Genomic DNA, 254,180 nt, shown 5'->3' on the forward strand with positions numbered 1-254,180 from the left:
AATGAATCCCCCACCCCGAATTCGACCAAGCCCAGAACAGCCTGCCAATCACACCGACGAGCAACCGACGTCACTTGCTCCCGGCGGCCGTGAAGGGGCGGGGCTCTGCTCGTGAGCAGGCCGGGGGGAGGGTGAGAGCAGAAGCGGCCATTGGGTGAGAGGCGTTTCGCGCCTGAAATGGCCGCCGCCGAACAATGGACGAGCCTATGGCGGGAGCAGGGCCCACCGCGGCCGGTCCTGTCGCCATGGGTGGGGAAAACGAGGCTGAAAGCCGGCAAGGCCCCGCGGACCGGGCCGACGGAGAGTCGCGGCTCAACCTGTTGCTGCCGTGCCTCCACTCGTTCTGCGTGCGCTGCCTACCCCCTCCGCATCGCTACCTCATGCTGCCGCCTTCCGCTGCACCTTCGCCGGGCGCTGGCGGCCCCAAAGACCCGCCGCTGCCTCCGCCGTCGCCTTTGCTTCAGCCTTCCCCGGCCCCCTCGTCACCCGTCGCCACGCCGCCCTCGCCGCTGCACTGCAACCCGGGTAAGGAAGCCTGCGCGGCGGCCGTGTCACGACTGGGGGGTGAGGAGGAGAAGAGCTCGTAGTTATCTCAGAGAGGGAGAGCCCCGACCCAGCGGGAGCCGGCAAGGGCAGCAGCGCGCGCCGCACTGAGCCCGACCCAGCAAAACTCTGAAAGCTTAATACTGGTAAAAAATTAAAAAGCTTAACAAAAAAAATAAGACATCCCCTGAAAATAACCCATGGTGTGTTTTTTTGGAGTAAAAATAAATATAAGACATGACTTAAAATGTGAGAAACACGGTAATGGAGAGAACCTCTTGCCGATACCATGGACATGGGAAAATCGGGAGAGGTAAAACTTCCTGCAATAGACAAATTCACTGGGTGGTCACTCCCTTAGGCCTAAAGGCCTAAGCTATATGGATGTGTTGGAGAAACCCCTCCTTCCACCACAGCTGCAGGTCTTTGAAGTCAAACCTCAAGCCTTATTTATTGCCAAGGAAAGAGAAGCAGATAAATCTTCCTCCCGCTCTGCCCTCCCTGTTTACAGTAAAGCACGACTATTCAGGCTTGATGGGTGTTTGCAAAACACATCTTGAATTGGGCTTGTTCACACTTGTGGTTTATTGACGCCTAATCCCACTAATTTGCACACTTTAATGAGGTGTGAATTAACCCTTGCTGCTACTCCCTCCCTTGAATTCCTCAGAGATCTTGACATCAGTGTTTCACTTCCACGCCTTCTCTGCATCATCAGAGCTGGCAGCTTAGAAAGGAGAGGCGGGTCAGGATGTAAAAACTGGGAACGGTCTCGCTTACATGCAGGGGCGTAGCAAGGGGGCAATGGGGACGGGCCACCGCGTGCCACCCTGAAGGGGGGTGAAACTTGGCGTGCCCCTCCCTGGACCACTCCTCACCTCCGCGTGCACCAAGCAGGTGAGCGAGCAAGCTGCGGAGCAGGGCCGCCTCAAGCAGGTCGGGCGCCCTGGCGCTGAGGCGCGGAGATCGCTCCGGCGCCCCCGTCCTCACAGCGCGCAGCATGGCTTCCGCATGGCTTTGCCGTGCAGCGCCCCCCCTGCCGGCCCGGCGCCCTGGCGCCCCACGCCACCAGAACTGCACCTAGAGCCATACTTGCTACGGAGCAAGGCTTTTTACCGGGTGGCCGGGGAACGGCGTCTCCCAAGCCACCTGGTAAAAAACCTTGCTCTGCGGCTTGCTTGCGATTTGCCAGCGGCGCAGCTCCAGCAGAGGATCATGGCGCTGGAGCACCGCCACCGGCAAACCTGCGAGAAAGCGTGCATGCGCAGCGTCACACATAGTGCACATGTGCAGCGTCGCTATGTAGCGCACATGCACAGCATTGCTACGTAGCGACGCTGCGCATGCGTGGTTGCTTGCGGGTTGCCGTTCCAGGTGCTGGAGCAGCTTCCGACACCACTGCTTATATGGTACAGCACCATGGGGTGCCCTCCATAGGTTTGCTAAACTACAACTTCCATCAGCCCCTGCCAGCATGGCCAATGGCCAAGGTTGAGGGAAACTGAAGTCCGACAATATCTGGAGGTCACCACATTGGCTACCCCTGTGCTAGACAGCCATTAAAGGGACACGGGTGGCACTGTGGTCTAAACCACTGAGCCACTTGGGCTTGTCGATCAGAAGATCGGCAGTGCAAATTCCTGCGACAGGGTGAGCTCCTGTTTCTCAGTCCCAGCTCCTGCCAACCTAGCAGTTCAAAAGCACACCAGTGCAAGTAGATAAATAGGTACCGCTGCGGCGGGAAGGTAAATGTCTCGTTTCCATGCGCTCTGGTTTCCGTCACGGTGTTCCGTTGCGCCAGAAACAGTTTAGTCATGCTGGCCACATGACCTGGAAAGCTGTCTATGGAGAAATGCTGGCTCCCTCGACCTGAAAAGCAAGATGAGTGCCGCAACCCCATAGTAGCCTTTGACTGAACTTAACATCTTCCCTATTCCGCTGTAAAACACCTCACATCCACATTCCACATTCCACACTGTTTCACACATTAAACACTCGCTTCTGTCTGAGACTCAGGAAACACTGGGAAAGGAAATGAGGCCGCCATCGGGGGTAGCAACAGAACTGACGATTCACCATGCTACAGAAGAAACTAAATTTTTTTTTAGTTTCTTCTCCTGTTAGAGTCACAAAATGTTTAGGGGTATGCATACCCCTGTGTCCCCCCAGAAGAAGCACTGGGTACCAACGTGAGCCAGAAGGTCATGAAACAGCCCAAGGTCAATATCACACAGCACAACACAGCAAGGAGCCTCAGGCAGCTGAACAACTTGAGCCAACATTGTCCACAGACCAGGATCCTCCTTGCCCTGGTAATCAGGTGGTCCTGGAGAACCACTCCTATTCTACCGCCTGCTATAAAGTGCTGAGGCCTGCTGCACTCTCAGTCTGGGCAACTTTTTAAGGGAAGTCATCCTCACCTTCTGTGTTGCCTTGCTAGCTAGCTAGCTTTCTTCCATCCATGATGCAATCCATCTGGCTGCCTCAGTGGGAAGAGATGAGAAGCAGGGCTCCTTCCATCATGGTCAGCTCTATCAGGCACTTCCTACCTTTGAACTATTTCTATGCCAGGTGATGATTATAAGAACTACTATTGTCACTGGAGGCTAGGAGACTGGTTCACTGGCAACAGCCATTCCTGGACAGGGATAGCCTGACTACTGTAGTCCATGCATTGAGAACCTTGAGGCTGGACTACTGCAATGTCCTATGTGCTTGGACTTGGTTCAGAAGCTGCCATGGGTGCAGAATGGGGCAGCCAGAGTGCATCAGGCCAACAACAGGTACTTGAATTAATTTACAAAGCCCTGAACAACTTAAGTCCAGGGTATCTCATGGACTTCCAGCTTGATCACTGAGGTCATCTGCAGGTGAGAGAAAATACACAACGAATTAAAGAGGATTTTCAAATATACCTTTAAGAAAAGACCTGAACCCTTTTTGTTGGGTAGCTGAGGATGTAAAGAAGAACGATTTAAAAAAATGTATTTACGCCACCACAGGTGCAAGATTGTTATTAGCATGGATAATATGGAAGCAACCCCATGTACCTTCAGTAGAAGATTGGCGGCAAAAGGTTATGGAATACGCGGGAATAGCTAAACTAACAGGGAAAATTAGACAACAAGATGACAAAATATTTGACAAGGAATGGGAACAATTTTTGAGTTACATAGAGAAAACATTTTGAACCTCTTAAAGGATGGACCAGTAGAGTGGAAACAAGTATTCAATGTTGGTAAATGATAAATACTAAAAATGTATTGAGTCAAGTAGGGGAAAATGTAAATATGACAATAACCATGTACCGTATATGCTGGCGTATAAGGCGACTGGGCGTATAAGATGACCCCTTATTTTCAAGTTAAAATATAGAATTTGGGATGTACTCCAGCCCTTTTTGGGCGGGGAGGGGAGGGGAGGCTGTCTTCTCCAGCACTCAAGTCTGCAGCCGGGGAAGTGGTGGTTTGTTTGTTTGTTTGCTTAGTTATTGAGAGGGGAAAAGAAGCCAGAGAGAGGAGAGATAGAGAGGCAGAGACGTCGAGCAAAAGGGGGAAAGAAACCATAGAGAGAAGAGAGATAGAGAGGCAGAGACGTCGAGCAAAAGGGGGAAAGAAACCATAGAGAGAAGAGAGATAGAGAGGCAGAGACATCGAGCAAAAGGGGGAAAGAAACCATAGAGAGGAGAGAGATAGAGAGGCAGAGACATCGGAGGCTCACACAGCCAGCGAAAGACGCTGAGCAGAGCAGTGAAAGAGAGAGCGGAGAGAGAGAGAGAGAGACGGAGAGATCCCTTTGCTTTGCACTGACAAAAAGAGAAGAGGCAGCAGCTTGACACCAATGAAATACACAAAACTGTACAGTATCTCTGCGCTGATTCGGGTCGCAAAGCCATGAGGGAGCCATTCTCCCTGGCGGGGAGCAGCCCCCTCCCGAGCGCGCTTCTTTGCGTTCATATGGTCACTGTATACAGTGGGGATGCGGCCGCGGCCGTTTTTGAGCTCCCCCCACCGTATGAGGTGACCGCAGATCCTTTACCCGGCGTATAAGACGGCCCCCCAACTTTTGAAAAGATTTTCCTGGGTTCAAAAGCCGTCTTATACGCCAGAATATACGGTACATATACTCTGTGGAATAATTTCTTACAAATCGATATTAGGTTAAGCAATGGTTACAGGTAGGTAGCCGTGTTGGTCTGGGTCGAAGTAAAATAAAAAAATTCCTTCAGTAGCACCTTAAAGACCAACTAAGTTTTTATTTTGGTATGAGCTTTCGTGCATGCACACGAAAGCTCATACCAAAATAAAAAGTTAGTTGGTCTTTAAGGTGCTACTGAAGGAATTTTTTAAGGTTAAGCAATGCACAAAGTAATTTGGAATATAAGAAGACAGTAAGGAAGAAGGGAAGTCAATCAAACAAAAATGTATGGAAATACAAATGTTAATTTTGACAAATGGTGAAGGTAAATGTGAGTTCAAATATGTATAAAACAGGTGTTGGTGTATATTTTAATTTGTAAAGGGTAAGGGGGAAACAGCAGAAAATCAATAAAAATGATATTAAAAAGAAGAAGAGATCAACTGCAGGAGCATCACTGGCCATTTTCCAACAATGAGAAACCAAGCTTTTTGTGTCATCAGCCCAGTCTTGTGGAATACTCTGCCTTCTCTTGGAATTTTTAAGTAAACTTTTGTTTGTTCGTTTACCCCGTCAGGCTATACAGGCAATTAAGAACACATCTTTCCATAATAGCTGATTTCTGGTTGGGGCTTTTTTATTTGGTTTTTATTGTATGGTTTTGTGTACAATTGTTGTAAACCACTCTGATTTTTTTATTTATTTTTCACAAGTAACAAAAATAAAATGGGGTCTGAGTTTGCTTTTTCCCTCTCTCCTCTCTGTCCCTTTCACCTTGTGTTCCACTTTCCTTCGATTGTAAGCCTGTTTGAATTGATTGTGCCTAACCTGGTCTGGGAGCCTTTGGGGCTGATGGGGAAATAAATAAAATGCTCCCCTGCAACTGGGTGGGGTGCAGTGGGCTGGATCTCAGTAGTAGCTCTTGGATATCAGTGCCCCACATATTCTAACTGCAGGATCTGGGTGTGTCTGCCTGACCTCAGATGTATCTAGTGGAGGAATCCATCTGGGCTTTGCCTCAGACAGCCCTCTGCGTGGCACAGCCAACCCTTTCCCTCCAGGCAGAGCCATGTTTTCTGGTGCACACCGGAGGTGTAATTTTTGGGGGCGAAATTCCTTGTCGCTACAGCAAAAGCAGGAGAATTGCCAAACGCTTCTCTAATGGAGCCTGGAGAGATAGGTGCAAACAGCATCTCCTAATTAATTCTCCTCCTTCGTTAGGCAGAAAGGGAGGTCACCGGCGTTTTCTGCAAGTGTAGGTGTGTAGGATGGGTGAGGAATATAATCTCTGTTTCAAGAATGATAAACCGATTTGCTAGTGTTGACTGTTTGTTGCACTAACTCTGTGTGTGCTCAGGCAAACAGACCCACCCAGGGGCTGGGAGGAGGGGGGGGGTAATGGTTTTGATTGCATTTTTTTAATCGCATTGGGTGAAACTTGCTTCATCTGCATAAAGCCAGCGTTACTGGAGGCTTTTCCAGGGCTGGGAAGGGAGGAGTGTAAAATCCAACATCCAGGCATTTCTGTTTGCTGCAGCCTCTTTACTGGAGAAAATCCACACGCTGCACCTCCTCCCTAACCAAAGCCAGGCTGGATTTTTTTTTCTGATGGGAAGCAAACTCTTCTTTTCACCACTTCTTCCTTCCTCTGGGGAGCATGGGCAGCACCAGAGTGGGGCAGCGGATCAAGTGTACCCCAACAAGGAGCTCACCCCCACTTGCTGGACTCTCTCCCTTGGGAGAGATTGCACTTTTCAGACTACATATATGAAGAAAGACAGCAGGTTATACAAAATTGTCATCCTCCTTAATTGGTCCAGGTTAGCTCTCCTCCCTCCAACATGGTCACTGCATTTCTCACCCCCCCCCCCCCTCAGCAAAGCAGCGAGGACTCTTTTAGCTTAGTTCTTAATGGGAGATAAGAAGAGCTTGCTGGATCAGGCCAATGGCCCATTTAGTCCAGCATCCTCTTTGCACAAATGGCCAGCCAGACACCCATTGACAGCGGGATTCCCCGCATTTGACATTCAGAAGCAGAACACAGCTACAGTACTGAGCATAGCTGCCAAGTCTCCTGTTTTTCGCGGGAAACCCCCAGATTTTAATCCGTTTCCCGCTGTTATCCCGAATAGAAAAAAATCCCGGAAATCCCTCGGATTTCCTATTTGCAGGGAGGCTCCATTTCGGGTGCCGCTCTGCCCATGTCTGGGCACTGGAAATTGGGCAGTGCCGGCACCGGAAGTTGCTTCTACGCATGTCCAGACATGCATAGAAACGACTTCCGGTGCTGCACCGCTGCCGATCCTGCATTTTTCAGCAGGTGACTTGGCAGCTATGGTACTGAGGGCGGTATCCATTGATAGCCTCCCCTCTATGAATTTGCCCAACCCTTTTGTAAAGTCATCCAAGTTAGTGGCCATTACTACCTCTTACAGGAGCAAATTCTGCAGTTCAGCTATGCGCTGTGTGAAGAATTTACACACGGCTTGTACATTGGTGGCGTGTGGCTTTGGGAAACTGAAAATGCTGAGTGCTCACACCTTGCGGAAGGAGTGGGTGAGGAACACCCATACGACAAGGCTGGGAAGCATGACTGTTACCAGAATGTTACCTTTGATGCTGATAGTACTTGGATGTGTGTCAGGAGCCCTGAGTGATGGTTGTTTTTTCCAACTGCAGCTCTACCCTTTTAAGTAGAGAACATTGCATTCTGAAGTCATACGCGCTGTACCAATGCGGAAGGAGATCAGATGTTTAACTAGCCTGCGGGCTTCAGAGGCCCAGCGTTGTGAAACAGCATTCTTAGCATGCAATGCCGGCATTAAGCAATGATGCCAAGCTAAGACAGGTGCTGCTGAGATCTTTATATATAGAGCAGAGAGGGTGTCCTAACCTATGGGGAGCAGTTATTGTAATTACAGTGTGCTAATAATTACTAGCAACACAGCTAACTGTGCTCTTCAATCCACCCCGGCCTCTTCAAAGGCCTGCTCAATTAATAACGCCTTCCGTTGTTTTGCAAATTTAAATTGTGTGCTGCTTAGGCAGGGCGAATGAATGGGAAGCAATGTTGAGAGGGGTGGCATGCGCCACAGAAACTGTACCATTGTCATGACAAGCCAGCTGGCAAGGCTGTGGATGGTGTGGTGGCAGGAGGATGTTTTGGCAGGTGGTTTTTGTCCTCATTTGAGGGTGACAAAAGCACACATGACTTTCATGGGTGCTGGCTTCTGGGGAAATGTATGTACAAGCACTGGGTGAAATTTCTCACAACATAATCGACATTCTTGGCTAATTTGTGAAAGGATCTTGGGATTTTTCATGCCGTGACTCACTGTACTCAGGAAAGGTTCTCCATGCCCCTTCCCCACAGCACATGAGCTTGGGTTCCCCCCTTGCTTCCAGTGTCTACGGCAGGCAGATCCAAGGCACAGCTTTGACTCCAGCTTGCAACAGTGAACCACATACCGGTAGCTTTTTATGGGATATGCTCCTCTTTTTCTCCCTCCCCCATTCTCCCTCCCCCCATCATCTTTCTACTTCTCTTTTTAAAAAGTGCTGACCAAAAAAAACCGTGATACTGCTGTTGCAACCCATTTTAGTTTGGAGTGGAAACCACTTGTGGGTCTCAGACAACCAAGCTTAGTGGTAAAGCACCTGCTGTCAAGCATCAGAAGGCCCAGGTTCCATCTTCAGTGTCTCCAGGTAAGGCCATGACAGACTCCTGTCTGAAATCCTGGAAAGCCACTGCCAGTCGAGGTAGAGAGTCCTGACCTAGGAGGGCCAGAATTTATACCTGATACGAGATACAGTACTGTGTTCCTGTGATGAATGCATTGCATGCACCAGTAGCCAGGAAAGGTCGGGCATTTGCTGGAGCCAGTGAGATGTGATCGTGCTAAGCCAAGGAGGTTTCTCGAGTAGGTTGCCCAAGGATGCAGGCACACCATACCTTCAAAGCACATTCTGCTCCCAGTGGCGGAGCTTCATGCTCCAGCACCAGGGGCGGAGAGCAGGTGGGGGTGTGGCTGGCGCGCATCCCGGGGGCATGGCGTGTGTCCTGGGAGCGTGGTGCCCAGCACGGGGGGGGGGAGCCACGATGGCACCCCACCAGGATCGTGGTGCCGGGGGCAGTGCGCTTCCCCTGCCCCCCTCTTCCTCCGCCAGTGTCTGCACCCACTCCCAGGAAAGAATCCTGGGAGCTGTAGTAGCTTCTCAAAGGTGCTGGGAATGGTAGCTCTATAGTTCCTGGGATTATTGTGTGAATGTGTCCTTGAAATGTAACTCATTGCACCACTGGTTCTGTTAGGTTACCAGCATTAGGGTTGGAAAGTCATAAAGCCAAGTTTCTATCCTACCTCTGCTCCTTAATTTATGAGATTCTGACCTGGCTTTACCTGTCCTAGTTCTGCCTCCAGACACCTCCCCTGCCTTCCAGAAGACATTATTTTTTAACTCAAAAGTTGAAATGTCTGCTAGGCTGACATTTAGCACCTGGCTCATCATTCCTGCTATATTTTTGTATTTTTAAAAGTTACGGATAACCTGTCTTTCTCTTTAGCACTGCGAACCTGTGTGGCATAGCAGGCAAGTGCCAGACTCAGGGTCAGTTTCCAACTAAGTTACGGAACTCAGTGGGTAACTTTGGGCCATCCCCTCCTAGCCTAACCTACATCGCAAGATATTTGTGAAGATAAAATGAGAGAGACAGGTAAGAACATACAAAAACGTAAGAAAAGCTATGCGGGGTCAGGCCAAAGCCAGGGGTCTTGTCCAGCATCCTGGTCTCACAGTGGTCAACCAGATGCCTATGAGAAGCGCCCAAGCAGGACCTGAGCACAACAGCAGCTACCGGTATTCCCCCTTGCAGTTCCCAGCACCTGGAATTCAGAGGCCTGCTGCCTTCAACAGTGGAGGTGGAACAGAGCCATTGTGGCTAGAAGCCATAAAACATATGCTGCCCTGATCTCCTTGGTGAGCTATAAATGCTATTAGTTGTCCATATTCCCTGAGAGAAAATTAGAAACCAACACTCATTCAGCTATTTGGGCAAAAAGAAAGATTTCCCAAACAAAACTGCATGTGGATTTTTGCTCCGGTTTGGGTGAAGTTAAGTTGGGAAAACAAAACACCTGCAACATGCAGATATTAAATTCCCTCTTCGGACCACCAGAGCCTAACCCAAGCCTGTCCCTCCTACTTCTCCTTCCCTGCCTCTCTGATGCATTACGGTTGACAGCAGTAATTTTTAATGACAGATACAGAATTCACCTAAGGCTAAAGACAACAGTAATGGAAGTTTCCTGTGGGAAAAAAGGCTTTTTAAAATCGCTTAGAGTTTTTTTTCCACCCCCATCTGGTTTCTGTCTTTAGGGCCTGATTTCAGGAGGCCCAACCACCCCTCGACTCTCAGAAACCCTGAAACTGAGGCTGAAAATTCTTCAGCATTCTATGGGATGAGGGCCCCCATTCCAGAAGTGAATAAAATTTGCAAATTATATGCAAATGGGTGCCCTCCTTTGGGGTACTTGCCTAAGCAGCCACGCTAGTGAAGAATCTGCAGCTCTCCAGATATTGCTGGACTCCAGCTCCCATCAGCCCCTGCCAGCATGGCCTGAGGTTGGGGTGATGGGAACTGTAGCTCAACAACATCTGGAGAGCCACAAGTTCCCCACCCCTGGAATACATATTCCATCAGACTTGGTTGTTTTAATTAATACAGTGGTACCTTGCTAGACGAATGCCTCACAAGACGAATTTTTCGCAAGACAAATGTGTTTTGCGATTCCAATGGAGACTCGCAAGAGGAAGTTTCCTATGGCGTGCTTCACAAGAGGAATTTTTTTCGTCCCATAGGGTGCCTCGCAAGACAAAAAAATTTTATTCGTCTTGCGAGGCAGCCTATGGGAAACCGCACTTCAATGCGTTCCTATGGGAGCCACTTCGCAAAATGAATTTTTCGCTATACAAAGCGACTCGCGGGACGAATTAAATTCGTTTTGCGAGGCACCACTGTATTTTGTTTTTTGAAAAATACATAGAACATATTAACCAAAACAGAAGAAGAAAGAGGCACCACCACACATGTAGGATTGTTCCTGTAGTTATAACGGCCCCATATTATTCAACAATAGCATAATATTCACTATGGTAATACCGTAGTTTTAAAGCTCATGCCATTGTGTCTTGCCATCAAAGTCCATGCATTGATTGTTGTTGTTGTTTAGTCGTTTAGTCGTGTCCAACTCTTCGTAACCCCATGGACCATAGCACGCCAGGCACTCCTGTCTTCCACTGCCTCCCGACTAAAGTGTGGCAGCTCCTTATCAGAGATATGTTGATTGCAGATACCACAGCCTTGATAGCGCACTTCAAGGAAGCTCTACAGAGACTCATCAACTGTTTTGACCAAGCCTGCAGGGAGTTCGGCCTCAGATTCAGACCAATATCTTGGGTCTGGACTTCGCCAACACTCCACGCATCAGCTTTGGTGACCACATGCTTGAGGTGGTAGACAATTTTGTCTGTCTGGGTTCTAGCATAACCAGCAGCAGGGGTTCAATTTAGGTTTGACGAGGCCCTAAGCTACTGAAGGTAATGGGGCCCTTTATATGTCCAGCTGTCCTTTGTCAACAACAAATTGTCGCTGTTTTTTGTGTTGAATATGTGCTATATGGTAATTTATAGACCTAATAGGTATCTAAAGCCATTTGCACATAACAAAATATGTATTTTATCGAAGTAATTGTTGAACTGAAATCCAATTAAGAAGAAGTATATTAACAGTGAAATACAACCCTATACTGTATATAGAAATGAGCAAACCAGTGATGTTTTAGGGAGCAGGCTAGCAGGCAAGGCCCATTATTTACATCATAGGAGCCTACACAACACAAAACAATGTTGCTGTATGTAGGTTTTATTTTATTTGTTTTTATCTTATATTTTGGAAATGTACATCCAGGTTTTTTTCCTTTCATTTTTTTTGGGGGGGGGGGCCAGGAGAGTGGGACAGGGATGCGTGTGGCACTGTGGTCTAAACCACTGAGCCTAGGGCTTGCTGATCGGAAGGTTGGCGGTTCGAATCCCCACGACGGGGTGAGCTCCCGTTGCTCAGTCCCCAGCTCCTGCCCACCTAGCAGTTTGAAAGCACGTCAAAGTGCAAGTAGAAAAATAGGTACCGCTCTGGTGGGAAGGTAAACGGCATTTCCGTGCACTGCTTTGGTTCGCCAGAAGCGGCTTTGTCATGCTGGCCACATGACCTGGATGTTGTCTGCGGACAAATGCCGGCTCCCTCAGCCTATAGAGCTAGATGAGCACCGCAACCCCAGAGTCGTCCGCGACTGAACCTAACGGTCAGGGGTACCTTTCCCTTTAAGAGAGTGGGGCCCTAAGCTATAGCTTGTATAACATATACGTAAATCTGGCACTGACTGGCAGCCTCTCCATCAATGCAGAGCAGGACAAGTGTATTGGCAAGGCAGCTACAGCAATGGCTTGCCTCTCCAAAAGGGTATGAGAGAATTGGATGCTAATGTCCAATACCAAGATGAATGTCTACCAGGCTTGTGCGTTGAGTATGCTGCTTTATGAGAGTGAGTCATGGGCAACTTACAACCTTCAGGAGCAGCGCCTCAACGCCTTCCACAAGCACTGCATCAGGATATTTTTGGACATGGCAGGACAGAGTTTCAAACAAAGATGTGCTCTCCCAGGCCCAAGTTCCCAGCATGTTCAGATTGTTCCAATTGCAGCCAATTGAAAGAGGACGGTTTGTCTGCAGCAGCGATGGGGGAGAAATCCAATTCGCCTCACATTTAAAGGCAAAGCTACCTAATTCATACTTTACAAAACAATACACAAACTGAAACACAGCAATCCTTCAAAATTCACATTTCTTCAAATTTTGCAATGCAGTTCTCCAGCCGAGTAATATGTACAAAAATGCATGTGCTGCAGTAAAGTTTGCACAAAAATAAATAAATGCATATATTGGTGAAAATAACATACAAATGCATTATATAACGTGAAACTGCTTTGCAAAAATGTGTGTATTAGGGAAAATCACATACAGAAATGTACATTAGGAGTAATTTGCACTACAATGCTGACAAGCTTTCATGGTTCCTTTTTTTTAAGCAGGGGAGAATTGCAAACTGATGTTGGAATGGGAAGAACTGAAGAATGGAAAAATGAGAAACAGAGAGACATCAAAACAGACATTCACCCTGGTCCGCGGAATAATGGATTGAATCACAGGAACCTAGGAAGCTGCCTTGTACCGAGTCAGGTCCATCTAGCTCAGTGCCATCTGCATTGATTGGCAGCAGCTCAGTATTTCAGATTGGGGTCCTCTCTGAGCCCTGCCTGGAGGTGCCATGGATTGAACCTGGGACCTTCTGCGTGTAGAGGACTGGAGTTATCTCCATGGCCGCACCTCGATATGAAACATCATCTTTTGCACAGTGGCTGAAATTGTGAGCTAAAACTGGAGTTGAGCAACCTGCCACCTCTAATCGTGAATGGGAAGATAACTTGTGAGTCACAGCCAAATTGCTCGTATCTTGATTGGCAGAGGGCTGTTTTGGCAATCACGAGTCTGTGTGGAGTGGGAGGGGGATTGATATCAGAGCTTATTTGCATGCATGCAATAACCGTGAGCCAGATGCTTACTCACTCAGATCTTCATTTGGGTTGCGGTGTTGAGTAAGGAGGACATAACATACTGGGGACAAACAAGGAGCATATGAGCTTTACACATCATCATTTCCCTATATTCCAATTCCAGTTCCATTCTCTGACAGCCCCTCCAGACTGTTGGGGATGTTTTCATGCCAGTGTGATTCTGCAACACGGCCATCGACACAATCATAGTGCATCCATGGTGGGTTTATTCTGGGCCACCTGCACATCATTTCCCTTTATCACTTGCTCTGCAGTGCTTCCCCAATGTTCCTGTATTGTTGACCAGGGTGTATATGGGGAGGCTCTCTTGCAACACAGTGCAACAAAAGTGGGACCTGGAGCTGTTCCTGCTCTCAAGCAAGCGTGGTTAATCTGAGGTCCTGCAGATGTTGTTGGATGGACTCCGACTCCCATTAGCCCCAGTCAGCATGGCCATGGGTCAAGAATGATGGGAGTTGTAGTCTAGCAACATCTGGAGGACTAGACTTCAGTCACCCTTGCTTTATGGGTTGGGAGAAGTGGGTGCAGGGCCAGCTCCATGGGCACCCTCCATGCCCTCAACTACTAATTGAGCCTACCTCCTCACTGCCATGATTGCCAGCTCCCCCTCCTCCTCCTCTGTCCCATCATTGCATCCACCTGCTTGCTGGCCAGGAAGAGAACCAATGAACAAGCAGGCAGCAGCATCTCCTGGTCCTCCTCCTCACCTGCACTGCCATCTGGACCAGAGTGGAGGGACATGTTGTGAACAAGCAAGCAGATTTCAGTGGTGAAGAAGAGCAGGAACAGGGGGCTCTTGTCAATGAGATCCTTGCAGAGATGTGGGTCCCTGGCACATGCCCGACCAGGCTGACTTGACGCCTGCCTGGGTGCATGATCATAGTAAATATATGTTTTGCTATTCTTTCTCTAAATCTCTGCCAGAGTTCCTACTGGGTGTTTTCATCTGACCAAAATGGCTGCACAGCCAGCAAATATTGAAGTTTTTGCTGTTGCTGCTAAATTAAAGCCATTATCTGTATTGAGTGCTGCAAAGATTGTAAAATGTGAATAAACTAATAGACTCAAAAAGTGGGTGGGCGGTTTTAATGTGTGCTTCAGGTGGCCTGTTCTTATGAATTTGTTTCAATAACTTCAGTAGATTTAATGAAGTAATGGGCAGATCAACCTGTACTCTAATACGCTCTGTGTCAAGGAATGGAAATATCTCGCATCTACATTCACTGCCATATCCCAGGAGGGCAGGGCTGGATTTAGATGAAGAGAGGCTACTCCACTTGTGAGGCCCCTCCACATCCGCCACCCTCACAACTAAAAGAAAATGGAAGAGTGTTATAAACAAAATTGAGTGAAGCCAAGGATGATGACGAGTATTTAAAATTATGCAATTCACAATTTCTCCTCTAACGGGCATAAGATATTGTTAAATATCATGGTGATTTTTTAAAAAATGCATAAAATTAACACTGAAAAACTTTTGCAATAACTGAACTTTGTAAACATTTTGGGCGGGCCTGCAGGCCTGGGCCTGGGTGGGGTGGGTCTTCCTGTTATATACCTGCTTGGATTGACAAGGCATCTGACCCTCACCTGAATCTCATAGCTCTCCTAACAAGTGCTTTGGTCTGACCACCAGATACCAGGCACTCTACTATTCAAATTAGGTCCCAGAGTTTTTATTACAATCCTCTTCTCAATTAAGTACCATATTTTTCAGTGTATAAGACGAGCTTTTTTGACCCAAAAATGAGGTTCAAATTTTAGGCTTGTCTTATACACGGGTAGTGCTGAGGGGGGCATCTCCCCCCCCTAACAATCAAGCAGCCATTTGCCACATAAAAACTCAGGCTCGCGTCTCGTTCTGGTGGGTGAGCAATTTTCAGCATTGGCCACTTGGTTTTTTTTGGGGGGGTCTCAAAAATCACTCACCCGCCAGAACATAGCACAAAGTCGCTTGCGCTGCAGCTGCCTGATCCCCACCATTAATCACACTGGGGGCGATTAGGGAGCTGATAGGTGGTTTCTGTGAGGCAAGTGGAACCAAAAGGTTGTTGTGGGGAGAGATTGATTGACTGGTTTCCCGCGTCCCTCAAAAGAGACCCCCGGTAATTTGCAAGCGCCCCCGCACCAGGGCAATCTAGATAGATTTTATTTATATCTGTAAGATTTTGCAGACTTTGGCTGTGAACTGGGGCCCTACAAAAAAAAAATTCAAGTTGCACCCCACTGCTTGAAATTGGGCCCCACTGGCTAGCCCTGAGTCTCATAGTATCTGGGCCTGAATTGCCCTGCACTTGCATGAAGTCTTGGGTTTACAATTTTGGGAGAGGGGAGACTGCGGCACTGGGGAGAGGGCAGGCTGTGAGGCCCCCTAGATTTAGAGGCCCTGGGCTTCAGCCTACCTAGCCTATACATAAATCCGGCACTGCATGAGGGCCCCCAGACTGAGTTCTCTACCCTGCAACAGGTCATTGATGCAATAAGTGGTGAATTTATACTGGACCACCCACATACCATTCCTCTTTATTAGTTCTCTGTGATGCTTTCCCAATGTTATTGCATTATCCAATGTTATTGCATTATTGCCCTCTGGAGGGGAACTCTTGCAATAAAGCAAGCAGGACAACAAGAAGAAAGAAAACCGGGATATTTGTGGTATAAAAAGTTACAGGATTTCAGCAGGAAGCAATGAGAGATGCACAGATTGGAAAGGAAGCAATCTCTCTCTCCCCCCCCCCCCGCACCCAGCACTTTTGCAGATGCAAACAGTATTGAAAACAGGACTGTGTATGACCACCCTGACACCATCACGGGCACAAATCATCATAAATGCAAAATATAAAGGACATCTAGAGAGCCCCTATATGTACACAACCCAGCAGAAGAAACATGCAACTCTAATAAAGCCCTAGATAGTGTAAAAGGGGCAGGAATGACCGCAGTACCCTTTAAAATGCCACTAAAAGTCCCCCAGTCATAGCCAGTGTGGATCAGCTGACATGATGACGTTGGGGAGACTTGTAAGACATTGTGGGAATGATGCAAATATGCCCTGTGTCAGGTTGACTTGGGAAGAGCCAAACCATTCCACGCCTGCGGACAGGGAGGTGCCCTTGTTAGGTCCTCCCACTCCCGCTCCCCACCACCCCACCCCTCTGCTGCACACACAACACATAACCTGCTCAGATGTAATTAGGCAACAGAGCAGCCCCATGTGTGAGTCACTTTGGCACAAGCAGGAAGGTGCCGGCAACTAAGCCTCGGGCATCTTTGTGTCCAGTTCCCTTTATACCACCTACTGCAGGCATCCGCAAACTTCGGCCCTCCATATGTTTTGGCCTACAACTCCCATGATCCCTAGCTAACAGGACTAGTGGTCGGTGAAGATGGGAACTGTAGTCCAAAACATCTGGAGGGCCAAAGTTTGGGAACGCCTGACCTACTGTGTTTATGATCACAACAGCAACCAGCTTCAAGAGCCAGTCATATAGGCTGGAGGTCTCCACACTGGTTCATAGTCAGGCCTCGTAGATCTCTCATGCCACTTGCGAGGAACAAACGTTTTCTTATGTTTCATGGAAACGGCTTAGAGCTTATTTTAATTAAGTGATATATAAATATTGTTAAATAAATAAATAAAAATAAAAGGTGGGAAGCGGCTCCTATTAGGGAAGAAGCGGTTATCAGTTTTAAACAGGTTAAAAACATGCTATTAGCAGTTCAAACCCATTCAAACGCTGCCTGTATCAGACTGCCTCTTACACTGAGTGGCCACTTATGTCCTAGCTACTCATGGAATGTCAGGTTGCTGTTTCTTTCTTTTTCTGAGAAAAAGAAAATTATGCAAAATTATACTGGAGGGGGAAATTGCATATGTTACATATAAAAGAACCAAGTCCCATGTGTTACTATAGTTCTGCAGTGTGATTTTATAATACGTAAGTATTTTAAGAGTTAGATGTTGTATGGATCTGTTCATATGTGCATTCCTTTAGGAAACCTGGTGTCTATATGTGCATAATAGGATACATATCCTTTTTAGCAGAACCAGCAAAACCTCATAGACATCAAGGAGTAAGACAGGAATTAGGGAAAAGAGCCATGTGGATATTTTCAGAAAATGCCATCCTCGGGCCCAGTTTAGCCAGTCATGAACCAATAATGGACTTCTCAATGGGGGAAACTTCTCATTTGGTTCATCCTCCCACAAGAGTCGCTGCTTCCCCATTCTCAGTGGCCCTTTTCAACACCCTTTCCTTGTGGGAAAATAATTCATTGGAAAATATAATTCCTCGGCAATCTTTTCTCCCTCCTTCTCTGGCTCTTTTTTTCTTTCTCCCCACAGCAAGTTAGTGTAGCTCTTAATTCCAGCAATGACAATTTAATCCTTTTTATCTGATGTAATCCACTCCCATCCCATCTCTAGGGCCTCCTTTCAACATTAAGGTAGGAGAACAACAACAATAAAATCTCAACCAGCCACCCAAAATCCCACCCCTAGTAAAAGCAGAAAGAGAGAGAGAGAGAGAGAGAATGAACTAGACCAACGAGAAGAGTGACTGTCACAGGAAGAGCCCTGGGAGGAGAAATTAGTAAGCAATGCTGCTAAAATATAAAACAAATCTACTGATCCCCTAAGGTGTGCCCTGACCAGAATTATGCTGGCATTAATTAATTAATTCAGGCATGAGAGCAGCGCAGAGTGAGGACTCGAGAGTCGTTGGGGCTTGGAAACTGCTGTAGCTGCAGAAGAACCTCCAACTAATTATCTTAAAACTACAAAAGTCTGCAGCAGCATAAGATATCATCACACTGTGATATTGTCCTGTGAGCCCAAGGCACAAGGAGATGCCATTTTCCAACTATATGCCACTGAATAAGACTTTGCAAACTGAAATGCATCTGACATGTTTTCTGAAAGACATCTCTTATAAACAGCCTTCATTTTCAGGATTTCAAATTTGGGGCAAACGTATATTTGCAATTCAAAGTGTTGGTGTTGACTTTAAAGCCCTAAACAGCCTCGGCCCAGTATACCTGAAGGAGCGTCTCCACCCCCATCGTTCAGCCCGGACACTGAGGTCCAGCGCTGAGGGCCTTCTGGCAGTTCCCTCACTGCAAGAAGCCAAGCTACAGGGAACTAGGCAGAGGGCCTTCTCGGTAGTGGCACCCACCCTGTGAAATGCCCTCCCACCAGATGTCAAAGAGAAAAACAACTACCAGACTTCTAGAAGACATCTGAAGGCAGCCCTGTTTGGGGAAGCTTATAATGTTTGAAGACTATATTTTAATATTTTGTTGGAAAACGCCCAGAGTGGCTGGGGAAAACCCGCCAGATGGGCAGTGTATAAATAACAAATTGTTGTTGTTGTTGTTGTTATTTCATCACTATGGCACAGTCACCATTATGTGTGTGTGTGTGTGTGTGTGTGTGTGTGTGTGTGTGTGTGTGTGTGTGTTCTAGAAATACATTACATTTATTTCTTAGCTGGACTTTATTAACTGTTTCACAAGAATTCATCTCCTCCTCACCTCATCTTTGCATAATTCCATTATAGGTGCTTCCCAATCCCTGGCCTGCAGTTTTGCACCTTACTTCCCCCCTCTTACACTGCTCCACTTCTTCCTAGTTCCAGATCCCGTCTTCTGGTGCGTATCCCTGTATCCCCAACACCACTTTGCCTCTTGGAAATTTAGGAAGTTGCCTTTTAAGGGGGGCTGTTTCGGTTGCCCCCCCCCGCCACCAGAGGTTTGGTGAGCACAGACCCTCCAAGTGTCCCTATTTTCCAGGGACATCCATGATTTAGAGAAGCTGTCCCTATTTTCATTGGAGGAATGTTGGAGGGTGTGGAGTTATCCAACCCCTGAGCCATCTGAAGGCAATCCCGTATAGGGAAGTTGTTTTTTAAATGTTTAATGCTTTATTATTATATATGCTGGAAGCTGTCCAGAGTGGCTGGGGCAACCCATTAAAATGTGTGGGGTATAAATAGCAAAATTATCATTATGAAATGGGACGTCCCTATTTCCATCGGATAAATGTTGGAGGGTATGTGAGCAGCTTCTGGCCCTGCCCACTTTCCCTTCTTCCTGCTCCCGAGCTGCTAGGAAGCGCTCCGCTCCCACGCGGTGCAATTTCCCACTGTACGTCTACAGGCACACGGTCTAATTTAGGTTGATTGTTTTATTTCTTTAATCAATCCACGCCGCCTCAAGCGCAATGGGGAATTGGAATGCAAAGGTTTTTTTTTAATAAATGGATTACAATTATGCTGTGTTTGCTTCATAATTGGCCTCTTTTCTTTCCTTTTTAAAAATGAATTTGCAACAGCCTCTAAGAGCACCCGGGAAGGTATGGGTGTTGTCCTTGACGATGCCCCACAGCCAATATCCTGCAGTCACCTCCAAGACAGGGTAATAATCCCAGTGCAATGTACATAATATACTGTCATGCCAAACTGCCGCAGCAGCAGCAACAACAGTATTAACATTTTATGCAATGAAACTCCTGCTTCCTCCTCTATGCAGATTACTTTTGAAAAAAAAAGGTGGCTGCAAAGACAAACAACTTGTCCTCATTTTAATTACTAGATTGGTTTTAATTAAGTTGTTTGTTAATCTCTGTACTTTCCTTGGGCTCCATCGAGTGGCCTGATTGGGCAGCGACCGGATAGCCTCAGGTCTGCCTTGGTCCTATGTACTGATTATTACTACCTAATAACAGGTTGGGACCAGAGTTTGTCCCACTCTCCTTTGACCTCATTTACAGGCCTTCTATTGAACGCTAAAGAACGGCTGCTCTCTTGGTTGCCGCTGGTGGGACTGGCAGGGCACTGGGCTTGGTCTTGCAGGAAGCAGAGCGGCGTATAGCTAAAATACGGACTTGGCTTCCAGAAGATGTGGTGGCAGCCAAAAACTTGGATGGCTTCGAAAGAGGATTTGGCAGATTCATGGAGGATAAGGTTGCCATCGGATACTGCACTGCTGGCTGGAGGGAGCTCATAGTGTGCAGGGTCTTCAAAGAAGAACACCTTCCTTACCCATACAGTCATTTCCTTAAGGGACCCTCCCCCCTTTTTACACACACTCTGCAGTGTCCAGAGTCACAGGAGCTAAAAGGGGGCTTGTCCAAAGCCCACTTAAATGGAAGGGTGATAGTGATCTATCTGGGTGAACTGTGGCCTCTTCTCCTGGGCTGCTACTGCTGAGCAAATGTGACTCATGATTGGAGGACCCAGGTAGCATTAGGATTGGTATCATACAAATTGGGTAGGAGTGTAAGGAGGCAACAACTTCTGTCCTACCCTGGATTCAGCCCTCTTTCATTTTTTTCTAAATAATTTTGTTGTTTATTTTGAAGAAAAGGCAGTATCAAAAACATTTTGATTTACATGCGGAAATATAGCATCTTTGGGGGGAAATATTCAAAAATAAGGTTTAAAAAGGAAATAAATAAACCATATGTTTATTAGAAATAGATAAACTAACAGATACCAATGGATAGCCTATTTGCACAATAAAATATGTAGCGTTTTTATACAGTGGGCGGAAGATAGTGGTATACAGTAGCTGAAAAGAGAAGGGAGAAGGGAGAAGGGAGGGGAAGACACAGCATCATTAAGTTTATCTTATGGAAATAACCAAATTCTGTTAAACGCTGAATGCGGGATTAAGTTGTATGAATTGTCACTAATCAGCACTGTTTCTGTTCCACTACAGTTCGGGTTCTACCTCACTATCCACTATGGAAAAAACTAATGAATTATGGAGTTAAATAGACTGTATTCTGAGACCCTTATTCTAACCCCTGGATCCAGCAAGTATTAAAATATCAGCCTGGTGAGGTGGTTGCTTGGTGGTTGGGCCATTAAGGGGGAAACGGCTCTGTGTGAGATGGCAAATGGGGGAGATGGCTCCCCCAAGATTTGGAGTCGGACTCCCTCAACTAGCGAATGGTTAGAAGGACAAAGCGAGAGTTGAGAGCAGAGTTGGCAGTGATGTGGGCCAAAGGAAAAGCAGCAAGCTGGTGGAAGACAGAGAGACAAAGCAATGCTTGACTCCTGTTTGAATCCAAGGCTGAAGTTCTAGGGTGTGAATGTTGTGAAATCCTCATTCATAGGCTCAGACTGTACATATGTGTAAATAAACCATATATCCCAAAGACGTCATGTTCTCCACTGTGCCTCATTCCGAAGAAAACACAAAGCCTGGGTAAATGCCCGGAGCCCTTGAAATCTTGTACTGCTTGGAGATTGGGGTGGGGTGTAACACCATGATTGGATCCCCAAATTAACACCTCTCATGCCCCTGAAGAGAGGCCCTTGGTGGATTCCTTGCTACCCAACGGTTGGGTTGCAACATCAGCCAAAGCAACACCAGAGATGTTAGTGAAGAAGCTTAAATCCCATCAGGATCAAGTGAGGCAGTTGAGTAATGGCCGGGCACGAGTGAAGCATTCCTTCTTTGTGCCTGTAGGCTGCCAGCACATGCCCCATGGCAGCAGCTTAGGTTGCCTCCTTCAGCTCTTAACCTCGCCTTTGATCTCTCTTATACACTGGTTGTTTTGCGGTTGTAAAAAACTTTCCAGCCCAGTTTTGTAAAACTTGAGACATGTTTGTTGCTTCTCACGGCGGCGTGATCCTCCTGCGGCTGCGGATTCTACAGGGTGTCACGGACGAACTCCACGTGTGCCCGTAATTTCACCCCTTCCACTGTGACCCCCCCTCCCCTTCGGCTGGGTCCCTTTCGGGCACTATTGTGCAAAAAAGCCAAGAGTCCCTCCAGTGCCTCAGTGACGAAGGTGGAAGATAATGGGTACTTCTACTCCTTGCAAAACAAAGGACATTTGCTAGGGGAAAGGACAGCCCTAAGAAAACTGTGGCTTGTCGCACTTCTCCAGTACAGAGAGTTTAGACCAACTAGGAACCAAGGTTGTGGTTTGTTCACCATATGGGTGCCTTCCCCGCCTCAAAAATATTGACACCCCACCTGTGCTCATCCAGGGCAAGCAGAGTTTATCATTGCACCAAGGTCTCATGACCTGCTCTAGCAGAGCTCTTATGTTATGTAAGATGGGGTGGTACATGGCAGGTCCTGGAGGGAGAAGCTAGAGCAGGCATGTCAAACCTGCAGCCCTCCAGATATCCTGGACTACAATTCCCATCTTCCCCAACCACTGGTCCTGCTAGCTAGGGATCATGGGATTTGTAGGCCAAAACATCTGGAGGGCTGCAGGTTTGACATGCCTGAGCTAGAGGTACAGGAGGAGGGGTCCAAGGCATGGTAGCAGGCAGTGCCAGGCCACAGGCACCGAAAATACTTACAGGGTTGAAAGCTTTTTATTTTAGTCATTTATAGCATCCAAGCTGCCATCCTGTACACACTTGCCTGGCAGTAGTCTCATTGATCTCAGTGGGACTTACTTTTGAGAAGGCATACATAGGATTGCTATGTTACACCTGGCCTTTTGCTACAAATGACCTCAAGGCAGCTTAAGACAATTAAAAGCAATAAAGCACAATAAAACTTAGCACTAAGCCAACATAATCACAGAAATAAAAAGCAGCAGAACCAGAAGATTATGTGATCATATTTAACTGACTGCCATGGAAAGCGTCACTTGCTCATTTCTGCAGATTGCGAGCAGATCCGCACCATATTTTTAAAGCATATGCAATGTACAAACATGACCCCCTCCCCCAATCTCGGGAGCTGCAGTTTCCCCCTCATGTAGGTGTCATTCCCAGCATTCTTAACAAACTACAGTTCCCATGATTCTTTGATGGAAATCATGTTTGTGCTTTAAATGAGCATTGGATGTGCATTAAATCTATGGCAACATCCACAATAATGGATGTATACATTGTCACACACACAAACATACACACCATACATTTAAAGCACATAGCTTCCCCCAAGGAATCCTGGGAACTGCAGTTTGTTAAGCATGCTAAGAATTGTAGCTGTGTGTGTGGGTAAACTATAGTTCCTAGGATTCTTTGGGAGAGGAAGCCATGAGCTTCAAATGTACAGTATACTACTGGTGACGGAATGTATACTACTCTTTCCTTTTATCTTTCTTTCCCTGGCCCCTCTCAGCCTTATTGGTCTCGGTTTTGACATGCTGTGATGACGTTCAGGCAGCTCTGAAAGGAGAGGTGGAAGGAGCCCCACCCAGGACAACAAGCTCCAGCCTGCCTGGCTACCTGAGGAAGTCCACCTGTCATCAGTTGATAGCAGGCCCTGTGATGTGTCATGTTTGGGCCAATGTTTCAGGATTGGTCACAGATCGGGAGGCCTGGGCGAGGGAGGTTATTTAAAGCAATCTAATTTCAAATGGAACCAAATCCATTAAGACACACCTCTTCTGCTTCTTTCATAGGAGGAGATCCTCCTTGTCTTCTGTTTGACAACAGCTCTTAGAAACACAGGGAAACAAATCCTCTCTTTTTTTCTAAAGAGAAGAACCAACCTGCCCCCCACTCCAGAGTGCCAGAAGGGTCGTAGCTCAGTGGTAGAGCATCTGCTTTGCATGCAGAAGGTCCCAGGTTCAATCCCCAGCATCTCCAAGTAGGGTTGGAAATGTCCCCCTTCCGAAATCCTAATGTGTTGCTGCCAGTCAAATACTGAGCTTGATGGACCAATGGACTGAGGTTATTGCATCTCTAGGATATTTGAACTTCCAACTTTCACTAATATGTAATTTGTACAAAGGAGGGGGGTGCTGGAATAGGCCTGGGAACCTTGATCCCAAATCTGTGGAGAATGTTGGGGTTACTCATTATTGAATGAAATACACTCTGCATATTCTCAGGGGTGCTTTATTTGATATTATTTCAAATGTCTCTGGAATTTGGGACTGGGTCCCAGCTCAGTTAACCAGTGGCAACAACTTCTCCAAAAAAAAGGAGGAAATGTGGGAATGTTTTTTGAATGTTCAAGGGGGATGTATTAATATAACACTGAATTCATGGGCCATGGCAACCAGTATGCTTCCTTGTACAATCGCATGCTTATTGATTACATTTTAAGCCGACCTGTCTTCCAATGTATCCAGGACTGTGTACAAGGGGACCCCTCCATTCTGTCCTCACAACAACCCTGTGAGGTGGCACATTAGGCTGGCAGTTAGTGACTGACTGAAGCTCACCCAGGGCGCTTCCAGACAGTTGCCTTTTTTCTTTTTTGCTGAGATCAAATTGCATACAAGCAAATTCAGCTTGCACAATTATAGTTGATTGGGAGGACTTGCGCAGAAGACCCACTTCCCCAAAAGATCAGACTTTTCGCAATGAAGGAAGTGATGGGAAAACGCACTGGCAAGTGTGGAATAGCACTGGCTTGGATGCAACATCATCTAACCTCCCTGCAAACAAATCAGAATGGATGCCCATTAAATAGATGCCATCTGATCTCTTTGCAAACAGGTCATATGGAAGCCAGCGAGTTCCATGGCTGAGCAGGGATTTGAATCCCATGGAAGATTTCCCTAGTGCAAATCCAACACGCTATTGTGTACTGTGGCTCTAAATATGTGAACGCCATGTTCTGAGATTTCACCCATTTGTGTTTCCCCACACTTTAGCTGCTTGAATTACAGTCATACCTCGGTGTAAGTACGCCTCGGTTTGAGTACTTTCAGTTTAAGTACTCCGTGGTCCCGTCTGGAATAGATTAATCCACTTTCCATTACTTTCAATGGGAAAGTTCACTTCAGGTTAAGTACGCTTCAGGTTAAGTACAGACTTCCGGAGCCAATTGTGTACTTAAACCGAGGTACCACTGTATTATAAAATTGCAAATTATTGTAGAGCAAGGCCACGCACACATTAGCAGCTTTGAATGCAGTGAGGTCATTCCGTTTTTTATTTGTTTCAAAGCGCATTTGCATGCCATTGTACATGTTAGCGTGGTTTTGATGTGCATCTGAGTCGCTGCTGTATGTGTCCACAGCAGTGGGTGGAGATGGGGCAGGGATGTCTTCACCCACGAGCTTTGCCTGGCTGGTTTCTCCACCCTTCCAACCACCAGATGTCATCTTCATCCAGGTGTCCTCTGCAGATGCACAGCCAATTGTTTACCTGTGCATGCCCACCTGTATGTATATTTTTATGTGTCCACACTGCAAGTGGGACACTCATCTACAGTGCATGCCTATGCTGATGACATCCTTGTAGAACCACCCACTGCAGGAAAGGTGTATTTCAAAGCAGTATATACGTGGGTTGAAGCACCAAGTTTTCAGGTCGGATCAAAGCTGGTTTGGGGAGGAAATGTAGTATTGCATAAGAAAGAGGAGGATAGAGGTGGATTGTGGCAAATGTTGTATGTACCCCGCTTCCCAAACGGGCAGTGGGAGCACACTGGTTACACAGTAAACAGGAGTGTGTACACACAGCCCAAACATGATGTAGTAGAATTGGTGTGGAAGAATTGATGCTTTTGAATTGTGGTGCTGGAGGAGACTCTTGAGAGTCCCATGGACTGCAAGAAGATCAAACCTATCCATTCTTAAGGAAATCAGCCCTGAGTGCTCCCTGGAAGGACAGATCGTGAAGCTGAGGCTCCAATACTTTGGCCACCTCATGAGAAGAGAAGAATCCTTGGAAAAGACCCTGATGTTGGGAAAGATTGAGGGCACTAGGAGAAGGGGACGTCAGAGGACAAGATGGTTGGACAGTGTTCTCGAAGCTACGAACATGAGTTTGACCAAACTGCGGGAGGCAGTGCAAGACAGGAGTGCCTGGCGTGCTATGGTCCATGGGGTCACGAAGAGTCGGACACGACTAAACGACTAAACAACAACAACTGGTTAGAGTGCTGGACTAGGACTGCTGAGACTCAGGTTCAAATGACCACACAGTTCATTGGGGTGACCTTGGTCTGGAGACCATCTCTTTCAACCTACCCTACTCCATTGGGAGGATAAAAACGTGGCAGGTGCTACCTTCAGCTCGTTGGAGGAAAGGCAGGATATAAATGCAACAAGCAAATAAATAATAAAAAGGTGGGGTGTACCGGTACATTGTTTGGAAGAAATTATTATATAAGTACCTACATACATGCCATTACAGTGGTCCCTCAACTTACGAATTTAATCCGTTCCAAATGCACATTCGTAGGTCGAAAAGTTTGTAAGGTGGTGGTGTAACAAGATATTGCTTCTGCTGATTGCCCATGATGTAAATGGTTTGTGGTGGTGGTTAAGCTCTCTGGATCATTCAAGGGGAAAAAAATATTGCATAGTACATAGTCAAAAATGGCAAAAGAGATGGAAAGCGGAAGCAGAAAGAATGCCACCCCCCCTCTCTCTGTGTGTGTGGCTTTGAGAAAAAAATGACAAAACTATATGCATCCCATGCATATAAATCCTTCCTGTCTCGCCTTGGAGGTTTGTAATGTTCCCAACCCTTATTTCCATGATGAGATAGGGGCAGAGGAGGACGTTTAGCAGCGGAGAAGGAGAAGGGTGTCGCCAGGTGCCCTACATACAGTCTCCATGATCAACAGATTCATGCAGGTGCCTGAGGCAATACAGGCATATTTTCATCTCAGAAAAGCTACAAGGATGTGGTTTAGCGATAAATAAGGGTTGTTGTTTATTGCCCCTTCTTACTCCATCCTCCTGGGAACTGTAGATGACGGGGAAAGATGTTCAAAAGATACACAAGATGCTTTAGGCACCTGCCTACAAGCCAAGCGAGAGGGGATTGCATTCAGAAACTGATCTCTCATTTTTTGTGTCTTTTAAAAAATTTCCCTTTCTGGTATAGGTTTATCATATGATTCTATGTCCCTTGGGGTCTTAGCTCCATCCAGGCCTTTAAAAATGTGCTACGTATGTACATGTGAAGGAATTACCCTGTTAATATTTTTTTTCCCTTATTGGCAGTAAAACTGTTTACAGAACTATCTGCTTTGGCTTTGGGGGGGAACTACAGTGGTACCTCTACTTACGAATGTTTCTACTTATGAATGGAGCTCCGTCCGCCATCTTGGATGCGGTTTAGATAGGATTTTTTCTACTTACGAATTTTTTCTCCCAATGCATTTCTATGGGATTCGACTTACAAATTTTTTCGACTTACAAATGTGTGTTCGGAACACATTGAATTCGTAAGCTCAAAAGAATATCCACAAATATTTGAAATGTTCCACAATTTCCTGTTTTACCACTCACGTTCTCATTGTGAAATAATACCTCAGAATGTGAGTGAATGTTGTTTTATTTTACCTGAGCATTCACGCTTGCACACAAACCAGGTTGATTATTTTAAAAATGATCCAGCTACGGTTTCATTTCCAGCTACGGTTTGGAGCACATGACATATGAGGAAATGCTGGTGGGCACATGTCACATGCAGAGAAGATTGGTTCCCCGGGGGGCTGGTGGGGAGAAGGTGACAGCAGTTGAAATATATCTTAAGAGGCGAAGAACTGCTGTTTACCAGAACCATGCAGGGAAGGACAATAGGGTAATTGGGTTCAAGTTGCAACAGTTTGGTTGACAGTCAGGAAATGCTTTGTCACACTCCAAGGATGGTTGGAATGGAGTCGTGATGGGGGAAATAGTTGTCCACGGGGGGGGGGGGGGGCTGTAGGACAACATCCTCTGAGTTTTCCTGGGGGCCTGTTCACATGAGACAGTTCAGGGCCTGTTGGTAGGACAGAAAAACAAGTGTAGCTTCCCTGGGGCACAGCTCTCTAGCTATGCCTCTGATTAAGAAGCAGAATTATAACATTGAAGAAGGTCTAGTAGGCCATATATCCTTGTTGGCATCTGTCTGTCTCGAAGGACAATGGAAGAGTGTGCCATCGGGGTAAAGTCAATCCATTGAAGAGTTACAGAGCCTGCCCTGTTGTGGCTGTAGAGACCAATGCAGGAGATGAAGGCGTCAGGTTTCCCAGTTACAGGTGCATCATGGCGGTTCTTTTCTCTGCGCTCTACCCTAGAGGAAGGTAGGTGGTTATTCCAGGGCCTCAAGACCTCTATTGATACTCCTGCCATGCAGGAGAGAGTAAATAATGGCTGCAAAATCACTAGAGGGAACCCTCCCAGCTCTGTGGAACAGCAACCTGTCTTTGGCACGATGCCTCCCGCCCTAACTACAGCTTCACATTGTGGTTTGTTGTCAGAAAGTGAACCATGGTTAGTCTGCAGCTCTGGTTTGGGACATTCAAAGCCCGTGACTTTAAGTAAAGTGCCTTCAGTCACATACTGGAGCATAGGAATTTACATTTACATACCCACCAAGTGTCCTGGGAAAAACCCAGGACATCCCGGTTTTTTGTGAGAGATCGCGGCAGACATTTTGGGTGCCATAATTGTGCGTTGCGCTCTCACCCCCCCCAAAAAAACCCCTTTTGGGGGGGGAGCGACATCATGGCACTGGTCATGTGACTTGCCCAGGAGTTTGTCCCAGAAGCCGCGCATCCTGGTTTTTGACCTTAAAAAGTTGGATGTTATGCATTTGGAATCATCGCCATCATGTTTATTTATTTGCTACTTTTCTACAATATTGGTCAAAGTGGCTCACAACATACCAAATGAACAATAATAAATACAACAATTTTGTAAAAACGTATGAGGAGCAATTAGAAATAATCATAACGTGTTCAAGGGTTGCATAAAATAAACTGAGCACGGAGCAGCTCCTTCTTATGCTTGCCTTTGTGCTGAGTCTTTTGGAAGCAGAACAATCCCGTAGTTAGTACATGATGCACGTTAAGACCGCCAAAAGCAGCGTCAGGACTTTCTGTTGCTATAGATTTTTGTATTCCTAAGGACATCCATGTAAAACTTGGTGGGTTTTAAGGAGCTGAAGATTTAGTACACAGATTTCAGCGCCTGTAATTTACATCAAAAGACACGGTTGTGCTGAGAGGTGGCCACACCTCAGTTTGGAGGTATTATACTTTGCCCCATCCTGCTTTGAGGTTCTTCCTTCAACGCTATGATAATTGATTTGTGTGGGTTTTTTTAAGCACATGAGAATAGTTCCTTCTTCTGAGGTCCCACCCCCCCACCCCCCGATGTGTTTTGACCCTTCAACTCATTGTATTTCACATGCCTATGCAGCCACCTTTCTTTTAGGAACCAAAGCATCACAAGACATTTCAAATGTTCAAAACACCTTGTCATGTGTTACCTAATTTGTTCTCGACAAATTACGTGAGCTAGCATAGAGGAGATCTATAGATCCACTGGCCCAGTTTACATAATGCAGTAAACTAGGGACATCCAGGGATATCCCTTCAGATGTTGCTGGACTACAACTCCCATCATCTCTGGCCATTGGCCATACTGGATAGGGATGATAGGAGTTGTAGTCCCAAAACATCCTAGGGGCTATTGGCTATTCATGCAATGGTTTACCATGAATGCACCTATCTTGCCCACTTTGCTCCTAGTGGCTAGCACATGGGAGGAAATAAATCAGTGGTCAACTAGGATTGGGAAGGCCTAGAAGTTCACTAAGTTAAAATAGGTCAATCGCACACTCTCTCAACCTAAGCTATCTCACGGGTTTGTTGTACAGATAAAATGGGAATCACGCAAACCTGAATTTTTTGAAGCAAAAGTAGGATTTATTTTTTTAAAAAATGAAATGATAAATAAATATATTTAGAATGTTTGTGGCAGGATTACAGAGAGGCCCAAGGTGGATCTAAAGTGGACTTTGGACTGAGGACACTTCCGGACTGTTGATTTTTTTTATATACCAGCAAGCTCAGGTTTCACAATTAGAGCTGATTTGGATCTCTTCTGCAGCTAGCAGCTTCCCCAAAAGATTGGACTTCTTGTGATAAGGAAAATTATGGTGAAATGCCCCGGAAAGTGTGGGATCAGATTTACATTGATGCAACATCATCTAATCTCCCTGCAAACATATCAGGATGGATGCTCAAGAAACAAGTTGTCTGGAAGCACCCTTGGTTCAAAAACTTAAAACTCACAAAGGGATACTGAGCTACTATGTCTCAGTCTAGCCTGACATCCCTCATTGGGTTGTTGTGGAGGGACCTCAAAGCTGGCTTGGAGGAAGGATGGAATACAAAAGTCATAAATCCATGAGTATTTTGGTGATGGGGACGTTGTAAGTCTTTCCAAACCAGGAAAAACCTAAACATACACTGATATGCTTGAAGTCATTCATGCATTAAATACTTTTGATTTTAATAAAATAATACTACATTTTGCTACATTTAAAAATGCCAAGTGTTCTTCATTCAACCCGGTTTCTTTGCATTCCTTTGCCTGAATGAGAAATGGACACATCAGTTTGGTTCCAGCTCATGGCAGTTTCACCTGCGTTCATTCAAAGTCCCTTCCATCCCATTTCTCCATTATTCTGCTAATTGTTTTTAAACCACATGAAAATTTGCATTTTGTTCACATAATACAGTATGTATTTATATATATATTTGCACAGAATCATACACATTTTGGTACACTTCTTGAGCCATGAACTGTCTCGTAAAATTTGGAGAAATGTGAAAACTAAAGGATAACTGCATTCCGAATCTGCACACTCATCCCCAAAAGTGAAAATCCATTTTCACAGAATAATAATAATAATAATAATAATTTATTATTTATACCCCGCCCATCTGGCTGGGATTCCCCAGCCACTCTGGGCTTGTAAAGTGTCTGCATATGTATATTTCTTTTATATAGATGAATATTGATGGGCTTCCCATGCCCATGGGGTGACCGGACTCAGTCCTGTAGGCTTCAACAAGTGCTGATTAGATGGTGGCAGCATGTGCCTTCAAACCATAGCCTTGAAATTAGTCAAGACTGGTCCAGTGGGGCAAACCGGGCACTGCCCGCCATCTTCAGTCTTGATTCATCCAAGCTTGCCTGTCTTCTTACTTAACAACCAGTCCAAAGGAAGGACCTGGTTGTCTGCTTCCTCCTAAGACCCAGCTTTGCCCTTGTTTGCAAGCAGAAAGATGGAGACAGAAGCAGGATTAGTGGACTGTGCTTGTCACTGGCTCTGATTTCATCTGCTGTTGGTCTCCCTGCCTCCACCCCACCTGTCCTGCAGGGTACCTGCCACCGCTGTTGAAGCACCTGTCCTCCAGAGTCACCTGCTGACCCCTCCCCTCCATTCAAAGGACACAGCTACACTTCCTATGCATGTTTACTATGGACTTATCCTCCCCAACCCCCTCAAGAAAATACTCTTTAGCACTCAATCAGAACAAAGAGCAATTTAGAGTTTCCCCGGATTGCCATTTGTTCCAATCAATCTCTAAAGAGCAGGTTTTCCCTTGGAAAGTAATGGGGCACGGTTATAACTGCTTGGACCCAGGCGTAAAAAGTGCAGAAAACAACTAGGTCCTGTGCTTTTTCGGGACGCCACAAGCAAACGTGTGGGTGAGCCCTTAGGAAGAGTTCAGTAAAAATTTATTCCGAAGTGTCTATAGGAGTGCTGCAGCCTTAAGATGATTTAAAGGTCATTTCTTTACCCTCAAAGGGCCCTGGGAATTGTAGTCTTGAGAGGAGGGAGAAGAGAGAGGTAGCTGAACGGAACATTTTCGGCATCCTCACCAAATTATAATGTGTCAGACATTGGACTCTCAAATTTCAGCAGCCCCCTGTGAGATGCTAAAATTAGTCGTGCCCCCGCCTCTCGCTCTGTTCTACAGCATTGTTCTCATGCAGTGTGGCGCCCAGTGCCATTGCGCTGGTTGCGCCAATCTTAAAACCGCCTCTGCTACAATTCCCAGGAATAAGCCTTGTGAAACTGATAGAAACTCAGTAAACCTTTTGTAGTATAAAGAGGGCTTTTGAGTCCCAATGTTAATCACCAGTCTCAGAAGAACGTGGAAAATGCGCTATGGGAGGCATGCTAAGAAAACTTGGATTTCCCAACAAGAGAGTTTAAAAGGCAGCATCGCTTTTGGGCTATTTCCCATTGCAAGCCCACACATGGATTGTCGCCTTTGGACAAGCACTGCTTTAGGTTTGCGCTGATACAGTAGAGCAAGTTCCACTCAGAGTGCTGGGAGCTTCTCTGGTGGCGATGTTGAATCATTGTCAGCCCTTCCAGAGAGGAAATTCTGCTTAATGTACGGTAACTCAGTGGAGGCAATTTGTAGGTCTTGCCAAAAAAAGACGCCTTAATTGCGCTGGTGAGTTCAGAGCAACCCTGTGATGCAGTATGCCGGATGTTCACACACCCTTTTACCATTAGCAATTTCAAAATAGCCCAAGAGGTTTACTCGCTGTGGTCAATAACATGTTTATGTTTTCCCCTCTAAAACAAACAAACAAACAAACAAACCCCTTCCTCTTGCTGCAAGCCAAGCAAGAGAGAGATAAAGGTATGTAAGGAAACAGAAGTTGCCCTGTATTTAATTCTCCTCTATATCTATTTAGCACCACCGCTTTCCTGGGAGTGAGGCTGAAACTCTTTCTTTAAAAATGGATATGAAGTGCTAGCACACAGTAGATACTTCTGAGCATGTGCAGAGTGTGCCAAGCTATTGCATCCTGCCTTGCACACTGAGGTGTAGGAAGAGCATAGCTGCCAAGTTATCCCTTTTTTAAAGGGATTTTCCCTTATGCTGAATAGGCTTCCTCGCGAGAAAAGGGAAAACTTGGCAGCTATGAGGAAGAGCAGGGCTTCTCCCTATTTATTTCTCTATAATTGCTTGAACTTATATCCCATCCAGTGCTGGGTTAACCAACAAGCACGCTTACTTTAGGCAGCAGCAAAGCAAGGGGTGCACAAAAAAATGAGAAATTGTTTTTGGAAAGTATTCGGCATTTCATACTTCAAAAAACACAAGCCTCAGAGTAGTTGTCTGGGGAAAAAGCAGAACTTTGTTAGACTTTGTTACACTCCACTCCATATGAATATAGTTTTAGTATAGTTTTTATTTTAAATTACATTGGGGGGGGGGGAAGCACCATCATATTTTCAGTGTTTAGGGCCTATAAAGGTCCTAATCTGGCCCTGATCTCACCTCTCCACATTAGCACCTGTGTTGGTTTGCAAGAAGTTTTACAAGAAAAGTGTAATAACATTAAAATCAAAGAAATTTGTAAAATAAAAGAGCACAGAAAATCACTCCAGTCCAGAGCAACAGCCAGTTAAGCCTGGGTTACTAAGGCAAGTTGCAAGGCTCCACCCAGAGCTGAGCTCTGGCACCTCTTTTGATTTTATTTAGCACATTTCTATCATGCCTTCTACCAAGGAGCTCAAGTTGGGACACCTGCTTCTTCACTCCTTGCATTTTACCCTCACAACAGGTTGTGTATCCGCAGCAGTGACCAGAGGAGGAATGACTATTGGGAGGAGCACAGAGAGAAGAAACGCCATGGCGCATCTGCAGCAGCACAACCAGGTGCCTTCTTCTGCTCCAGCTGCAACAAAACATGTCTCTCCTGTATCAGTCTCTACACCCACAGCAAGCAATGCAACTCTCTAATGGTTTGACTTCACCGCCCAAAGGAGCACTCCTCCATTTTCTCCCAAGACAGCTGGATGCCAACAACAACAACAACAACAACAACAATTCTGGATGCCTCCTAGTGACCTGTTTACTGAGCATTCATTCTTTGGCTTTGTACGCATTACTGTAGCAGCTTCAGACACAGTGAGGTCATCCCTCCAGCCTCTGGCTGTACCTCAACTCACTTTTGAATGTTGCTGTTTGGACCACTTGAAGATTGCTGAGGGTCTTGGACGTACTACTTAAAGATTTTCCAGCTTGTTGTAGCAATTGCCGTGCGCTGTGCTAGATGCTGTGCAGTTTCTTAATTGCTTCTTTTATTTCTTATATGCCATCCTTATAGAAATCAAATTGCAATAAAATGCAATTTAAGAAATAAACAGAGCAATAAGAATACAGTTAAAGACCCAAAGGGAAACTTGTTGCGGTGGGTCTGTTGTCTCTCGCCTTCAACCACAAGTCCACAGACACAACCGAATGAAGCTCTCAGGCCACATTTTGGTAACCCCTCGACCTAGACTTTCTGACTCTAGCTGTCTCCTTTCCCCACTGCTGTAGGCCGCTACAATTGTGTGGCCTCTGGAGCAGGGAGTTTTCAGGTGCTAGATTGGAATATCCTGTAGTTTTTAAAAGCACTTTGTCCCTTAGTCTGCATTTCCAGTGATGCTTGCTCTCTCTATCTCTCAACTTCCAGGCTGCCTTTCAGCAAAAAACTGCAAGGCAAGTGTATACATCTGATAGCAAAATTGCAATGAAATGAGTGGTAAATTGTGATAATCATACTGAAACTCGGGAAGATAAACACTGCAATGAGCAGTAGGTGGCCTTGCACCTGTTTTGAAGAATCATCATCTCAGCAGGTGAAAAAAGGTTTCCACAGCTGCTTTAAGTAGCTACATTTTTTTTTACTCCCATGACAATAGTTTACTTTTGTCCACGTTGAACACCCACCCAAAAATAACAACTGTCCAACAGGCCCATCTTTGGGTTTGGCCTAGCTGCTCATTGCTTCTGTTCTGATTATTTCCCTCCCCGGACCTCCAAAAGACCTCCCATCAGGGTTAAATTAAGTGACCTCACATTAGTGCTAATTTAGGGGGCTAACCTTTCTATTCTGTATGTAACAAAAGCAGCCAGAGACACGACCACACGCAACCTCAGCGCAGGAACATTCCGGACATCTGCAAACCTTTCTTTAGTTCCTTTCACACATCTTTTTCCAAAAGAGGTGGGGGGGGGGAGGTTGACCGTAGACTTTAATTGCTGTGATTTGAGTTAGGAGGGGGTGACGTTTAATCTACGAAATTTTGGGTTGTATTTGTGGCTTACCTCCCTTGATCACTATAAAACTTAAGTGAAGCCTATAATTGTATTGCCATTCTCTTAGCCTTTGCCCTAAGGATGCCAACTGGCCAGAATAGAAATATGACCTAGATTTCTCCTCTGCCCCTTGCTTTGCACTGAAGCATCCAATGAAGTGAAAGCAAACCGCTCCATTAGCATAAAGGTTTCTGCTTGTGGAATGGAACTTCCCCCCTTCTCCCCTGCACACCCGCTAAATTTGTTTTGGGGTTTTCCCCAAACCTCTGGAGCAGATTTGAGGGTATCATTGGGAAGAGAGGGGAAATGGATCCTGGCCATTGCATTTAGGCTCACCCACCTTGTTTTATTGACAATTTAGCAAATGGAATGGGTGGCAGACACAGATTGAACAGGTGAGAAAGCTTTACCTGTCATGCAGATGGATTGCTACGAGCTGCACCTGCTGAACATCTGCCTGCTATGCTACATGGAAAAACATGGGAGTCCTGCCAGGGGGGAAAAAACGTTGGCAATCTCATTAGAATATAAGGGATATCCTTCACCCTATCTTTTCCCCCCTTCTGTCTCATACATTGAGCATTTTTATAACACACTGCAGATATCTGCAGTCTGATTCATTTTCCTTCAAGCCAATCCTGTATTATAACTAGGGTTGGGTGATAGGGGCTTGTGCCTCAGGCGCAGCCTGGAAAAGGGCACAGAACTGGCCACAAACGTCATGCAATACTCTTCGTGTGTCTGGCATTCATTTTAACAGTGCTGTGATGCTTTTGTTTTTAGCTTGATGTTGTTTCAAAGTAGCAGATAAAAAGGCAGACTGTCTCGCCAGAGTGGTGCATGCTCTAGTTAGCTCTCGCTTGGACTACTGCAATGCGCTCTACGTGGGGCTACCTTTGAAGGTGACCCGGAAACTACAACTAATCCAGAATGCAGCAGCTAGACTGGTGACTGGGAGCAGCCGCCGAGACCACATAACACCGGTCTTGAAAGACCTGTATTGGCTCCCAGTACGTTTCCGAGCACAATTCAAAGTGTTGGTGCTGACCTTTAAAGCCCTAAATGGCCTCGGTCCAGTATACCTGAAGGAGCGTCTCCACCTCCATCGGTCTGCCCAGACACTGAGGTCCAGTGCCGAGGGCCTTCTGGCAGTTCGCTCGTTGCGAGAAGCCAAGTAGCAGGGAACCAGGCAGAGGACCTTCTCAGTAGTGGCGCCCGCCCTGTGGAACGCCCTCCCATCAGATGTCAAAGAGAAAAACAGCTACCAGATTTTTAGAAGGCATCTGAAGGCAGCCCTGTTTAGGGAGACTTTTAATCTTTAATTGATTATTTTATTCTTCTGTTGGAAGCCGCCCAGAGTGGCTGGGGAAACTCAGCCAGATGGGCGGGGTATAAATAATAAATTATTATTATTATTATTATTATTATTATTATTATTATTATTATTATATAAGGTAGATTATTGGGGGTCATCAACAGCACAGCATTTTCTCACCGGCTCTGTCCCCACAGTCAAGCACATTTGACCACTGAAGGAGACACCTGCCAGAAATATTGCTGAGGGGATGCTGTCTAGCGAAAATGTAGGGTTTCCACAGGAATGTCGCTTAAATGTCTGCAGACATTCTGAACTCACCCTGACTTATTCTTCAGTTGCTCTCACAGTCCAAGGGGTAACAAGCAGTATCTCATTACAAGGTCTGCTTTGTTTGGTCCGGTGGTACCGTATAACCTTTGGAACTCCCGCCTGTTAGAAGTGCTTTCTCTCTTGTCTTTGTAGAGGTAAAAGTAAAGGGACCCCTGACTGTTATGTCCAGTCGCGAACGACTCTGGGGTTGTGGCGCTCATCTCGCTTTAGTGCCCAAGGGAGTCGGCGAACAGCTTCCAGGTCATGTGGCCAGCATGACAAAGCTGCTTCTGGCGAACCAGAGCAGCACACGGAAACGCCGCTTACCTTCCCACCGGAGCGGTACCTATTTATCTACTTGCACTTTGACGTGCTTTCGAACTGCTAGGTTGGCAGGAGCAGGGACCGAGCAACGGGAGCTCACCCTGTTGCAGGGATTCAAACCGCCGACCTTCTGATCGGCAAGCCCTAGTCTCTGTGGTTTAGACCACAGCGCCACCCGCGTCTTTGTAATGGATGTCTTTGTAGCATCCATTAAAGACCTCCCTTTCCCAACAAGTCATTTAAGTGGAGACCCTTGTCCCAGCCCATATCTGAAGTGGAATTGAAATAGTTTTTTTTTATATGTTTCCATTCTTGGTGTTTTTATACAGTTTTTATTGCTAATTGCTTCAGGATGCTGCTGGGAAACAAAGCATAAATGAAATTAATGCAAGAGATAAAATGATGTTGAGGAGCAGGAGCGAGTCTAGGGGGCTCTTGTCATTAGGGCCTCTGATGTCGGGTGGGGTTTTGCCAGATGCCTGATCATGCCAGCCCTCAGTGCTCTATGCCCCGCATAAAGTATGGCAAGCTCACAGTGCTTTTACACATGTAAAAAAAGGAGTTTTAACAAACTGAAGGACATCGTCTTCTTTCTATGCTCCTCCCAATGGAAACATGCAGATGGGGACAGAAATACCCCTGCTTTAAGTTGTTTACATACCGTCTTCTCTTGTATATTATTTACTACAAAGCTCAATGACTAAGCTCTTTAGCGATGAAACGTTGGATTACCAGAACGACATTCGAGCACTGAACCACTGGTATATCACAAGTGGACTCTTTATTACAGTGTCTGCAATTGTTCAAGATAAAATCTATTTTGGAAAGAGAAGAAATGAGCACTGAATCACTGGTATATTACAGGTGGACTCTTTATTTACTGTGCTTGCTATTGTTTAAGATGAAACCTATTTGGGAAAGAAACTACTTTTGCCATTTTTATGGACATTTATTGTTTGCTTACAGATAGTTGCCTTGGTGATATTATTTTGTGTTGACTGCATAAAGTATGGCAAGCAGTGCTTTTACGCATGTGCATCTCTCTGCTTTGAAACGACCTCATCGTACTGCCAAATACAGAGGCAGTATATAGAATCACAGAATTGTAGGGCGGCAGGGGATCCCGAGGGTCATCTATTCCAACCCCCTGCAATGCAGGAATCTCAACTACCTCTGCTTAGATGGTACTTCAGAATACCAGGTGCTGTGGACAAATCACACCTCCTGTTGCAGCACCAGATGGTGTGCTGGGGCACCTGGCTACTGAGTCACTGCTGCTTATCGGGGTGGGGTGGGGGTGACAGCAGCAGGGAGGTCACCTTGGTGCAAACACATCAACTGAATGGTAGAAGTGGCAGATTGGTTCCGCCAGTGCATTTGCACTGCACCAGCCTCCCGGCCACCCCTCCCCTCTCCCTCCCAGTATGCAACAGCAACTACTGTCAGGAGGTCAGGTAAGCACCATCTCCCTGCCATACAATCCACTACAGCTCGCTTGTGAACGTCTAGCAGACTGGCTGCATTTGAAAGTAGGATTCCACACTCAGTGGAGTCCTTTGTGTAGCCTAGCAGAGTAATATGTAGCTTTGCCTAGTTTCTGAGCTTTCACACAAAATGACCCATACCACTCCCAAACTGCTACAGAGGAAGCCGCCTTATGCCCACTCAGACCAAAGTCTGTATTGTCTATCCCAGTTGCTGGCAGCTTTCCAGGGTTTTCAGAGAGGAGTCTTTTTAATAGAATCATAGTTGGAAGAGACCACAAGGGCCATCCAGTCCAACCCCCTGCCAAGCAGGAAACACCATCAAAGCATTCTTGACATATGGCTGTCAAGCCTCTGCTTAAAGACCTCCAAAGAAGGAGACTCCACCACTGTCAGGAAGTTCTTCCTAATGTTTAGGTGGAATCTGCTTTCTTGTAGCTTGAATCCATTGCTCCGTGTCCGCTTCTCTGGAGCAGCAGAAAACAATCTTTCCCCCTCCTCCATATGACATCCTTTCATATATTTGAACATGGCTATCATATCACCCCTTAACCTTCTCTTCTCCAGGCTAAACATACCCAGCTCCCTAAGCCGTTCCTCATAAGGCATCGTTTCCAGGCCTTTGACCATTTTCGTTGCCCTCTTCTGGACACGTTCCAGCTTGTCAGTATCCTTCTTGAACTGTGGTGCCCAGAACTGGACACAGTACTCCAGGTGAGGTCTGACCAGAGCAGAATACAGTGGTACTATTACTTCCCTAGATCTAGATGCTATACTCCTATTGATGCAGCCCAGAATTGCATTGGCTTTTTTAGCTGCTGCATCACACTGCTGACTCATGTCAAGTTTGTGGTCTACCAAGACTCCTAGGTCCTTTTCACATGTACTGCTCTCAAGCCAGATATCTGTAACATGATATCTTCCTCAGTGGTCAGGTGCTACAGTACACAGTTAACTCTTTGGTTACTTGTTACTCCTCACAGTGTCACCCATCCTGTATTTGTGCCTTTCATTTTTTTTCCCCCAAGTGTAGTACCTTACATTTCTCCTTGTTAAAATTCATCTTGTTTGCTTTGGCCCAGTTGTCTAAACAAATCCTACCTGGAAGTGCAGAGGATTGCGCCCGTGACCCATCGCTTGCAAAGCATGCACTGAATTACTGCCCTTCCCCAAGGTGTTCTCTGACACCATTAAAGCTAGATAATTGCTTGTGTGACATTGAAAAATGGGAACTCCATGCAGGGTGTAGGTGGGGAAGCAGACAAAAATAGCCGCTATGCTGCATTAATTAGCCCGTCTGAAGGCACTCTGCCGAAGACCGAAACTTTCAGCTTTCAGTTGTTGATAAGCATCAACAGATGTGATGGAACTTAGCAACTTCCTTGCGATAGTACAGCTGTGTCGCCCAAACACTTGTTTATACTGAGCCATCCTCTTAAACACTGTCGCAGCCTGAACTTGCTTATTACATCACCTGTTCACCTCCTAAGTTAAGGAGAGGCAGGCTGGGATGGGGTAAGAAGGAATGAAGTGCGATGGGGAAGGCGTGATAAAATGGTTTCACATTTTTAGCATCATGCGATAGCTGCAGGGCATCGAGCAAAGGACTATAAGCTTCATTCCTTCATCATAATCGTGTCGTTTCACGTTTAGCTTCCTTCAGTGTTGTGATTTTGCCATCCTGTCTGCTTTAAGAATCCATGAATGAAATTATTCGCATGTGGTGGGAATGTGTCAAGAGTAAGGCACTTCTGGTTTGGGCATCTCTAGTATAACTAGCCAGATTCTGGTTCCAGACCCTGGGATGATGGCCTTTGTCTTGGCTGAAAATGAACAGAACACCTTGGTGTGCCATAAAGAGCAAGTGTCCCTATTGTCAGCTACACGGAGGGAGGGGGCTGCGTGGAATTCAAGTGGGGCCAAACTGTGAGAAGGGGGTCCCTTGGGACACTGGCTGATCATCACAGTAGAATAGGAAGAGGTGTAAACATGAGGCAGCTTAAAATAAAAGTTTTTTTATTAATGTAAAATCGAAAGTGTGAAAAATACATAATCAAAATTGCAAATGGGAAGATCTCTTCATGCTACCACAGCCAGACCCTTTGTGGTGTTATCGCCTTTATTAACAGAAATAACACCTCATGATGCTGTGGGGGGATATCTCATGGCAAGAAAATTATAGTATTTATTCAAGAATTGTATATTTAGTAATTTTCCTTTGTTGTCTTGATAAGATTGCCCTGTCTGTGAGTTGCCATCAGTCATGGCATGTTTCTATTAATGGCTTTCTCAACATTATGGAAAATTTAACAAAACTTGATTTAAAAACCACAACACATGCATTATGTTGCTGGATCAGTCCTGATTCCATCATTTAGGTGCCCCTCAGAAGTGCCCAAAGGCGATGCATTTATTTATTTATTTATTTACTACACATCTGCACCCCTTGATAACCAAAGTTCTCTGGGCAGTTTTGAGAAAAGGTGAAGAACATTTAGAGCCCAACTAAAATGGAACAAAAAAGCAGCACGATACGAAAACTGTATCATCAGCTGTGATTCCTACATTGCAGGGGGTTGGACTAGATGACTCTTGGGACCCCTTCCAACTCTACAATTTACAATTCGATGGTTCTGTGAATAACAGCAGTTTGCAAAGCTAAGGAACACTGGAGAAACACTCTCAAAAACCTCAAAAACTTCTATCACCATCTAGCCCAAAGTGTACTAAAAACCAACACCCATCAGCAATTCCAAAAAAAAAACCAGTTCAAGAAAAAGCTGGTGAAAACAAATAGGCCTTTAGGGCTGCCATAGAAGCTGGCAGTAATTTCTATATGTATGGGGCCACCACGAAAAGGGCCCTCTCCATCAGAGTTTCCAGACTGACTGCTCTCAGAGGTGGGCCTACGTGGAGGGGCTCTGCTGCCAATCTTATGCGACAGGCTGTTATGGCTGAAGGAGTTCTGTCATTGTAAATCTCAGTTCAGCTGGTACTCTGGACATGCCTTGGAACTGTGTGGCAACTTTGGCTTTGCACTGTGCAATTCCAAGCACAGTCTCTCCTACCTCGGCAGATGTTAAAGATAGTTTGATTTATTTATTCATACAACAAGATTTATTTACTGCTTGATTGTAATTAGAACCTCTGAGCGGTATACACATAAAACAAATATTAAAACTGTCAATAATAACTGATGTTAAAAACAGGCATCCTCATCAACAGTTAGGCTAAAAACTGATAAAAATCCAAGCCAGCTTCTACATTTCCGGATAGATTTGCCTGAACAAAAATGTTTTTAGCTGGCGAAAAGAGTACAGTACAGTACAGTAAAGGCACCTGCCTGATGGAGTTCCAAAGTAAGGATGCATTGAGACATTTCTTTCTTACAGGTGCAGAAGAAGTATTATGTGGCACCCATCATTATTCTCAAATCCTATACGGAAGACCAGATCTAAAGCAAGCCCAGACACATATGTGGGCCAGAAATTGATTGACGCAGTCTCACTTATGGCCATGATATCCTGAGCTGCTCCTGGCAAAGTGACCTCAGTGTGACTTTTAGAGAATATTAAGCTTCTCCAAGATCACCAGACTTGGGGGCCTGAACACCAACATTTGAGACCACTAGGACGTCTGGGGTACCTAAATCCCAGTCTTGTTTTAGGATCCCAGCACCAGGTACACACTTCAAAACTGGCCAGCTACCAGAAATCCTAACTAACCTTTCTCCCGGAATGACTCACATATGCTCCCAATATGTTCTCTGCCACCATGAGAACTAGATACTTGCCTTTTCACTTGAGGGGGTGGGGAATGAAAGTGTAGAACGTGTGCCTGATCATAGATCGAACTGTGCATGTGTGGAACATACATAGCCCTGCCTTTTGCCATATCACTAATAACTTAGCTACAAAGGTTTCCTAGACAGACTTTAATTAAAAATATTATTAACCTGATAGCTAATGCTTTAATGACTTCCGACACTGAATGAACAACACTGATTATTAATCCTGACTCTGAATGAGTAAAGTGAGCTGAAATTTCGGTCTTCCTGGAACCTGGATTGATTCCTTGTTTCACAGTTAAGAAATACCCACCTGCCAGCTACTCAGAAGGGCTGGAACCTCCCTTGCCACTGGAGAAGGATTTCACATCCATACCAAGTCCAGGAGATGAAACTTGTAGTCACCAGGTTAAGTTAATTCTTTGTAATTTCGAATTCCTATCAGGGTTGGATTTCCAAAATGAAAGATGACAAGGAATCACATTCCTTCCTACAGAGCCTCTCCCCTGAGGACACTGCCCCACCGCTTCACTAGGAAGGGGGTGAGCACTTTGCACATCCTCAGAGGTCCTCTTGTCTCACTTATTTTACATGAGGTGGCTAAGCTATTTTTGGCCTGCAGGCTGCTTTGTCCTGTTGCATCTCCTGCGAGGAATGCATTCCGAAATGGCCCCTGAAGTAGGTGTGGACAAAAAGTGGAGGCAGAAATGGACACACCCACCCATGTATCACTAATGTGTGGGAAGGCGAGAGGAGATGCCCCATGTCACGGCAGAGCTGAAGGTGCCACCCTGCAGTCCCTTTCAACATGCTTTAGCCCTTCATGTGAGGCATACACCTTTCCCCATCTTTTTCTTTACCTCTGCTCTCTGCCTTTCAAAGTACTTAACGTGTTCCAATAAGACTTCGTAGCAGATCAAGATGACTGCCTTTTAAATTTGTTTCGAAGGAACAAGCTTTGTCTGTGAAGAACACTTACAGGAACAGCTTTTTTAGGAGGGGGGGAACAGCAACTTTGAAGACTGATAACTTCTTTATTGATTTATTTTCAGTTTTGCTGTACGGATTTATAAATCTCTTCACAGCCAAGGCTATGAAAGATGTGCACAGTAAGATGGAAGTCACTGGCAGAGGAATGGGAGTGCGGAGGGAGCGGACCACCCCTGGCACCACTATTCCAGTAGGGTGCCATTGTGGCGCCCCCCCAGACATGCGCCGAGCACCCTCACACACACATGCCAGATGCCACGCCCCCACTGGTAGCATGCCACGCCCCCAGAACGCACGCCATGCCCCTGTGGGTGGTATGTCATGCCCTCGCGGGCAGCGTACCACACCCCTGGGGTGCGCGCCATGCTCCCGGGGCGCATGTCACACACCCGGAGGGTGCCAGCCATGCCCCCGCCTGCTCTCCGCCCCCAGTAGTGGAGCATGCAGCTTCGTCACTGATTGGAGTGGGGAAAAATTCAAACCATTACTACAACTGTACATTTAACATTCCATAAAATGAGTGTGTCACACTTAAGGGAAAGCCTTCCTGTACAAAAATCTCTTCAGTATGTACACAACTAAACCTCCCTTAACATTGGGAAAGGATATCTAATCTGCACCAACTCCAGACACCAGGTTAAGCCTATCGAATTTAGGCTGGCAACTGATTCCAGAGGGCTGGAGCGGCAATACAGTACTAAAAGCTCAGCTTCTAGTAAAAACTAAGTGCATCTTGGGGGCATGTTGTAGTCTCAGCTCTGCCCTGGGTGGTAGGAGCAGCATCAGGAGGGCCAGAGTTCCCCACTCTTGTCTTCAACTGCAATCAGCCCCAGCCAGCATGGCAAAGCCCCAACCAGCATGATAGGAGTTGTAGTCCAGTAGGGTTGCCATATTTCAAGAGGTGAAAATTAGGACACAAAAGTTGCTGCAACTTCTGGAGAGCACCCTAATGACTAGAGCAGGCATCCCCAAACTTCAGTCCTCCAGATGTTTTGGACTACAATTCCCATCTTCCCTGATCACTGGTCCTATTAGCTAGGAATCATGGGAGTTGTAGGCCAAAACATCTGGAGGGCCGCAGTTTGGGGATGCCTGGACTAGAGGGAAAGGCAGCTGTATCCTTAACAAGGAATTTCAGCAGTGTGCAGGTTTCCAATCCCTGTGATATGATGGCCATATTGTTTTCTATTCTAGGCCGGGACAGAAGGTATATTGGGATCATCTACTAGTAGATCTCAGGGCAATGCAAAGTAGATCAGCAAAAGTTTCTGACTCCAAGTTATTAAACAATGTTTAACTATTATGCCTCTGAAACTAAGAAAGCCCGGGTGGTATATAGAGTAGATTTTTACGTGGAAGGATTGTGAGCTCAGTTCAGCCTTGATACTCAGAACAAACACCCAGGCTAAACATTTTTTAATTCCAAGAGAACTTCAGCACTATTTTGCAGGTGCAATCCAAGCGCATACTGGCCAATTCAGGTTGCTCAGTTGATGTGGATGTGGTGCTCTAGTGCAACAGACCTGTTTTGTTTTGTTTTGAATCAGACTTTTTTTTTGCAGCAGGATAAAACGACAGAAAATGCACTAGAAAGTGTGTGGGGTAAAAGTTGCTTGGCATGAAGTCATCAACATCAACCCTTCCTGCAAGCAAATCAGGATGAAGGTTCAACAATCAGGACTTCTGGAGATGACTGTCTTTTACACTTGGCTCCAGTGGATCTCCAGACCCCCTGTAAAAAACAAAGTGGGTCCCTTCAGCCTAAAGTATGCCCCCCTTCACTGCTCTAATATCTCTTTCTATCCATCAGTTGCATCCTTGACTTTCTGTGACCTTTGGAAGTTCTCTGAGGACCAGGAAGGTTGATTGCTCTGGATTACGGTAATCCTATCTGCATCTGAGTGCAATAGTGGTGTTGTGTCCTTAAGGCACAAAGTGCCCTGTCCCTTTTACCATTGCCCTTTTGCTGAACCAATGCAAGTGAGACATGAATCACAGATAAGGGCAGTAGGGGTGGGTGAGGCAGACTATGTGTGCCTTTTCTGTCTCCTGATGAGAGATCAAACAGTCTGAACACCGTCATCATCACTGGACCCTAATTTGCTGTCTGGGGATTTGCAGTCTGCAAACCTCTGGTGTTGGTTGGTCCTGGGGTCCACCTTATGCCTGGAGGCTGCGAATATCCAAGGGACTTTTCTGTGACTTAAGCATTCTCTCTGTCTAGCCCTTGCAAGCTGGCTGGTACCCCCTTGGCTGTATAGCTGAAATAGTCAACAGAATGAGACAGATGAAGTGCAGTATATAAATTTAAATAATAATAAACAATTCACTCTCTGTTAAGAGAACTGAAAAGATTAAGGTGTTAGGGCTTTGTAGAGGGCTGCCTAAAAAGTAAGATTTAGGTTGCAAAAAGTAACCCACTTACCTGGGAGTAAACCCCAATTGAATTTGGTAGGGCTTACCTCAGAGTAGACATGATTAGAATTGTGCTGTATGTCCTTTATTCCTGGCATTGTGGAGTGGAACTGAAAGGATGTCTCTGATCTAGCTGAATATATTTTTGATTGCAAGCAATGAGACTTTTAGGGACACCCCTGGGTTTTCATTTATTTTAAAACATTCACATACTGTCTTCCTCATCAATCCCAAGGAGTCTTGCCATGTCTTAGAAGACAATCCACCAAACATAAATGGAAACCAATATAGCGAGAATGGTTCTCAAAACCAGGTAATCAGTACCATCACTACCCTGCCAGGAAAAATAAATGCCTGGGTGAATAAATGTGAGTTCGGGTGTGCTGAAAACTCAACCAGGTTTGGTTCCATAAACTGGGTGGAAAAACAGAGAAGGACCTATTTGCCACTAAATGTGTTTCCACAGGCTGCAGAAAAGCCAAGAGCTTTTCTGTAGCTGGGATGGTGTATATGAGCACAGGTGTTCCTTGTGGTTTGAAGGGGCATTGGGTAAGATGGTCTCTACATATCCCCACCTCAGCACCAGCCTGGTGGACTCAGATTCCCCAAAGATTCTTTCCATGCGAATGCTAATAATCCCTGTGTTCCTACACCTGCTGCTGTTCTGAGCTGGCACTCAAGAATAATAAAATAAATGCACAAAGATTATGAGTGTGAGAATGGGCTAGAAGTAATGTATTCTTGGCACTTAATAATCTTTTATTTTGGTTTGTTACCATTTTTAAATTCTGCATCATTGATAATATTTTATAAACATAGGTGGGTTTTTTTAATTAAAAAAACAGTTAAAGCAGGTTAAAGAGTAAGATATTACAAATATCAAGTATCAGATATCAGCTGTGCAGTTCAAGCTTTTACATCAGAGTTGGGGAACCTATGGCACTTCAGAATGTTAAACTGCATCACCCATTAGACCCACCTGACATGGTAAATAGCCATAGACTATGGGATCTGTAGTCCAACATCCTATGGAGAGCTTCACAGTTTGCCATCCCTGCTGTACATGTATCATTGGACATTATGACTAAGGCCCCATCTGCACTACAGTGATACCTCGGTTTAAGTACACAATTGGTTCCGGAAGTCTGTACTTAACCAGAAGTGAACTTTCCCATTGAAAGTAATGGAAAGTGGATTAATCCATTCCAGACGGGTCCGCAGAGTACTTAAACTGAAAGTACTCAAACTGAAGCGTACTTAAACCGAGGTATGACTGTATACATTTAAAGCAGTATCATGCCACTTTAGACAGTTATAGCTTCCCCCCAAAGAATCCTTGGAAATGTAGTTTCTTAACAGTGCTGAGAATTGCTAGGCGACCCTTATTCCCCCTGCAGAGCTACAATTCCCAGAGTTCCCTGTGAAGAGTGGATTGGTTGTTAAACTACTCTGGGAATTGCAACTTTCTGCCCCCTCGGTCTGGATTTTTTTCAGGGTGGAGATGAAAACAGGAAAAGGAAATCTCCACCCTCATAATTCAGCCGGGACACTGAGGTCCAGCTCCGAGGGCCTTCTGGCAGTTCCCTCACTGCGAGAAGTGAAGTTACAGGAACCAGGCAGAGGGCCTTCTCGGCAGTGGCACCCTCCCTGTGGAACGCCCTCCCATCAGATGCCAAGGAGATAAATAACTATGCAACCTTTAGAAGATATCTGAAGGCAGCCCTGTATCAGGAAGTGTCTAATGTTTGATGTTTTAGTATGCTTTTTTAATCTGTTGGAAGCCGCCCAGAGTGGCTGGGGTATATACAGTAAATGATAACAGCAATGGCAACAACAACAACAACTCAAAATATTCCATGATATGAAACAATCTGGACTGAAAGAGAAAGAAACCTTCCACCAGACATTCAATGACTTTCACCCCACCATCAACCTAACAATGAACCAATCTATGCAAGAAATACATTTTTTGGACACTACTATAAAAATACAGGATGGACGTATAGACACCACCTTATACAGAAAACCAACTGACCGACAAACATATCTACATGCTTCTAGCTACCATCCCAAACATACCAAACAATCCATCGTATACAGCCAGGCCTTACGTTACAACCGCATCTGTTCCAACTCTACAGACAGAGAATCTCACCTAAGAGATCTACAGCAAACCTTTTTAGAACTAAAATATCCACCTGATGAAGTTAAACAACAGATCAACAGAGCCAGACAGATACCTAGAGAGAACCTGCTGCAAGACAGACCCAAAAAAGAAAATAACAGAACACCACTAGTCATCACATACAGCTCCCAAGCTAAAACAGTACAACGCATCATCAGAGATCTACAGCCTCTCCTGGACAATGACCGCTCCCTTTCTCAAGCTCTGGGAGGAAGACCTTTCATTGCCTACAGACAGCCACCCAATCTTAAACAACTCCTCACCCACAATAATACAACCACCAGACTTAACATGGACACTGGTACCAGAGCCTGCAATAAACCCAGATGCCAACTTTGCTGCCACATACACCCAGACAACACCATTACTGGCCCCAACAACATCCAACATACCATCTCAGGACTATTTAATTGCTCATCCTCTAACATTGTGTATGCCATCAAATGCCAACAGTGCCCTTCAGCTCTCTATATTGGACAAACAGGCCAAACCCTACGCCAAAGGATAAATGGACATAAATCTGACATCAGGAACCAGAAGACAGAAAAACCAGTAGGAGAACACTTCAATCTCCCAGGACATTCTATACAAGATCTCAAAGTAGCTGTCTTACTACAAAAGAATTTCAGAAATAGACTGGAAAGAGAAGTTGCTGAATTGCAACTTATCACCAAGCTCAAAACCATGGAGGGACCTGGTTTGAACAGAGATATCGGGTTCTTATCTCATTATACATGATAAGCGATCTTCAGCCATCTCAACCCTTGCTTTTTCATGCAAAACCATTTGCAGTCGTTTGCGGTCATCAACAGCTATCAGTCAGTCAATCACCCATTTCCACCACCCTTCTGAGTGATCCCCCCTCCCCATCCCCACCCCTCCTCACCCCTTCTCTACATAAGTGCCTGGAAACTTCCATTTCACTGTATCTGAAGAAGTGTGCATGCACACGAAAGCTCATACCAAAATAAAAACTTAGTTGGTCTTTAAGGTGCTACTGAAGGAATTTTTTTATTTGGACTGAAAGAGGGGAGACTATGAGAAAGCAATGATCTGGAGGGGAAGTCGTATAGAATTAATGGAGGAACATTAAACAACAGTATGGATGAGCCCTGACTGTCATCAGTTGTCCAGGGTTTCAGACTGGGTACATTCCCAGGTCTACCTGGAGATGCTGGGGATTGAACCTAGGACCTTCTGCATGCAGAGCAGATACTCTGCCACTGAGCTACAGCTCTTCCCTGAGTTGTATTAGATATGACACAAGGGGAGGGTAGACTCAAGAAAAGAGGACTGTTGACTTTGGTGACAGCCACATGCTTACGAAAAGTATAGCTTTGGCTTTTAAAAAGGGCGGTTCCGGTGTGGGGGTGGAGACACAACGAAAGAAAGAAAGAAAGAAAGAAAGAAAGAAAGAAAGAAAGAAAGAAAGAAAGAAAGGGGCATCGGAAGCATCCCTGCGTTAAGTTCACACCAAAATACCTGTTTGTTCTACAGATTAAAAAAGGAGAAGAAAATAAAGCATTCCTTTTGCAACATTTGGCTGAAGAATAGGGCACTAAAAACATCAGAGATGGCAGTTAGTAAATGTTACTGCTGGCCCCTAAGGGTGTGGGGATTTTCCCTCCTGGTGGAAAATGCCGAATGCCGCCCCACAACAAAACAAATATGCTGCTGCTATAGCATTGAGAAGAAGGCAATGTGTTATTCATGCCACTCCACTCTCCCTCTGCCCCCTGAAAGCATCCCATCCTATTGAGGAGCAACATATTTGGTAGAGATGGGAAAGATTCAGAAAAGGGCAAGCAAAATGATCAAGGGGCCAGAGGGACTTCCCTTTGGTCTGACTCAGTTATAAAGCAGATTCCTGTGTTCCTAGATTCCCTCAACCCCACCCCCAACAGGGTTTCTGCTCCCGTGTCTAACCCACTTTTAAAGGCCACCCAAGCCAGTGGCCACCACTGGATTTGTGGGAGCCCTCTGTCTGTCTGTCTGTCTGTCTGTCTGTCTATCTATATATCTAATCTAGAGCATTTATACCCTGCCCAGGTGGCGCTGTGGTTAAACCACTGAGCCTAGGGCTTGCTGATCAGAAGGTCGGCGGTTTGAATCCCTGTGATGGGGTGAGCTCCCGTTGCTTGGTCCCAGCTCCTGCCCACCTAGCAGTTCGAAAGCACGTCAAAATGCAAGTAGATAAATAGGAACCGCTACAGCGGGAAGGTAAACGACGTTTCCATGTGCTGCTCTGGTTCTCCAGAAACAGCTTTGTCATGCTGGCCACATGACCTGGAAGCTATACGCCGGCTCCCTCGGCCAATAATGCGAGATGAGCGCGCAACCCCAGAGTCGGTCACGACTGGACCTAATGGTCAGGGGCCCCTTTACCTTTACCTTTACCTGCAGCAAAAAAGGCTCCCCGGGTGGCTTGTGTGAAATCAAAACAAGACACTTCATACCTGCAGGCTTACATTCTAAAAAATAAAATTTAACAATAACAACACACAAGGAACAAGGAACTGGGAGGGAAGAGGAAAATATAGCTACAAATTCAGGCACCAGTTGTTCGTAGACAGTTGTTCCTATATTGACCAACTGGGGTAGTTCAATTCCATAGTTTAACTATGTGTTGTACCGGTAGGGGAGGGGGAAATACTTTGTAGGGGAGGGGGAAATACTTTGTAGGGGAGGGGGAAATACTTTTAGACTCCTGCCTAAAACACTGGAGAGCTGCTGCCAGTCAGTGTAGATCATACTGAGCTAGATGGACCAATGGTCTGACTCAGTATGAGGCAGCTTCCTGTGTTCCAGCATTCAAATATTCCCTGGCTTTAGGAGAGAGGAAAGACAAATTCCCCCTCTCTGCTTCCTCCACACCTGCCTACCTTCCTATCATATACCTGTAGATGCCCAGTAAAAACCATTTTATACCCTTGAGCTTTGGGGAAATCAGCCTCCGATCTTTTTGTTGTGGTTTCTTGGCTGCCTCTCTTGCTACTGATGGTTCTTTCCCAGTCTTGTATTGTTGTTGTTTCTTAATTCACGCAGATTTTATTTTACAGTGTTTTACCTTGATGCGTTTTCCACTTTGAAGAACCCGTGGGCTAAAAATGTGGGTTGCACATGTTTGAAATAAATAAAAAGAGAAAAAAATCATTGAGGTAGATTGGCGCCCGTGAATTTGGTCCAAGACGACCAGCCAAAAATCAGACAAACTAATCTAGCCTGAAATGAGCCTTGAATAGATTTCCTAGCGGATGAAAGCAGCCACCTGGGCTATCCTGACGCAAACTATTTGAAATGGGAAATCAGGAGGAACGCTTTTAAGGTCAGACAGCCCATTTTGTGTTCAAAGGCGAAGAAAGACCCAGACACATACAGTATGTCAGAGAGTAATCCTCCCTCCCTTTTGAGAGGTGTATGGTTAGGGGGGGGGGAAACAAAGGGAGACGAAACAAAAGGTGTGGAAGAGCAAGCTGTTCAGATTTGCATCTTGAGAACGATTTTGAAAGAGGCTTCTTCTCAGGGGGTTTTCAGCAGCCTGCTTTGTATATCCTGATCAATCCAAATTGGTCCATGCAGCTGATAAGTATCGCTGAGTCACCGGGAATCTTTTCCAGGGTTTCCCCAATTGCCTTTTCCATCCGAGAGAGGCGGAACGAGATGAATCAGGGCCAGTAAACAAGAGAATTCTGAGCGTGACTAGAAGCAGTCTTTCTTTCCCTCCCTCCTTTCTTTTTTCCTAATCGAATTGTACTGTGCAGGTGACTAAGTGCCAATCACTGGAGTTTTTATTATTACGAACGGGACCTGCAAGGAAATGTTGCAGCGCGCAGATCTCTGGTTCAAGATTCCAACCTGCCTCGCCCCTTTCCCGAGTACTCCATTCCGTTTCCCCCTCTCCCCCCTCCTTTGTTTTCCCTCTGGAGGGCACCAGCTTGGGGCAGGCGACACCAACCTGGTGTCTGCCATTCTGGGGTCAGAGAGGCGATGGCCGTCGGGTGAACCGTCCAGTGCGCTCTGAGAATGTGATACAATCATATCCTGTGTGAATCAAGAACAGGACGGGCTGTGTAACTTACTCCTGATGACAACGGCCAGGTACTCTCCTTTTTATGACCAGCTCCTCCATGCACTCCTTGGGCAACACCCCAGTATGGCTGGCCTCCTTCCCACAATCTGAATGACAGCCCTTAAAAAGTGAAAGAGGGAAGCTCTGTGGAAAGGGCGTTTTCATGGCATGGGTCACTAAGTGCTTGGCAGCTGTTTGCACACAACTCCTCGTCAGAGTCCCCCTGCCCTAGAAAAGTCAGCCTCTCTGCTTGCATGCATTTAGTGCTTTCATGGTCCTTTGCAGAACAACATAAGTGAAAACACCGGGGGGGGGGTATTCAACTATGGCTGCATGCACACAGCATACAGTTCAAGTGCATCTAAAGCACCCCCTCCAAAGAACCCTGGGAATTGTAGTATGTTCAGGGTGCTGGGAATTATAGTTTCCAGTATTCTTGGGGGGTGAGGGAGAAATATGCTTCAGATGGGGTGGAATTCACCATGGTGTTACGCGGAATATGGCCATGGGGAACAAGGTCCACTCATGCAGTGGGACTTTCTCCCCCCCCCCCCATCCTAAACTTGTCCTGGGGGTTCCTCCAGCCTTCAAGTAAATTTAACAGGTGTGGTGCAGCCCATGGCGGGGAGAGGGAGGGAAATCCCATTGCCTGAGTAGACCTCATCTCTCACACAACAGCTTAGTTGAATCCCATCCACGGTGTGTATGCAGGCCTAAGTATTACTTAAAGTAGACCCACTGAAATTGGTAGACTTAAGTGAACCATGTTCATTCGTTCAAATGGGTCTACTTTGAGTAGGACTAGCTTTGGCTACAACTGGCAGGTAGCTTACGAAATGGGATATACCATAGTTTGGAAGGGATGTCTCACTGTAAGAACATAAGAACTCTGAAAGACAGCCTTTATTGATGATGTTGTAGGCTCTATCTAGCCAATACTGTAGATGCTATTTAATATTTGCATAACCATATTCCACACAGCTTACGGCTGCAGTACACGTGCCGTCTTGTTTTCTGCTTCTGTTTTCCTTCTGCACAACCAAGGCTACTAGCATATCTAAGTACCCACCCAATAAAAAAAAAACCAAACATAAGCCTGGATAAATAAGAATGTTTTTGCCTGTTGCCTAAAAACAGACAGTGATGGTGCCAGGCATGCTTCCCTGGGGAAAGCATTCCATAAACAGGGAGCCACTACAGAAAAGGCCCGTTCTTGTGTTGCCACGCTCTGAACCTCCTGTGGAATGGGTACACAAAGAAGCACCCCAGTGATAAACTCGGGTTCTGGGGTGGTTCATGTCAGGAGAGGCAGACCTTGAGCTATTGGCGTCCTGAGCCTCGTAAAGCTTTAAAGGACAAAACCAGTGATATAATCAGTTGTGATAGCTCAACAACCTGTTTGCAAAAGTACGGTTCCAGCTGCATTCTTATTTATTTATACGTATAGAAAGATTTACGAACAGCTTAATCAAAGAGCTTTCTGCGCATAACAGAATTGAAAACAACCCACAGCTGAAATCCACAAAGCTATTACAAGCAAGTGTACATTAGAGAATTATCATTAAAGCACAGATAACATCAGTGCTTTTAAAATGTATATAAGTGACGAAATTATATGTCTGGGCAGGCTTGCTGAAGTAAAAGCAGTTTTCAGCAGGCGTCTCAAACCATGCAGCGAGGGCGTCTGCCTAATGTCAAATGCTTCTTCTGGAATAAATGGCTGCAATCTTGTGCATAGGCCCCAAACGGCCTTCTTCGTTTCTCCCTTTTCCTCTGTGCTCTCTGGGGCACTCCAGATGTTTTGAACTACAACTCCCATCAGCCCTCAACCATGTGGAGCGCACCAGGCTGGTGAAGCCTGATCCATGCAGTGGCTACCCTGCCTGTTAACCATGTCAAACCTCTGATTCTCCAAAAAGTCAAACCTCTGATTCTCCAAAAAGTGACACCTAAACTAGGTGAAGGGTGCCTCTGAAAGTAACCTTAAACTGAAATGTGCCCTGTGTGGGGCATGTTATTTGTTGACATATTTAAACTGAAAGCAGTTGCCTCTAAGACACTTACACTGTTTACAATCTAAACTCTTTTTTTTTCTATAAGAAAACTGGTAGAACGAGATGGAAAGGAAAGGGAAGAAAACACTAGGAATTTTCCTACCACCTATCTTTTGCAGAGGATGGCAACATCCCCTTTGAGCAGGGGAAAGAGAATGCGGATGGGGAGGGGCCACCTTGTTTTTTCCATCTCCTGGCTTCTTGTCGTCATCAACGCCGTCACTTATTTACCAGTATATGCCCACTTTCCATAGAAAACTATGCTCACAAGGCAGTTTACTTGGAGAGAAATACACAATTCACCAAGTTACAAAATATAATGGGCAGGAATTATGGGAGTTGGAGTCCAGCGACATCTGAAAGGCACTACATTGACTACCCCTCAGTTTAGAGCCAGTACCCTGTACCTGGTGTCCATTGACATCCACAGGCAAATGTCAACAACTCCAAGCCAGTGTTGAGCCAGTGTTTTTATCCTCGTGATTTTGCTCACTGTTTGAGACGGTATTCTATTGTCTTCCCTGTTCTTGGCAAGCTCTCGTCGTGAAAAACGGGGTGGCTTGCTTGCCTGAATGGGTATCACAGATATTAACACCACAGACTGCATGCTCGTGTACAAAACAAAACACTTTGCTAGCTCCAGTCCTGTTTAGCTCACTGTATGCAATGTATTTGCATGCATGCATGCGTGCCTGAGCTTTTACCTGCTCCTGCAACTAGAGTTACCCTCTGATGAGTCCAGCACCACCAATTGCCAGTGAAATTGTCACTTATTACAACCATTGGATGGTTCTAAAATGATTAGCTGCTCCACCTGTCACCAGTCACTGCTGCCACCCTTTGAAGCGGAAGATTTATCACAACCCAGCCACCCTCACTGCCTGATCTTTGCAGTTACTCTGGGTGATATCTATTAAGCATCCACTGCCGCTCGCCGCCCCGGCTTACTCAGAGGTTCTAGCTGGTCATTACTGAGCATTCATTCTTATTTGTTTGCGGGGCAGTTATATGACAGTAAACATTCATCCTGGTTTGCTTGCAGGGTGTCTACATCTCTCCCTGTTAACCATCAGTTCATTCTGTACTTTCCAATACATTTCCCCATCACTTTCCTAACAGCAAAGAGTCTGTTTCTTTTTTGAAGCAGATTTGTTGTGCTATGGTGACAAGTGACTTTAATCCACTTTTACTGCGCAAACCTAAACTTCCCAGTGTGCACTTGCATCCCTCCCCAAAAATACTGACAGTCCAAAGGTGACCCCAAAAGTATGTGGTACCCAGCTCATGCTTGCTCACCCTCACATCTGAAAAGCATCTCAGTAGGTCCTGATCAGCTTGCCACAATTATATACACTGTTATAAATGTTATGTTCAGATTTGTTTCAAAAAGTACTGCAGTGCTTTCATGTCTTTTTAAGATTTCCCTTGAAATACCAGCTCGGTCCTGGTGCCGTTCATCTTAACTGCCTGTCTCGCTTTTATTTTTAGAATATCATAAAGGGCTTTTGTTCCAAGGTATATTTAGCAGGGGAGTGGAAAGGGAGTGGGTCACCCGTGTGCATGGGAGAATGTCTAGTTCTTCCCACCCATTCCCCCAAACATTCTGAGAAAGCGGAGTATCAGTTGTTGTTTTTGAAAAAAAGACAGAAGATACACATTCAAAATACCAAAATCAGAGGGAGGAAAGGAAGGAGAGAGGGGGAGGGGGAGGGTCTAATATCTAGGTGCCCAAGCCTGGAGGCATCTTGGCAGCTTGTAACAGAAATTATTTCAACATGCTCCCAGTCATGTCTAGGGCACAACAAGGGTGGTCTCTTATACATCTCTCTGTGTTACGGAGATATTTACTTGGCTAGTAATGACTGCACCAATGCAATCCCACTGCTGGGCTTCCACGCCCCCCTCCTCCTTCAGGGTGGGGTGAAACTGAAGAGGCATGGCCATCTTCCCACCCACCCACCCACCTATCCCACCATATATGTGTGTCAGGCGGCAGTTTCTCCTGTCCAATTTCTGCCTGGCATGCATAAGGGCATAATAATTTTCTTAATTGTCAGTGCATAGTGCACATGCAGTCATTAATTCAGTTTATTAATTAATCATGGCCCATCTGATCAGAACCCGCCACTGCTTCTGAGAACAAATCCCTAGGCTCAAAATGTGCTCAGAGGTGCCCTGTTCTTTAACTCTTTGCTGGCCGGCATCAGACCTAAAAGATCATCTCACCTCTTGTATACTTCATTGATCACTGCGAGAGAGCCTCCTGCAGATACAATCTCTGTTCTGTTTAGTGTGGTGGCACCCACCGTAACTCCTGTTTTACATATCAGACAGGCACCATCTCTGTTGCCTTTCTAGGGTCTGCTTAAGATTTTCCTCTTTCAAAGAGCCTTTTAAGTGGAGATTTTTATCCAACAATTTATAGCTGCTTTTATATGCAGAGTTCTTCTTAACTGTGCTGTTTCTATATATGGGATCTGTTTTGTTTTAAACAGTTTTATGTATGTGGTTTCCCCATGGCTCAGATGTCTACCAGGAGCAGTGCATTCAAGTACATATTGTGGACCCAACTTTATGGAGCTGTCTTCCAGTTAAGGCCAACCCTCCCTGTTGAACTACCAGAACCTACTGAAGATTTTTTTTGTGTTCCAGCAGACATTTCAACTGAAGTCAGCTTTTATAATTTTAACTCAAGGTTTTTTTATTTTCACTGTATTGAGGTTCTGCACACCTCTTAGAGATGACCGTGATCGGTATACATAAGTTGTTGACATAAATAGCTAATAAATAGGTATGCGGAACAGCTTTTAATGATTTTTGCACTATTCTTGCTTTATGGTTGGTAAAAAAAACAAATATGGTTTACTTGTTTTATACATGTGTGTTTGCTGTTGTAAAGGGTGGGTAGGAAATCTGAAAAAGAAGTATATGAATGAATCACTGGGCTCCAGCTGTCGCTTCTGTGCTCTGCTGAACAGCAGGAAGCGTGGATTTCCTGCAGCAAGTTCTGGCTCCCTCTCATGAGTGTCCTTTGATGACATCCAGTGCCGGGTTTACGTATAAGCTAAACAAGCTATAGTTTAGGGCCCCACTCTCTTGGGGGGCCCCAAAAAAAAATTTAAAGGGGAAAAAACCTGGATGTACTTTGATAAAATACGTATTTTGTTATGTGAAAATGGCTTTAGATACCTATTAGGTCCATAAATTACCATATAGCATATAGTCAACACAAAAAAACAGTGACAATTTGTTGTTGACAAAGGACAGCTGGACATATAAAGGGCCCCATTACCTTCAGTAGCTTAGGGCAGCGTTTCTCAACCGCTGTTCCGCTGCACACTAGTGTGCCGCGAGACGCTGGCTGGAGTGCCGCGACGTGCGGTGACGAGAAGGGCGATTTGCATTGTCACGTGCCTGGCGGCCGCCAATAAACGACACTGACCCGCCGGAAAGCAATATTTCTCCTCCTCTTTCCCAAAGCTCAGTGCAAACGAGCCTGGCGGCCGCCAATACACAGCACTAACCCACCGGAAAGCAATATTTGGCAAGTCATAATTATAATATAGGGCGGCACAGAGTTAATTTTTTTAACCTTTTTAATGGTGGTGTGCCTCGTGATTTTTTTCACGGAACAAGTGTGCCGTGGCCCCAAAAAGGTTGAGAAACACTGGCTTAGGGCCTCGTCAAACCTAAACCCGGTCCTGATGACATCACATGCTTATTTATTTATTTTGCTCTGTTTCGTTTCGCTTCCCGTGAAACAATTAACAATTTAAACAATCCACAGAGCACAATATAAACAATCCTTAGAGTGCACCAAAAACACAGTCAAGATGGCACCTGTCTGATATGTAACAGGAGGGAGTTATATCACACCAAAAGCCCGGTTCCTATGTTGTACAGAAGAATGGACCTCTTGATGAGATGGTGTGTACATACGGCCCTCTCCTGCAATTACATTTGTCTCATTCACACATTACATTCTGGGATATAAATTTGCACCCCCTCCAAAAAAAAATACCCTCAAAGAGACATGCACGCAAAAAAAGGGTTCACAGGTTACCTGGTTGTGGGGTGACGCAGCTACCAAAGTTTGCCCTGCAGCAACATCCCAATTTTTCTCTGCTCCCCCAAAGGTTACTCAGTCACCACACCCTCCAACATTTCTCCAATGAAAATAGGGACGTCCCATTCCATAATGATAACTTTACTACAGGGTTACAGACGCTTCAGGTTACAGACACTTCAGGTTACAGACTCCGCTAACCCAGAAATAGTACCTCGGGTTAAGAACTTTGCTTCAGGATGAGAACAGAAATCGCGGGGTGGCGCAGCAGCAGCGGGAGGCCCCATTAGCTAAAGTGGTACCTAAGACCAATTGCAGTCGTTAACAGTCACCAACAGGTTTACCACTCCTATCAGCCCATCACCCATTCCCATCACCCCCACACACCCTCTGACTATACATAAGGGTTTGGTGACTTCTGTTTCAGTGTATCTGAAGAAGTGTGCATGCACACGAAAGCTCATACCTATGACAAACTTAGTTGGTCTCTAAGGTGCTACTGGAAGGATTTTTTATTTTTATTTTGACTGCGTCAGACCAACACGGCTACCTACCTGTAACCTCAGGTTAAGAACAGTTTCAGGTTAAGAACGGATCTCCAGAACGAATTAAGTTCTTAACCCGAGGTACCACTCTATATGCGGCTTCCAGCATATATAGAAACATAACAAAACATTAAACATTTTTTTAAAAAAAAAACCTTCCCTATACAGGATTGCCTCCAGACAGCTCGGGGATCAGGTAACTCTATACCCTCCAACACTTCTCCAATGAAAATAGGGACTTCCCAAGGAAAAGTGGGACATTCCGGGATAAAATCAGAAACCGGGGTGGCTTCTCTAAATCAGGGACGTCCCTGGAAAATGGGGACACTTGGAGGGTCAGAGTAACATCCAGTGGGGGTGTGGCTTTGTATTTTCATAAGCTTTTTAAAAGCTGAGGCCCCATGCAAGATAAAGTTTAAGAGGTCCAAAACATTACAAGAAAAAGTATACAGGCTGCATCCAGTGCAAGGCCCACTAATTCCAGCTGGATACCTGTACAACCCTATTATTTCATTATTTTTCAGCCAATTATGTAATCCTTGAAAATTACTATACTTTTGTATGTGCGTGTGTTGAGGACCCTCATAATCTGAGGGCCGAAACTGTAGTTTACTTAGCTTGTGCGTAAATCTGACACTGTTTAAGAAGATGGAAAAACTTTTGTTGATAACAGAGAGAAAGAGAGAGGGAGAGAGAGGGTATGCTGAACTTTTTTCTTCCTTCAAATCGGCTTGTTCCGACATGTCCCTTGGAATCCTCCACTGAATTGCCTTCCATCCCCAACTGAAGTGAGTCAGACGCCAAGCCCATCCACTTCCCTACTCTCGCAAACGTGGGTGACAGAAACTCTCCAGGAGGATGGGAAGTGCTTGAATACTCAATTAGTTTTGTTTCTGTTGCATAAATCTTAACTTCTCGACAATAGCCGAGTTTGCTGCGAAGCTGTGGCTGTGTTGATGACCAGAGGGAGCCCAAAAGACAAACATCTGGGCACTGGAGGAGTACAATTTATGCAGCCAAATAAGCCAACGAGGTGTTTAATTGATTAATTCATGGGTTAGAGACATTGCACATATTTTTGTAAATCAAGAAAATCTTTAATAAAAAAAATGTGAATCAATTTGCACATTTAAAAAACAATAGTTTGAGGAGGGGAAACATACAGTGAACTTTTTAGATTGCACATTTCTGCATACATGGCACCTCCTGCTTAATATGTGTGAATGAAAGGAGGAAATGCCTCTTCTAAGATGATGCTTTTCTAAGATAATAATAATAATAATAATAATAATAATAATAATAATAATAATTTTATTTATACCCCGCCCTCCCCAGTCAAAACCGGGCTCAGGGCGGCTAACACCAATAAAATCACAATAAGACATTAAAAAAGAAAACAATTAATTAAAATACATATTAAAATACAATATTAAAATTTAAAATGCAGCCTCATTTAAGCATTTAAGAAGTAGCTAGGTAAAAACAATTAGCATTTTTGCAAAAAAAGAGATTGTTTAATTCAGCAGCAATTATGAGCCCTCAGGTGGCGCAATGGGTCAGTGAGTATGGCTGTTAACCAGAAGGTTGGTGGTTTGAGCCCACCCAGGGATGAGTGTGGGCAGGATTCCTGCATTGCAGGGGTTTGGACTAGATGACCCTCGGGATCCCTTCCAACTCTACAATTCAGTTGTGTGTCTTAAATCTGAGGTTCCCCGCCCTTAATCCACCTGATTAAGGCTGCAAATCTTAGCTTACTTACTGAATTTATTGGGACTTACTGCTGAATAAGTATGTGCATCATAGAGGACTGCACTGCACAGAGAACAGCTCTATTTATATTTTGTTTTGTTAAAAACTTTTGTTGTACCCAACCTTATCTCCACCAAGCCTTCAAGGCAGCTAACAAGGCTGAAACAGCCACAAACAATGAAATGACAGAAGCAGCCACAACAACCTTAAAAAACTAATCCAAACATACATTTGAATGTCAAGAAACAATATGTAATCAGATACCGGTAGCTGTAAGGGAAATAATAATAATAATAATCTGCTAAATGCTCAGGGAAATAAAACAGTTTTGACTTCTTGCCCCAAAGATGGAAGATTAGTCACAAAATAAATGTTCCACGATTTCTGTGCCACAATCCCTGGTCACCACCCGCCTAATTTCTGCAAGCAAGGAGACCTAGAGGAGGACACCCTACAATGATATTAAGGAACAGGGAGGTTTGTACAAGAAAAGGCAGTCCTTCAAATACCCTGGATTCCAGACTATTTTGAATTGTATATAACAGAAGTGCATAGACCAGGCATCCCTAAACTGCGGCCCTCCAGACGTTTTGCCCTACAACTCCCATGATCCCTAGCTAACAGGACCAATGGTCAGGGATGATGGGGATTGTAGTCCAAAACATCTGGAGGGCCGAAGTTTGGGGATGCCGGGCATAGACTTTCCCACTAAAAAGCATGGCAGATCCATTTCCATTGGGTGTTCCAGGAAACAAGATAAAAGCACAGGAACGATGTCCAGAAGGAAATCCTCTTAAACATTTCCTTTGAACTGGTGACACCAATAACCACATGTGAGTTCAATAACTGGAAAGTGCTGTTACTTAAGAGCAGTGATGTCAAGTCTCTTTTTATTAAGGGGTGTTCAGGTTGCCCCACTGAATCCTATCACTACCTTGCGCTGATTTGTGGGCCTGAAATGGAAGTGGCGTTAGCCTCTTTGGCTAGATTGTCCGAAACGCCACAGCTTGGAGCAGCAGGCTGCTCCTGGGAAACGGATGGCTGACCTCTGGGAAAGAAAGCCATCAAAATATAGACTCGATTTACATACGATGGCAACTCGGACCATGATAACTTGTCTTGTGTCCCGAAAGGTGGGATCTAAAGAATCGTGATAAATGAATGATAGGGCGTTGTACATGCGCGCAGAGTCTCTTTTTAACAGATCCTGCCAAGGCTAATAAATGATAATGTACGCTCAGGTCAAACAAGCTGGTTTGAAGAAAGCCATTAAAATATCACAGACTAAAAACTTCCCTAAACAGGGCTGCCTTTAGGTATTTTCTAAATGTCAGGTAGTTGTTTATCTCTCTGACCTCTGATGGGAGGGTATTCCACAGGGCAGGTGCCAATACCGAGAAGGCCCTCTGCCTGGTTCCCTGTAGCTTTGCTTCTCGCAGTGAGGGAACCGCCAGAAGGCCCTCGGCGCTGGATCTGAACGATGGGGGTGGAGACGCTCCTTCAGGTATACAGGACCGAGGCCGTATACCTCACTTTGTAAGGCAGCCTTCCCCAACCTGGTGCCTCTCCATGTTTTGGACCATGGCTTCCCTCAGCCCCATCCAGCTGCAAGCTGAGCTTGCATACACAAGAGAGAATTTCATTCTGTGCAGCTTCTCTGAACGAAGTACTTTTAAGGGTGGGAAAACTTGACTTTAGTAAATGATAAAGGCAACAGACTTTGACTCCTTTGGCATCACCTTTATTTGAAAAATGTATGTATTTGTTTATATATTGCATGTCAGTTTGAAAAGCAACCAACAAGTTTATTAATAATAATAACAACAGTAACAATAATAACAATAACCATAATATGTCCACCAGTACAGATTAGTTGATGATGTGCATGAGAAATGGACCAGGATTTATTTATTTTTAGCCATTAACTTTTTAAAATAAGTTATCAAGAAGTGTTACAGATTGACAGATGCAAAGCATTTCACTGGATCACTATAAGAAGACAACAAGACAACATCACATATATTGTCCTACATATACATGAATTTTTGTTCCTCGCAGACAAAAGACCCCCCCACTCCCCTCTCTTCCAAGAGTAACAGGTGAATAGCTTCATCCTTGCACAGTCTAAAAATCCAAAATTCCTGACAATGAACACAAACCCAAAAGATTTCATAAGAGAATCCACGTCACTTTTGTTTGTCTTCCATCTTTTTGCCCTCCAGGAATTTTCCTTATTCTTTTGCCTCCTCACTCATTCCCGCCGCCCCCCCCCCCCCGCATTAAAATGGTAGCTCCTTGTCTCAGCAACTGGCTGCTCGGTTTGCAAAGGGTTAACTCTTGCACCTGCTGAGGTGTACCTGTCTTCTGGCACCTGTCTCCTCCGGCCAATCAGAAGCAAGCCTCGAGAGACCTTACCTGTCAGCAGAATGCCTGCACCACACATAAACCTCTAACTTGAATCAAACTCTTCACTTTTCAGGTGATGTCTCTGTTTAGAAGACGGTATTAGCAGAGGTTAAAAGAGGTGGGAAAATATCTGAAGATCTTACTGTTGGCGAGGGAGTGGAAAACGTTGGGGGAACATGTCTAATGAGATCGAGTAAGTTAATTGCTTTTTATTACTTTGAGCGATCGCGGATTTCAGCGGAGACAGATTTTAAGGCTTCCCACTTGTGCTATGATTTAAGGTAGCCACTTCTCTAATGAAAGTTCTTTCAGAAAGAGCTGGGAAATTCAGTCTTTTCGCCTTCTTGCCTAGCATTCTTTGATGTCCTCCTTAATAACAGCAAACTTTTAGGGTGTGAGATGCTTTAATGCGCTGTTTATTTTATTTCTAAAAAGAAGGAAAGCCGGCGTTTTCTGGGTAAAATCCAGCCGAAATTGAACCCTTTTAAAGAAAATCGTGCAGTGGTGGGTGGCAGCCAAGGGAGTGTGCTTGACTTTCGCGCTGAAATAAATTGAAAGTATTTAACTTTGGCTGGATCGTGTCCTAGCATTCTAAATTCTGGGGGAGAAATCGCAACGGAAGGAAGCGTCGCCAGTTTCCTTCGTCTCCCTCCTTCCTCGGGATGTTTAGCGTGCGGTTATTTTCCCAAGGAGGATTCTTATTGGTGTGTGTCCGCTCTAGGATATGGTTTCCCATTACTGTACTGTGATCTTTCAAGGAGGTTTTCCCCTGGATGTGTGTAATTTTCGAAAGAGTGATTTCATAGACACAGTGGGATATGGAAAGTGGTTCTGAGTTGAGTGTGTCCGCGTGTTCGTGCGCGCGAGGACTGTCTGTAGTTCGTTCCCAAATGTTGGTGAAAACATCCCTTCGGGGAGAATCTTGTGGCCCCTTAAGGGCTAGCACGTCTATTAGGCAAGAGTACTACATCATATGCTTATGGAAAATCGCACTGCCAGAAGTCCAGAATGGAGTCCTAGGAGCATTTTAGGACTCACTCTAGTTGCAATTATGATTTGTTCTTAACGCTATATTTTATATTGATGTAACTCACCTTGTGACCTAGTGAAGGGTGGGTATTTAATATTAATCATAATAATGTCATCTGAAGTCAAAGGGAGATGTCCTAGCAGACTTGAAGCTTGCTTGCAAATGATTCACCCCTAATTACTTCCTTAGCAGAACTGGGTGATGAAAATAAAGACTTTTTAAGTTACAGTCAGACCCAGGAAAGTATTATGTGGGATATTGTCAACATTTTTCATTGGAAAGTTGAAACCTGGAATATCTGCCTCCTGTTGCACATACATTTGGTATCACGTTTAATTCCCAGATCTGAATTTCATGATTTCATCATTAATGGATGGGGGAAGACGTGCTCTAAAAGAGGGGACATCTATTATGTTCAGCAGAATTCAGTATTGTGCTCTTTCAGATGAGGAACATCTGGATATTTTACTTTGCATGGATAGCTGTTAAACCTAAAGAATAAGAAAAGTTTTAGTCTATTGGACTAAAGTTTAGCTGGTGAAGTAATGTGAGAGCTTCCAGGTTGTGCAGTGGCTCTTAGCTGGCTACTTTCCATTCAGCCATATGCAAATCACAATTGATTCCTCTCCCCAAAATGTAATTATTGCTTCAGATAGAGTGTGGCCACCTTCAGTGTTCCGAATGCGCAATGCAAACGCATCTCTTTTCAACCGCAGAATCTCCTGTGGCCACCAGGGGGTGGGGGACTTGGGCACAATCAGGCTATGCCTTCAGATTACTACGCCTGTGTACACATTACTGTTTTGAAGCACAGTAACCCACAATTTACCGGGGGTATGTTCCAGGAATTGCACCTAAAGCCAAAATCGCACCTACCCAAAACACATTGGGTTCAATGGCAGGTGGAATTGCCAAAGTATTTTCCCCCGGACACTGCTCCCCCTCTTTCCGCTCCCTTAAAAAAAAATTCTGGCAAGCATGCAAAGCTGAATGTGCAAAAGTTAAAGGTGTATAAGTTTTGGGCCTACTGTACAGCTAGGTCTTCTCAGTTTAGATCAAAGCTGGGGTTGGGGTGGGGGGAGGGATTAATCAAAATGGAATACTGTGCAGTATTTCACAATAAACCACAGGATAGATACAGATTGTGGCTGATGTGTGTACATTGCCTCCCAAACCAAGAGTTGGAACGTGCTGGATGTGTACACGAAGCCTATATCTTGCAACGTTACAAATTCAGACTCTTGGTTCACTAGTAAAAACATATTGTAGTGCTTTTCCCTCCTCAGTCCGCATATTTTCTTGAGTTAGCTTATTCATTTCTTTTTTGAAAGATGAATGGTGTACCTGATTGCCTGTCTGTCTGTACACACGGTTGCCCTTAGGTTAGGGCTGCTAATTTTCTCTCCTAGAATTGCTCTTGTTTTTTTAATAGCAGCTCATTCTAAACAAGTGGAGTTTTTGCTTCAATTGAGATGAAGTCATGGGAACAGCTTGCTTCATTTAATTTTTGTGAACAGGCTACAATTTATGGCATAGGAACAGGGCCATGGAACAAGCTGGCAACCCCATTTTAAGGCTCCAGTGTGTCTTCTATTTTATGAAACAGGCCTTACTCTCTTTTTTAATGGGAGTGACTTCTTCCCTGCATAACTGTCATTGGAAGTGCATTGTATTTTATGCGGAAGGTCCCAGGTCCAGTTTCTGGCATGTACAGCTAGGATTGGGAGATAGCGGTATATCTAAAATTGTGGACAGCTGCTGCCAGTCAGTGTAGACAGTAGTGTTAGATGGACCAGTGGTTTGGCTCAGGAAAAAATGGCTTCCTATGCTCTATCTGTTTTAATGACTATTTTACACCATTTTATGTGAACCACCTAGATATTTTTTGATAAGTGGTACATAAATAATGTAAATAAATAATGCTATACATTTTTAAATGGCTCTAAGTGTCTTGCATGTGTAATTTCAGCAGCGTTAAAGAAAATCTACAATTTTGCCTTTGTTACTACAATATTGGGCAAAAAGATTCCTACATTGCAGAGGGTTGGACTAGATGACCCTCGTGGTCCCTTCAAACTCTACAATTCTATGATTCTATAACTCTCCCCATCTGTGCATACAAGCTTTCCGCACCTTCTCTCGTCATCTGGTCATGGCATGAAGTAGGTTGCTGCCTGCTTGCATTTCTAATTTGTGCTAGAAATTGAGGCAGCAATTTCTTACACTTCTCCAAATCTGCAGATTTGATCCTGATGCTTTGTTGCTGCTAAGTTCCTATAGCTGGAGGCCTCTGTTGCATCTGCCTCTATGGTTCTAAGCAGTAGCTAGAGGGAAGTTTATAGATCAAAGGAACTTCAGCTTGCCTTAATTATGGCACCCGGACCAAATGCAAGTTGCCGGCTGTAAAATACTAGCTTGTGTGCAAGCTGTAAAATGTGTGCATGTACACTCCAGTGGTATCATAATTGTCATCACTGCTGTTGCAGGATAACCTGTGTACAAGGCACCTTATAAAGCAGGGCTGGGGGCTCTGTGCCCCTCCAGATGTTGCTGGACTACAACTCCCATCATCTCTGAACGACTAGTCATGTTGGCTGGGACTGGGAGGAGGTGGAGTCCAACAGGAATCTGGAGGGCCACAGGTTCTCGATCAATTCCTCTTCTAAAACAACCTAACCAAAAGGGGATCCTGTTCTAAAGGACTGGCCAATCAAGCCCATGTAATGAGCAGGTGTTTTGACACTTTCCCTTGTGAAGTCTTTGAATGGTAAAAGTTTGAGAGCCTTTTCTAAAATGGTGTGTGTGTGTGAGAGAACATAAGAGTGCTGGATCAGGCTAATGGCCCACCTAGTCCAGCATCCTGTTCTCACAGTGGCCAACCATTTAGTTGTGGTCTTGGCTTCTTTATACAGATATACTGAATGGCTGGGATGTGGGTGGTGCTGTGGGTTATGCCACAGAGCCTAGGGCTTGCCGATCAGAAGGTCGGCGGTTCGAATCCCTGCGTAGGGGTGAGCTCCCGTTGATCAGTCCCAGCTCCTGCCAACCTATCAGTTCGAAAGCACGTCAAAGTGCAAGTAGATAAATAGGTACCTCTACAGCAGGTGTTTCTGTGTGTTGGTCTGGTTCACCAGTAGCGGCTTTGTCATGCTGGCCACATGACCTGGAAGCTGTACGCTGGCTCCCTCGGCCAATAACGCAGTTCGAAAGCACGTCAAAGTGCAAGTAGATAAATAGGTACCTCTACAGCAGGTGTTTCTGTGTGCTGGTCTGGTTCTCCAGAAGCGGCTTTGTCATGCTGTCCACATGACCTGGAAGCTGTACGCTGGCTCCCTCGGCCAATAACGCAAGATGAGTGCCGCAACCCCAGAGTCGGTCACGACTGGACCTAATGGTCAGGGGTCCCTTTACCTTTTTATACTGAATGGCAATTCAGACCAAGGAGATTGTGTGAGTCAATGTCCCAGCTGTTTCTGCCTTCCCTCAAAATTAATGGCTTTATTACTCTGATCCTCCCTTCTCTTTCAAAGGAAGATACCTCTTCATTTTGTGATGCTGAATGCTAATGGTTGGGGGGTTTTTTTTGGGGGGGGGTGCTGTTTAAAGTACTTTCTGCTTTCTCTCCTGTCTTGAGAATTGTGGCTTCATTTGCTTTGATGCTTTCAGCTAAATGGATGCAAGTGAGCCTGTCTGCCACTTCTATTGTCTTTGAACTGTGTGGCTTATGCAGGCATGTGATGGGCAAGCTTATTCCAAATGATTGATCAGGAGGATGATCAATGGCTAGACTTTATATGGGTTGGTTTTGACCTGAAGGCGTGGGCAGCAGAATTTTGGGAGAACAGCAGGTGCCTTCAAAGAGCACCTTCTTTGACAAGAGCAGAAGAGACAGTGCCCTCGAGGTCAAAATCATTTGGGGATGGGCTCGGTTCAATAACCATTTCCAGAATAGCCAGGAGGGCTTTGAGGAAGGGATGAGCAAAAGTGAGAAATGAACTTCCTTACCAAAATGGTAGTTTAGCCACAGTGTTCATGTAAATTGCTTGTTCGAAACTTTGGCACCCCCACAGCGACTTGGGCTTCTGGGAGGTACAAGTAAATATCACAGGCCTTGAGGAGGAAAGTGTCAAGAACCTCTGCCTCACACTTTGAAGGGAAGAAATGTCAATTTGTTTTTATTTGTATTTTCTTAGGAATATTTTGTGTTATGTAACCCACTTGCAAGTTGTTGTTCTTTTAAAATTCAGCCGCTTATAAACCTTGTTAAACAACTAAATAAGGGTAGGAGAGGCCCAGAATATGGCTCAGCATGGTAGCCCCTGTGCTCAGGCAATAATTTTCATTGCTGTTACCTTCCCACCCTTCCTCTGAAGCTGGATTGGGGAACCTGTGGCCCTTCAAATATGGTCAGACTACAATTCCTATCAGCTCCCACCAAAAACATATGAGGAGCCACACAGGTTTCTTGTTTCCGCTCTAAAGAAATGTAGGATGCATTCATGCTTTCCCTGTTCCTCACAACATCCTTATGAGGTAGGAGGTTAGGCTGAGATGGTGACTGGCCCAAAAGACACAACACAAAGCTTCCTGGAGATGTTAGCATCTGAACCTGGATGTTCATGCACTTCCTGGTCTAGACACTGCACCATGCAGAAGAAAGAGGAATAGTGTTCAGCATCCTTCTGAGACAAGGGACATAATTTGTGGCTCTTATGCATGAAATACAGAACTGGGGGAAAAACTTGAGGAGAAATGTTTTCTTCCTGGATTTCTTTTCACTAAATGAATAGGTTTTAGCACATGCATATTTAGATGAGCCCATTTTTTGGGGGGGAAACCACCCAATTAAGACACTTTACGTTGACTTGTGTGAAGTGATGGCAGCCTACACCAGAGGGTGGGGGGGCTGTGAATAACCTGTGGCCTTCCAGATGTTTCTGGACTCCCAACTCCCATAACCCCCCGCCAACATAGTGAATAGTCAGGGGCGATCTGGGCATGGAGTAGGAGGAGGTGGGGGCGAGCGGTAGATCTGCCGCCTGAGGCAACCACCTCACCACATGGGCAAGGAGGCCCTGCCTCCCCCATCACTCCCACATGCAGTACTTTTCTATGAAGAAAATTTACACATTCCGCTGTAATCCAGTGTTGGGGAAAAAAAATCCAGTAACGTACATGCATGTGTGAGCCAGCCCATACTTATTAGGAAAACCAGAGCTGGCTCTGGCTGTCTGTTGTGAATAGCGTGCAGAGTCTCAGCGTACATGAGAATCTAGATTGTGGCAGCAATGGCAAAATGTGGCAGGAGATGTCCCAAAGCTCTTTAAAGCTGCATTCCATTCGCTGGAAGCAAAAATAGGTTGGAAAATGGCACCTTTGCACGTAATCCAACATGGGCTGCATTTAAAGTGCAGGACCTCCCACAAAGAATCCTGGGAACTGTAGTTCTGTGAGGGGTAAACTACAGTTCCCGTGATTCTATGGGGGAAAGTCATGTGCATTAACCGTGTGGTGTGCACATAGCCTCAGACAAAGCTTTTAACAAGCAGGGCCTTGTCAGCAAGCCAGAAGTGCGCCGAGGCAGCAGGCAGCCCTGAAAGAGTTAACCAAGAGCTGCTCCCTCCTGTGGTTTTGTGGTCGAAACCATGATTGCCAGGAGCAAATTTTTGTCATGCAACAAGGCGTGCTATTAAAATGTTGAGTTATGTTTTTGGTGAATGAAAAGGTTAAAGCCCTTCATTAAAGCACAGAAGGGCTGGTCCCTGCCGAGAGAAAGGGATCTGTTTTACAGTCACGCTGCTGCTGTTGGGTGTTGTTTCCCCTCTCGTTCCCTTTCTCTCCCTTATTTCAAATTAAAATTATACACAATTCTGCTTGAAGACGGTAGAAAGGCAGGGGCTTACAGCTGGACCTGGTTTTTTAAAAGTAAGTCCAGTTCCTGTTTTTTCTTAGGTGCATACATGGGAGAAGGGTCATGTCTTAGTGCTAGATAATCTACCTTGCAAGCAGCAGGTCCCAGGTTCAATCTCTGGCAACATCTCTAGGCAGAGGCGGGAGAGACTCCTGTCTGAAACCCCGGAGAGCTGTTGCCAGTCAGTGTCCACAGGACTCAGCTAGGTGGACCAGGGAGAGCTTCCTATATTCCTAGGTTCTTCCTACACTGTTACTGTGTACCTAATCCCATGATTTTCCTTGCCAATTTAAGTTGAAGGCAGGATGTCCTCTGAATCAGGGGTGGTCAGTGCATATGGTGCTAGGCCAGTGAACCCACTGGCCAATGTCCAGTTCCCATAGGGTCGCTTGGGCAGCAGCTGGGGTTGGAATTCTTGCAAAGAAGACACCCATCTCGGCAAATGGACTTTGCTTCGATCCAGCGAGACACTTTTTACCTTCTCATAAAATAAGGCATCTTCTGCATAATTTAAGGCAGATTAGCTGGACACTGGCTTGTGTGCTGCACACCATTACATTTCAAAGCACATCATCCTGGGAACTGTAGTTTGCTAAGAGTGCTGGGAATTGTAGCTCTTGGAGGGGGAAAGTGCTGTTCCCAAGATTCTTTGGGGAGGAATAATGTGCTTTAAATGTTTGGTGTGAGCACAGCCAAAGTGTGGAGCAACTACCCCTTGCTTTGTAAAATTAAATCCCACCAGTGAACCATGGGGATTCAAACAAAATAAGAGAGAGAGTGGGTAGGTCGCAGAAGACCGATACCAGCCCACCCCATCTCTAAATAATCAAATTTTTGCACTGGAGTAACTGAGATACTTTGTCCGATACCAGTGTTTGTGCTTGTGAGGCACCTTGTGCCCCTTAAGCTTAATTTTAAGCAAGCCAAGAGCCAAATCTAATAAAAAGCTTTACAATGTTTTACAAGGATCAAGACTTCATCCAAGCCATAGGTGTGGCTTCTGGAAAAAAGCTTCCCCCCAGTACCAGGGTTGGAGCGGCCTTTTTAAATCCTGAGAATGTTCCCATGCTTTTAACATCTGTATTCAGGCTGAATTTCTGAAGGTGTAGCTTTCCTAGTTCAGAGTTCAATGCTTGCAAAAGTTTTACAGGACTGAAATGAACTCTTCCACAACTTCAAAATGTTGGCTACGTTTTTGGATCAAGGACTGACCTTCTCTATTCCAGACATTTTGAAATATACAGAACTGTACTTGTAAATCCCCCCTTCTTTTCTCTGTTTTTGTTTGTTTGTTTTTGTTTTAATCCCTAAATCCATCAGCATCCCATTTTGAAATGGGGGAACTCTTGAAGAATAGGAGGATATTTTTTTAAAAAAAAATTCAACAAATATACGCTAAACGAATTTGTTTCAAGAATCCCCTCCCCCCCATAAAATTAATTTCAGCTCTAACAATGAATTTTGTTCTGTCATGCAGCCTTACCTGTAACTTAGTTCTGGAATATGTGGAAGAGTTGCCTTTGAGTATGCATGGTGGCCCAGAACCCAGACCTAAATATCTGGGATTTGTAATTCAGTTTTTTATCTCTAGGTCTAAAGGTGTGGAGTTCAAAACGGATTGAGATTCTTAAAGGCATTTGTTTAGTCTCTCTCTCTCTCTCTCTCTCTCTCTCTCTCTCTCTCTCTCGTGTGTGTGTGTGTGTGTGTGTGTGTTAATTAGTGTACAATTGTCTAAGTGTTTGCCTTGATGTTCTACCAGTAAACTATAAAACAACCACAAAAGACAATGAGAAGCAAGTACAAGGCTGGCTTTTAATAACGCTTTTATTAAAAAGAAAAATATTTTCCGGAGCTCCATGAAGCGTGATGCTATCATGTCACACAATCTGGTTTTAGAAGTTATTGCATCCTGTGGCACTCACCTAATAAATGTAAACCACCTGCGACTCTCTTGTTGTCACAGTTTGGAAACTGTGCAATCCTATAAAGATTTTCTCAGAAGCGTTCAGTGGGCCTTACTGTCCAGTAAGTGGGTTTGGGACTTTTGCCTAAGAGTTGTCCCGACTTGCAAAGAGTTTGGTGGTAGGGTTCTGGACAGTCTTACTGCAGGCTGCAGGAAGAGGAAGCTCTATTTTTGACTGCCCCACCCTGCATAGACCTTCTTGCATGTGATAAATAAGAGCACCAGGGAGAAGTGGTGCTTCTTTCTGAGTAATGTGCCTAGAACAGGTTAGAAGCTATGGCTCTAAACACTAAAGGAGAATCTGCACCTCCACAGACGTTCCTATATTTGCCATGTATGAAACTGCTGTTGGAGAAATGGATACTGGTTTTGAAGTGTTTTGATCTGGGCCTTAATTTCAGTCTAGACCTGTAAGTCTGTTTCCTCCAAAGAATCATTGTAACTGAAATCTGGAGATTATCAGACCTTGAGGACTAGCAACCCTAGAGTCAACTCAGGAATGGCAGTGAGTGTGTTCATATGCTGTTATCCCCCAGAACTGGGGGGGGGGGGAACCAGAGTGTACACGAACACACACACACACACAGGAAGAGGCGGTCATTCTTCTTCAAATCTTTCCTTCCGTATTTTAGATGTTTGATGTGCATTCAGCTTTAGTGTGCTGCCAGAATCCGGAATCATGACTAAATTTGCTCCTCCTAAATTACAATCTGCAACAACTGACCCTGATTCTGGGTTCAGACAACCCTTGGCTTAGCCATCACACGTCACTGAGCTTAAAAGCTCAGGAAGGAGAAAAGCAAGTGCAAGCTCCTCCATGGGAACCAGCACATTTACACCAAGCCAAAGTTTGGCTTAGCATTAAGTGCAAGCACAAACACTGTCGACTTGGAGTCATCCTCTACCTGTAAGGCTGTCTGGTCTGGATATAGGCTAATGGAAGAATCAAACCAAGGGAGAGGAGCAGGGCTTTGAAGCTGCCCATCCACAGTTAGCCCAAGGGAGCAGAGTAAGGTGGATGGCATGAGTCACCTGGGCACAGTCTTCCTTGCTATGATGAGATGGACTGTATTTTTATATAAATTATACTAATTACTGTATTTATACATTTGCACTGATACAATTAGTAGTACAGTATATGTGAATTTTATTAAAATGCTTCCTTGCTCTTTTTCAAGTTACACGTTTCCTCTTTCTTTCATTTTTGGCAATGTATTATAGTCGCCCGAACACAGGTTCATCACATGACCAGGTGGGGGCAATATGGACACCCCCACCCTCTTCCCTTCTCCTTCCGGTTGCTACCTGAAAAGCCTTTTCCATTTTATTTATATATCCTGCCCTTCTGTTTTACAAAACCTTCAAGGAAGCTTATAATAATTGTGAGGTAATAATAGAAGAATCGTTTTTTAAAAAACAAAGACATGACTAAAAATCTACACTTTTAGGAAAGCTAAGAAGTCTGAGCCAAGTAAAAGATCTTCATATGCTGTCAAAGGGCAGAAGAGTATTAGGCAAGCCTCCTTATTGAGAAGAAGGTCCATAAATGGGGTGCCCATCACTGCAAAGGCCCTTCCCTGGTCACCACCCCCTGCTTGTCTTCTGAAGGGCCTCAGGGGACCATGGCTGTGTCTTGGCTTAATAAAACATGCTGGCATGTGAGCAGAGTGCATACAGGCTGATCACTCCTGGAAGTGAATGGGTGTGAGTGAGTGGGTAAGCAAACCAGGAAGGAAATGGCCTAGTGCTAAAGCCAAATCTCGAACCATGGTTTGTTGCTCCCTCACAGACCATGATCTGTAAGCCAACCACAAACCATGGTTTCAGACTACCTGGTGCTCATGAATCATCATGGTGAAACGAACCGTAACCTTGGTCCTTGAGTTTAGTAGACATGATGCTAGCTGAGCGATCCTCTTCTTAGTGTGTCAGCAAACACAGTATGCCTTATTAATCCAATTTACTGTTCTGTGTGAATGCAGCCATTCCTAACCATGCATGTTTGAGTAGGAGCTAATGCTCTTTCCCTCATATACATACTTAAAAGGAGGTGGGCTTTGTTTTTAACCGTAACTTGGATGGCACAGCGCTTTCTTCCCAAGCAGGGAGAAAGGGCCACCTTGTCTGTGTTGCAAAACTGTGGGTTTTCCCACCCTGACCCCACCCGCTTCAATCTCCCCCTTTTAGCCTGACAGCTACACAAAAGAGAACAAGCTTGTAAAAGAAAGAAGAAGAAAGTTTGTTTAACCACACAGAATTGCCCAGAGACAGAGAAGTCAAGGATAGCATGACAAATACTGCAAAGTGAGTGGGTGGGGAAGGAGGGTGGGGTGGCTGCTTAGAGAGGATTGGGGGGCATTACCTGGGGCTCATCCTTTAAAAAAGGGTGAGGTGCTATATTGGGGGTCAGGGATGTGGGGAACTTGTTGCAGAGTACCTTCCTAGTTACATCATTCGGCCCCACAGCACACGGACTTGGAGGGTTTTGTTATTCACATTTGGAATTAATGCAGAGAGTTTGCAATTCGGGGCCTCTTGGAATAACTTTTTTTAAGGTGGTGGTGGGGACTCCTGCACATCTTATTCTGTATTAACGTTTTGCTGAAAGGTAGTATATAAATATAAAGCGGGTGGCGCTGTGGTCTAAACCACAGAGACTAGGGCTTGCTGATCAGAAGGTCGGCGGTTCAAATCCGTGAGCTCCCGTTGCTCGGTCCCTGCTCCTGCCAACCTAGCAGTTCGAAAGCATGTCAAAGTGCAAGTAGATAAATAGGTACCACTCCGGCGGGAAGGTAAACGGCGTTTTTGTGTGCTGCTCTGATTCGCCAGAAGTGGCTTAGTCATGCTGGCCCCATGACCTGGAAACTGTATGCCGGCTCCCTCAGCCAGTAAAGCTCCGCAATCACAGAGTTGTCCGCAACTGGACCTAATGGTCAGGGGTCCCTTTACCTAAATATTCTACATAAATATGAATACTGCAAACAGTGAAAGCTGGTACCTCTTGGGATTGTTTGGGTTGGGAGGTGGAGCCAGAGTCCCCCCTGGACTGGTGTTAAGTAAGAGGGTAAGCAGGTGGGGGCTGGCTTAGAACAGACGGGGGCTTGTGGGACAGCACCTCCCTCACCCTAGTGGACCAGCCCAGCCCCTACTGAATGTAACAATCCAGAGTACAGCCTAGCTGTTCAATAAGCCCACATCACCAGTGATGGTGGTGGTGGCCTTTGCAGGGTTGGAAGATGTCAGGAGGAAATAGGGAAAGTGAAGAAAAGAAGCTCTACCCTCTGTAAGACCATTAAGTCCCGAGTCCAAGGCTATGTACAGATTGGCACAGTGAAGTGTTCCTCGCCCCGCTGCCTTTCAAGTTGCTTTCTCACACCATGTCACCACCCAATGCACATTGCTCGATTTATTTCCCTGCGCTGAACTCCTGTTCAATGAAGCTGCCCGCTGGGCCATGGGCATGGGCTGCCTGGAATGTACACACCTCAAGCTGAACCACAGCTGCTGTTCTCAAATTGGATGGAAGCTGGTTTGAGGGAAGGCAGTACAAGTATTCCGCCAATAAGCTACAGGGTATCTATGGATTGTGGCAACACCATGTGTTCTCTGCTTCAAACACCAGTGGCGAGGGCGCACCGGAGCTGGAGTAAAAATGGCAATCCGTACGCAGCTTAAATTGCTGAACCACGTCACTGCGTCTGCAAAGCACTTGCAATCCTACACGTCTCCTCTGATCCTGTGCATGTGTCCTGATCCTGTGTCTACCCTTGTGCACGCCTACCCCACAAAGTTCAGTGGTTCTACGCTCCTGAGAATATGTCGTAGCTGGGAGCAAAGTGCTTATGCACATTAGTTCATGCTGTAGCTGTGGGGAGATGCTGAGCAGGCATGCATTGCTTTGTCAGCTTAAGATACAGCGGCAGACCGCGGGGAGCCTAATTAAAAAAATATAGGAGCAGGGAAGTCCAGGGAAGGCTTGGAGAGAGCCCATCCCTGGGGTGAATAGCCCTGCTGCTGATTCTCTGCCCTCCCCCTTACTCCTTTTCATGTGAATATTTTGGATTCAGTCTGGCTGAAGGTTCTTGTCTGAACAGGATTAAGCAGAGTTGATGGTGGTGAAACCTGAGTCATTCTAGTGTGCTCCTTGGAGACAGTGGGGCGGCACTGAAGGGGAGGGAGGGCTGCGTGAGAAAATTTAAAGACAACGAAACTTCCACTAAAAAAAAAAAGCATGAAAAAAAACCACCTGTTGCTGTTTTTATGCAGTGGGTGAAACTGATGAGCATTAGTGCCATCATGTCCCGTTGGGAGAGGCTGGTGGGGAAGGGGCTCCTTTCTTCTGATAACCATACTTAGGGAAAGGGGAAGCAAAATTCTGGAAAGAATAATAGAAAGGGACCCCAAGGGCCATCTAGTCCAACATTACCTTTTTTTGGTGCCATAGTGAAAGCATAAAAGCAAATAGACTTTTTTCTAACATATTGCTGGTATGCACGCCCACATGCCTGCTGTGGCCCTATAGTCGCCAACTTCTCTTCCTACAGGCCTCTGCTCTTCTGCTTTTAAACAACAGCCTCACTTGCAGATAAAAACTAGTGATCATTGACACCTCCAAGTTGTAAATAGAACTTTTTGCAGGCAGAGCTGCTCTGAAAGGCACAGGATCATCCCAGGCTGCAACTGCTGCTGCTGTTTTTCCCAGGCACTTGACAGTGCTTAGTGGTCCTTGTTGATTAGATGCTCAGAAATAGTTAGATGATGCTGGCTGATAACCATGGAGATGGTTTTCTGTGGCCTGCGATGACTTGGTTGCTTCAGCCACCTGGGTTTCTTTGGCCTGGGGGCCTCCTAGTACTTCCTGTTGTTGTGTACTCTACAGCTGTTTGGTGATTCTAATGGCCTGGCTATATCCATCATGCATAGCGTACGTGGGGCAGGTGGGCTGTTTTCTCACTAGATCTCTGCCCGTGCAGGGATGGCGTTAATGATCTGGCCCTCCACATGTTGCTAGACCAATTCCCATCAGTGGCAGCACACGGAAACGGCGTTTACCTTCCCACTGTAGCGGTTTCTATTTATCTACTTGCACTTTGACGTGCTTTCGAACTGCTAGGTTGGCAGGAGCTGGGACAGAGCAACGGGAGCTCACCCCATCGCAGGGATTCGAACTGCCGACCTTCTGATCAGCAGGCCCTAGGCTCTGTGGTTTAACCCACAGCACCACCTGTGTCTTATACACTTAAAGCAGCATAAAAGCACTTTTAAAAGTCATGGCTTCCCCCAAAGAATCCTGGGAGTTGTCGCTTGTGAAAGGTGCTGAGAGCATACTTGCCAACATTTCTCCGATGAAAAAAGGGATTTTACTATTTATACCCCCCACATCTGACTGGGTTGCCCCAGCCATTCTGGGCAGCTTCCAACATATATAAAACATAATAAAACATTAAACATTTTTTTAAAAAAACCTTTCCCTATATAGGATTGCCTTCAGATGGCTCGGGGGTCAGATAACTCCATACCCTCTAACATTTCTCCAATGAAAATAGGAGACATCCTAAGGACATTCCAGGATCAAATCAGAAACTGGGATGGCTTCTCTAAATCAGGGACATCCCTGGAAAATGGGGACACTTGGAGGGTCTGTGAGAGTTGTTAGGGGATTCCTATTCCCTTTACAGAGCCACAATTTTCAGAGTTCCTTAGAAAGAGGGATTGATTGTTAAGCCACTCTGACTATTGTGGCTCTTTGAGGGGGATACAAGGTTTCCTCACAACCTCAGCCCCCTTAAAAACTACAGTTCCCAGGATTCTTTGGGGGAAGCCTTGACTATTTAAAGTTGCATGGTACTGCTTCAAATATAAAGCGCAAATGGGGTCTTTGGTCATGTCCATTAATTTCAATGGCTCTACTCTAAGTAGGGCTAATACTGGAGACAACTCATAGACAAGAGAAGGAAGGAATTGGATGAGCTCCTTGGAGGGGAAATATGCCTTGAACTAGCGGAAAAATAAATCTCCCCATGTACAGAAGCCCTTTCCTTTGCAGACGTAGCCCAGATCTTAGGGTTTTGCAAGCTCTCACAAAAAGGTGGCTCCTGGGCTGGTGGGTGACTCATCCCAGCTGGTGGCATCAAACTAGACTTGCCTTAAAATGCCCGTCCACTGTTCAAGACTGTTATTAGCCAGTAAGTAATAGTTGCTGTTTGATTCTGGGACGGTGGAGTCAAAAATGATCTGAGAAAAACTTCTGCCCCTGAGGCGATGGTGCCTCTGAAAAGTGCGCTAGTGCCCAAGGGTGGGGCTTAGTAAGGATTTATTTGGCTCTGTCCCCTCTGGCAATGGAGCTCTTTATTTGTTCTGATTGTCCTCTTCCTCATTAGCTCCTCTGTAAAGAAAAGCTCCAAGGAGGAGGTTCCCCTCCCCATGTTTATCAGGGGCAGCGGCAAGAGGTGAGGTAAACATGAGAACCTCAAGATCTATGGCTATGTAGAGGTTTGAATCTGGGTCTCCCAAACCCAACACTCTATTCACTACTAGACCCTTTAAAGCAGTGGCTTTCCCCAAAGAACACAGGGAATTGTAGTTTACTAACTCAGAGTCTAGGGAGTTTGTAGCTCAGAGTTTGTAACTCAGAGTCTAGGGAACCTGCTGGAGGCACCAGTAAAAGTCTTCATGGGCCCCATGGCACCACACACAGGAAGCGAGTTAGCAACCCCTGACTATAATAATAATAATTTATTATTTATACCCCGCCCATCTGGCCGGGTCTCCCCAGCCACTCTGGACTATACATCTAGCTACAACATTATTGGGCAGGTGTGTGTACACCCCATTGCTGGGACTGCTGACGTCTATTTTCAAATGGAAATGCTGCAGAATAATATGGAATGAACATTTATTTTCATAATAAAACTAGTTTGTTAGGGGCAAAAAATATGCAATAGATCTAGATTGTGTGTGGACTATGTGGGGGGAAAACAAGTACTCAAATTTCCATTGATTCCAGAATAAAATGTGTGTTCACAGTTGGTTAGCCCCTCATCAGCTATTCCGCAGGGAACTGAATTTCATTTGTATGTTAAAACATTTCTGTGCAGTCTTTCTGTTTGCAAAGAGACAGCTAGCATATTTCATCTTCTTGGACAGATTTCAAAGTCTAAACATGATTGTTGTTCAGAGATATGTGTTTACTTAATACCTTCTGATTTTGGAGTTGCCTTGGTCCCATCCCATGCCTTTGGGGTGGGATGTAAATCCCAGAAACCGAAATATCAGCAGAACATTTAGGCAACTAAAGTCAAAAGGGTAACAAGCCCAGATGTGTTGGGTTACTCTGTTCTCATGAATCCCGCCCCCTTCCCTGTATTTCATAATATTCCTGAGGAGCTGTTCCAGGGTTTTGTTCATAGTTAATATGATTAATCCTGAAAACGTCATGCTGTGCAATCTATATAATCATAACTCCAATGCAAATGTAGAGGATGCAAATAAGCCTGAGAGGGAGAGAGATTGTCAGAGCTGAGCCATAGGATATTGAGTGGGAACCAGAAACTAGGGGACAGGACCAGAGGACAAGCCAAGATTCAACCAAAACCTACCATTGCCCAAGTAAAATCTCAGCCTGAACAGGAAGCGTTGGAGCAGGCGTGGGATTGGGAAACCTTTCTCAGCCTGAGGACCACATTCCCTTCTGAGCAACCATCCAGGGGGACACATGTCAGTGGTGGGTGGAGCTAGAGGCAAAGTGGGTGGAGCAACGAATGTAAATGTGATCTTGGTACAGAAGGCTGCTGTCTCACATCCACACCATACACTTAAAACACATTATTTCCTTCCAGAAATCCCGGGAACTGAGCTACAGTTCCCAGCACCCTTAACAAACTAGAGTTACCACAATTCTTTATAGGGTGGGGGGAGCCAGGTGCTTTAAATAAGTGGCATAGATGCACAGAGAGACAGATCTTGGATGAAAAGCCAGTGGAACATTGACTTTTATAATTTTCTATTTAAAAAAATCATTATTACACTGTAGCCTCCCACACTGTTTGCTTTTCTTTTTAAAAACACTCTCAATTCACAAAATAATCCTCAACGTTTATAATCTACTGGGACATGTTGCCCTGACTGGCTTCCAAATTGTATCTGGGCACAATTCAAGGTTCTTGTTTTAGCCTATACAACCCTATATAGATTGAATCCAGGATGCCAGAAAGATAGCTTGCTCTCATATGAACTGGTCCACCATTAACCTCTGGGTACCCTAGTCTTCAGGGACGCAGGTGGCGCTGTGAGTTAAACCACAGAGCCTAGGGCTTGCTGATCAGAAGGTCGGCGGTTCGAATCCCTGCGACGGGGTGAGCTCCCGTTGCTCGGTCCCAGCTCCTGCCAACCTAGCAGTTCGAAAGCACGTCAAAGTGCAAGTAGATAAATAGGTACTGCTCCAAGCGGGAAGGTAAACGCCGTTTCCGCGTGCTGCTCTGGTTCACCATGCTGTCATGCTGGCCACATGACCTGGAAGCTGTTTGCCGGATTCCTCGGCCAATAATGTGAGATGAGTGCCGCAACCCCAGAGTTGGTCATGACTGGACCTAATGGTCAGGGGTCCCTTTACCTTTACCTTTACCTTTACCCTAGTCTTTAGCGGTTAAGTGGACAGCAGCTGGAGAAAGGGTGTTACCACCAAGAAGTCCCCAGCTGTGAAATATTCTCTGTAGAGAACCTTCGGCTTCATAACCTTTCATGCTGTCAGATTTCTTCCTTGATTTCACCAGGTTTTTAGTGAATTATATAGTATTGCTGGTCTTGTTGCTGCTACTCCTGTCACAGATGGTTTTATTGTTGGCCTACTCTTGTTTTTAATTATTGTTATTGTTCTGTTTTGTTTCAAATTGCTTACATTTTTTGTTGTTGTGAAAGATAGGGTAGAAACATGATAATTGATTCAGGGCTTGGCTCCAGAGCTAGGGCTGGACTCTATGAAAAATATGAAGTAGGAGTAATCATGGGTTTACCTGTTTATAGAAAAAAACAAAAGAAGAAACCGAACATCCCGCCCTTCCGTCCAATTTAAACTCAATTAGGGCAGCTCAGAATTATACGATAAAACAATGACAACACAACAAATTACCATAATCTTTGGCTGGGAAGAAAGGCAGAAAACAGGGGGTGAGAAGACCAAAGTTTCCTCCTTTCACTGATACCATCAGGTTTTTGTCTCTCACCCCCAGCATGTGCAAATGTTTTGCAAAAAGATAGGAGAAGATGAAATTGCACCATTTTTATAGCTTCCCAGGAAACATGCTAGAAATAAACCTTCTACTCTGTGCTTCCCACCCAGTTTTAGGTCTGTGCGCTTTCTGAAGAATGACGGGATGGGCTTCCAGAAATACCCCTATGCGAATGAAGACGAGGCTTGGAAGAGCTACCTGGAGAACCCTCTGACAGCAGCCACCAAGGCTATGATGAGGGTGAATGGCGATGACGACAGCGTGGCTGCCCTGAGTCTTCTCTATGACTATTACATGGTATGAAAAGCGGTCAGTGTGACTCAGGGCCCCAAAAATGACATTTCCTGCCGTCTTCCCCCACCCACACCTAACCATGTGTTGGCTGGGGCTGGTATAGAATCATAGAATTGTAGAACTAGAAGGGAACCCTGAATACCATCTAGTCCAACCCCCTACAATGCAGAAATATGCCACTTTCCCATATGGGGATCGAACCTGCAACACTGCCGTTATCAGAAACACTCTCTAACCAACTGAGCTATCCTCATTAGCAGTTGTAATATGAAACATCTGGAAGGCACCAGCTCGGAGGAAGGCTGGTTTATTGTGCCCCTTTAAGTTCTTCACAGGGAAAAAGCCTGGAAACATGAGCAGGTTACTTTAGGTTGAGTATTATTGGCCTGTGATAACTTTGTGGTCCTTACCACCCCACCAAGCAGTAACAAGAACTTCACCACAGATCAGGTGACGATGGTAGTTGTCTATAATCACTCTGTTTGGGTCACAGCCAAACTATACCTGTAAAGCACATGACTTCGAATCATAGAATTTTAGAGTTGGAAGGGACCCGAGGGTCATCTAGTCCAATGCAGGCATCTCAGCTAAAGCATCCACGACAGATGGCTGTCCCACTTCTTCTTAAAAACCTCCAAGGAAGGAGAGTCCACCATCTCTCGTGGGAGTCTGTTCCACTGACGAACAGTTCTTACTGTCAAAGTTTTTCCGAATGTTTGTAAAAATCTTGGAACTGCAATGTGTTTAGGGTGCCGGGAGTTTTAATTCTGTGGGGGGTGAATTTTTTCCTTGCAGAACTACGGGACTACTTCTGTGGCGAAAAGCCCCAGGACAACAGGAAAAGCACATAGGAGGACCACACTTGTGATGAAAAGCAGTGCAAAAGTTGCATAAATAAATGCAAAATTGCAATTCCCAGGGTTCCCTGAGAAGAGGGAATGACTGTTAAAACAGTGTTGATATGCTCTCTCAGATGCCTGAGTCTCACAGAAGAAAGGAATCCCATTCCACACTTCTGTGTCCACACAGAATAAGCTGGCATCTTGTCGGATCAAACAGATTTGTTGTTCATCGAGAAAGGATGCTTTTCCTGGCATGGCATGGATGTGAGAGGCAGGAGATTATTATTTTAATTAATTAATTAATTGCTTCATTTAAGAACTGCTTTCTATGAAGCATCTCAGAGCAATTTCACAATATAAAGATATATAAAACAGTCGCCCTGGACCATACTGACACTAAGGAAATGGGGAAATTAAAGCATAGCCAACCTATATTGACAGTAGCTAACCCAGAAGCGCCTCTCTCCCTACCTGTTATACACGGAACATTTCTGTTTTTTTGTTAACTTGACAGGTTCCAAAGGAGAAGAGGATCCTTCCATCTGGAACAACGGGGCGCAATGAACTTGGGAAGAGGTGAGAGAGAATCCTGCCCTGGGAGACCTCCAGAGTTTGCAAGTGCAGGGAGTCAGCTTGGCTCGTGACTAACTGGCTTTCAGATATTGGCCCAGAAAAGGGTTTAAAATGTTTAAAGTGGGGGGGAGGGGCAAGAGATCCAGAGCCCAAGCTACTGTACCTTTAAAGCACACCCCCTCATTGCAAGAATCCTGGGAACTGTAGTTTGCACTCACTGAGCTATAATTCCCAGCAATCTTAACATATATATATTTCCCAGAATTCTTTGGGGTGCTTTAAAATGTATGGTTGCATGCACGAGACCAAAGACTCAGCCTCTGCATTCCTCTGCTACCCACCCAAAGTCACTCTGAATGTTTTTGAAATGGTATACTGCTTCTGGAAGACATCAAGGCCTTGACTTTGGCATGTCTTAAGGGGGGAGTGAATTCCATAGCTGGGGGACAGGAACTAAGAATGCCTCTCTGGACAGCCTTCAAAGATCTGATCTTGGTGCATAGATGTTGTGATTCAAGAGACTGTTCCAGGTTGATCTTACAGGTCAGCGTTGAAGGTGGCCGTGGGTATTCTGGACCTAGGTGGCCAGCAGCACCTTTAAACAGAGCTGGCGCAGCAGACCCTGGAGCACTGTTTCAAGAAGCGTGGGGCTCCAGAATATGGTTCAGTAGGACCCCCTCCCTCTACTCAAATCCCCTTTATTCTAGCCTGAGGGGGGATTGAACTTCACCCATGTCCGCCATGGCAGAGGTAGCAAAGGACAGCGAGAACTAGGAGAGAGAGGCTCGCTGTGGCCTTTTTCTGCACTGAACGTGAAGGTGATAAGCCTGCTTTTGTTTCAACTGCTTCCAAATCGAGCAATGTACTTCCTTTCATCCTCCTTGGCTTCCGTGCTTTTCAGATAACCCTCGCCGAAATAAGTTAACAGTTGGTTGGCATCTTTCAGTTTAGTCCCTCAATTCCTGGACTCTGTGTACCCCTTAGCTATGTGTTTTTACATGCCTATTTCTGAACCGTTGCAGCGGGGTCATCGTGAAGCGTGGGCTCTGCCCAGTCCCACAAGGGCTGGGTGGGGAGCGGTTAGATTTAACTCTTTTCCTTGCTTGGGAATGATGAAATTCCCTTCCCCAAATAGTTGCTTGTGCCTCAGGTGCAGATGTGTGACCAAATGGTCTTGCATTGCTAAGTATTCTTTTGTCTGTCTCCTCCTTTGCCTCTAGGCACTGCCACGGGATGGAGTACGAACCCGAGATTTCCTCCTTTGAAAACTCCACTCACATCATGAAGCTCCTGGCCGAAAATGTTTCCATGAACCAAGAGTATCTCGACGTGCCCAAGAAGAATGGCTTAGGGATGGAGGGCATGCCCTCTCCTCACAAGCCCCCTGCCCTGCCCCCAGGCCCCAGCAAGCTGGAAGCTAGTCCCGAGAACTATATGCTAACCTCGGGGGATGTGTATGACAACAGCTCACTCAGTTCCCTCTTTGACGCGATCCACGTGGCTCCGCCGCAGCAGAGGTGGCAACCGGACAGCACATTCAAAGAAGACCCTCAGGAGGTCAGCACTGTGCCCAGACGTCTGGGCCTGCCTAAACGTTTCTAGAACAAAACTCTGTGGTTCTGCCCATCTCTGGGCAGGATGTGACATGTATGGTATAAATGGGAGCAGCACAAATTGCACTAATTAAGCGAGCAGAGGGAGTGTCCCTTATGTGCCAAGTTAGCCGTCATTGAGATTCAACAGGATGAAGTGGCTTGTTTTGTTGGAAGGGCTTCTTAACATTCCCTCCATCAGCCCTTCTGCTTCCTGGACCTGAAACAATCTTCTCTGCCTGTACACAGGCTAGCCATGTTGTCAGTCTTCTGTAGCTTATTGCCAAATTTCCACCTCCCTCCCTGCTGCTACACCAGGGCTGGCCAATTCACTGGACATATGCAAAGCAAATGGTGGATGAAAGGAGAAGAGGAAGACTGTCTTAAGCCATGTCCATCTCCAACAAGCACTGTCTCTCCCATTGTCTCCAGCTGCCACTAATGAACACTACAGTCACAACTACACCATACATTTAATGCAATATTTTACGACTTCAATAGTCATGGCTCCCCGCCTCAAAGAATCCTGGGAGCTATAGTTTGTCAAAGGGTGCTGAGAGTTGTGAGGAGACTCCTTGCATAACTATAATTCCCAGCATCCCTAAGCTTCAGTTTCCAGATTCTTCATGGAAGCCATAATTCCTAAAGTGGTAAAAGAGTGCTTTATATGTACCGCAAATATATTGACAAAATTGTTGAAAAGTTGGCTAAGGGTGGGTGAAAAGGGGTCTGCCATTCAAAGTTGTAGAGTAGACAGAGTATCTTTCAAGGGTGCTGGGCTTCTGGGGAGGTGTGTGTGTGTGTGTGTGTGTGTGTGTGTGTGTGTGTGTGTGTGTGTGAAGCCACTTGCTATGCTCCCTTTCACACATGTCAGCTCCTATGGCTATGTTTTGCTTCACATCGAAAGTAGGAAGAGGAAGTGCATTGTAGCTTCCTGTTAATGCCTTTCCTGATCAGGAAGTGTTTGGGATGTGGTTCATAATGCGTTCATTTGGCAAAGCATCAGCCTTCCCCGAGGTGGGAAATGAGGGATCCGAGAAGGCCATGGGTCATTGTAGGTACAGTACCTCTAACCCCTGACTATTGGCTCTGCTGGCTGGGACTGATGGGAGCTGTAGTCCAAAATACCTGGAAGGCACCAGGCTGGGGAAGGCTCTGCTTTATATAATGATCCTTCTCCACTTCCATCAAACCCCTAGAATTTCCTTGCAAGGCTAGTTGAAAAAAATACCACTGAAGAGCTGGATTCTTAAAATGTTGGCGAGGCATACGCCAATTTTCAAAAAATTCAGAACGAATGTTTTGCCTTGGTTCCAAATGGATGGGCTTTGGGGGTGTTTTTATTTCCTTGGGTGAACTGGAATACAAAAGAATTCATATACAGCTGTCCTGATTCTGTCTCTCCTTGCAGTCGTTGATCTTCAATGATATCCTGAAGTCCCAGACAGATGCACCGTGCTCAGAGAGTTATTCTGCCAATGATGCCAAGAGGTAACAGCAAAGGCTTTCTCAAATAATATGATCGAAATGTGTTTCGCTGAAGAAATGTTCCTAGTAAATCAAGGTGGAAGTTTAATGAGAGGGTTGTTCTGTCTCATACACACACCTGTTGGGCACTGTCGTTGGTGAGAAGGGAGAATGACTTTGCTTGCTTAATCCGTGTGTTCCATTTTTATTTTATTTTATTTTAAAAACGGACTCCCTCCAGTCATCTGCTTTATATATAACAGGACAAACACATGAATAAATACAAATGACTATCCTGCCAGACACCTAGTTTGGCCTTCAGATACTTCTGTCAATTCACCATTCAGGTGAATAAGGCACTCTCCCACCTGCCTACCTTTTTACTTACACCCATTCCAGGGAGTCATAGAATCATAGAGTTGTAGAGTTGGAAGGGACTCCTGAGGGTTATCTAGTCCACCCCCTGTGTCTTCCTCCTCCTCATTCTCACTGTTGCCCTTGCAGTGAGTTGGCTCACCCTTCCATTGGCTCTGGCTCCACTTCCTGTTGGCCTCTCTGCCTTTTGCCCTTACCAGTTCCAATAGTCCCCAGCTGCCTCTTGGCTTCTTTGTCTGTGTTTTGGTGTGTCTTGCAGAGTAAAATAGTATAAGTGGTTTATTTAATCTCTGCCTTCTTCCTCCCCCCTCTTTTTTAAGTGACTTTGAATATATGTTGGGATCCCCTAAAGCTATTCACATCAAATCGGGTGACTCACCCATGGCCTACCTCAACAAAGGACAGTTCTACCCAGTCACGCTGCGGACAGCTGCAGAAGCAAAATGTTTACACCTGTCCTCTAATAAAGTGAAGGTAAGTGTTGTGCCAAGGAAAGTTCCCAGCAATATATTATGTTGAACAGCTGAAACAATTTTCTGAAGCGAGAGATATTACAGCCAATTGCTATGGAGGTTTCAGAAATATGCTTTAAAGCAGGGGTCAGGGAAGTGCAGGGGGCTGCATTACCCAAGTGGAACTCACTAAACCCAACACAAGAATGTGAATAATATCGATGCGTAGACAAATTGCAAGCCTTTCTTGACAGTTATTCAAAACCTCAAACATCAAAACGCAGTTGCATCCTGAAAATTGCAGTCATGCAGTTGCAAAATGCATGGGTGCCTTTCCCATATTTTCAGGGAACACTGAGCTTTCTCTTTGCTTGGACATTTTTCTTTGGTTTTCCTGCTGTAGGTCCTGAAAAGGAAAGGAGTGGCAGTTGCACACGTTACGCAACAGCAAAGCCCTTTCCCCTTTCAGCTGCTCCCCACTGGGTGGAAGGGGATGCATACCCGCCCATGGGCTGGAACTCCTGTACTAAAGTGTTTCCCCAAGCTGGATTTGATTTTGCAAATGTATACATAAGTTAATAATAGATATAATATTATATATTGAACTGTGATCCAATTGGCTTCCCCCCTTTCTCCCAGAGTGTCGTGATGGTGGTTTTTGACAATGAAAAAATTCCAATGGAGCAGCTCAAGTTCTGGAAGCACTGGCATTCACGTCAACCTACAGCTAAACAGAGAGTCATCGATGTCGGTATGGAATAGAGATGCTTTCGGACTTCTTGTCTAGGAGGGAAAGGAAACAGATACAGTGGAACCCCCCCCCCTTATTTCCATTATTAGCACTTAGGGTATTAAATTGAACTGGTCACTGCTATGATTAATAATAATAATAATAATAATAATAATTTATTTATACCCCACCCAGTGTTTACAGGGTTTTCATCATAAAGATTCCTAGGATAGAGAGATGGCCTTGTGTGCGTGCATAGAAAATCATGAAGAATAGCTTTCAGCTACCCAGTTTTCATAGCAGACTTCTGCATCCCTTGAAAGCTCTGGAATGTTGCATGAGATGCAGGGGTCTGCCACCAGAAGGAAAAACCAGCAATTATCTTCCTGGCCCCGGCCCTCGCCTATAGATCTGGATCTTCACCTTAGAACCCAGAAGGAGTTTAGGAGTGGTTTCCGGGAGCCTTGAAGGGTGGGGCATATCGCACCTCTTTAAGAGTATGCTTGTTACTTAATTCAAAAGTTATAATTGGGCAATTGAAGAGTAACTGCATGTTTCATGCCTTCCAGCTGACTGTAAAGAGAATTTCAATACTGTGCAGCATATTGAGGAGGTGGCTTACAACGCCTTGTCCTTCGTCTGGAACATTGCTGAAGAAGCAAAGGTATGATCAGGCCCATGCAAAACATGTGGTTCCCCCCTGTACCGCAAACCTACCTCCATTTTATACCTGTAGTTCAGCCACATCTGGAGGGCCACATGTTCCCCATTCCTGCTTTGGCATTCCAACATTAAACCGTGCTTCGAACTCACGGTCACTTTTCATCAGCACCCTTTCAGCTACGTTTGCTAACTCCTCTGCACACATGGAGATTTCAGTGTGCACCCTTGTGTGTTTTATGGTTTGTTCTGCTATCAACTCCAGTCAAACAGGCATTGCAGGGTTTGAAGTGTTGCGGAAACCTGTGAACAGACACTGCGTTGAGACAGGTCTGCACACAATAAGCAGGGGTGCCTCTGTTGTGCTACCTTCAGCTCTCTTTTGCGGGGGGACGATGACACCCTATTTGTCTTGAAAGGTGAAACTGGGGGCCCCTCCAGACTAGTGTTTTATTGCTGGTATCTTCTGCAGCGTGTTCTGCCTTGACACAACAATATTGCATCAGTAGTGGATTTATCCTGCTTCAATTTGTTATGTGTTGCTTCCCCAAGAGGCTGTAACACTACAAAAGTGGGACAAAAATGAACCAGAACGTTCGTGGGTATGAAAAGTTGCAGGATTTCAGCGAGAAGCTACAGGACGTGCACTGATCAGAAACAAAGCAGTATGTCCGCCCCAAATCTTTGGCACGTGCAAATAATATTGAAAGCCGGATTGGGTATAACCACCGCAATATCAACATGAGCACAAACCATTATGAAGCCACAATAAAAAGGATGTCTGGAGGGGGTTTGGCTTGTCTAAAGCTTTCATAAGAGTTCCTGCCTGAACTGAGAGTTAAATTAGTCACATGTCCTGCTGTGTTCGTAGCTCTTTTAAGCACTACACCAGCAGCTGACTCCAAACTGTTAGCTGGGCTATAGGGGGAAAGTTTCCTGCCACAACCCTAAGACAATCAACTGCCATTTATTAGCCTGCAGATTAATAAGGCTCTGCAAGTTGTACTCTCCCATACACCCAGACCAGACAATCAAGGTAGCTTTATGTTGCAATAGGAAATAAGGCCTCAACATACCCCCAACAGACATGAACCATGGTCTGTTGGTGCAAAGCAATATTGGGTTTGCAATCCCAGGAAAACAGCAAAATCAGGAGGTGGGCTCTGTTTAGCTTGGTAGGTTACAGGTAGTGCTGGCTTGCAACAGAGTTATGTTGCACAGGACAGATTGTGCAAGAGGTGTAAATAAAAAACGCTAGATGAATTTGCAGTGTGTACTCTACTCCAGAGTAAGTTCCACTGAGTTGAATGTGGCTTACTCCCAAGTAAGTGGGCACAGAATTGCAGCCACAGGATATCCTGAATTTAATAGGGCTTCTGAGTAGACATGCATAGTAATCCTGCTGTTTAGTAACTCTGAAACCTGATCAGTTGGTAGGATTTTTTGCGCTGAAATTTCATTGGGTCACATTTCTTTTTAGCCTAAAGGTAGCTATGGTCTTAAAACAAAACAAAACAAAACAAAAAAACCTAAAAACTGAGAGGTTATAAGCCATCTTCAGAGCAACTTCTTTCTCTTCACTCTCCCTCCATGGAAATATTCCAAGCATGTGATAGTCCTCTGGGGCACTTAGGTTAGATGTAACTTACCAGAAACCTTGTTCCCCTTTCCGCCCAGGGGGCTGTTGAAGGCTGAGGCTTCAGAGACATAAAATACCTGGGAGTTGCTGTCGAAGGCCTTTTCCTGCATCTTCCACCTGTCTCTGAATCTACCAGCCTCTAAATAATGGAGCCAGGCTCATTATTTTCTATTTGCAAGGTTTAGCTGTGCTTAACTTTGGACCAGAAGGTTGTCAGCAGCAGCACCCCAGGGTTGCAGCCTCCCTCCCCTACTTGGAGATGGGCAGAGGTTGAACCAGGTGCCTTCTGCATGCAAAGCAGATGTCCGACCACTGAGCTACAAGCTTCTTGGAATTCGCTGTATCTTTCAGAGCAGGGCTTTGACTTCCACTGCATCCTGACTCTGTCCATTCTTCTTGCAGGTGTTTATCGGCGTGAACTGCTTGAGCACAGATTTCTCCTCCCAGAAAGGTGTGAAGGGAGTCCCTTTGAACCTCCAGATAGACACTTATGACTACAGTACTGGGACGAACCGGCTTATTCATCGAGCTGTCTGCCAGATCAAAATATTCTGTGATAAGGTAGAGTGAAGCCTTTGGGAAAGAAGTTTTGATGTGAAGGACTTCCAGAAGACATGTGTCTGAGGGATGAGAATAAGGGGCCAGAGAGTCAATGTGGTGTGGTGGTAAGAGTATTAAACTAGGGCAGGCATCCCCAAACTCAGCCCTCAGGGTGTTTTGGGACTACAATTCCCATCACCCCTGACCACTGGTCCTGTTAGCTAGGGATGATGGGAGTTGTAGTCCCAAAAACATCTGGAGGGCCGAGTTTGGGGATGCCTGAACTAGGGCTTGGGAGACCCAGGTTCAAATCCCCTCACACTGGATGGCCTTGGGCCAGTCACTTTCTCTCACAGAGCTTTTGTGAGGCTCAAACAGGAAGGCGATAGCCTTGTATGCCATCTTGAACTCCCTGTAGTTAAGGCAGGATATAAATGTAAGCAGTGCTTTTTTCTGGGGGTACGCAGGGGTACATATACCCTAAACATTTTGTGAATCTAAGTTTGACCTCATTTAGGGGCAGTATTTCAATACGAGTAGGAAAATGAGATACCCCTAAACATTTTTTTTTTGAAAAAAAGCACTGAATGTAAGAAATAAATAAGCTTCTTAAACAAAGACATGACCTTTTAAGAGCAGCTTTGCGAGAGCTGAACTGCTAGCTGAAGAACTTGGCTCTGATGAAAGCTTTTAAACGCAAATAACCTAAACTGTGCAAGAGTTCACCTGTAAATCAGTCAAGACTGGAATTCACTGGTGAGCCTCCAGTTTTTAAATGCTAGGAGGCAACATATAATAAAAATGTTCTAGGAGCTTAATCTGATTCAGTATTAGCCCAGAGGTGACATTCCACGTTCTGGATCCTTTCACTGAGGGCCAAACTAGATGAGATGTTACTTGTGTGGTTGCACTTGGCACAAAGGCTTAAAAAAGAAGTTAATATCGCCTGCAGGGAGGCCAAGCAGCAGGACTGCAGAAGGTGGGGAGACTCTCGACACTTACCGTGCTGCTCTGATTCTGCCAATAATAACTCTTCTGAAGCTGCTACATCACAAGGGAAGCCTCCATTCTGCGAACATTTTTAAAAATGTGCATGTTAATTGCATGCACACGCATATGTGCCACACATGTTCATACCATTAACATCACATCTAGACTGGCCCTCAGGCCAGTTCAGCTAGATTGTTTCCTCATTAGTCAAACTTTCCAGAATTTGAGGTGAGAAATATGTGCAGGTGTGCATTTTGCATTTTTGGCCCCAGCTATAGGCTGGGACCCAAACAACTCCTTTGGGTTTCTCATGGGCTTGGGCATTGCCCAACAGGATTTTTTGCCCCACCCACCCACTTTTATTTTTTTGAACAGCAATTTGACATACACAACCCCGACCTCTTCCAAAAGTCCTTTCATTTAAAAAATGGCTTGCCACGTGGGATGAAGGGACTGCTGCTTGAGAACTGCGACCCGGAAGACTCCCTGGGCACACATATCTGCTTGTGGAATTACAGCATCTCCTATAATTTTACCTTCCCCTGTTTGAAACGGCTTCATGGATTACGATCTTCTTTATCTTTGGAGATGATGGTTCGTGGTGTCTCTCTCCAAACTCCAAAATGCCTGTTAATTGCCGTCACAAAATTAACGCCGCATCTAGTTTGCCCCTAAGATAAATGCTTGCATTTAAATGGCAAGCTTATATTTTAAATGGAAAGAGTGCTCTGCCTCTGCTCTTGCTTATGCAGGCTGCCATGCACATATTCCAGCATTGCTCCCCCCCCCCTCACAGCTCAGGGTAACTGAGAAATGGAACCAAGAACTGAGATGCCCAGAGAAGGGGCTTCTTTGGTTCTCTGAAAGCATCCTGTTGGGTTCTGCGGCACACAGTCAATGGGCTACAATTTGGAACACAATGTTTGGAGCAGGGGTGGGGAAGGTGGAGAAACCCAGCTTCTCTCCCTAGCCATAAATCACTAGGGGCAGGCAGGTATAATCTAGGGAGGACAGATACAAAAGAGGGCAGGGCTCCTGCACCTTTAATACCTACATCTGCTGAAATCACCTGGATTTTTAAATAGTTGCTTTAAGCTGTCCTCTTTTTGCATCTGGCTATCCTAGGCAGGGTGGATTTGATTTAAATCAAATTGATTTAAATCAAATTGATTTAAATCACTATTTAAATCACTATTTTTAATAGAAAGACTCATTCTTGCTGGTATAATCTTCATATTCACAACCAGAAGAAGGTTTCATTTTTTGGAATAATAAATTTTCAGCGTAGTTTTTACAGTTATATCAAAAATCACTGATTTGGTTATACCAGGCATCCCCAAACTTCGGCCCTCCAGATGTTTTGGCCTACAACTCCCATGTTCCCTAGCTAACAGGACCAGTGGTCGGGGAAGATGGGAATTGTAGTCGAAAACATCTGGAGGGCCGAAGTTTGGGGATGCCTGGATTAGAAATGCATAGAAAGATAATTATGAACTTATTGTGAGGTTTAATAAGTTAATTGTTTATATTTGGACAACTTTTCTGCCGTACTTTAATGGAAGGAGAAAAATAATAATTTCCTTAATAACAATTTAAACAATTTATTTAGCTAAAACAATAACATTATAGCATATGTTTCCATGTTTGTTAACTGGTGTGGTTAAACCATTAAAAAAAACAACTTTAGACGGAGTTTTAGCACACATGAAAAACTTAAAACAAATCCTTCTTTCCTGATGAATAGCCTTTGGACTATAATGTAACTTAAATAGAAAACTTTATTCAGAAAGATTTTTCCTCCAAAAGCATTTTATTTTAAAAATCTGATTTAAATAAAAAAGATCTGATTTAAATTTTTAAAAATCTGGAATTTTTTTTATTAAAAAAAAACACATTGATTTTTATCCACCCTGATCCTGGGTAAATCTCTGAGACAAAGGTCTTCCTTTATGAGTGTCCCTATTTACCCACAGTAGGGCAGAAGATAGGGAGCAGGTAGAGCCAGAGCCAGCTAGTTCTGGTTTTGTCCCTGTGCTTTTCCTGAGACTAAGGAGGAAGAAGCAGTACTACCACTTAGATTAGTTGCAAGAAGGTGGGCAGGTGCCGGCAGACTGCATTTGGTGGGGCAATGCTTTGGTTCCCCTAACGGAGCCGCCTCAGCTGCCATTTTCACTGGAAGCAACACTTGCCTCTCCCCCTGAAACTAGGCAGCGTTGCCTTTGCAAACAAGGATCTCACCTGGTGCACAGGCTCCTGAGCAGAGCCATAGCTAGGTGATCTTGCGCCCATGGCAGAACCGTCCAGATTGTGCCCCCTAGCCACAGACAAATTAGCTCTTCTTTTCCGCCTCTCCTCCAGCCAGTTTTGCCCCCCCCCCCACCTTGCCTGCGCCCCTGGCGGGGGCCCACCTCACCACCCCCTCGCTATGGCCCTGCTCCTGAGATGGCATAATCTCCTCCCAAGTGACAGTGGGCCGTTTATTAATAATACCGTGAATGCTCAGGAGGCATGTGCTTCGTAGCAACATACAGGCAGCCATCGTTTTAGACACATCCAATACGTGCGCAACCATGCGTGTGTGTGTGTGTGTGTGTGTGTGTTGCGCCAAACCCAGAAGTGACCTGAAAACATCACAAAAGTGTCACCCAAAGGGGAGTTTGCAGACTTTCTCGAGGTGTTTCAAATAGATTTCACTTAAATGTGTGGCGCCTTGGAACGTAAGCCCCGCGGTAAATTGGGAGTTGCCTGTACTGGTAAGTTTTCGGCTTCTCATCTCTTTCAACTTCCCTTGCAGGGAGCAGAAAGGAAAATGCGGGACGATGAACGCAAGCAGTTCAGGAGGAAGGGAAAATGCCTGGACGCCAATAACAATGGTCAGTGAGTGGAAGGGGGTGAGGAAGCTGGTGTGGGCCCTGTATATATAAACGCTGCCTTCAGGGAAGGGTGTGTGAGGTCATGTGCTGCCGGCAGAGTGCGCTTCGAATGCATGATGCGCAGGTTGGCCTGGGGAGTGAGATGCCTGATGATAAGGACCCTCAGCTGCAGATAACCTGCTTCCCTCTGCTTGCCAGAGAGGCCTCTGCCGCAACAGTCCCTTGCCTTGGGGGGTTGCAAAGAGGAAGAAGGCAAGGGCAATCTAGCCTTAGTCCTTGATCAGAGAAGGATCAAGGGCTGCAGGGAAATTGCTCTGTCTTCATCCCAGCAAAGAGGAGCTGGTGGGGTCAGCTCAGCCTGGCCCTAACTGGATTTCAAGGGTTGTTTTTACAAACGCACCTCTTTCGTTTTTATTTATTTGTTTACTCATGGGATCTATATGCCCTGACACCTGCCCCCTGGGAAGCTTACAAAACAGTTCCACGTTCAAAACAGAATTAACAGCATGTCAAATAAAAACAGCAATAAAAACTACAGAAAGGTGGAAGAAGAGCAAACGAGTGTGGCAAGATAAAAATAGCAGCTAAAACCAGTGATTGAGATCCTTAAAATACTACTCAAAGCTCCCGGCGGACTTTGCCTGGCGCCTAAAAATTAGCAACGAACGTGCCTGCTGAACATGCCTCAAGTTGAGAGTTTTGCAATTTGGGCACCACTGGAGAGAAGCTGTGGCTCAGTCGGAGAGCATCTGCATTGCATGTAAAAGGACACAGATTTGATCCCTGCCATCCCAAAGTAGATTTGGGGAAGACCCCTCCCTTGAAACCTGGATAGCCACTGGCAGTAGGTGTCAATAGTATGCAGCCTAGGACTGGCTCAACTACTTCAGTACTGATGAGCCATTGGTCTGACACAGTCAGAGGCTGCATCCATACATTTAATGTGCATTTTAAGTACTTGGCTCCCCCTCCAGAGAATCTTGGGAGCTGTAGTTTACTGCTCACAGAGCTACACTTCTAGCACCCTTCACAAACTACAATTCCCATGATTTTTTTGGGGGGGGTGTATTTTGAATGTTATTCAAATGTGCGGTGTGTATGAAGCCAAAGATAGCTTCCAAAAGTGGGGGGGCCAATGAGAAGAAGATCTCAGTTCAATGACAGGTTCATACGGGAAGGGGTGGTTCTTTCAGATATCTCTTCATTTTGGCACTGTCAAGCTGATTCCTATCCTCTGGCTTCCACTCTCCCCCTCCACTCCCTTTCTCTTGTAAGTCTAGTATCTAAGATTGTAAGCTTGAAGGCAGGGCAGGTGTCTTCATTTTGATTTGTGTGTGGCACCTAATTACTGTAGGCGCTCTGGAGGTTATTATTATTAATAATAAGGTGAGACAGAAACTATTATGCTGTATTCTGGACTCTTTTTTTTTTGTTCTTCAGACACAGCTAATCATTCTTGTCTGAAAATTAGATCGTGAAAATTACAGAAACTTGCTTTCCAGAAAGTGTCCAGGCCATATTTCAGTTAAATAGTGCCCCAAAGGCTTTTTTTAAAAAAAATATTTCAGAAAGCTCAGTGTGTGTGCGTGCTGATTGATCAGATTGTGTTAGTGTTGCATGAAGCCTGAGACTTCTACTTTGGGTCTTTGTTTCGGCTTTGTTTTTCATCTGTTTCTATTGATGGGATTTTGTCTTTTCCATTTGAATTCCCTCCCCCCTCCAACCTCATTGGTTTTTTTAAAAAACAAAAACAAAAAAAAACTCAGCCACCTTGTGGGATGTTTTTTGGGCAGAGAGTAAGGGCTGGTCAATGAGTCGTTTTGGGTTTCTTTCAGCTTCTCATTTTTCTAACCTTAACTCCAGTTCTCTACCTTTCCACATCATTTTTTTCAAGCCTCCTCATGAAAATTCACTGGCAAATTTCTCTGAATATGTGGATTTTTTGCAAAGCACTATTCCCTACCATAATTCTTTCTTGTACGTTGTATTCACTAATATTACACATTTTTATACAAACTTCACCCCAGTTATATGCATTTCTGTGCACATTAGTTGACTATAGAGAACTGCATTGCAAAATTCAGATGAGTGCAGATTTTGAAGGATGAGGATGCTGCAGTTTGAGTATTTCCTTCGCTGCTTAGCCGCTTTTAACCAAAGGGGAAGACATTGGGAGGATGCTCATAGGTCCCCTCTGTCTTGTCCAGCCTTCCTCAACCATGTGCCTTCCAGACATTTTGGCCAGGGCTGATGAGTGTGTGGTCCAAAATATCTGGAAGGCAACAGATTGGGGAAGGCTGGTCTTGTCCTAATCTTGCAAACTGGGGCATGCATTACGGTACTTAGAATCATAGAACTGTAGAGTTGTAAGGGACCCTGAGGGTCATCAAGTCATGAATGCAAGAATCTCAGCTAAAGCATCCTTGGCTTGGATGAATCTCCACCACTCCCCTCCTTGATAAGTCTACAGCAACGAACATGGTGGAAAACTAAGTTTCTCTTCTTCCTTCCAGGTCTGAAAAGCTGTTTGGTTTCAGGCTTCCGAGGCAATGAAATCACGTATCTCAAGCCACAGGCTGACTTGGAAACCCAGCCCGTCCTGTTTATTCCAAACGTCCACTTTTCAAACCTCCAGAGATGTGGAACGGTAAGTCCCCCCCCCCCTTACCATGGCCAGCCCTTCCATGAGACACCAAGGAGAAGTGGCTGTGGCAACTTCTGGGTTCTGGAGAAATCTTATGAGAGCCATGTGAGGCCTCCACGTGATCTCATGGGGCTCTCACGTGATCTTGAGCTGTTACCGCACAATCATGCTGGAACCAGGAAGTCGCAGCCATGTGACCCTGGTAAGCAGGACCAGCGACACACAGCATGTGGGCAGGGAACCTCACCTCGGGCAGCAAAATGCGACAGGAACTCCCTCTGCATATTGCCTTCAAATACCTCTTAAGGCAGTGAAGCATCCTGCTGCTACAGGAAGGGAAGGAAGCCACCATTAATGATGCCATTATCTTCATTTAATTTAGGCACCGAGACTAAATTTTGGTTTATTCAAAGGAATGTTTCAACTGCAAGAGTAGGGATTCTGGGAGAAGAGGCAAGCTGTTTTAATTGGGGACGGGGAAGCTGCGACCCTTCAAACGTTGTTGGATTCCAGCTCCGATCATCCCTGGCCATTGGCCAATGTTGGCTGGGGCTGATGGGAGTTGGAGTCCCACAACATCTGGAAGGCCACAGATTCCCAGCCTTGGTTTAAAAGCTGCACTGCAAATTTTGTGTGAAGCAAAAAAGAGATACAGCAGTGCAAGGCATAGCATCAAGAAAGTGACTGATTGAGGGCAGTTCTACACACACCCCACACCCCGTGGACTTCTGTTCTGTTCTTTAAAAAGAAGAAGAGAGAATTTGTATTTCCCCTCTCCCTGGAAACCCTGGGAACTTAACTGTGTAATGGAGATCCGTGACAGAACTTGTCATGCCCTGAAAATGCAATTCCCAGGATTCTGTGGGGGAAGCCATGAATGATAAACTAGTTTAAAACTAAACCTAAGTTTGGAGTGTAGATATCTGCTCACTGTCTCTTCTAGGATACCTAGCGAGGAAAGTGCAGGCTTTGAGGAGGAATTTAAAAGCCAAAATGGATTCATATAAAGATGTGAGGAGATTAGAGAGCAGGAGCAGAGAGTGTCTGGCCACAGAAGCACAATTTAAGCAGGGGAGGGAGAGGGTTGAAAGGTCTACTCTCAGATAGGTTGATGATTAAATTGCAAAAGCAGGGTGCTCTAAGATGATTTGCTGTGGGGCTGTTCTATTTTCTGGATGTTGTTTTTGAACCTCACTGTAACCATAACATTATAAATACAGTTACCCCCCCCCTTTTTTTTAAAGCCAAGGAATCAGTACCTTGGGCATGCATATCTAATATGTACACCCCATTTATCTGTTTATTATATCTGTAGTCATTCAGAGTGTAGAACTAGAGATACAGACAGACAGACAGACAGACAGACAAACAGACAGACAGATGGAGACCTGCTTAATTATCACATAGGCTGGTTTTCAATGCTAGTCCTACTCAGAGTAGACCCACTAAAGTTAATAGATGGGACTAACTTAGATTCATTACTTTCAGGGGATCTATTCTGAGTAGGACTTGGGTGAATACAACCCACAGAGTCTGAAGCTGATGTCCTTCTGAGAGGCCACAATACTTTTTGCCCCAAAAATCCCCTCCCCCATTTCCCCTTTCTTTTTCCCATTTGTATGAGGCTGCGTTTTTAATTATTAATTCTTAATTTTAATGTATTTAGTCTTGTTGTTGAGTTGTATTATAACTACCATAGTTGTTTTATATTTGGTGTTAGCCGCTCTGAGCCTGGCCTTGGCTGGGGAGGGCGGGGTATAAATAAAATTTTATTATTATTATTATTACGGTATTATTATTATTATTATTATTATTATTTATACCCCGCCCATCTGGCTGGGTTTCCCCAGCCACTCTGGGTGGCTTCCAACAGAAATATTAGAATACACTAATTTCTTAAAGATTAAAAGCTTCCCTAAACAGGGCTGCCTATTATTATTTATTTATTTATTTATTTATTTATTTATTTATTATTATTAAAAGTATGGGGCATTTTAAATATCTAATCTTTTAATCTTTTCCCCCCAACAGGCATTACCCACCGCTGGTGTTCCACATGACTCTAGCAGGTACAATATATGCGTTCATCCCCCACTTTGGCTCACCTGTCCAAGATATTCTTGCATAATTAGACAACCCATTGGCCCTAGTCCCACTTCCCATTTTGGTTTTATTTTTATCCCATCTTTCTCTGGGAGTCTTGTCAAGGCTACATAAATCTGATCCAGGCACTGACCAAACCCAGACCCAATTAACTGCAGGACGTTTGCTGTATCAGGTGCCTTCAGCCCTGCGAATCTGATGTCTACCAGATCTTGAGGTCCCTAATGGAATAAATGCAGGATATATAAAAGTGGTGAAATATAATGTTGGTAGGACATTCTCTGGAGTGAGAATCCCATTGAAACCGAACGAACAGGAGTTATGCTGAAGTGCTGTGAGACTGAGGGCAAGGATATATATGCTGGGTTGTGTCCAACTAAGCTCAACTCAGAGTAGACCCATTGAAATGGATGAACCTAAGTTAGTAATGTTAATTAACTCCAGTAGGTCTACTCTGAGCAGGACTTGTACCATGAACTCTGCCACAACCTAGCCTTCCAGAAGGAAATGGTTGGAGATGCAGGAAGAATGCTCAGCATCATTGGTGTCCTTACCTGTTGGACAATGTGAGGAATTGGGGTGGCCAGAGAAGGAGACCAGAGGGACCCTCTCCATGGGGCACAATCCACTAGGACATTTTCTGCACCAGCCCTGTGGAAATGAATGAAAACTGTGTTTTTGTTTTTGTTCTTTAACAATGCATCAGTACTGGCATTTCAATCACTTAGGAGCAGCCATTTTGTTTCTGAATGCTGGTGCCCACCCTGGGATCTTCTGAACTTTCATTTTCCTCACTCAGGTTGCCTTTAAAGAGGAGCTGCCCTTCATTTCCTGATGAATTTGACCCTTTAGCTTCAAAGCAAGCCAAAGAGGAAGACCCTCAACGAGGTAATATTGCTATCAGAGATTACGCACACACACATACCCCCACCCCCACCCCAAGCTATAGACAAAGAAACAACAACCTCAGGTGGAACAGATGAGGAAAGAGCCTTGTGGGCTTACAAAATGTGAGGGAATAAACAGCAAGTGCCCATGAAAAATGGCGCTGAAGGCAAGGCCTAGAAAGGAGACCTCAACGTGAGGATCTTATCATGGGACAACTAACTGGCACTTCCAAAGTTTCAGCAGACTGCAAGAACAGGAGCTCTGTTTTTAGTATGACTGTACACACATTGCCATTTACCGTATTTTTCCGTGTATAACACGCCTCCGTGTATAAGGTAAAGGTAAAGGGACCCCTGACCGTTAGGTCCAGTCGCAGACAACTCTGGGGTTGCGGCACTCATCTAACTTTACTGGCTGAGGAAGCCGGCGTACAGCTTCCGGGTCATGTGGCCAGCATGACTAAGCCGCTTCTGGCGACCCCTATTTTGGGGGACTCCAAATTAAGGAAATGAGAGTTGTTGAGCTTTTGGCGGGGATTGCCCACAGTTGTTGAGCTTTAGGGGGGGATTGCCGAAAAATGCCCGCCGAATCCACCAATCATCCACCAGCAGCCGCCAATCGCCCGCCCAATTGCCACAGCAGCAGCCAATCGCCAGCAGGCATTGCCTCACCCACCAATCACCCACCTAATCGCCGCTGACAATACCCTGCTCGTGGCTGCAACCAATCGCCCGTCCCCCATCTGCACTATCCGTGTATAAAGAAAACATTGTCTTATAGATGGAAAAATATGGTACTGTGGCTCCAAGTGTGCTCCCAACACTGGTGTTTGCAGCCGGGTACACATGACATTACCCACAATCTATATCTATCCCGTAGTTTCTTGAGAAATACTGCTGCTTGATGCGATTTCCATCAAACCAGTTTCTATCCCATTTGAAAGCCTAAGCCACATTAACTGAGGTGTGTACATTTGAGACAGCTTTTGTACCTGTGCAGATGACAACACATGCACAGATGACAGCTTCACAGAATAGGAGCTTGGGCTGGGGAGCTGCAAGTGAGTGTGGGGAAACCAATCGGAGGGGGAGACAACCTCACTGCGTTTTAAGCCAGTAATGCATACATAGCCCTAATTTCATAAGAAACGAGAGTATAGATATAAATTGTGGCTAACACTGTGTGTACATCGCATCCAAAAACAGTGGCAAGAGGGCACGGGATGCAGAGTAAACAAGAGCATATATGTAGCCTCTGTGTGGTTAGAAATGACCAAATCTTGAAGGCTGAGCCCGCACGTGACAGCTGTCTGTTTCATACATTTCAGTCTTGCTCTATGTACGAAGAGAATCGGAGGAGGTTTTTGATGCTCTCATGCTGAAGACGCCAGACCTCAAAGGCCTGAGGAATGCTGTAAGTTTTTCCCCATCTCCCCCCCCCCCCCGGCCCGGTCATCTCTGCTACATAAAATTTACTAGGCTACCTAATGAATTAATAGGAAATACTTGGGGGGGGGAGTTGTTGTATTTATACCCCGCTTTTCCTGCAAAGAGCTCAAGGTGGCATAAATGGTTCTCCCCCTTCCCCATTTTATCGCCTCAAAAATATTAGGCTGAGAGACAGTGACTGGTCCAAGGTCACCCAGTGAGTTTCATGGCTGAGTGGGGATTTTGAACCTTAGTCTCCCAGACTCCCAGACACTACATGACATACAGGGCCTCCTTCTGCAGAATCTCCATTGGAAGAGCTAAGAGCTACTTTAAGGCCCCAGCAGGCCCAATGAGGCTTGTGCAGAAGATTTTGTGTTGCTTAAGGGCGTAATGAGGCTTTTCTGCTTTGGTCAGTCAAAGGTCGTGGGCCAGCACTGATGCCAGTAGTGTAGTGCAAGCACTTTTGGGGTGTTATATTTGAATGCATATTGCATATTGGATTACAATATGCTTGTTCTGACCTTGGCCAGTATGGGGCGGCTCTTTTACACAATGCAGAAAGTCTCAGCCAACTACAGCCCCCTGCCAAGTGCATCTTTTTGTTGATGTCGTTTTAATGATGATGACTTTCATATTTTGCTCTGTTAAACGCCCCTTCTCCAATCAGTTTCCCAGGTGGAGAAAGTTTTTCTGGTCAAGCTTTTCTCCTCTGCATCTCACTTCTTTTCCCTTGGGCTGGCTGGAAACTCTCTCTCTCTCCCACCTCTCCCCCCACCCTTCTCAATGTTTGCAGAGCACACAATGCGAAGCATATTTCTGTGATGTCTATCAGCACCAATCCTGATAACCCCAGCTCTTCTTTGCTGAGGTGGGGAATAAAGCAAACAATCGTCTGAAATTATCTGATAGCCGCTTTTTATGGCTGTGCTTTTGTGTGTGTGTGTGTTGGTTTTGCACACTTTTACATTGGGAAAAAACAAACAGCATTTTGGGGGGAAATGTCAATTCACAGAACCGCCTTCTCTCTGCCCAGGTGGCGGCAGAAGCATTCCTTTGGGAAAGCATCAGAAAAGAGATTTCAGGAGAAAGGCTTGGGCTGCTCCCAAATAATTATTTTTATTTTAATCTTATCCTCAGATTTATATACTGCTTTGCTACCAAAACTATTGAAATGGTGTACAATAAAATAAAAATACAAAAGATTACAAGCTCAGTAGGCCAGGGATCTTAGCATTGCTTGCAGCGCTTTCCTTTATTGCTAGAACATTATCCATTGGGGGTTGCCTCTGATAGGGCGCAACAATATTGACAGAATATTATTTTTCTCTTCCAGATTTCAGAAAAATACGGTCTGCCTGAAGAAAGCATCTATAAAGTCTATAAAAAATGCAAGCGCGGGTAAGTGATGGCCCATCCATGTTTACTCTGTGTGGTTTGCTCCACTCTGTAACTTTCTGCACTGTAACATATAGACAGTAGGTGCTGTACTAGAAAACAGGCAAGACCATTTCAGCATGGGAGTAGTCCTTGAGTATGCAGGCTTTAGAAACCAACAGAACTCCTTACCAGCCTTCAGTGCTGTTGTGCTACTGGTTCTGAGGAAGAGTTCTGTGCACCTCCATGAAGAACGTTAAGTCCAGCAGTGCTGGATCAGACTAATGACCTATCTAAATCCAGGACCCAGATTCCCACAGTGGCTAACTCATGCAGGTAAATGCTGTCTCCTGCTGCTGTTCCATGGTAACCAGCATTCATCCTCTGGGTATCAAAGAGCCATCATGATGACTATAGCTGTAACTATAGTACAGCAGGCTTTTGTACCCAGAGAAATATTATCCAATAAAGGTCAGGGCTGTTTCGAACGTGGTGGCAGGTGGTGCTTTTGTCCATGAGCAAAACCTGATAGATCATCACTGGCCGTTTTAAAGTTTGGGGAGGATGTGCAAGACCCGTCTTTTATCTGTATAGTTGTGTTCTTAGAATTTCATTGGTTATATCCACCTGTCAGGGATGCTTCCATTGTGATTCCTGCATTGCAATGGGTTGGATTGGATGATCCTTGGGGTCCCTTCCAAATCTACAATTCTATGATTTCTGCATTTGTTTAAATTGATTTTGACGAAAGTCACTTTGGGTCACTTTTGTGAAGAGAGTGACTAAGAATATCATCATTCTCATGTAGGGAGGGAAGTAATTTTGGCTCAGATCAGATTGCCTAAAGGAAGGTTGGGGATACATCATCATCATCATTATTAAAATCCTGTCTTTCCCAAAAAAAACACCCTGGGACTCAGGGTGGCTTACAAAAACTAAAACAAACACAGATAAAACACAGAAACCTAAAAAACATATAAAAGATAATAGTTTAAATGTAATTAACTATAATAGAATTAAAACAATGTAAAACAAACCTATAAAATCTAGTAAACAAAGCGAGTAAAAACAACACAACACCATGTGAATGAAAGCCCTTTCCTTAAAAGTGATTGCTTCCCAATACCCTGCAGGAATAACAGTGGAAGAACAATAAGGGGAGAGCCAGTCTAGCTTCTCTAGGAAGAGAGTTTTGAAGTATGGGAGTGGCCACCAAGAAAGGTCCTCTTCCGCATCCCCACCATGTTGCCACCCAGGCCCCTCTCTGGCCTTCAGTCCTCTTCCCCAGGCCAACCCCTCAGAAGCCCTGCCCAACACCTTCCTAGAGTGCTTTTGCCTGGCTGAGAAGTATCATGGAACTGGGATATACTGCCTCTTGCTTGCCTGGATGGAGAAATGGCTGCTGGTGGGTAGAAACTACTGGCTTTTGCATAGCTGGTATGTAGCCCAGGGCTGCCCCACCCACTTTGACTCTTGCCCTACCCACTTTTTGTTCTGCCCATGGTTGGCCAACAAAGGAATGCAGCCCTCAGGCTGAAATAGGTTCCTGATCCTTGGGAGCCCTTGGAAAAAGCCAGATGCAGGAGGTCTGCCCATGTCTGTGGGGCGTACAAGGCCTAGCAATCCTCTTGGCTTCTCAGTAGTATGGCCAGATTATCCTATGGAAAAGGAATTACCAAGAAGTGTGTGTATATGTACACAAGTGGAATAACCTGGCTAATTTGTTGGCTTTTTTGTTATCTCCCAAGGTAGTTGCCTGAGGTCTCAACAGGTTTAGCTTATCTCAATCACTAGGGCACCAGTGTTTGTTTCTCAAAGCTAGCAGGGTCAGAGTAACCCTCTGACTCCTAGTGGCAGACAGCACTGGAAAAATGCAGTCTTGGATGGAAAGTGTGTGTTTGTGTGTGATCCCACCAGGGTGACTAATTTTGGTACAGATACAGCACTTAGTTGTTTTAGATGCTATCAACCAAGCCGGAGCATCTGAAGCTCACATTCAATGGGCGTTGCCTGCAGGGACATTAAACTCTGTGAGATCTAATACTGTGACTTTTTGGCTAAAACAGAAAACCATGAGCCAAATATAGGAGCAAAACGAGGCTCATCTTCACCTGGGTCAAAGATCCAGTTTCAACCCCCAACACGCAATTGCACGCACACACACACACACACACACACAGAGAGAGAGAGAGAGAGAGAGAGAGAGAGAGAGAGAGAGAGAAGCTGGCAGCCCTAATGGCTCCTCTCTAGAGGCTTCACCCGAGGCAAAAAACCTGGCTAGCCCCACATAGCTGGCCTATACATTGTTACACTCATCACTAGGATCAATGCCTCCACAATGAGTTTACATAGAATTTGAGCACCTCTTGCCTCTCAATTTGGGGACGCTGGATACCCCGCTCCACCTCAACGTAGCTACCAGCAGAGATAGAACAATTAGCTTTAATCAATGTGACCTTGGGGGAGGTGCGAGGAGTGTCTTGCCTTGCGCCCCAGCTTGCCCCATCAGAGGATTTTGGGCACTGTAGTTTACCCCTCACAAAGTTACCATTCCCAGCAAGCCTTAACAAACAAGTGTCAGCTTAATTGAACAATGTTGGATTTCCAGATGTTAACTATGAACCCTGGTTTCAGGGCCGTCTTAAGCGCCCCTGCCGCCGTGGAGCGATGGATCCCTCCGGTGCCCCCCCCCGTTTCCCAGTGCGGTGGGCGGGTGGGCGCAGCGCGGCTGCCACAGCCGCTGCTGTGCGGCGCCGCGGCGGGCGGACAGGCACAGCGCGGTTGTCGAACCAGCGGACCGAGCGGGCGCAGCTCGCGGCGCCCTCCTGGCGGGCCGCCACCATGGTGCCCTGCGCCACCGGGGGTCTGCCTAGAGCTGGCCCTGCCTGGTTTTGATGTTTTAATTACTCGGTTGGGGGGGGAGCTACAAAATGCAGGCTTACCCCTACAAAGCCCTACAAAAAGATTGCACAACCTTACAGATGGTTTGGAGGGGATCCCAGATTTTGGGGGGTTCATAGTTAATGAAGCCAACAGTGTTGATAACTTATATGATGGGGTGGTGGAGGAATATGCTTTGAATGTGCCTTAAAGGTATCGCTGTGTATGCAGTCTCAGGTAACCGATTTCTGTTTGGGACCTAGCAATCTCTACCTAGCTCTTCCTCCCCAGGCTGAACAATAGAGCAGCTTCCCTGCTGGGCTTAAGGATCTTTTGCATTCCACCTTGCCATTTGAGTCTGGGAGAAGACAAAAGAAAAAGATCAGGGGGAGGGGGCTAGACTGTTGCTAATCTTTTTTTGCTCTGGCCCACCTGCCCCATGTTGTAAGGCAAGGAGCAAGTTTAGCATGTTTGTCATGGGGCGGCTGACCCTTCCTTCCCCTTTCTCCTAATCTTGTTGTGTCTGGAAAACTGCAGCTCTTTCTAGCCCCATGGTATAAGGACAGGAGAGTTCTGTTGCTGTTGCCTCCTGGGGTTTTGTAAGGAAAATAGTGTTCTGTTAGTTTTGCATGGTGCTGCACTGAATGATTCCTCATGGCACCAGACCCTGGTTTCCAGAGAAGTAGATTCTATATTCCTCGGTTGCAGCAAAAGCAACACAGTTTTAAAGTCTAATTTTTTATATTATTATTATTGTATAAACTTTGATGGGCAATATGTGTAAATCTTTGTGTACTGGAGTCCACTTCATCAGATGCATGGAGTATTGGAAGGTATACATAGTTACACACACACACACACACACACACACACACAGAGAGAGAGAGAGAGAGAGAGAGAGAGAGAGAGAGAGAGAGAGAGAGAGAGAGAGAAAGTTAGTTGTGAAGTCAGGGGGGAAATGTAAGCAATTCAGAGTACTCACTGTGTTAAAACTTACATGTATATAAAATTATTACAGAGACCATTCACAGTGCTGTGCATAGCTGCCAAGTCTCCCGCTGAAAAATGCGGGATCAGCAGCGGTGCGGCACCGGAAGTCACTTCTATGCATGTCCGGACATGCGTAGAAGCAAGTTCCGGTGCCGCTCTACCTGATTTCCGGTGCCCAGGCATGGGCGGAGCGGCACCGGAAGTCGCTTCTATGCATGTCCAGACATGCGTAGAAGCGACTTCCGGTGCCGTGCTACCCATGTCTGGGCACCGGAATTCAGGCGGCACCAGGACCCAAAGTGGAGCCTCCCTGGCAGGTAGGAAATCTGGGGGATTTCCGGGATTTTTTTCAATCGGGGCTGCCAGCGGGAAACGGCTTTAAAAACGGGGGTTTCCCGCGAAAAACGGGAGACTTGGCAGCTATGGTGCTGTGTTGATGATGGTATGTACACACCATACCATTTAAAGCACATACACACAAATCCTGGGAACTGCAGTTTACTCTTTACAGAGCTGTAGTTCCTCATACCTTTAACAAACCACAGCTCCAATGATTCTTTGAGGAGAGGATGTTACTTGATGTAAATGTTTTAATTGTTATAATGCTTGTGAGATTGCTGGAAGGAAGGACCTTTGGAAGGAAGGACAGGATATAAAATAAATAAATAAATGTGAACATTTAGTGAACATTCATCCTGGTTAGATGATGTTTCATCCAGCAAGTGTAATCCCACACTTTCCTGTGCATTTTCAGGAAATGGTTTGGTTATACAAAAAAATCCAATTCATTTCATCCTGAAAATAGTGACCGCCGTCTGAAACCACCCTCTGCGTGACATCAACTCTCCCAAATCTCAAGCAGGGGTTTTATTGGCCCTGTGGTCTGATACTCTTCTGAGTGGAGATGCCAGGGATTGAACCTGGAACATTGTACCATCTGAAATGGTACAATCCAAGAAGGACTGTACCATGCATCATTTTTGCCTGTTTGGGTTGTCTTGGATGAGTCCTATACCTCATGGGGAAATAACAGAGTTCCTAGCTTTATGTTTGCCTCCTAATACTTAATGCAGATGTTTCTGCGTGCAAGTACCCTTACTTTGGATTCTTGAAGACAGAACAGTCTTTCCTCACCTGCTGATTATCCTTTCTTGGCTGGTCCCTCCACATCAGTTAATGGGCAAACGTGTGTTTGTGAAAGCACATGTTTGTTGGAATTACTGTACTGTAGGTGAATTTCCAAGCGTAGAGCCCAAAGAGAGGTTTGAGTTTTCCTCTTAGCAATTCTGTGCTCTGAATAGAAATGAGCAAGCTCAGCAAACACAACAGAGACTGGTGTTAAAGGTCTTTCACTTACAGACAAGCTCATTATCCAAATTGCTGTGCAATTAACTGAATGCAAAGTCACAAGCTTATAAATGGAACCACCAAACCCTGACCTGGTCAGCAGCAAACTGAAATGGAAAAAGACCAGCACTCTTGCATGAGATCCCTGGACAACCAACTGCAGCTTTGTGATGGCAGGAAGGTTCAGTACTTCCAACTTGCCCTTGAAAAATCTGCTGCCCCCACTATCATGTCTTCATTAAATGACTCCTCCCTCGGTCTAATAATCCCAATCAAGGAAGAGCTATTATGGCATAATAGCTGGGAATGAGTTGGCAAGTCCTTGATCCAAGTGGCTAGAACCTGGGAAGTTACTGATGACAAGAGACTCAGGTTGCAAAAACAGCACACATGCAAAGCACATTGGCCTGACTCACAGATAATGCTAAGCCATTGTTAGTTTAGGCAAAGTTTGATGTGTTTCAGCATCTGGAAGCTAGCTCAGCAGACTAACCATGGTTTATTCCCTGGCAACAACAAACCATGATGTGAAGCCATAGTTCGCTGATGACACATGGCTAGTTTTAACTATGGTTTGGTATTCTGTCTGAAGCCAGCAGCCTTGTTTAACCATGGTGTGTTTGGCTGCCCCTTTACCAAGCTACAGAGGCATCTTGAAAGCAACTCAAGCTTTGTAGAAATGAGCCATGGATTGTTTGCTCACCTGTGAGATGGCTCGTGGTTTGTTGAACAAACCTTGGCTAAACCAAACCAAGACTTAGCACTATGTTAGAAAGGGCACTTTTTAATATTGTATCATTCCTTCCCAGTTAAGCTTCAGTTGATTATAATCACTGTCTTTGATCACTTTGGCATTTTGTATCCTTCCACTAATGAGCTTGGATGGTGAGCTGGTGTGTGGGTGTGTCAATCACCCCACCTTATCCTCCCAGCAACCCTGTGAGGTAGGTTAGGCAAGCACAGTTGACCCAAAGTCATTCAAAGAGTTTCATGGCTGAGGAAGGATTAGAACTTGGGCCTCCAACACCCTTTCCCTTGCTTCAGATTGGCTCCCAACCAGTGGAAGTTTGCTGCCCTGGTTCCCACATTGCATCAAGCTTGGGCCCAGATTGATGGTGGCGCTAGAAGGGAAGCTACTGTACCCCCTTTTTAAAAAGCACCTGTATGAGGTGGGCGAGGGAAGCCTTTCATCCTGTCAAAGGAGGGTTATCTGACTGACGTGGGTCGGCTTCATCTGCGGAACAGGCAAAGAGGCCCTTCAGTTTTGGAGGGGCAGGTTTTAATTCCATGGGAATGAGCTAGCTGAGGTTTTCCAGAGCGGCTTCTGAAAGAAGCAGCTGTGTCTCTGAACCGCCCCAGGTCCTCCGCAAACCGCAACCCTTCTCCCCTTGCCTGACAGGCGAGGAACATCTCCTCCATTGCCAAACTTTTTCTCCTCTGTTTCCTTGAAGGCCTCCTTGTGAGTGAGATACGATCGAGTATCCCAGGTTCTCCCCCGCACCTCCCAATCAATGCTTGGCAGATGAGCTCATTGCTTTCGTTGGATCCAGTCCAGGGCTTGGGCTGAATAGAGAGGCAAGAGCACTAGAGGGTGTGCCTAATGCAGCCCACAGCTGAGAAGGGCTTTGGAGAAGGGAAAGGAGGCCCTCAGTAGGTTGTGGGTGGTGGCGAGAGCATCAGGCTAGAGCAGGCATCCCCAAACTGCGGCCATCCAACAACAACATCCAGATGTTTTGGCCTGCAACTCCCATGGTCCCTAGCTAACAAGACCAGTGGTCGGGGAAGATGGGAATTGTAGTCCAAAACATCTGGAGGGCCGAAGTTTGGGGATGCCTGGGCTAGGCAGGTGGCGCTGACTAATTCTTGTGTCCCCCCCCCCAACTTCTGTGTTGAGTTCTTGTGGTCTGTGTAGCCTTTATAGGAGGAAGAAGCCAGCACCCAATGCAACCCCAGGGACTGGTTATACCTAAGGAGGTAGACAAGTGAGGGCTGGCCAAGGGCATGCTGAGCTTGGTGGGGCAGTAGCACATCAACCCTAATAGATCAGCCTCCACTGGGCCTGGCAAACTGCATCAGACCTAATGGGTAGTAAGCTGTACAAGTCTGGGATGAACACCAGTTCAGGGAGTATCTTAAAGTGCTCTCCAGTGTGATGCTTTGGTGTGGCTGGCTAGATGCTACTCTTTGCTGTGCCAGACAAGGCACACAGACACCAGGTGGCTTATGGGAGCTAGGCATGAGCGCAGAGCACACCTGACTCTCAGACCATTCCACCTGGAAGCTCCCTCTTTTGTAGCACGTAACCCAGACATCTTTCCTCAGGGGAGCAATTTTGTGCTTTGGAAACAGCAAAAGCAGTAAAATTTATTAGGGGTCGTTATATATAAGCTTTTAATGTTGAATGAAGAGAGTCTCTGGGGTTTGTTTTTTGTTTCTTAAAAAACAACAACAACAACCCCCAAACCACCAGGTACAACATGAGAAAACCCTCTAATTCTTCCGCAGTTACGTGTCCATATAAAATGCCTCTCTCTGTGCACTATAAGGAGAGAGAACTGGTTGCAGTTGAGAAATGTAAAATATGACAATAATCTATCCAGTTCCGACTTTATGGGCCTGGGATTTCCCCCCTTGTATCTGAGGCTGGCTGACATTCCTTGAATTGTAGCTTGAAGGGTGTGTGTGCTCTATGATTAGTGACTTGTTCCTGGTAGGTAAGGGCTAAACCTATACATGGGAGATCTGTGATCAATTTCCCAGATTTATGTTTACTCAGATAGAGTTGCGCGGGGCTGCCAATTTGATTAGAGCAAAGGTCCTGGGGCTGTGTGTATATGTGCATAGCCCTCTCCCCTCCTATACTACATATGCAGGGGTACTGTACTCTCACAGCACTGCACAGAGTAGCTGGAATGGGTATGGGTTTAATTGGAGAAAAGAGCACAAGGGGAAAGGTTAAGCACTCCACCTCCAAGCACTGGTGCTAGCTACAATCAGGTTCAAAGCCCACCACGGACTCTTCACATTTCAATAAAAAAAATAAAGCCAAGAGATCAATTATCAGATCTCCTTTATAATGCTGGTTTGGCAGTAAATGGGTTTTAAGCCCCAAAGTCCATAAATCAAACTTTCATTCATGAAATTATCATTGGTCTTAAGCATGACACTCGTGTACTTAGAAAACATTGTACAACTGGCTTTTATTTTGTGCTTTATTATTATATGATCAAGTGATTTGATGTACTGTGCTTGCCGTGGACATACCAATGAGAAAGCTCAACAAGAACTTTATATAGTCACACACACACACACACAAGAAACCTGGGAACTGTAGTTTACCTGTCACACAGCTGCAATACCTGGAACCCTCGCAAGACTACAGTTCCCAGGCTTCTTTGGGCAAAGAACTATGCTTTAAATGTGCAGTGTGGATGTGATTACCGGCCTCTCCAACTAGAACAAGAGCAGAAAGTGGAAGCAAGTCAATCCACTATCCATATTGTAGTTAAAGAGCATTCATCGTTTGATTGGATACAAGCAAGTGTACATATGCCATTGGAGAGGCCATCCTCTTCACCCCCTGCCCTCAACAGATGCTTAGTTAAGCTTGCCCTAGAGCAGGGGTAGGCAACCTAAGGCCCATGGTCCGGATGCGGCCCAATTGCCTTCTCAATCTGGCCCACAGATGGTCCGGGAATCAGCATGTTTTTACATGAGTAGAACGTGTGCTTTTATTTAAAATGCATCGCTGGGTTATTTGTGGGGCCTGCCTGGTGTTTTTACATGAGTAGAATGTGTGCTTTTATTTAAAATGCATATCTGTGTTATTTGTGGGGCATAGGAATTCGTTCATTTCCCCCCAAAAAAATATAGTCCGGCCCACCACATGGTCTGAGGGACAGTGGACCGGCCCATGGCTAAAAAAGGTTGCTGACCCCTGCCCTAGAGGGTGGGGTGGGAATTCATTTATCCTTTCAAAATAGCAGTCATCCCCCTAAGAGAGAGGTACTATGGCTCTCCAGCAAAGAACATTGTTTTGATCTTATAGTCATAGTGCAATTCTCCACCTCAGAAAATTGCAGGGTTTCCCCATCTCTGAGGGACTTCTGATGGGGATTGGTTGTTGAGCTGAGCCTCTCTGTTCTGCTTCTTTTCCAGAATCCTGGTGAATATGGACAACAACATAATTCAACACTACAGCAACCACATGGCCTTTTTACTTGACGTAGTTGAAGCAGAGGACAAGTTCCAGGTGACCCTCAAGGAGCTCTAAGGACTCAAAAAGGCTACACTTCTGCTGGGAGGCCGCTTGCGAAGCTGAGTTCGATCCACCAGCAAACCACCCCATAGTCAAAACCATCGGCTCAAAGCATTTAACTTGAACGCCATCCCTTTTGGAGGGAGGGAGCAAGAGAGAGACAGAACCAAGGCTCCACATGTGAAGACTGCTTTGAAGATCCATTCTCAGTGTGAATGTGGAACTTCTGCCCGTTGAGGAGTTGCTGTTGTTGTTTTATACTTTATTTTTATTATGATCCTCTGCCAGGCAATCAATACTGAGCTTTTTTACTTTTCCGCACATAGGGAAGCACCAACTTCTGTCAGGCAGGGGAACGACCCGGTGCCTGTCTTGGCGCCTCTGAACTGCCAAACTAGCAAACAAGAGACTGTCACAATTGCATATGGATGTTACCAAACACACAAGCACACACATAACCTTACAATTTCTCACTGCCTCACTACTTGCCTCTAGAACCCTGGATGTAAATACCTGCAAGAGAAGTACCTGGCCAGAGTGACCGTTTTATACATTTCTGATTCCATTTGTTATTTTATAAATATATATAATAATAATTATAATTATAATAATATCTATCTCTCTTTCTGTGTGTATATGTATAAATAGTATCTTGTTTTATATTGAACTTGACAATGGAGGAAGGTAGAGCATTTCAAAACCAGGCTGCTTCATAATTCCCCAGGGTTGTTGTTTTTGTTTGTTTTGTTTTTTTCTGTTCATTTTTGTAAAAAAAAAAGTATGTTATTATTATGGTAATAAAGATTCAAAGACTGAAAGCAAACTTGGGACAGTGTAAGTATTGAATAGGGATGGGTTTTTAATTTCTTCAGGAGCATTTTGGAAGTGGGGCAACAAGGAGACCTTGGCTGCTGAGTCTTGCTTCCAGCAAAAATGCAGCTTTGATAACATTCCATAGCCTGACAATGTGCCTAAGCCAGGCCTCTTTTAGGAAGCAGCTTCTGGTCCTTTGCAGAAACAGAAGTTGCACCAAGCTGGATGTGATAGGAGGAGAGCTTCTCAAGGGAGAAGGCTGGTAAAGGTGGTAGATTCATCTGGGCCTGTAGTTCACCAGTTCACCAGAGTGGCTGGGGAATTAATAATAAAATTATTATCATTATCATCAACAAGGGGAAATGGATTAATTACAAATGGATCGGGCCTTCAAAGCCCCCTCGTATGCACCCAGCATCATTAAGTGATAGGGGCTTAGCTGATATTGGGGTATTTTGTGAACATGGTTGACCCCTGTAAATCATTCCCCCATTGGGTTAATGAAGGGCTTTAACCAGATACAGTACTTTGTTCATTGACTTGAATTGGCTTTGGGACACAGTCCTGCAGACAAATCTGATTGGCTGCCTTGTGTTATGTCACTGCATCACCCATTCCCGCTCACCCCCACCACCCTCTGAATATACATAAGGGTCTGGCACTTCTGTTTCAGCGTATCTGAAGAAGTGCGCATGCACACGAAAGCTCATACCAAAATACAAACTTAGTTGGTCTTTAAGGTGCTACTGAAGGAATTTTTTTATTTTGCATTTATTATGTCGCCCCTGATTGGTTGGAATCACTCAGGAAAGGATGACAGTGGGGTGTGGGTGGGTGTGCCTAAGCTGCTAAAGAGAAGAGACAACAATGGCGGGAATTGCAAAGGAACAAAACCCTTACAATCCCACTCTCACTCCAGTTTTGATGGGAAATATACTCAAGCATACAAAGTGTGTGCACATATGTTTCCCTTGAGCAGGCAAAACAGTAATGTGATTTTTACAATACTGGGTGAAATGGTTGTAAGCATAGAAAACAGCCTTCTGCTGATTTTGTACCATTGCTCCATCTAGCTCTCTGTTGTCTAAATAGCTTGGCGGCAGCTCTTTGGAATTTCAAAGAGGGAATCTTTCTGTTCCATCCCTGGATATGCCAGGGATTAATATGGGGCCATTTTGCATGCATGACATGTTCGTCCTCAAACATTTCTAAGGGTGTGGCTGCTTTTCCTCCCATTGCAAGACCCCATCTGGAAATCAACCGTTTGCACCCAGAACAAGCATCATGCACTAAATAAACAAGTAGGACACACACAACTCCTCGCAGTGCTGCTGTCTGGTCCAAATCAGGGCCGTACTGCTGCTATTTGCTAAAATTTAGAGGCATGAAATCTGATTGTGGATCTGTGTTGTCCTATCTACAGTAATTATTTATTTAAAAGTAGGTGGTGTAGGTCACCCACTCATGGCAATCTTTTGTTTCTTGGGAATTACTTGTCAACTGGAAAATCCAGTCCACCATTGGGTGGGTAAGGGGAATGAGAGAGCAGGAAACATTATTTGTTGTTGTGGAGGTGGAAACCTTAGGCCCATCCTTCACTATGCAAAAGGAAAAATGGTGCAGGATGCCTGTGGCTTTTGCTGGAGGAGTAAAGATGCCTATTTGTCTTTGAGTTCTGCTATATCACCAGGATGTTGGCCAATCAAGGGTTCGAACCGAGGGGCAAATCACACAACCCTTTCACCACGTCTCAAGCAGGGCACAGATCTATTCAACCCATGTTGTCAAATGATCCTAACCCCCACACTTGGTTCTAGAGAGTGTCACCCATCAGAGGTCAATGCAGAGAGGGGATAGCTTAACTCCCCCGGCTCAGTTCACTCAGCGGCGGGGCTGAGAGTGGGCTTGAGGGACAGTTCGGGAGAGTGGCAAATTGCTTTCAAGCAGATCATGTGTGTCCGATGCATATTCCGAAGCATGGGCCTACATTCTTCACTCCTCACCCAGAACCCATTGACACTTTTCTGGAGATTGAAGCATAAACTCCTGAAATGTCACGGGTGGCAGTGAGTCCTACGGGTGCCCAAGGTTATGTCAAACAGCTTGTGATTCCAGTGGAAACCGCAGCAGGCGGAGACAGCTGGTTTGGCACGACCTTAGAGCTGTTTCTCAGCCGCTGCCCCTGCAACACGTGACCAACTGGGCATTCATGGTAAACTTTACCCACATTTCCTTCAAACAGAACGGAGTTAAATGTGTGGGAAAGCTGCTCACGAGCTGAGAAGGACTGAGCACACAAACTGGGCTGTCCCTAGTGCAGGATCAGCACAGAGCTCAGGGCACATTGGATGGCTTCTACCAAGAGGCAGCGGTGTGTGTGACTGCTGCAGAGTAATTGGTTATGGGAAGGGTACCTGTGTTGTTTAGATCATTTGGGGCTATGCTACTGGTTTAAAGAGACTGGGAGAGTAGGAGGGAGCGACTGCCAGGCAGGAGACTTGGAAGCCAGCAGACGGCCATTGGCAGGGGAAGCCCTAGATGACAAGACAATGGGTAGTGGCAAGAAGAGAGAGAAAGAGATCACCCATTGCAAGTGAACAACCCTACAGGGTTGGCAATGCTACAGGGTGTCCCCGTTCAGCACACTCCTCCTCCTTGGATTTGTCTAATCTCTCTTTAAAGCCAATAAAGCCTGCAGCCATCATGTGCTCATGAATTCCATTTCTGAAGCACTAAGAAGCAGCTTGTTTCACCTGTCCTGAATCTACAGCTAATAAACCTCACTAGGTGAGCCCAAGCTCTGTTACTTCTCTGTTCACCTTCACTGCACCATGCATATCATTTTAAATAAAAACCCTCTATCGCCTCCTCTCAACAGCCCCCATCTCCAATATTTTATTCCCAGTGAGATGGTGAGAAAGTAGGAGCCAGGCAGGTCAGGCTTCTTAATTTTTATAAATAAATATTGGCATGAACAATCCACTCTCCAACTAAAACTAACAATGAAACAAAACCCATTCTCTATATCCAAAACTCATCTTCTGTCATGTGTGCAAAACAGGAGCAACTCAGGGCCCACTCCCACCCACCAAGGAAATACAGGATTTCAAACAGGTGGGTACCATGTCTTGTTCACATGCAAGTGAATGCAATATTCGTTTGTTCTTTTTGAAAAACAACAACAACAAAGAAATGCAGCACTTGCAAATAAGAGTGCTTGCCAAACCGATGCTGCAGGATCCTCTGCTTTACAATACCGGCACCCATTTATTGGTGGTGTTGTAGATGAAGGATTGCTTTTGTGGTACGGGGATGTTGTATGCCCCTAGAAGGAGAAACAGACATAAAAGATGTCAGGTTGACTCTCAGGACTCAGAAGGTGGGTTTTGCAGCTTTTACGGTTTTGCATGAAGTGCACTCTTGTACTCTCACACATACCCTGCTAGGTGAGCCTTGTTCCTACCTTTCCTTGCAAATCCAAACAGATATTTTGCTATGTTGAGCAGATGCCAGGGAGGCCGAGGTTCCTGGGCCTCCTTCAACAGGCAGCTCAGAAGAAGAAATACTGTATAGCTAGGTGTTGGGTTGCCAACTTTTTTTTCCTGGTGGGGCTCTTGTGCCATTGCCCAGATGCCTGTGCATGTCAGGATGAGCTTTGTCTGCTGAATTCCTGCCTTCTGTGCTGTTCAAGGGACCCAGGTGGCGCTGTGGGTTAAACCACAGAGTCTAGGGCTTGCTGATCAGAAGGTTGGCGGTTCGAATCCCTGCAACGGGGTGAGCTCCCGTTGCTCGGTCCCAGCTCCTGCCCACCTAGCAGTTCGAAAGCACATCAAAGTGCAAGTAGATAAATAGGGACCGCTCCGGTGGGAAGGTAAACGCCGTTTCCGTGCGCTGCTCTGGTTCGCCAGAAGCAGCTTTGTCATGCTGGCCACATGACCCAGAAGCTGTCTGCGGACAAACGCCGGCTCCCTTGGCCTATAGAGCGAGATGAGCGCCGCAACCCCAGAGTCGGACACGACTGGTCTTGATGGTCAGGGGCCCCTTTACCTTTATGCTGTTCAAAGCACAGGAGCCCCGCCAGAGCTAGCAGCCCCCACTGCAAGCGCAAATGAGGATTAGAATTGTCTGCTTTGCTAACTAACCCAGCTCCTATCCTTTTAATAGCAGCCTGGCTCACAGACACTTAGCAGATTAATATTTGCCAGCTTGTTCATCTCTATATCAGGGTGCATTGGTATGGGTGCAATGGTATACAGTCGTACCTTGGTTCACAAGTCAAACGTTTTGGCTCCCGAACGCCGCAAACCCAGAAGTGAGCAGGGGCGTAGCCAGGATCAAAACTAGGGGGGGGCAAGCCATGGTCGATCAGGGGCGGGGCCACAAAGTGGGAACGTGGGCGGGGCTACAGGGCCAGCTGGCCTGACGACATTGTGGCGGCAGCGGCAGCGGCCACCTTGTGCTTCTGGGGCTGGCAGCGTCGGCGGCTACCCTGCTTGGCTGGAGAGGACGGGAGGGTCGGGCAGGCGAGAGGGGGTGGCAGGGCGGGCGAGGGCGAGGCAAGGCACGGCCGCAGTCACGACGGCTCCGAGGCGTTGCTGCATATCAGCATAATATTTCAACCATGTCGTGGGTTCAAGCCCCACCTTAGGAAAAAAATCCTGCATTGCAGGGGGTTGGACTAGATGACCCTTGTGGTCCCTTCCGACTACAATTCTATGATTATATTGATATATTGCCATAGCATATGCATCATTCTGCTTTCTTGAATTGTCCTACTCCTAGGCATAGCAGCCAACTCCTAGAGGCCTAGATGCCTCTCCCCCCCCCCAATTACTAGTAAATACCGTATTTGAAAGAGTCATCCCCCCCATGTTGATGGGCTTTCTATGTGGGGCTTATCTGCCCCCCCCCCCGTATTTTATTAAGAATGGAAGAGGGAGGGAAGGAAGGAAGAAATAGAGAGAGGGATAACTCATATTTGTGGGTGCCTCTGGGTGACGCTGTGATGCTAGAACTCTGCAGCAAGAGGACGGGAGGGTCGGGCAGGCGAGAGGGGGTGGCAGGGCGGGCGAGGGCGAGGGAAGGCACGGCTGCAGTCACGACAGCTCCGAGGCGTTGCTGCATATCAGCATGATATTTCAACCATGCCGTGGGTTCAAGCCCCACCTTGGGGGAAAAATCCTGCATTGCAGGGGGTTGGACTAGATGACCCTTGTGGTCCCTTCCGACTACAATTCTATGATTCCATTGATATATTATACTGTATAGCATATGCATCATTCTGCTTTCTTGAATTGTCCTACTGCTAGGCATAGCAGCCAACTCCTAGAGGCCTAGGTGCATCTCCCCCCCCCCCAATTACTGGTAAATACCGTATTTGAAAGAGTCACCCCCCATGTTGATGGGCTTTCTATGTGGGGCTTATCTGCCCCCCCAGTATTTTATTAAGGATGGAAGAGGGAGGGAAGGAAGAATAGAGAGAGGGATAACTCATATTTGTGGGTGCCTCTGGGTGATGCTGTGATGCTAGAACTCTGCAGCAAGAGGACGGGAGGGTCAAGCAGGGGAGAGGGGGCGGGCAGGGCGGGCGAGGGCGAGGCAAGACAGGGCCGCAGTCATGATCACTCCGAGGCGTTGCTGCATATCAGCATAATATTTCAACCATGTTGTGGGTTCAAACCCCACATTGGGGGGAAATTCCTGCATTGCAGGGGGTTGGACTAGATGACCCTTGTGGTCCCTTCTGACTACAATTCCATGATTCTATTGATATATTACCATAGCATATGCATCATTCTGCTTTCTTGAATTGTCCTAGGCATAGCAGCCAACTCCTAGAGGCCTAGGTGCCTCCCCCCCCCCAATTACTGGTAAATACTGTATTTTAAAGAGTCATTCCCCCCCCCCCATGTTGATGGGCTTTCTATGTGGGGCTTATCTGCCCCCCCCAGTATTTTATTGAGGATGGAAGAGGGAGGAAAGGAAGGAAGAAATAGAGAGAGGGATAACTCATATTTGTGGGTGCCTCTGGGTGACGCTGTGATGCTAGAACTCTGCAGCAAGAGGAAGATACTGGTACACCTGTACAGGAGCCTTGTAAGCAGCTTTCTCTCTGCTTGATTTACAGCAGGCTTGTCCAACAGGTAGATTGTGATCTACCAGTAGATCACTGGATGTCTGTGGTAGATCACTGCTAGATCACTGGCACCCCTAAAAAAAGCTCACCCAAAATTTTCCTCCTTCCTAAAAAAAGCTGAACTATGACCTGAAGCCCTAAACAAAAATGGGCCTCCCTCCCTCCTAAAAGAAGCTCAACAAGTTTGACCTAAACCCCCAAAACAGGGCTTCCCTTCCTTAAAAAAAACTCAACAGCTTTGACCTGAACCCCCCAAAAGGGGGTAGATCACTCCCAGTTTTTAACTCTGTGAGTAGATCAGAGTCTCTTGGGAGGTGGCCACCCCTGATTTACAGTATACAGATGCAGAAGGAGGGGCAGACTGGAAAAACCACTGCTTTTTATAAACATCACTGTGTCTATCAAAGCTACAGCCCCCCCCTTTCTTATTCACTTCCTTTTAGCCTTGCAGGGCCACCTTAGTCAAATTGAATCCTCTGCACCCTCATTAAATCGCCAAAAGAACTGTTAATGCGATCCCTGAATGCTCATTAACAGCTCCCACTGAAGAACAATAGGGTGAATAGGGTGAACCTTGCCTGAAGGGATATTCTTCTCCCTTGTCTTAACTGCTTAAGTACTGGTAGCCACTTTGCTTTATTTATTTGATGTGTTTTTGTTACAGCTGTGTTCCTGCCCCGCCCCCGCCCCCCCCCCCCGCCCCCAGCAAGTGGAGAGCTGCTCTTGCTAAAGCAAAGCCCTTTCCACTTCAGTTTTTGGAGGGGGAAAGTGCTGGTTATGGTCTGTAAAATACAATATTTTTTTGCTTCTAGGGGGGGGGCAGCTGCCCCCTCCTGCCCCCCCCTGTCTACACCCATGGAAGTGAGTGTTCCGGTTTGCAAACATTCTTTGGAACCCGAACGTCTGACATAGCTTCCGTGGCTTCCGAACGTTTTAGAAGTGGAACGGACTTCCACAACGGATTCCATTCGACTTCCGAGGTACCACTGTACTTGAGGATACACACAACCCTGTCTCTGTCCCTGCCCCACTGCCCCTTTTGTCACGGTGGGACCAGGGTGGTTACCATTTCCCCCCTTGAAAAATACATAGACCTGAAGGAGAAACTTAGAAGAGTGACTCCTTCCCACTTTTAGCTCTATGTGATTTTCAACATTGGCACCTGAGCAGCTGAATAGAAAGTGGGATGGCTGAGAGAGTAGCAAAAAAAAGGGAGAGAGAAAATTAGTGACTGGGGGGGAATAGTAAAACAGGTCCTACTGAAATGGCATAATTTTTCATAGATATTCCCACCACCAAACCAGAATCAAATCACAGATCACAACTCCTTCTATTGACTGAAATGTGAAAAAAACATTGATCCAGCATTTTCCACTGCTGCCAAGATGCAAAAACACTAATCTGAGACAGTTCTGGGGGAAAGGCGGGATAGAAATAAATAGTAGTAGTAGTAGTAGTAGTAGTAGTAGTAATCTGTCCCCTTCTCTTTTTGGCTAAGTGAATGTAGCCACCCTAATGGCAAATCAAGTAATGGGCTGGGAGCCTAGGTATGCTTCACAATGTATAACTCTGACTTTTGGCGTGGAGCACTGCTGCCAGCCAGAGTAGACAGTACTGGGCTAGAGGGAGATAAGTCTCATTAAATGCAATGCCAATTTAAAGTTTCTTCTTTTCTCCCTGTTTTACTGCTTCCTGTTCAGTGTGACTGGGAGAGTAGCGGTTAATTAGGTTCAAATTACACTGGGAAGTGACTTTAATTACTGTACTGGTTTCTCTGAATTGTTTTCTGTCTTTTATAGTGAAATGGCAATATTTCACAATAAAAGAAAGGAAAGTAGGAAAATAATGAAAGGAAATAGCTATTAAAACCCTTTGCACTGCAGAAAGATGCTGGCTAATTAAAGGGGAAATTAATCACTGATCTCCCAGCAACAATGAACAAAACAAGATAGAAACCACTAGGAGGAAGCTTTTAATTAAAAGCACAATTGACCTTAAAAGCCTCAATAGCACTTTGCCAGTTCACACGGGTTGGTATGGTACTGCAATTTTTTAATTGCTATATACCTGTACAAATAAAGTATGGGGAAAACCAGGGGGTCAACACAGAAAACAATGGCATGCAACTATTTTACAATGTTGTCTGGATTCTCTGCACAAAGTGATTCAACAAAAGATGGTGTTTCCAGAGCAAAGGACTAGCATGGAAGCAACCCAGATTGGAAGAACAGGAGTTTTATCCTTTGCATCTTGTCACCTATGAAAGAACTCATGAGCTGCAGTTCTGATAACACGTGGGAATGCTTTTTCTGCTTTGACAATTCAACTACTCAGTAGAGGTACAAATCCTACCAATGAATCATTATTACTTACTGTAAATAATGGGTAAAATTGCTATTGTCTACGTTTCAAGCTCTACATTAATCTGTCAGAGGGGCTTAGGTTCATATTTCTTGTATTGCTTACTTACTCCAATAAGCCCCAGTCACTGACGGAAAGATAATGTTACAACTCATGGGCTGTAACTGTCATGGACTGCAGTGAGGTTTCTGTCACTCTCTATTGTGATGAGCATTTAGCCCCATGAGATTGTCTGCTCACACATTCAGAATTCTTTGGAGGTTTTTTAATGGAAAAGAGGAGGTTGGCTTTTAAGAGACTCTTCACACTAGCACCTGCTAACAATGCAAAGCAGAAAGCTGATTTACAGCTGTTCATTTAAACAACACTTTAATAAAGCACAACAATCCCACTGAAATGTATTTAATTTTGATTTTACATTTATATCCTATACTGTATTTCCTGCAAGGAGCTCAAGATAGCATATATGGTTCTTGTGGGAGATTGCAGTCAAACATACAGTGGTACCTCTACTTACGAATGTTTCTACTTACGAATGGAGCTCCGTCCGCCATCTTGGATGCGGTTTAGATAGGATTTTTTCTCCATACGAATTTTTAGATAGGGTTGCTTCGACTTACGAATTTTTTCTCCCAGTGCATTCCTATGGGATTCGACTTACGAATTTTTTCTCCCAGTGCATTCCTATGGGATTCGACTTACAAATTTTTTCGAATTACAAATGTGTGTTCAGAACATAAAATTTGTTAAGTAGAGGTACCACTGTATCTATGTATGACTGCTAGTTCGTATATGAAGGAGTTAAAGACTACAGAGTTGCATTGCTAGACAGACTCAGTTAGGTCTAGCCTTTCTACTTCCTTTCTCTCTGTATATAACCAATGAAACAGGATGTGTGTAAGCTTGCTCCTGAGCTTACAGCAGGCTTCCTCAAACTCGGCCCTCCAGATGTTTTTGGCCTACAACTCCCATGATCCCTAGCTGGCAGGACCATTGGTCAGAGATGATGGCAATTGTAGTCTCAAAACATCTGGAGGGACGAGTTTGAGGAAGCCTGGCTTACAGCATGTGTTTAGAATTAAATTCTGTGTTTTCCATCCAACAGTATGCTGCCTTTATTATCCTTGCTGCTGCATGGAACAATGCATGACTGACACCTTGAATCTGTAAGTAAAGCATTTTAAACTTACTTCACAGTGTGCAGCTGAACAGGGTAAAGAGGATTTAACAACCTATATGCTATATTGGTGTGTAATACTCTGCTACTAGGGCTCTCTGTGTGCAAGCCCCACATTTTGAATCCAGGCACCCAGCTATTTCTTTTTGTTGTTCACCCACACACGTCAGTTCACAGGGGTTCACACATTTCATTTTCCTCACATATAATTCTCTCCCTCCCACACCACCACAACAACCACACAACAACTATGTGAGGTAGGTTAGGCTGACTGGCCCAAAGTCACCCACTGAGTTTCATGGCTAGTCTGACACCCTAACTACCACACTACACTGCTAACACGATGCTCACACATAAAGCAAAACAGAAAAAGGGTAAGCGGAGAAGCCAGCTGTTGAAAAGGAAGGAAATTAATTTCCAGTTAATGCTGTTGCTTTCTATTTTCACAGATAAACTTTAGTGCACAAATGAAAAAAGAAAATCATGTTTTTTCTAATATATAACTACCTTCCTACCTTTCTAAGCCTGCCCATATTTTCGGGACACCCCTTCCCAAATTAAATTTACAGTACATACTGTACTAGGTTTTATTGTTGACTTTTTTATTGCCGTTTGTTGCAATCACCTCAACGCAGGAAGCTAGCCTGGGTTATACAGTACTGTATTTTAACACTTGCTGAATCCAGGGGTTAGAAGGAAATAACCTATGTCCTCCCTGCCTCCCAAACTCTTAAGTGTGTGTGTGTGTGTGTTGAGGGGCTATTGGTTAGTATTTTATTCTTAAAAGGCTGTCGCCTGCCTTGAACTTCTGTTGTCAGGGCGGGTTAGAAATCTCAAAGATTTTTTTTTAAAAAAGCCCTAAAACAAATAAATATGAATATAGCTTTGGGACAGATGACAAGATGCAAAGCTAGCTATTAAAGTCACTTCCCAGCTGGGTAAGTCAACCATTACAGGGCTTAAGAATCAGCACTTGTCATCCTCCTTTCCTTTCTGACGCTCTGTCCGCCCTTTCTATCTCATCACAGGAATTTTTAAAAGATGCCATTAATTTAAGAACAACCAAGTAAACCCTTTGGTGGCAAGACAAGGAGCTGAATGATGGTTTCCCTAAGATGATTCCTTACGCAACTCCTGGAACCTGGTGGTTTTGTTTTGTTTTTTTGTTCCATCATAGGCTATTACATTTGGTGACGTACAGATGGCAATTACTAAGGAAACTTTCTTATTAAGGTGGGGGGTGGGCGGGCACTGGACTGAACCTCCTGCAAGCTGGAGTCAAAATAGCATATTCTCAGGCTGCATAATTTTAAGCTTGTGACTACCCTCTAAAGAATTGTGGAAATAGTAGTTTGTTATGGGTGCTGGGAATTGTAGCTCTCTGTGTGGGAACTACAGTTCCTAGGATTCTTTGGGGCGGAAGGGGAACCATGTGATTTAAATATAGTCTCATTCCCGAGAGAGAATGACAGAGAGACAGAGACAGAGTAGTTCTTTCAGACAAAGATTCTCACAAGAAATCTCTTTGAAGGAAAGGAACATAAGATCCCAGTGCCCCTGAGGAAGATTTTAATTGAAACAGGCTGGGCTTTTCATTATTTTCATTCAGCAAGCATAATCCTCCCAGTTCACTACCGTTGGATTCTTGTGGTTTCCATTTTCTTAGGCTACCCAACCCCCTTATTTCTCACTTGTTCCCAGCTCTGGCCAGCACACTTAGCTTTTCATAGCAAGAACTTCACCTCATTCCAAACGGAACACTTTTTTAAGGATGAAGATACACACACACACACACACAGTCCCTTGGCACCTCGGGTTAAGTACTTAATTGGTTCCGGAAGTCCGTACTTAACCTGAAGTGTACTTAACCTGAAGCGAACTTTCCCATTGAAAGTAATGGAAAGTGGATTAATCCGTTCCGGATGGGTCCGCGGAGTACTTAAACTGAAAGTACTCAAACCGAAGCATACTTAAACCGAGGTATGACTGTAGAAAGGATCCAATCGTTGAATGACACCATATGCAGTGAAGCTGTAAAGGATTCGTGGCTTTGCTTGGGAATGCTTGAAGCATTTTGGCGCTGAGGTGCAAAATCCAAACAGCACCCCTTGAGACTCACATGAACACTGGAGCGCTATCTACCTTGGACGCTGGAGGGAGGATGCAGCTGTCAGTGGCTATTCAGCTACAATGGCTTTGTTCTAACTGCTGGAGGGAGTAAGCCCCTGAATGCCAGTTGCTGGGAATCACACAAAGGGAGAGTGTTGTTGCTCTCAGGCATCTGACTGAGCACTGTGAGAACAGGATGCTGGACTAGATGGGTCTTTGGTCTGATCCAGCAGCCAGTCTCTTCTTATGCTCTTAACCTGCACAAGCCCCACTGAAATGAACAGACAAGGGCAAGAGTCTGGTGGATTGTGCCTCTGTAGTCTGATCCGTCTATCTGTCATGCAACCCCATGAGTCAGGGGACACCCCCAAATTGGCCACCTGAGGTAGCTCCCTATGCATCGCAAGGAAGTCAGCCTCTGGGTTGTATCCAACATTAGTCCATCTCAGACTAGGCCCATTGAAATTATGACTAAAACACGCCCATTACTTTCAGTGTTGTACGCTGGATACAACCATCTGTTTTGCAAAATGTCCATTGCTGAGGACAAAACAAGTCATTAGTAATCTATGGTCGCTTCCGGATTACATCTATTATTATTTTTTAGCATTCAACCTGGGTTTTTTTGCACAAAGCTTGTGGGAAGGTTACACAGTGTCAGCTATTTATCATAAAAAAATTCCTTCAGTAGCACCTTAAAGACCAACTAAGTTTTTATTTTGGTATGAGCTTTCGTGTGCATGCACACTTCTTCAGATACCACACGAAAGCTCATACCAAAATAAAAACTTAGTTGGTCTTTAAGGTGCTACTGAAGGAATTTTTTTATTTTACTTCGATCCAGACCAACACGGCTACCTACCTGTAACCAGAGCTATTTATCAAGCATTAATTCTGAATTGTTTGAGAAGTTAGACAATGTTGTGCCAAGCGACTTTCTGGTGCATTTCCCTGTCATAAAGGAAAGGGTTTTGTTGTGCAAGAGAGACAATTAAACTTTAACTGTGCACCCTGAATTTGCCAGTATGTGACTGAATCCCACCTGAAAATAGCAACAGCCTGGAAACTCCCTTCCTGCCTGCATTTGACATAACACCCTACCAAGTTTCGATATTGGAAACACAAGGGGTGGGGCTTAGAAGCTTCTGTTTCTGGATTGTGCCACACCACAGTTTGCTGTTTTATCACAGCCCATTGAAGCATCTGAATGTATGCTGTATGCTGTATGCTAAGCTTGGACCAGTGAAGCACCAGTATAAAAACATGCTTGCTCAGTACGAAACCCCAGGGTGCCCAGTAATAGTTACTCTTTCGAGCAAGTAAGGTGAGGATAGCAGTCTTATTAAAGCATTAGCAGCCTCATACCTGCTGTTGCTCAGGAATTCTAAAGAACTTGCAAATCAGTGCAGTTTTGAAATCAGTGGTTAAAATCAGTCTGTCATCTTGATTTAAAATGGCATCAAAAATAGAAATAAACCTGCTCCTTGTTCTCAAGAACAATTACGCAAAATTTGGTTATGATAAAAGGTGTCCAAATGCACAGCAAACCGACACAAAAACAACTTTCCAAAATATAGTTATACATTATAATTACTGTTAAATGAAGAAACACAACACCTTTTTGCAACAACCACAACCACATGCTTACCTGGGCCAGGCATGTCTTCGTGGGATTTATCAGCTGCCCAACGGCCTGTGTTTGAGACGAAGACGGCACTGGAGATATAATGCTTGGTAGGACTCTCATAGTCTACTATTTCATACTGGCCAGGCCCAGGTGCAGGGGGCGTTTTGGGGCGAGGGGCAGCTGGGGCTGAGAAGTTCAAGCCATACTTTCGCCTGTAAGAAAGAATCATAGGTGCTGTCCAAACTGATTTTGGCTTTGAATTCAGCTAGGCCTTCCCATTCAGCCTGCAAAGCCAGTTTGGCCAAGGCACACCCCGCCCCACCCCCAAATTCATATATGACATCAGGTGCAGGGTAGGTAAAAATGCATTTGGGCCAAAAGGGGGTTTGCAAACCCTGATGATCAGCTGATTGGCGGTACCTACAAAGCCCTGTACACACCACTTGTAAAAGCACCGACAACCAGCTGATTGTCAGGGTTTGTAGTGTGTTGTGCTGAGCACGGACAAAAGCAGAACACCTGGCATTGTTGTGACATCATCTGATTGACAGATGGACGGCTCGACTCACCTATCAAACTTGGCCTGCTGGTGGGGGGGGGAGCAGTTAGGGGAGATAAGGATCAGTGCCCCACCCTTGCTCTCAATTGAGGAACCTCTAAATTGAGGAAATTTGGGTTTCTCCAGTGTACTGTATAGTTTTCCTTTTTCCGCCTCCGGGGAATCTTTCCCACCTTTGTTATGACTTGCTACAACTGTAGCAGAGTTGTTTATAAGTACTATACAGATCAGTCATTCCTTATTTCCTTTCTTTTGTTTAATAAGGAGTTTGACATGTGTGTGCCTGGTACATGGGCTCATTTCACCATTCATGTCAAGAGCCATTCAGTGTGAACTGGCCAAAGAGTGAAGGGCTTCTGACTGTGGCTGAAGCAAGAAGGAAGAAGGAAGTGGGAGGGTTAGGCCAGACTCTCCAGCCCTCTCCAGGCTTTCCTAAGTGGTTTCTACAGACAGAATGTGCGGCCTGCGGCCATTCACACTGCGCCCTCCACTCCCAACCTTCCCACACTGAGCAGAAAGATGTGAAGCAGGGGAGGCTGGACCATAAGGGCAAATGGGTCACTGTCCCACTCTGCCCTCAGCCAGCCCCCTATGTGCCTACTTATAACTGTTTGTCAGCTTCCCCTTATGTCTCCCTATTGCCCCTTATATCCCTCAGCAGGGAAGATGATGAGTTGGCTCCATCTGCCATTGGCTCTGGCTCCCCCTACTGTTGGGCTCCTTGCCTCCCACCCTAGCAGTGCCAGTGGCCAGCCGTCATCCCTGGTGTGAGTTGTAAGCGCCTTCAGCTGAATGCTGTACTCCTGTGAATCAGAAAACACCGTGCAATTCAGGGTTTCCAGTCATAGGGAGGACTGTCGGCACATTCTAATCAATGTTCTTACAGTCCCCCATTATACAGCCCCCTCTGCAGACGTTCCAGCTCAAGGAGGAGGAGGACTGGAGAGGCTGGAGCAACTAGCCCTGCATCCCTCCGCAGGTAAGAGTTTAAACACCTGAAGAAGGGTAATGGGCTCGTTTTGATCAATGGCTCCTGATAAATAATTGCATGTGATCCCAAACATGGTGGTGTGGTGGTGTTCTACCTTGTCGCCTTCCCTAAAGGATGCCCCAGCTTTTCATATTCTGTGTGCCATTGAACCTCTGTACCTTAAAGGGTTTGGCGGCTGCGGCTGAGAATATGCTGGGGAAAGCTCATTAAAATCTAAGGGTGCTCATCTGGAACAAACTGGTGCTGTAGTCAGTGGCTCTGCACCAGCTGTAGCCCTGGCCTTGGACACATTAATCACCTTGACATAAATGGGAGTTGGATTGGCCTCTAAATGCTGATAGTTCTGGTATTTTCTGCCAGCGTAGATGGATGTTCTTTGCCCGTCAGGTTTGATTTACTTCTTCCCTAGTCACAGAGGTTTATTGCACACTACCCAGCGCCAGCTCCCCCTCCCTCTTCCTCCACAAAGCCTGCATTAAAATGGCATGAGATGTAGTAAAGATACCCCCTGTCCGTGTGCAGAGAGCTCCAGGCTTGCACGGGGATGGGGGAAGGGGAAGATATGAGCAGTAATGGGCAAGAATTTAAGGGGTAGATCTTAATCTTATCTCCAGCAAACCGACTTTGCTGTTTACAGGATGGTCACCATAAAATGGACTTAGTTGAGTAACTGACTGATAGTTACTGGACCTTGGGGCAGGTATGGGGGAGGAAGGACTGTGTAGGCAGGGGGGAAAGTGGGGGGCTTCCTACATATTATTAAACAGAAGGCTGAAATGAATTGCTGAACTTAATTGGTAAATGCAAAATTCAGGCTAGGGCTTCCAAAAGCTGTCTCTATAATCCTTTTGCTCCTTTGGTCCAGAAACACTTGCAGCAGTAATAGAGAAGGTGCTTCTGCAAGTGTGCAGAATGCCCTTCCAGGAAGAACCACCACCAGGCCAACACCTCTGGGTTTAGGGATTCCTGGGTGATGCCCGGTCCAAAGGGGCCCAGCCCCAATGCAGTCCATTTCACCTGTTCCAGTTATTAAATTGAACTGGTGCAACTCCAACAACTGCTGTTTACCATAGAGATGAGGTATAGAGCAGGCTTCCTCAAACTCGGCCCCCCAGATGTTTTTGGCCTACAACTCCCATGATCCCTAGCTAGCAGGACCAGTGGTCAGGGATGATGGGAATTGTAGTCTCAAATCATCTGGAGGGCCGAGTTTCAGGAAGCCTTGTATAGAGCAACACTCTTCTTATCTGCTCCACTGAGCGCAACAGCCAATCACAGCTTTCAGTTTAATACCACTCAGGCTATGTGTGGCTGTAGTCTCTCTGGGTCATGCAAGCTCTCTTTAGCTTTGTTTGTTTGTTTGTTTGTTTGTTTGTTCAATTAATATTCTGCCCTTTTGCCTTAAGGAGTCCAGGTGGCAAACAAACACACACACACACACACACACACACACACACACACCACAGAACAATCTAAACACCCAGAAACAATGTACATGCAGACTGGGGAAGATCTCTGCTTTGCAAAGGCTTGTTGAAAAAGGAAGGTCTTGAGAAGGCGCCAAAAGGACAACAGAGCTGGCACCTTTCAAATATTCAAGGGGAGGGAACTCCAAAGGAATGGTGTCATAACACTAAAAGCCCGGTTGACACATCTCCCTTATTTGAGAATTAAGCAGTGATGATGAGACTGACGACTGGCTCATAAATGGGCTGATGTGAGGATAAAAGAAGCAGGGAATAACCTTTAGATGTGCTGGCTGCCCTGAGAACAGGTGGGCTAAAGCAGCTTAAACAGGTGGACTAAAAGGTGGGCTAAAGTAGCTTAAACAAACGAATTAACAACAGAAAAGGCAGGTCCCGATGCTACGGTACCTAGCCTTGCATGAGCCACCTGGCTGGCAGTGGTTCTAGGTTTCAAGACAAAGGCATTTCTCAGCTGCAGATGCCAGAGATTGAACTCTGGAACATCTGCATGCAAAGCATGGGCTCTACCACTGAGCAACAGCCCTTCCTCATCCTAAATCACATATGAAGGCTTGCAAGCTGCATTGCTTATTAAGGCATGCAACAACCCAAATGACTTTCCCCTGCTCCACCATATAGTCTGATGAAGAAAGCCCCTGCTTCTTAAGCAAGTTGGGGCTTGGAATTGTCTGTTGGTATTTCTTCTTCTTTTCCTTCTTTATCATTTCTGATCACAAGCACATCTTCCCTACTTAAAAAAGGGAGTTGGGTGACTCAAAACAAATTCCTTTTAAAAGTGCAGTTGCTCAGAACTCACAGGCCAGGGAACTTCCTGGATGGTGTGACTGGGATGCCAGCTGGCTGCTGATAGGCTGCTGGCCCCGGGCTCAGCGTCTCTGTCTTGGTTTCACGGCTTGTTTTGGATCTGAAGCAGGACACCAGCACTGTAGGCGCCTGCCGTATGAAGGAATCCTTTACTCGGTAATGACCTAGATTTTAAAAAGAAAGGGAGGAATTTGAAAAGGCCGACACCCAAACTAAGGCTGCGCATGCAACATACATTTAAACCACATTAAAAATGCATCCCTAATCAGGAAATCTCGGAACTATAGTTCGTTAAAGGAGATGGGAATTGCAGCTCCGTGGGCCAAACTTTAGTTCCCAGAATTCTTTTGGGGAGGGGGAAAATGCACGTTAAATTAATGTTATGTACACAGCCAAGTCATATATTTTAGCTGCAGTGGAATGAAATCGGTGCACGAGAGTCTGTTACTTGGAACAAGAGGAATGAAATGAATGAAAGGAGAGGAGGAATTAGTTCCTCCCTCCCCTTTGGAATAGAAAATACTGCCAATACTGCCCTTCAGAAGCAAAGGAGCATACCTGTCTTTTTCAGAGTACTATTTCAGTTCATAAGAGCCTGGTGGATCAGGCCTATGGCCCATCTCATCAAGCATCCTGTTCTCGCAGTGACCACCCAGATACCTGTGGGAAACTGACAAGCAGGACCTGAGCCCATAAGCACACCCCACGGCTTACAGCAACTGGTAATCGAAAGCTTTGCTGCCTCCAGCTGTGTCCGATTCACTTTTAAAGTTGGTGGCTATCACTGCCTCCTTTGGAAGCAAGTTCCATAGTCTAACTATGCACTGTGTAAAGAAGTACTTCCCTTTATCTGTCCTGAATCTCCCAACATTCAGCTTCATTAGATAGCCACAAATTCTAGACCAGGCATCCCCAAACTGCGGCCCTCCAGATGTTTTGGCCTACAACTCCCATGATCCCTAGCTAACAGGACCAGTGGTCAGGGATGATGGGAATTGTAGTCCAAAACATCTGGAGGGCCGAAGTTTGGGGATGCCTGTTCTAGACTTTTCTCTATCCACTTTCTTCATGCCATACATAATTCTATATACTCCTATCACATCGCCTCTTGTTTTCTAAACTGAAATGCCAATAAATGAACTAAAACAGCATTTTTTCCTTATGTAGGGCTTCCCTCGCACTTGATCCGGAAGCTGCAGTTAGTGCAGACTGCTGCAGCACAATTGCTGGCAGGACTGAGGCCTTGTCAGCATGGTACCCCTCTGCTCAGAGATCTGCACTGGGTGCTGATTTGCAACTGAGCCAAGTTCAAGGCATTACTATTGGTATATAAGGCCCATATGCAAGACTATTTTACCTAAAAGATCACCTTACCCCACATGTGCCCACTCGGCTGCTTCAATTGGCGGAATTGGCACTGCTACAGGTGCCACATAATACCTGTTCCTCATTTGTAAATAGTCATTTGGGCAGCAGCTACGCTTTGAAACTCCCTGCCTATTGTTATCAAGCAGGGGCCTTCGATGTATTCTTTTCGGCGCCTGCTAAAAACATTCTTGTTCAGACAAGCCTACCCAGATGCTTAGAAAGCTGGTGTGAATTTCAACCTGTTTTAGTATTTTAACTATTGCAAACTTTTCCCGATAATTTTATTGTTATCTTTTTGCAAGCCGCTTTGAGGGGTTGTTTTATAATCAAGCGGTGTATATATTTTACAAAACAAATAATAAAATAAATAAATAAATAAATAAATAGGGGAGTTTCTCCAACCCCTTGATCATTTTGATTGCCCTTTCCTGAAGTTCAGGTTTGTAAATAGACTGCACAGTAAAAATTACCTCCAGGCTTTCTAGTAGGAAAACATTTGCAAAGTGGAAGAAAGTCATTTCTTCCCACCCATCCCTTTTAAGGTCATTGATATGTCACAAATGATGTGTGAACAGGTGAGCAAGAAATATCTTTTTGTATAATCTGGGTATACCTGGAAAGCTGGTAATGGGAACAACTTTGCTTCTTCCTATCACTAAGCATTTGATTCTGATGATGATGATGATATATTTGTTTATTACTTATACCCCACCCATCTGGCCGGGCCTCCCCAGCCACTCTGGGCGGCTCCCAACATAATATTAAAAACATGATAAAACATAAAACATTAAAACTTCCCTTCAGGATGTCTTCAGATAGTTGTTTATTTCTTTGACATCTGATGGGTGTTTCACAGGGCGGGCGCCACCACCGAGAAGGCCCTCTGCCTTTTGGTGCTATCATTTTTTTTAAAGTTCTTTTGAAAGGACAAAATGCCATGACTGCATGCATTGTAAGGGGGAGAGGTCTGAATTACTGGCTGTGAGCATTGAGGATCATAAATTGAGAAGCAGTGTGGCAAGGCATGATTGCCAGACAGAGAGGCTTTTATTCACAAGAGGTGGGGTGAAAAGGAGAAGAAAGCTGGACACTCAGAGGGGATTGTAGATTGTTTTAATTTGTTTCACTGGAGGGCATTGTTTTTCTTTAATTTTTCTTTTAATTTACTGCACTGGGTGGCACCTTACTTTATCTTACTTTATCTTGGGCCCTGCCCACATTTGGCCCCGCCCACTCCCACATTTGGAGCGGTGGCCCTTGGAAGGTTGATCATATTTTAATTTGGGTCAAAAGAGGCTCCCCAGCCCAGCTTACAGGGAGAAGGCACATGCTCCTTGCTACCGAGTGCCAGCGCTCGTTTAGTTTTAGATGAAAACACTGACTTGGCACCAGTGTTGCGGCCTTTGTTGCTGAGGTCCACCGAGACCTGTGGATGAAAGAAAGGGTTTTGCAATGAATTCACTTTCCAGCAGTCACTTTAGTTAAAAAACAAACCAACACCCAAATAAACACTGGTGTTTAAGTCTGCATACTTTCAACACAAGGACATTTGCGATGCAGTCACCAAGCCTGAACTCTTCCAGCGCATGGGTCAAATGTGGCTTGTGAATGGTGCATGAATGATGCTACTCTAAAGTACATTTCAGAAGCCACCTGGCCTAGCAAGTGATTACCCACCCATGATGACATACTTATCTCTTTAGCACATGCTGATAGACATGGCTCCAGTAAATACAACTTGTTGTAAAATCAGTTGTTTTACAGTATTCTGGAACAGAATCAAGCATATAACAGTAGCAGCAGCAGCACGCAACAGATATTATTTTTATTGTTTTTAGAGTTTTGTAGAAATTATTTTCTTGCTTTAAAAAATTGGGTTTAGTGTTTGATCCCATTTTAATCTTGTATACTATTTTAGCATCCTCTGACCATGAAGCAGTTTATAAACCTGCTAATATAAATGAAAAGATGAATAAATATTTGTGAAATTAGCCTGCTGTGCAGACAGTAAACTTGGACCCTTGGTTTCTTCCCATCAGTCTCCCTTCCCCATGGCCATAAATTATTCAGCCTGTCTTCCCTGTGAATGGATCATTTCCTGTTTGGCTTCTCCAAACACTGTGCATTATCTCATGGGTTAGTGTAAATCATGATTAACTCAGGTTCTTCTCAGGAGAAGTCCTATTTAAACTGTATTAAATACAACCTCATGTTCTTATTTGGGTGTGGATGACAGACTGTAATAATGATCTGCAAAGTAGGGAACAATTTTGGGGCAAAAGGAAAATGTGCTTGGTGTTAACTCCCTGTACACAGACAAAGTAATGGTACGTACTACTAGTCAGATAGTTGCCTAAGAGTTTCACAGGGCACATAAAGGCCAACCAAGCATTTGCTTCTCTTTTTATTTGTGACATTTATATCCCACCTTTCCACCAAGGTGATGTCCATAGTTCTTCCTTCTCCTCTCCATTTTATCCTCACAATAACACTGTGAAGCTGAAAGACAGTGACTGGCTCAAGGTCACCTGGTGAGCTTCATGGCTAAGTGGGGATGAGATCTCTGGTCTCCCAGGTCCTAGTCCAAGTTGTTCTAAAACAACTGCTGCTCTTTATTTTTTATTTTGTGGCTACTGATGCAAATCCGACAGCAAGGCTTATCTGGGTATTCTTGGGTCCATGCAATTATTTCTTGTGAAAGGTCACTGGTCAGAACAAATGAATGGATTTTGAAGGAAACGTGTGAATGCTCAGTGGGAGAAAAGCGTCAGGGGAAAACAAGAAATACTCTTCAATATCTTTTCCTATTTTGCCAAGTGGAATATATGAAATGGTTGCATTCTAAGTTAGACTATTGGTACATTCAGCTTGCTATTACCTGTACTGACTGGCAGCTTTACCTGTCGATGCCAGGGATCAAACCTGGGGCCTTCCATAATTGAACCATGACCCCTCCCCATTAGCTGCAGCCCTACTCATTAAAGAATTTATTAATCTGTACTGCTGACCTCGCCTTTTCCAATCTCTAGATCACCTTACATTATATTGGTTGGGGGCTGGAGTGGATCTTTTTGAAATCTTCCTGGCAATTGGTCGCTGAAACATACTGGAATACCCCAGGCTAAAGTCTCGCTTGGAAATCAGGGTAGGTGGGAGGTTGTAGGCATTTGCAGCAGGAAAATTGTGGATTCTCTGGCGAGCGATACGTGTATCCTGGAAAGGAAAGAAATGGAATTTGGTTTACACTGTTGGTAATCCTATCGTGGGGAGGCTTCTTCATGTCTATATCTCATTTATCTACGTGGTCATAAGTGTTCATCTGTGAGGTGGGATGACTTGGGAATGTAGAGACAATAACAGCCACATCACTTTTCAGATTTTTCAGGAATTAGGTGCTGTTCGGTTTGCAACCTGCTCTGAAAATATTGTTGACATGCATAAAGCTCTTTGAGAAGAAGCTGTTGGAAATGGTATATAAATATCAGAAAGAAATGAATACACACAGAAATAAACACTAGAAAGCCAACCATTCTAGGAGCCAGCTGCCATCTTGGAAATGTTGTGGTCATGGAAGACCATCTGCTATGGTAGCAACATCGTAGATAAGTGGTTCTTCAAGGTGACATCTTCTTGCCTGAAAAGGTGTCATGGCCTCCACTACATTGCCAAACCTGTCTGTATCTTATATGAAGTTCACTCCAAATGAAATCAACATTTGATAAATTAAATTTGTAAAAGCGTCTCTTAACTATCCTTCAGGAAAAGCTGTAGCGCTCAGTTCTGTCCAATATGGCCAATGAATGCCATTGATTCTCAGCCTGGAATCTCCACCACCCAATCTTTCACTGCTGCCACCATTTTCTCCCATGTCTTCTCCTTCCCATTTCAATCATAAAGCAGGGGGAGAGAGGAAGGGAAGGATCCAAAAGAGAGTCTTGGTATTAATCTGTCTCTTTCTTGAATTGCCCAAGATACACCCTTGAAGTGCTTGGGGGTTTTCTGCGGCTCCCCAGTCACAGATTGGCTATCCTTGGCCTACACCCATTAATCACCAGATCGGCATCTTAACAAGAAATTCCTACCCAGTTAGAGCCAACTCCTATGCTTCTATCTGATGTAGTAAAATAACCAGAGCCTGATTTCTCCCATCATTTTCACGTAGTCACTTTTTCTTAGGAGTGTATAAGTAGTATATAGCTTATATTTACCACATCTGTGTCAAAGATTGAACATATCATCTCTGTGGTGAGGTAAATTTGAGTTGTCATCACATTCATAAGACTATTGACCATGTTAAACTGTGTAAACAAAATGACATACTAAATGGGTTTAAAGCATTAGGTACAAGCTGGGGATGTCACTGGTTTAAATCATACCGCAGCCCCTCACGTACAGTATGGGGATGATAATACAGGCCTTCTTCAGAGGCTTGTTGAGATAATAAAAATGCACAACAGCACTCTCCCCACCTGGGATTCCCAGCAACTGGTATTCAGTTTCATAATGCCTCTGACAATGTGCCTATCTGTTCCCCACAATGAGTAACGGGGAAGTAAGTTCACAATATATAATTTTATTCAAGAACTTGAAAACCAACTCTGAGAGTCATCAGTTTTAACGTGAGGAACAGCAATTAAAAAAAACCCACATGCAAAAATATACATTTTATAAATAAAATAAAGCAAGAAAATACTGTACAGCAACCCGTAAAATACACAAAACCAGAAAGTGTAGGGTTTTGTAGTACATTTAAATGAGCCAGAGTCAACACTAGGGTTGAGAAGGTCTGTTGTGAATTGGCCACCATCCGAAAAGATAATGGATTTGCAAAGTATTTCCAGTGCTGGATCTTAGAGATTGGGGAAAGACATATATGGAAGAAGACCTCAGGCATCCCAGGCATAAGCCATAAAAGACTTTAAAGGTAAACATAAGCAACTTGAATTTAGCTTGTAAGCAAACATACAACGAATGAAGATCATACAAGATAGGTGTTATATGTTCCCTGCTGGGCTAATATCAGAAACCAATCTGGTTGCTGTATTCTGAACCAACTGCCGTTTCTGAACAGCCTTCAGGGGCAGCAACAGTAGTGCTTTTCATTAATTGCTGTTGCCACAACAGAAGTAAACATTATTTATTTGAGGCAATTATACCACTTAATCAGTGGCATTTCTAAGCATTGCCTATAAAAATAAACCAAACCGAGAATAAAATAAGAACTTATCATAAAACCGAACACCGCCTTTAAAAGCCTGCTGGATTATTATTATTTTAAAGTATTTGTCATGCACCTGTAGTCCAGCAAGGAGGGTGCCTGTCTAATCTCAGTTGGGAGGGAGTTCCACAGGCTTTGGCCCACAACACTGAATGTACAGCTTCCAGTAGTTCTGAGCCATGCACCTGAGCCATGTGGGAGCCACCTACATAGCCTTGATGGGATTTTGACCTTAGTGAATACACATCCCCCCCCCCCCGGATCAATGCTGCCTATGGCCAAAGTGTTCGGGTTTTGAGAATGAGTGCTGTCTGTGCAAATAAGTACACATATTTGATCTCTCAACGGCAGTTATCCAACAGAGGAGGAACAAGCACCTACCTAAACACACTTTCCTGAATGAATTATGCCCCAATAATTTCTAAAGAATTTGCTTCCAAGGGTAAACTGGAGGATGGAATCCAGGTTTAATTACAGCAATCTCTGGGTGGATGACTTAATGTTTATCAGGCTATCGCAGGTCTATTCCCGACAACAGTAAACTCGTCATTATTACTATAGCTCATAAACAGCAGAAAAGGAAAACTAAGGTGTGTGAGCATTTTAAAATCTTCACTGGCGGTAAGACTGACAATGGCTTCAAAGAACTTCTCAACGCTGGCCTTTTTTTCCTTCCCGTCGTTCATAAATATGTATAAACCTTACCAAGGAAGGGAAAAAACAGGTTCCTTTCCGGGACTGGGAGACATTGTTGAGAAGTGTTGATTGATCGATTACATCATAGAATCCTGGACCTGGATTTTCATTCTGGGAAGGAGGAACACAGTGCATAATCAGGACAGGGCAGATTCTGCTGCAACAGGGTTTATTTTTTGCCAGTGCTCAGGAAATTGTTTATTTGTTTGGAAAAAAATATTAACTGCTTAATCAAAAAAAGTATTGCATATAAAATAATGTAAAACAATGATCAATAGTATACCACAGAGCTTTTCAACCTTGTTGAGTACATGCCTCCCTTGACCAACTACATTCTTTCTGTGGCACCCCTGTGGGACTCAAGAGCCCAGTTATGTCACCTGTTGCCTGCAGAGCGGGCAGCCTCTCACCTTTTTGTGAACACTCTTCCTAGTGGAGAGTTTCCTCAGCCTCTCTCCTCTCCTTAGGAGTCCTCTGGGCTGCCGCCCCTGGTCTCTGAGCTGAGAGGTGCCTCCTCACACTGCCCCCCAGGGGCCTGGGACATGTCTGTCCAGTCAAGGGCTAGTGGACTGGCTGGCTGGGCTCCCTCATCAGCTTGCTTGCTTACTCTGAGTGAGACTGCCTCAGCTCCTGGCAACCAGCACCCCCTGCCCAGCCCCAGAGGGACCATTTGCCTGCGGAGCTAGTAGCCAGGGCTGCTGCAACAAACAGCTGTGCAAGCCTTTGGGAGGCAGAAACGTGAGAGGGCATCAGAGGAGAAAGGGATGAGGGACAGAGGCCAGTGTTGCCCATGGCACCCTTTACAAGGCACCCCAGGGTGCCACGGCACACTGGTTGAAAAACCACTGGTATATAGATAAAACCAGCAAATGCTTAAAACAAATATGTTTTAAGCCTTGGTGATTGATGAAATGAGGGCAGAAGTACCACTAGAGCAATTCCCAAGATGGGCAAGTCTAGTGGACCTTCAGCTTTGCAGGGTTCTGTAGGCATTCTGAAAAGCTCTAGAAAATATGGCGTCTGATATTTTTTTAAGCATCTGTGTTCACACATTACATTCACCGAGTGTATACTCTATGTACCTGTGACCACAAATAGTTGGGCTGAAGGGTAGGCAGTAGCAGCAGCCTGTCTGAGGTTGTTTTTTTTACAGTCAAGCAGTATATAAATTTTATGGTGTAATAAATAAATAAATAAATAAATAAATAAATAAATAAATAAATAGACGTTTATTCTAAGCCCCCAGCTTTCCCTTCTCTGTTGCCATGTGGCCCCTTCTGGGCCCCCTTATCTGGCTTGCTGCCTCAGGGGTGCTGGAGGATCACCAGTGTTAAAAGTAAGGTTTGGCTGCCCATCTAGTTGGCTTCTGGCAGTGGAACTGAGACAGGAGGCCACCATGTCCTTTGCCTCAAGCAGCATGTTTTGGGTCTGCCGTGAAGGAGATGTCTTCTCCAAGATGGTGCCTGCTTTCACACATAAGAGGTAAAAGAGAGATGACAGGCACCGCCTATCTGGACTTTCCAGAAAACAGCTGAGGACATTTTTTTTCTTCTGACAAGGTTTCCCAGGTCTCTTTTGTTTTACATGTATGAGCTGTTTCTTTGTGTTTACGTGTTATTGTTTATTATACATTATTGTACATTGCCTTGAAACAGTGGTGTAGAAGGCGATAAATAAATCAATAATAAGAATAATCAGGACATAATTTGAAGACAAATGCGGCTTTTAACCATAGGTCAACGCGCCAAATATATGCAGGTTTAACCCACTGCTTTAAGTCAGTTAATTGGTGGATATTTCTTGAATCAGGCCCTACTTAGGAATCTGACATGCACTTAAAGTGTCCAAGTGAGGGCATGCAGCGGAGGGAATATGTGCGACGTGTGTCACCTCGTGGGTGGAGAAGCACACAATGGCATTATAATGTGGATTCAACACTTACCCTCCCATACGCTAAGCCTCTGAAATGTTTTGCTGGCTTTTGTCAATTGTGACTGTACACTAAGAAGCCTCTTCTTTGCTTGTTTCAAAATCAAAATAATCTCATTTTAATGGGGAGTCTCAAGTTGCATGGCAAGACGGGTCGAAAATGGAGGATTAAGTTTCCCTGGTGTCTGCTCAGCAACATACAGAGAGACCTGGGGAGCTCAAATCCATTGCATGTCTAATCCCACCTGTACATCTGATTTGGCCTGAATTATTTCAACGTGTGGGCAGAGTGTATTATTTCAAAGTGCCGCACCCCTCCCTGACTCAACTCTCCTTCCAGAACGACTTTTCTTTCATTCCAGAAGTGAGTACTGGGTGGTTTTTTTCTATTTATAGAATGAAATAAAGCAAAAATGAGCCCGCTGTCTTAAGACACCACTTTCAATCTGCAATGGATGACAAACAGGGCTTTGTTAGAAGGTGAGTTTATCCCCTGATAGGCCAGAGCTGGTGGTTTGGGGTCAAGCAAGACAGTGAAGTTGTCAAGCAGAGTCTTAAAGTGGAGTGGGAATTTTTTTCTGCGGGACAGATTCTGAGCTCCCGCGCTGGGCCACTTTAGCATGCCATCCGTCAATCACCTGACATCACCATGACATCAGGTAATCCCTTTTGCTTTGCAGAGAACCCTGAGTTCAATCTGTACTGCAGAGGAAGATCCCAACCAATTAAAGTAGACCTTGAAGTTGGCTCCAACCAGCTGGTAAGTCCAACCCCCACTTGAATCAGCTACAATCTAGGCATTTAAAGGCTCCTTGCTATTCCTTTGCAGCCATATAATTATTTGCCCCACACCTCTGGGGCAGGTGAGCGTTGTTCAAGGTGAATGGCCTTGCAGGCTAAATTAGGCCCCCTACTGGGACTAATATTAGTTTGGAACAATTAAGTAAGGACTTGAAATGAACATACTTAGACTCTTGGATCCTCATCTTACGCCCTTCTCTGGGGCCCTTCTTTGAGGGCAGGTTGGAGGCTGATGACAAGGGAGAGGGCCTTTTTGGTTGTGGCTCACCATCTGTGGAACACTCTCCACAGTGAGGCTCCTTCTCTGCCTGGCTCCTTCACTGACGTCTTTTTGGCGCCAGTAAAAGTGTACCTTTCCCCCAGGTTTTTAATGAACCGGGATTATGAAGGTTTTTTTTTAAGTTAGAGTGCTTCCCAAGCTCCCTGTTGCTATGGAGTGGGATGTTTGTATGATGATGATGATGTAAATAAGTGAAGGTAGGTATCAGCATGGCAAGAGGCTTAGCAAGGGCAGCAGGTCAGGCAGAGAGATCCTGCGGCATCTTCTCATCAGCTCTGGATCTATAGCCGAACACAGTGAAGCGCTTCCAGCTGCTGTTGCTTAGCTCTGTGGGACTGCTCTGGGTCACAGCCACAGTGGGATGGAGATGCCTGGCCCCTTCAAGGGCACTCTTCTCCAGGAGCTCAGCTGGTTACACAGCCTCGGGAAGCCTTAGGACACATCCGGAGCATTCTTCCTGGTTTGCTTGCACAATGTTTACTCAGAGGTTATAATGCTGTGTCCACTCTTTATTGAGCGTTCATTCTGATTTGTATGTTGGGAGGTTATATGACAATGAGCATTCATCCTGATTTGCTTGTGGAATGCTTATAAGTCTACCTGTTAATCTTTGTTCATCCCACACTTTCCAGTTCATTTATAGTTCACTTTCCAAACCACAAATAGTCCTGGGTTTGTTTGCTTTTTACGGTAGTAGATTTGATGTACTACAGTGCCAGAGTGCTTTAATCCACATTAAGTGCACAAACCCAAATTTACATTATATGTTTGAATCCCTCCTGGAAAATAGTGACAGTCTGGAGGCACCCATAGTTTGCCTTACTGTCATGCAAGCCAACCCACTGACTTATTAACGGTCTCTTTCCTTACTCACCCAATCCCCCTGCCCCGCAGCAAAAGGTCTACTCCCATGCTTTCCAGCAGCTACTGACTTTTCTACACAACTTTGGCTTTCTTGCAAAAGTCCCCCAAAAGGGTGGGATGCATGCAACACTCCCCCTTACATGTGAAGAAGCAAATGTTCTCTATGGATAATCAAGAGTATGCCAAACCCTTTGTATTCCTTGTGGCTTGGCTCATTGCCTGCTGGAGGAGAAAATTCTCAGGAAGAGAAAGGAACATACTGTGAAGACGGTTCAAGCGTTGCCCCTTCTGGCTTCTACTCTGAGAACTACTCTGAGAAGCAACAGGTTGGCTTGCCGGTTGCGTGGAAGATAAATTTGTACAGATGAGATGCTTGTTATGTTTTGGCCATTGGAAGGGAGGTCTGAGAGCGAGGTAGCATAGCTCTCGATGGGGAAGGGAGAAAAGGGAAAAACTGAGAGCAGTTTGGGTCCCTGGCAGTAGCTGGAGGAAGATTGTGCAGGACCCAGGAGGAAAGGGAGAGGATCTGTTGCTAACACCAGCAGTTGACCAAAGGCATAACAGGCTCCATGTTGCACATTGTGGATACTGGAGCTCCCAGTCAGGGGATTAATATTGCAAACAAGCTATTCAGATATTGCAAAAAGGTTCTTGGAAACGTTTCTTTCCCAAACCTTTTCAGATTTTCCACAGAAAGGATAAATCTAGATTAAATTGTGGGCAGGGAGAGGGAGATAAAAAACCTAACATTTTGATGCTGGTGTTGTGGTGGACACTGCCAAAAAATTCATGCATGACATTAGTAGTACCGATCCTACAATAAAACCTGCCTGGAAGCATGCTTAGCCCCAAGATGGGCCAATAAGAACCGTGATGGCATGAGATGTGACTCTCTTTTTTTAAAAAAAGTAAATCTCTATGGGAGCAGTGGTGAAAATGGGCATTTCCAAAAAGCAAACGGGCTAAAATGTGACATTTGCACACTTACTCCATACAGTACTGTATATTGTTTTTCCTTGAACCAAAGTGCCCCTGGAGGATTTAGCATTCCCCATCTATGAAGTTCTGCTTCCTCCTACTGGTCAAAGTGGGTCATAACAGAGAGACGCAAATTTCCCTTTTCAGTGTTGCCCCCAAGGCCTTTACATAGGATCATTTCATCTCCCAGGACCCTGTATGTTGTGATTTTCTATATCACAGATGTTCCAGGTTTATTCTTTGTCCTGCTTTTGTTGCACTCAGCCATTAAGCTCACTATGTGGCCTTGGATCAGTCACTGTCTCTCGTCCTTACCTACTTCGCAGGGTTAATGTGAGGATAAACTAAGGAGAGGGAGAACCATGAGTCCTTTGGAGGAAATGTAGAATATAGATGGAACAATAAATAGATGGTATAGTAGGGTTGCCATATTTCAAAAAGTTGTTTCCGGCAGCCGATTCCCGGCTCTGTCTGTCCAGGAAATTCCAGATGTAGGGCAACCCTATAGTATAGGTAGGCCTATAGACACCATGTGGCTTACATGGGATGGATTCACTAATTTGGTGCATTTGAACCCAGATGAACTCCCTGGTTCTGCCCTACTAAGAAAAAAGCAGATGAACAGACTTAGGAAAATATGGTTTCTCACCTCAATATACGGAAATCTCTTGGTCTGAGAGTTAAAGCCCTTCCGTTCGGAATTGGAGATCACTGTGGTTTGGAATTTGAAAGGAATGGAACAACAGCTCAGGCCTAGAAAAAGAAGTCAATAAAAAAATCATGCAACACAAATGCAGAGAGAAATAGTGACTAGAGACAGTTGATAGTAATAGAAAAAAATGCCTTTACAAGCGTGGCATACTTTCTTGGAGATTCCTGCTCCTGTCTGGTCCTTTGGCCCCAACAGCTGAGGCCCCAGTGGCTTTGAAATAAAAGAAGTGGCAACTCTAAACACCAAGAGCAGGTAAAGCACAAAGACTCTTGTGTCATGTTGCATCCCTATGCCCAGTCACCACCATGCCTGGTCCTCCATTCACTAAAGGATGGTGGATGGAAGCCACTCATTTTGATGAAATCAAGCAAGGATGGAGAGCCCGTTTCAGCCTCAGGGCCACATGCTACTGGTGGGCACTGCCAGCAGCAAAAGCAGACAGAGCAGTGGATATAAATATTACCTTTGTACAGACACTCACACACCCCTCTGTCCCCCAGTCAGGCAAGCAAGAGGCATCATGAGTTCAAGGACACATTCCAGCTAGGCTGGAGCACCCAGAGCATGAAGCAGGGCCACTGAGGGGTGTGGCCTGTGAAGTAGGGGTGTGGCATGTGGGTGTGGCCTATAGAGTAGGGGTGTGGCCGATGGAGAGTTCTGAGGGCCAGGTAGAGAGGACTGGAGGGCCACATCTGATCACCAGGCCTGAGATTTTCTACCTCTGACAAAGAATGTCTTCCAAGATTGCAACTCCCCTCCCTGATTCCTACCACCACACCTTTAGAAGATATCTGAGGTCAGCCCTGTATAGGGAGGCTTTTTAATGTGTAATGCTTTATTATGTTTTTCTCTATGTTGGAAGCTACCCAGAATAGCTGGGGCAACCCAGTCAGATGGGTGGGGTACAAATAAAATCATCATCATCATTCATGGTTCAGACTCCATCCAATACCTTTAGGCTCAAGTACAGGGGAGATAGCCCTTTTCTTTTTGCTAGTCAGTTGATACGTATCAAGGATTTTGTCCATGTCACACCACTACTGCAAGCTAGGTGATTTCCCTTCTCATCAGCTTTGCCATCTTGTTTCTGAAACATTAACATATACATTTGAATCAAGAAGATTTTTCTAGGCGTTTAAAGCTAAATAATATGACATAACCAAAAGAGAATTTGTGGTACTTACGGATAGAGTTGCAACACTGGTTACTTGACTGATCAATTATTGTTAATTAAGAAAAATATTGGTACTATTGATAGCCTCATCCTCCTTTTAAAGCTATCGAGGATGGTGGCTATCACTTTTCACTCTCGAGCGAATTCCATGCTTTATAACTACACACTGTTACTTTGTGAAGAAGATCTTTCATTTGCCTGTCCTGAATCCATGGGCATATCAAGGTGGCACATGTGGTTCTGCCCCTCCTCATTGGATCCTCACAACAGCCTTTGAAGCTGAGAGACAGTGACTGGCCCAAGATCACCTAGTGAACTCCATGGCAAGTGTTGATTTGAATCCCTGGCCTCCCAGGTCCTAGTCTGACGCTCTAACCACTATGCCACACTGGTTTTCAACAGACAAAAACCACTTAAGGAAGTGCAAAGCAAGGCCAGCAAGGGATGTGACTGAGGAGGGGTGTGGCCTGGGCAAGAGGCCTGAGGACCAGGTAGAAAGGCTTGGAGGGCCCCATTGGGCCCCCAGGCCTGGGTTTCCCTGGCTCTGGGCTGGTGAATTGTGCAGTACCCTAACACATCTAGCCAACAATACTTCCAGGCCAGAGCAACAAGGAGGTTACTGTTTTGTGTGACACCCAACCAGATCCAACCGCCTGGAATGTAACTTGTCATGCGGTGGCACAATAAATACATTTTTTTGCTTTTTAAAAAGCCCCAGTGCATCATCTGCACAGACTGGCTCATTCCTAAAGGCAAAGCACTGAAGGCTGGGACCTGTTACTCCTTACCTGGCTGGCTCTCAGGGGAGAATCCTGGGGAAGTTTACAATTTGTTGCCTAGGCAACTGGAGAGCCCAGTCTGTTTTTCTTCTCCAGTCGTTTTGCCTGTCACTTTTGGTGGCTTAAAAGTAAGCCGATCACAGATAGGTTCTCTGAAGCTGCTTTTTCTTCCAGAAGCTGAATGGAAACCAAGCGTGAACCAATGGCGCACGAGCACTTTGACTGCACCCGCCTTTGCTTAAGGTGGTCAAGGAATCTTGGCAGCATCTTTTAAAAATATGTCTTTCCAAGTGCAAAACACTGAGGTTAAATGCTTAGAGCTCTGCCTGACTGCAGTTTTAAATTGAACTCTTCTTGCTTCTGACTGGTGCTGTCATGTTTCTTGCCTCAGTTTGTTGTTAACCTAGTTGTGGGGGGAGTTTGCCCCAACTTCTGCCCCAGAACTAAGTCATTGCCTAGTTGGAACAGAATTGGTAGGAGTAAAATCATCTCAGGTCCTGGCATGGCTGAGCTTTCCTCTTGCCTCCCAACAGGGTGATCTAGCACCAGCTGCCCTGTGGGAAGGATCCTGATGTGCAATTATTATTATCACATTGTTTTTCAAGGTTTTTAAGTGATTGAATATTATTTGTTACATTTATCACAGTGTGTGATAAAACTCATTTTACTTATTTAATTTCATAAGATGTATGTACGCCTTGTTTTTTTATTAAAAAAATCCACACACTCAAATAAGTTTAACATTTCTGTTCACTGCAGTATCCTGCTACTGATGATGCTACTTGAACAAAGGAATTTCAAAGGGAGACTCAGATGTGAATGTGCTTGATGTTCACCTAGAAGTTCAGTTCCATTAATTTGGGTCTGACTAGAGGCATTGGTTTCCTCTCCCACTGTAGATGAATGAACCCAGCATTACCAATCCTAACTGAATATAGCTGTCAACTGCGAACACATCATCTCATGTCGTGCCATAATGCATATTTTAATTTATTTCACCTGAAGCTTATGCCGCACAACACAATACTCATTTATTGTGCTTTGCTGCAGAAGACTAAACACGCATATACCATTCTATGGAAATTGTGACAAGTTTCTTAGTTGAGTTTTGCCTCATCAGGCTGGTTCCTCAAAAGTAATAATAGGAATAGGAATAATTTATTGGCCAAATATTGCATTTATGAATCACTTTCCACAAAAAAAAGTCTCAAAGCTATTTACAAATATATAAAATACCAAATAGCTTGTCAGTGGTTTAAAACCAAACACGGTACATAAAATTAAAAAATAGAACAAAAGAATGTTTTGAGAAGTGATGTCTCCGAGTGGGGAGGCAAACGACATAAGGGTTGTTGTTGTTGTTCCCAACGGTGGCCACTAGGGGCCTCCTCACAAACAAGAACGTACAGTATTGCACACTTCAAGCAAGCTTAACCGGTCGCTTTAAGAATGCCGTATTACACAAGCCAATGGCTTGCCTGATCGGGGTTTCCGGTGAGTATGAGTGGCAGTGTCCAGATCAAATAGGATGCTTGTCTTTTGAGGAGCGAAGCCCCGCCCTGCCTTCCAAGCGCTCCATCAGCTGCGGGGAAAGAAACATTCCGAGGGCTTTTGGTGCTCTGCTTTCTGGCTGCGAAGGCTAGATAACACATACACCCATCTCGGGACGAAGACAAGGTGAGTGTTTCGGGGTGCTTTTGTAAAGGGAAATGGGGTTTTGGCATGAATTTAGAAATGAATGCACTTGAAATAATTTGTTTTTCCTGGATGTTTGCAGTCTTACTTAATAATTCAGTTGTGCTTTCACTGTTAAATGCTACTATAAAAAACAAACAAACGAATGAATTTATAGATAATCAAAGTGCTCTTTCGTTTGTTTATTAGTAGCCTTCAAGCTTTTGATAAACGGAGAAGTTAAAATGTGACTTTTCATTAACCAGGAAGTAAGGGGGAGGAAAACTTGCTTTTAATTCCACCTGCTTATTCTCCCTCTTTTATTCCCTTTTATTCGGTCCTCTCTTTTTTCCTTTTTTTTTAAATAGAAGTTTACATATCCTGAATGTTCACATAAAGGCCAATTCCACTGGGACAAACGATGTTAAGTCTATCACGGTGGAAAGCCATTCAGAGTGTCTTGTGGTGCCTTTTGAAAGAGGAACTGATTGATTGTGGCTTTCATGAGCTGGAGGCCCAGCACGCTTACTTCATGCAGTGCATTAAGTGGTCAGTCCAGTAAGTGCGCAGGTATACATAATATATCTGCCATTAAATACAGGGCAGGGGGCAGGAGAAGGAAAATGTTGTATTTTTATGTAGACTGGGGCTAAAACGCCCAGCAGTGTAAAAGAGAACTGTGTGAGTTGCCATGCTGCACAAAAATAAATACAGTACCAGACCCAGTCACAGGTAGGTTTATGAATAAATATACAGCGCTATTAGTTAATCCCTGTGTTTCAAAAGTTTGGCACCAACTAGAATTGCATGCACACCATACATGTAAAGCCACTCCCCCCCCCAAATCAAAATCCTGAGGACTGTAATTTGTTACAGGTGTTGGGAGTTGTAACTCTGTGAGCAGAAAACTATAGTTCCCAAGATTCTTGGGGTAGTAGGGGGTGGGATGTGCTTTAAAAAGCATACACAGCCCAGTTGGGCATTTAGTGTTGCTGATCCCATAAGTGTGGAACACTCTTCCAGCGAGCATCCTTAAGACGTTACTTGAATACTTTTTTACGCTGACAGGCCTGTTGGGTTGTTTAAACTTTTTAAAGATGTGCCTTTCACTTTCATGATTCTTCTGTATTTTTATGGTATTTTGTGCTTTTTGCACTTGTAAATTTTGTTGTACAATGCCCCTGATACTTTATATGAGGAGCAGCCCATAACTACCGTATGTTTAATAAATAAACAACACAGAATTGTTCTGAAAAGAGTTTGTGATACAGATCACTGTGATTAGCTTTCCCTGCACCCAATAACAGAAGAGTTGCTGTGAAAGCGGGGGCAGGAGAGAGGATTATATTTGGTATATTACTTAGTGTGTTATAGCTATCTGGATGTGAACTTGGATCAATGCCTAAATCAGTTATTTGCTCTACAGAGATTAGTGGACTTTACAATTCAGAACTGGGGATAGACTGTAGGCAAGGAATTCTGCCACGTTGGTGTTTCAAGTAGGGGAATCATATTGAGAAACCGGCTGCCAATTGCAAATAATAGACCAGTTGTAAGTCACCTTGGAACATTCCCTGTTTGCTGAATACAAGTACAGTAAAATAAACATGCTAAGTTAGATCACTCCCTAGGGCTTGTGGGAGGGATTTGTGGTTCTTCAGATATTGTTGGTACAGTACTCAAACTCCCATCACCCATTGTCATTGGCAATGTTGGCTGAGGCTGATGGGAGTTGGAGTACTAACAATATCTGAAGAACCACAGGTCTCCCCCCCACCCCACCCGGGCATTAGGAATTTTTTCTCTTCCTTCCACTATCAGCTCCACAAGGTATGGGGAACCCTGAACAAATTCGGAAGTGTGCGAAGGAAGCTGCCTTATACCGAGTTGGACTATTATTGGAATTGGCTTGCCTTTAGATTTTTACATGGGAATAAGCGTCACTGAAATCATCAGTGTTTGCTTCTGAAGATCATAAGAAACTGCCTTGTTCTGAGTCTGACTGATGGTCTGTCTAGTTCAGTATTGTCCACACTGAGCAGCAACCGCTCTCCAGGGTTTTCAGACAGGGAATATTCCCAGTGCTGCCTTGAAGATGTTGGGGATTCAACCTGGGACCTTCTCCATCTATGCAGTTTCCTCAGGTGTAATATGTGCTGCTTCCACATACAGCTTCCAGCAGAGTCTCAAGGGGAGCCCTGTACAAAGTGCAGCATGGTTGTGGCTTCTATGCTCTCTTACCTGTGACCAGGAAACAGAAGCTTTTCAGAAACATCTGGTCATCAGTGTGTCTCTTTCTGGAGTAAACTTTGCCCCCCCCCCCCACTTACGTATTTTTTTATGTGTAGGAAGCAGAGCAACAACGGACAAGATACCTGGTCCCACCCCATCATGGCTCCTCTGTAGTGGCAAAATGCTGAGGAGAAAGATGGATCCAGTTGTTCCCTGGTTGATTTAAAGCACTGCTGTAGTTATAACTAAGCAAGAAGCAAACTGGAAAAGGAATGCATAAGTAAACCAAAATGGAGAGAGCAAATGGCCCTGGTCTACAGCTCCAGCCGCTTGCAACATTGTCTGTACCACGGCTAGCTCATGAGGATTCCTTCTCTTACAAGGTAAAGTTATTTTCCATCCTAGATTATTATCAAGGGTGCTGCAGGACAAAGATGCAAGTAAAGAGACTTGTTTAGTTTAGTTTTGTCTTGTTTTGAAAGAAGTAATGGGTGCGAGTTGCTGGACATTTACAATGAAAGCCTTCTTACCCAGCCTCCAGTTTTCTCAAGGTTTTTGAGAAAGATCATAATAGTTATTAAAATATCTACCAAATAGTTTATTTATTCAATAACCCAAAGGTTTTCAGACTGGCAAACACAAAAAAAAGTTTAACACCCTCACAGCTATTAATTTCAATTTCTATTCATTTAGTAAATGGATGTTTAATATTTAAAAGAAAGGAGGCTGAAAGGAAAGTCAGTGTGGAGGAAGCGAAAAAGAATCAGGTATCTTTTTTGGAGATGCCACCAATGGTATATGAGGCGTTCTGATAGAGTAATGCTCCAATTGTTATTAACCCAATTTGGTCCCCCTTTTTTTCTCTTTTATTGAAGGATGTCTTAATGCCATCATCATCGCAGAAGGTGTTTGTGGAGGGGATATATTAATTGAAAATGCCTAGTAAACCAGATTGGTAGCTGGGTTGCTGTTGAGGGTATATGGCGAGCCAACATGACAGTGATGACAGGATTGGAGTGATCATTCTGTGGTATTATGGCAGTGGACAAAGCTGTGTTTAACTTTTGAATAAATGTGTTGTTATAATAATAATAATGATACTGATAATAATTAATAACAAAAACAAGTAGGTAGCTGTGTTGGTCTGCCATCGAAACAAAATAAAAATAAAATAGAAAAATTCCTTCCAGTAGCACCTTAGAGACTAACTAAGTTTGTCATTGGTATGAGCTTTCGTGTGCATGTGTATCTGAAGAAGTGTGCATGCACACAAAAGTTCATACCAATGACACACCTAGTTGATCTCTAAGGTGCTACTGGAAGGATTTTTTTCTATTTTATTTTTATTTAATAATAAATAGTCAAACATGCAGGGGGAAAATACTTTGATTTATTACATATTTTCCCCATTGGAAGTGGTTAGAGTAATGTTTTCAGGACAGATAGACAAAAGAAAGTGCTTCTTCACATAGTGCATAGTTAAACCATGGAATTCATTTCCCTAAGAGGTAGAGATAGTCACCAACCTGGATGGCTTTAAAAGAGGATTAGCCTTCATGGAGGCAAAGGCGATCGGTAGCTACTAACCCTCTTGGCTATGTTCTGCTTCCACGATTGTAGGCAATATGCCTTTGTTTACCAGTTGCTGGAAACAGCAGGAGGGGAGAGTGTAGTTGTGCTCAGGTCTGCTTCTGGGCTTCCCATAGGCATCCTGTTGGCCACTGTGAGAACAGGACAAGCCTGCTGAGAGGTTTAGAAAGTTTGTAGTCATTTTACCGGTAATTGGTTTTAGTCTGTTTTGCTGCCGTTTTAACCATCTGTAAGGATTCTAGATAGGTTGGTCCTTTGACTTGACCGTCAGAGCTCTTAATTATGTTCCTCCTCTAAGCGGCTCAGAGTGACAAACAAAACTTGTCTGCCATTTTATCCTCACAACAACACTGTTTTGTAGGTTCCTCTTGTCCTCCAAGGGCAATCCAGGGAACTTCAAGGCTAAATGGGGATTTGAACCTGGGCCTCCCTGGACTTAGCTCAGCACCACTCTAAACCACTATACCACTTCAGTTCTTTCCGTGAAGGAGGTTCCTAAATTGGTCTCAGTTAAGCTGTGCTTTTAAATTTTTAATTTAGTGCTTTTAAAATGGCGTGGTGAATCCCTGCTTGGGGTTCGTTTCTGCTTTGGCACTGCTGCCTTGCATTCAAGAGCTGCCTGGAATTGAGCAGAAGGATTAGTGCTGGGAGGCAAGACGTTTCCTCTGCATTGACCTGCAAAATCAAGCTGGCTAAGAAACCAGCAGAATCTGCTATACTTATATTTATAGAAGCCAGAGTAAGTTGCTGCTTGGGCTGCTGCTGTTGTCATTCCATTCTTGGGTCTTAGGGGGAGGCCTTCAGGCCTGTTCATCAGCTCAGTTGATTAGTGTGGTTCTGATAATGCCAAGGTTTCAGGTTCAGTTCCCATATGGGACAGCTGCATATTCCTCCATTGCAAGGTTTTGGACTAGATGATCCTCAGGGCCCCTTCCAAATCTATGATTCTATGTTCTATGCTGCGTCACAGTTTTGATGTGCAGTGCATAAAAATGGTGATGATGAATTCTTCATATTATGTTTTAATATCCCGCCTTTCTTCGAAGTTGGCAACTTCAAACACTTAAAAACATCATTATAAAAAGTTTCAGTACAGTATTTAAAAACTGAGATTTTGTGAAGAAAGCTCAACAACTTTGCCCAAAATAGCTCAACAACCTATGTAAATTTGGTCTGAGTACACACCATACATTTAAAACACACACACAAAAACCAGAGCTGTCCCCATAAGAAACAAATACACAGCCTTAGATTCAATTTTTAAGGTCCTAAATGTAATAGTGTCTGATTTAGCATGTAACGTCTGAGTTGCTTTTTATCTTTTAGTTACACGCATAGCCCAAATAAATATACATAGGTTTTGTGTTTACACACATGGTGATATGCTTCCTAGGGATAGTCACATTTTTTAAAAAAAAAAAAAACCGTAATCACATCTTTGAAAGAGCACACCTTGATGGGTATTGTATCCCTTCATTATGTTACTAATTAACTTTTCTGAAACAATGCACAGGATTTTTCCCCCGTGGAGAAAAAAAACATCACAGAGAAATTTCTACCCGACATGACTGTTGGAGGGGTGGCTGTGACTTGGGGTGACATGAGAAGGGGGGGCATCTGAGCTTTCTGCCTGCTCCACAGTGTCCTAAGCCAGACAAAAGCACATGACAGTGTATGGATATTACCTTAATGTACTACTGGCGGACAATACGAAGTAATTTAGCATTCCAGTGTTGCTTGCTCCTGTTCCCTGCAGTGCTGTCCAGTCTCTGGCTTAAGCCCCCCTTGTAAGAACATAAGAAGAGCCTGCTGGATCAGGCCAGTGGCCCTCCTAGTCCAGCATCCTGTTCTTAAAGTGGCCACCTGAGTGCCTTTGGACTCTCCCCTCTGTTGTTTCTAGCAATTGGTAAGCAGAGGCTTGCTGCTGACAACAGTGGAGGTAGACCATATCCATCTGGGTTAGTAGCCCTTGATATCTTTCTCCATGATTATGTCTAATCCTTTTTGAAAGCCATCCAAGTTGGTGGCTACCTCTTGTGGGAATGAATTCCATAATGATACACTTTGTGAAGAAGCCGTACATTTCTTTTGTCCATCCTGAATCTTCCAATATGCAGCTTCATTTGATGTGTCCACGAGTTCTAGTATTAAAGGTACCCCTGACTGTTAGGTCCAGTCGCGGACGACTCTGGGGTTGCGCGCTCATTCTTGCTCTATAGGCTGAGGGAGCCGGCGTTTGTCCGCACACAGCTTCCGGGTCGTGGCCAGCATGACTAAGCCGCTTCTGGCGAACCAGAGCAGCGCACGGAAACGCCGTTTACCTTCCCGCTGGAGCAGTACCTATTTATCTACTTGCACTTTACATGCTTTTGAACTGCTAGGTGAGCAAGAGCTGGGACCGAACAACGGGAGCTCACCCCCATCATGGGGATTTGAACTGCCAACCTTCCGAACGGCAAGCCCTAGGCTCTGTGGTTTAGACCACAGCTTTCACCATGCCACACCTAATTTTATACAGTTCTGTCATGTCTCCTCTCTTATTCACCTTTCCTCCAAGCTACAAAGTCCCAAAGACTGCAACCTTTCTCACAGGGAAGTTGCTCCATCCCTTTTATCATTTTGGTTGCCCTGCTCTGAACCTTTCCCAACTATACAATATATCATTTTTGAGGCACCCGCTATGGAATACACTTGGTGTACACTGTTGAATTGTGTAACTGACTGAATTGTCAGGTCTTCAGAATAATTTCAAGTTAAAGGTTTGTATTAGTTTGAATAGAACATTTAAACCAGGCATCCCCAAACTGCGGCCCTCCAGATGTTTTGGCCTACAACTCCCATGATCCCTAGCTAACAGGACCAGTGGTCGGGGAAGATGGGAATTATAGTCCAAAATATCTGGAGGGCCAAAGTTTGGGGATGCCTGATTTAAACCATACTAAGGCTGCTGTCTGCTTAAAACAGCATAATCCTGTGTATGTCTACTCAGAGGTAACTCCTATGGAGTCCAGTGGGGCTTACTCCCAGGTAAGGGGTATAGAACTTCAGCCTAACTGTGCAATCCTAAGATTGGCCCACAGGAAAACTGAAGGCAGTTCATTTGCCGTACAGTATCCACCACCTTGCTGGACTCTGGCCCACACGATGGAAATGAGGAGTGCTCTTGTGCTTCTTTCCCTTTAGCCAACGAGAGGGAAATAAAAAGGATTGAGCTAAATAAAAAGAAGGGAAAGGGACTGGGCTAAATGGCTCCAGGACTAGTGTAATTTATTTATTTTTTTAAAATATAATTTTTATTGATTTTACAAAATAAAACAAAACATATTCATCCTCTTTTAGTTAACATTGTTTTTGTGACTTCCCCTCATCCTTCCCCATTGATTTTCATATCTTCTCCTACTCAATCATAGCAATTTCATTGTAGCAATTCAGCTCATAGTCTTTAAACCTAAATTCATACAGCATATCATTATCATTTCACATTACCTCTTATTTCAATTAACATAAAATCCATCTTCTCCCACCCCTCCAACCCACAGTGCCCCCCCTGCCACAAGTAGGCCCATGGGCGACGAGCAGTTAAAGATGTTCCCTTTTATAGCTTGGTTTATCACTCCCCCCCTCCCGCCCCCAGAACCTCTCTCTGCCACCAAGAGGCCCCGGGACAGCGGGGAAGAAAGGGAGAGCAAGCCCCCAAGCTATTTATCTAGACAAACAATTCATATGCCCTAATTTCAACTTATATCCTTCAAAGAAACATTTTTTTAAAATCAACCTCATATTTTTTCTCCCTAGCCTAGTCTTCCTCCAAGAAATTTTCCTAGATTTAATCCTTCCTAATTCATAAACTTTCTTCTATCCTTAAATATTTACTACCACCTCCTCCACCCCAGACCCTTTCCCCCATTTTAATACAGCAATTCCAAATTATAATCCAAGTTCATATTCCTTAATATAAACCAAAATCCATATCCATTTTTTTCCTGCCTTACTTTTAATTCAAAATTTTTTTTTCATCCCACTCCCATTCTTTCCCATTTTACCACCCATGCACCAGCCTTCCCCTCCCTCTGTCCCTCCATTTTCCCACACTCTTTTCCTTGCCTATTCACATTTTCCCACATTTCCCATGAAATCAATTCCAGTTCTTGTTTTTCCCATTCCAGAGGGTCAGAACTATCCATGAAGTCCTGGTCCTTCTCTTCTCCTTGTTGGGTATTTCCTTCTTCTTCTGTATATTCTTGCCTTCTGTCTTCAGGAATTAATTTTCCATTGTTGATCTCATTCTGCAAAGTTTTATTCAGTTCCTGACACTGTTCTCTAACGTCTCTTAGCTGAGCTCTAAGCTGTTGTTGCCCATCTATAAGATTTCCAAGCAATTTTAACACTGTCCTCTGGAAAACAGATGTTCCGGATGTTGACATTCTTTCTCACTCAAGGGCAGCAGGGAGATTAGAAGACAAAGAGCAATGGAGATTCAAAAGTCCCACTCCAAAAAACAAAAAAACAAAAACAAATCCAACATGGCTGAAAAGTAATTTTCACAGTTCTTAAAATCCCATCAATTAATCTCTTCTTTTTTCACTTTTTTCACTTCAGTTTTAACTTTATTGTTGACAGCTGTCAACCTTTCCTTTCATAAAAATTTTGCTGAATCTCCTGGGGTGCCGAGTCCCGGGTTGAGAAGGGGTTTCTCCCACGTGATTCAATTGCTTTTGCAGGGTCAATATTGTTCCACTCTTCCCCCCTTAGCCCTGCCTTAGGTGGGGAAGTTATAGTTTTTCCTTGGGGATTTTAAAACTCTGTATCCTTTTCTCTGGCTTTGGGCTAAAGCACTGCCTCCAGCTCGTCAATGGGTAGAGACTGACTCCCGTTTTTTAAGTCTCATCCCTTCGCCAATTGTCCAAATTTAAATCCAAATCAAAGTCCAAACTTACAATTTTGATCCAAATCTTGGGAGAATTGGTCGCTGTGCCTCGCGGTTTCGCAGCGTCGCGCTTTGAAGTTAGCGGTCTTTGTCTGTCGCGTCGCAGCTCCGATCCCGCCGCTCTCGGGGGCTCAAAACAGAGCCTTTCCGGGGGAGGGAGAGCCCGCTTTTGACGCCCGCCAGACGCACCTGCCCCCAAAACTCTCGACTTGGGGTTTTTAAAGGGAATCCGCTTCGCTGGAGCGGCATTCCCTTTCTTCAAAGTGCCGAGGTCCGCTCCGCTGAACGGACCTCCAACCTCGATGGCGACGCGACCAACCGGAAGTCTAGGACTAGTGTAATTTATTGTCAGCTCAGGGGGAAAGGGATTGTGGGAATGACTGGTAGATAGGAGAGAACCTGTTGCCGTAATTGGTGGCTGAATTTGCTGCCCTTTGGCACATGTTGTGATGATGTTGTAAGCCACCTCAGCAGAATTTGAATGTGTTTGACTATTTGCATTGAAACTGCCCTGATGCTGCAGACTGATATCTACTTACATCATGGACATGCACATGTCGACTCTGTATGTACAGGTGGGGTAGAAAGCTTAAGATCTGCATATTTCCTTTTTCCTTGCAGGAAAACCTGATTGGTGCCCTGCTGGCTATTTTTGGACACCTCGTTATCAGCATCGCACTCAACCTCCAGGTGAGCAGTGGGGGAAGCAAAAGCAAAAGCAAAACCTCAGCAGCCAAAAAAAAAAATGCCACTGTGACTTCTTGCTGCCTTTCCCCCTTCTCTCTTTAGAAATACAGCCATATCCGGCTGGTGGGTTGCAAGGACCACCGGGCCTACTTCAAGACCAAGACATGGTGGTGTGGCCTGTTCCTGCTGTTCCTGGGGGAGCTGGGGGTCTTCTCTGCCTATGCCTTTGCGCCCCTTTCCCTGATTGTGCCCCTTGGTGCCGTGTCTGTTATAGGTAAACGTATCTTCACACAAATTTGTCTTATTTAAGAAGCTTATAGGGGAAGGGGAAGTGGGACACGGAAGGCAGAGTGTGGCTTTCTTCTTAAATATGTATACATACATATGTGTGTGACATTTCACAAGCCTCCAGTTTGACTTAATGTTTAATCCTTGCCATTTTCTAGGTGCTCCAATTTATGGGTCTGTTTTTAGAACATTTTATTATATCAGAGGTAGGGAATCTTTTGGGCCTGGTGGGCCAGGTCGCAGCCCAACTTTGTCAGGTGGGTGGGGCACCCCACCTATCAATCTCCTGACATCATAATGATGTCAGGTGATTGATTGCTTGCTTGCTCGCTTGCTTGCTTGCTTGAAGGTGGTTTGTCTTGCCCACCTGCTGAAAATCCCCTGCGTGGTGTTTTCCATGTGCTTGACAGCCAACTTATTGCCAGGCATTTGAAAAGTGCAGTGCAAGGGGATTTGCCAGCCCAATACTCAAGCCTAGGGCAGACAAAGCTGCTTTCTGCAGGGACTGACTGCGGGGAAACTTGTTCGTGCAACCAATCCAACTGTGTCTCTGCCACATATGATGTCACATATGATGTCAGCTGTGGGATAGGTGGCCATCGTTTGGGAAGCACTGCGTTATGGGCCAAATTAGGCTCCAAGTCATGCCAAATTTGTGTTATGGTTACTTTATATATTTATATTATATTTGTTGTGTTTCTATTTTGTAGTTATATTTGTTTTATAGCTATCTATATATAGATAGAGTTTATATTTGTACTTATATGTATTCAGTTTGTTGGTGGTTTTGCAAGCTCCCTTTGGAAGGGTTTGCACCCTAAAAGGGAAGCTATATAAGTACTTTACTCTCCCTCGTGGTAGTAACATCCTTCACCTGTCATTATTTTCTCACTTAGCAAGTGCAATCATTGGAATCATATTCATTAAGGAAAAATGGAAGCCGAAAGACTTCTTGAGTAAGTTCTGGATTTTAAAATACCTTTTTAGCTCCGCCGTAAAATGTGGCTTTCTGTTGCTGCTTTTCCTTTACTGCCTCCTCACTCTCTTCTGCATGTGTGTACAAGTTGATGAGAATTGGTTCCTGGCACTCAGTCCTGGAAGCTCCCGTTGTTCTTGCAAATTGCTTTTTTCTTCTTTCTTGCCTGCTAATTTGTTAGGAATGACCTTGTGAGGGCAGGCTAGCTTTTCATTGTTTCGGAGATGCAGAGCTTAAATTTGTGAGTGTTGCTAGCCCAGCTGCCTGCATATAGTAGTTCTGTGGCACATTGAGACCCTGAATAAGAGGAAAGGGGGGAGTTTGCAGGCACTTCTTTGCCTGGAGGTTTGTCTCCCTTCTGATCAGGGGCTGTGCACAATCTGGTGGAAGGGAGCCTGACTGGAGCCAGCTGCAGTAGCTAGGGTGGCACAACCTGGACAAGATGGGCATTGAAGATCATGTGGCCATTAAATAAAATAGCAATAAGTTACATTAAGGTGTCCCCTCCCCCTTTCCCCTTTTCAATTCTAATTAAACTGGGTGTGTGTTTAAGGTGCATGATGAAAAGCTAGGTCTCTGTGTAGGCAGAGGCTTAGAGGGGGCAGAAGGGCAGGCAAGGGGGCACTTGGAGCATCTAGTGGGTTCTGTGCCAGCCCAAAGCAGTAAAGCAAATTCAGTCAATGAATACTGCTGGCCAGCCTTACAGGAGGAGGAAGAGACAGGAATATATAAAACTGGACATAAGCATTTTTTGCATAACAGGTTCTGAGCAGGATCAGATTGAGAAGTGAGAATGTCAGGCACTGCTGGCAGTATTCTTAAATGTTCAGAACCATTCTTATCTAGCTTATTTATATATATCTCTATTCCTCTCTCTCTATCACTCTCTATATGTATGAAATTGCTATTTATGACTCTGCATCTATGACTACTAGAGAGACTTGGCATGAATTTTCTTCAGAGTTTTGCGCACCGCTACAGGAACCAAAACAGTTTAGCTTTATTTTACAGTACTCTGGATTTCGCAGAATTTTAGCATTTTTATGCCAAATAGCACCGTACCCGCAAAAGACTGAGTAGTCTATATACCAATAGCAATTAATAGATCTCAAAGTGGTTTGCATTTAATAAAATCCAAGTGTCTAGGTATACAATAAACACTACTATCTCAACCGTTCTTAAGTAAGAAGAAAATCAAAGTATATAGATTTTTGCTGTTTTGTATTTATCACAATAATCATATCCATATAAAATTCAAGAAATAGAAAAATGTGAGTGCACATATATATAAATGTCAGAATTTCTATGCAAAGCAAACTCTCAAACTCTCAATCTCCATATATCTTAATTATAATCGTAGTTGTTATAAAATTGCTATAAAATTCTGAAAATGTGTGTGTGTGTGTGTGTGTGTGTGTGTGTAGTTGTTAAACAAAAATCAAGCTTTCAATAACATTCAACCATCCTCACAATCTCATGCTCACTCCCTTACAAACAGCCATTACACATTTATTTATTTCGACCATTTACTGTATATATCTTGTATTTTTATATTGTGACCTGCCCTGATGAAGGGTAGTAAATAAATCTACCATAAATAATAATAATAATAATAATAATAATAATAATAATAATAATAAACCATTTAAAGCCAGGTTTTTCTTTCATAAATCCCTTCCACATACCAGCCAGTAATAATCAAGCTCACCAGTCATCAATAACATGGACTAGTCCATGACTCCTCCCATTGTCCCTGTCTTGTGTAAGTCGTCCAAACAGCCACAGGCCTCTGAACTAACCCACTAACACAGCTTCTCCTCCCCTCCTCCTGCCAAAGGGCGCTATGTTTTGTCCTTCATAGGCTGTGGCTTGGCTGTTGTCGGGACATACCTGCTGATAACCTTCGGGCCTAACAGTCATGAGACCATGACAGGAGAGAACATCACTAAGCACTTGGTCAGCTGGCCATTTCTCTTGTATATGGTAAGGAGGCCAGTCTTGCAGTGATACTATGGTATCTGGGGTGCTTTGCAAGAATCCAAGAATCTGCTTGCCTGGCTTGGGGTTTTAAAGGAAAACGTTGCCCATGGGTTTTTTTACAGGGAAAGCCATGCAGGTTTGGATATAGAAAAGGGTGTATGGGTCTCCTTACAGCTGCCCACACTTTCTGAAACTGCCGTCTTTAATTTTTGGAGAACCAAAGACCCTTTACTGGCAATGACTTGAAATATTTTATTTCCCTAGGTTTTTATCCTACACTAGCAAGCTGTCTCTGAGCTAAGACCCAAAGGGTGTGTTATCCCAACCCCTTCCGTTCCATTTTCACAGCTGGAACATCATAAGACAGTAGGGTGGGATAGCCCATGTGGTTCCCTCCAAATACAGTACTGTTGGACATCAACTTCCACCAGCCCCTACCAGCATGGCCACTGGTCAGGAGTTCTGGGAGTTGTAATCTAGCAACATTTGGAAAGCGTTCCACATTGGCTACTTCTTAAGGAATATGGGTTGAGGTGGGTACAGAGATCCCCTGCAACAGTGTAGAGGAGGGTGGAAAGAATAGCATATTGGGACTGGATGCTGGAGACAAATGGCGGGTGGCTTTGTTGCTGTCCTAGATGAATGAAGAGCTCCATCATGCCCGGCTTGTGAGCTTCTCATTGTTGCTTGAAACAGGATGCCAGGCCAGATGAAACTTGGCTCTGGTCCATCAGGGCTCCCTTTACATTCATAAAGACTGAAAATGGCAGAGCATGTGCCTGGGGAAGAGGCAAATCCCAAGGAGGGCATAGTCACATTGCATAAGACTACCACCACCTTACTAAAGAGAAGCAGGTCTGAGGTCTGGTTGGATGGGTGACCAACTGGGAAGCACATGTAAATGCAAAGGAAATACATACCTTTGTGCTATGTAAAACACTGTAACTTTCTATGTGCATGCACACTTCAGATACCAACCCCTTTGGTATCTGAAGAAGCGTGCGTGCACACAAAAGCTTATACCAAGAGCAAACTTAGTTGGTCTCTAAGGTGTTACTGGACAATTTAATTATATATATATAGACTGCGTCAGACCAACACGGCCACCTACCTGTTTCTATGTGCCATCAGGGTAGGATGGAAATTGGAGGGGGGGGGGACAAAATTCCCAGGTTGCTGCAAAATGAAGCAGCTGTTGCCCATTCTTTTTCCACTTCCCAAATGGAGTCGCCCCTCCAATTCTTACAAAACTAAAGTGTGTGTTGACTTGTTTGTTTTTAAAGCCCATATTTATTTCGGCATGGTCTTTTTCTTCTTCTTTCTCTTAGCTGGTAGAGATCATCATTTTCTGCCTGCTGTTGTATTTCTACAAAGAGAGGAAAGCTAACTATATTGTGGTGATTCTGCTGTTGGCAGCACTCCTGGGTAAGCTTCACACCTGCGCTATGTTCACACAACATTTGAAGTTACAAGCACTTGGCTTAATTTTCCAACCACTGTGTATGTTGAGTCAGAGTAGGGCTGTGGTTAGTTGGCTGCCTAGCTTGTTTGTCAAAACTTTTATACCACCCTTCTTCCTAATGGGTCCCAGGGTAAGGTGCACATATTACCAAAAACAAAACAATGCCTGCTGCCGACATCAGAATTGAAATTCATGAATTATGAAAGCAGGCCTAATGCAGCATAGTTCTGTGTATTTTTATTCCAGTATCTCTGCTGTTGTAAAGCAAACAAACAAAAAACAGCCTTTGTTTGTTTGTTTGTTTGATTGATTGATTGATTGATTGATTGATTGGAGACCCTTATTCCCCCCCCCCCCATAGCTACAATTTTCAGAGCTGCTTTCACAGTCTGTTCTTCTTGGTGAACTCTGGGAATTGTAGTTCTGTGAGGGAAATACTGTAGACAGAGGTCTCTTAACAACTCTCAGCACCCTTAACAAACTACACTTCCCAGAATTCTCTGGGGGAAGTCATGCCAGTTTAAAGTGGTGTGGTACTACTTTAAATGCATAGTGCAGATGGGACTGTAGTCAAATGATGTAATTTGCTCTCACAAGAGATAGGGATAGCCACCAACTTTAATGGCTTTAAAAGAGGACTAGACTCATTCACAGAGGACAAGGGCTATGTTTGACCTCTACTGCCAGAGGCCTTATGCTGCTGAATACAGTACCAGTTTCTGGGAATGGCAAGTGGGGAGAGTGCAGTTGTGCTCAGGTCCTGCTTGCGGGCTTCCCAAGAGGGTAAAAGGACCCCTGGAGGGTTAAGTCCAGTCAAAGGCAACTGTGGGGTTGCAGTGCTTGATCTCGCTTTCAGGCCAAGGGAGCTGGTGTTTGTCCACAGACAGCTTTCCAGGTCATGTGGCCAGCATAACTAATCCGCTTCTGGCGCAACGGAACACTGTGACAGAAGCCAGAGTGTTTACCTTCCCATCGCAGTGGTACCTATTTATCTGCTTGCACTGGTGTGCTTTCGAACTGTTAGGTTGGCAGGAGCTGGGACAGAGCAACGGGAGCTCACTCTGTCGTGCTGCCGACCTTCTGATCAGCAAGCTCAATAGCAGGGGTCGGCAACCTAAGGCCCATGGGCCACAAGCGGCCCACAGGGGTCATTTAACCAGCCCATGAGCCACCCCCGAACTGAGCCGCCCGCTCCATGAGTCCCCACATGCTGCACTAAACCAGCATGGCACGGTAATTCGCTTCCACAGTGCCAGAAATCACGTCTGCGCATATGCCGGAAATCGTGGGCTCTAGCTATCCAGCCCACGGAGGGATCTCCGCTGGAGTGAACCGGCCCAGGCAAGGTAAACCTTGCCGACCCCTGCTCAAGAGGCTCCGTGGTTTAGACCACCCACATCCCTCTGGCTGGCCACTGTAAGAACATGATGCTTGTCTAGATGGGCCACTGGCCTCATCCAGCAGGGCTCTAATGTTCCCATTGGTGGGACTTGTGGAACTCCTTACCGTTGGACTTTTTGTTTCCTGTGACTGTCATTTTCCTTGTTCTCTAGTGATGGGAGGATTGTTGTCTTAAATATGTTTTAGGTTCAATGACAGTCATCACGGTGAAGGCAGTGGCAGGCATGGTGGTGGTTTCGATACGAGGGAACCTCCAGCTGGGCTACCCCATTTTCTACATCATGGTGGTTTGCATGGTGGCAACAGCATCCTTTCAGGCAACGTAAGTGGCTCAGAGCTTCCTTCCTCTCCCTTTTTCTAAGAGCAACCTTATTTTCCAGCTGTAGTGTACAACTGAATGTCAGCATAATTGAAATTTAATTAAAATGAATAATACATTAAAGAGCAGCCCCGGGGGGGAAAGCTAGGTAATTGTATTGTTCATTGTTATTACTGGCAGTGGGCCTTTTAGTAGATGTTAGCTGTTTTTCCTCTTCTGCAAAGTACCTTGTGACATTTTAAGAATACATTTGAGTAACGCCTTCCCGTTGCTTACAGTCAATGTGCTGCAGTGCAGAAAAATTGCCCTTTTGGGTCAGACCAAACAACCATCCATTCTGACACTCTGGGCTGCCGAGAGTGACCAACTAGACAGCCAACCTCTGTCATCGTTTCTTAGCAGCTGGTGATCTAAGATATGCTGCCCCAGGTCGTGGAGGTTTTGTTCTTAGCTACCAAGGCATAGATAGCTAATTTTTAGCTTACCAAGCCTGATCTCTCTCTGTCTGTTAAGAAAAGAAAAAGCATTTGAGGATGGGTTAGTGCAGATTGAAGGGGAAAGCAATCAAGGGGGGAAACTATAGAGCAGCGTTGGGGAGTCTTTAGCCCTCCAGATGTTGGACTCCAACTCCCATCAGCCCCAGCCAGCATTGTCAGTGTTCAGGGATGATGGGAGCTGTAGTCTAGCAACATCTGAAGAGCCACGCATTCCTCAAACCCTGATGTAGAAGGAAAACTTTATAGGCTAGTAAGCTGGAGGTAAAGTGTGCCAGAGGAAGAGGAAGAGGAAGAGGAAGAGGAGGAGGAAGAAGAAGAAGAAGAAGAAGAAGAAGAAGAAGAAGAAGAAGAAGAAGAAGAAGAAGAAGAAGAAGAAGAAGAAGAAGAAGAAATTTTAATTTTTTGTTATTATTACCCACCCTTCATTCTGTAGCTGATGTGGAATAGTTCATAAAGTTTTCATATGTATACAGTGTCTGCTTTAATGGAGAATAAAAGGAATCAATGACTGTTATGATTAGGTCAGTCTCTTTTGAGATGTACGTAAAAGTAAAATATTATGCTGGACACCTAACCATAGAAACCTGGATTCAAATCCCCACTCGGCTGTACAACAACAACAACAACAACAACAACAACACCGTTTATTGTGAGGACCATGCCTGTACACAAATATCAACACAACAATAATTAAAAATGTTAAAATTTATTACATACTATCCCAACAAAACCTTAATCCCACAAAACAGAAAGAGAAGGAAAACAGGCAACGAGTTAAACAGACGATGAAGGGGTCTTTACTTTATCATCCATAAATCTTTCCCTGGCTTTCATGGCCTTCATCACAAAGACCGTTACCACATGGGTAATTCGTGGGTTAGCATCAACTAACAAAAATTTTACTCTATCTTCAGGATTGATTATAGAGTTGGGTATAGTTTGCAGCAAGCATCACGTCTCTAAAGCCCGAGTAAATGGGGAAATAGAGGAGGTAATGTATAAGATCCTCTTTAATTTTCATGAAGCAAGGGCATAAACGGTGTTCTGCTGGAATTTTTGTAAATCTACCGGTCAGGTATGCAGTTGGCAATGTTTGAAACCGGGCCATTGTGAAAGCTCTCCGAAGGGTGGTGTCAGAGGGCCTGATATGGCTACCCTAGAGTAACGACTCCAGCATGGTCTTTTAAGGCTTTTATTAAGTGCTGATTATTTACAGTATTCAGAGCGGTAAAAATGCATCCTTAAGGTGAGGTGTCAGAACCTCCGAATGGCGATTGGCGCGTTTTCTTCCAGCACCAAAGCTTTGGCAGACCCAACCTCTTCCCCCTACGTTTGCGTCTCAATTCGGGAGTTGGGGGGATTGGCCTCCCCCCCCCCCGTGTGTCCAACTTCCTGTCCCACCTGAGGCATGGGCTCCACAACCTTGCCTGAGCCTCGGACACCACTTCCTGACTCTCCGCTGGAGGCAGAGCTCTCCTTACTCTCTCCAGCGCTTGGGGATGGGCTGGAACTTAAGATGGGAGGGACTTCCCTGTATCCCTTGTCCCTCACATCCACCCCCCTCCCAGGCTCCTCTCCCCCCCTCCCTAGGGGCTCTCTGCTTGCTGGGGACGAGTGAAACCCCAAGAAGTCTGTGGCATCCGAGCCTGTGGGTGTAAAAATTTCCCCCCAATCCTGCGATCTTTCCCCTTCCCCCTGAGAAGACGGGAATCCCAAGAAGTCAGTGGCGTCAGAGCTGGTGGGAGTAAAAATGTTCTGCCAGTCCTCTCCTGTCTCTGACGTAGTCGACCTCGGTGAAACCCACACCTCTTCTTCCGTATCCTCAAATTCCGCTTCCCATCTCCATGGAGAGCTGCTGCCTGCGATCCCTTCCTCCCGCCCCTCCCCCTCTCCCTCCCTTTCCATGTGCCAGGGCTTGGGCCTGTGGGGGAACAGGGCGTGGAACTCTTCCACTAAAAATTCCTCGGGTACTTCCGTGGCCGGTATCCACTCATTGTGGGACGGCGGAGTGTCCTCCCATGCTCAGGTACTCCAGCCCTCTCACCCCTCTCCTTGAGTCTAAAATCTCAGTTGCCTCATTGAGCTGTCGGGCGTCTCCCGTCTCCCCCCCTCCCTCTGGAGGCTGATCGCTGTCCCTGAACCTGGTACTTTCTCTGTACGGCGACAGCAGCGATCTATGAAACACTGGGTGCACTCTCATGTCCTCAGGCAGTGCTAGCCTGAAGGCTACCGGGTTGACCTGTTGCGTGACCGTGAAGGGGCCCAGCCTCCTGGGTGCTAACTTCTTGCATCGCCCCCTGGTGGGAAGACCTTCCGAGGATAACCAAACCTTGTCCCCCACCCTGATGACCTCTCCCGGTCGCCTGTGGCGATCTGCCTCCTTCTTGTACGCTTCCTTGGCCCTCTCCAAGTGTTCTCTGAGCTGCTGGTGCACCGTCTCCAGGTCCTCTGCCCAATCCTCTGCCTGTGGGCCCTCTTCCTCCTCCTCCCCCTCCCTCTCCGGGAAAGATCTGAGGTCGCGCCCGTAGTTGGCCTTAAAGGGCGACACCCCTGTGGAGACGTGCACCGCATTGTTGTAGGCAAATTCTGCCAGTGGCAGGCGATCCACCCAGTCCGTTTGCCTCTGGCTGACGTAACATCTCAGGTACTGCTGCAGAATGGCGTTGACCCGCTCCGCCTGTCCATTGGTCTGCGGGTGCCGAGCCGTCGACAAACTGACCTCCACCTGCAGGAGGTTCATTAGCCGCCGCCAGAACCTGGAAACAAATTGGCGGCCACGATCCGAAATAACTCTTAAAGGCAATCCATGCAGTCTGAATACGTGGTCCACAAACAGTTTGGCCGTCTCTTCTGCCGAGACCGCCCTGGCACACGGTATAAAGTGGCACATTTTGGACATGAGGTCCACCACCACCAACACTGCGGTCTTGCCCCTGGACGACGGCAGGTCTGTGATGAAGTCCATGGACACTACTTCCCACGGCCTGTGCGGTGTGGCTAATGGCTCCAGCAAACCTGCTGGTGGCGCTCTGACCACCTTTGCTCTCTGGCAGGTGTCACATCCCCTTACATAATCCCGAACATCCTCCCGCACCCCTGGCCACCAGAAGTGTCTCATGACTAGGTGGGTGGTTTTGTCCCTTCCGAAATGACCCGCCGTTGGGTTGTCGTGCATCTGCTTGAGGACCTTACCTCTCAGCTGTTTGGTGGGCAGGTACAGGGCTCCCCTGTAAAAAAGCAAACCCCTCCTTTCCTCAAAGTCTTTAGCCTGCTCCCTCCCCCCTCGCAAGTCTCTGAAGATGCGGGAGGCAAACTCATCTGCTGCCGTCAGTGCTGTGAGTTCTGCCTCGCTCACCACTGCTGCTCCGCAGGACCATGCTGATGGGGGGAAAATGTGCCTGGGCGCTGGTGGCAACTCCTGCTCCATGTACTCTGGTTTGCGGGAGAGGGCATCCGCCCTGACATTCTGCTCCCCCGGGATGTAGTGGATGGAGAAGTTGAAGTTCGAGAAGAACTCTGCCCACCGTATCTGTCGCTGGTTGAGCACCCTGGCCGTTCTCCAGAACTCCAGGTTCTTGTGCTCTGTGCACACCTGGATGGGGTGCTTGGCGCCCACCAGGAAGTGTCGCCAGTGCTGGAAAGCAGCGTGGATCGCAAGAAGTTCCCTATCAAACACCGTGTAGTTGCGTTCAGGCTGTGTCAGCTTCCTGGAGAAGAAGGCACAAGGTCTCCACTCTCTGTTGGCGTCCAGTTGCAACAGGATCGCTCCCAACGCCCGGTCTGAAGCATCTGTCTCCACGCGTAGGGGCGCATCCTGCACCACGTGGAACAGGTTCTGGTCGGACGCGAACACCCTCTTGAGGCTTTCGAACGCTGCTTGCGCCTCTGGCGTCCACCTGAACTTCTGCTTGCCTCTCAGGCAGTCCGTGATGGGAGCCGTAACCCGCAAGAAGTTCTTGATGAATTTCCTGTAGAAGTTGGCGAATCCTAGGAGGCGTTGGGCATCTTTGCGCGTCCTGGGGCTGTGCCAGTCCAGGATGGCCTGCACCTTGTCCTTGGCCATCGCCAGTCCCTTGTCTGACAGTTTGTAGCCCAGGAAGTCCACTTCCCTGGTGTGAAACTTGCACTTCTCCAGCTTCACATACAGGTGGTTCTCCTTCAGGCGTTGCAACACCTCCCTGACATCCTTCACATGTTGCACTGGGTCAGCGGAATAGATAAGGATGTCATCCAGGAAGACCAAGCAGTTCTTGAAGAGAAGGGACCCCAGGACGTGGTGCATGAAGGCCTGGAAGCATGCTGAGCCCCCTTGCAACCCGAAGGGCATCACCAGATATTCAAAAGAGCCCAGAGGCGTGAACATCGTGGTTTTCCACTCATCGCCTTCCCGGATCCTGATCAAGTTGTACGCCCCCCTCAGGTCTAGCTTGGTGAAAATCTTGCCCCTGCGTGCCGCTGTCAGGAGATCGTCCACTCTGGGCATGGGGAAAGCCACTGGCTCTGTCACTGAATTGAGCCGTCTGAAATCCACCACAAGACGGCGCTGTTGCGTGTCTTTCTTGTCCACCCAGAAGACCGGGCTGCCCCCTGCTGCCTTGCTTTCTCTGATGAACCCCCTCTTGAGGTTCTTGTCTATAAACGCACGCAGATCCTCCAGTTCCTGATCTGACATGGCGTACAGCTTGGCTGGGGGTATCGTTGCCCCTGGCACCAGGTTGATCTGGCAGTCGAAAGACCTGTGTGGGGGTAGGTGGTCGGACTCCGCTTCGCTGAAGACCTCCTGCAGGTCCCAGTACTGCTTGGGTATCGTCTCACCCCCTTTGACATGCATGGTGGCCACCGTGGCTATTGGAGGCCCCTCCCCTGGTTGGTGCTGCATGCAATGTTCCAGACAAAAGTCCGACCCAAACGTGATGCATCTCTGGTGCCAACTTATGGAGGGGTCGTGGCGCGCCAGCCAGCTCATTCCCAAAACGATGGGGGGGTCTGAGATGGTCGTGACGTTGAAAGCCAGTGTCTCTGAGTGCCTTCCCACTGTCATTCTCATGGGGGGGGTTTTGATGAGTGATGGCCCCTCCCAGCAACTCTCTGCCGTCAATGGTGGCTACGTGCAGGGGAAAATCCAGCTGCAGAAGCTGGATCTGGTGCTCATCTGCAAAGTTTCTCGAGAAGAAGTTGGCTGAGGCACCACTGTCAATTAAGGCGAGGACCGTCAGGGGATAGCCATTTGGGAGCGTTAGCGTGACTTCTAGAACCACTCCTGCTCTGGGAGGGGTGGGCTGGCTCTGCTCCTCTCTGTGCGGGTGGGCGGGCTGGGGCTGTTGTCTGCTGACTGTGCCTGGCTGCTGCCCCTTGTCTCCTGCAGCCAGGCTGTCTCGTTTCCCTGCTGTGGTGCTGCTTCAGTGGGGGAAGGTACAACCGTTCCCGCCTTTCCTTGCCACTCTCTGCGATGAGGGCAGTCTCTGACGCGATGCCGGGGGGAGTTGCAGAGAAAGCAATTCCCGCCTCTTCCCTCCTTGCGTCTTGGCGCCGCCGGGGTTTGAAAAGCCCGCGCGCGCGCTCCACCGATCTCCATCGGTTCCGGCTCTGGGCTTGGTCTGGGCGGGTCTGGGGGCGGGCCCTGGGGTGGGGTTTGGTGATGTGGTCTGTCCTGGGAGCGTGGGAACCAAGGTTTTGCTGCGCGCGTCGCTTGTTTGTCATTCCATCTGGATTCCTGTCTCACCCCCACCGCTAGCGCCGCTTTGCTTAACTCATCCATAGTTCGCGGTTTAGGACCTCTTGCCAGCTCATCCTTAACGTCTGCGTGCAAACCCAGGTAGAAGGCTGATTTCACTGGCTCACTTTGCAGATCCCACCCCAGTTTATGCACCAGCATGGTGAATCTCGCCCAGTAGTCCCTAACTGTCGATTTCCCTTGTGTTAAGTTATGAAGCTCCTCTTTAGTGGCCTCCATTTCACTGTCACTAGCGTACATTATTTTTAAAGCTTCTAGAAATAATTTTGCGTTCTTCATGCAAGGATTTTTTTGCGCGATGAGCGGTCTTACCCATTCTCGGGCGGCCCCCGTCAAATGCTCTATGATAAAGGAGACTCTGTGCGCGTCATCTGGGAATTCTGCTGCATGCAATTCCAGCGCATAATTTATTTCTGTCTCGAATCCTAGGTACTCCCTAGGGTCGCCGCTAAACTTGGTGACTAGGCTCTGTCCCCTTCTCACTTGGACTAGCTGCGGCTGGGGCGCCCCCCCACCTCTAGCGGCTTTCTCCTCTTCCAACTTTTTCTGCAGGTCCAATACCATCACCCTTAGCTGTTTCTCAGTCTCCTCTTTTGTCCTCACCTGGTCCACCAGCTTGTTCAGCTCCTCCTGCGCCCCTCGCGCTTCCTCCTGAGCGGCATGCAATTGCTGCTGTGCCTGCGCTGTGAGGTTCCGTAGCTCCTGCTTCGCTGCTTCGGCCTCCAGCCTCCACTGCTCAGCCTCTTGAGCGCTCATCGCTGCACTCCAAAGTAGCCAAAAAAAGATTCGGAGGTTGCTGTCAGAGGGCCTGATATGGCTACCCTAGAGTAACGACTCCAGCATGGTCTTTTAAGGCTTTTATTAAGTGCTGATTATTTACAATGTTCAGAGCGGTAAAAATGCATCCTTAAGGTGAGGTGTCAGAACCTCCGAATGGCGATTGGCGCGTTTTCTTCCAGCACCAAAGCTTTGGCAGACCCAACCTCTTCCCCCTACGTTTGCGTCGCAATTCGGGAGTTGGGGGGATTGGCCTCCCCCCCCGTGTGTCCAACTTCCTGTCCCACCTGAGGCATGGGCTCCACAACCTTGCCTGAGCCTCGGACACCACTTCCTGACTCTCCGCTGGAGGCAGAGCTCTCCTTACTCTCTCCAGCGCTTGGGGATGGGCTGGAACTTAAGATGGGAGGGACTTCCCTGTATCCCTTGTCCCTCACAGGTGGGATCAGTGATATCCACCAGGTAGTTGGCACAGATTTTGACTGCCTTTACTCGGGGGAACCAGTAGGAAAACCCATAATTTTTTATCTTCGTGGTGTCTAAAAAGGCGTCTTTTTCAAAGATCCATTCCCGAACTTTATCAGGGCTCCACAATTTGAGAGTATTAAACTTGGGTAGATTGTATCTGGATACAATATTTAATAGGTTTTGACGCCAAGTAGTATTATGTTGTAAAGATACAAAGGCTTGTTTAGCCAATAAGGTGTTTGAGGCATCTGCGAGGTTGATGAAAAAACGCAGAAATCTGAAGTGGGCCCTGGCAGACACAGAAGGTAATCCTACTTCCACTCTTAAGAAGGCTGCCGGAGTACCCTGAGGGAGGCCTAGAATTCTTCTGAGATAAATTTTTTGGAAGATTTCAAGCCGTTCTAGCAGCTTCTGATTCCATCCCCAGAGTTCTACCCCATATAGCATCTGGGGAATCACTTTTCCAACAAAAGCTTTTAGTGCCGGGATCACCAGTTGCCCTCCCCTCGTATAAAAAAAGCTGAGCAGAGCACCGATTGTCCTACATGTTAGAAGGGTTACAGCCTTGAAGTGGGCAAGTCAGCTAGATGTAGCTTGGAAAGTGATACCAAGATACCAAGCGGGAAGGTAAACAGCGTTTCCATGTGCTGCTCTGGTTCGCCAGAAGTGGCTTTGTCATGCTGGCCACATGACCTGGAAGCTATACGCCGGCTCCCTCGGCCAATAATGCGAGATGAGCGTGCAACCCCAGAGTCGGTCACGACTGGACCTAATGGTCAGGGGTCCCTTTACCTTTACCTTTATGTGGCAGAAGAGGGCTCTTACCTATCAGTCTGACCCCCTGTTTTTGTTATATTTAAATACTTAATGTTTTTAGCAACACACTCCTTAAATTGATAGATTGCATGACTGTTTAATTCTTAATTCTACTTCTTGATCGTAGGTTTTTAACACAAGCAACACAGCTGTACGATGCATCACAGATTGCCAGCATAGGATACATCTTGTCCACTGCAACAGCAATTACTGCAGGTAAAAGAAATAAGGAAAAATAACCTAAAATGGTGACTGGAGCAGGTCAACAAATTTCTGTGCCCTGAGATGGGCTCCTAAGAAAATAATGGCTGATGGGAGTTGCCGTTCAAAACATCTGGAGGGCACCAGATTGGCAAAGGCTGGATTACAGCATAGCATAGTTTCACTGGGAAGGGCCATAGCTCAATGTGTAGAGCATGCAGAAGGTCCAAATTCAATCCCCAGCATCTACAGGTAGGGCTGAGAGAGACCCCGTTGAAGCCCTGGAGATCTGCTGCCAGTGAGTGCAAACAGTACTGAGCCAGATGGATCCACATGTCTGACTCTGTATATAAGGCAGCTTCCTATGTTCCACTTAGATTCATGCCCAGAGTGTAGTTTGCATTCAGAAGCTCATTCTTGGAAAGAGATCATGTTTTATGTGACACATTCAGTATACTTTCTGAAAACAAGCCGAGGATCTCCATCTCAAAGAACGTATTCTAAAGTTTGCCAGTAGTGAAGGAAAGGGATAAACAAGGGTAATAAGGGATGACTGTACCAGATGCCAGGAGTGAAGGTTTAACTCTGCTTTTGGCCAACTCTTGCCCTCCAGGTCTTTTGAACTACAACTCCCAGCTGCTTCCCATGCGTAATATAAAATGAAAAAACAGATGATTAGCTTTTTTTTTCTAGCAATTGGCAACAAATTTGTGTTTGAAGATGCTGTATGTCATGTTTCCATTTCCCCCTGCCTCCTGGGTCAGGTGCAACCTTCTACATGGACTTCATTGGAGAAGACATACTTCATATATGCATGTTTGCCTTGGGGTAAGTTTACAGTATTGATTTAGGGGTAGTGCAGTGTGCTATTACAGTGGAACCTCGGTTTATGAACACCTCGGTTTATGAATTTTCGGTTTATGAACACTGCGGACCCATGTGGAACGGATTAATTCATTTTCCATTACTTTCAATGAGAAAGTTCACTTCAGTTTATGAACGCTTCAGTTTATGAACAGACTTCCAGAACCAATTACACCCATGCTTCAGTTTATGAATGCTTCACTTTAAGTACTCCGCGGACCCGTCTGGAACGGATTAATCCACTTTCCATTACTTTTAATGGGAAAGTTCGCTTCAGTTTATGAACACTTCAGTTTAAGTACTCCGCGGACTGTCTGGAACAGATTAATCCACTTTCCATTACTTTCAATGGGAAAGTTCGCTTCAGTTTATGAACGCTTCAGTTTATGAACAGACTTCCGGAACCAATTGTGTTCATAAACCGAGGTACCACTGTATTTTGGGAACTTTTGCTTCATCATTGCATTTTACATAATCTGTGCGGGGCAGATGGGAATTCCCAATTCTTAGCACCCCAAAGCCTTAGTAGCTGCCTTAGTCCAGACTTTGCTGTCCTGGTGCCCTCCAGATGTTTTGGACTACAACTCCCATGAGCCCCAGCTATCACACATGTTATGTGGCATTATTAAAGACCAGCAGGTTGCCAGTTCTCACGATCCAGAGAGAGTTTTCTTTATGAGCAGTCTCTCTCACCCTCTCAAGGCAGAAGGGACTTCCCTTTCTCTCTATTACCTCCTGACCCAGACCGTTCTGTCCCATCTTGGCAGATGTTATAAGCCAAGAAAGGCAGGCAAGCAGGTGTCAAGCCACATTTCTCCTTGCACTTTGTCTCCATCCTGGGCAGGCCTTGGCATTTAAGCTAATCCTAAAAAGAAACCTGAGTATATGGTGCTCTGGGCTCCTTTCACTAGTTTTGCCGTAGACAAAGTGGTGTCCAAGTTGCTGTGTATACAAGCAATTTTATGGTGGTGGTGGTTAAGATTTTTATTTTTATTTTTACCCCACCCATTCTCCCAAAGTTGCCCAGGGCCGCAAACAATAAAGTAGTAATACAATTTAAAATAAAGTGAAAACATTTTAATATATCAAGATCGAAAAACGTTTAAAAACAGTAACATAAAGCCAATTATTGCAAGGTTTCATCCTCAAAGCAGGCTGCAGAATTACGATCTCGTTGCAGGGACTCATTTTATTTTAGTGCAGTCTACAAATAGCGCTTGCATAGCACAATGTTACACCAGTGAGCTCTTTTCTAGAACTGTTTACAGTATTGCTTTGCCTCATGAACTGCATTGGTCAGTAGGAAAACAGCTTTTTCAGCCTTTTTAAGAAATAACCGGCTAACATGAGATCAAGTTGTTGTTTAAATTCCTTTGCTGTCAGCTTCTTTGCTCCTTCTGTTATTTCACAAAGCAATTGTATTCTCTTATTCCACCCACCCACCCAGGTGCCTCATTGCATTTTTAGGCGTCTTCTTGATCACTAGAAACAAGAGGAAATCAATCTTTTTCGAACCGTACATCTCCATGGATGCTATGCCAAGTAAGGCCAAAAAAAAAAATCCTTTCTTTTCATGAGCAAGTTAATAGTGACACGTTTTTAAAAATGTCATCTGTTTTTAAAAATGTCATCTGCCTGTCTGGCCCCATATTTAAAGCAGTATTCTATCACTTTCAACAGCCATGGCTTCCCTTCAAAAATCCCCAGAACTGGTTTTATTGGGTCTGTTTTTTGGACAATTATCAATCAATCATTTTACTTGTATGCCGCCTTTCCAAAGTTAAAGTTATGCTTGAGTCGGCTTACAACATATTTAAAAATTGCGTAACTACAAACATAACAAAAGTAGTCAAACAATATGCAAAACATCAAAAAGAACACAACCAGATTGAACAATTTCCACATAAATCATACGATCAAAAATAAAGATGCAAAAAAATAACAGCAGCAACAGCAACGGCCCCCAAACAATACCCTCTCCCCCAAATAATACCCCAGTCCAATATTCTATTCAGCAGCCTCAGCTTTTGTAGCTGGAGTCAGCCAGCCAGCAGAGCCTTGTGCCCTCTCTCTCCTAGTGGTGTCCCTCTTGGTGGTGGCTAAGCCATCCAATTTGCCTTGAATAGGTCTGAGTAACCTGTGGTTCTCCATTTGCTGTGGACTCTAACTCCCATCAGCCCCACCAGCATGGCCAGTGTTCAGGGATGATGGGAGTTGGAGCCCAACATCATCTTGGCTGGCCGCAGCTCAGCCACCGCCTGGCCTACGAAGAGAGCTTTCAGTTGTTTGTGGTCTTGACATTTACCATTACTTATTAAGTAACAACTTACAATAAATATTGCTTTAGGAGAGGAATATCTGCTTATTTTAATTCTTTCACAATTCTTTACGAGTCCTTTGCCAACTGCCTCTGACTCTTCTATGTGTTTTGAATCAAAGTTTCCTCCTTAACCTCTCTGGTGTGCCTTGACATAAGGAACAGCCATAGAATGATTATGGAGACACTTATAGGGAGTTGCCTCATGTAAATCAGGGATTGAGAAGCTTTGGCCCTTCAGATGTTACCAAACTCCATCTCCCATCATCCCCAGCCACCATGGCCAAAAATCAATGGATGGTGGGAATTCTAGCCCAACAATATCTGGAGGGTCACAGGTTCCCCAACCCTTCCTTAAATGAAGCCCTTTATTCATTATTTAGTGTCTTATTATGCAAAAGATCCCAAGTTCAATTCCTGTCAGTTGCCAAGTGAAAAGGACCTTGGGTGGTCAGGCTGGAAAAGATGCCAGCCTGAGGCCCTGGACAGCCGCTGCTGGTCAGAGGATGTAGCACTAGGCTTGACAGATCAGTGTTCTGATTTAATATAAACCAGCTTTGTATGATTAATGGGACCCAGGTGGCGCTGTGGTTAAACCACTGAGCTTAGGGCTTGCCGATCAGAAGGTCGGCGGTTCGAATCCCTGTGACAGGGTGAGCTCCCGTTGCTTGGTCCCAGCTCCTGCCAACCTAGCAGTTCGAAAGCACATCAAAATGCCAGTAGATAAATAGGAACCGCTACAGCGGGAAGGTAAACGGCGTTTCCATGTGCTGCTCTGGTTTGCCAGAAGCGGCTTTGTCATGCTGGCCACATGACTTGGAAGCTATACGCCAGCTCCCTCGGCCAATAATGCGAGATGAGCACGCAACCCCAGAGTCGGTCACAACTGGACCTAATGGTCAGGGGTCCCTTTACCTTTACCTAGCTTTGTATGATTAAGTACATAAGTGGGAAAGAAAGCAGTTTATAGTCCCTCACCCCCCCACAAAAAAGGCCCTTTCAAATGATGTATTTTCCCCTCCCCTTCTTGTCTGTAGGCATGCAGAATTTGCATGACAACGGAACGGCAGTTCAGCCTGAGCTCAAAACGTCGTTTTCCTATGGTGCCCTGGAGAACAACGACGCCATCTCTGACATCTACGCACCTGCTACGTTGCCGATAGTGCAGGAGGAACATGGTTCGAGGGGGTCATCTGTGCCTCCCTACCGGGTCATGGAGCATAACAAAGGGGAGTGAAAGCCCTTGTAAGGGACTGGCATAATGCCTCCAAGTGTGGTCCTCTTATTTATTCATCCCTTCTTCTTTTTAAGCACCGCTAAGTCAGAAAAAAAGTTGGTTTATTTATGGATTAAGTGTGTATGGAATGACAACTTTAAAGACTGAACTGTGTTAAGAGTCCCCTACCCATGTAATACGAAAGCTAAGTTGATTGTTGCAGGACACAAGCAGCTGTATCGGCCTCACTAAGCTAAACTGTGACAGGATGTATAGCTATGTCAAAAGGAACTCAGAGGATATTCTGATGGCTGTAATATTGCTGGTCAAACAGCAGGAACTAAAGGGTGAGTTTAGACTCTGTTTTCCTGATAAAATTCCCTTTATGATGACATAACATGACTCAGTATGTGGGTTGTACGGGTCTCAAGCAGAGCTTTGGGTTCATGTGCCTCTTCCCCACCGCATATGGATGGTTGTATCCAACTTAAGTTTTACTCAGCATGGACTCCCTGAACTCAATAGACCAAAGTTTTCTATTTATTTCAGTTCCTCTGCTTTGAGTATCACTAGCATTGGATACAACCCAGGATATTTTTAATATGAACCAAAGCTTACACATGTCAATTCCTGTTTTAATTAGACCTGCTCATGTTACCTTCCTGCTGCCTTGTACCTTAAGGAGAAAACTAGCCAAACATTTGTAGATGTCAGATAAGATCGAGAGCCCCAACGACAACAGCCCACAGACACACAGCGTGCAACTGGCTTTCTGTCATTTATCTTGCAAGACAGCAATTTAGACCTTCCCTACAAATGTGTCATTTCAGTTGTGTCGATTCATATTGTGGGTCAGAGATTGCTCCCCTTGTGTGTGTGGGGGGGGCTCATTCCTGCCAACAAAAAAGTTAGCTCAGCGGGGAGTGGGCTGGGATGGAAACTTGCTCATTGTGTTGCTATTGTGTACGTGGTTTGTTTGCTTTTTTATTATTTGCAGAAAGTATTTACATGGGGCTTTATTCCAAAAAGGCAGAAATAAAATCTAAGTAACTCCCCTCCTTCCCCCCCCCCGGTCCAAGTTACAGGTTGCTGTTGCTTTCTGGACCCTTCATACATCAGAGTTCCATGGCCCTGATCCAGAAAATGAATGGGATAAGTTAATCGCCACCTTAAAGTGTTATGAAAGTGGATTTGTGTGTGAGTGCGTGTATGAATCACTTTGAATAAATTTGCAGAAGCTCCAGGACACCACACTAACTTGGCAGCAGTTAATTCTAGATCCAGGAATGGAGTACCTGTGGTCCTCCAGATGTTGATAGACTTGAACATCAGCCTCAACCAGTGTGACCAGAGATGAGGTGAGTTTTAGACCAGCAACATCTGGAGGGCCACAGGTTCTTGACTGCTGTTCTAATTCAAGATGGGGCCTTATTAGTGATCCTTTTTGTTCTCTCCATCTTTGGCTGCAGGCTTATTCATGATAACTCCCCACCCCATTGTTCATCACCTGAGCTGGGATATAGCATACAACTTCCACTGATTTTAGCCTTGGAAGAGATGTATGCTGTGAATCACTGACTTTCTGGTTGACTGTTTCCGTTGCTTATACCATAATGCTGCCTTTTAGGTTTTTGTCTGTCAACTCTGGGTCTTTTTGTGATAGGAATGCATCCCCCCGGTGCCGGAGCATGAAGCTCCGCCACTGCAGAGGAGTAAAGCAGAATGACTTAGATGTAGGCCTGGAACCAGAAACCAGTTGGGCACTTGTTTCAGCATTCAAGCAACTTCAGGAATGCTGGTTGTTTTCACCTCTCTCTGGCTTTTAGGCTGCTTTAATATATTCCCTTTTAAAAATATGTGATCTGCATGAAAACAAACCTGTCACGTAAAATGTGGTTGATGCTAACCATGGGGTGTTTAATCTTTGCACATTTCCTTTAAACTTTTCAGTTAAGTCTGGGGGTGGGGAACCAGCTTTTTATCTGCAGCATGCTTTGCATTTTCCATGATGCACTATACACTTCAGGCGGAATGGCATTATTATTAGACTAATAATTCAGGGATGTAGGTGAATGCTGACCTGGCACCACCATCTTGGGGGAACCCCCATAAGGTCTGCTTCATTCATTTTTCTACTATGCAAAATGTTTTGCTCATTAAAAGAGCTACGTAGCAGAGGAGGCGAGGTAGTGTAGGGGACAAATGGGCCTTTTAATTTCCTTATTGCCTTTCCATTATAAATGAAAGAGGTTGTTTTCCAATTGTACAAGCATGCTGGAGACCTCTGTGTGATTTAACCACAAAATGACATCTGTGTTCTCAAAACTGCCTGGTCCAACCACCTCTGTTATTTATTGTTTGGGTTCAAGCCCCAAGCAGAAGAATATGACCCTCTCGGTTGGTTGGTTACACTTGATGCTTTTTTAATGGTTTCTTAAGTGTTAATTTATTGAATAGGAACTATTTACTTTTTTTTTTTTAGCTCTGGGAAGAGAGAGTGCCTTTTTAGAACAGGAAAACCTCTAAGCCAAAAATAGACATCACACACACACACACACACACACACACCCTGACACACATGTACTTAAAAGCAACTGTGGGGGCCTTCACTTTTCTTTAAAGCAGTGGCCAATCAAGGATAAAAGTGTGTTTAACCATTTTAATCCTGCACCATTGCCTGCATCTCCCCCCCCCCCTCCCCAAGCAGCCACTAATACCGTAGGAACTAGAGGATGGGATTTTGAATAAAGACAACACTGCAGGGTGAAAAGGTTAATGCACCTCTCTCCCTCAGTGCTGCTGTTCTGATCAAAAGGGGTTGTTGTTTTTATATTGTTGTGGAAAAATAGCCACATGTTGTATTTGAATCAGGACACAGCCTGGGGCTCCTTTATTTCAAGCATGCAAGGAGAAGCAGCCTGACACCAGAGTGTTACAAGCTACTCTGCCCCAAGAATCCCAAGCTTATATATATAAAAAAACAGACTAGCATGCTTCTTTATCTCATAGTACAATGTGTTTTCAAAACAAGCCGAAAACATATTCATCAACATAAGCAATGCCCTTGTGGTTACAGAACAGCCTGCATGTTCTCAGAACCTCCTCGTTTTCTTCGCAACCCCTCTCATCCTGTCACATAAACAGGTGTCTTGACCAAAGTTTAGGCCTGGCCATCACACACACACCCATCACTATGTTGATGTCTGCTTCTGGGCCTGTTTTTGGAAAGGAGCAGCATCTCACTAGACCAGGTACTGGGAACCTGGACCTCCAGATCTTGCTGAACTACAGCTCCCATCAGCCCCAGCCTGCATGGCCAATGGGCAGGGGTGATTATGGACTAGACCATAATTCTTTTTCATTTCCAAGTTAGGACAGTTCCTTGAAACAAAAGTTCCTTTCAAACACATCACTGGCAGCAGGATGAAATGGTCATCTTAGAGACTTGGGTCTTGGCAGGTTGACTTCACCTGCACTTTCTTCTGGTTAGTAAATGTTGCTTTCCACAGTACAAAGAGATACCTCTTGTCTTTTGCTGTGGAGGCTTTTCAACCTGGGTGTGGCTTTTTCAGTGCACATGGAGAAGCGTCATATAGTTCAATGGCAGAGCATCTGCCACTACGAGAGACTCCTGTCTGAAATCCTGTCAGTCAGTGTTGGCAATACTGAGCTAGATGGGCCAATGGTCTAACTCAGTCTAAGGTGGCTTCCTATATGCCAATGTAGGATGCTTCATTGCTATAATGCTGAAAATACTAAGACATCTTGTGTAGTGTCACTGGAAATCAACAGGAAAGTATGGGTAGAATATCCACGGTCAGCAGAACACTGTATCTGTAAAAGAAGATGGATAACAAAAAATTTAAAAAATCCTTCCAGTAGCACCTTAGAGACCAACTAAGTTTGTCATAGCTTCAGCTTCCTAAGGCAAGAGGGTGACATTATTTGAAGGGCCTCTTTTGGTGCTTTGGATTTCTCCGTGGTTTGAAGTTCTCAAACACAGGAGTCAGGTAGTATTTAAACCCCTATCTATGCTGGGCAGCACTTTGGTCTGGTCAGCATTAGAGGTCCAGATGGTTTCCCTTGTATGCTGTCCGCCATGCCCCTGCTCCATTTGTCTAAATGAGTAGAAGGAAGAGAAGCCCATCACACATAGTCAGACCTCTCCTTGGGCACAGCTCCAATATCCCCAGTAGTGAACAGTGGCTGACTGTCAAATCCATCAATGGTGTCTACTCCGGATTAGGCAAGGAGCTTCTATTAGCTTGGATTGTTTAGGAATATCTAAGCTAGGCTTGCTGGCTGGGTCTGACAGGAGTTACAATCTAAAACATCTGGAGGTCACCAGATTGGGTAAGGTTTTATTTTCAGGATTGTGGCTTCACTGTATAGCTCTTTTATCATTCTAATTCTACGCCATCAAATCTGATGTTGGCTGGATGTACTGTCAATGTTTTCACAATAGTGCTGTGTAAATAAACTGAGCTTTATGGTACACCGAAAGTACGACAACAGCATATTTTGCCTTTTTTGTGTTATTAACTATTTTTAATTATTTTATGTGTAAATCACCTTGTGACAGTGGTTTAGAATGTAGTTAATAAATCAACTATAACAGCAGCAATGTACTGCTGATGGGGGGCGGGACCTCTGGAGATATCTGAATGAGGGAATTGTTAGGCATCCCCTTCTCTCACCACTGGCTCCTTTTGCAATTACTGCCCTTTTCATTCACAGTGTCTTGGCAACCACAGGTTTGGTAACTTGCATTTGCTAAGATAATATGTTGTTCAGTCCTTCTAGGATGAAATTAAAATGTAATTTTAGGTTGGCGGGGGGAATGCAAGCTGAGTTGCAGCCCACATGTGTTAATAAGAAAAGGTTAATGACCTCACAAGAGGCTTGGCCTTTTAAAGGAAAGCCTGCATAATGTCCACCTTCCTGGTCTTTGAAATAATAAAAATTTGAAGCCTTCCAACTAATAAATTTATGTAATCAGGTTGATCGTTGGCTCAGCGTGCTGCCAGTGAAGCACTTGCCAACATAATTAACACTGGCCATATGGATTTTATTCCAGGGAAGTAAACAGAAACTAGACCTGAGAACATTTTTTCATTCATTGTATCTGGGCACTGAATTACCAGTCATAGGGGTGGGGGTGGGGGAGCAACGGAAGTCATTTGTCCCCTAAATAGGACACTTGGTTAATGATGGTAGAAAGCTGGATGTATATGGAAAAATACAGGGGTTACGGAAGAAATTGTTGCTGTTTGAAATAGTTCACATCTAGGCAAACATGCCATTTGAATGAATAAGAGCATGTCATTCAGAGGAATCGAAGGATGCGGCTGAGGTGCTAGATGGGTTTGGGGGCAATGATGGGCTGGATGTAAACCAGCAAATTGAAGCTGAATCCTGAAGACAGGTGTTATGTGTTTCAAGTTATCAAGTCCACAAGGTGGGAGGACAGTCTGTTCTGTTTGGGGTTGTAGTCCCTTGGAGGCGGCAGTTCATTGCTTGGGGGTACCCCTAGATCCAATGCTGTTATTTGTGGTCCAGGTGGCTAGGAGTGCCTATATGCTGCCTCTTTTGGACTTGGCCCATACTCTCCAACACCCAAATTAGGATGCTCCTTTTTTTTTGTTCTGAGCTCTTGTGCATGCACAAGAGTGTGAGACTAAAAAAGAAGCAGCTTGCGCTCTGGTGCAAGCCAGCTGACTCTTGATAGTTCTTCCACCCTCAGAAGTTCAGGTTGGCGCTGGCCTAATGATCTCCCCACATAGGTGTGCCTAGTACTTTTGCTATAGAGCTTTTGGCAAATGCTGAAAGCACACTTCTTTACCCTGGCACTTAAGATGTTTGTTTTCAGAGTCTGCCCTATTCCTGTGACTGTAATCTGTTTTTACCTGTTTTTCATTCTGAATTGTTATAACCTGCCCTGGGACCTGCTGGTGGCATTATTATTTATTAATTTTAAAATCTCTGAATGTCTTGGGGACCAAATGCTACAAATATTTGCCAACCTTCGCACAGGGAACATCTGAAAATGAAATAAGTGAATAGTCTCTAACGTTTTTATTTTCTGCCAGAATTGAAGCAATTTGCAGATATGGGTACCCTATCTGAGGGGATGAAGACTGCCAAATTTCAGGATGAGAAGTGCAGTGATTCTCCTGCATGAACAGGCATTACCATTTTGGAGTGGGTAAAATGGAAATCTCTTAACCTCCTCTTGTAGGCAATCAGTCTGAAAATTGGTGCCCCTGGGAAAGTAACAATAGGCTGGCAATGCACAACATAACTGAAAGCTTTATATAAGGGACAAACAGGCCATGTTGACTGGAGGAAAGAACCAGGCTTGGAGGAGGAGGGGGGGAATAAGATCAGCAGGGGATACCCTTCTCAAGGAGTGTAGTGACCCAGGAAAGTGCCTTCTCTGTGGTAGCACCTAGGTTGTGAAACTCTCCTCTCCTGGAGATGCATCAGTCATCTTTGGTACTAACCTTTCATCTCCAACATAAGATTCAGCCAAGCTTCTGGGAAACTTGTCTATAGATGCTACATTTAGCAATTTTGCAGGTATGCTAGTTTTGCCAGTTTGGGTTGCTTGGAAATGTGGGTGTTGGGCAGGATTAGGTAGTGCAGCCTGCACTACTCCACCCAAGCCACTTCCTCAACACAACAGTGTGTTTGTGTGCACAGCTATGTCGCAGGGTTACTGTGAGAAGAATGAACAAGGATAATATTCTATATGTCTGAAGAGGTGTTACTAGCTCGTCTCATAGTAGCAACAGCTAAAGAAGCTTGTTTGCTGCAGCAAAAATAAAGCATCCTGTGGTATCTCACTCAGCATTTATTGTTGTGTCAGTTTTTATAGGCACGTGACTAGAGCTAGTTCTAAGGGTGGCCAACCAGTTGCCTCTTGCAAACAGGACCCAAGTTCAAGAGCACTCTCCCCTCCTGCAGTTTCCAGCATTGGGTATTCAGAAGGATTCTGCCTCCCACAGTGGAGGCAGAGCATAGCCATCATGGCTAGTAGCCACTGGTAGCCTTTTCTTCCATGAATTTGTCCAATCCTCTTTTAAAGCCATCAAAATTGGAGGCCTTCACTGCGGCAAGGCTGTTACTGCCATGTTGAACTCCCACTAAGGGTGGCCAAACCAAAGGGCACTACATGCGCTATCTGGGGTAGAACACATTCTTCTGATGAAACACTTGTTTTATCAATTTCCATCTGTTATTTATTAAATTTCTATACAGCCCTTCATCCAAGGATCACAGGGCAGCTCACAATATAAAAACACCAAAATATGTAACTTGGTAACAAACCAATAGCCCTGCTCCTGCAAACACATTTAAAAGGCCATAGAATGTCAATTTGGCAGCCAGGTTGCTCCCTGGGGCAAGACCATTTGAATATATTACACCGATCTTGGCTCAGCTGCACTGGCTGCCGATGTTTCTGGGCTCAATTCAAAGTGCTGGTTTTGACCTGTAAATACCGTATAAAGCATGGGTAGGCAAACTAAGGCCCGGGGGCCGAATCCGGACCAATTGCCTTCTAAATCCGGCCCATGGACGGTCTGGGAATCAGTGTGTTTTTACATGAGTAGAATGTGTCCTTTTATTCAAAATGCATCTCTGAGTTATTTGTGGGGCCTGTCTGGTGTTTTTACATGAGCATCCCACAAGGTCTGAGGGACAGTGGACCGGCCCCTACTGAAAAAGTTTGCTGACCCCTATATAAAGCCTTAAATGGTTCAGGACTGAAATACCTCAAGGACTGTCTGTCTCCATATGAACCTATCCAGACACAGTCTGAGGCCCTTCTTCTTGTACTTCCCCCACAAGAAGTCTGGAGGGTGGCAACAGGAGAGTGGGTCTTTTCTCTTGGCAGAAAGCCTCCCTCTTCAACCAAGTCTTGGGTTGATTAACATGCAATACCCTTTTAGATGTGTTGTGTGGTGGTAGTGGAGGGGTTACTGGTTTGTGTTTTTTGCAGAAGTTAGGCTGCAGCAAGGAGCAGGGATACTGCATCATCCTTATTCCACTCCCTGCAACCAGAAAAGAGGGTTGTGCCTTGTTAGTTTTCATTGAGTGGCGATGCTAAGGTAACACCGTGTATGTCCTTCTGGCTGTGAATTGCCATTTCGAGATAATGCGCTTCATTAGCGCCATTAAGTATAAGTGAAAAATGAACGTGTGAAAGTGGGTCTCATGTTGTGCATTGGGAGTCGGAGGCAGGTCTCTACTCTGGACCAGTTGAACCCCGCTGAGGTATACCCTCCTCCACTCTACCTCCCTCGCTGAGGGGAAGCAAGAAAGGGTTGCTGAAGGGGAAATAAAATACCGCCTTTTTCTGCTCCACCCCGAGACCTAGGCTACCAACCACAGACGGGGGGTTTCCCTCATAAGGAGGGGGGGGTGAACGTGCGTCTCCCACCCGTACTCTCCCCCCCCCCCGCGCGCGCCCTCAACTTCTCCTCTATCCGGGTCACTCACTCAAGTAAACGGGGAGAGAGAGAGACGCGCATGCCCGAGAAGTAAACTGGTAAGCGCGGCCTCGAGAGCTGCGCACGGGCGCGGCGGCGCGCTCTCTGTCGGAGGAAGAGCAGCAGCAGCAGCAGCAGCACAGCCTCGAAGTGGGAGGGGCTCTCTGGGATCTTTCCGAGGCGCTGCCGATCCGCAGGCTGGTCGTGCCTGGCTGGCCCTGAGCTCGCCTTCCTCTTTCGTGGGGCGGGGCGGAGGGGAGCCTGAGAGGAGTAGGGAGGCGCCGGTGGTCGCGGCTCTGATCCCGACGTGGAGGAGACGGTGAGTGAGGACGGAGGGAACCCGGGAGCCCATTCTGCCCTCGCTTTTTCCTCTCCCCCCCACCACACCCCGGGTCCTTTTGCCCTTTCCCCCTTGCCATAACCTCCCCCCCCCCCAGGCCGGGTGTGGCTTCCTTGTCCTTCGCTACCCTCGCCACACTTGGTCTGAGGGGAGTCGTTGTCCTCCTCTCGCCTGCTTCCCCTGCATCTAACCCTGTTTTCCTTTCTTACCCTCTATTGCCCATGAATGCCTCCCCCAATTATTGCAAGCTAGCCCCCCTCCGGTGTCCCATTTCTGTGGACCCTCTTCCTCCCCCCCCCCACCTGTGAGGGGTCAGGACCGGTCCTGTGAGCGGTTCGTTGTTTACATCGTTTCTTCTTCCTCCTCTTGTATTTTTAATTTAATGTGCGCACCGTCATGCAGTTGGAACCTCCACGGACAGAGGCAGTGTATCTTTCACTACTACATGGTGGGGGCAGACGACAGGGAGGAGGAGGAGGAGGAGGCTGCTATCGCCTGCTTTCATGCCCTGCTTGTGGGTTTCCCCGAAGGCACCTGTCTTGGTCACTGATGGAAATAGGAAGCTGGAATAGGTGGACATCTGGTGTGGTCCATCTTAGCAAGGGAGTCTTCTTATTACCATCACCTGCTCAAGAGACTGTTGTGTCTGTCCTCCTCCTCTGCTTCCTGCTCAACCTTGGAAGGGCATTGTGTCCTAAGCCCATTCTTTTTGTCAATTCTTAGTACCTCTTCCCAGTGCTGCTGCTGGCTCCCTTTTCTGCCCCCTTCATATAAAACCCCTTGAATCCTCTACTATTCCATTCCATTCCAGATGAGATGGCCTGCCCCTAACTGCCCCCACCCCCACCTATGTGGGCAGCTGTGTCCTTCTGCCACCCCCTACTCAGGAATCTATTGTCACCACCCCTTTTTTCCTTTTGCTGTCTGCAAGGGGGTGATGCCTTCACCTATTCTCTACTGTAGCCTCTCAACAGCACCTGCCTCTGTCCGCTCCCCCGTATTGCCTCCTACAAATACGTTACCAATGCTCCCCTTCGCCAGCTCCAGAGCCGATTATTTTTCTTCCTCATTTTTCTCCTCTGCGTTGGCCTTGGTCCTTTTTAATGTGCGTTTTCTGGCCTTACTTCTGCCAGGCATTTCTTATCCTGCTTATTTTCCCCGCTTCTAAAGCAACTTGTTGCCTTGCCTGTTTGCACATATCTATTATTCCTGTGCCCCCATCTCTTCCCACCAACCTTTCTATCCCCTTTCTGTTACATGTGCATCATTGATGCTCTTTATTGCTTCTTTCTGCCCTTCTCCATTGCTAAGCCAGTCATCCCTTTCTTCCAGTTGTCCACCTTCCTTTTCATTATTATTTTTTGTGCTCTTTACACCATTTAGACCTGCCTTATTGATACATTTACCACTGGTCACTCATCTTTGTTTCTTGTTGACTTAGCCCTTATTTCTTGTACTTTCTCCCCTGTTCCATAAAGGCACTATGTGTGCCAGCTGTGTGATGGGAAACTGGTTTCTCCATCACATGAATGAGCCATGACAAGTATTGGGCTTACCCACTCCCCTCTCCTATGTGCTAGAAGAGGAGGCCAGTTTTAAACTCTCTCTGGTGCCCTGTGATGTCCAATCTCAGGGCTCATCCACACTAATTTTCCTCCATACTTTATAGCCACAGGTCCACGCTTTTCCAGTCTGTGTCCGAGCACATTTTTTTTTGCCCCTCCACTTCCCCTGCAAAAACCTGCTCTTTAATGTTCTCTGCAATCCATGGAAAACCCTAATTGCTGTTTGTTCCAATTCAGCATTAAAGAGCGGGTTTTCCTGGGGAGAGTGGTGGGGCAAAATAAAAAACAAAAGCCCAAACCACCACACTCAGACACAGACCAGTAAAGGACAGGGCAGAGGATAGGTGTGGATGAGCCCTCAGAGTTGTGGCTTGTTTAGTGACATCAAGCCAGGATCATATTGTGGTTCCAGATTGTTGCTTGTTTTGAAATCATAGTTAAAGCAAACCACATTTTTAAACTGGCAGCAGATATTTCTAATTTCTTTCTGGCATTCTCACTGCCACTTGTTCATAGAGTGAGAAACCAAGGTTCCTCATTACTTCTGATAGAATGATAATTCACTCTCCTCATCCAAAGAGGAGGAGGAAGAGGTGGTGGTGGTAATGGATGGGGTGGGAAGAGGTGGAGTTCCTGACTTGCTTCAATTAGAATGCATGATTTCCTCATTGATTGGTATGGATGGGTTTGTCAGCACAACCAAGTATGTCATAGACACAGGCACACAGGTTAAAGGAACCCATGGGTTCATTCTCTTTATCCTCCATGAGGTTCCAAAAGGCAAATGTTTGCCTTAAATTGGAATTGGAAAATAACCTTTAACATCAAGCTACTTGAATTCATATACCAACGTATCTGTCCTTTGAAGTTTGGGTAAACTTGCATTTTGTAGCATAGGAATTAACTTTGGAAATATTTTTCTATTTTTCTGCTTCATCAGTTTACAGATTTTGCCTTCCCAAGTCATGAGCATCAGAGTTTAAGCGGTGGTAGATTAAAAGCAGAATTCTCTGCAATGTGATTTGGAAATGTGCCCTACTGTGTTCCTATGTGTTAGGATTGCAGCCTAAGTTTCAAACTGCTTCAGTTAGTAAGTCTTTGCCTTCATTCCCACCATTACTTTTTATAAAATCCTCTTTTTGCTTTAATTCTAGCAATGCAAATAAAAGATGCACAGTAAAAATGTTTGACAATTTATTTTCTTACCCTAAAAATACTTTTTCCTTTTCTTTTCTGTCAGCATCTTCTGTAGAACAACAGATTCAGTTTTACAAATTTCCTTATATAAAACATGCGTTCTTAAGAGAAAAGGTACACTGTAGTGTTACAGAAGGAAATAAGTATAATTTTACCACATTACATCATACATTATGAAAACTCACTTGCTCATGCATTATTTGGGTAACAAAGCTTTTGCCTTTTCTAGAAGACCGTTTTAGCTTAAATTTAAATGTGGACATGTGCACTGTTTTCTCAGTCAAAGATTTAAATTGTTTTTCTATGAAATTTTAAAATAAATAAAAGAATGAATATATTTCCATATAAGCCTAAGAACAGCTCCTTAAAGCTCGTCTTTCTTTGCAAACCATGATGTTGTTGATATTATTTTTTGTTGTTTTTCCCAAGAAGTGTCCCAAAGCAACTTGCAAATTGATACAGCATGAAAACCAAGTATAAAAACCAGAATAAAATATAAAATACCCACACAGGCAGGTATAACTCAACCCGCTCCACCAATAGATGGGTAAGAAAGTAGCCACAAACCATGTTATAATGATAGTTGTAGGCTGCTAAATAATAAGGGATATTAAATACCACAGCAATGCTATATGTTTGCTTTCAGTGCTTGAACACACACACACACAGGTTCTGTGTGCCTTTTTACTTTTTAAAACTCTACTGAGAAATAGTAAATCAGGTCATTAAGCAAAACTTTTGTATTTCATACATGGTTTTGATTTTTAAAACTTAAGAGGTACAGTACAATGAACCATTTAATTTCAAAACTCCTTTGTGTATACAGTGTTATTACTTTTTCTGTTGATGCAGTTTCACACAGTTTTCACATCCAGTCCTCAACTCAAAGCAGTTCCATCAGTTTTTACTTCTTTATTGCAAAAAGATTACGGGGAATCTTTAAATACATAAAATTCCAACCTCTTGATTCAATCTATTAGTCATTTTGTTATATTATAAGAACAAAAAGTTCATGAGCCAATTTGTACCCAGTCATGGGTTGTGGTTCTCTTTAAGAACCTTGCAATTGTCAGTCTATTGTTATCTGTTTGTAAATGGAAAAACTGAAACAGAGGTCATTTAAGGTTACTTATGTCATCTCAGTTCAGCAGCCCATAAAGCTTGAAGCTAGTGTTCTGTTCTGTACTGTAGCTGTAACCTCCTTTTCATCAGCTAACGCAATGTATTTTGCTGCATTGTAGATTTCTTCGTAGATCAGCATTTCTTTCTGTTGAAGGTCTTTTTACTAAAAATGTCACTTTGCAATCCTTGTTGTAAAGACAGAGTGTTACAGAAAGCAGAAAATGCTGCTCTTTAATCATAGCCTGATCCTTTAAGCAAATTATTTCAGTTTGTGTTCCCTTCTTCATCAGTGCCCCTCCCCTCTCAGTTTAAAGAATATGCAATGCTGAATCGAGTTTCTAGAATTCTGTACTAAATTTCTCAGTTAACAGTTGGACCACCCCCACCCAAACATTATGTGCTTAACTAAAACTAATATGCAGTAAATATTTTGGCTGAGGAGTCCTGCTTCTTGAGCACTAAATGTTCATGCAAAGTTAGCCTCTAAGCAGAAAGAACCCCAAGATTAAAATAAAAAAACCTACTGTAGTTAAATGGTTTAAATATAATGGTTTAAAGAAAGTTGCTAATTGCTCTGCTTTCCTACTCATCTTCCAAACTGAAATGTTTGGGACTTGACTTCTGAAGTCACCCTGTCTCTACGGAATGATGATACTGCTACTTATTTCTGCTCTCTCTTACAAACAATGTACTGTAGTGTCCTGTATTTTTCCTGAAACATTTATTGACTGACTAAAGTAATGGCCATCTCATATTTTTAACATAAGGCCGTTTCCAACCATTATAATATACAGTGGTACCTCGGTTTACAAACTTAATCCGTTCCTAAAATCCATTCTTAAACCGAAACAGTTCTTAAACTGAGGCGCCCTTTCTCTAATGAGACCTCCTGCCACCAGTGCCCTTCCACCATTCGGTTTCCGTCTGTAGATTGAGGTAAAGTTCACAAACCGGAATACTACTTCCGGTTTTGCAGAGTTCGTAAACCAAATCGTTCAGAAACAGGACTTTTCTTAAACCAAGGTGCCACTGTACTTTTATGTATATAACTGGATATTTCTGATACTTTTCTCCTCCTGCCCCACCCTGCTCTGTCTTAGATATTTGGCACATTTTGGGCTTATTGCTGCTATACCAAAAGCTCCTGGGTTCTTAGATATACTGTACTGTATAGTCATTTTGATTGACTTTTTTCTTTTTCCCTAATATATGTATTCTTGCATTGTGGGTGAACTACTTCATATAGTTATTTCCCCCTGTGCACAAACCAAGCCCCCACAATCCCTGCTGGAAGCCATGCATAGCAACAGGGCTGAGTGAGGGATAAAATTGCACGCCATACCTTGTTCTCATTTCAGTCTGATTTATATCGTGTAGACGTGCCCCAACTACAGTGTAGCTAACTTACTGTTGTGATCCAGGGAAGGCCACAGGAGTTTGAAATATATTTTCTTTTCTTTGCCGTGTCCTGTGTTCTTTTTGCTTCAGGACTGATTAAAAAAATTCCTTCAGTAGCACCTTAAAGACCAATGTGGTGAGCCACCTTGAGAATGTGACAAGGCCTAGGGAGCAGAGAAGTCCCTAGTTTTTAAGTGTTTTCAAGCTTAAGTGTGGAACTCCACCGAACTAATGATTTGTATATGTATGTTTTATGAAGCATATATCTTCATTTTGTAATTCTAGAGAATATCTAGCTGGCTGATAAAATTTGGGCAATAGTTTAAATGTACATTGTTGACTATTAATGCACACCAGCAGAAATATCGATTAAGTCAATATATTTCTAAATATTTATTTATTTTCCTAAACATTGTTTCCTTGGAAATTGAAACCAGCAGAATATTACTGAAAGCTATTTGCACGGCTTCTACAAACACCATTTATTAAGCTGATAGTACCAAATACATTTAAAATAACTTTAATTGTTAAACACACCAATAGTAAGTACTTCTGTAAAGTTTTTTACAGTTTGTAATGTTCAGAGAGGTCCACAATTTTGGCCTGGCCTGGGCCTTGCTAGCCAAGACTCTGGGACCAGATTTGCCCCTACACATCAGTGCCCTGCCAGCCTTTCCTGCAGGCTTACTGATTTCACTGTTCCAAATGAGATAAGCCATGTGCCTCATTAACAAAGCAACTAAACAACTTCCAACCTCTCCAGTTCTCTCCTCTGATTGTTTGTAAGAAGTAAATACTTCTTTGTTCAGTAGCACTTATTTCCAAATCAGCGTACTAATAAGTGATCTTGTTTAGCATCCTAGGTTTCTTCACTGACTAGTATATGTGATCAAGATCTATGAGGCTCAGCTCTGGTTGCAAACTTTAGAGGGACCAACGTACATGGTGTTCACAGTGGTAGCTGTGAAAAACTTGTCATTTCTCATCCTTGATGTCCTTTTAGAGACAGAACAAATAAATGTCATTCAGCTGCTTGTGAGTGCTATTTTGGCCACTCTAGTGATAAAATATAGTTTTGTATGAAGCTTTATCAGTCATCTGAATAGATAGAAACACAATTGTAGAGTTGGAAAGGGATCCTAAGGGTCATCCTAGTCCAACCCCCTGCAATTCAGAAATCTCAAATAAATGACAAGTTCTCACACTTGAGAGAATGGCCTCAGTTTTTGTTTTGTTTCTTAAAACCCTACGTATCTTCCCATAGATCGTTTTTCTGCACATGATGACTAAACATTAAAACTTCAAGTAAAACAGTACCGTGCAATTCTCTTTTGTTTTCTCTTTAGGCAGACTCCTGCTTCACGTCTGGAATACAAATTAAGGAAGGTTGCTTTGAGTGGACAATGATTAGAGATACAATGAAGGCGTGGAGTGACAGTCAGTCAGATCTTTACAGCAGTGACCTAGAAGAAGAGGAAGAAATGATTTTTGGAGAAAATGAAGAAGACTTGGAAGAGATGATGGATTTAAGTGACCTGCCTACCTCACTCTTCGCCTGTAGTGTTCATGAAGCAGTGTTTGAAGTTCAAGAGCAAAAGGTAAGACATGGACAAAACTAGTGTTGATCTATTAAAATGCCTGTAAAAAAGTGTGCCCTTATATCTTACATAGGTAACATCTGATACAGTACAGGCAACTTCAAGTTCACATGACACAAATACACATATGATATTGCTTTGTTTTTTATGAGGGGCCAGATAAGAATAGATTATGCAGAAAGGGAAGTGAATGGGAAATGTTCAATATTGTACTGAACTTTTCTTTAGTTCCAAACAGTGGTCTGGAAGCATCTTCTACAGCTTGGATGTTCAACTGGTGGGTCTGAATTGGTCTAAACCACAGAGCCTAGGGCTTGTCGATCAGAAGGTCAGCGGTTCGAATCCTTGCGACGGGGTAAGCTCCTGTTGCTTGGTCCCCGCTCCTGCCCACCTAGCAGTTTGAAAGCACGTCAAAGTGCAAGTAGATAAATAGGTAGCACTCCAGCGGGAAGGTAAACAGCGTTTCCGTGCGCTGCTCTGGTTTGTGAGAAGCGGCTTAGTCATGCTCGCCACATGACCCGGAAGCTATACGCCGGCTCCCTCAGCCAGTAAAGCAAGATGAGCACCGCAACCCCAGAGTCGTCCACGACTGGACCTAACGGTCAGGGGTCCCTTTACCTTTACTGAGTTGCAACAGTAACACTACCACCCAAAAAATAATATGGAAAAAATTTAGAAGTAGATTCTCAAATGCATGATATTTTGAGTACTACTTATTAAATCAGCCATGTGCATAAGAGTGGGTTGGACTGTCATATCTTATTTTATGGACACACATACAGTCCCTTTGCTCCTCCCTAAGATATGATAAACATTTCCCAGGTTAAACAGACAGAGAAGCTCCTTCTTATATTAAGCACATCTTGTATGAATGCACATGTAGAATTTCCCTCTTCATTTCAGTGTACCAGGTATGGATACTTGTAAATAAACCCACTCTTGCAGAAGCTCCATGTGCTTTTTAGATTACCTCAACATTTTCATCTAACTTGCTCATAATTTTGTATTAGCTACTTGTTTAGAAAGCAAAGATTGTGATTGCTATGTAAATCAAGAAACAGAGTTGGGATTGCTTACAGTAATGAGCAGCAGTTGTCTGGTTTATGCATTGCAATCCTATGCAATCCTTGCTGCGGTTGTTGAGATTTGGGCCAGTGTAAACATTCATAGGATTGCAACCTTAAACACGGGAAGGCCAGTTTGTTTTTTATGAGGTATCCAACATTTCAAGCCTCATAAATATCCCCACAGAATTTTAATAGCTTGCTGAGGGCTGGCAGAGCCTATTTCATTGCCGTGCTGGGCACAAAGGGAGGATGGAGCTCTCCACACAAACACCCTTAGCCAGCTCACTTGCATGAAGTACCTTGTTGCACATTTCTTTCTGAAGAAAACCAAGACAGATAATGAAAATATCAAAACTGCTGAATTAGTCACACACCAGGCTTTAGAATACGCCTTGGAACTTGGATTAGCTTCTATAGCATTTTAGAATGGCTCTCTCTGGGTCACTATAAGTTCCTATAATTAGCAAATAGACCTCTTCCAAGAGTGTGAATGCTGTAATTGAGATCTGATCCTGAAGTTCTCAAAATCATTTAAGTATTGAACTGCTTGCTAAATTCTTCTCCCTCTCTGTCATCTTTCTTTAAAACAAACAGATATTTATTTATGTTGAGGGAGTAAAACACCATTATTACTTTTCATTGTCATGGCACTCATAGAGTAAGGTAGATCATGCGTAAGCAGGCATGTTTCCATGACAGCTCTGTGCAAGGCTGAATGTGTTCCTGGATTAATACAGATTTACATTTTTATAATATGTGTTGCTGACAAAACATGGGTTTTTTTCTGCTGGTATCAAGTGTTGTGTGAAATACTGGATTTTAGATAAGCTTTGTGTGCTACAGATCTCTCATGTGGATTTTAAAAAAGGGAATAAAGACTTGCCTTTTAGTGTCTTCTTTTTTCTAGTCTGTTTAAAATGTGAGTCATCACAATTTAAATAGCCTTAATACTGTTCCCTAGAGTTGGATTAATCTTTCATCTATTTCAAGCATAATATCTTAAAATTGCAAACATACAATAAAATTGAATGTAACAGTTGTTGGGTAAGTATTTGTAAATGTATAGACTCTGGAATTAAAGTTTTAAAAGCCCAAGCAGCCTGCTTCCTATTCCCTGCCACTTTCTCCCCACAGGCTGTAATTTAGGTTGACCAGAATTCCATCAGCCGGTGGGTGTTGGTTGGGTTCAGACACAATATTTCCATTCCAACAGACTATACTTTTTTGCAAAGGTAGTGAACATGTGGTCCCGCTTCCCCCCCCCCAACACCTTTTCCTTCTGTTCTCATGTGTGTAAGGAGTGTTTAAACCACAGTTTCTCTGTTGGGACATCACAATTTTACTGGGCAAACTGATTAAAAAATCAGGAAGTATTTGCAGCTGGGCACAAAAGAAGGGAGAAGGGAGCTTGTTGTTTGTTCCTGCTCTGAAAAACCATAGTTTATTGGAACTGAAATGTAGCTTCTGCAGCTGGCTGATATTTGTGATGCCCAAAAAAGCTTTTACGCAGAATGGCAAGTCTACAATTTCACTGACTAAAACTGTTCATAATATGGTTCAGATACAAATCAGGCTGAATTAAATTGTTCTGTATTATAGTTTCCAGTCTTATGTTTCAGATTTCTTTTTTGCAGTTGACAGAGGAGCTAACATGACCTTGAATGTTGAATAAACACCAGTTTTTCTTAATTTCTAATATATCAGGTGTTAGTGTTAACATCTAATCAGCATTCAGTTTTGCTGAAATAATGTTAGCTACTAATATTCACATCTGTTTATGGAGATGTTTCCATAACACCATTCAGTCTTATGCACAGTCTTATACTGCAGTCTTGTATTATTCACACTTAGCTGAGACATACTTATGGTTGGACATGCATAAGATTACACTATGAGAAACTTAAACCTGACAGTTTCAGATACCAAATTAAATATGGTGGTATTAAAGAATACAAAAGGAGTAGTTTTGGTCAGTGCTGACACACACACACACACACTACGTGCACACGCACACACACACACATGTTAGAAAGAAAACATAATCTGCTAAGGAGGAGGAGAAATAGTGTAGTCTAGCATGGGAGGTATGGTATTTTTGCTCTGTTTGAGGCTCTTGGAGGCATTAAAAGATTAGGAAAGGAATCCAGTAGGGAAGATATACTATGCATCCTATCTAAATGAAGAGCTCTCTAAGAAAGGTGACATTCAAAACTGTAGTGGGGTGGGGTTTGAATGCTTATAATTTCAGGGTCAGATGTATTAGGATTAGAGATTATTAATTTCATAAAATTGCTTGATTGGAAAACAAACAAACAGCAGTTTATAAAAAGGGAGAGGACTCTCAAACCATAGGGCCGTGGGAGCAAGCCTGGGTGGGAGTATCTGTGTTTTTTTCAGTAGCAGACAGCATGGTGGGGTGGTGGAAGTTGCCTCACCTGATAGCTGAGTCATTGCTGCCTCCTGCAGTGCAGCAAGGAGGTTGGTGTGGTGCAAATGCACCAGTGTTCCTGCCAATACATTTGAACCATGCCCTCTTTCCTTCTGTCTTGCCATTCACCTTCCCAGAAAGCAGTGGCAACTCAGCTGCCAGGAGATCAGGTGAGTGCCACACCCCAACCATGTTATTAGCTACTGTTTGAAGAAGGAGAAAAAGAGAAACTGGTCCTATCATCAAACTTAAAAACTAAAAAAATGCACAGAAGGAAAGGGGAATTGAGAGTAGGTCATATGCAGAGATTAACACTTGTCTAATTTTCTTTGTTGTATATACAGCGTTGTAATCCACACAGAGCATCTGGGATTGAGCAGAATAAAAAGCTGGAAATATTTATTGAACCACTATTGCTGAAAATGTGCTGTGCAACTATTGCATGTGTTGTGTAGCAAAACCCACACCACCTTCTGAAAAAAAAATTCTTATGTTTGACCTGCTTATTTTGAACATCCTTCGATTTTTACATTTCAGGGAAATGCATATTTAAGCAGGTTACAGAAGTTCCAACCTGTGGATAGATAGGTCTTGTCAATCCAACTGTTGCATTTTATCAGTTTTTTAAAGCTGGTCATTATCTGAGATTTCTAGTTTGCTAGAAAATCATGGATACTTACAGGTCTGACCCCATCATGGAAAAACCTATCTCTTCCTGCCTTGCATTCTGTGTAGAGCTCATCTGCTATGTAGCCAAGCTCTGTGCAGTTGTTGTTTCTGGCTCACTGCATAAAGCAAAGGAGGCAGGGACCCATCCCGGGAATGCTTCACTGCAAAAATAACCTGGTATGATTATTTTGGTCTTGTTTCCTATAATCCTTATTATCTCATCTCAGTAACTGCCTGATATGTTATCCCATAAGCCTGATCTATTCATTTGGCTGCCTCTGCGTGTTCATTTCCCAATGTTCTGAAAAACATGGTGACTTAACAAAATTGTGCCTCCTTTGCACAAGGTCATCTTGGGCAAATGTGACTGGAGATGATGTAGTGCTGTGTGTTACGCTGCATACTTTTATTTTATTGCAAGCACTTCTCTCAGTTTACAATTCACAGCCCCCAAACCCTGACCTTGGGGGGCCCTTCTGTGCCAGAGTACTATGGCTTAAAGGGGGTTTAATAGTGAAATAAGAGATTTATTTTTGGCAGCAAGTAGCCCTAGGCATCCATAAATGAGAACTTCTTTGCCTCAGTGGTTCCAGCAAGGGCATATTCAATAGGTGTGTGTTTAGATTCCTGGGGCCCAAAATACACCAGGGGAAAACTAAAGCATCTCTCCATCATCCCCAGGAAAAGGGGCTGGCAACATGTCATAAATCAGATATGCATATAATTTTAAAAGCAGCTTACTTACCAGCTCTTGGATAGAAGAGAGAATTATGTAATAGCTGATGTAATAACACTCCTATTGCTGCTTGGGTGGGTGATGGTAAATGCAACTAACTAAAAGATGCCTGCTCTCATGAGGGGGTGAGTTATTTTCTTAGTAGACCTTTCCTTTTCAAAGTTTGCACCCAGTGGAAGTGAAATAGTTCAGTTTTTTTTTTTTAAAAAAGTGCTTATTTCCAGTGTGGTATGTTGAAGAAGATTGTATGTTGCTGGATGGGATTTTTTTTTTTTTTTTTTGCATTCTGATGAGGTTTCTATTACCTTGTTTAGTTGGTTCTTCTAACAGCTTCTTGAATTAAATTTATTATAAAATTAAACATCCTTGCAGAGGTCAGTTTTATTGGCTTAAGGCAGGGGTGTCTAACCTGTGATCCTCCAAATGTTGCTGGACATAAAACTGGTCCCTGACTATTGATCATACTGGCTGGGGCTGGTAAGAATTGGTCCAACAACTGCTGGAGAGCCATAGTGTAACCATTCTGACTTAAAGCGTTTTGTATACTGCTATTGCATGCTGCTCTGTTTTAAGCAGAATTCTTGACTTTTTTAAATGTATTGCCACTACAGCCTGTCTTCTCACTAAAATTTTGAAGAGCTGCAGCCTGTTAGTGTAGACCGGGCATTGGGAACATCAGGCCTGTGACTCTCTCCAGCCCATGTCCCTCACTGACCCTGCTCCAAATCCTCCTCAAGTTTTGTTTTGTTTTTTGCCTGGTTGGAATGTGTTATTGAACTGTGATAATTACTTATTCTTGTCTGGATGGAGAGATGGAGGAGCAGCAGATAGAAACCTCAGATTTCCCTGTGTCTGGAATGTACCCTGCTTTACAAAAGTGAGTCACATCTGTTGCTCTGCCCAACTTTTGTCTCCCCCCCCTCCCCAGCCAGCATGTGGCCCTCAAGCTGAAAACCCTGGTGCAGTTAGTGTTGAGCAAGATAGACTAATTGTGTGATGATATACTACTTGTGTTTCCTATCTAATGCTGGCTTCTCCTGTGGAGCAATTTTACCAAATCCCTGATAAAAGAATATTTCATCTCCTAGTGAATGTGTATCATGCTTGTCTGGTGCAAGGTCTATATACAGGTGAAACTCGGAAAATTAGAATATCGTCGAAAAGTGCATTTATTTCAGTAACGCAACTTAAAAGGTGAAACCAATATATGAGATAGATGCATGACATGCAAAGCAAGATATGTCAAGCCTTTGTTTGTTGTAATTGTAACTATTTGTTGTTAGGCGGGTCAGTTATAAATGGAATGGAATTAATGAAATGTAATAGCGGTGTTTATTTTTGTATTATTGTAACTATTTTTTTATTACTGTGAAATTTCCAAAAGAAAGCATTTGTAAAAATTAAAAGAAAAATAAAAAGTAGTAAGTTGCATTACTGAAATAATGCATGTGGGATGCCTGGTCTCTACGTTTCATACATCTGGATCCACCAGCAATTCCATCTTTCCAAAATAAGCAGCCACAGATGATGGAGTGGAAATGCACAGCTTCAACTCTGTTGCCTTCTCTGATTCATTAGCCCGACATTCAGTTTTAAGTGAAATGCAGGCAGGGAAGTTTTTTAAACCCAGGAATGGGAACCTGTGGCCCTCCACAGGTTGGACTCCAACTCACATCAGCCAGCATGACCAAAGGTCAGCGATAATGGGAGGTGTAGTCCAGTAATTTATGGAGGGCCACTGGTTTCCCACCTCTGGATTAACTCTTTACCCCCACACCATTTTTCTGATCATGGGTGTTCGACTATCACTAGCATAACATAAGACCTGTGTGTATGATGCCAGTACAGTGGTGCCTCGCTAGACGAATTAAATTCGTTCCACAGGTCAATTCGTATAACGAAAAATTCGTCTAGCGAATCCCATAGGAATGCATTGAATTATTTTTTATTTTTATTTTTTTCCCACAGGAATGCATTATTTGAATTTCAGTGCATTCCTTTGGGAAACCATGATTCGCTAGATGAATTTTTTGCAAAACGAATTCATCTTGCGAGGCAACCTCCACTAGTAAAATCTCTTCGTTAAGCGAAAAATTCGTCGTACGGGGCATTCGTCTAGCGAGGCACCACTGTAAGTGGTGGGACCATTCTGTTACATCACTAACCATATTAAAACATTCATCTACATATAAAGGGGGCTTTCTTGTTTCACTGCCCTCACAATTTGGGGACTGGCAGCCCAGGAGATGGCATTTTCTGTGGCTGCTGCTAAGTTGTGGAATTCCCTAACCACAGAAGTGCATCTGGTACCTTATGCAATTTCCTTCATGTGCTGAACTTGCATGTATTTACCCTGGCCTTTGGCATCTGACAAATGTTTTTAGGACTCATCCTATTACTCTATTTCTTTTAAATTGGTTTTAGTAGTGTATTTTTAAATTGCTTTAACTTGTAGTGAAGTTTGGGCAAGAAGTTGAATTAATAATGATAGTAATACATGTACAAATTGCCTGCCTGTTAGCAATGTTTTGTAAATATCTACATCTGTTGACACTATTGGATGTATGAATTGTTAATGCTAGATCCCTGCAGCTTTTCCTGCTGCCTCGTGTTTAGTTCTAAACTTCTAGTAAAAATGAGTCAGATGTAACTACTGTGGCTGCCTGGTGAGTCATCAGTCAGCAGAAATACAAGGTCATCAATGAGATTGAACTCATTCAGAGGGATGGGGGCTTATTGAGTCCTATGAATAAGCTTGATTTTTAAAATACCAGTTCTTCTACAGCATTTTAAAAACTCAGTTGCCTTCCCATGTAAGTAGTGTGGACACAATACCTATTATTAGCTTTCAATCACATTATTTACTAAAAAGTTATTATCGAGAAAGACATTCTGAGTACTTAAATTCTCCACCCATTTGAAAAAAAACTCATTTTAGCCTTTTCATCTACAGCAGGGGTGGTCCAACATGCAGGCCGCATGCAGCTCTCAAGGCCTTTTTTGGCGGCCATTTCTAACTACCAAAGGAGTGGTGCCAATGGCAGTGGGAGTACCAACATCCAGGATCCTCCCCCCACTCCATTGACCACCACCAGCAACGAATTGCTTCACTCCAGCGTCCTTGGAAACTCCTTGGAAAGTTCCCTGCCATGGGTGCTCCAGGTGGTGGGAAGGCAGCCAGACTTTTGGTAGCAGGGGTTCCTCCTGATCGCTGTGGCAGAGGTTCTCAAATGGTGTGACGCGCCACACTGGTGTGGCAGGAGAGGATGGCAAGTGTGGCGGGAAGATGCAGGGACAATCCAAGTAGGATTTAAACGTTCCAGTGTGGTATCTTATCGTATCATAAGATTCTTTTTTGGGAATGTACAACCAGAAACAGTATCCATGTCTTTCTAATCAAGAGCATTGGCTATTCTTCTACAATTCTGCATGATATATTGTTGTGAACAGGGATTTTCAACTCTGACAAATATGAAAGATCAGAAGAGAGAAAGGCTTATTTGTGTTGATGAGGAGATGATAGTTTGTCTCAAATTAGACCTAATATAAATATGATTACCCAGCAAAAGTAAGATCACACACCTCGTTGATTTTGTATACATCCTTAAGGTACATATTTAAGAGGCTTGTTTATAATTATGGAATGATTCATGTTCTTATGTACCTGCATTGTTTTATACTTTCTGGATGTCCCATGATCATATTATAAAGTAGTTGTGTTCTTAGCACTGCTAGGAGTTGTTTCTTTTTGTTTTCCAAAATATTTCTTACCAATAAAAGGAATTGTGTGGCACGAACACATTTTTATTCTGAAAGTGTTGCCCAGCGAAAAAAGTTTGAGAACCACTGGTCTAATCCCTGTTAAAGGAGCGAGGGGAACAGACAAGACAAAAACAACAACAGGAGGCAAAAGAAGAGGCAAAGCCTCAAAATATCACTGATAGATAAAACTTTATCAGTAGTAATAGGCCCTGTGAAACAATACGATGATCAATATATTTCAGTTGATGACAGCCTTCCTCAGGGGCACTTCACAAGATTAAGGTTCTGTCAAATCAGAATTCAAATCCCTGGCTGAGAATGGATTTGATAACCATAAATCACTATCTCTTGGCTTCAGTGCTTTATTTCATAGGATCCCTGTGTATGCAAATGAGATTATCAAATAGCCACAGATGAAAAGTTGAGTGTGAATGTAAAATCCATAAAAGGAAAACCCTGAAGGTGGAATCCCCCCCCCTGTTTTGAAGTATGAAAAAGCTAGGTAGTTACCTGTAAAACAGTTTGCACCTTTTCATAAAAGACATTGAGATTGGCCACTAGATGGCCCTGCAAGCATTACATTACTGTATATGCAATCTTTTGTTGAATATAACTCATATTTACATAAATATGAGGCAGTTGGTTTTGTTTTTCTACTGATGCTCAATACAGGTATAGGTAGAACTCTACTAAAGAACATTACCAACTTGATTTTGTAGTGCTAACCTGCAGTAGTAAACTTTGAGGAACCTTAACAGCAAAAATGCTCTGTTTCAATCCCTAGGAACGGTTTGAAGCTCTCTTCTCCATCTACGATGATCATGTTACATTCCAGCTATTTAAAAGCTTTAGAAGAGTAAGGATAAATTTTAGCAATCCAGAAGCAGCAGCAAGAGCACGAATAGAACTTCATGAGAAAAACTTCAATGGGAAAAAACTCAAGCTGTATTTTGCCCAGGTATGCTTGCATGCATGTTTGTCGAGATTTGTATCCTGTCTTCCTATCCAAGGTGACATCTCTCTTCCATATTATCCAAGTGTGAAGCACCTTATCTATCTTACCCCTTGTGGATCATTTATTAAGCCTTCCATGTATTTTTTCCAATAGCAATTTAAACACCTGATGGCAAACACTGCCTGTCTTTTGGACCTGTTCTGGTGGGTAGGACCAGAGACAAAAGTGAGCAGGCAACAAATGTAATTTTTACCTTTTGTAGAATAGCCTCATTTCTACATCCTTACAAGCAAGAGACATTATAGATGACCATCAAGATGACCATCCAACCTCTGCTTAGAAATCTCCAGTGAAGGAGAGTCCACTACATTCCAAAGGAGTCCATTTCATTGTCAAACAACTCTCACCATCAGAAAGTTTAGTCAGAATCTCCTTTCTTCTAACTTGAATCCTTTGGTTTAGGTCCTACCCTCCCGAGCAGGAGAAAACAAGCTTTCTCCATCTTTCATGTGACCATCCCTTTAGAAATTTGAAAATGGCTATCATATCTCCTCTTTAGCTTTTTTTGCTGCTGCACCACACTGTTGACTCATGTTAAGCTTGGATCCTTTTCACATGAACTACTGGCAAACCAGTCCCCCCCCCCAATTTAATATTTGTGCAGCTGGTTCTTCCTGCCAAAGTGTGGAACCTTACATTTGTCCCTATTGAAATTCATTTTGTTAGTTTGGGCCCAGTTCTCCAATCTGTTAAGCTCATCTTGAATCCTGATGCTGTCTTCTGTGGTATTAGCTACCCCTCCTAGTTTGGTGTCATCTTCAAATTTGATGAGCATCCCCCCTATCCCTACATCAAGTTATTCATGAAGTTATTGAACAACTGGACCCAGGCCCAAACCCTGTGGCACCACACTTGTCACCTTTTTCTGGATGAAGAGGAACCATTAGTTATCTCATCCAGCCCATATTTTACCAGCTTCCTCGCAAGAATATCATGGGGGACTTTGTCAAAAGCCTTAGTGAAATCAAAATACACTACACCCACAGCATTCCCCTGACCCACCAAACTTGTAACTATGAAAAAAGGAAATTATATTCCTCTGGCATGACTTGTTTTTGAAAAACCTATGTTGGATCTTAATAATCACATCATCTTCTAAGAAGACATTTGCCTGCCTCCAGTCTGCAGGGACCTCACCAAGAATTCTCAAACATTATATATTATTTAGTGCAACCCCATCCAGAACAGTTGGTGGCCATAAGGCTATGTTTTCCTTTCAGAAAGGAATCTACACAAGCCAGTATGTTCCTTGCAGATGTTTTATGAGCTGCTGTACTTCACTATAGAGGGTCAGAGCTCTATGCACTCAATGCTTTTTAAAAAAATGTAAAACTCTACCCTTAGAAAGCATTGTTCCTGTGACCTGCATTTCTCCTACCTCATATAATTATTCATTTTTTGTCTACTGTTTGTGTTAATTTTATTCTAGCTTCCCTCCCACCACCACTGGGCTTCTTGTTTGGCCATAGCCTGGCTTTTTTATTTCATCAGAAATCAATTATACACTTCACAGCCATAAGTGCTAAGTAAATACTGCAGTCACATACCATATTCGTCCCTGCACACAATCGCAGCACATGCACGACCCTAGATGTAGTCATTTCATTAGTTACTAGCTGTACCCGGCCACGCGTTGCTGTGGCTGGTGGCGGTTGTGGGGCCCGGCCTGCCTCTTGTGGTGTCGGCGGCTGTGGATGGTGAGAGGTGAGGAGCAGCGAGGCCCGGCCTGCCTCCCGGGCTACCTGCCACCCTCCCTCTCCCCCCAGCGGCTATGGATCTAGCAAGGTAGGGGGGGCAGGAGTGTGGAAACGTTTTCAAACACGCACACACCCCAAGTTCCCTGAGGCTTCTTTAACGTCCAACAGATGGCGCTATTGCTACACAAACGGATATGGTGTCTGTTCCTTTGACATCCATTGCAGGGTGCTATTTGTGTACACAAAATCATGTTTTACCTGTGACAGGTGTGGCTTCTATATAATTTAAGTTTATGCAAACACTTGCATATTGGAATGGAACATTGTGTCAAAATTTCAACGCAATCCGTCAAGCTGTTTCGGAGAAAAGTGGACGCACACAAACATGGACATTTTACATTTTTATATCTATTCCTTGCTTAGCCAGTGATCCAGTGGATAGCTTTGAGCAAGATCCCTGGCTGTAAAATTGCATGGTAGTGGCCTCCCCACCTGGAAGAATGCATGAGCTAAGAACTGAAAACCATTCTGTAGTGCATTTGTAGTGTAGGCATTTGATAAGAGCTTAGTCAATGTATTCTATACAGACGGCATGGTCAATGTTTAACTAAAATAGCTACAGGGAACGAAACTGTGCATTTAGTATCTGGATTCCTTCTCCAGTCAGTGAAAGAGGTTTTTGAATTGTGTGGCTGGGCTAGAAAAACAGTTAAGAACTATCTTTCAAGAGAATGATGTCCTCCTCTTACTGTTTTGACTGCATTTGTTTTCTCAGGTTCAGGTGCCCAATGAAGTGGGAGACAAATCTTACCTCTTGCCACCAGAGCCTGTCAAGCAGTTCCTGATATCGCCACCTGCATCCCCACCAGTAGGATGGAAGCCAAGTGAAGATGCCACACCCATGATAAACTATGACTTGCTCTGTGCTGTTTCAAAATTGGGCCCTGGTAGGAATGCTTTCTTTCTGCCTTGCTTTCTCCACTTCTATATTAGAAAAAATCATAACAGCAGGCTTGTAAAAAAACAAAACACTTTGCTTTGTTTTGGGACCACAAATGACTAATATGAGTGAGGAGTGAAGGGGCTACCATAAATATCTGTCGTCTAATAACTTTTGTGAACTTTTCTGTCTGCAATAGACTGCAATAAAGGACTATAGGTAAAAAGAATAATTTTGGTACAAATTGTAAATGGAATTCCACAACCAGAAAACTTACGATGTGAAGTTGGATTGTTTAAAATTTGATTCTGCACAGTTTGAGCAGATTGATTTCCTGCTCCCCAGTGGTGCTGGTTGTTGGCAGAAGTTGGAAGTTGCTTTGTTTGTGAGGCAAACTTACGGAGGCAGTGAGAGATTACACTGGGGGTAAAGGGACTGGGAACAAGTGATGTTGAGTAGGTCATTTCTACTCAAATTGTCCTGTAGTTTTGATATGCTGTTTAGAATTTAAGAGGGGAGATACACACACACACACACACACACACACACACACACACACACCTTTTATAGTGTGCTGTCCACCATGCTGATACAATAATGCTGTAATTTGTCCTACCCTCTAGGGGAGAAGTATGAGCTCCATGCAGGAACAGAATCCACTCCCAGTGTCGTTGTCCATGTGTGCGAAAGTGAAACAGAAGAGGAAGAGGAAATTAAAAATCCCAAACAGAAGATAGTGCAGACAAAGCGTCCGGATCCACCACCCACATTAATAAATGAAACAAAAACTCTTGATTGTACGCTAGAGGTAGGGGGTGGGATGCACTACTGAATTTGAGGCTGTCTGATAACAGCAGTGAGTGGTAAATGTTTGCATTGCTGTGTGACGCATAGCGGCAAAAGACTTCTCTTGTAGTCGTCTCGCATCAGAAAGACTATAGATGCCAACGTTTTGAAGAGCACTTTAATTTTAAGGTTAACTCCCAAGATGTAGCAAATCCACTGGGTTCCAAGTCCTAGAATACTAGGAAGGTGCCATTTTTGAAAATGTTACCATTTTATTGGTGTTCAGAAGGCAGAAAGGAACTTGGCTGCTGCCATCTCTATATGGGTTACCACATGGTTTTGTATGTGAGTCTCATGTATATTTTTGTGTGCTGATGTATAACATGATCTGAGTAACATGATGTTCTAAGTAATATATTGATGAAATATAAATGTAATGTACAATGTACATTGTTATCAGTAGAAAAATCTCAAACTGGTTTGGGGTGATAGAACCAAATTTCCAAACAGGTTTGCTTTTGTGATTTTTGTTTTTCCTTAGAAATGCCATAGTTGTGTGTGTTGAATTTCAAGGTACTCTTGTGAATTGACGTGAGGCAAAAGACAAAATTGGAACTGTAATAGGTTGTCTTTCTGCTCATTGCACCTATGAAATGCCAACTAGGAAGCTGCAGATTATGGACTGACTCCCTCTTTGGCCTGTGTCTCTTAATTTTCTTACCCTGTGTCTGTCTCCAGCTGTGGCTGTCCCAAGTGCAGGATTTATTTTCTGTGTTTATCTTGTATCTCTAGCAGCAGGATTCATACAGCCAGGAAGGGTTCTACATCCATATGGCTCTTCACAAAGCTTAGCACCAGAGTGTTGCACGTCTTGTCCAGCCAACTGGATTCCTCAACTGGATTCTCCAGGATGTGGTATGCAAAAGCGCACAGTCACCCCCTACAGCAGTGACAGTGTAGATGTGCCCCTGTGGCAGGTCTGGAAGTATATATCCCATTTTTCATTTCCCCATTCCCTCCTAAAGGCTCAGACTGGTTTGTGACCCTACATAGCAGGGTGGATTTGATTTGATTTAAATCAAATCTATTTAAATCACTATTTAAATGACTAGTCAGTAAGACTTGATTTAAATCACTAGTCAGTAAGACTTGATTTAAATCACTTTTTTACAGGAAGACTCATTCTTGCTGGTATAATCTTAATATTTACAACCAGATGAAGGTTTCATTTTTGGAATAATAAATTTTCAGAGTAGTTTTTACAGTTATAGCAAAAAATTACTGATTTGGTTATACTATTAGAAATACATAAACAGATAATTATGAAATTGTTGTTTATATTTGGACAACTTTTCTGCTGTACTTTATTGGAAGGAGAAAAACAATCATTTCCTTAATAACAATTGAAACAATTTATTTAACTTAAACAATAACATTATAGCATATGTATCCATGTTTGTTAACTGATGTGGTTAAACAATTTAAAACAAAAACAAAACAGACTGAGTTTTAGCACACATGAAAAACTTAAAACAAATCCTTCTTTCCTGATGAATAGCCTTTGGACTATTAACTTAAATAGAAAACTATCTTTAGAAACATTTATCCTCCAAAAGCATTTTATTTTAAAAATCCAATTTAACTCAAAAAATCCAATCTAAATTTTAAAAAAATCATTTTTATCCACCCTGCTACATAGACTTCTTTGCTGAGCTATTATAGTCCTCCCACCCTTCAACTGTCCTACTTCTTGACACCCAGGCCCTCTTCGGATCCCGTTTAGTACTCTTTGTCTTGCAGAGAACATTGATTTAGCAGGTATGGTGAGCTTCTGCTTGTATGGCCTGCTTATTGCCTTGAGCTTTCCTTCCTTCCTTCCCTCTCTCCCTTTGCATTGAATCTTCTATCCCTAATACTTCTCAGGGAGGGAGAAGAATGTGCTGCAGGAAAAGTGATGACCACCCAGCTGCCTAGACTTGACAAATAAGGCTAGCCTTGTTTGTTATGCCTTTTCTTAACACTGTGTTTCCCACCTTAGCATTTTTCAGCAAAATAGCACCTTCAGATGCCAGATATTTTCTGTAACACTACATAGCTGGTACTTTTTATGGTTGAACTAAATGAAAGAATGGAGGGGTGGGTGGGAAGTATATGTTGGATTCTATTTTATCTATAAAACCATCAGCTCTACCAAATTTGCTAAAACCAAGAGTCTTGTGGCACCTTAAAGGCTGAACAAATGTATTACAGCACAAGCTTTTGTGGACTACATGTAGTCCACTTCATCAGATGCAAATTGGCTGGGAATTGTGTTGGATCCGAATGGGGAAGGACCTCTCTCTTTATGCCCAGTGTCGGAAACCGCTTTTCTTCCCGCTCCACATTATCTGACACATGGTGGGGAGAGTATCTTCAAGTCCCTCTGCACCAGGCTATGGAAACGTTCAGAAGCAGTTTGAATCGCTTTTGCTTGAGACGCTTTGGAGCCAAATACACAGCAGAAAAATTATACTGGTTTCAGTTCTCTGCATCTGTCAGAAGCCACAGAGAAAGAAGCAGCCACCCATAATGGCTGGCTACTAACACCAGTCCAAATGTGTGACCCCTTATTTATAGTGATTCAATGAAGTCTATACCACTTCAAGCTTAAGCAGGACTTTGTCCTACTAGTGAGTGAAAACTGTCTTTGCTCGGGACCAGGTTTTAGGGGTACAGTGTTGGAGGTGGACCAGTAAGTCCCATTCAAAGCTCATACAGTGCTAAATTTTACTGGTTGGCCTTGGGCCAGTTATACTTTCTTCATGGGCTTGAAAGGATAATTCTGCCCCAAACTCTTGATGCAAATGTAAAGTTGAATATAGTGGAGAATAAAGGCAGTTGCTCCTTTACCAGAATAAATCTTAATTTTTGCCTGTTTATTAAGAACCAAAGCAAAGGTACTTATCATAGAAGTTGTTGGTTCCCCAAAATGTGTTGTAAGGTGTTCTCATCTCTTCTGTTAGCATTTTAAAAAAATAAAATAAAAAATCTTGATAACATTTGTTCTAAAGAAAAGTATAATTTGGTTCTTTCCAATAAATGATCCATGGTTACTGCGGTGTGCTCAGAACAGAGTATTAAGTTTGTTTTTGCATGATAAACTTAGGAGGTGAGGAAATCAATTCCTGAATGTGAACCATGATGATATCCAGGTGGTATGGCTTTCTTTGTGGGTCTTTGAAACCCTCCATACCTCAACTAGATTCCCAGTAGCTGACATCCAACTTCTCTTCAGGAGTCCTGATCTCTTCATTAGAGAGTGTGTTCTTTTATAGGTTTGTGTACAATAGTGAGATCACCTATAAATATATACTTAACAAAATTGCCTAGTACCTGTCAATTTTCTAGGCAAGCTGTTTCCTAAGGCAGTAGAAAGGGGATCTGCCCTTGGGGCCAAATCTGCTTTCCTGAAAAATGTTCCCTCATTGCCAAAGCAGAGGTGAGAGAAGTGTAAAGAGACCAATATTGGAAGCGAGGAGGTATGCTGGCAGGCTGCTTTAGAGAGTGAGGATTGGGGTGTTAGCCTGCCACGCCTTCTCCTTACCAGGGCTGTCCCTATCATTAGGCAGTTGGTAGATGATTGGAGGCAGTGCTGGCAGCCACCCTCCATGTTTCTCTTGACTGCTCCCCTGCCATTCCCTTCTGTGTGCCACATGTCCTGTGCTGCACCTCCTGAACTAGCTTGCTGGCTGCAGGCGTGGAGGGCGTTATTCTGTCGCTAGTGTTGAAATAAGATCCAGCTGCCAGCCTAGTTGTCTTGTGCAGATGGGATGGGAGGGGGAAACTCCTCCCTGTCCTTTGCCTCAGGCAGCAAAATGCCTTGGCCCATACATTGTATTTTCTCCGAGTGGCTTCCTGACAGTTGGGGACCAGGGCTATAAAACTTGGAGAATACTGTGCTTTTCATAATGAAGTGTCAAATCACAAGACGTGTTTAACAGCCTGGTATTGCTATAGATGGTGGTCAACAGTGTTTTTCAAAAAGGACAAATAAAACATTTTGCCATTTATGTGCCTTGCTTTTTCTCTGTGAAACAGGAGGGAAGGGGACAGAGATGACCCATGAAACCACAGTCTATTGTGAATTTCGTCTGCCTGACCCTTGCTGCAATTTCATTTTCATTAGCTTGTGCAAGAGAACTTCTTGGCGCATTTTGCCCCCGTGTTAATTAGCATGGCACAGATATTCCCTCTTGAGCCTCAATTGTCTTGAGCTGGCCTTCCTGGGAAACATAAGAAGGGCTTCAAAGATGAACAGATGTAGGTGGGTTAGCAGTAGGCCAGGCATTATACTATGTTTCCTGTCCACCACCAGAAAAGGAGAGCACTGCTTGCATACTGGGAATAATCATAGCTGCCAAGTTTTCCCTTTTCTTGCGAGGAAGCCTATTCAGCATAAGGGAATTTCCCTTAAAAAAAGGGAGAACTTGGCAGCTATGGGAATAATACTGGGAATGTGCTACCTGTTCAAATGCTGGCTGTATAAGCCTATTTCCAGAACGTTAAAACAGAAGTTTTACCATTAAGCAGTATAAAATTCGCAGTAATGAATCATGGAAGAGTGTTTCATCCTGAAGGACCCCACGATCCCTTCATCACAAAGGTTTTGTGCCCTTCTGCTCTTCCTTGGAGCTAGTGCTCTTGTGTGCTAAATCATTTCTCTAGCAAAGGCTAGAAGCTGTTCCTACTTAATTTATTTCAAAGCAGGTGATGTGATCTATATATATATATACTGTATTTCATACACTGACATACTTTTTTCCTTCACCGGGAGACAGGTTTATCTAGTGATAGGGGAGTTGTGTTTGTTTAGGTAACTAAATGTTTCGAAAGTTTCAAGGTGGGTGAGGGTAGGAAAGAAAGGGTTCCAAATCTCGTTAATATGAGCAATCAACATAGCAAAAAGTAATTTCCCTATTTACTGCTTCCTGTGTGGGCTTTTATTGCAACTTCAGGGTGTTATTCTGCTACTTTGTCATTCATAATTGAACAGTGGACCTTCTAACTAGGGCTAGGAATGTCTGTGGCAAGCTCAAATCAAGCTAATTCATTTCTAGTAGAATTTTGCTGGCTCATGGACCCTGATCCTTTAAATCGGGGTGGGGAGCCACCTTTGTCAGGAAAACTGGATCAGGAAATGGTGCATCCTCTGCAGGGCTTCCATTCAGTGCTGTTTAAATTCAGCACTGAATGAGAACCCTGCTGCTTTCATTAGGGATTGGATCCACTTGGGAATTCTGATCCCGTCAGGCTTGCAGAGTATAAGCAACATCCAATGCAAGCCCCGCTGCAAAGGAACAATTGAAAGTATGTGGTGTAGCATTCAAAGAGCCTAACAAATCATTAGAATAAATAATTTTTCCTTCCCCAGTTGGTTGTTTACCATGTGATTAAGTACCCGTTAATAGAAATGTATACGCAACTGCCTCTCTGCAGCCAAGTATGTGGTTTGCATTTCTAAATCACACACTTGCATTTCAGACCACAGAGTTGTCGTTGGAGGATGCAAATATTATACTAGGGCTAGTGTACATAATCAGTTTGGCTGCCAATACCACAACATGTTGCTTCTTCATATCCTTCTGTAACAACTCTTTTCTAATCCTCTCCTTGGTTTGATAAACTTCGTTCCCAGTTGCCCAGGGAACCTTACACATTATCATTTGCCCTCTTTTAGTATGGCAATAATGATATGCAACCATCTTAATTAATTATCATTCTACTAATTTTTTTAAATAAAAAGTTAGCTGGTCTGGGCATCTGTGGCCTGAAGATCTAGGTATGAGTGTGCTAAATTAGTATCCATTTTCCTATGAAATATCATCATCTCCCTCTGATCCTCCTCTGGCTTCATTGTATGTTATATGTCACAGACTACGTCAGCCTTCCCCAAACTGGTGCCCTCCAGATTTTGGGTTCAAAGCTCCCATAATCCCCGCCCAGCATTCCCAGTAGTCAAGAGATTTTGTTGAGCTTTTTTTTTTTTAGGAAGACCCCAAATTTATTGAGTTGTGATTTTGTTTTTTACAAAAACGCAAAAAAAACCCTCCAACGTGATTTTTTTGATTGACTTGCCTAAGATCCAGGACAAAGCACCACTTTTCAGAATTTCCCCCCGGAATTTCCAGACGTGTGGCTGCCCCAGAGTTATAGGAACTGCAGTCTGAAATATCTGGAAGGAACCAGGTTGGAAGGATGTCTAGGTAACCTGTGCCGCATCAAATCAGTTATCTTTGCAACTCCCTTTCTTGCTAATACTTCACTCAGCTTCAGGGATCTATTTTGTATAGGTTAGGGGCAACAGCGTGGTGCAGGAGGAGTTTAAATCTCCCCTGGCATCAAAAAATCGGAGCCTGTCTGCACCTGTTTTGAATTGGGAACATAAAAGAGGATTGTGAGATCTGATCATGAATCTCCAGGGCTGCTGGCACATGTCCACAAGCAGATGGGAGTGCTGGCAAGAAGAGAACTCTGGGCCAATCTACACATTCAGCAGAACCAAATCAGTATAAAGTTTTTATGGTCTGTGCTACTTCAGGCTGTAGGGAAAGGGGCAAACACGTGTATGAATGCTCTCTGCATTGGGGGGTGGGGTGGCCTGGGGTGGAATCAGCACTGTACGTCTGGCAAGCTAAGTTGTTTTCCTGACTTGCTAACTTTGAGTAAGTGAGGCTCACCAGACATGCACCAGACATTTAAAGTGTGTTTCCCAGTATTATTATTTTTTGGGGGGGGGAGTAATGTGCTTTAAATGTATGGTGTTCATGTGACCATTGCGATTCTGTAGGAAGTGTCCCCTCACAAGGGGAGGAGAGGGTTAAAGAGCCTTTGGACATCTCTTTCCCTGTGTGGGAGGGAGTCAGGAGGCAATTAAAGTGAAGGTTACCTGCTCTTCAGCACTTCCTCTTTTCAAAATATGGTGTGGGTTAAAAATTAGTTTTAATTAGGCTGTGGATTTGTTTCTGGTGTTTTGTTTTGTTTTGTTTTAGTTACCATTTTTAAAGAGCAATTCTGGTCTTCTACGCACTGCAAAAGATTCCCAGTTAACAGACCTACATGTTCCTTTCAGTAAAAAGACGGTAAAGGTAAAGGTAAAGGGGCCCCTGACCATCAGGTCCAGTCATGTCCGACTGGGGTTGCGGCGCTCATCTCGCTCTATAGGCCGAAAGAGCCGGCGTTTGTCCACAGACAGCTTCCGGGTCATGTGGCCAGCATGACAAAGCTGCTTCTGGCGAACCAGAGCAGCGCACGGAAACGCCGTTTACCTTCCCGCCGGAGCAGTCCCTATTTATCTACTTGCACTTTGATGTGCTTTCGAACTGCTAGGTGGGCAGGAGCTGGGACCAAGCAACGGGAGCTCACCCCATTGCAGGGATTCGAACCACCGACCTTTTGATCAGCAAGCCCTAGACTGTGGTTTAACCCACAGCGCTACCTGAAAAAGACAGTATAAATAAATAAATAACCTCTAGCAATCAGGAGTGCATCTTTTGAGCACTGGTGCAGTGTGTTAGCTATTATAATCATTTCAAGGTGCACACACATAGCGGACCCACACTCCACAGAAAACCAGTCCTTCACCCTTCAAAATTAGGAAACATTCCCTGAAAAACTTTATTTTAGTACACAGAACAATCCCAAGGCCATCTTGGCTCTCTTAATGACCCCAGATATTTCTCTACAGGAGGAAGAGTCTTGGGAAAACCTTTCCCAATAGTTCTTTCCACTTTAAAATCATTCAAATCCTGTCAAAAGAACTAATTTTGTGTATGAATAGGGGGAGGTCTGTGACAATGTTTTTAGAGACTAGGGTATTTAGCATTTCAAAAGAATGGGCCAGACTGGCCAGGATAATGCAATCAGCAAGCATTATCAGGTATCTTAAGAGACAGGAGACAAGCCATACTCTCAAATTTCTATGGTAGGCTTCTTTCTGTGACACCTGTATGATGCTTTTGGGTTGTCTTTGGCTAAGGAGTTGGGCAATTTCTAAAAGTCTTTATAAGTTGTTACACACTTTTGTTCTGGGTCCTCGCCAAGGGCGTACCCACCATGCGGCAAGTTAGGGCAGCTGCCCTACTCTAGAAGCAGGGCTGGTGGGCAGAGGCGGAGCACAGCCCGGCGGAGCGCGAGTTCGCCATTCCCGCCGCACCGCGCCGCACCCTCCCTCCAGCTCCCCGGCGCGCCCTCAGGCAAGGCCAAGCGCGGCGGGGAACCAGGGAGCGCGGCGCGGTGGGCGGGAACGCCGAACTCGCGCTACGCTGGGCTGGGCTCTGCCTCCGCCCACCAGCCCTGCTGCTAGGGAGGGGCACAGCCCGGCGGAGCGCGAGTTCGCCGTTCCCGCCCGCCGCGCTGCGCCCTCCCTCCAGCTCCCCGTCACGCCCTCTGGCAAGGCCAAGCGCAGCGGGGAACCAGAGAGCGCGGCGCGGCGGGCGGGAACGCTGAACTCGCGCTCCGCTGGGCTGGGCTCTGCCTCCGCCCACCAGCCCTGCTTCTAGGGAGGGGCACAGCCCGGCGGAGCGCGAGTTCGCTGTTCCCGCCCACTTTGTGGCCCCTCCCCTTCCGTGCCTTGGCCCCTCCCCTTGCCCCCCCTAGTTTTGATCCTGGGTACGCCCATGGTCCTCGCCTCTTTGGGGGGCAGGTTGGGGGTGGGACTCTGTTGCAACAGAAAAATAAAGATCTTCCTTGCTTTTCTTCTACTGGTTCCTACTTCCATCCATTCTTCTGTGACTTATCACAGACTTAGGGGACTCTTGAGTCCCTTGGGGAGCTGGGCTCCAATTGGAGAACAGCCTTCATGGACTCACTGTTAAGACCATAAAAAATTCCTTCAGTAGCACCTTAAAGACCAACTAAGTTTATATTTTGGTATGAGCTTTCATTTGCATGCACACTTCTTCAGATACACGAAAGCAATCATTCAGCCCACACTGAGAAACATCTACAGTCTGGGAGGTGGTGGCTGGGGGTGTTTCCCTTGCCCTGAGCACCAGCCTGATATTGAACATTACTTATCAGGAACATTACTTATCACGTTTATTATCTTCAAACCTCTTGCCTCATAAACAATTTGGTGGTGACACAGCCAGGTGCTTTGATGTCAGCCTAACACATTCCAATGAGCTGTGCTCAGGTCTGGGAAATGAGGATGGGGTAGGATCAAACCTCAGCTCCTCAGCTGTAAAATGGAAATGAGACGTTGTGAGGCCAAACAGAACAACCAGTGTAAAACATTTTTAAAAAGTGGACCCTGTGACTGAAACTGTCGGATCCCACAGTGGTAAGTAACATTCCCCGGGAACACAATTTTCAACTAAAAATAAATGACGACTCGTGGAATAGCATATGGAACGAGATCCTGTTTAAATCTGTCTCTGACAGGGTAAGAAGAAATGCTACAAAAATAATATATTGTTCATACCACACCATCCCCACCATACTCTCCACAGAATAAATAAATTGCTTTCTCGGATGTGCCGGAGGGGTGTAGGGATACGAGTACATTTTTTGGTCACGTGTGGTGGCTGTGTCGAGACGTTGCTATGTTCTGGAGGGATATATTTTAAATCAACAGCATTACCACCCAGTCTTTCAATTTTGATCTAGACCGGGCTTTCTTACACAGATTTAATGGGTAACATACGTTAGTGCTCCAAAATGACCTTGTGACATTCCCCCTTGTTGCTGCACAAATTAGGATTGCCAAGAATTGGACACCAACCTACTTCAATGTTGGCATCATGAGGTATGGAACTTAGCAATGATGGGGAAATTAATGCATAAACTTAAGGCTTGACGAAAATTATTTGGAGCTGATAACTTTTCTGACACATGATATTGTCTTATTACACGGTGCAAAAAAAGAAGAAGAGAAAGTCTGCAATCATCCAGCCACACACAGCCAACTGTGTCTGATTAATCGAAATACATTTAAAAAATTAAAAATTGTCCAGTAGCATCTTAGAGACCAACTAAGATTATTCTTGGTTTAAGCTTCCGTGTGCATGCACACTTCTTCAGATGCACACGAAAGCTTATACCAAGAACAAACTTAGTTGGTCTCTAGGGTGCTACTGGGCAATTATTTTATTATATATATGGGACACGGGTGGCGCTGTGGTCTAAACCACAGAGCCTAAGGCTTGCCGATCAGAAGGTCGGCGGTTCGAATCCCCGCAACGGTGTGAGCTCCAGTTGCTCGGTCCCAGCTCCTGCCAACCTAGCAATTTGAAAGCACGTCAAAGTGCAAGTAGATAAATAGGTACCGCTCTGGTGGGAAGGTAAACGGCGTTTCCGTGCGCTGCTCTGGTTTCGCCAGAAGCGGCTTAGTCATGCTGGCCACATGACCTGGAAAAACTGTCTGGACAAACGCCGGCTCCCTCGGCCAGTAAAGCAAGATGAGCACTATAACCCGAGTGTCATACACAACTGTACTTAACTGTTACACAACATATATATACGGTGTGTGTGTGTGTGTGTGTGTGTGTGTGTGTATATATCACAATCAACTGCGTCAGACCAACAAGGCTACATACCTGTGGATGAATACTTTGGGTTGGCCCCTGCAATAAAAACAATAACATTTATGAGTACTTTACATGACTTTGAACCTTACGTGTGGAATTGTTTTCTATCCATTGCTATAACGCCCCTCCCCCACTCCGCAAACAGGCAATCAGCATTTCACACGGGGCTATTTTTCTCACTTGAGGGAGGATTCCCTCCTACACACGCCACCCTTAAAGTAAAATTGTACTTCTTCAAACTTCTGCAGTTCCATAAGCCTGCTGCTACAGCTATAGTGTGCCTTGATTGTACTGTTTTGGCTATATTAACAGTGGCACTCACCAAGTAAAGGGAAGAAGAAGGAGTCTTAGTAAGGGTGTTCAGGTGATACTAAGGTTTCCAACCTGACAATAATTCTACTTTATTAATGTTGAATAATATGAATTAATTAACATTTAAAAGAAACATGTTACAGTATGTATTGTTTTATTACAGTCAATTGTTGTTGTTGTTGTTTAGTCGTTTAGTCGTGTCCGACTCTTCGTGACCCCATGGACCATAGCACGCCAGGCACTCCTGTCTTCCACTGCCTCCCGCAGTTTGGTCAAACTCATGTTCGTAGCTTCGAGAACACTGTCCAACCATCTCGTCCTCTGTCATCCCCTTCTCCTAGTGCCCTCAATCTTTCCCAACATCAGGGTCTTTTCCAGGGAGTCTTCTCTTCTCATGAGGTGACCAAAGTATTGGAGCCTCAGCTTCACGCTCTGTCCTTCCAGTGAGCACTCAGGGCTGATTTCCTTCAGAATGGATAGGTTTGATCTTCTTGCAGTCCATGGGACTCTCAAGAGTCTCCTCCAGCACCATAATTCAATTACAGTCAATACAAAAGGACAATGCATTTCCCAAATGCTGAGAACACTTCACATTTATTTTATTTATTTTTAAAATACTGTCTTTTGCTTTTTCTAAAAGGCTTACTGGATGGCTAACAGTGAGAATATCCAATAATACAAAAAAATAAAAATAAAAGCAGAAGGATAAAAATGATGGAAAAACACAAATAAAACAGTGACACTTATGAATAAAATATTAAGAAACAAGTTATCCCAATCCGTTTGGCAACACCAGCCGTATAAGGTCTAAGAGTGTTGCTTAAGGCTCGCCCAACAAATTAATGGCTAAGGTGAAATTTGAATCTCTGACCTCCCATCCCACAGTAGACTCAGAGGGGCTTGACAAGATAGCAGAGTGGTTTTTTAATCATACATCTGTGACCCCAAAACCAGCAAATGAGGAACAGGATTTCCTTACTATGTGCTTGCTTCCACCTTGCTCTGAGCCTACATAAATTTATGTGTTGCCTTTCCATGAAACTGGTCCTCAAGGAGACATACAAAAACAAACAAACAGAATGATTAAAGATGGGGGGCCTTGCTATAGCAAAGGGCAGGGGTCAGCAAACTTTTTCAGCAGGGGGCCGGTCCACTGTCCCTCAGACCTTATGGGGGGGCCGGACTATATTTTGAAAAAAAATATGAATGAATTCCTATGCCCCACAAATAACCCAGAGATGCATTTTAAATAAAAGAACACATTCTACTCATGTAAAAACATGCTGATTCCCGGACCATCCACGGGCCGGATTTAGAAGGCAATTGGGCTGCATCTGGCCCCTGGGCCTTAGTTTGGGGACCCCTGGCCAAGGGCCTTTTGAGTGGCTGTGCTAGCATTGTGAAACCCCAGAGCTATTCGGCTTCCACCCTCTTTTCTTTTCACTGGCCAGGGAAGATCTAGCTATTTAGATCATGCCCATAACATGTACTGTATTGAATGCACACTTACAGCATATGGCTTCCCTTCAAAGAGTTATGGAAACTGTTGCTTGTTAAGGGTGCTGGGAATTGTAGCCCTGTGAGCATAAACCACAAGTTCCAGAATTATTTGAGGGAAGTCATGCTTGTTTAAAAGTACAGTACTATGGTAAGGATATGTCTGCTGAATCACTTCTTGCCTATCCCTGAGCTGAGATGGAAGTTCCGTTTTAGCTGAGATTGTGAACTTTTCCAGGGTGTGTTTGTGTTTTATGATTTTATTACTACGTTATGACTTGCTGTTTAATAGTTTTATAGACTGTTGTATTACACATTTGAGTCCTATGGTAGAAATGCATGGGAGAAATAATTTGAACAAATAAAGACACTGGGTCAATATCCAACATTAGTTGTAGAGCTACTTCTTGCAGTGGGTCTACTCTGACAATGACCAATATTGGCTATCACCCATTTAATAAATTAAATTACTGCATGCCTGGGCCAAACTCTGTGATGTGAGATTCCAGGGGTTCTAGGCCAGGGTTCAGTTTCTATGGAATGAGGGACAGCAGAGACTGGTGTCTTTGTTATAGGTATATTGCTCATTTACACATACAGTATCTTCTACAACATTAACACCCTAAGAGTTATTGCTTCTCCCATAGTCACTGTTCAGTTGTTTTATTACAGCAAAAGCCAGCAACACAAAGTACCATAGTTCTGAACAAAAAATCAGCCACAACATCACCAGAAGCAGAACAGTTACACAAAAGGAATTTGCAATGTATTATTCAATAGAATATATTTACGGCCATAGTCAGTGTATTAAATCCTAGCCCAGCTCATGCACCACTTGCCCTGGTCTTTGACCTTCTCACTGCCAGCCAGGTGAGGGAGGGACCCATCCATTTGCCCTCCGGCACAGAGCAACTTCCTCTCTTATACTAACCACACATACTTAGGGGCCATTATGGCCTTGCCCAGCTAATTCAACAATGGGGTTCTCCATTGATTTTAACCCTTGCTGGATCCAGGAATTAGAAGGGACTCTGGCATACAGCCTAACTCCCTGCCCCCCCACTCCCATTCACATCAATATTGGAGGGGAGGAGATCAAATGAAGATGCTGGTCTCCCACCCGATCTCCTTTGGGAGGTTGTGGACTCTCCTCCCTCTAAGCAGAGGTTGGATGGCCATCTGTCATGGATACTTTAGTTTAGTTTAGATTCCTGAATTGCAGGGGGTTACACTAGATCAGTGATGGCGAACCTATGATACACTTCTCAGCACTGACACGCATAGCCATTTTCGGTGACACGCGGCCACATGCCGAGACCTCACTTCCAGCCGGTGGCGGAATGCCACATGTGACGCATCTCTGGGGGCCTTGTGGACTTCCGGCGAGGCAAGATGGCAGTCGGCACGGAGCCGCGGAACTCCTGAAAGTGACCAGCGCTGCAGGAGCTGCTGGACGGGCTCCTGAGCCACCGAAACTGCCGCTGCCGCCGTCTGGACACTGGGGGGTCACCAGTGCAGCAACCGGGGAGCTGCCGGACCCCGCCCCGCGAACCTGACAGACAGCCTCGAGGCACTCCGGAGACCGGAGGAGGAAAAAGGAAGCCCTGGCCCCACTGCCGCCGCGGAAAGGAGGGAGAAAAGAAGGAAAAACAAGGCAAAGGAGAACGGGTCTGCTCGCTCCGTAGCCATCCCCATTGCCCCCGCCTCAAGGGAGAGGAGGGGGCCCTTGGAGGAGGGAGAAGAACCCCGACCCTGACCTCGCTGCTGCCACCGCCGCCACCTCGCCGCCATCCCAGGAAGAGAGAAGAGACACCCAAGTAAGGTGAAACCCCTTCCCTGTTGCCCCATTGCCACGCAAGCATAGCCGAGTGAGGGGAGAGATGGGCTGAAGAGGGCCACGAGGAGGCACAGGCCCAACCTGAGCCTACCACCCCCCAGCGGCAGACCTGTTGGAGGAAGGCCTGAGCCCAGAGTCCCACTGGGAAAGACCTCTGGGTTTTGCCTTTTTTTTTTCCTTTTTAATTTTTTTTAAAAAATTTTTAAAAAAACTTTAATAATTTTTCCCTCCCCTTTTTCCCTTTTTTTAAAAAAGGGGAAACAATTATACATTTTTGTTATTTATAAATATCGCAAAATTATGGTTTATTTCTTGAAGTGACACACCACCCGGGTTATGCTCAGTTTTTTTGGCGAATTTTGACACACCAAGCTCAAAAGGTTGCCCATCGCTGCACTAGATGGACCATAAAGAAGGCTGATCACCGAAGAATTGATGCTTTTGAATTATGGTGCTGGAGGAAACTCTTGAGAGTCCCATGGACTGCAAGAAGATCAAACCTATCCATTCTGAAGGAAATCAGTCCTGAGTGCTCACTGGAAGGACAGATCGTGAAACTGAGGCTCCAATACTTTGGCCACCTCATGAGAAGAGAAGACTCCCTGGAAAAGACCCTGATGTTGGGAAAGATTGAGGGCACAAGGAGAAGGGGATGACAGTGGACGAGATGTTTGGACAGTGTTCTCGAAGCTACCAACACGAGTTTGACCAAACTGCAGGAGGCAGTGCAAGACAGGGCGTGCTATGGTCCATGGGGTCACGAAGAGTCGGACACGACTAAACGACTAAACAACAACAACAACAACACACTAGATGGCCCTTGAGATCCTTTCCAACTCTATGATTCTATGCCTGAGTGCAACCACGCCTGAGGTATGTGTGTATGCAAGGTCGGTGGTCATTGGCCCCAACATAATGCGGAGTCCATTGATTTCCGCGGGTCTACTTTAGATACGACGAAGGTTCGCTACTACCATTCATTTAAGGATTGAAATGCAGATGTGGGGAGGGGCTGAACATGCGTGTAACCACAGTGCCTGTGGTGTAGGGTCTGTGGTCACGTGCAGTCCCGCCGCGATGGCGAGAGAGCAACGCACTCTGCACATGCTCAAGGGAACTCTTATTCGCTCCTCTTCCCCATACGCAGGAGAGGCTTCTGCAAGCGAGATATGGGGCAGAGGCAGAGCACTGGAGAGGCGGCTTCTTCCCTCCCTCGCCTCTCTTTCCCTCTCCCTCTCTCTGCTGTGCCCACGGCTGGGGCGGAGGAGGAAGAGGGCTCGGCACTTGGCCCTGCCCCAGCCGGATCACCTGAAAGAGAGAGAGAGAGGAGGGCGGCGGGTGGGGCCGGCTGCGCAAATACGCCCGGAGCGGGCGCTGCTACTTCTGCAGCCGCTGCCAAGGGAGCTGAGGATATTTGGCCGAGGAGCCGATGGCAGAGCTCGCCCGGAGACCCTCCCGCGCCGTCTGGTAAAGGCCGGGCTCCCCAAGAGCAGGTGGGTGCGCGGAGAATCGGGGCCGCGGGGGCAAAAACGGGAGGGAGGGTTGAGAGAGGAGGAGTCCCCAAGCTGGTTTGCGCCCCGGTGCCCGTCGCCTTTCCGGACAACGGCGCGTTGCTTCTTCAGTTTGCGACGCGGACGCCCGTCCCTTGCGGGCCCGCGGCGTCGGGGACTTATTTCGCGCTTCATTGGGGCCGGAGAGAAAGTTCTGAGGGAAACAGGCTCGCGCGCAAAACACGCGGAGGATCCGTCTGGAAGAGAGTTGCCCAGAGGGGATCCAAGCTGAGGCGGATCACCTAGGCAGGTGCTGGTGTGTGTGTGTTAGTGTGTGTGTGTGTGTGTGTGTGTGTGTGAGAGAGAGAGAGAGAGAGAGAGAGAGAGAGAGAGAGAGAGAGAGAGAGAGAGAGAGAGGATGCTTTATTTGCTTACTTTCTTTTATGTGTGGCTTTAGGTCTTTAGGTAGACTCTTGAATCTGGACGTTTCCACTTGTATGGTGGGTGATGGAGAGGTGGTGTTGCTGTGACTATTCTGTACTCATACCGGTAGTACAGAGAAGGGACTTCGAGCTCCCTGCAACGCAGGAATCTTACCGTACTAAAGCATCCCTTAGAGATGGCTATCTTCCATGAAGGAGAGTCCACTACTACTCTACTGTCAAACAGCTCTTACCTTCCAAAAGTTCTTGTCCTTGGTGGGTTTAAAAAAAAATAAAAACATTACTTTATTTATTATTCACTTCCCACTAGGTATCCCAAAGCCATTTTAAATGCAATAAACATGTATAGAACAATTGCATGTATGAATGCCGGAGAAGCATTTTCTTTCTCTCTCTCTCTCTCTCTCTCTCTCTCACACACACACACACACACAAAACATTTGCAATAGAACAGTCAAAACAAATAGCAGCACATATCAATTCAAATCCAGTTCAGATACCAACTGCAATTAAAACATCTGCTTGGAAACTTCCTGTAATCCTGTGATTTGTTATACCACAAACGTTCCAGGCTTATTTTTTGTACCGCTCTCATTGGCCTATAGCAGAAATATGCCGCTGCAGACTGCAATAATGTGACAACATTGAGAAAGTATCACAGAATAACTAATAAAGAGGAATGACGTATGGATGGTTCAGTATAAATGCACCACAAATGCACGGTGGTTGTGTCAATGACATGTTGCAGAAGACAACATCAACATCACCATCTGGAAACCCCACTGGTCAGGGGTAGGTGGGGAGTCCAAAGATACAGGATGGTTTTCGAAGAAGAATCTCTAGAGACTATTTGAGCCTAGAATTAAGTGCTTGTTACTGACTTGCGTTCTGGTTTGTAGGTATACAAGATGACCCTCAAGGTCATCCCTTCTAGCTCTACAATTCTATGATTCTATGATTACCTTGCTAAACCTAAGCGGGTTTTCTAATCAGGCCCTGGATGTGTAACTAACTACCTGCTCAGGAACTACATGTTTATGCTGCCAACAGGCAGGATATAAATGTAAGAAAACAAATGCACAAATTATTTTTATTCTGGGTGCACACTTGTGCACTGTCTCTGGGGTTGCACAGTTTTCTGGACGCAATAGGGTTTGGACTGAGGAGCAGGGGCAGAAGGAGGCTAGTGCATTGCCGGGGGTTGGACTAGATTACCCTTGGAGTCCTTTCCAACTTTTACAGGTGCCACATAATATTATCTCCACAAATTTCAGTGTGGCATCAACTACTCTCTGGAACTCTGTACTAGGCAAGGGCTTTCATTATATTGTTTTCAACACCTAAACACTTTTTTTTGTTTAGGTATGAACAGGTGCTGCTTTTCATGGCCCTTGGGGCAATGTGAGGGACAGGCTGTCCTGTTGAACTTCTGCTTGTTATGCAGCAAATCAAAGTACAAGCGTTCTGACATGCACGCACACAAACACACACGTGGCAACCATAGAAATTAGGAATACAAAAGCACTAAGGGCAGCGGCCAGGGACCCAGGTGGCGCTGTGGTTAAACCACTGAGCCTAGGGCTTGCTGATCAGAAGGTTGGTGGTTCGAATCCCTGTGACGGGGTGAGCTCCCATTGCTTGGTCCCAGCTCCTGCCAACCTAGCAGTTCGAAAGCACGTCAAAATGCAAGTAGATAAATAGGAACCGCTACAGCGGGAAGGTAAACGGCATTTCCATGTGCTGCTCTGGTTTGCCAGAAGCGGCTTTGTCATGCTGGCCACATGACCTGGAAGCTATACGCCGGCTCCCTCGGCCAATAATGCGAGATGAGCGCACAACCCCAGAGTCGGTCACGACTGGACCTAATGGTCAGGGGTCCCTTTACCTTTACCTTTAAGGGCAGCGGCAGAAGAAAATGAAGAGAACAGGCAGTTGCTGGCAGTAAAAAAAAACCCACAATGCTGATTTAATAATCCTGTAATTTAGTGATCCTCTGCATATCTGCTCAGAAGTAAGCTCTTTAAAATCCAGTGGGACTTACAGGTAAGCGTGTATAGCAGGGGTGTGAAATCTCAAGCCTGGGGTGAATGTGGTCCTCTATGCCTATTTATTTGGACCTTGAAACTCTCCCCAGGCCACACCTCTGCTGTGCACTCTGAGGATTTTTGCCTGGCTGGAATGTGTCCTTCAACTCTGGATGGAGCTTAGAGAGAAGGTGTGTACAAAGGTAAAATTTACATGGTTTACTCTGGCCACTTTTGCATTTGATCCCAGCCACCACTGGTATGTGGCCCTGGGAAGGTTTATTAGAAGGGAATGTGGCCCTTGGGTTGACAAAGGGCCGACACCTCTGGTTTACAGGATTGTAGTGTTAGTGTATAAGGATGTGTATCTTGGTGGCTGTATTTTCTTAACCAAAGATTTCAGTCCCAGTAATTTTCGTTACTGAAAAACATTTGAGGTATTTGTACAGCATGTAAAATTAACACAGCAACCTTTGATCTCAATGCTCCAGCTGTCTGGGCAGAGGAAATTAATGTTAAAGCAGTGTTGACTATAGCAGAGATAAGCATATATTTACAAGTGAGACTTGAAATCACTTTCAACACAATACTTTACAGATCTCACAAGTCCCATTGACTTCAGTGGGACTTACTCCCAGATAAGTAGGCATAAGATTGCATCCCTGGTCTCTTTTTGGGGTCACTCTTCATGTTATGCTCATACTTCACCCACACCCAGAAAGCAGCCATTTCTTATACTGTACTTTATCACTAGTGAGTATTCTCACTGAGGCTTGACTGAAGCAAGAGACGTTTAACACTGCCTTTCTGTGCACAGATAACTGGAAGTAAGACCCACTGAAAGAAACATGCATGTCATTACTTTAACTCCAGCTGTGAACATCACAATGTTTTTTTAGCTGAATCTGGAAGAGGAGAGCTGCTTTCTGGGCTGTATCTGCAATGTTAATTTTCCCTCTAACAGCCATCATGACTTCCCCATAGCTGTCAATCCTCCCTTTTTTTGTGGGAAACTCCCTTATTCCAAACCACAGCTGTCAGCCTTCCCCTTTTTTTTGCTGGAAGTTTCCTTATTCCAGCGCCGTTTCCCCGCTGCTATCCTGGATTGTTAGATATACCGTAGACCATGCATCCCCAAACTGCGGCCCTCCAGATGTTTTGGCCTACAACTCCCATGATTTCTAGCTAACAGGACCAGTGGTCGGGGAAGATGGGAATTGTAGTCCAAAACATCTGGAGGGCCGAAGTTTGGGGGTGCCTGCCGTAGACTGTCCCCGGGACAGGTGAGGCTGCTGCTTATCCCTTATTTTCAAATCCGAAAGTTGACAGCTATGCACTTCCCTAAGGTGCCGAGAGTTGTGCGGAGATTCCTATTCGCTTTGGAGAGCTACAGTTCCCAGAGGTTTCTGCAAGAGTATTAGGATGGCTGCATGTTTTTGTGGCTGGGGGGTGGGGGGCGGGGAGAGGAAGACTAGAAGGGCTGGTCAAGAGATGGGAGTACGGATGGGCAAATCTGTCTGTTTTGGTTTCTCTCAGTTTCTCATTTTTCCCACTTTAAGTTCAGTTCTCCACAGTTCCACATCAGCATTCAAGGTTACCGGTACTAAAATAAATCTCATCAACATTTTAGTGCAAATTTCTCCTAATATGCACATTTTTGCAAAGCATTTCCCCCTAATATAGTTCATTTTTTGATATGATTTTATCTAATGCATATGCATTTTTATGCCCACTTTACCCTTGTATATGCATTTTTGTAAGGTTAAAAAGGTAAATGATCCCTGGATGGTTAAGTCCAGTTAAAAGTTACCATGGGGTACTGCGCTCATCTCGCTTCAGGCCGAGGGAGCCAGCATTTGTCCACAGACAGTGGTGTCGCTAGCCTTCTGGCTGCCCGGGGCATGACCAGGCACCCCCAAACTTCGGCCCTCCAGATGTTTTGGACTACAATTCCCATCTTCCCCAACCACTGGTCCTGTTAGCTAGGGATCATGGGAGTTGTAGGCCAAAACATCTGGAGGGCCGCAGTTTGGGGATGCCTGGTCATGACGTACAACGCATGCATCACAATGCACGCATCACATTATGGAGCGGGTTGCCGGGGGGCGGTGCTCCAGCGCCTGGATCCGAGGATCCCGATGCTAGAGCGGCGGCAGCGGCAACCCGCTCCGTAGCTCACTGACGCCCCTCGCCACTCCGCCTGAGCAGGAAGAAGCACAAAGCGCGCTACGGAGCGGGTTGCCAGCGCAGACACTGTAGCATCGGGATCCTCGGATCCAGGCACTGGAGCACCGCCCCCCGGCAACCCGCTCCGTAGCGCGCTTTGTGCTTCTTCCTACTCAGGCAGAGGGGAGTCAGCAGAGACGCCCCTTGCCGCTCCGCCTCCGTCTGAGTAGGAAGAAGCACAAAGCATGCTATGGATCAGCTTGCCACGTGCTTTGTGCCCCTCGCCGCTCCGCCTGAGTAGGAAGAAGCACAAAGCGCGCAGCAAGCCGATCCATAGCATGCTTTGTGCTTCTTCCTACTCAGGCGGAGGCGGAGCGGTGAGGGGCACCAGCGGCTGCTGCTCACGCTGCTCTCTGGCCCGCCCCTTGCCTCCTCCTCACCAGGAAGAAGCAAGGGGCGAGGCCAGCAACATCGGGGCCTCTGCGATGCCGGTCGCGCCGCCGCCATGGTAGCGGCAGCCGTCGGTGGAGGGGGCGAGGGGACGTCGCGCTGCCCCCTGCAGAGTGGAGCCCGGGGCGCCCTGCCCCCCCATTGCGACGCCCCTGTCCACAGACATCTCTCTGGGTCATGTGACCAGCATGACTAAAACACTTCTGGTGCAACAGAACACCGTGATGGAAGCCAGAGTGCATGGAAACGCCATTTACCTTCCCACCGCAGCAGTACCTGTTTATCTATTTGCACTGGTGTGATTTCAAACTGCTAGGTTGGCAGAAGCTGGGACAAAGCAATGGGAGTTCACCCTGCCATGCAGATTCAAACCACCGACCTTCTGATCGGCAAGCCCAAGAGGCTCAGTGGTTTAAACTACAGCGCCACCAGAGTACCGGCATTTTTGTACACATTGATCGGCATTGCAAAATTTGGAGAAGTGCAAATTTCAAAGGATGACGTGTGTGTGAACATGAACTGAATTAAATTTCATCCCTACCTAGAAAGTAAGATGAGCCATCCCAAAACATTTAGCTGCCTGAGGCAATGGAAATGTGTTTTTTCTTTTCTTTTTCCCATTCAAAGCCTGCTGGACAGCAGTGGGGCACTGCACCTCCACTGCACTCATGGGGAACAGGCCAGTCTGGGGAAGGAGGGCAGACCACATGAGTCCCAGGACCTGTACTCCGAACAGTGCCAGCCAGCATAGTCAATGGTCAGGAATGATGGCAGCTGCAGCCGAACATCACCTGGAGAACCACAAGTTCCCCCACCTCTGATTTTTAAGCGCTCCTTCCGCCTCCATTCACAGCATTCTGAGAATACCATACAAAATATGTCTAGTTAATGTTTAAAACTTCTACCTTAAGGCATTCTCTCATGCTGCTATGAAAACCTCTTTTCGGCACTCTGGAGCTGACCATACCAGCTCATTTTCGCCACCAGATAAAGCCAGCCCAAATCATCAAGGAAAATCAGAACTGTCTGTTTTTTGTTTTTGTTGGAATTAAATTTAAAACAACAAACATCATTGCTAGCAAGATCGGGAAAACATTCTACACTTTTAATTCTTGTTAGCAGTTTCTCACTTCTGCATATACATTTCTTTCCTTCTTTGTCTAGGCATAAAACATTACAATAGTGGTATGTTTATTCTGGAGCCTGTTACTGAAAGGTTTTAATCAGCATGTAAAGGCATTTATTTGTTTAATTTGCAGTGTTTGTTACACGCTACCTGGTAGCAGACGTTATTTGGGTGTACAAGCCAAAGGAAAAAAAAAACTGAAGTATGTTTAACTCTGGTCCTCTCCAGCCTAAATGTGAAATCTAAACGAGACTGAGAAGGACAGTAGAATAATATCAGTGTAAAACCAGCTACAGAGAATAACACCAGTACCAAGGATCTGGGGAAGGTCTGTAGCTTGGTGATAGAGCATATTCTTTGCATGCGGAAGATCCCAGGTTCAGTCTCTGGCATCTCCGGGTAGCGCTGGAAGAGACTCCTTTTCTGAAAACCCTGGAGAACCGCTGCCAGTCAATGTAGACCAGGGCTAGCCAGTTGGGTGCCCTGCAGATGCTGCTGGACTTTAGCTTTCATCCTCCCCAGCCAACATGGCCAATGGTCAGGGATGCTGGGAGTTGGGAGCAACATCTGGAGGTCACCACATGCACCACCCCTGGATAGACCGTACTGAGCTAGGTGAACTAATGGAATCTCTTGATGTTGGTACTGACCTTTAAAGCCCTAAACGGCCCCGGTCCTGTATACCTGAAGGAGCATCTCCACCCCCACCATTCAGCCTGCACACTGAGATCCAGCACCGAGGGCCTTCTGGCGGTTCCCTCATTGCAAGAAGTGAGGTTAAAGGGAACCAGACAGAGGGCCTTCTAGGTAGTGGCACCTGCCCTGTGGAACGCCCTCCCAGCAGATGTCAAGGCAATAAGTAACTATTTTACTTTTAGAAGACAACTGAAGGCGGCCCTGTTTAGGGAAGTTTTTAATGTTTGATGCTGTATTGTTTTTAATATTCGGTTGCAAGCCGCCTAGAGTGGCTGGGGAAACCCAGCCAGATGGGCGGGGTATAAATAAATTATTATTATTATTATTATTATTATTATTATTATTATTTATTAAAAGCAGCTTCCTGTGTTCTGAAAGCATTAAGGTATCTTAGAATCCTAGAGTTGGAAGGGACCCTGAGGATTATCTAGTCTAGTGTAACACCTGCAATGCAGGAATATGCAGTTTTACCTTACAGGAATCGAGCCTGCAACCGTAGTATTATCAATACCACACTCTGACCTGCTAAGCTATCAAAGGCTCAGTTCTTTTCTCTTGAGAGAAAGGAAGCCTATTTATTAAAGTATCATATACGTATGCAACTTATAAATCCACAGCAAAATAATGCTTTTTTTAAAAAGTACATACTGCAATGCACCCAATAACCTAAGACGTATGTTTCATTGTACTTTGTTACTCCTACATAACAAACATTCTCCACTTCTCTATGAACACATTATTCTGTCTCCTATCCTCTCTAAACCTAACTTTCTTTGTTAAGATGAAAAAGGTTGGGGAAATTTCAAAATCTACCTGGTGCGAAATGATTACCAGATGAAGGTGCAGGGCAAGTCTTTTTAGGGAGTGCGTTACATGAGGATGTATGGAGGAGAAATTCGATTCCGTTCACACCTGATGGTAAACCAACTAAATTTCTAAAACAATGTGTGATTAGTTTGCAAACAGAATCATATATTAGACAAAACTGCAAACCAACATGTGTATATTAGGAGAAATTCACACTAAGGCACTCCTGAGCAATTTTTTAAAAAATCTGCAAACTGGTCTGGAAATGTAAAGAGCTGAAGATTGGAAAAATGAGAAACCAAAACAGAGATTTGCCCATCCTTAGCTGTATGATAGATGATGTCTGTGCATGTGTATGAAAATGATACATGAGTAACGTATAGGAGTACTGTAAGGATAGACAAGCTTTTTGCTGTTAAGAGCCACGTTGCCCTGACGTAGTTTGTTGGCAGTGCTTGCAAGCTGTGGGTGGAGCCAAAGCTAATAATGGTAAGGGCCACCCAGAGAGAATATTTCTCTCTCTGTCTTTGCCCCCCCCCCCAATCCCCATGGGCTGCCAAGGAAGGGACAGAATGCTCTTGCTGACAGTCTAAACTGTTCACTTACAGAGGGCTTTTGAAATTAGGTTGCGGACCACAGGGTTCCCACCTCTGGAGCAGCATACTTGTTTGAGCGCAGTGTGATTCCTCTGGCACTTTGAATACGCCCTTTAGTTGAGCCGCACAATGCTCTGGGTTCCACGACTGCAAAGAGGGCATTGTGATCTCTGCGGCAGGAGAACAGAACCCACGTTTTGAATTGTTGTGCACTGAAACTGGCTGCAGTCCACCTCTTTGGGCAGGAAAGAAACATGAGACCGATGTGAAACTTCTTGCTTTATTTGGCTACTGAACCAGTGGCCTCTCATATTCACCATTACGTGATCTGAGATAGTGCCATAGAAAGCAATTCAGGAAGTTAATGTTATCTCCTGGTGGAATATACTATGTTAGAATATGTTTTTGGTAACAAATTCCCTCTTTCATCTCTGAGGCCGGCAGGGAGTCCATTGTTTTGATTTCCTCTGTTTCAGAATGGTGAAAAGTGCTTTATGCTCCAATAACATCCTAAATGGTTTGGAGGCTGCAGTCTTTCAAGTGTTGCCTCGCCTTCAGCATGTGCCTGCCCCACTCAGTGTGTAGATGCTCCAAAAACTTTGAGGTGTGGCGATCAGAACCGTACACAGTATTCTAAGTGTGGGACAGATTTCTGCTGTGTCATTGTGAGTTTAACCCCCTTCCTTATTCCTTCCTTCCTTCTCTAACCTTACCTGTTGGTGTGAGTCATATGAAAAAATAAAAATGGGGAACTATTACACCCTTTGGGCCAGGAGTTTCCTGCCATAAATAACCAAGAAGGTTTAATTGCGATTTTGTAATGATTTTTTTTTTGCACCGAAGGAGGCAATAAGGAAAAGAACAAAAAATGGGACCAACTTAGGAGGAAATCATTAAGCCACATGAATGCTAATTAATGTCCCGAGACAAGAGAAGGCTAGTCTGAGAGCTTGCATGCACTCACCTAGTCTTCTGACTTGCAGAATGTTCATGTTCTGGAATCGTAAGTATTATTTTTCCACCATGCATATATGTTTTTGCAGCATGCCGAGCTTGTGCCTGCGAATGGGGTTTCCTTACCAATGGGTTCCTGTGTGTTTGGCTCTGCTGGTTGTGGCACTTGGAGCTTGCGAGTGTAAAATGAATTTCGCAGCTGAATTCTGAAACAGAGCTAATAACTAGCAGTGAAGTGTGCCTGTATGGCTTCTAATCCGTGCTTTCTTGATGACCAGGAAATGTTCGTTTTGAAAGTGGTAATTATTTGATGGGAGATGAAATCTGAAATCACTTGTGTACAGTGGTACCTCGGGTTAAGAACATAATTCGTTCCGGAGGTCCGTTTTTAACCTGAAACTGTTCTTAACCTGAGGTACCACTTTAGCTAATGGGGCCTCCCGCTGCCGCCGCGCGATTTCTGTTCTCATCCTGAAGCAAAGTTCTTAACCCGAGGTACTATTTCTGAGTTAGCGGAGTCTGTAACCTGAAGCGTCTGTAACCTGAAGAGTCTGTAACCCGAGATGCCACTGTACTTTGTCATTAAGGCAGAAATGTGTGCACTGATGCTTCCTGGCACATGTGCATATCTTGTAACTGAATGCATAAGAAACCATGTGAAAAATATTTGCCTGAGTCTGATTCGTCTGAGAATTTTGTTATGTTTAGTGAGTTTGTATGGGGCTTTTTCGCTGCTTGATAACGAAAACTGTGTTACTTTGTGTGTTTCCTTATTTGCACTGGTGGCCTGGAAATTAAGCGTTGGAAATTAAGAGCTAGATTTGTGGCTCAAATATTAATGTATTTTTTTAGTTATGGCTTATAGCAAAACAATAAAAATACAGATGTACTTCTTAAAATAAAAGAGGTAGCTGTGTTGATCCAAAAGGGGGAAAACGCATAGGGCGTTATGCAACTAAACAGTTCTTCTAGTGCAAGCAATTTCGGTTGATTGATGCAATTCACTATCGTGATTCATGCGCATGGAAGGCTGTTTTTTCTTTCAAAAATAAACAGACTCTTAAAAGACGTATTCTAGCAAGGAGAAAGCTAGATCTTTTCTTTTTGACATTTGTTTCCCTCGGGGGCATGTAAGGAAGGACCATAGAACCATCGAATTGTAGGGTTGGAAAGGAACCATGAGGGTCATAGAGTCCAACCCTCTGCTATACAGGAATCTTTTGCCCAATGTGGGGCTGGAACCCATGACCTTGAGATTAAGAATCTCATGCTGTACTGACTGAGCTATCCATCATGAGTGTTCTGTCATGTAAGCCTGAAGTGGCTTGCACAGTCTGAAGTGGAGCAGCCCAGAGACATCAGTTTCTCACCTCAGTGAGAACTAGTAGCTCTTCCAGAACTGCATGTATGTGTTGCAACATGTCATTGACACAATAATAGTGCATTAGGGTTTGATTTGTACTGGGCTGTTCACAAAATTATTCTGCTTGTTGGTTGCTCTGCAGTGTTACTGCACTGTTGCCATCGGGAGGGGCGCTCTTGCGCAATAGCACAACAAAAGTGGGGCAACACTCCCCCTTCCTCCTGTAACATTTGTGCTATAAGAGGTTACAGGATTTCAGCAGGAAGTCACAGGGTGTGCAATGACTGGAAACTTGCACAAGCAGTATGGACAGCAGGATCACATATAACCTTCCTGATGCCGTCATGAACACAAATCCATTAGAGGGTGACATTAAAGACTAAGGCCACATTCAAACCATACCTTAAAAGTACTGTGATACACTTTCAACAGCCATGGCTTCCCCCAAATAATTCTGGGAGCTGTGGTTTGTTAAAGAGTGCTGAGAGTTGTTCAGAAAACCCATTTCCCCTCACAAAGCTACAATTCCCAGAGTGGCTTAACAATCCCGCTTCACTTCCAGAAACTTTACTTCTGTGAAAAGAAGTATCTGAAGAAGTGTGCATGCACACGAAAGCTTATACCCAGAACAAACTTAGTTTGCTGGCCTCCCCTCCCTTTTGGCAAGTGACTGTACTGATGGGTTGGTGACTATACTGGACTATTTAAATGTTTGTTAAAGGTAAAGGGACCTCTGACCATTAGGTCCAGTCGTGACCGACTCTGGGGTTGTGTGCTCATCTCGCATTATTGGCTGAGGTAGCCGGCGTAGAGCTTCCAGGTCATGTGGCCAGCATGACAAAGCCGGTTCTGGCAAACCAGAGCAGCTCATGGAAACGCCGCTTACCTTCCCGCCGGAGCGGTACCTATTTATCTACTTGCACTTTGACGTGCTTTCGAACTGCTAGGTTGGCAGGAGCTGGGACCAAGCAACGAGAGCTCACCCCGTCACAGGGATTCGAACCACCGACCTTCGGATCAGCAAGCCCTAAAGGTTTTGATTGATTGAACAAACTTAGTTGTTCTCTAAGGTGCTACTGGACAATTTTAAAATTTTTAAATTTATTTCGACTGCATCAGACCAACACGGCTACCTACCTGATTCTGTGAAAAGAGTCTCCCTACTACGGTACTCTCAGCACCATTAACAAACTACAGCTCTTTGGGGGGAAGCCATGGCTGTTTGAAGTGGCACCACAGTGCTTTAAATGCATCCCAGAGTTGGGTTTTGTAGTGTGTGCTTAAGTGCTTAAGGGAGTTATGCCAATCCTGCACCCTCCTCTTTGGACTGTGGATCAGCTGTCAAATTAATATGTAGGCAGACCTTGATTAATAGGGGGTTGGGGGCAGGGGAGAGGCCTACCTGTTGGGTGCTGTGAGGCCTCTCTGGTAACTACAGGCCCCGAGGCATTTCTCATGCAAAATCTCCCTGCAGCTATGTTTTCTTTATTTTTGAACTGCTAAAAAAAAATCAAAAACCTCCTAAGTGGTATACAATATTAAAAGAGCCAAGGAGTTGTAGTCACAGAATTGTAGAGTTGGAAGAGACACCAAGGGTCATCTAGTCCAACCCTACAGCGGGGGGGGGGGCTCTAAACCACAAACCTTATGGTTTAACAGCCAGATGCACTGACCCCACTAATCTTTACTCAGATTAGACCCATTGAAATTAATGGAATAGGCTAGTCATAAAGGTAAAGGGACCCCTGACCATTAGGTCCAGTCGTGACCAACTCTGGCATTGTGGTGCTCATCTTGCACTATTGGCCAAGGGAGCCGGCGTACAGCTTCCAGGTCATGTGGCCAGCATGACTAAACCACTTCTGGCGAATAAGAGCAGCGCATCTACTTGCACTTTGACGTGCTTTCGAACTGCTAGGTTGGCAGGAGCTGGGACTGAGCAATGGGAGCTCACCCCGTCGCGGGGATTCGAACCGCCAACCTTCTGATCGGCAAGCCCTAGGCTCTGTGGTTTAACCCACAGCACCACCTGCGTCATACCAGCCATTAATTTCAAGGGGTCCACTCTGAGTGAAAGTTGAAAACAACCCAATATCATAAAAATACAAACTGAAACCCATGAAAGAGCTGGATAAAAGCAGTTAAAAAAGAACAAAACAATCATACAGAGGACTCGTACACATAAACCACGGTCCATTTTTATGGGTCAGGGGAAGCCTGGGCAAAAAGTTGAGTCTTTATAAAATATCTGAAGCTTTTCCCTCTGTAACGGCAGAGGGAAGCACATTTTGTAGTATAGGGGCAACAGCAGAAAATGCTTTCTAAGTGAATGGCTTTATGTTATCAAGGCCTTGAACATGTCCTATGTTCCTAGGACTATCACAGCCCTTTTGTGTTTGACTCTTGTGCAGAGGTGGGGAACCTGTGGCTCTCCAAATGTTGCTGAATTACAGCTGGCCACTGCCCAGCCCAGCCCAGGATTCCATTTCTTGGTCATGATAGCGTGTGACAAAGAGACAGAACCCATGAACCAGCTTACAGTTAAAGTTCCATACATAGTCCTGATTGGAGAGTAGTTTGTTTGCCTTATTGCATTTCTATCCCACCTTTTCTCCAGGAGGTATACATGGTTCTCCCCCCCTCCTCATTTAATCCCCACAACAACCTTGTGAGGTAGGTTAGGCTGAGAGGCAGTTACTGGCCTGAGGCCACCCAGTGAGCTTCATAGCCAAACAAGGACTTGAACCCTGGTCTTCCAGGTCCTAGTCCAACGCTCCAACCACTACACCACTCTGATGGCTGGACTCAGTATGCGCTATGAGTGGTCTATTGTGCATTTTTGATGGATTCCGACAAAGATAACAAGGGCAATGACTGCCCTCCCCATCCCACATGCACACACCCTCGCCTGTGGCCAGTTTCCACACACCCAGTTGCTTGTTTTGGCAATCGGCAGCGGTGCTTGGATTAATAATCATAATAATAATAAAAAACCTTGGCCTCCTCTCTCCCGCCGTCCAGGAAATGCTGCCCAAACTGACAAGCCTGCTGAAAGGCAGAGTCAACTCAGCGCCTACCCAAAGAAATGGCTCCTTTCTCCTTCCTGAGAACACCTGGTAGGTCAGGACAGGGGTGTTGGGAGAGGGCAGGCTGACAGAGCCCTTGGCAGTGTCTTTCCCCTACAGAAAGGTGCAAAATTGAAAGTCGGGTTCCTGTTGCGGGAAGAGAAGGCAGGTGCTTTGTGGAGGAGGAGAGGGCAAGTGAGTGAGTTCAGTCCAGGGAGAGAAAAAAAGAGTCTTTATATTCAGCATGAATAAGAAGGGAGGCAACGGCAGTGGGTGGATAGATAGGTGGGGGCTTCTCGGTGCTTACTGGTACCAATTTATTTTAGCAAATGCTGGGCTGAGGTTAGAGAGACAGCCCAGTGAGCCATTCTGCCCCTCCTTTAATTTTTTTGCAAATATAGCGGGGTGCGGGAGCGAGAAGAAAAATAGTAAATAGTAAACTAACAATACAAGTATTACATAGAACAGGCTTCCCCAAACTACGGTCCAGCCTGCGAGGGTCATTTATGTGGCCCGCGACGACCCCCGCCCGCTGCTGCCCACTTCTGGGTCGGAAAAGCACCGGAAATAGCTTGCACGCATGCACAAGCATCATTTCTGGTGCACTTCCGGGTCGGAAGAGGCCCGTGCGCATGTGCACAAGCTATTTCCATTGCTTTTCCAACCCGGAAGTGCGCCGGAAATAGCGTGTGCACATGCTGACGGGTGCGCGCTCCCCCGCCCTCCGGCCCACTGCGCGATCAGCATTGCGGGCACCAGCCCGAAGCAGGGTAAGTTTGGGGACCCCTGACATAGATCCTAACTTAAACATAAAAACTGCTCATATTAATTTATATGTCCTACCAGATTGATAATTATAAGCTATGGGTTATATCCAGTGCTAGTCCTACACAGAATAGATCAGTTGAAATTAATGAACATGACCAAATTATTATTGTTAAATTTATTAGGTCCATTAGCGTCAGTGGTCTTACTCTGAGTAAAACTTAGTTGGCTACAGCCCTATACGTTAAAATGTAGGAAAGGCAGTGAGAGATACAGACCACTGAGGAAGTAGATGGTGGGTGTTTATTCTTACAGCCTTGCAGGAGAAGAAGTCTCTTTGCACCAATAAGGGCTCTTTCATTCTCCGTTTGTTAGTCTGCACATCATAGGGATATAATTTAAGGGTGTGTGAACACCTGCAAACAGCAAGGATTTCCCCCAAACAGCAGGGCCTTGCAAAGGCTTGCAACAGAAACCAAAGGAGCATCTAGTTCAGCAGCCTGTTTCTCACTGTGGCCAAGTAAAAGCATCTGTGTGTTCGAGACATAATGCCATTGTTCAACTAGTTAGGATAACTATAAGATTTCAGCTATATTGCAAGTAGCGCAAGTCAAAAATTAAAGTAAAGAAGCAGTTGAACAGTACATGTAGGTCAGTGGTGGGGAACCTTTGGCCCTCCAAGTATTGTTAGATCGCGAGTGTCCTGTTCTGGTTCTGACTCTGGAACCCCCAGGGCAAGCCTGGTCAAAGGTTGCTGTACCACGGACAGCTCCGAGTGCCTTTGAAGATGGTCTGGAAACTGCAGATGGTGCAGAATCCAGCAGTAATGTTTTCTAAAACTAGATAAAAGCGACACAAAAACAAAACACAACTGCCCATGGCAAATAAAACTTGGTGTACAAATCCAAACATTTAAAATGAAGCGTCATATGTAGATATTAAATAGCATTGGGGTCAAAACCGATCAGCTGCCAGTGGCCTGAGGATACAGTCACCCACTATTTCTCTCTGGAACTGACCCAGTGCAATCATTGTAACATGGTAGCCCCAACTCTTGGAGCCTGTACAGGAGCTACTGTGGTCATCTGAGCTGCTTTGGGTCATAGTTCCCCTATCCGGCTTCTGAAGGAGGTTATCCTCAGTTCTCCCATCCTTTGCTATTTCCTTCTCTCCCGAAGGCAAACAGCTAGGAATGCGTGAATCTGTCAATTTCAAATTCTCTCTTTCTCATTTTCCAATCTTAAATTCACTTCTTAGCATTTCTACTTCAATTTGTGTTTGCATGCAGTTTTGCTTAATACACACCTTTCTGCAAAGCAATTTTCCCTAATGGTTTTTGTGCGTTATTTTTGTTAATCCATGCATTAATTTACACACTCTTACCTTTTGAGCACATTACTTGGCTAGAGAACTGCATTGCGAAGTTCTAAGAAGCATGAATTTCAAAGTATGGCTCTGTGTTTTGGTTCACATGTTGTTTTGGAAAGTGTAAACCAGATATATTCATCTTTAAATGCGAACTGAGTTGAATTTCTCTCCCCTCCCTACACAGCCTTCAACGTGACAGCTCCACCTAGCTTGTGTGTGAGTAGCCCTTACACCAGCTGCCTTACAATAATATTTATCCAGCCTTTTCCTCTGGCTTCCCAGCATGCTGCCACCCTCTTGCAAGAAGAGCACAGTCCCTTGACTCAGCCCCTTGCTGCATTTATTTCCTTATTAAGTGAGAACTGGGTTTCCAGCAACCTGTTTTGGACTGTATTGGATGGTGGTAAAACCACCACAGATCCTGCTTTAGGAAGGTGCAGCCATCTTTATGTTGAATCTGACAGGTTGAATCAGGAGAACTACGAACTCACTATAAAAACCGTATATCATAGGGTTGGTGGATTAGGAAAATAGAACATTAAGATTTCAATTCTTCTTTCAAACGAGGGAGAGCCGCGAGGAAGTGTGGGGAAGTATCCCCGACCACAGTATATTATCATGTTACAAAAGTAATTCAGCCTTGGACACACAAAGGCGCCATTCACTTAGAGGAGAATGACCTAGTTATGGATTCAGGGCCTGAGTTATTTTCATTTTTGCTTCTCCCCATTTTGGCTAGAAATAGCAAGGCCGCTTGGACACAAACAACATTGCAATTCAAAGCTTTGAAAACTGGGGGCAAAACTTCAGAAGAAAGCCAACATTCTCGCAGGCTGCCAGCAGCTATCTGAATATTCCCATTTTTGTTTTTCAAAAATTGGATTTGTTGAAATTCCACCTACAGAACAGTCATTATAGAGCTGGATTCATGGTCCTTGGCAATTGCTGCGCTTGCTTTACTGGCCCTTTCAGGCTTTGTACTGAGGAGGCTCCCAAACCTGAAGTTTTGACCCTAAAGCAATTGAAGAAGAGTTAAGCTCTCTTTCACTGGAATGGGTGTGGATGGGGTTCTTGGCATATTCACAAACTGGGTAAATTTCCTGCAAGTAACTGTAGCTCTGGCCCAGGCCAGATTGAAAATTGAGCATTGAGGTTGGAATGCTTGTTGATTTCGGAGAGCTAACAGCCATTCACAAAGAAGAATCTCCACTCACAGCTCATCCCACTTCTGCCTCAGGTAAACAGTGTTGTCAGGTTTTTGTGCTGTTTCAGAAAACCTTGCAAACCAGAAGGTACCATGGGATGAAAGAAATCTGTCCAGACTTGTAGCCACTTGCTCAGTAGCCTGTGGTGGGTAAGAATCTCTCTCAGGCAATGGGGCAGAGAAGCTTTTGAGACATAAAAGAGAATTCATTCTTTCCTTTATGCCATTAGTATATATCAGAGGTGGCTAATGCGGTGCCTTCCAGGTGTTACTTGTTTAAATGGTTTCTTTATTGCATTAATGTCTCTCCAAGGAGCTCAAGGTGCCATACATGACTCTCCCCTCTCCTAGCCACCACGGTCACTTGGACCTCTAATGACAAAGATGTAATTCAATTGTCACAGGCTGTACTTTTTGCATTTCACTGCCATCCCTGCCCACTCTGCTCACTGTGAGACTGTTTGCTGTTTCTGTGCCACTACAAACGTCAACAAACTTTGCAATGCTAGAATGGTTGCATTTTCATGAATGACTGTTTATGTGAATGGCCTCTTAGCTTCTCTTTAGCTTCACATAGAATGGCCAACAGACTTGCTTTTTGTATTTGATTGGCATTTACATGTTCTTACTTATCCCCCCCACCAATACAGGTGTCTCTGTGTAGGAATGAATCTGAATGGCATTCTTACACTCTGTGGTTTGCAATGCCACATACTTCACTGGTGACTTACGTACATGATGGATTTGCTGTGGACAGGTTCTTTTCTCCCAGCTGGGGTGTGTGTGTGTGTGTGTGTGTGTGTGTGTGTGTGTGTGTGTACACCATTCTGATGTTTCAGCATGAGTGCCATTGCCGGACTCTGGAGCAGGTTTAGGGGCCACATAGGCAGAGAAGGAGGAGGAGGAATCTGGTTGCGCTAGTCTGACGCCACTCACACAGTGTTAGATACAACCCATTATCTGGATAAGACCAAAGAGTTCTGTATATATTCCGCTATCAGGCATTGGCCCAAAGAGTGATCTTCTTGCACCTGTTTTGTTTCTCCCCTTGCTCGCTTTGCACAGCTCTAACCTAGTTCTTGCTTTCTTCTGCCTAGCTGGGATCAAGATGACGACAGCTGCACCGGTGTCTGAGAATTCTGTGTCTTCAACAGATGCAACCACAAAGTCTCAAGAACAAATTCTTTATCAGAGTAAGATAAATGCAAAGCTGACATTTTGGGGTTGCATGCCTAAGTTCTGCATGTTTTCGAACAGATATTGTGTGAGGCATTTTAAATGGGGAAAATAGATGGTAGTTAAAAAGAAGACATCTCCCGCTCCAGGACCACTGTCCTGGTGAAACAGCCTTTGCCAACCTGGTGCCCTCAAGATAATTTTGGACTGCATGTCAGCCCCAGCTAGGATGGCCAATGGCAAGAAATGTTGGAAGTTGTCCATCACCATTTGGAGAGCATCATGTTGGGTATACCCGGGATAAAAAATTAGGAAGGAACCACTGACAGCTTTTTTAAAGAGATCAAAAAATCACGATGTAAAATCCAGTCCTGGGTCTCTCAAGTCACACTTATTTCAGTCCTTAGGAAGCTGTTTTTCTTCTGAAAATTAAGTGTCCCTGACACAGATTCAAAGGACTGACCCTACTATTATTGTGCATGCCCAAAGGAGATATTACAGTCTGTTCTTTCTCAAAAGAAGTTTGTGATTAAGAAATGAGGAGTGTTGGGTGGTCCTATGCACGCTCCTGAGAAAGTGAAAAAATCAAAGAAAATAATAATAATAATAATAATAATAATAATAATAAATGTTTTACTGAATAGGAACAAATAAAGACAGGTGGCAGCTAGTTCAACACCACCTACATTGCCTGGCAGTGGCTCTCCAGCATTTCAAACATGAGTCAGTCCACCCCTTATCTGGAGATGGCTGGGATTGAACCTGGGACCTTCTGTATGCAAAGCAGATGCTCTACCACAGAGCTACGGTCCTTCCCCCAAACAATTAAGCTACCTTATATTGAGTCAGACCATTGGGTGATCTAGTCCAAAATGGTCTACCCTGACTGGCAACAGCGCTCCAGGGGTTCAGACAAGGGTATCTCCCAGCCCTACCTAGAGATGCCAGGGATTGAACCTGGGACTGTCTGCATGCATAGCAGATGCCCTACCACTTAGCTATGGACCCCCCCCCCCCAATAGCCCTCAGATGTACCTAAGGTAACTATCTCCCTGGAGGCATTTTGGCAATCCAAAACCTTGGCTGGCCCCCATTCACTTTAGTATTGTTTTTCTTTCCTTCCTCCTGTTAGGTTCTGGAGCGATTGTGGCGGCCATTGTAGTTGGCGTCATAGTTATATTCACTGCAGTTCTTCTCTTGCTGAAAATGTATAATAGGTGAGTCAGTGACTTGGCTTTGGGCTCAAGTTCCTTTGATTTTTCAAGAGAACAAGCAGGCTGTGGGCAGCGTTCCCTGCGTTTTGCAGATGTTTCCACGGGATCCGCTTCATGTTTGTGTTTGTGGTGCGGCTCCACAGCCCGGCCCTGCAATTTCTGCTTTCGCAAGATCCTCACTTAGAGGTGATATGCTATACAAGGGAGACCCAAAAGGCAGTATCCAACTAAGCACTACTCAGAGTAGACCCATTGAAATCAGTGGCCCTAAATTGGTCAGGTACTTAACGGATTTATTCTGAGTCGGACTAGCATTGGATACAACCCAATGAATGGAGAAGAGGGTGATATGCTGCTGCTTTGGGGCAAAATATGCAAGGGTGATCCAGTAAATAGAGAAGAGGGTGGAGCTTAGTAGCAGTGACCTAGGAGGCAAAAAATGGGACGCGGGTGGCGCTGCGGGTTAAACCACAGAGCCTAGGGCTTGCCGATCAGAAGGTTGGCAGTTCAAATCCCCGCTACGGGGTGAGCTCCCGTTGTTCAGTCCCAGCTCCTGCCAACCTAGCAGTTCGAAAGCACATCAAAGTGCAAGTAGATAAATAGGTACTGCTACAACGGGAAGGTAAACGGCATTTCTGTGTGCTGCTCTGGTTCGCCAGAAGCGGCTTTGTCATGCTGGCCACATGACCTGGAAGCTGTACGCCGGCTCCCTCGGCCAATAACGCGAGATGAGCGCCGCAACCTTAGAGTAGGTCACGACTGGACCTAATGGTCAGGAGTTCCTTTACCTTTAAGAGGCAAAATGCATTAACAGCTGCCTCTTTTGATATATTTAAATGGACCTGTTTTGTGTTATCTTGATCTATTCAGTAACCCAGGACAACCCAGGACAATGGAGAAGGGACCAAGAATGCACATCAGGGTTGCTCCCCTTTAAGAACATAAGGAGCTGCCTTTATTCTAAGCCAGACAGTTCATTCATCTGGCTCAAGATTGGCAGTGGTTCTTGAGGTTTTCAGGCTGGAATTTCCCCTAGTCCTATCTAGGACCTTCTGCAGGCAAATCCTATGATCTGCAACTGAACAGTGTGGCCTTTCCACTCCCATCTTCTGGGAAAGGCAGCAGTGTGGCAAGGGGGAATGCTGCATCATTAATTCCTCCCTTGTGACTTAGGGAATCTTGTGTTCCTGGAGTGGATAAATCCTGTCCAAATGGGCCTGTGTGCCGCACTTCAGGCTGCAGATAGAGGGTTAGTGTGGCACAGTTCATCGTGTGGGAGTGCTGATCTCGCAGCATGCTCATTAGAGGCCAGAGGATTCTGGAGGTTCCCTTCCCATCCTGGGCAATAGTGCAGAGGAAAGGGAAATGGATACCACCCTGAGACATTACATCAAGACCCGTGAGCCCTGACATAATGCAATGTTTGCTTTCTCCTTGCAGACGCATGAGGACAAAGCGGGAGCTAGAACCGAAGAACGCCAAAGCCACAACCCCCTCAACTCTGGGGCAGGACACCAATAGTGCCAGTCGCACCACAACGGTGACGTTCGTCCCCATGGACATCCACATGCCAAACAGAAGGCCCTGAGGCATGAGCGCCACAGAGGATGACAAATCAGACCCAGAAATGGGCCTTACAGGCTCTGGGAAGACCTGTGATTCGTCAACATAAAGGAAGTTAAAGACTCTCCACGTTTCTGTTTCTTTAAGAAAGAAAAAGACTGGGATCCTCAGGACAATGGATGTCACCCAGTTGCAAAAGTGGCGTCTTGTCTCTACAGCTGTGGATACATAAGGGTAGCTGGTGGCAAGGCTGCCCCCGTAGTTGGATCAAGAGATGCCCTTCCACCATTTCCTGCTGCTTCACATTAGGCTGTCCATGGTCATGGATCCTGAGCGGTCCTTTGCTGGTTGGAGATTCTGAAGAGGCAAAGGGAACTCCCACCCACCCAAGGCCATCCATACTGTTAGGGAGAGTGAGGTGGCTGCTTTAGGCGGCAGGTACTGAGGGATGTGGAGTGGGATGTGGAGTATTTGAGGGCAGAGCTGTCTGTGACACAAAACACAGCCTGCGCAGCATCCCCCAAACTAGCCTGCTGCTCGCAGGTGCTAGTGTGAGGAATTTGGGGTGGGGTGGGGTAGGGAGAAATCGCCTTCTCCTGTTCATCAGTTTTTAAAGCCTCCTCGTGCCCCAAATTAAAGAAAAGTTTATACCTTCAGTGGCATCGCTCCACTTCAGATTGGCTGACTCTTTTTCCGTGTTCAAGGAGCTGTGCTTTGTCTTTTTCCCCTCCTGTATGGGGAGCATTTGAACATTTGACCTCTTACAAGGAAAAGAGAAAAGGCCACCTGATTCATCAGGGTAGCTAGAGCAACTCTCCTGTGAGGAAGTTAACATGCTTGGGGCTTAAATAGTTTAGTGGGGGCAAAGGCAACATAGGCCATTATAGAGGTATTTAAATTATGCATAGTGTGGAGAAAGAGAAGTTTTATTTCCTCTCTCCTATCACTTGAACCTGGGGGCATCTAATGATGCTGAAGGGTGGGAGATTTAGCACAGATAAGATGACAGACTTCTTCGTACAATGCAGTTAAATTCTGGAATTCATTACCACGACATCTGGTGATAGCCACCAATTTCAACAGCCTTAAAAAGGGATTAGGTAAATTAATGGAGGATCATAGAATCATAGAGTTGGAAGGGTCCCTAGTGTCATCTAGTCTAACCCCCTCATGTCTGTTGGTTTCCTCTCCTTAGTCTCCATGTTGCCCTAGTAGAATTCAGCAACAACAAGGATGGGGACAAAACGAGAATTGATTGGCTTTGCCTGTGACTGGCTCTGGCTCCATCTACTATAGGCATCGCTGTCTTCAATGGGCACCAGCCACCACTGGATCTGCGGTCGGGATAGGGTTCAGTTTGATTCAGTTAGCCTCTAAAGGCAAACCCACCTAATTTGCATTTTCTAAAATACAAGAACCAAAACACAGCCACCCTTCAAAATTCTATGAATTTTGTAGTGCAGTTCTACAGCTGAGTAATGTGCACAATAATTCATTTACAGTATTGGGGTAAAGTTTGCATAAAATGCCTGTGCTAGTGAGAATAACATACAAAAATGCATTAGAGCATTTGTGTATATGTATTGGGTAAAATTGCATGCAGATGAGTATATTAGGATAAATTCACACAATAATGCTGATGGATTTTCATGAGGCCTTTACAAAAAAAATATAACCAGATGTGGAAAATGGAATTTAAGATTGGAGAAATAAAAACCAAGAGAAATTAAAATCGACAGATTTACCCATCCCTAATCTGAGATGGTTGTGTGAGCTGAACACAATTCAGCATGCTTTAGGGTGCAGTCACTTCCTAGGATATGACACCTATTGAGCTACACAAGGTTTACTTCTGAGTAGACATGTGTAGGCTTACACTGCGAACGTATTTTACCATTCACGTGGTTGAACATGGATGTATTGTTCTTTTGCATCCCAATTCCTCTTTGATGAATAGTTTGCCAATGAACCTTGACACAGAAGGAACTGCTTATATTTATTTGGGCTTGGTTCTGGTGTCTTTTCAAAATGAAAGAATGGAATGAGGTTTTTTTTTTTTAATTGCAAGGGAGCAAAGATTAGCAAGGGCAGTGTGGAACCTGGTGGGCTTTGTGTATGCTGCTGCTTTTCTGTAACTTAATTTTTTTTAAGTGTCCATAAATGATGTGATTTGTGACCCACCTAAAAAAAGAGCATGCCACATCCTTCTGCTGAAATTCTAATGTAAAGATAATCTCAGAAAAGAAGTGAAATTCTTCTTCTTCTTCTTCTTCTTCTTCTTCTTCTTCTTCTTCTTCTTCTTCTTCTTCTTCTTCTTCTTCTTCTTCTTCTTCTTCTTCTCCTCCTCCTCCTCCTCCTCCTCCTCCTCCTCCTCCTCCTCCTCCTCCCCCACCACCATTCACTGTAAGGACCCAGAATGGGTTACAACATTAAAACACAATATTAAGTTTAGAACTTACAATCACAGAAATAAGCTGGGTCCTAAAAATATACATCACAAGTGTTAAGAGCCAGGGTAAAGAGGTACTGGTAAGTCTTCAGCATTCACCAGAAGCTCTATAGCAGGGGTCAGCAAACTTTTTTTAGCAGGGGGCTGGTCCACTGTCCCTCAGACCTTGTGGGGGCTGGACTATATTTTTTGGGGGGCGGGTGAACGAATTCCTATGCCCCACAAATAATCCAGAGATGCATTTTAAATAAAAGCACACATTCTACTCATGTAAAAACACCAGGCAGGCCCCACAAATAACCCAGAGATGCATTTTAAATGAAAGGACACATTCTACTCATGTAAAATGGGTTATATGATATTTAAACAGAACATCAGCCAGTAGTATGGCTGTGGAATTTTAGACCAACTGAAGTTTCTGGATTCAAGGGCAGCTCACCCCACCATATGAAACCAAAAGCAAGCGATGAGATAGATGAGCTTCAAAAGCACCATGGAGGTACATGGAAGTAACCCACATCCTTGCACTCAAAGATTTATGGCAAAAAAAGAGAAAGATACCCAGATATATTTTAGCTTCCATGCTACCTGGCCGTAGTAGAGATGGAGAGGAAAGTGCTTGCAAAAATGTATTAGGAGCAATGTGTCTAAAATGCTGAGGAATTTTCACGTGGACATAAAAACAAAAGCAAACCAATATAGCAATGTGAAGAACTGAACTTAAGGTTCGAAAGCCTACTTGACAATTTGTCGATTTCTAGTAAGAAAAGGCAACACCAAGAATTCTTGCTGAGGAGTAGGAGAAGCTAGGCTGTGTAAACCAAGTTTGTACTTTAGGCATGTTGGCTGGAAGCCAAGTCCGTGCAAGGTTCCAGGTTGTGCTCTGTGTACAGTGTGAGTGGATGGCTGGAATGTGCACAGACCAGCTCTTCACACTGAATTACAAGTTTCACAGTGGTTGTCCATCAACGCTTATTGTCAGTTTTGAAGAGAAGTCTTGTGACAAATACCCTTTTCTACATAGACATCGAGGCTGGAGAATACGTTGGCAGTAAGCATGTGAGTTTAGTATTGCAGAAGTGGGTGTGTAATAATCCCACCAAAAAGGTTCACCAGGCCCACTGCGTACATTTGCACAGTAGCAGCATTGTTGCTCTTGTACGAACTCCTGTGTCCTAGGCTCATGTGTTAAAAGGAGGGCCCAAGCAACATCTGGCCCCCAGTGGCCCTGCCAATTTTCAATTGGCATGCATAGTTTTTGCAATTATTATTATTATTATTATTATTATTATTATTATTATTATTATTAAGCAATTGTAGGGAACCAGTGGCCCACTGGATGTTCTCAGGCTACAACGTCTATCACTCCAGACCCACTGGCTGGGCTGGAAACAGCCAACAACATCTGAGGTACCTGCCCTGTTATAAAGATGTCTATCTTGTGCTTTGAATAAAGTTCCCATTGGGGTTTGCAAATAATCAAAAGGCAAGAGAAGAATGAAAGCACAACTCTAAAACAACAGTGTAAAACCATCAGGGTTGATCCAGCAATTAGAAAGTTATTTATTTTTTATTTTAAAGGGAATAGCACCAAAGCATCAGAGGGGCCTCCTTGGGGAGAACATTTCAAAAATGGGGTGAAACTTCTAAGAAGGCTCTTCTCCAGGTAGCCATCTGCCACACTTCATTCTTAGTGGGTGGCTGAAGCCCTGCATCTCCTGCCCTTTACCTTCTCTTTAAAAATGTTTGCTTTGCTTACAGGGCAGGTTTCCCTTAAAAACTGGCATAGATTTGTATCCTATACATAAGAATTATCATATGCCCACTTTATGCATAGTTATGGGACTATGACCTGAGTTTCTTAAGGCTCAAGCGAAGCCCTGAGAAAGAGCCTCTGTTCAGCTCATGTACTGGTAGCCTCATGGTTAGCCTAGTGCAATATGGGCTGCCCTTGCACTTGTTTCAGAAGCTTTGCAGAACAAGGGACCCCCCGGCTATGTGCATGTTGTATTTGTGCTGAAAGAACTTGCGCTTGCTGCTTGTTAGCCTAAACCTCATTCAAGGTTTTATTGCTGACATATGAAATCGCCAGACCACTGGCAATACCCAAAGAGGGAAGTGCGCAATCTCTCTCGTGCACAACTTCTGAAACTGACACCACCCTTCACCTTTCCAACTGGATATTCCTTGCAAAAGCACCAAGATTCTAGGGGTATCTGGCTAAGTGTAGAGCAGTTGTCACCGCCCTGGCACCCTCCAGATGTTTTGGACTGCAACTCCCATCAGCTGGCTGGTAGGCACTGCTCCCCCACCCCCAGTTAAACATACAGTACACTCAACTATACAGCTCCCTCTTGTGGCAATTTACAAATCAGTGTTTCATTTATTATTCATACCTCCATGTAGCCCAGTGATCATACTGCTACAGGCCACTTCAATCCCTACCAAGCCATGCATGGCATTCCAGGGGTCTTGGCTCTCAACCAGGGTCTGTGCTCCTTCACAGAACTGAAGATGCAACCGAGGCTGTCATACATTTAATAAATATGATTTATTCACATATTAACACTTGAATTCAGATCTTACAGCATGGTCATTTCATGAGGGTCTTGTTCCCTAAAGCCGTGCAGCACTGGCATTTAAGGCATCTCCCCCGTCTGCCTTCAGCCAGCCAGCCAGCCAAGATAGATTTTTTCAGCTATCTCCTAGCTTCAAGTAAACAGGCACATTTTCCTCCTACACAATGACCCCAACCTCTACCATTGTTTCCCAAATCTCCTGTCTCTGTTCACACCTCAGGGTGGGGTGGGGAGGGCAGGGCAGCCAATGGCCCTGTATTATTTCTTAAGGCCCTAACCTGGCCAGGTCGTTTTGCATAGGCTAGCCCAGGAGCTTGTGTTTTCCCTTCATATCCCAAATAATCAAATAATAAACATCCCATTTATTGATTCATAGGGTTGGGAGGGGGCAAACCTTTTAACAATATGTTTAAAGCACATTTATACCATGCTTAACAGTCCGGGCTTCCGCCACAGAACCCTGAAAACTGTAGTTCACCCTGATATAAGCAAAAATCTGGCCTTATTCCCTTATAGGGTACACAAGAGCCCTTATTGGGTTCTCCATCGGTTGGAGAATATAACAGAGGCCAACCAGAGAAGTTTGAGAAGCAAAGCCTTTATTTTTGCTGTTGCAACAGGGTCCTTCCCCTCATGCAGGAGAACAAGGAAGGAACCCAGAACAAAGAGAACCTCCACTTTTATCAGTTTTCCCATCACCAAGAAACACCCCCAATACATCATTCCTAAACATAGGCGTAGACCCCCCTAGAAGCAGGGCTGGCGCTGCCGGCGGCGCTGGTGTGTAGAGGCAGAGCACAGCCCGGCGGAGCGCGAGTTTGGCGTTCCCGCCCACTGCGCCGCGCCCTCCCTCCAGCTCCCCATCGTGCCCTCCGGCAAGACCAAGCACGGTGGGGAACCAGAGTGTGCGACGGGAAGCCGGAGGGCACAGGGCGGCACGGGGGAATGCTGAACTCCGTCTCTCTATGCTCCGCCTCTGCCTCTGCACACCAGCCCCGCCGGCATGCTTGACCCGGGAGGGCGCGAGCGCGCTGCCTGCGCGTCCGCAGGGGCATCTATGCAGGAGGTTGCTTTTTCGTGGGGGGGGCACCCTGGGGAATACCCCAGGGCAGTGGCCGATTGCGAGGCAATGGCTGCCTCCCGCGGCCAATGAGGAGGGTCTGAAGGGGGCTCCAGATTGGCTGGCACTGCGGCTCCGGGGCAAAGCTCTGGCTTGAAGTTGGAGTGAGGGATCCAGCTGTGAGGTGCTCGGAGTGCCCAGCTTTTTTGCTCGCTTCTCCCGTCCGGCAGAGGCAGCGGCGAGGAGGAGCATCCCTCCTCACCCTCCTTCCTGCGGCTCCAGCTCCGGCTTATTTCATCTGCTCTTCCCCCCCCCCACCTTGCCCCAAACCTCGTGTCACTCCTCCCCACCCTCTTTAGTAGCCCCCACAGGGCGGGAGGAGCCCAACCTACAGGAGAGGCTCCTGGACACCCCCCACCCTCTCTGGATCCCTTCCAAACCCTTAGGATACCCCCCTCAGTCCTCTGCATGATGAGGATGCTGAGGCTGGAGGGGTAGAAGCAGAGTCTCCCCATTCAGCTGGACCTGAAAGAGGCGCGCCCTGCACCAGTCTTCGTCGTCTCCTCCTTCCCGTTCGCCCGGCAATGCGCCCCAGCGGAGGAGCACGGTGGACCATCGGGGCACCGGCTCCCAGCCTCCTTGCCGCTAATCGGGGACCCAGTGAGAGCCAGTGTGGTGTAGTGGTTAAGAGCGGTAGACTCGTAATCTGGGGAACCGGGTTCGCGTCTCCGCTCCTCCACATGCAGCTGCTGGGTGACCTTGGGCTAGTCACACTTCTCTGAAGTCTCTCAGCCCCACCCACCTCACAGGGTGTATGTTGCCCTCCCGTGCCTTGGCCCCGCCCCTTGCCCCCTTATTTTAATCCTGGGTACACCCCTGTTCCTACATCACAGCTATGTAATCAATACCTCACAAAAAGGAGGGTTCAAGGTAGAAATCTGAGCACTTTTGACACCTCTCCTCTCACCCCTCCCAGGTGTGAATTCCTAAACACAAAGAGAAATTAACATTTTCGTAAGAGTTGATCACTGTATTTTGTTTGGAGGAGTCTTCCATTGTGAATGAGATGGCTAGCAGTCTGGCACCATTGATGGGGGTGGGCTGACAGGATTATGGCTCCAAAGTTGCTAGTCATGTGGAAATGTGTGTGTGTGATTCAGTGGGGTGAGGGAAACTCCTACAACAAGATGGATATCACTTTAATTCTGGTCAGTTTGGGAGAGTCAAAATGGTTTTCAGGCCTGTCTTCCTGTACTGTTTGCGTGGTACATTTATGAACATTTATTATATATGTGTGACCTCAAAATTCTTATAACAACCCCCTCGCAGCTCTACACTGGCCCATGGAAGGTCTCCTTCCTAGAAGGGAATATGGCCCTTGACCTGAAAAAAAAGGCTCCTCGCTCCCTTCACCCTTAAGGCAGGACACGACATGGAAACACAATATTGAAAAGTTTTAAACAACTTATTTTGAAAGCATAGAAGTTATGTCCTCTTCTCAATCAAAGACGCGCATTTCCGCCTGTGAACAAACATCACCCTTAAGAAACACTATGCCAAGATTACAGGTAGGTAGCCGTGTTGGTCTGAGTCGAAGCAAAAAAAAAAAATTCCTTCAGTAGCACCTTAAAGACCAACTAAGTTTATATTTTGGTATGAGCTTTCGTGTGCATGCACACTTCTTCAGATGCACACGAAAGCTCATACCAAAATATAAACTTAGTTGGTCTTTAAGGTGCTACTGAAGGAATTTTTTTATTTTACTATGCCAAGAGTTGAGGCAGGGTACTGTCAGTACCCAGGTGGCGCTGTGGTTAAACCACTGAGCCTAGGGCTTGCCAATCAGAAGGTCGGTGGTTCGAATCCCTGTGACGGGGTGAGCTCCCGTTGCTTGGTCCCAGCTCCTGCCAACCTAGCAGTTCGAAAGCACGTCAAAATGCAAGTAGATAAATAGGAACCGCTACAGCGGGAAGGTAAACGGCGTTTCCATTGTGCTGCTCTGGTTCACCAGAAGCGGCTTTGTCATGCTGGCCACATGACCTGGAAGCTATACGCCGGCTCCCTTGGCCAATAATGCGAGATGAGCGCGCAACCCCAGAGTCGGTCACGACTGGACCTAATGGTCAGGGGTCCCTTTACCTTTACTGTCAGTATAGTTAAAAAAATTCCTTCAGTAGCACCTTAAAGACCAACTAAGTTTTTATTTTGGTATGAGCTTTCGTGTGCATACGAAAGCTCATACCAAAATAAAAACTTAGTTGGTCTTTAAGGTGCTACTGAAGGAATTTTTTTTGTTTTCGACTCAGACCAACAGAAGTATAGTTAAAGCTATGGTTTTTCCAGTAGTGATGTATGGAAGTGAGAGCCATGTGAAATTAAACGGTGCGCGAGGGCTACACTGGGCAACCCTAGCTCAAGCAAGACGTGTGCACACCACGGACACCCGCCTATTCATGCTAAACGAGCACAAGGCCGCAGCCTCCTGCAAAACGTGGCTGCAAACACGCAGGAGCCACGACGCTCCGCAGCGCACTCTTCTGACCACTGCAACCTTCCCCCGCCCCCTCCATCAGAAGCGCTTGAATGGCTGAACTGCAACGACGCCACCCTCTCCCCTCCCGGCGATTGGGTATGCCGGTTTAGAACGAGAGGTGATCGTTGGCTGAGCTGCCCGTCTCTCTCTTTCTCCCTCGCTTTCCCCGCCCCCGGGCCCGCCTCTTTTTCCCCTAAAGGCGTCACGGGACTCCGCCAACCCACCGCTTTCCTTCCCCTGATTCCCGCGCGAAGTGACGAGATCGGCGACGGCAAGGAGCATGATTCACTAAGCCAGAGGAGGAAGGTGGGGGCGAGAGGGGGTTAAGCGGCGAAGGACGGGCTCTCGCGCTTCTGTCGCGCGGTGCATGTCGGGAGACGGAGCAGCGCTCTCTGCGGCCAGGCAGGAGGAGTCAAGATGGACGCGGGATTCTTCCGCGTAAGTGCTAAGGCCGGGGTGGAAAGCAACGGCGGCGGGAGGGACGGGGAAGAGGCGGCGGCTGGAGGGAGGACGGCGTAGGGGGTCGCCAGTGTCCTCTGTCCCCGGACCCCCGCCTGACGCGAGCCAGGCCGGCCCTTTCTCTTCCCCTCCCCGTGTGTAGAGCCGAGGCGGAGAAAATGGCGGCGGCGCGCGGCTGCTTTCCAGCGCGAGGCAGAAACGCGAGGGGAGGGGGCGAACGCAGGGAGGATTCTTCCTCCTCACGCGCTGCACCCCCTTTTTTGTCCATTCTATCTGCCTCTTTATTCCTCCTCACCGCCCCCGAAGCCGTCGTTCTTCTGGTGGCTTTTCCTTTTTGTCTCCCGCTGCCGCGAAACCATAGCCCGCCGACAGAAAGGAGGAAGCGAAGGGCCTTGAGGCGCCTGGGCCTCCCCACACCTTTTAAATTAATTCATCCCACATGCACCCTAGGTTTAGTTCTCAAGTAATATTAATAACCGTCCCTTCCTCCATTAATAGCTTTGAGGACGAATCGTCCCTTTCATTCTGATATGAACGGTTGGTCAATACGTTTCTGAAGCCTCAATATCCAGCCTATTCCCTCGTTTACCTCCCTCATCTCCTTCCTCCCCGCCCAATGCCCACCCTGCTTTTCTTTAGTCGATCTTGGAGGGCTTTTTCTTCTTGGGAAGTTGCCTTTGCTCTTTATGCACTTTTATATTTGCGGACTAGATAGAACTTGTTTTGTTAGACTCATGAATAGGGAGATTTAAGATAGATATGGAAACCATTGCATACATTTATGTACAGTATACGAATGTGTACATTTTTTTGCTCTGGACTAGCAGTGCAGAACAAGCGGCCTTCCAGATGTTGCTGGATTCCAGCTCCCACCGTTTTTGACCATTGACCATGCTAGCAGAGGTTGATGGGAATTACAGTCTGATAACATTTGTAGCGCCACAGGTTCCTCATCCCTGCTCTTGAAATATATAAAAATAATTGTCCAGTAGCACCTTAGAGACCAACACGGCTACCTACCTGAATCTAAATCCCTGCTCTGTAGTCTATGCTAATCATACTTCTTGGAGTCGATGCGTCTTGCACACAGATATGTACATCCACATACTGTACCTAATTTCCATGAGCTTATTGAAAACCCATGCATCTAAATGGGGATGGTAGAAATAGGGCCAAAAATTATTTGAAGTGAAAGAGATATCTGTAAATGTCCTGTGCAGAACTCTGTTAACAAACACAAGTACAGTACTTTGGTAACAAAACACTACTTTAACACATTTAGTCAGGAAATCCCTAATACTGATTCAGGAGTAAAAATGCAAGTCCATTTTTTAAGATCCAAGTGATAATTCCACTATGCAGCAGCAGATGAGTGCCTTTTCTGTTATTCCTGTGCTGCAAGAGAGCAGACAAAACACAATTAAGCATACACATGTGTGGGGTAAACTTTTTTGCTTTAGTTTTTGTCTTTTTGGTTAGCAGTGGAATGTTTGTGTAATATGCACCCAAATCAGTTGTTTTCAGATTTGAGGGGAGTCTTCCAATATCAGGTTGATTGCAGAGTAGAGCCTTTGAATGTGGAACCACTTCCATGCAGTTGAATTTCAGGAGCATGTCAGTAGTGACTGATATTATTATAGAAAAATTCCAATCTTCTGAAGTTTCGCTACCCTGAAATCTGATATGATGAAAAGCAGTATACTGTATAAACATTTACAAAAATGAAGAAATTTAATTAAAGTCTCCAGAAACTTTTGAAAACACTAGCCTTAGGCTATAACAGCAGTCCTGTTGCAGAATGTTAGGCTACCAACCTGTAGTAAAGGCAGCATGAGTTTCTGGACAAACTTGAATGATGTTAAACCTGCACTGGTGCCTGCTCCCCAGCATGGTAAACTAGAGTAAAAAATGATTCTAAGGTAGTGTATACGTAGTACAGTACATAGAGGCTCTGATACTACATCATCAGAGGCTCTGATACAGTATTATAGAGGCTCTGATACAGTACTACACCATCAGCATTGTCATAATGATTATTATATTTATATCCTGCCTTTATTCCACGGAGCTCAAGGCGGCATGTGTGGCTCTGTTCATTTATCCTTACAACAACCCTGTGAGCTCAACTTAGGCTGAGAGATAGTGACAGGCCCAAGGTCAGCCAGTGAATTTCATGGCCGAGTTGGAATTTTATCCCTGATTCCCAGTCCCTAGGCCGACACTGTTCACTGACTCTTTTTGGACTTTGTGATATTCTTGCACTGCCCTTAGATGGTGTTAGGGGAGAGAATTTTGGTCTCTACTAGTAAACTTTTTTATTCTATATTTTGAGGCGTTAAAGGCATTCTGGTGCTAGGTTTGAGGAGTCAGTCAGTTGTCTGATCAAATATTGTCAAACTGACCAGGTACTTGACCACTGATTCTTTGGCCATAATCAAATACAGTATTACACAACAGTGTTCTCGTAAGTGGCAGTCGATCTTTTAGTGCACCATGGGGTCATTTGATAGTGGTTACTTTCAAGTTCTACAGGAGTCACACATGCATGGACCTTGTTGCCAGGTACCTATTGCTCTGTAGCTGTATCCACAGTTTCCCCCCTCACAGATAAGTTATAAAATATAGTCTCTCCTATTAAATAGATAGATAACTATATTTACACAGTAACTGCACTGGTGAGAGAGTATTTCATTCATAAAATAAAGGAATTGTGAATATGCTTGGGACATAAAATAAAGGAATTGTGAATATGCTTTGTACTTTTTCCTTTGAAAAGAAACTCCACACAGAGTCCCAGACTTTGTGGACAAAAAGTGGAAATCATAACACAAGGAATCAGGAAAATAGCTCTTGCTTTCTAAAAGCATGATAGTGGTAACACACACTTAGGGCTAGGATGCCCATTAAGTTCTAAAGAATAACTTATGTGAACGGTACAGCCTGTACAGTATCTTTAAAGTCTTTGAGCACGCACAACATTCATTTTTAAACAGAAAACACATTCCAAAAAGTCCCAGAAGGTAACATGTTTTTGAGCACATTTATTGAGCACATTTTGTGAATGAAAAGCTTCCTCACCAATCCAGCTACTGTAAGCTTTCCAATCAAGTTTCATTAATATTAAATATTTTGTTTGATAAAGAGCTTCCTTGAAATTTTGGAAACCATGCCTATTTGGTGTTGTGCCCAATATCTTTTTTTATCCTTGGATTTTTCTGCTGCTGTAATTGATCTTCTGATTGTACAGGATGTTATGACCTGTTGTGTTTGGCATTTCAAGCAAACCCAGAATGTTAAAAGGAAGGTTGAAGCACATCTAGCATTACACAAAATATTTGCATGGTACCTAGATGGTCACTGGTGAACGATTAATCCTTATGTCCTAGTCTGAGATATGTTTTGCTAATCATAGAGTAACATACCAGAGCACCTGGTAATATAGTGGCTTTGTTCCAAGAGGTAATAATAAGCATCCAGCTTTTATGTTATCTAACCACATTGTAATAAAACATCTACTCTTTGAATTAGAGTTTTTCAACAGTTATCTGTTCTGCATATAGCTTTTAAAGACATACATGCAAGTATTGTTAGCTTCTGTGGTCTGCAAAATACTGGACTGTGGTTGTAACCAGTTTTGCTGAGTGTAGATTCATTGACATGAACTGACCTAAGATATCCATTAATTTAAATGGCTCTGTGTACCGTATGACTAACATTGGATACAAAACTCAGTTTTTAACCCTCCCACCCAACAAATCATTGGGGTTGCTGTAAATCGTAGCAGTTATTAGAAATACTTGTAAAGGCTGAACCGCTTCATATTCCATGTACATACTTATTAGCATTGGTCAGTTGTATTGTGGTTTTTCATCTCTTTCCTCATCCCCTTTAGTTTGTTTTTTTTAAATTGCATTTTACTTACTAAGGGATCCTATTATAATGAATGGGAAAGTACCCAGTGCCAATTCTTTTTTAAAAATGTGATATCAGTAAAATCTATTTTCTAATGTTTAACGAGGCATTTTGAAATGAACCATGAGTGAAGAGACCCATTGAAATCAGTGGACATCTAATAAAACTATGAATAATACTGGATTTTGCTCTATATCTTTGTACACTTTAAAGGGTGTATGTGATCCCAATAGGAAATAGGAATAGGACATGGATACTGTCAGAACATATGGTGCAAGGGGGATAAGGCCCAGTGATAATGGGATTTCTCTTTTTGGTCAGCTTTCTGTCATAGTGAATTGGTCCATTAACAGGTTTCTGAATGCAGTACAGTCAAACCTCGGTTTACACCTACCTCAGCGAGCGACCGCCGCGGACCCGGAAGTGTTTACATCCGGGTTCCGCGGCTTTGGATGCGCAGAAGCGATCTGCGCACAGGCGCT

At 45.0% G+C, this 254,180-nt stretch overlaps 6 protein-coding genes across 27 annotated transcripts in view; 5 read left to right on the forward strand and 1 right to left on the reverse strand.

Annotated features, from left to right (window-relative positions):
• Positions 1-62,852: 62,852 nt before the first annotated feature.
• Positions 62,853-115,800, forward strand: GRHL3 (grainyhead like transcription factor 3). The gene is made up of 16 exons (XM_035120306.3): positions 62,853-63,045; positions 81,094-81,280; positions 82,634-82,695; positions 83,913-84,249; positions 85,696-85,775; positions 86,447-86,600; positions 87,218-87,329; positions 87,878-87,972; positions 90,010-90,168; positions 93,932-94,010; positions 96,524-96,657; positions 98,686-98,723; positions 99,557-99,645; positions 100,973-101,058; positions 102,409-102,473; positions 111,825-115,800. Exons 1-16 carry the CDS (start codon positions 63,029-63,031, stop codon positions 111,937-111,939), a joined length of 1,809 nt encoding a protein of 602 aa, XP_034976197.2. The 5' UTR covers positions 62,853-63,028; the 3' UTR covers positions 111,940-115,800.
• On the reverse strand, positions 115,674-144,993 carry STPG1 (sperm tail PG-rich repeat containing 1). The gene is made up of 9 exons (XM_035120305.3): positions 144,797-144,993; positions 143,787-143,921; positions 142,772-142,875; positions 137,280-137,381; positions 134,396-134,569; positions 132,671-132,782; positions 129,981-130,152; positions 126,169-126,359; positions 115,674-116,062 (listed from the first exon to the last, which is right to left on the reverse strand). The coding sequence occupies exons 2-9, from the start codon at positions 143,860-143,862 to the stop codon at positions 115,986-115,988; spliced, it is 1,008 nt and encodes a 335-aa protein (XP_034976196.1). The 5' UTR covers positions 143,863-143,921; positions 144,797-144,993; the 3' UTR covers positions 115,674-115,985.
• A 1,294-nt stretch (positions 144,994-146,287) lies between these two features.
• NIPAL3 (NIPA like domain containing 3) lies at positions 146,288-179,719 on the forward strand. Of its 2 annotated transcripts, none has more exons than XM_035119587.3 (12): positions 146,288-146,464; positions 148,810-149,076; positions 155,832-155,900; positions 156,000-156,171; positions 157,082-157,141; positions 159,023-159,144; positions 160,470-160,566; positions 162,191-162,326; positions 170,743-170,831; positions 171,581-171,644; positions 173,128-173,222; positions 175,035-179,719. In XM_035119587.3, exons 2-12 carry the CDS (start codon positions 148,984-148,986, stop codon positions 175,232-175,234), a joined length of 1,197 nt encoding a protein of 398 aa, XP_034975478.3. In that variant the 5' UTR covers positions 146,288-146,464; positions 148,810-148,983; the 3' UTR covers positions 175,235-179,719. The 2 variants fall into 2 exon arrangements, with proteins under 2 accessions (XP_034975478.3, XP_034975477.3); XM_035119586.3 differs by having other exon boundaries at positions 146,331-146,464; positions 158,999-159,144.
• Positions 179,720-183,727: 4,008 nt separating this feature from the next.
• RCAN3 (regulator of calcineurin 3) lies at positions 183,728-208,074 on the forward strand. Of its 3 annotated transcripts, none has more exons than XM_035120342.3 (5): positions 183,728-184,024; positions 190,674-190,925; positions 200,372-200,545; positions 203,075-203,246; positions 203,863-208,074. In XM_035120342.3, the coding sequence occupies exons 2-5, from the start codon at positions 190,731-190,733 to the stop codon at positions 204,069-204,071; spliced, it is 750 nt and encodes a 249-aa protein (XP_034976233.1). In that variant the 5' UTR covers positions 183,728-184,024; positions 190,674-190,730; the 3' UTR covers positions 204,072-208,074. The 3 variants fall into 3 exon arrangements, with proteins under 3 accessions (XP_034976233.1, XP_034976234.1, XP_088528422.1); XM_035120343.3 differs by having other exon boundaries at positions 183,816-184,024; positions 190,678-190,925; XM_088672296.1 differs by lacking the exon at positions 183,728-184,024 and adding an exon at positions 186,550-186,700.
• A 10,956-nt stretch (positions 208,075-219,030) lies between these two features.
• NCMAP (non-compact myelin associated protein) lies at positions 219,031-242,952 on the forward strand. Of its 3 annotated transcripts, XM_088672297.1 has the most exons (5): positions 219,436-219,729; positions 233,373-233,467; positions 237,851-237,946; positions 239,062-239,146; positions 240,584-242,952. In XM_088672297.1, exons 2-5 carry the CDS (start codon positions 233,437-233,439, stop codon positions 240,729-240,731), a joined length of 360 nt encoding a protein of 119 aa, XP_088528423.1. In that variant the 5' UTR covers positions 219,436-219,729; positions 233,373-233,436; the 3' UTR covers positions 240,732-242,952. The 3 variants fall into 3 exon arrangements, with proteins under 3 accessions (XP_034976416.1, XP_088528423.1, XP_088528424.1); XM_035120525.3 differs by lacking the exon at positions 233,373-233,467 and having other exon boundaries at positions 219,031-219,729; XM_088672298.1 differs by lacking the exons at positions 219,436-219,729; positions 233,373-233,467 and adding an exon at positions 227,077-229,037.
• A 6,769-nt stretch (positions 242,953-249,721) lies between these two features.
• Positions 249,722-254,180, forward strand: part of SRRM1 (serine and arginine repetitive matrix 1) — a 27,512-nt gene continuing 23,053 nt past the window's right edge. For all 17 annotated transcript variants that reach the window (XM_088672307.1, XM_088672312.1, XM_088672315.1 and 14 more), the window contains exon 1: positions 249,722-249,765. Coding sequence is in view for 12 of the 17 variants with exons in the window: in XM_035118186.3 (XP_034974077.1) it covers positions 249,745-249,765 (21 nt within the window). In the remaining 5 variants the exon portion in view is untranslated. The remainder of the gene's footprint in view (positions 249,766-254,180) is intronic.

This window comes from Zootoca vivipara, chromosome 6 (genome assembly GCF_965207765.1).
Source record: "Zootoca vivipara chromosome 6, rZooViv2.hap1.1, whole genome shotgun sequence".
Lineage (NCBI taxonomy): Eukaryota > Metazoa > Chordata > Lepidosauria > Squamata > Lacertidae > Zootoca > Zootoca vivipara.

Coding starts and splice junctions, on each gene's coding strand:
- GRHL3 (XM_035120306.3), top strand. Junction 81,281..82,633: donor TTCTCTATGACTATTACATG/GTATGAAAAGCG, acceptor TTAACTTGACAG/GTTCCAAAGGAGAAGAGGAT. Junction 99,646..100,972: donor AGAGGAAGACCCTCAACGAG/GTAATATTGCTA, acceptor CATACATTTCAG/TCTTGCTCTATGTACGAAGA.
- STPG1 (XM_035120305.3), bottom strand. CDS start 143,862: ATGGACAAAATCCTTGATACGTATCAACTGACTAGCAAAAAGAAAAGG. Junction 134,570..137,279: donor CCTGTTTTTTCCCTTCCTTG/GTAAGGTTTATA, acceptor TTTCCTTTCCAG/GATACACGTATCGCTCGCCA. Junction 126,360..129,980: donor TCCAGGAAGTTCCCTGGCCT/GTGAGTTCTGAG, acceptor TCTTTCTTACAG/GCGAAAGTATGGCTTGAACT.
- NIPAL3 (XM_035119586.3), top strand. CDS start 148,984: ATGGAGAGAGCAAATGGCCCTGGTCTACAGCTCCAGCCGCTTGCAACA. Junction 162,327..170,742: donor ACAGCATCCTTTCAGGCAAC/GTAAGTGGCTCA, acceptor TCTTGATCGTAG/GTTTTTAACACAAGCAACAC. Junction 173,223..175,034: donor CTCCATGGATGCTATGCCAA/GTAAGGCCAAAA, acceptor TCTTGTCTGTAG/GCATGCAGAATTTGCATGAC.
- RCAN3 (XM_035120342.3), top strand. CDS start 190,731: ATGATTAGAGATACAATGAAGGCGTGGAGTGACAGTCAGTCAGATCTT. Junction 200,546..203,074: donor TCAAGCTGTATTTTGCCCAG/GTATGCTTGCAT, acceptor TTGTTTTCTCAG/GTTCAGGTGCCCAATGAAGT. Junction 203,247..203,862: donor TGTTTCAAAATTGGGCCCTG/GTAGGAATGCTT, acceptor CCTACCCTCTAG/GGGAGAAGTATGAGCTCCAT.
- NCMAP (XM_088672298.1), top strand. CDS start 228,941: ATGCTAATTAATGTCCCGAGACAAGAGAAGGCTAGTCTGAGAGCTTGC. Junction 229,038..237,850: donor AATGTTCATGTTCTGGAATC/GTAAGTATTATT, acceptor TCTTCTGCCTAG/CTGGGATCAAGATGACGACA. Junction 239,147..240,583: donor TTGCTGAAAATGTATAATAG/GTGAGTCAGTGA, acceptor TTCTCCTTGCAG/ACGCATGAGGACAAAGCGGG.